Source organism: Peromyscus californicus, unplaced genomic scaffold (genome assembly GCF_007827085.1).
Source record: "Peromyscus californicus insignis strain IS unplaced genomic scaffold, ASM782708v3 Scaffold_8__1_contigs__length_139910024, whole genome shotgun sequence".
NCBI classification, from domain to species: domain Eukaryota; kingdom Metazoa; phylum Chordata; class Mammalia; order Rodentia; family Cricetidae; genus Peromyscus; species Peromyscus californicus.
The window spans coordinates 84,302,182-84,590,539 of record NW_026294606.1 but is presented as its reverse complement, the minus strand read 5'-3'; the positions used below and the strand labels follow the sequence as shown (position 1 = coordinate 84,590,539).

Genomic DNA, 288,358 nt, shown 5'->3' with positions numbered 1-288,358 from the left:
GTCTGGCTTCAGTGTGTCATCCAAACCCTCACAACACACACACACACACACACACACACACACACACACACACACACACACACACACCAGTTTGAAGTAAGACCCTTAGAGAGTCCGACTCACTCAGCCATGGTCATCTGAGGGACAGGACTACATGGCCGCTGTCTAACTCCGGGTTGTCATTGCTACAGTGTCCTGCTAGATGTGCCCTAAACCTAGCGTGTGGCCAAGGTCAGCTGGGTGAATAGTTTCCACTCCTGTAAAATCTCCTGCTTTGAAATATCTTATAACCACAAATAAATTAACTTCAATTAAGGTTAATGTTATGCCCCAAATTGGCTTCAAGGTTTTATCTGCGGTAAAGTTCCAAATTGTTAATTTCCTGTCATTTGGGTACAGCCCTGCCTTAACCCTGTGGTGTATTCTTGGAAAGTCTCCCCACCCCTACCACAGGGCATGAGACCTTCTTTTAAAATCCTAAAATTACCATGTAAAGACATTTAACTTTGTCCTTTTGCTCTTAGGAATGGGGGGGGGGGCTCTAAACCTCATGATTTCAAATAACTTTACAACTCAACAAAGTGAACTTCTGAGAAGCATCTAATTGGACATGCCCAGAATTCTCCATGGCAAAAATCATCTGAAATGGAGCCTTCATACTTTACAAGGAGCCAGGAAGCAGGAAAGCCACAGGGAGACAGCACTTGTGTCATGGAGATGTTCCCCCCTCAGGTGCATTGCTTGAGGTGTGTGGACTGCCACAGGCTTCCTTCAGTAGGGGAGGGAGCCTGAGAGTGAGCTGTGAGAGGGAGGCTTCATTAGAACTCAGGCTCACCACAGTCACATGGGCATGCTCAGGTGCTCAGAGGACCAAAAGAGCTTCGCCCTGTCAGTACCATGTGTACAATGTGGGCCTGTAGCTTTGCATGGCAATAAGAACACCCGAGACAATCACTTTTCAAAGAGAAGAGTCAGGGGCAGGGGGGGAATGGCTTTTGTTGTTTATTATTTTAAAGACAGCATCTCAGGTAGCCCAGGCTGGTCTTGAACTCACTATGGAGTTGAGGATGACTTTGAACTCCCGTTCCTTCTGCCTCCACCCCCTGAGAGCTGAGATCACGGGTGTGAGTCACTGCATCTAGCTGAGGAAAGGCTGTTTTGCTTCACAGTTCTAGAGGTTCTGACCCATGATCCGGAGGAGCATGGACCCCATGCTATGGACCTGAGGTGATAGAACAGGTCATGAAGGGAGAACATGGAAGGTGGTGTGTGTGTGTTTGGGTGGGGGTAACTTGCCTTGTTGGGATGGCAAATGAGAGAAAGAGAGAAAGGAGAGGGAAGGGTCAACTATCCTGGTGACATAACATCTGTCCTCCAGGCCCTATCTTTCAAAGATTCCTTTACCTCCCAGTAGCACCTGAGAACCAAACCTTTGACCCCCGAGGCATTGGAGAGATTTAGGATCCAAACTATAGTATCAGGGATGAGATCATTTAGCTGAACCCACTTTGGTTACTTGCCCAACCACACGGTCAGAGGGAATGGACATCATGAGGGGCCAAGTCTAGGCTAGTGATAGCTGTTTGAGATGGTGAGGACACTCACTTTGTTGCCGGTCACTGCTCAGGAGGTGGAAGATAGCCATTAAAAAGAAAAAGCATAGTAGAGTCATGTTATCTTTGACTGTCAACTTGACACAATCTAGAATTATCTGGGAAGAGAGTCTCAGTTGAGGAATTGCCTAGATCAGATTGGTCTGTGGACAAGGGGGGGTGGCGTTGTTTGGATTGTTAATTGGTATAGGAGGGTGAAGCCCACTCTGGGCAGCACCATTCCTTAGGTAGGTAGCTGTTTTTCCCAGCACTCACATGGAGGCTCACCACCTCCTTGGGCACCAAGTATAAATGTGGTGCACAGATATACGTACGGGTAAAACACTCACACACATAAAACGGTAAAAATAAATCTAAATAAATTGGGGGAAAAAGGAAAGCTAGCTGAGTATAAGGCAGCCTGTGAGCCAGCCAGAAAATAGCACCCACAGTGGTTTCTGCCTCATTCATTGGCCGTGAAGAGTGAATTCCTTGGTCAGAGGTAACGCAGTGTGTAACAGCCAGTAAGCCAGCATGCTTTCAAGTTCCTGCCTTGTCTTCCCTCAATAACGGACTGTGACCTAGAATACAGATAATCAACTTTTTCCCCCACCATTGATTTTAATCAGAGTATTTGTCACAGCAACAGAAATGAACCTAGAACAACCAGTGAGAAGGGACTCAACTCCTTCTATGTCTATGGGCAGAGAAGAGAACAGACTTCGTACACAGACCATGACTTTGACCTAATGGGTTGCCAGGCAGCAGGCAGTGCAAGTCGTAATTAGAGGCTTCACAGCAGTTTGACTAGGAAGAAGTTGCGGCAAAATGAAGTGATCTATTGCCTGGCCCGGGGAGGCATGCCAACCTTAAAAACAACGGTTGTATGGCATCTGTGCCCGACTCATGCTGTTAGTGTGGTGGAGCTCTGTCAACAGAACCGGCATCACGTTAAGTCAAGGCAATGGAGTGTCTCATGTTGACTCTTCTGGTATTCCATTAACAAATGTCTCATTTCGTCTCTGTTTTGTAACCATACCCCTTGTTTGATACTTTATGGATTTTACTAACGTGGTAAAACTACTTTAGGCGATACTAGTGTGACTCATCCTCTCTTGTGAGGGGCCACGCAGTTCGCTCTGAGGAACCGTGCTGACTTATCTTTCTTCCCTGGAGCTCCACACTAGAATTCTTCTGCTTGTTTCTCATGATACAGCTTTGAGTCCTTTGGACAGCAGTTCCTGGATAAGGAACGGTGTTCTTTAGCAGGTGTGTGTCTCCTGTCGGCCCCATTTGTTAAGAATCATGGACAGGGTGGTCACTTCAAGCCAGAGGATCTGCTGGACTCAAGAGGGCCAGGGTGGAGCTGTGGAGATGGCGCAGTTGGTAAAGTGCTTGCCTTACAAGCCTGGGGCCTGAGTTTGGTCCCTAGAACCTGCTTTATTTTCTAAGTGATTGCAACCTAGCACCAGGGAAGAGAGCTGGACACATCCCAGCCAGCCTAGCCTACTTGATGAGTTTCAAGGTTAAAATAAAATGATGGGAGGTACCTGAGGAATGACACCCAAACTTGTTGTATTACTGGCCTCAGTACACACACACACACACACACACACACACACACACACACACACACTTGACTATAAGAACACCCACATAAACATACACATGCACATACTCAAGAGGAACAAGTTGGATAAAAATAAAAATTCATGGATCTAGGGGTTGAAGAGATGGCTCAGTGGTTGAGAGCACCGGCTGCTGTTCCATAGGACCCAGACTCAACTCCCAGCACCCACATGGCAAGTCACAACCATCTGTAACTCTGGTCCTAGGGAATATGACATCCTCTCCTGCTCCATGGATATTGTACTTATGTGGTGCACATGGATACATGCAAGCAAAACACCCATACACGTATGATAAAATAAAATTTCAAGAGGTAACTGCTACTGATCCATTGAGTCTTAACAACATTCCATCCCGAAGAAAGGAGGGTCCATGAGGTCCCACCCTCCTCTGAGAAGCTATTGACAGTTAATGCATGCTGGGAAAGGGGAGGCATCTTCTTCATGTGTGCAGTCACTGATAAATTGCTCGCTCCAGTAAATGACCCCTCGCCCATCCTCATGCCGACAACTCCAACTAAACTCAGTGGGTCCCAAAAACAAAACAAAACAAAACCCAAAGACAGACGTGAAAATAGGAGAGGGACTTGTTGGGAAGAAGGAATTGAGGGTGGAGGTGGAGAGGAGGAGAGAGGGTGGTAGGAGGAGGTGAAAATGAACAAGATATGTCATACACTTGAATCATATTATCAAAGAAAAAAAAAAAAAAGAATGGCACCAGGACCCAAGTGTGATCTTCTGTGTTTGGTCTGGTTGCTAAAAGGCAAAGAGAAGTCCCCTCCCTAAGCCACTGGCTCTCCAGCTTAGTTACAGCTTCTCTGGGCACTTCATCTCCCTTTCATTTACATCTTCCCATGTTGACTGTAGTAGGCAGGAAGTGAGCCACCCAGATCCTCTGCCAAGGATGGACTGATACCCCCAGTGCCAGCCAACTTGCTTAGAAACTGCCTGCCACATCTCGGAGGCCACCTGGCCTGAGGTCCACAGCCCTCCTGGGGAACTGGCACCTGGTGATCATGGTGGCCAACTGGGAGACACTGATGGGCATGTCTCACTCTGGTGCTTCCCTCCAAGCTGATGAGTCCTGGGACTACGCTCTGCCTGCCGCTGCTCCCTCACAGGCAGGTGCTGGTCTCTAACCAGTAGATGGCCCCTCACCCCAGGTGGCATCTGCTCCTGGAGGGCTGACTTCAATGCTGGTCTGACCGCGAGACCCAATGTGTGTTCTAGCTGTCCATGCATGAGAATGCTCCTGACAGGCTGCACAGCCCCGCTGCTTCCCAGCATCCAGACTCTACTTGGCTGTCATTGCTGCCACACTCACCAGATGACTCCAAGCAGAACCCTCAGATACAGGCGAGCAAGAGACATTCTCAATTAATAACCTTTTGAGGGTTGCTTTCACCCTGAAAGTTTCTGAATCGCCTCACTCACTCACGGATCAGTGTGCTCACCTTAGTGCTGTGTAGCCATTTCCTGCCACGGGAAACATTTCATTAAGGCTCTAGAAGAAAGTAAATCAAGTCTCAGGGAGGTCCTGAAGCTTACAAGACTCACAAAGATCCCTCCTCATGACTCTATAAGCAGTAACAATTGCTGGGGAAGATGAGACTATTAGCTGAGCTGCCCAAAAGCTCCAGGGAGACAGCTGCCTGAGTTGTCACCCATGCTGGGTTGAGCTTTTCGGTGATGTAGCTGCCTCAAGTCACCATGTTTCTGTAAGTAACCCCAATAAACTCTCTGGTTTAGTAAGCTAGACTTGAGCGCAATCATTTTTTGGTCTATTGTGGGTGAATATGTGAATCAATTCATCAGAACCCTTTTGTGGATATTATTACTCTGGTTCTGTAGGTGAAGAAATGGAAGCATAAGAAGGAACCCCATTAGTGAGGTGGGGTACTGGATTTAGACTTGGGATTTGCAAGTGATGAGTGGTTCTCCAAGTTATTTAGAACTGTAATCCTAGGAAGGTCTTGTAACTACAGACCGCAGTCCCTATTTCTAGAGTTTCAGATGCAGAGCTAGGATTTGAACCTCTGTACCTCCAACAGCTTCCATCTGGTACTGATGTAGCTGTTCCAGGGACACCTCTTCATTGGCTACCACTGGAATACACCATCCAACTCCTAAGTAAAATTACAGCTGCCACCATGTGAGACACAGCACGTTTTCCCACACATAAAATCCTACGAGTTTTCAAACTTGGTCTTTAGGGAAACGACTCTCCAGGAGCTCTTGGCACAAATTGCTACCAAACGCTCACATCTCCTGCATAGCGCCTCTCCACTGCATCCAGGCATCCAAACATCTTGCTTCTGTGTCTGATGGTAGAGCTCAGCGTCACCTTCCTTGGATGTCAGTGGGAACTTGGAACTGATAGACAAGGGTTGGTGTGCTCGAGGAATGCACATTCACTAGCCACCCTTGGTGAAACTTAAAAAGAGAGTCACCGCAATGAGATGGCGCAGAGGCTAAAAGTACTAGCTACGCCAACCTGACCACCTAAGTTGGGTCCCTAGAAATCATGCTCAAGTCATCCTCTGACCTTCACAAATGTGCTAGAGAATGTATGCAACTGCACTCACACAATAATGGTAAAAATAAAAACTAACAAAAAAGCTGCCTGTAGTAAGTCAGCTAGAAAATGCTCCACACAGCTCCCCATAGCACTTAGAAGTTTTACTAACCAGATATAGTGACAGCACCCACGATTAAAACAGCAGTGAAGATGTCTGAAATCCCTTCCAATATTGAAAACCATAAAGGGATCTGTTGGAGATTTTTTAAGGGTGAATCTTCTATTGGCTCATTAATTCATCGTTAATATTTAGCTATTTAATATTTAACAGGACTATGGTTTGCACTGGCAGAAACACACATCATCCTAATTGCTATAACATTAATCACTGATGTTTTTACCATCCATACATTCCCAGGGAATTGAAGTCTTTCCCACCCTTTAGCAGTTGGTTTTCACATCATCTCTGTGAAGTAAGATGATCTAGTGAGTCATTGTGGCCAGGGTGGACCCTGGAACACAAGGACCCGAGGGTCAGCCCTACCCCAGGCAGAGCTTACACCCTGGGTCTCTTCTGAATTGTTCTACCAAACAACTTTCTGTCTCTCAGGGATTGTGTGTCCTAGGCTATTATGGCAAAATACTTACCTGTAATTTTACTTAACACAAAGGAAAAAACCTATAAGGAAGTTAAAAATTACTATCTGTTTTGGTTCTCTGAGGATTGCAGACAGGCTGTCTGCTGCTTGGACCTGGAGCCTTCAGCAGGGGAACTGGAATTTGTCTCTAAGGACTCTGGAATATGCAACACCTGGAAAATGCTATTCCAGTCTGTGAGTGGTGAGGGGACCATGTGCAATGTGGGACTGTAATATTATCGTTCATTTTCCTTAGTGTGCTGAGGCTCTGGACTGATGGGCAGACTCATACTTGGCTTCTTACCAGGACCACCCTCTGCTGTGTTTGTTACCTACTGGAGCACTTACAGAGCCAAGATGGCACCTGACCTCATGCCAGTTGGGAGGGGTCAAACTATATGGTTGCACTAACCTTGTTAATGCACGGGTTGCAAATCAGAAATGCAGTTCTGATCAATGGACCTCAAAAACAAATGGAGACCAAACAGGGAATCGAAAAAGGTTAATTTAATTCTGAAGTATGATGTTAGGTTTTTACGTGTTTACAACTACCAAATTCATGCAAATACATTCACATTACACATGTAAACTTTACCTTTTCAATATATTGAATATTCATGTAGTTGCTCAGAGTGCCAGCTTAAGTGGTTTCTGCAGTGACTGTCACTTAATATGAAAACCAGCTGAAGCCACTGTTTGGCTCAGTCTTCGGAGCAGTTCAGGGCGTGATGTCTGCAAGGTACCTAGGGATTGCAGAGAAGCAACAACTTGGGAGAGCCTAACCTCATGGCTTTGATCCAATTAAGCATCCAGTGTGGTGTTTACTAGAGATCATAGAGGCCAGGCAGAGAGCCCGAGTGTGGTGGCACAGAGCTGTCATCCCAGCATTGCGAGGCTGAGCTCGGAGGATGGTGGCTGTTGTATCTAGCCTGGAATATACAGTGAGTCTGTGTTTAAAAAAATCAAGCACCAGTGAAGTAAAGAAAAGGCCTAAAAATACAAAGGAAAAAGTTTCCACGTCATCTTAACTTATCTTGCTTCGAACAAACCTGAATTTCTGATGTGTGCACAATAAAGTTTAAGAAGTCAATCAGATAGTATCTGAAATAAAAAAAAAGCTGTGCAAAATCTAAATTGCAATTCAAATTTATAGTAAACATTTTCATAAGAACAAACACTCTATTGGGAAAAAGGCGTCTAAAAGTAGGTCATACAGCTTTCCCTAGGGAAAATTGGGAAATAAAAAAACAAAGCAAAAACATCTATGCCAAAATATCCATGAGCAATATGACTTCAAGGTGAGGATGGGAAGACCTACGATGGTGTGAGACAATAAAACACGTGAGCCTCATCTTACAGAAGAGATGTTTGTAAACCCTTACAAATGTTTTGGTTTTTGAGAGGAAGAAGGTTCATTCACAAACAGATCAAAATTAATTACTGGTTCTCTAAAAATATTTTTAGAGATTGCTAAAAAAAAAATAAGCTATGAATGTCTTTATAAGATACAGGAAAGAGAAGAGGCAGATGGAGGAGCATGGTGGGGGAGGGTGGCCCATCAGCCTGAGGAGCATGCTGGGGCCGGGGGACCCATCAGCCTGAGGAGCATGGTGGGGGAGGGTGATTTATCATCATGGAAGATCATGGTGAGTTGGGGGATCCATCAGCATGGAGGACCATGGTGACTTGTCAGCTTGGAGGAAGGAGCACGGCGGGGGGGAGGACAGTCATTATTTCCGTGTCTTATTTTGTGTGCACTGCCTTGTGTCTTCCTGTGAAGTCAGTCTTCTTGGTTCAGGGCCTTACGTCAATCCTATACACTAATTATCCTTTAAGTTCCAAATCCCATTCCATTAGACCTCCTTGCTTCAATGTATGGATTCTAAGGGGCAAAATTCAGCCCCCACTGCCAGTTCACCTCCACAGCAGTGGTAGCATTTCATACTCCCACCAGAATGTCAATGTCTCCACATCTTGTCAGTTGTTAGTGGTGTTTTGACAGTCACTATATAAGGGGTGGGAGACAAGACGTGATTATGGCCCTTGTGATGAGGCCTGGCAAATGTGGCTAGGGTTACCCTTGTGCATGTTGCATTTCTCTGTTGGTGGCTCTCAGTACCGTCCAAATGGGAGGTGGGAAACAAAAACCAGGACCTAGGATCCAGGAAGAGGGAAAACCTGAGTCAGAGACCAGAGCAGGCTGGTTTGCACTCTTATCAGTGAGTGCAACAGGGCGTCTGCTAAGAATCATAATTTAGAAGATGCAGAGCCTCCCAATGCCTGGGGTCATTTGCAGCCTCACCTCCCACTGTCTTACAGACACTAAGCACTTCAGAGCTGATCAGCTGGTATCTGATGGAAAAGAAATTCTGTAGAGAATCATGCTTGTGGAGAAACAGGCCCGAGGACAGGAATTTACTCCGGGGAGTTTACTTTAATCCTACTACCTGGGCCCTGGTGATGTAAAACTGAAGGTCATTGAACTCAGAGGGCTGCTCTGAAAAGGCCCATGCATTCTTGAAAGCACTGTGGGTTTCTATGAAACCCAGTTCTGCACAAAAATGTCTCAAACCAAAAGGCATTGCAGATTCCTTCTCAATGTTTTAAGTTTATAGCTTGGGATATTTTCTATACTACTGTGCTTTCCCCAGCAAGCCCCACAAAGGACTACATTCTTCCTTCATTAGTCCATTAAATGCAAATGAACATCCTGCAGAGAAACAATCAGTACGCTAGCTGCTGTAGATAGGAAAAACAAAAAAAACCAAAAAAAAAAACCAATCTGGGCATGGTAGAGTCTGTAGTTCCAGCACTCAGGAGTCTGAGGCAGGAGGATTGCTGTGAGTTTTTATGCTACTCAGCAAGACACTGTCTCAAGGTGCGTGTGTGTTGTGTGTGTGGGGGGGTGCTTAAGAGAGAGCTTAGTTGTTAAAAGTACTTGCCTTGCAAACATGGAGACCTGAGTTAAATTCCTAAAACCCATGTAAAAAATGCCAGGCATGATGACATGTGTTTGTCATCCCAGTGCTGGGGAGGCAGAGGCAGGGTGATCTCTGGAGGCTCAGCAGCCTGCCAGTCTAGACTAATTGGTGAGCTCCTGGCCAATGAGAGGGCCTGTCTCAAAGAAGGTGGCTAGTGCTCCTGAGGATGACACTGAGGTTGCCCTCTGTTCTCCACACGGGCTTGTTTGTGCACCTGTACACACATGCACATGCACTTAAGGAAGAAAGGGAGGGAGGGAGGGAGGAGAGGGGAGGAGGGGTGGGAGGAAGGGGAGAACGTCATACAGAGAACTAGTCATGCTAGTGAGAAAAAGGGACAGAAAAACCCTCTGCATGGCAGCTAGGCACAACCAGGAAAGAAAGGCCACTTTCAGGCAGAACTACCAGGAGAGACTTGAACAGATAGGAGCTGTGAGATCTGTGGAGCCGGGGAGGAGGGGGACGCTTGGTGGAGGGTCCTAAACCACCAGCATCAGTGCTGCAGGAATCAGGAAGGGAACAAGGACCAGTCAAGGGGAGCCACAGAGGCAGGGAGGCTGGCCAGGTCCCAGGTCCGCATCACTAAGGAGATTGTTTCATGCTCTTGTTATTTAAAATCATTGTGTACTTAGCATTTACTTTCTGCTGAGTGGAAAGCTTGGGACGACTGAGCCAAATTTCTTTTTGAAGTTCCAGCTGGATAAGTCTCAATACACACATGCAGACTTTTAAAGGAAAATAAACTTTTAAATGCAAATTGCAGCTATCAACCTAAAATAGTCGGTGGGAAGTTTGGGTAAATCAAAGGACTGCCTGTGCATCAGAGTGGAGCGTGGGAGAGGGGCTCCTGTTGCTATATTTACACAGAACCACCCCTCTTCCTCAAGTGGCTGGCACTGAGAAATGAGCAAGGCAAGAATTCCAGATATGCTTGGCCTTTCAGATCTATAAATAGCATGCCTGCTATTTATATGTGACCTACTTACAAACACCCTTTATGGAGTGGCTACCTGGGACAGTCAGCACAATCCATAGACCAGAACTTCACAGCTCCTGCAGGGAAAGGAAATTCCCTTATGCTGAGAGGACGGCTCAATGGGTAAAGCACTTGCTGCACGAACCTGGTGACCTCAGTTCAGATTCTCAGAGCACGCAAAGGTCAGACCCGGTAGCACAAGGTAATCTTTGCACACTCCTCCTGGGAGACAGGAGATGCTCTGGAAGCTTGAAGGCCAGCTAGCCTGGCACAAGAAGCTGTGAATATCTCATCTCAAAACAGAGTAGAAGGTGGGGGCTGGCATGCCAAGTTTTCCTCTGACTGGAAGAAGCAAGTCTTTACAGTCCACCTTCAGTACGGGGTGTACTTACAGCTAATCAAAGGGTCCCGGTGAGCAGGAGGCACCACGCCCCTCCCCACTCGCTGATTCCTGCTTGTCTCACAACACTTGAGAATTGTTGGCAAGTTTTGGACCATCTGCTATTTGACTGAGAAAAAGGGGTATTCTCAAGTCCCCAAATATTCATGAATAGGGCATTGGTCTTAAGATAGTCTGGAGTATGTGACACTACATATCATCAAGAGAAGAGCCTGCTACCCAACAGGATGGGCAATTTGGGAAGGGAGCTATGCTAGATTGTGGTTTTCTAAAGTACCAGCCTATGAGAATACAAGGGCAGGAATGTCTCCAAATTAGAGACTTTAGGGGCTGAGGAGATAGCTCAGCAGGTAAGAGCACTTGTTGCTCTTGCAGAGGTCCCAGGGTTCGATTCCTGAGGCTCACAGCCATCTGCAACTCCAGTTCAGGGGAGTCAGATGCCCTCTTCTGACATCTGTGGGCACCAGGCATACAGTTTATGCAGAGACATGCATGCAAGGAGAATACTCATACACAAAAACCAAATAAGTAAAAAAAAAAAAAAAAAAGTAAACTACTCTTTCATCAAATGAGCACCCAAGCCATCTTTGTCTTTTCTCTGTGCTGGTGGTGTCCCTTTCTCCTTTGCTTTCTCTAGTCTCTAACTTATTACCAAGTGAGGGTCTTTCATACACACACACACACACACACACACACACACACACACACACACACACGAAAAGAATAGAAAAAAATAAGCAGTTTTCCAGAGCAACAGACCGTTATAACCATCACAGGCCCTGGCAGGTTTTGACAGCGCTGGCCTCCAGTACGTGATGCTCAGTCATTCGTGGCAGAAATCCTGTGAAACACAAAATACTATTGTTTCATGCAAATAGTCAAGCACTCACACAAGTACAGAAAGCAACACCATGGGGACCAGCATAATGGTAAGCACAGAGAGACAGGTAGTGAGTATCTGTGATTCCCACTCTAAGTCGTGAGATGGAAAGTGGAGACAGAACCCCCTGGAAGCCTACAGGAGAGCTAGTCTGGAGTATGTGGCACTGTAGAATCAACAAGAGAAGACCCCACCTCAACAAGGTAGGAGACTCCCAAAAGTTGTTCTCTGACCTCCAGACACGTGCCATGAACAGATGTGTGTGCACACAGACACACAAGTCATCACCTTGCCCCCATAATAATAAAGAAAATTACACCAAGAACTTCCACATGCTTCTTCACGGATACAACAATGAAGACTGGCTAAGGATGTAACAGTGGGCAGAGCATTCCTAGCATACTATAGGCCCCGGTTCTATTCCCAACATCACCTGAAATGGGGTTGTGGAGGCACACAAACCCGTAATATAATCCTTACCACTCCAGAGGTAGAAGCTGGAAGATCAGGATTTGAAGCTCAGCCTCAGCCAGCTCAGAGCCTGCCTAGGCTGCCTAGACCCTGCCCTACAACAAAAGTTAGATCATTCCTCTTAAAATAAAAAAATTTAAAGGATATTATCACATTTGCATTCTTTCTGCCATTTTGTTTCCATCCTAAAGCATTGTGAAGCAAGTTCCAAGCAGAGTATGCTGGTGGTGCATGCTTGTATTCCCACTTGGGAAGTGGAGGCAGGAGGATGAGAATTCAAGGTCATCACTTGGGGCCGGCTTGGGCTTCAAGAGACCCTGTCTCAAGAAAAATTTCAGGCTGTCATTTTCTTCTATCTTCTTCCTCTTTTGTCTCTTATGTCTGAGAATGTCTTCTTGGATAAACTTCATGGCACTTACATACTTAGACTTAATAATTCTTTCATGTTGTCGTCATCTGATACTAGTTTCTTACCAAACTATCCCATTATAAACATCTTTTTGTTTAGACGGGCTGTTTAAGCAAAAGCACAAGGAAGATGGTAAGCTATACTTCACAGATGTGTCTCTTATTAACACCAAGCCTGGTGCATTATGCTGTGCCCCCGCCTTTTGCTATGCTCTTTGGAAAGGGGTCAAGCTAGGTATGGTGGCCGATGCCTGTGATCCTGGTACTGGAGGCTGAGATGGGTGGATCACGACTCAAACCTGGGTGGCAAAGGAGACCCTGCTGTCTCAAAGACAAGCAAACATCAGGCTGATTTTCTTATAGAATAAACCGTGCCCTGCATTTGCCTCGTTGCTTCCTCTGAGTGTTTTCTCATGGTTCCTTTGTGGCCCAAACCATGTTTTGGAATCAGATGCTGCTTTTTTTCTACATTTAGCTACCTTTCTAAAGATGGAAGAACCCTATTGCAGCTTGAGCACTTGCTGCCATGTAGACTTAAATATGCTCTTATCTGCTCCCGGTGGGGTACGTTAGTGTTCTCCCGAGTCGATCAGCAATTGATGGGGTTGTCAAGAGGACTAAGCAAAGAATCTGGTAAGCACCCGCATCTCCTGCCACAGTGCCTGTGGACACTGATGCTTCACAGCTTGATGGTCACCTGCTTCCTCCCTTTCCACTTCACCTTGAGAATGTAACTGAGGGAGCAATGACTGTATGATTGCATGGCTATCTTTCTACTCTATCTATGTGACAATGATACCATTCTGCTCCTTACAAACTTCTCTCATCAATGTGGTCACTGACAATGAACCAGTGACCTGAGGCTGGTAAGCACAGGGTGTAGCAGGCTTTTTCTTTTGGGCCACCAATCAGCTCCCAAATCATGACTTGGAGACTTATTACTTTTGAATGCTCATGACTTGGAGATTTATTGTTAGTTTTGAATGCTCAGCCTAGCTTAGGCTCATTTCTGTCTAGCTCTTTTAATTTAAATTAACCTGTTTCTCTTGATCTATCTTTTGCCTCGGGGCTTTTTACTTTCTTTCTCTTGATCTATCTGTTGCCTCGGGGCTTTTTACTTTCTTTCCATCTATATATCTTACTTTCACTGTTTTTTGTGTCTGATGGTTGGCAGCTGCCTGGCTTCTTGTCCTGGGCTTGTCCCTCTCTTTCTCTCTCGTTCTCTTCTCCTTCTTCTTTCTTCTCGATCTTTTCTCTCCTATTTATTGTCTCTGCCTGCCAACCCCACCTGTCCTTCTCCTGCCTAGCTATTAGCCATTCAGCTTTTTATTATACCAACCAGGTGCCTTAGGCAGGCAAGGTGAAACATCTCTACATAATTAAACACACATCCTTACATCATTAAACAAATGCAGCATAAACTAAAGTAACACATCTTTACACAGTCAAAGTAATATTCCACAGCATAAACAAATGTTACAGTCTTTACATAGTTAAAATAACATTCCACAGCACAAGGGCTGTCTGCCTCAGAATCACCCACAACATGAGTACAAAAAAAAAAATGTGTCTTTGTGGACTTTGTCTTTGATCAGGTCAACAGAAAGGGTGACTCAGAATCTGCATAATATGTGAGACACAGGTTGGGAGTCTATGAGACAGCCTGGAAGCTGTGGAGCTTGTGAACTCGGACTGAGCTGCAAAATCACCAAATAGGGTGCACTAACTTGGTGTGCAGCCTGTACACTGCAGGATTCCAATGGCCAACGCTACTTTCTCTAACCATCCCTCCCAGACATACATACCAATATCGTATGCCTTACTAGCTGAACCAGTAACTTCCTCCCCTCTGGTGGTGGTGGTCCTGGGGACGGCATTCAGGGCTTAGTGTCTGTGAAGCCAGCCCTCTACCACCAAGCTTCACCCCAGCCCAGACCCTGTAATTTCCAATGCCTTAAGATATTTCATGATGCCTTTCCCCCTGCTCCCTCGTCAGTCCCCTGTGTTATACAGTCATTTCTGCAGTTAGTGGGTTCCCATCGGTCTTGGTTTGGGTTTTTATTGCTGTGAAGAGACACCATGACCATGGCAACTCTTATAAAGAAAACATTTAAGGGGGACTTGCACACAGTTTCAGAGGTTCAGTCCATTAAGATCATGAAGGGAAGCATAGCAGTGTGCAGGCAGATGGGGTGCTGGAGCTGAGAGAGCTACTTCTTGTAGGCAACAGGAAGTCAACTGATAGTTACACTGAGGGAAGCTTGAGAAAAAGCCCTCAAAGCCCGCCCACACAGTGACACTTCCTCCAACAAGGCCACACCTCCTAATAGTGACACTCCTTTTGGGGGTCATTTTCTTTCAAACCACCACGCCATCCATAGAGCTTTCTGGGTAAACTAACACAGCAGACTCTTTCTGAAGACAAGCCAGGGTGGTCAGAAGTCAGGATGGGAGATGAGGACTTTGACCAGTGTTAGAGTGTGTTGTTCTGGATACATTCAGTCTTTCTACACCTGGGTGATGCAAGGTTGTCGTGGTGGAGGCTGAGGTCAAACCTCCTGAGAAGAAGGCGTAAGTCCAATGAGGGAAATGTGACCTGCTGGCGATCACTGTGTGATAGGACGAAGAAGAGACAAAGGAGACAGTGACAGAGAATACGGCTCTGCCTCTGACAGGTCAGAGCCTTCTTTGGGCGCGCAGCAACAGGCCAGCAGGCTCTGAGGCTTGGGATGGGCAGAATGGTCCATTTATTTCCAATATATGATCCCTAATGGCGTGGGATCTGCAGCGACAAAATATAAAATTTAAGAAATACCGTTTTGCCACACCTAATCTCTTGGCACCCCGCCAATTGCCCCCAACTAAAGCCCGAAGGCAAAGGAGCTCACACGGGAGCATCCCGGGGCAGGCAACCAAATCTCGCGAGAGAGCTTCAAAGCCGCGGTTGTCTAGGAGACTCTGGCTCTTGCTTCCGGCTGGCGGGGCGGGCTGGTGGCGTCGCCCAGGGCAACGGCGATGGCGCCCATGGCTGCCGGGCGGCTCTTCTCGCTGGAGCTGCTGGTGGACTGGGTGCGGCTGGAGGTCGGGCTGTCACCGTGCGCCGGGGGACCCGCTGTGGCGTTCCGCCTGCTGGACTTCCCGCCGCTGCTCGTCCTCCCGCCTGCCGCTTCTGGCCAGGAGCCCCAGAGCGGCACCATCGACTTCGGGCGCGGCAAGGCCTGCCTACTCCGCCTGCGCCCCGCCGCCCTGCGGCGCCCGCGCCTGCGCGCAGTACTGCTGCAGCTTCCCCAGGGCCCAGCGTCTGCACCGTGCCTGTTGGGGGCTTGCGACATCCTGCTGGTCGCCTCCCCCCAGGGCCGACGGGGTAAATTCACCCTGCGGGGCCCGGCGGCCGAGCGCGTCGGGGAATTGGCTGTCTTCTGCCGCCTAACCGACCTGGGACGCTTTCCCCCTGGGGCTCAGGAGCTGCAGGGCCCACTGAGCCCTGCTAGTATCACGGGTTCCGAGGCCCTGGAGGTGTGGGAGCCTCGTACCCAGGACGCTCCGAAGTCATGCACCAAAGAAGCCGCTGCCAGATGCCTTCAGTGTGCCTCCAATGTACGCTGCTTGGAGGCCTCAGAGCCACGCGCCAAGGAAACTAACAGCTGGTCTGCAGGGGATTCAGACCCCTCAGCTATCCAGAAGACCTGGGAAGAAGCAGTCTTACACAGTAAGGCCAGCTCTGGGGACATGGCTTCTGACCCTTGTTCACCTGCTCCCAGTGGGAGGTCTGTCAGCCCTCTCAGCCCGGGGGTCACGGAGCTGGACTTCGAATCCAACACCTTTTGCCCTCCTCCTCTGTATTACACTCACCTGGCCCAGGAAAAGACATCTTCTGCCAGGGTTGAAATCACTATTGAGCCTCAGAGAAATGGACCTGAGGAGCTGGATGGTATTTTTCCTGAAACCAAACGTGTAGGGCCTCCCATACATCCGGTGAAACATACAAGATCTGCAATGGAGGAGAGCCCTCCAGTGCTTCTAAATCCTCCACAGATGAAGGGTCCAGGCTCAGTTAATGAGGTTGCATGTCCCCCTCAGACTGAACAGAGTACAGCCAATGCAGTAAGACAGCTGCCGCTGCTGAATGCTTTGTTGATTGAACTGTCCTTGCTGTGCAACCAGCCCGTGGCAAGTCCCACTCAGGTTCACCCCCACTTGGCCTGGTTGTACGGAAGTGAACGTAAGGGGCCAGAACCTTCTGTCAAGTCCACAACTCGGTCAGAATCAAAGAGCACATCTCGGTCAGAATCAAAGAGCAACAAACTTTCTGTGCGAGAACACGAAAAGCTCGTGAGTCTTCAGTCCAAAAAGAACCCTAAAGGTAAACACTCAGAGAAGATCAGTGGTAGCCCTCCACCTAGGGTTACAAAGGGGAGGCTGCTTTACGGCTTAACAAATACACTAAGACTTCGTTTAAAGCAAACAAACCCCGACATGCTGGTTGTACATGAAAAGAGAGAACAGTATAGAAAATCGAAAATCAAAGCAGTGGAGCCCAAAGTCCGAGGCCCGACATGGAAAGGGAAAGTACCAAGCTTGGCAGCACAAAGCCAGATGCCACCACAGCCGCCCAAGGATAAGTCTTCAGACTCAAATGGGTCTTTTGCTGAGGGTAGTGATACTTCAAGGCAAATCAGTGCTTGTTTTGATGAGTTAAGTACAACTAAAAAAATGAATCGGAGCCATGCTATTAAAAAAGAAACAGTTGAGCAGGGTGAAAACAGAACCAGTGACACTTGGTTGGAGGCAGGTGTGTGTCCTGCAGATTCCATTATTTCAGAAAGATGTCCTCATTCAAATATTCTGGGAGGAACATCGAAAATGAAAGTCCAAAGCCCAGCACTTTCCCGACAGGATCCTACTGTTGACAAACCTGTTGATGAGGGGAAAGATGGTAGAAAAGTCACGGACATTGTGACTGCAGATACAAGTGCAAACAGACCACCTAGTACAAAGAGTTCCTGTGAGAGCATCTCGGAACTACAGTGCCAGGAGGAGTTGGCCAGCCCTTGCTATTCGGAAGACTTCTGCATGACTGAGGATGACAGCAGAAGTCTGCTGGCTCCTGACTCCAGCACAGGGGCAGAAAATGCCCAGCACGGTTCACAGACGAGCAAGGCAAGCGAGGCAAGGCTGTCCACAAGGAAAAACAGTAGTGAAGCGAGTCCTGTGCTCAGCCCTCCCTTCTCTGCTGGCTCACCAGTATGCTCACGTAAAAGATCTTATGTGTTGAAGACTGCCGATGGGAGTCTGGAGGAAGCCTCCAGTAGCTTCACCAGTGACTTTTCATCACAGTGGACAAGTGAAAAGGAAAACCGGGCAGAACCACTGAGTACAGGCAGATCAAAGGTCATGAGGACAGGTTGGGACAGCTCCACTAAACTTAAAGTAGGAGCTGGTCGCAAGTCCTCTGAGAAAAGCCAGTCACCAAGGACATCTCAAGTGAGTTCTTACGAGCCATCAAATTTGTCTGAGCTAGAACTCAAGGGCTTAGACAACAGTGTAGAAGCTGACTTCCAAGAAGAGGAAGATGACCTTGGTTCACTGAATATCTCCAAACAGTGCAGAGATATCTGCGAATTAGTAATAAACAAACTTCCAGGATATACCGTGTGAAAGTTGCTACTTTTGAAAGAGACGTAATAACCATACATAACCTTAGTACATAACTTATGTGGTAGTTCTTTTAGCCAGTGTACATAGTTTGTTGTTGATGTTTAGTGCCTTTTCCTTCAAGCTGATATACTCTGAAGTCACTGTTAAGCTTAGGAATGATTCTTTTGTAAGATGCTTAAGATTAAAAGTATGTCTGTATACTCTGCAAAAGTGTCTGTCTTGCAGTGTAGATTATTCTAAAGTTGGTGTTTCATGCACCATTGTAAAAAGAGCTTGTTAATGAGCTCAGCACCACTTCTCAATGGGAATAAATCTTGTAACAGATGGATGTGTTAAGAGTGTGAGATGCAGAAAGGGATTTATGATCTGCTGCTAAGAGCTTTTGGTTTACAGACTTTCATAACACTCTGTTCTTTTATTATTTAATCTCCCTTTTATATTACTCTATTAACACTTATTTGTGCTTATGTTCCTTAATAAGAAATCCTGTCTTGTTTTACACACCAATATTAACTTTTTTTTTTAAATGAAATTGCTGAATAAAGTCCTTGGCAGTTTAAATGCCTCCTGTAGGCTGTAGCACTAACACTGATAAGAAGCATGGAAACTCCCTAGTGGAGACATGTTTGGGTAATAGTTCACTTTCACTGAGCATAAACAGCCTTCAAGTGTACTCAAGCATTTAGAGAGAACAAAGAAAGGCTTCATCCCATATAGTTTCATGAATAGGAGTTTGATTTATGTTGTATTTTCAGATTGTTCAATGTTTATAATGTAGGAAAGCTGGTTTTCATATACCCTAGTCATCAGTTCTGTATAAAATCTTTTATCAATTTTAGACTTCATTATGTGTTCAAATATTTGTAGGCATTTTCTTATAGCTGTGATATATATATATATATATATATATTTATAGCTGTGATATATATATTTATAGCTGTGATATATATCTATATATCTATCTATCTATCTATCTATATATATATAAACTTTTAGACTTTTTAATGTAGCTAATAGTTTGGGACCCATGAGGCAAAGCCTTCATTTTCCTTTTATTACATAAATTAGTATAAACAATTACAAATCATGTGGGCATGTTCTGAGTGGTTATGATAGTAGGTAAGATCTATAACGGTGACGAGAAGAGGACGTTCTCTTTTGGGGATCATTGTGAGTAAATGAATAAAGATGGGAATGAGCTTAGCACTCCTGGGAGAGAATGTCATCTTGATGATAATATTATGTTCATGTTATAGTGGTATAAAGGAAATTTGTTCCACAAGGAAAGTTCCATATTGTAGAGAGACTCCAACTCCAAGTACATAGTCAAGTGATGGGAGATAGGGGCAGTCCAGCATTGGGTTATGAGTGAACACCAGTAAATAATCATGGCCTTTGAATATGTAAAATACTGGAAATAATTACTCAGAGTTACAGAAATTAAGTATGGAAATGGAAAAGGACTTTTATGGATACAGGCTGATTTTTTTCTTGTCTACAAATATAAAATGCATGTTGTATTTTGGATTTGTAAGACATAGCTTGGTACTCAAACATGAACTATGCAAATTGTTTAATGGCAGTCTTTCTCATGGAAGAGACAAAAATGTAAGTACTAGAAGAATCATCAAAGACAGTGTAGAGGTTTGAATGAGAAATATCTTCCATAAGTTGATGTATCTAAACACTTGGTCCTTGGTTTGTAGCATTGTTTGGGGAGGTTATGGAACCTTTTGGAGGTGGAGCCTTGCAGGAGGAAGTACATCATGGCATGGGGAGCTTTGAGGACTTATAGCTTTGTCCCACTTTTTGTTCTCTCTCTCTGTTTCCTGTGTGAGGATAAAAATGTGACCAACTAGCTTCCTACTCACACAGCTATGCTTTCCCTGCTTGCTTCCCTGCTTCCCCCACCTTTCAAACTCTATCTGTTGTTGGGGGTTTTTACTCTCTTGGGGGGCCTGCTGCCCAGCTCCCAAATAAATCACTTTTGGAGGTTTATTCTTAATTATAAATGTCCGGCCTTAGCTTGGCTTGTTTCTTGCCAGCTTTTCTTAAATTATCCCATCTACCTTTTTGCCTTTGGGCTTTTACCTTTCTCTATTTTTGTATACCATCCTTTCTTACTCCATTGCTGGTTGTGTAGCTGGGTGGCTGGCCCCTGAGTTCTCCTCCTTCTCTGACTACTTTTTTCTTTCTCTTCTCCCAGATTTCTCCTTCTGTTAATTCTCTCTCCCTGCCAGCTAGCCTATCCTTTCTTCTGCCTCACCATTGGCCATTCAGCTCTTTATTAGACCATCAGGTGTTTTAGACAGGCAAAGTAACACAGTTTTACAGAGTTAAACAAATGCAACATAAACAAAAGTAACACACGTTAAGACAATATTCTACAGTATATATCCCCTTAAGTTGTTTTGGTCATGATATTTTATCATACCAACAGAAAAATAACTAATATAGCATTCTCTAGAATCATATATTACTATTTAATCAGTATTTATTATTTGAGATTTAAATCCTCTGTAATGAGAATAGGTGAGGGAAATGACTTCTCAGTGTGAAAGGTGCAAGGGTATAAGAGTTGAAACCTAACCAAGTGGGGCAGGGCCAGACCAGCTTCCTTTGAGCTGCTCCAGGGAGACCTCTCTCTAAAATTGTGTGGCTCATGGAGTGATTCTCAGGGAGATGCTGTTACCATGTCTTTCAATCACCTCTTATAGTCTGTCTTCCAATTTGGGCTTGCGTTTTAATTCTTGAAGCTTTTGGCTTAGTTTTTAAATACTTTCATAGTTGGCATTACTTATGAAGCTTGATTTTATCTTACATGATTAAACTTACTGAAACATGAAATCCAGTTTTAGGGTCACAAATAAGGAGACCCTGTCATTTCACGGTAGAGCTGAGCTATTGCAGTTCAGCTTTTCAAATGCGCTGATAGAAACTACTGACAGAGGTGAATGTGGCGGGGTCTAAAGCACTACTGAGCATGGCACCCAGTGCCCTGGACATGCCAGGCAAGTGCTCTATCACTGAGCTGCACACTCAGCCCTTGGGACAAGGCTTGAGAAGCAAAGTGAGCCACAAAAATAGTGTTAGTCCTGGCTCTATTTGCAGCTTAGGAGGCAGCTGTCAGTATTAAGTCCTTTGAACTGTTCCTATAGACTTACTCACAGGGGTCTGAGCAGAGGCACACTGCATGTCTGCCCTAGTTCACATACCTATTGGTGATGACTTCAGCTAGAAAGAGCATCTGTCATGAACTTCTGCCATGCACTGTGCCTTCCTATTGAGAGCCACCCTTTCACAGCTTGGTTTGTGTTTTTTTTCATGTACAAGAGTGAATTGTTAGAGAATTAGACTTAGGAACTAGACTTGTTTGCAACAAACGTACAGGTCAAGACTAGAAATTTAAAATGACTTTTTAATTATCACGTTTTTATTGGCCAGGTGAAGAAATGTCATAACAAAGCAGCACAAACAAGATCAACAGTATTTAAATATGTTGAGTTAAACTGTCCTTGGTGCCAAAGAGCAGTCATTCGGGCCGTTTATGTTTTCATTTGCATTAAAGTACGCAGAGTTATGCAGAATGGCGTAACTATGAGCCAAGACTTGTGAGATGTTTCTCATTGTAACCCTAAACAGTTCAATGAGATGTTACTTGGTCAAGAACCAACATTCTCTCTGCCTGACTCTCTCCCTGCCTGTGCCAGGCACAAACACTTTGGGAGGCATGCCATTGGGCTGTAGTGCCAAGCCTGAAGTGGGAGACGTGTTTCCTTGTTCTTTAAAGAGTACTTATGTCTATCATAATACATAGCCATCATAGAAAAAACCCCAGAAAACTCGAGAAGAGTTTGCTTTCATTGTAGAGGAAAGGGTATAGGTCCTTCCTCAAATTCCACTGAACTAGCAGGAGAAGTATGAAATTAAGAAATAGCCGGGCAGTGGTGGCGCACGCCTTTAATCCCAGCACTCGGGAGGCAGAGCCAGGCGGATCTCTGTGAGTTCAAGGCCAGCCTGGGCTACCAAGTGAGTCCCAGGAAAGGCGCAAAGCTACACAGAGAAACCCTGTCTCGAAAAACAAAAAAAAAAAAAAAAAAAAAAAAAAAGAATTAACCCAGACAGACCCAGAAAACTAAGAAAAATACCAGGAGCTGGAGATGTAGCTGCTCAGTGGTAAAATGTCTGCCTAACATGTGCAGGGAGACCGGTGTGGTTCCGAGCACTGTAAAAAAATAGTAGGAATAAGGTCATGTTTGGGTCAGTGAGAAGTCTGGCTCAGTGGGTAAAGGTGCTTGCTGACAAACATGACTATCTGAGTTTGATCCCTGGGAACCACATGGTGGGAGGAGAGGATCCCCAAAAGTTGTTCTCTGACCTCAATACATAGGCCTTGGTGTAGCCATTCCTCCTCACACCCACCTTCACAAGCTCAATAAAGTTTTTAAAAAGGAAGATAACAGACGTAGAAAAGACCTCTAGAAGCCTCTAGAAGGTACAGAGCAGATAGGAGCAAGCTGTGTTGAGCAGGTTAGGAATCCACTTGATCTGACAAGGGTAACTCTGGGGAAGTAAGAAGCAGTAGAGGGACGTCAGGTCCCATCAACAGGGGTAGGGAGCGGGGCTGGGACATGGGACAGGTGGAGGCAGACAGATACCAAACACAGTACGACAGAAAAGCTGGGCCTGGGCAGTTGTTAACCTGCTAGAAAAGATGTGGGGACTTAAGGGGAGTCACTCCGTGTGCTCTAGACAATGAAGGGAATAGCAAAGGCGTGTCTGGGGTGATTGGGTAGCTTCCAGGCCTGGTGGCAAATCAAAGTGGCACAAGACTGGTCTTCGGGGATAGTGAATCCTGGTGCACAGCACGAGGAGGCTGGGCTCATCTAGTTTTGATAGGAGGTCCTTAGAGGGGAGCGGGCTTAGTTGCAGTCACCCAGCAGGAGGAAGCTGCAGTTGCTAGTTTTTGTACACACTGGGCAATCATTCGTAAATGCTTGGAAAACAGAGAGAGGCTTTGCCATCCCTCCAAGCCTCACCTGGAGGAATTTTGCCAGTTCCCATGGGTGTGAGGCATTGGTATCCTCGTCATGGCTGTGCCCATGTCAACAATACATGTTCATTCAGTTTCCTTGATGCTCACAGCTGAATGGAGGGTGCATAGTTGATCATATCGCTTGTAAGATTGGCTTCAGGATTGAGTGAATGACTGTACACAGCATGATTTTCCCCCCAATTTGAATAAAATGGCCACATTTAGTACAACTGGCAAATCTGGCATCTAAAACATATTCAGGGTGACTCATGGCAGCTCCTTGTTGAACTAGCATGATGTTCATGGAGCATTTCAGTTCCAAAGATGAGTTAATAAATAGCACAAACATTTATTAATCATCCATGTTTATTATTTTGCTTATGGTAGCGTCTAAGGGTTTTTGTTTTTAATTATATGTCTATGTGTGTACCTATGTGTGATTATGTGCACATGAGTACAGGTGCCTACAGAGACCAGAACAGGGCATAGTAACTCCTAGAGCTGGGGTTCCAGGCAGTTGGGAGCTGTCTGACATGGGGACTAGGAACAGAAGTTGGGTCCTCTGCAATAGGAGTAGTGTTCTTAACAACTGAGCCATCTCTCCAGGCCCAGGATTTTTTATTTTTTATTTTTTTAAAATGATGGCTCCCTGCCCTGGTGGCAGACTGTATTATAATGCTATAACTATAGTGTGTTGTATAGTCTTGGGGACATGAATAAATAACCACCAGATTGACTCATTTCACTCTGGGGGCACAAATACAATGATTGCCCTTCACTTTTCCATGCTCCAGGAATTTAGTCCTGTTAGGCAGAACCCCAGCACCAAAGTGAACTCCAAGATTCCAAAATAGCCCATAATCCTAGGATGCTTTCTTGGCCTTACACAAGTGATCTCTTCTGCCTACCGATGCCAGGTCGTGTCACCTGCCACCAGTTGCCTGGGTTGTCAACTTCTGTGACTTCTATAGCCATTGCTTGTGTTCTCTGTGTGTGTTGACACAATTGGGTAGAGACACTAAAGCAATGTCTGCTCGTATTTCACAATCCAGCTGTTCATACTTGGTCTGCTTTGCGGCTTAGCTGAGAGCTACTGGGTCATCTAGAGGTTTGGAAGGACATTGCAGAGGCACTCCAGGATAGCAGCTTCCTTGGTCTACCAAGGAATGAGCAGAGACCAACGCTTGTTTGGCTTGTCATCTTCAGGTCCCCCAGACATCACCTACTCTCTGAATTTACTCCAGGATGTTATGTAATCTGACTTTGCCAGAAGGACTTGCTTTCTGGGAGATTTCTGGCAGACAACTGTGCTGACATATGGCACCTCTTCTGAAGCACCAGACAATTGGGACACTTTGATCCCCCTGCTTCAAATAGTGTGGCCATAGACTTCCTTTAACACTACAGATCTCGAAGAAGAGCAGTCTACATGGAGAACACTCACACCTGGATTTAAGCTTCAGCATTCTCCTCCTAGGTAACTGCTTTCTTATGTGCATTTTAAGGAGTATAAAGGACTGATCCCAGAGCACAGACCATGAGCTCTGTGAGCCCATTCACTTGCCTTGATTATGTAATGTTTTAGATGTTCAGGAGAACACAAACTCCTACATGAACGTCGTCGCTGGGTTTGACCCAGTGTTGACCCTGTATGTCAGGGCTTGCATCTACCTTCCTTCCTCTCACAAAGCAGACACTGGAGAGTGCCCCTTGTTCCTTTTCCCTTCTTTTCAATGAGTAGCCATTACTCTGGGCTTGTGTCTCCTCTCCACCTCCATTAGACACATTTCTGGATTCCCTGACTACAAGCATTGCTTCTTGTCCCCCATGAACATGTGCATGACTTCTCTGGGGTCTCAAACAATAGGCATAATTAGAAATAACCTAGAATAACCGTTCCAGGCTATATAATCTTAAAATGTGCAATCTTCCACAGTGCCAGGGTGCACCACAGTGTGTGAGCTCCTGTTCCTTCACATCTCAGCCCAATGTTCTGCTGTTGTATTAACAACAGGAGGCCTCGGTGTTGTGTGGACTTTTCCTGGCAGATAAACAAATATCAGTTCATCCCAGATAAGGCAGCAGTGATGGACCAAAGAAACAATTCCCCACAAAGTTCAGCTTGGTGAACCAGTGAATTTAACTGGGGATACTCACAGGAGTGTAGGCAAGAGGTTCCTCAGGGGAGTGTGGGCAACTTAGCCATGACTACGCCATTGAAGAGAATAGCCTCCTCTATACTTCAGGAAGGCCTGGGCCTCAAAAGCCCCGCCTGTCTTCATTAGCCCAATCTCTAGTGGGTGTCCCAGCTGCTGAGAGTTCAGAGGGCAAAGACAGTGTCTTGCCTGAAGGATGCATCTCACACTTGGCAACTGGAAAGACAAATCTACTTCCCAGTCTTCACTTGTTTTTTCAGTCATCTAAGGCAGCATCAGTCTTCCAATATTTCGGTTCCAGGGACCCCTTGCTCACTTAGAAATTATCAAGGGCTTCCATGAGCTTTGGCTTGTGTGGGTTATGTTCATCAATAGTCACTCTATTAGAAATTGAAAGAGAAAATTTTAAATGTTTATGAATTCATTTAAAAGTAAAACTAGCCAACTTGTCTCATGTCAGTATGAATGGTATCTCAAAAATAGAAAATAATGGGCTTTCTAAAGTTAGAGAATGCTCGGCTTCATGCTTTCGTAACATCTTTAAGGCTAGACTCCAGGGAAGACAGATATTCCTATCCGGCTCTCACAAATGCCCCTGCATGTACTGCACTGTGATACTGCATGCCATGCAGCTTCTGGGAACCCCATGGCATGCAGAGAATGGGAAAGGCAGGCACCTGGGTGTTGTGAGAAAGGCTTTGACTCACCAACCCATCCCCTCCCTGCTCTTCCTCTTTCACATCATAGCCGTGAGCTATTCGGGGTCTACATTTACCAGCAAGCAAGTAAACACCCACTGTGGTCCTCTGACCCAGGGCAGCCTAACTCTGTCCACAGTGTCAGACAGTTACTGATTGACTGTGGGCATGACCCTAAGATTTCCCCATCTCAATGCCAATCCCAAGCCCTGGATGGCTTTCCTTGTGATTCTGAGCAGAGACTATAAGTCAGAGTTCCCATGACCTTTTTCTCCAGCTCCGATTTGCTTGAGCAGCACCTAAGTTCAGCCACATAATGGGACTACCCCATCCTGGGCTAGGCAGGGGCTGCCCACTCCCCAGTCACTTAAATATCATCTCTTTGAAGAGACCAAAGATTTTAGGGATTGTAGGGCAGGAAACTGGTCAAAGGCCAATTATTCATCTAATGATATCACAGCCCCTCCCTCCCTGGAAGATCTGGGGACGCCTAGGAATCCAGAGGTCACACCTTACAAGGGACTTCCCCAGACTCTTCCTCCTCCATGTGAATTCAGGGTAAAGCTGGGCTGTTAATATTTATATCACATGGCATTTGCAGGTTACTGTGCTAAGAACAGAGACATGTACTATGGCATTGAGTATCCATGTGCATGACACACCCTCCTGGAACTCTCAGTTCCTTTAAGCACATCTGGTCATGCTTTTGCATTTTCTGTTTGGGCCTCATGTCTTTTCTTTACATTACAATCAGGCAATTCATGATTTTCTTTCTTCTGCTTTTTTAAATTTTGTTTTTGTTTGTTTGTTTGTTTGTTTGAGACAAGGTCTCTTTATTATGTGGCCCTGGCTGTCCTGGAACTTACTATTAGACCAGGCTGGCCTCAAACTCACAGAAAGTCACCTGCTTCTGCCTCCCAAGTGCCTAGTGGTAATTCATGATTTTCACTGCTATGTTCTTCTCTTGATTTTACTTTTTTAAAAGATTTTTTTAGAGAAGTCATTAGTGTATGTGGGTATGTGTAAGTGAGTGAAGTTGCCTACAGGGCTCCTAATAGGACATCAGATTGATTGAAACTGGAGTTACAGGGAGCTGTGAGCCACCAATCATGGATACTAGGAACTGAATTCAGGTCCTCTGCAAGAGCCTTGCCCTAACCATTGAGCAATCTTTTCAGTCCTTTGTAGCTTGAGTTTTCCTGCCTGGCCCACAGTCAGGACAAATCTCTGTTACCCGCCAGTCCCACAGCCTCTCAGACCCGACCAAGTAAACACAGAGACTTATATTGGTTACAAACTGTATGGCCGTGGCAGGCTTCTTGCTAACTGTTCTTACAGCTTAAATTAATCCATTTCTATTAATCTATACCTTGCCACATGGCTCGTGGCTTACCGGCATCTTCACATGCTGTTTCTCATCATGGTGGCTGGCAGTGTCTCTCCGACTCAGCCTTCCACTTCCCAGCTTTATTCTCCTCCTTGTCCCGCCTATACTTCCTGCCTGGTCACGGGCCAATCAGTGATTTATTTACCAACCAATCAGAGCAACACATTTGCCATACAGAACATCCCACAGCGGTCCTTCATTGCTGTTCTGTTTGTTTGTTGGTTTTGGTTTTGGTTTTGGTTTTTTTCATCCCAACCAAAGTTTCCCCTCCCTCCTCCTCTTCCCTCTCCTCCCAGTTGCTCCAGCTTCCTCTTGACCTATCCACTCCTCCTCCTCCTCTGTTTATCTTCATGGATATCAGCCAGCCATGGTATATAAAGTTGCAGTGAGACTAGACACCTTCTCTTCTGTTAAAGCTGGCTGAGGCACCCAGTAGGAGGAAAGGGTCTCAGAAGCAGGCAAAGGAGTCAGAGACAGCCCCTGTTCCCACTGTTAGGAGTCCTACAAGAAGACCAAGTTACACAGCTGTGACATACACAAAGAGGGCCTAGGTCAGTCCTGTGCAGACTCCCTGGTTGGCGGTTCAGTCTCTGTGAGCCCAAGTTCTGTGGGGTTTCTTGTGGTGTCCTTGACCCCACTGGCTCCTACAAACCTTCCTGCCTCTCTTCCATAGAATTCCCCAAAACGCCGCCTAATGTTTGGCTAAGGGTCTCTGTATCTGTTTATTTGGTTCTATCCTAGGTATCTGGGGTATTCTGCCTCTGGGTCCTGGCCCTCAGAAGTGAGCTCCCTCTCGGGGTACGGGTCTCCAGCTGGGCCAGTCAGTAGCTGGTCACTCCTACAATTTCTGTGCCATCTTTGCCACAGAACATTTTGCAGACAAGAAGGACAATTGTCGGTCAAAGGGTTTGTGGCTGGGTTGGTGTCCAGGTTTTCCCACCGGAAGTCTTGCCTGCTTACAGGAGATGGCAGGTACTGGCTTTGTATTCCTTATTGCTAAGAGTTTTAGCCTCATTGCTGTTCTTAATAGACCTTTTAAATACATATTTTTAAATTCTTTTAATTGAAATATACTGGCTTTCTATACTGATTTCAATTCGAGTAAATTTTCCAGACACTTTCGTTCCCACGATCTGTTTGTAGGTTCTCTCCACTTTCCTTATGTAGGTAATCATGTCTTCTGAAGTCAATCTCAATCAATTATGAAACTCCGTGCCTCTTTTTATGTGGGGCAGTGGTCAGAAAGGGCACAGTGGATTGACCAGCATGTTTATTTGTCCAGTGATTCTCAGGAGCCAAACTACCAAGTACAGAGATCAGCACAGACAAAATGAGAGACAAAAATGAGGACTCAGGCGTGCGTCCTCTGACTAAGTAGTGTGAGCAACGCTGGAGGGCCAGTGAGATGGCTCCGTGGGTAAAGGGCCTGCCGCTAAGTTTGATGCTGAGGTCCCATATGGAAAGAGAGAATTCCCATAAATTATCCTCTGACCCCCACGTGTGCACCATAGTAGGTAGACACACATACATGTAAATGTAATACATTTTTAATGGGCCAGACATGGTGGGACACACGTTAGATCCCAGCACTCAGGAGGCAGAGATAGGTAGATCTCCAAGTAGATAGCCTTGTATATAGTAGATAACCAGGTAGCCTCGTCTACAAAGCAACTTCTAAGCCAACCACTAAGCTACATAGTGAAAAACTGTCTCAAAACAACAACAACAACAACCCCACAAAAATCCAAACCTGGAGCAAGCAGCATAGCCAACCACAGTGAAACACTGTAGTGTTGCACTTTTCTAGTGATAGGCAGGGTCAGTCTCTACTGTTCACAGGCCGGGAAGTGATAGGCAGGGTCAGTCTCTACTGTTCACATGCTGGGACTCTGCCCAGTTGATTACTGTGTCACTGGAGGTGCTTGATAGAGATAGACTTCCTAAGAAGGATGTTCCACAGAAGATCTAAATTGCTACTGAATTTTATGTCTTCATCATGAATGCACGCTGAGTTGATCAGGCTCCTTTCTGTGGGCCCTGACCTAGTTGTTTGCTCTCTCTTGAATCTGTTATAGGGTGACTGAAGTGGGAGACTTTTTGATGGTGACTGCCACCCGTGTCCCTGTCTTGACACTAACTCACTCTGTCACGCACAGGACCATGTTTCATTTGCTACCATTTTCTTTGTAATTGTCCTATGTTGTACCATCTTTAGGTTGTAGAACTTTCCCCTTGTTCCCCTCTTGTCCATGCGTGTGTGCATGCGTGTGTGTGTGTGTGTGTGTGTGTGTGTGTGTGTGTGTGTATGTGTGTGTGTGCATCTGTGTATGTGTGTGTGTGCGGTGTGTGTGTGCATCTGTGTATGTGTGTGTATGTGTGTGTGTGTGTGTGTATGTGCGCGTGCACATACAATGCATGTGCTACAGTGCATGCATAGAGGACAGAGAAAAACTTCAGGTGTGGTCGCTCACCTTGTTTGAGGTAGGGTCTCTTTTGTTTCAGGCTAGCTGGCCAGGGAGCACCCAGGAACTTTCCTGTCTCTCTCCTGTATCGCTGTAGGTGTGCTGGGATTACAGACAGGCTCTGTCCTGGCTTTTCTGGGTTCCGGGGATTCAAGCTCAGGTCCTACACTTGCATGGCAAACACTTTCCCTGATCCTCTCCATAGTCCCCCTCCCTGAGTCTGTTCTCTCTACAGTCCCCACACAGCTCCACCAAGGGCTGGGGCCTTTCCTGTGTGACTGTAATGCTTTTGTGAAAGAGTTCTTTGTTTTGAGTGTTTGCAGATCTCGTTTTAAGTGGATGGAGATGCTGAGTGGATCACTATTTCCTGACATTTTAAAGTTGAGAGCCTTTCGCTTTATAGTCTGTGTAGAATGCAGAAAGCTCGAAGCTTTGAAATAAAAATTTAAAAGCAAAAGAAGTCATTGAGGCTTGCGTTTTAGCCGCTCTACTCCAGGGGAAGATCCACCCCTGCGTCTGTCTTCCTCTGCTCCCCACCACCGAGACGTGTTCACTCACCCACTCACCTTCCCTCCTGCTCACTCTTCCTAACTGTCCTGACCTTGCACCCTGCTGGCTTCTCTCCCTCTCTGCACCCTCAGACCCTTCTTCCAGCCTCCTGTTTGTTTTCACTCTGCAGCTAAGCACTCCACTCCCAGCTCTCTCTCTTGCACTTGCACATGGGTCTAGACTGCCCAGCCACCTCAACCTCCTGACATGACAGCATAGAAACCAGTGACGACCTTCCCAAAAATCTTAGTCTATATTTCATCAGTGTCCCAAGATTAATGGATACAAAACATGATCCCCACTCCACCAAGCATCTCCTTGTCAGTTTTCTGCAGGGAACATTCTCCCTTTGTACCTTAATGTTCATTCTTCTCCTTGCTCCACCCCACTTTGTGCCTGGGTGTTTCCTTTGGTGCACACAATTGCACTCAATAAATGCTCACTTAAATGCATGAGTACTTAAATATTCATAGAAACAAATGGTGCTGCTTCCTTAAAAGGGTCACAGCAAACGGAAACCAAACTGAGGAAACAATTGTAGGATGTACACACACACACACACACACACACACACACACACACACACACACACACACACACATTCCTATTTCCCCCCTGCCCTTCCCCAAGGGAATGACCAGCATTTATGCTCCGGGTTTGCTGAGGATCCAGAAAACCATTTTGCTGCGGAGAAAAATTCAATTACACAATGGAGATTAAAGTTTCAGCGCTTGGGAATAATTACAAAGATGGTTTCCATTATGTATGTTCAAGAAGAAAAGGGAAGAGAAAAACAAAGACAGGCATGAAAACCCAACGGAAAAGCCTTTCAAATGCTAATCAAATTATTACCTTTATTTCCATCCCAGGAAAACTATTTCAAAACCTCAGATCCCGAGTCTAAGTCTGAAAGACTAGTAGAACTGAGTGATGTGGTTAAAACTCAAGAATTCTGGGGCTGTAGAGATGGCTCAGCAGTTAAGAGCACTAGCTGCTTTTGCAGAGAAGGGGAGTTTGATTCCCAGCACCCACTTGGGGTGCCTCACAGCCCCCCTCAACTCCAGGTCTGGGGAATCTGACCCCATTCTCTGACCTCCTTGGATACTTGGGCATGTACACACACACACACACACACACACACACACACACACACACACACACACACACACTATTTTTTTTAAAAAACTGCAAGAATTCCAAAAGTGTGGGTTAAGGAGAAACATGTAAAAAGATCTTGTCTTAGAACCCTTGTTGAAGGAAGGGAGAGTGTCTTGATAATTAAACACACCTTGATGTTTCCTCCCAGAGAGACACCTGTGATTGACAGGTAATGCGTGTTCTGAGTCTTGCAATCATTTTGTCTCTCTGTGGTTTCTCACTGCTCTGTGAGGAATGCCATGGCCAGGCCTGTCTTCTAACCCCTTTTTTATCATCTTTTCTGGTCTTCATTTTTTCATCATTTTATGTCTTCTGGAAGGTGAGCATCTTTGCAGCCTGTCACCTAGGATCTTTTCCTCAGATGAAATAGTTCCCCATGATTTCCCTCCAGGGAAGCCCCTCACCTTCTCCTTCTTGAGCATCGTGATTCTAAGAGTTTAATCTCTTCCCTAATTTAACAATAGTGTATTTCCTGGGAACAGTGATTAGATGGACATGTGATTCCCCTTCAGGAAGTATTTTAAGCTGTTCAGGGGAAGTCTCTCTCTGTCTCAGTGGGTTTAAGTGATGAAGGACATTGGACATCACCTCGGAAGCACTTGAAGGAGGGAGTTCCCTGGAGAGGGGGCCAACAGCGAGAGGGAAATGAGAAAATTAGGTCCTGAGTCTAAGGGCTGAGTTTAAGTTTGCATGTGAAAAATGTAGTTCTTGAGCTCATAAATTATGCAAGAAAACCTATGTTTTAGTTTCATTTTTATGTCTGTGATAAAATACCTCAACAAAAGCACCTTTAAGGGACAGAGGGTTTATTCAGCTTAGAATTCCAGGTTACATATAACCCATCACTGTGGGGAAGTCAAGGTAGGAACTTGAAGCAGCTGGTCACATCTCACCCATAGTCGAGAGCAACAAGAGAGTGAAGGCATGCATGCCTATCAGTGCTCAGGTCACTCTCTACACTCATACAATCCAGGATCTTCTGCTTAGGGAGTAGTGCTGCCTACTGTGGGCTGGATCTTCTGATATCAATTTACATGACCAAGGTAATAACCTACAGATGTGCCCACAGGCCAACCTGATGTAGATAATCCCTCACAGAGAACCTCTTCCCAGGTGATTTTAGATTGTGTTATGTCAACAATTAAAACTAGACAGCATGCAGTTTAATGGTGATGCATGCCTTTGATGGGACTACTCCAGAGGCAGAAGAAGGCAGATTTTTATGAATTTCAGGCCAATCTGCTCTACATAGAAAGTTCCAGGCCAGTCAGAGTTACATCGTCAACCCTTGTCTCACAAAACAACAACAAAACAAAACTAGTCATCACAACCCATTTTTTAAACAAAGTGCTGAGTGTGGGCTCCAGGGAGGTGGCTTCGTTGGTAAGGTGCCATCTGTCCAAGCCTGGAGACCTGAGTTTAATCCTCAGCACTAACTCATGGGAGAAGCTGGGCACTGGGATGGGCACCTGTGACCCCAGCGCTAGGGAGACAGAAATAGGAGGATCCCGAGGGCTTGTTGGCCAGTGAGTCTAGTCTTGTCAATGAACTCCAGGTTTAGGGAGAGACTCTGTCTCAAAAATAAGGTGGAGAGCAATAAAGGATGACACCCAATGTCCACCTCTGGCCCTTCCCACAGGCATTCACCCATAGGAAAGTAGAGAGAGAGAGAGAGAGAGAGAGAGAGAGAGAGAGAGAGAGAGAGAGAGAGAGAGAGAGATGACTCTTTTGGATTTGTAAGCCTGTCAGTTTCAACCAAAATAATTCATGAATGCAGTGGGCATTTGATTAATTCTTAATTTCCTCTTTTGCTTGGTGACCTCTCACAAAGATCTCGAAGGGTTCTCTTTATTCGACTGAATGGAGAAACCAGTCTTTGACATGATGAATGTGCTTTAATTCTGTCAGTCTATGTGAAAGACCGGAAGCATGTTTCCTATTTTCTTTTCCAGGCCGTTCCTGACGTGGGGAACATTTCCCTCTGATGTTGTGAGAATGAAGGGAGGAGTCCCCGGAGCTTGTGTAGACTTAAAGTCAGAATGCAGCTGTTTACTCAGAGAGAACTTTTGTCAACGCCATTTACAACCGAATGGGCCAGTTTAGTTTAGTAGTGTACTAGTAAAAGACTTTAAGACCCCCTTTTCGAACAGGGTAGGAGCTGGAGAGGTAGCCCAGAGGTTCAGAGCATGGACTGCTCTTGCAGAGCTCCTGGCTTAGTTCCCAGCACTCACAGTAAGAGGCTCACAACTGCCCATAACTCCAGTTTTGAGGGATCCAACACCCGCAGGCCTCTGTGGGCATTTGCACTCATCTGATACGTATAAACTCAGTGAGGTCCACGCGCGCAAATACATACATATATACATACATACATACTGTAAAAAAAAAAAAACAAAAAACAAAAAACGGGAACTTTTCAGAGTTTCACCTCAATGGTTCAGATACAGAAAGGGAACCAAGATGAGCCTATAATCCCATCCCCAAAGGCAGAACTGACATATGGAATACATGGTGGATGTGTACTGTCTGCAACATCTCTTCACAGAGAAACAACATGCTGTGTTTCCAATTTAATAAGAAGACAAAATATTAAAAAATTTCCATACAAATGTATAAATAACATGTTTTGCTTGACTGATGAGTGTTCTGTAGTATAGGCATACCTAAGTACATTTTTTTTTTTTTGAGACAGGATCTCACTATGTACCCTTAGTTGGCCTGGAACTCACTATGTAGTCCAAGCTAGCCTTGAACTCACAGATTTACCTGCCTCTGCCTCTCCAGTGCTGGGTTAAAGGTATATGTCGTGTCTGGCAGCTAAATAGACTTTTTGAACATCTATCACTTAAATAACATTAAAGTTGATTTTCTGTCAGTATTATAAGTGAAGTTAAAAAAACTCATCACATATTTGAATACTTTTTATGAATAAAATCCAAGGAGGTGCTGGGGAGATGACTCAGATGACTCCGGTGCTCGGGCTATGACACAGGATTTTATGAATAAAATCCCAGGTGGCTGCCACACAAGCATAGAGAGCTGAGTTCCAGTCACCAGCACACTTATAAAAAGCCAGACATAATGGTGTGAGCTTGTATCCTCAGTTCTGGGGAGTTAGAGACAGGAGGGCCCCTGGGCCTCACTAGCTAGCCGGCCTAGCTGAATTGGTGAGCTCCACGGTCATCGAGAGACCTTACAGGTGTGGGGGGGGGTGGGGAAGGTGGGGAGTTATACAGGAAGGAGACACCAGGCATGGACTTATCCTCCACACTCACATATGTACACACACACCTACATGTGGTAATATTTTATTTGTGCTCTAACAAATAAAGCTTGCCTGGGGATCAGAGGATAAAGCCTGCCACTATATTAAACATAGAGGTCAGGCACTAGTAGCACACGCCTTTAATCCTAGCATTCAGGAGGCAGAGATTCATCCAGATCTCTGTGAGTTCAAGGCCACACTGGGAACAGAGCCAGGCATGGTGGCACAGGCCTTCAATCCCAGTACTAGTTAACCATAGAGGTCTGGAGGTCTGTCCAGACAGACAGAAAGTGATAGAACTGGGAGGAAAGAGGAAAGTGATGTAGCTGGGCGGAGAGAGGAAGTGAGATGGCAGGGCACAGAAAGGTATATAAGGTGTGAGTACACAGGAAACAGCTCTCTTGGGCTGAGGATTTCCTAGCGGTAAGAACTTGTGGCTGGCTTGTCCTGTTCTTCTGATCTCTCAGCTTTCACCCCAATATCTGGCTCTGGGTTTTTTTTTTTTATTAATAAAACCTTATAAGATTCATATTATACCTACACATGCATGTGCTTACACAAAACACATATGTATATATACACAGACACACAAAGAATAAAGTCCAAGGAAGGCAACAACTGTCACACTACAACTTTTGAGATCCATCACTGGAGCTTGCCAAAATGGTCACAACATTTCAGCGTCCCATGGGATACAAGCCCTGAGGATGAATGGCCATGTTTGTTTTTTTTTTTTTTTTTTTTTTTTTTTTTGGTTTTTCGAGACAGGGTTTCTCTGTGTAGCTTTGCGCCTTTCCTGGAACTCACTTGGTAGTCCAGGCTGGCCTTGAACTCACCGAGATCTGCCTGGCTCTGCCTCCCGAGTGCTGGGATTAAAGGCATGCGCCACCACCGCCCGGCTCATGTTTGTTTTTATATACCTTCTTGGTGGGGAATGGTCCTACTGTGGTGTATGGTTTTCCATTTATTTGCTAACAAATCAGGTGGCACTTTTTCTTACAAGTGAACTATCATTTTTATTTATTTATTTATTTATTTATTTATTTATTTATTTATTTTGCTGTAAGAATCTGTCCTTAGTGGCAATCCTTGAACCCTGCTCAAGGTTCTAGACATCAGCAAGATGCCTCTGCCCTGCTGCCAAGGTCCCTGGAGGGGTCTACATCCAGGCTGAGTAGAGGCTAGGCACTCTTGATTCCAGGGCCAGCTGTAAGTCAGGAGAGGCCTGAACCCTGTCCCTATGAGCTCCAGCACTGGACAGAAGAGCCAAGCCAGTTCTGGTGTGGAGAGGTTGGTCCTGAGAAGGGACAGACTGTGCAAAACCTCTGGCTGTGTTGCATTCAACACAGTGGCTGCCTCTTGAGTAACTGCAATTGCAGCTCTGCAGTCGCTCAGTTTTGCTTGGGCAGTATCACAGCCACATACCACAGCCACTAAAGGAAACTTTATCTAAATCTCTATCCTTCTATAGAACTCAGAATTCAAAGGTTGAGGTGAAATCCTCCTGGCTCAGAGAGGTTGAATAGCAAATAGCTAAGCTTCTCTCCTTGCTTGCATTCCTGGAAAAAAAAAAATAAATAAAAAGAGCGTCCTTCTGCTCAGCCCTCACTCAAGTTCCTCCCTACCACTTCCTGTCAGCTAATTGCTGACTCAGCCTCCTGACTGCAGGTTAATTTTATTTAATTAAACAAATGTAAACACGTCTTTGTATCATCAACAAAAGCAGCAGAAACAAATGTAATACACCTTTACACAGCTAAAATAATATTCCACAACATCTGGCTATTAGTCTTGGGATTGGCTCAACTTCCCACCAGCCTCATTTTGTCAGAGCAAGTCCAGGGGCCAGTGACACTCCAGGGTGGAGAAGAGACTCCACGTCTGTGCACCAGTCCATCGACTCAGCCTGACAAGGAGTGCAGACCAGAAACCAGGACAGCCGCAGCCATTTCCAAATCACCCAACACACAACTTCCTTCAGACTGATGCATCCTAAGTCAATGGAAACGCTCTCGAAGCTTTTTGGAAATGAATCCATAGTTTATAGTTCGTTCTGGTTCACATAGAAGTGACTTTGGTGCAGGCACACAGATTCGAGTATTCTTAATGACATGACTCAACTGTGGCAGAGCACATGAGGTTTTGTGGTCACAGAACAAAGGAAAATTATCAGTCCAGGCATTTCTCAATGCCATCATTGGGGCAGGTAGGTGGCCCACCTCAAAGTAGAGATGCCTCTTCTTCTGTGGTTCTCACACGCTCTCCCTTCGCTATTCTTAGCTTTAGGATCAGTGGCAGTTAGAGGTCGGCTAAGCTCAGTGAGGCATTCTGAGAAGGCAGGTCAGATACAAAAGTCAAGGTAATTGGAAAGCCATTAAAGGGCTTAAGATGGCTCAAGCTAATTTTGTCTCTGGACACAGAAGAGCCAAACTTTCCACAGTCACACCATGTCGGTTGGTCAAGGTCAGCCAGTCTAACAGAGATGCAGTTTCTCCAGAGAACTTCAGTTCACAGTAGAGAAGGTGACTTCACTCCAAGCCACACATGTCCCTACTGTGGCCCCACAGTGCTGTCTGTGGACTCAGCCTTCGTGAAGCCCTCGGTGTTTGATCATCATGCCCTTTCTGCTGTTTCAGAAAGGATGTTGTTTTAGTAACATAAGCTCCCGGCCAGGACCAAATGAATGATCTGAACCACAGGGTCAGCCTGACCTTCTGTCTTGCTTAATAACTGAACATCTATTTCGAGAAACTAAATGCACGATGACCTTCCTCAAAGAGCTTTATCTGTATTGGGACCTAAAATACATATATTTTCTAAGAAGACAGTAAATTTCTCCAAATTCCCTCTTCTAAAAGCTTCCAGGGTTTTTTTTTTAAATAGTAAAAAATAATCTCCTGAGTTCCTGCTGCCCAACTCTCAGCACCTAATAATGCTCAAGAAATCTAACCCGTAATATGCTTCCACCTGAGAGTCCTGGGTGGAAGTCAAGGATATTTAATGTTTTAGTACAGCAGTGGTAGCAAAAGCCAGGTTGTTACTGTTTGGAAGCATGGCAGGGGTTGAATCTCTTGGTTTTAAGCTAATCTTAGGTTTTGATACTGAAGTTTAGAATTCTACCTCGCTCGATTGGTTTCCTGGGTATCAAGTATTGGCAACTACAACCTTGAGATCAATAAGGTAGGCTACAGAGACAGGATTTTTCTAGTTTATAAGTAAAAGCAAATTATTTTTAACCCAATAAAAAAGCAAACAAAAAATGAATTGAGTAAACAAATAAGAATGCACAGACAAATTCTTCAACAAAGCCAGAGCTAATATACCAATGTAGTTCAGTCTAAATTCTTGGAGGAAGGCAAGGGTAATGGATAAACCTTGCCTGGTTTTCCTTTTTCTAGGTCCTGCATTAATCTGTTTTGCTAAGCCCCTTTCTTTTTCTTTTTCTGTTTTTTGGTTTTTCGAGACAGGGTTTCTCTGTATAGTTTTGGTGCCTGTCCTGAATCTCACTCTGCAGACCAGCCTGGCCTCGAACTCACAGAGATCCACCTGGCTCTGCCTCTGCTGGAATTAAAGGCGTGCACCACCACCGCCCGGCGGGATCCACTTTCATGTGTACACACACATCCACACAACAACAACAGTAATGTAATTAATAATACATCTAGAGAATAAAAGTGAAATCCTCACTGTGCACCAAAGGCTTTGGAATGATGTGCAGCCACAACTGGACGGTATAGTGCCGTCTGATCACGTTGTTCCTGACTTAGGATTCCTTATGGTTCCGATATTGCACAGAGTTTCAGCCTGAGCATGCTCTGCTGCGTCTCAAGAGCACATCTATGGAGTCAAAGACAGAGGCACCCCCCTGGGAAAAGTCTGTGAAGATGACTAGCGAACAGAGCAAGATGCTCTGCATTTCAGGTGTAGTTCTATTTGAGTCTACATGCATCTGAGTGCCGTGCCATGGAAGCCAGAAGAGGGCGTTGGATCCCCCGGGGCTGGAGCTACACGCAGCTGTGAGCCATCCTAGGTGGATGCTGGTGGGAGAGCAGAAAGCACTCTGAATTTCGAGCCGTCTCTCTGGCCCCTACACCCCAGTTGTTGGTGCTTCTAAGTTTTTATGATTTGAACACTCATATCTTGCCAGGGCTGAGGATTATACAAAAGATTATACAATCTTTGTAGACAGTAGCTCAGAACCTATCTCTATAATACATATTTGCAATCCCTGTATGCTGTAGACTGTGGCAGGTAGCTCTATAGACTCTGATTCCAGCCTGAAATATATAGCAAAACCTTTTTTAAACATATAAGGAAAAAAAAAAAGGAGAAAGGAAGAAAGGAGGGAGGGATGGATAGAGAGATGGAAGGGAGGAAGGAGAGAGAACAGAGGGAAGGAAAGGGAGGAGGGAGAGAGTGAGGAAGGAAGGAAGGGAGGGAGGGAGGGAGGAAGGGAGGAGGGAGGGAGGGAGGGAGGGAGGGAGGGAGGAAGGGAGGGAGGGAGGGAGGGAGGGAGGGAGGGAGGGAGGGAGGAAGGAAGGAAGGAAGGAAGGAAGGAAGGAAGGAAGGAAGGAAGGAAATCTACCAGCAAACACCAACACCTCTATATACTTGTTGTCTGGGAACTCACAGTATCCATTTGACTTGTAATTATATATCGGGGCATATGTTTTGAGAAAATAAGCCAAAACCTGGAAAGAAGTGTGCAGATTTGATTCAGCATAGTAAAAGCTTCTATAATGGGAATCGTAGAAACAATGAAACTCTCCTCACTCTGGCCCCCTGCGTTGTAAGCCCGGCATGCGCTGCACCATGTGCTCACTCATAGTCAGCTTTCTCCTGGAAGTTAGGCACTCCAGAAGGTCAATTTTTACAGGCTGACTGGTGACGTGAAATTTGCCTCTTTGTCATTTGTGACTACTGAATGTCCTTCTTACAAGACAGACCAAGAAAATTTGAAGACAGAGAATTGAGATCCTTCCAAAGGAAGCTTGGAGTGATTGGAAGAGTCTGAGGCCTGCTAAGAATCATGGGACCCTGTAGATGTATCCAACCGTCTTATTAAATAAGAAACACAGAGCCGATTCAGAGAAGAAAGCCGAGAGGTCAGAGCTAAGAGCCTCACCCTTCCTGCTTCAGCAATCCTCTTCAGTCAAGAGAGCTCTCCGAAAGGGGGGCTACTTCCTGTGTGTATGTCTTTATATAGTCTAGTGGTTCTGCCTTCTCATTGGTTGTAAACCCAAACATGTGACTGCCTCGTCACTGCCTGTATGTACCGCCCTCCAGGTCCTTAAAGGCGTGCGCCACGCACTTGCTATGGCTCTAATAGCTCTGACCCCCAGGCAACTTTATTTATTAACATACAATTAAAATCACATTTCAGTACAAGTAAAATACCACCACAGGACCCCATTGCTGTTGGCTTGTTTATTTATGTGGTGTGTGTGTGTGTGTGTGTGTGTGTGTGTGTGTGTGTGTGTGTGTGTGTGACATCAAGAGCCACTCTCATGGGGTCCTTCCAGTTGCTCCACCAGTGGGGATGTCTGGTCTAAGTATGGAAAAATCTCACATTGTGTTTGAAAACCCCCCTTCAACTTCAAGAAAGTGAGTCAAGAGCTGTGCAGGGAACAGACACAGTGGAGAAAATGTCAAGGCATATACATAATACATACATCTCAAGTGCACACCACAGTGGACCTGGAACAGGCAACAGCTATCATCATTACCTAGAAATGAAAGAAGTCTTCAGAGGTCCATGCTTCTGTTAGAGAAGGTTCTCTGCACGGGTGTGTTTTGTGTACACACATTTCTGATTCAAATGGCAAGGTGGCTCAGTGGGTGGAGAGACCCAAGCCTGTTGTCCTGGGTTCAGTCCCTGGAACCCTGTGAAGACAGGAAGAAATAGAAAGAGAGAACTGACCTCACAAAGGTGTCCTGTGAACTCCACACGCAAGCTGTGGAACACACATTACACAAAATACTAATAAACAAAAAAATAATTTAAAGAAAGACTGGATATGAGACCTTCGGAGACCACTAGAGATTTCTATGTCCCGACCTGTGTCACTGTGTGGAAATGTCACTGTGAGATCCATTACTTTGTACAATTAGTACAACCAATTAGATAAAAAGGTCTTATGTACTAAGAGTAGCACACACTGGTATCAGTAAAATAGCACATCAGTGGGGACACTTCAAACAGCTACTGTAAAGATGTTCTTTTGAAAAGAAGCAATTACATTTCTTAAAATATAAAAAATCACTCTTTTTTCAAGGGCAGGCTGTTTGGTGTCTATAAAATGCAGTCAGGTATACAGGATGGCTGCTGCCTCCAATGGTCTTTCTCCCATGATGTTCTCTCTCCCATTTGCTTTCAGAAAAGACTTCCTTAGAACAACCATGGACCCTGACACCCCCATCCAGATACCCAGCTAAAAGCTTCTGCAGAGGCTGGCTGGCTCCAGGGCTCGAGCTGAACCCCCTAGAACACACAAAGCACTTCGCAGAGTCCAGGGCGCTGGCATAAGATCCTCCCACCTTCGCTGTCTTCCTGGGTTGAGCACCCTCCAGGCCTCCGCCCCTTCACATGTATATGTTTGCTCTTGCTAGGGACACTCTTTCTCCTCTTTCTGCCTGAAGCATTTGCACACATCCCATCCACACTCATTTCTGCCTGAGGCATTTGCACACATCCCGTCCACACCCATTTGCACACATCCCATCCACACACAGACTGCACATCACATCCTCAGATTTTTTGCAGGAATTGCATCCACACTGCCAACCTCAGGGCTGGTGTTTCCCATCACAGCCACAGACCCTTTCGGTCCTGTTGAGGTTTTGATACTAAGCCATAAAGGTCCGCTGATGGCACGAGCTCATTTTCCATCTGGCCAGGGCTAGCATGAATGGTCCAGCTCACTGTCCATCCTCATCTTTCCTGCCTGGGACCAGGTAGGAACTCAGGGAAGATGGTGAAAGAGGCCAGCAGAGAAGGCAGGTGACGGCATCCCAGAGAATACTTCCTGAGAATTCAGCTGCTTTGTCTATTTCTATTTCTGTTCCTCCTTATTCTTCTTTCCTCCCCTCTCTTCTTTCTCTTCCTTTATGGCACTGGAGATGGAACTCGGGGCCCCTGAATGCTAGGCACAGGCTCTGCTGCTGCATTATGCCCCCAGATCTTCTAAACTCCCAGTGTGACAAAGTCACAGGAAAATGAATGAAGACAGGTCACAAAGATCAGTTCGTTCCCCCTTTTCTCTTTTCTCTTTTTTAAGAGTCTCATTACATAGCTCTGGCTGGCCTGGAATTTATTATGTAAATCAAGCTTGGCTTGAATTTACCGTAATATTCTTGCCCCAGTCTCCAAAGTGCTGAAGTTACAGGCCAGAGCCACCATGATCAGCTCTTCCCCAGACTCTCCTAGCAAGAGAATGATGTCACCCTCCAGGCTGGACCACAGCTGCTCTGTCTGCATCATCTTGTTTTCAGTAATATGTGTTGAATGATAACTACTGCAATTCAGTAATGAACAAGATCATGAATGACTGAACAGTATTTTAAATACCCAATCTTAAGTGAGAAGTAAAAAAAAAAAAAAGATTCTGCCCGAATTTTAAGCGTTATTTATGATGGTGTCAGTGGTAAAACTGAGAGTATGGATTACAATTAAGAAAAGAAAATTGTTAGAGAGAGACAAAAAGTCTCTAGACAGTGAGACCCACCAGACTGTGAAATAGGCTTTCAACTGTGTGATGGAAACAGTCCCTGGGACACTCCTCGTATGGACAGTGGGTAAGAAAGGACTTTGCAAAGAGTTCTGCACTGGTGACTGGTGCCAAGGGGCAGGAGATGGGCTGGGGACCAGCTGTAGGCCAAGGAGGCTGTCCAGGAAGGAGGGTGACTGGGGGCCTGGGAATGGGAAAGGCAGAGGGGCAGCAAGGGAGCAAGCAGCTGGCGAAGCTGGGTTCACAGAATGGACTAGGAGGGGGAACGTTGTAGCCTGGCAGAAAGGATAGCATAGGTGGGACAAGGAGGGGGAGAATTCTGGGAGGTGGAAGGCTGAGGCAAGAAGACGCTGCCAGCCACCGCCATGAGGAGCGGGATATAAAGTACTGGTAAGCCACGAGCCTTGTGGCAAGGTATAGATTAATAGAAATGGGTTAATTTAAGATATAAGAACTAGATAGCAAGAAGCCTGAGCCATTAGGCCAAACAGTTTAAATAATATAAGCGTCTGTGTGTTTATTTGAGTCTGAGTGGCTGCCAGCCCAGGTGGGACTGGAGATAACTCCAGCTATACTCAGGTGTCTTACTCTATAGCTCTTCACCTTATCCTTTGAGACAGGGTCTCTCGCTGAACCTGGAGCCCACTGATTGGACCAGACAAGCTGGCTATTGAGCCCCAGGAATCACCCCATCTTCCCTCACTCCAGTCCTGGGGTTATAGGTACACAGGACCTCACCTGGCTTTTATGTGGGTGCTGGAGATCCACACTCAGGTCTTCATCCTCAAACATCAAGCACTCTATGGAGCCGTCTCCCGAGCACCTAAACATCCATCTTAAGCAGGATATGCTTTGAAAGTATTTCTTGTACCCTATTTCACTTTTTCAAATGCTGACTGAGATGTGCTAAACTGGTCACATGACCTGCTAATGCCAACGGGCCAAAACCTGCAGTGTGAAAGCATTGACACAGAGGCTGTAATCCGATTACTGCATAACCACAGGCAACTCAGTCAATAGGCAACACTCACTGTTCCTTAAAGCAGGGAATTCACGACCGTGGCCTGATCGCTCCGACCCTGGAGATGCAGTTTGGTCTGAGCTACCAAGGGAGAGGCAGACGCCTACATTTGCTGGTGCTAAATCTTAGGGTTGAACAACCAATCCCATCAGGCTTCTCCTCTTCCATTCCCCCCCCACCCTGCAACATGCAGTGTTCTTGTTTTCATAGTTCCTTCCGGTCCAAATCTCTCAGATAGAAGTATTTATCAGCTGCTCCAGCTTCTTACTCTTCCCACTGGCAGGCACAGAAAACCATTTCACTGTCTTTGAGTCCCAGCAGGCCATTAATCTGATTCTTTCTTCCCTTCTTAACAGGTTTAGGATGGACTCTGCCATTCCTTTCTTCTTCAAGGCATTGTCAAAAGGCCATCCTCCTCCTTCAGATGATGCTCAGGATGTCTGTAATATATCTTTTTTTCTTGTCCTTAGTGGACATGGCCAATACTCACAGGGATTCTTCATCTTCCCTGGTAGTTTACCACCTACATTCATGCCTCATTTGTCTGACGGCACCCTCTACCAGGGCCAGGAGCCTGGCTGGGAGTTGCCGGACCCTGGAACGTTCCTTTCCAATCCTGGCCTCCTCTTTGTGTTTATGAAACTTTTTGAAGTGGGTTTTAACTAGGGGATGCTTCAGGCATAGATACTTTCATAATCCATTGGGTTTTGTTTTATTTTACTTGTGTGTGCATGCATCTTTGTGTGCACATGCACAGGTGCACATATGTGTGTGTATGGGGGGGGCAGACGTCAACCTTGATATGCTTTAGTGTCATTCCTTAGATATCATGTCTTGCTTTTGGGGACAGAGTCTCTCACTGGACCCTAAGGCTTGCAGATAAGGGGAGGCTGAGGGCCAATGAGCCCCAGGATCCCCCATCTCTGCCTCTCCCCTGCTGGGATTCCAAGGGTATATCACTGTGCCTGGCTTTGTCTGTGGGTTTGGGGATCGAACTCAGGTCCTCACGTTTGTGCAGCAAGAACGTTACTGACCACACTGTCCCCCTAACCCTGGGTTTTTATTTTTTATAAGGCGAAATGAAATAATCTTTGTAAGCCTTGGGGTGCCAAGGTCTCGGTGGGAAGACAGTCATGCTTTGTAGAGATGCTGTATCCCAGGGGAAGGAGGCATGCTCAGAAGTATAAGAATCGGAGTATAGAGGGAACACACCAGGTTTTAGTCCCAGGCTGACATTTTCCTGCTTTGGGTTTTAGACACTCTGATCCTCAATTTCTCCACCAACAAAGTAAGTGGAGCACTGTTGACTTCAGTAGAGTAACAGTTACACCCTCAGCAGGTGACTGGGGATGCTGTTCCAAGAGGTACTGAAGAGGTAGCTGGGGTGGGGAGTCTAAAATGAGTGATTTGTATTCTAATCTCCTGGACTGTAGTAATAAATATGTATGTGTAAGGTAGCTCCTCTGTGCATCACCAAGATTCCCATGTGACCTGACAGACACCAGGATTTGAGAGACACTCACCTGCATCCTGTGGAGTCTACAGTGTAGCCGTTCAAGACATGTCATCTGAAAGCTTCGTCTATACCCAGAACAGTCCAACAGCAACTTTACATAAGTCAAAGGTAATTCGTTTTGACTTGACCTTGAGTTTCGACGGCCAGAGACCTGGAGAGGAGAAGAGTGCTGTCAAACGTTAGTCTCCTCTGTGTCCCCAGCAGCGCTCCACCATCCGGCCAGAGCCTTCAGCCCGAGGCTGTAATTCCAGAATGGCAATGCTCATCCTTTCTCTATCAGTAGAGAAGTGCACTCTAAAAACACGTGCTTTACACACTTATCAGTTAAAAGCTAAACATCCAAACTGACTTTTTAAAGGTGGACTTTTATTTTTCTTCATATTTTTAGCTTTAACTGCACTATATAGTGCATGCATAATAATTTTAGAATACAGCCTCTCCTTTCTGTTATTGAATCACCTTATGTTATTAAATCTTTGACACCAGAATCACTTTGTTTGTCTCCTCAGTTCCTTCATATCAGGCCCCCCTGGACGTCCCTTCTGTGGGTGTCCCCATAGAAGGACACCAAGGGGCTTACTGAGATGCAGAGGGACCATAGCTTCTAAGGCTGGAGAAGTCTAGAAGGACATATGTCCCTTACCTAATAACATGAAAGACTTAGATAATCCACCACAGGGTCCTGGCTTGTCTGATCTATAAGAGGGCTAAAACCACAGAAAAACCAACTTTCCGAAACACTGGAGAACTGAGGTGTCCCCCAGAAGTACTCCTGAGCCCAGCTTACCTGTGAGAGAGGAACCACAGCTGCCACAGAAGTGTCTAAAATTAGGTTTGTAATAGCCTTCTGAAGGCTGAATGTGAGAAGGCCGGACACCTGGGCACAGAGGCATTTGCATAATTCAAGCATAGCCTCATCTCTACAGACCTCCTGAGCACTCAGGAAAGAGCCAGGACTTGGTGGAGAACCAAGAACATCCCCTTGGATGGCAGATTCAGAGGAGGGGGCAGCCCCCACTGTGGGGAAGGAGTAAGTCTCTGGCTTAGATCTTTCTGCCCCATTTCTCCTATGGGCAGGAGCCATGGATGACTTAGGGGAGACTAGAGAGAAGACTCATCTCAGCTGGAGCAAGGAGAAAAGACAAGATCTACACTTATGAGGAAGGAGGATTCCATCACAGGCTCTTATCATTAGATACTCCTCTCATTGTGCCCAACCGTCACCAGATGTGCCCAAATCTGTGGGAGAGTGTGGCTGCCGCAGGGAGAGGCTCAGCATCATTTAAATCATCTGTTACTGTGGCCCAGTGACACGGGTTCTCAGATCCTCATAAGACTAAAGCCTCACTCAGACAGTCAAGCAAAGGTCAAGGGACATGTCACAGCAATCCACCACTGGGAAGGTGCATGACTACTGGGAAGGACAGAACACACAGGAAACTTTGGTGGGACCAGGAGTATGGGGGGAGGGGAAACCTGCGCAGCTCAGGACTGTCCTGATACATAACAGTGCTAGAATAGCATCTGCAGCACAGTAGCAGACACCAGGGCAATAGTCCCATGGCCAGCTCATCACCAACTAACATGTCCCACCTCTCCTTGTAAAGAGTTAGCATAAAAAGTCATGAGCTCGCCGGGTGGTGGTGGTGCACGCCTTTAATCCCAGCACTCGGGAGGCAGAGCCAGGCGGATCTCTGTGAGTTTGAGGCCAGCCTGGGCTACCAAGTGAGTTCCAGGAAAGGCGCAAAGCTACACAGAGAAACCCTGTCTCAAAAAAACCAAAAAAAAAAAAAAAAAAAAAAAGTCATGAGCTCAATTCCAGGCACAAATACTGCTTATTTTAACTTCTGGATGCAAATGATGTTTGGATTTCAAATAAGAGTTACAAAATACACACACATGCACACCACACACATACACATGCATGCATATACACATGCACACACTCATACAAATATAGACATACCACATAATACACCACACATGCATACATACCACACACACATACACACACACACACACACACACACACACACACACACACACACACAGGAAAACAACCTATTATCAAGAGACAAGTTAATCAATGCTGCATGGCAGAAATGAGTTATGAAAACTATCATACAGAATTAAATACCAAAAGTTAAGTGGTTCCAAACAAGGCTACGACATGTGTAAGGACCTGTGTAGTCCAACAGATCAATGGCAGTTGTAGAAGACACAGAATGAAAATTACAGAAGTAAATACAGTAACAGAGATGAAGAAGGTCTTCAATGGGCTCATCAATAAAATTGACCTACATAAAGAAATTATCTGATTACTTAAAAGTAGGCCAATAGAAACAATGCCACATAACAAACATAATTGCTCAAATAATAAAAATATCCAAGAGCTGTAGGGCAGTACTGAGCATCTTGAATCTCAGAGGGGAGAAGAGAAAAGATGTGCTTGAAGAGATAATGGCTGTTATTTTCTCAAATGAAATGAAAGATATAAAATACAAATCTTAAACCTTTACAGAAGGGCTGGAGAGATGGCTTATTCGAGAGAATTTGCTGCTCTTGCAGAGGACCAGAGTTCTGTATCCATCAGGTGCCTCACAACTCCCTATACCTGTAGCTTCAGGGAGTCCAGCGCCCTCTCTGGTTTCTGTGGGCAACTGCATGCATGTGCAAATAACCCATATATATATATATATATAAAATAAAATATTTAAAAGTGCACCCACAGAAAAAAGCAAGCACTATAAATAAAACTCCCAGAGAAGTACACACACACACACACACACACACACACACACAGACCTGGGTTGGTTATATTCAAATTACTGAAAATAAAATGTAAAGAAACGATTCTTGAAGGCAATCAAAGGAAAACGAGAACATATGACACACACAGAGGAAATACAGGCGTTCCAGTAAATGTCTTGTGGGAGATTTTGCACAACAGACGGCGGCCAAGTGGGGTTTTTAAAGATCTGAGAGGAAAACATGTCAATGTGGAAATATGTGCTGGTGAAAGTACAGAAGCAATCAAGATATTTTCAGGAAAAACACTGGAAAGAATTCATTAGCAGCACACCTGCTCTCTAAGAACTATGAGGAATATTTCATTAAGAGGAGAAAGAGAGAGCCAGGCGAGAACTGAGATCCACACAAAGGGATAGAGTGATGGCGTGATAGAAATGAAAATGTGAGGATCATCTGTCCCCGTGCAGAACTGTCCCAAAAGATAGCTGACTGCTTAAAGTAGAAATTGTGCTTGTGTGTGTGTGGCAGGCTGAGTGTGCACGTCTATGCAGGTCCCCGTGAAGACCACAAGGGGGAGCCAGGTCCCTGGTTGCTGGAGTTTCACCTAGTGGAGGTGCTGGGAACTGACCTCCAGTCCTCCATAAGAGCAACAAAAGCTCTTAACCCCTGAGCCCCGTCTCCAGTCACTGTGGTAAAGTATTCCAAGTTTGCAGACTATGTAGAGGAATATGCCCAGCAATTGCAAGAGTAAGAGGAGATGGAGTAAAAAGTCACACATTTGTGGTGTGGGGTTACAGTTTCTTAGTGACCACCGATGTTGGGCATCTTTTCATGTACTTGTCAATATCTTTAGAAAAATGCCCATTCAACCCTTTTGCTCATTCCCCACTGGGCTGATTATTCTTGATGTTGTTAAACTGGAAGATCCTTATCAAATGTCATTTGTAAATATTTCCTTTCCTCTCATGGCTGGCCATTTCATTCTCCCAGTGGCGTCCTTGATTTTGGTAAGTAATATTTATTCATTATTTATCTTTCAAATAATCTACATTTGATGTCTGTACTGGTTAGGTTTTGTCATCTTGACACAAACTAGAGTCATCTAGAAACAACCTCTGTTAGATTTGTCTGTAGGCAAGTCTGTGGGGACATCTTGATTGATGATTGATTGGTATGGGTGATGCCATCCCTAGGCAGGTGGTCCTGGGTCATATAAGAAAGGAAGCTGAGCAAGCCGTGAGGAACAAGCTAATACACAGCATTCTTCCATGGTTACTTCTTTAGTTCCTGCCTCTAGGTTCCTGCCCTGTTTGAGTTTTTTTCTCTGAATTCTCTCAATGATGGACTGTGATCAGGATGTGTAAGCCAAATAAAGTCTTTTATCCCCAAGTTGCTTTTGACCATTGCTTTATCACAGCAACAGAAAGTTAACGAACAACATCATATGCAGGAAAATATTACCCCACCCAATGACACAAAGATATATTTCTATGTGCATGTGTGTGTGTTTATGGGTTTATGTGCACCACATGTGTGCAGGTGCTTGTGGAAGCCAGAAGAAGATATTTGATTCCCTGAAACTAGAGTTACAGGAGTTCGTGAGCGATCAAATGTGAGTACTGGGGACCAAATCCAGGTCTTCTGCAAGAGTGATAAGTGTGCATAACTGCTGAGCCATGTCTCTTGCCCCAATACTAAGGTTTATTCTTCTGTGTTCTTCTCAATATCCTCTGGTTAGAGGTGAGTTACACAGATAACTTCTTGAGTGATTAGCATGCTGTCTTATGTGACACTTTCCTTGTGTGACACAGCACACAGACACAGATACAGACACACAGATACACAGACAGACAGACAGACACACACACACACACACACACACACACACACACCCCTACTTACCCCTGATAGGAATGGCAGATCAAGATAACTACTCTACCAAAGTCCGATTTGGTGAACGATTGAGCTCCTGGGGTTACATACAGGAAGAGTAAGGATGACTCAAAGGCAGTTGCATCACCAAAACCCCATTCCAACACAGATGGAGACTCATGAATCTGTCCCCCCAACACTCTGAGCCCTCTGCAAGGTATGTGGTCAGCTCGAGGGGTCCAAGATCTCCTTTCAGCAACTCAGCTGCTCAGATCCTCCTCCCCAGCAGCTGTTTACTGACTCCATAACCTGGGAACAGGCCCCAATAACTCGAAAGTTTCTGCTTTCCCAGAGCATGAGTTTCATGCACTTCCCCCTCCTTCCTGGAAGAAAGAGTTCAGTTTGGAGGAGATTTTGATACAATGCATGCCAATCTGCAGAAGTTGGCAGGTGTGACCCAAAGCAAAACCAGACAGTAAGATAAAGGGAGAGGTGCCAAGATTCCATGCTACTTTCAGTTCCCCATGGGCTCAACTGAGGGGCCAGTGCTTTTTAGCAGAGGCAGCTTCTAAATGCATATTTCAGTCTCAGAGTCTTAGCTGGGTGTTTGCATGCCTAGGACAACCTGTGCTCCAGGCATTTGTATGTCCCCAGATCTGGTTCACTTGTACTTCAGGACACACTCTTGTGTCTGTACTCAAAAATGACCTGAGTTTGTAGTTTTCTAGTGCTGACTTTGTTTTGTTATTGGGATACTGGGATGCTTCTGGCCTCCTGGGATGGCTTGGGAAGTCTTCCTTCAACATGTAAACTTTGCAAGTATTTGTGGAGGCTTTGCATTTCTTCTTTTTCTTTTCTTTTCTTTTTTTTTGTTTTGTTTTGTTTTGTTTTTTTGAGACAGGGTTTCTCTGTGTAGCTTTGGAGCCTTTCCTGGAACTCACTCTGTAGCCCAGGCTGGCCTTGAACTCACAGGGATCCACCTGCCTCTGTTTTCCGAGTGCTGAGATTAAAGGCATGCGCCACCATTGCCTGGCCGCATTTCTTCTTTTTCTAAACATTTGTTAGAGTTAATCAGGAGACAGTTGGAACTCGTCTTTCCTACATTTAAGAATAGTTTTGGTTTATAATTCTATAATGTTACTTGTTCCAGCTCTATTTAGACTTCAGATTCCTCCTCCTTCTGCTCCCCTTCACCTGTGGGTGTGATGGCTAATTCTAGTGTCAACATGACACACTTGGGAAGAGGCAACCTCAGTTGAGTAACTGCCACCATCAGACTGACCTGAGAGCATGGCCATGGTGGCATTTTCTTGATTGCTAATTAGTGTAGGAGAGCCCAGCCCACGGTGGACAGTACCACCTTTAGACAGATGGGCCTGGGCTATGTAAGGAAGGTCACAGAACCAGAGGTGTATTTACAGCTGTTGGTAAGATATTTAAATATGACTCTTGAGAAGCCTGTGTCCACATGTGGATGTGCACTATCCATCAACCCCTGTGCTTAAGTTGATGTTACAATGTCTTCTTGATAAACTCCATCTCTGCTTCCTATTGGCTCATCTTGAAATGCTCTTCTGCAGTGGAGTCTTGACTCCACCTGAGTAGAGGTCTCTGAGCAGAACTCCTTAGGCTGCTACAGCCAATAGCACGGAGCTGTCTCTCCTTCTTCCATGCCCACTGATGCTATGACACAAGCAAATCTTTGGAAATACTTTAAGTAGTCATGGAGAGTAAGAACGTTTGAAAACCTGCCCAATAACAAGAATTAAGGGGGAAATGGTATTCCCCCCCCCCAGAAGTCTAGAGTCAAAAGCAACAGTCTGAACAGTATTTGTTCAAGAGAAATGACTGACTCTAAAAACAGTGGGTGGGGGCTGGATAGATAACTCGAAGTTAAAAGCACTTATTGCTCTTGCAGAGGACCTAGGCTGGGTTCCCAGCACCACATAGTGATTCACAATTGTCTATACCTCCAGTTTCAGGGAATCCAGTGCCCTCTCTTGACTCCCTTGGTCATTAGGTACCCATGTGATGCACAAACGTACATGTAGACAAACACAAACACATAAAATAAAATTAAAAGTTAGTTTTGTAACGGTGTGTTTGTCCCTTTCTGAGAACCATCCCCACAGCTCTATGGAACACAACTCTGAAGCCAGCAGTGGTGGGCGGCGGTGGGCTCCATCCAGTCTGACTCTTGGTTTTATCGGTACTCAGAAAAAAAAATGCTAATGGAACAGTTTCTCTCTTCTGAACTTAGGAAGCTGCATGATTTTCCTGATTTGGAATGGGCATTTGTAACAGTGGGCCCTTTTTATTCCCAAACAGCTCAGTACTGATTTGGCTCACGTCAAGTGTAGAGTAAACAGCGGACTCACTCTGTCTCTGTGTAGTTGAATAGCTCCCTGATGCCTGCCCAGCGGCTCACACACCAACCAGGAGGGATGATTCCTGCAAACAAGAGTGGATTGTGCGCGGATTACACTCCAAGTTTTTGTCCCGAAGAACTGCCAATGGCCAACTCTACGTGGAAGTTTCCTTAGGCTCGGTGGTCAGGAAATGTGATTTCAAGAATTGTTGATTTTGTCTGTAATATCTGCTTCAATATTGATTTAGCTCACACTTTCCTAAATCTCTGAACTACACATTTACATCTATAATCAACTTAACAATGGGATTGAAACCTTTTAGAAGGTCAAAATACATGCTAAATAAAAGACCTAAACAACAATGAAGGAAAACTATTCCTTTCAAAATAGTTTACTGTGTGAGAACTCTTTGGCAACTGTGAAACTATTCACTCTCTTATTTATAAATATATGTTGAGTAGAGTCTGCTCTAGGTCTAACGCAAAATGCTGGAGCTATAATAATGATTAAGGTAAGCATGGCTGCCTTCCCTCTTTAGAAGAACTCAAAACCAAAAGGACAGAGAACTAGGTCGAAGAAGTGCCTCCCTCAACCTTTCTGGATAAGCAGATATACACAGCAAACTCTGAGGGCTTGCCTCTGGGAGAGCACAAAACTGAAAGAAATATAGCCAAGATGTAAAACCATGGAGAAAGGGTCATCATGGGCAGCAGACGAGAGCGCATGAGTCATCCCTAAGCAACAATCTCCCTGATTGTTCAATGGCACCTATGCTGCTCATATGGAAAAGCAAGCTAGAGATGGGCATACTCCAGAGCATGCAGAATTTACTATGCACATTCCTGAGCATGCTCAGTTTAAGGTCAAGTTCAAGAAGGAAAGATGGTGAAGTTCAAGCAGGAATGCTTCTGGGCATGTTTAGCACATGTATGGCAAAGACGGCCAACAGGAATACTGAGCATGTTCAGTGTGTGTCATAAACATGGCAGTTAGCAAGACTTACAGACACTTAGGGTGACATGCAAGTAAAGAGATGGGACATTTAAATTTTTTATGTATTATTTGTGTGTGTGTGTGTGTGTGTGTGTAGGTCAGAGGATAACTTGCAGAAGTGAGTCCCAGGGATTGATTTCAGTTCACTAGGCTTGCAGCAAGTACCTTTACCCGCTGAGCGGTATTGCCTGCCCTAGAGATGGAATAATTTTAGAGACTTCAGGATCCCCTGCCGTTTCTGGCCCTTAATAATAACACAGTCTTGTCTCAGAAAGCTGTGGACTTCTGCTAAAGTGAAAAAAAGCCCTGGGGAAGTCTTGAGTCATTTCTATATAGAAGTCAATGCGTTTATGCTAGAATTTTCTATTTTAAAAGTTAATTAAGTAAGTGTGTGTATGGGGGGTGTTATTATGGGTGTGTTCTGTGAAGGACAATATGGGGTGTCTTCTTCTGCTCTCCACCTTACTTTTTGAGGCAGGATCTTTCACTGAACATGGGGCTCACAGTTTTCTAGCCTGGCAGGCTAGAAAGTACCAAGGATCTGCCTGTCTGCCTCGTCAGTGCTGTGGTTACAGATGCACATGGTCCTGCCTGGCTTTTAGATGAGTCTGGGATCCACCCTCAGTTCCTCCTCACACTTGCACGACAAGCACTTTACCCACTGAACCCCCCCACCCCCCGCCCAGCTCCTATCCAAGCCTTTTCTGAGAATGATTTTGAATGGGAAAGAGAAAATTTGGGTGATTGAAGCAGCTGGGAGGCTGGGGCAGGGTTGAGAGTAACCTACCTCCCAGGGAGGAATGGGAAGGGATTCTGGCTGACAGGCAGGCTGTGTTGTTACTCAGCTCCTTTGGTGGATCCTCTGGAACATTGTATCTACAGCTAATGTCAGTAGAACCAGAGATGATCAAAGGCCATTGTCTGAATACTGGGGAGAGAAAGATACTCCGGGTAGCTGAAAGGGTGTGGAGAGTTCGTTCCTCTCTGTGTTCTGTGCCTCTGATGTGTTTCTGTCCTGCAAACCCATGCCCTCCCCTGCCTCAAGAGAGAGAATTCTCCACTCAGAGGATGCGGAGTTCTACAGATCCCTATGTGGACTCAAAACTAAAGAGAAGCACAGAAGGGTTTTTAGAGAGATCAAAGGAGCATTGAAACTTAGAGACAGAGCAGAGCCAGATGTGGCGGTGGGCATGGATTTGGTTAGCTCACTGTTCATAGGCACCTTGGTCAGTGTGGTTCTGGCAGTGTGGCCCCTTTTCTTAAACATCCACTTTGATGGTTCTGTACAAATAGTCCCACTCCCCTCAAAAACAGCTCAGATTTGAATCATTAATCATTCTTTCTATTTCGGTAGGACTGTTGGAATCATTGTTTTCAATTTTAACTGATTAGTTTTAATGACTGGTTTTACAGTCCTATTAGACAATAAGGTTTTTAATGTGAAAGAAATGTCTTCAACCGACCCAGCATTTAAACAGATAGCAATTGTGTGAAATCAAGTGCAATCGCATCCAACGTAAAATATGTGGACATAACAATTAGAGGCCATCTGTTAAGCTGGCATCTTGCTGTAAAGGAATGAAATTTCAATTAAGTTTTAATATGGGAAAGTGTAAGTGACAGACCCCATATGAAAGTCTACAGTCAGTGAACTGTGGAGTAGAGGGTGGGCTGTTACACGGTTAACGAGTTGGATAGAGTTCCCTGATGGCATGCTTTATAGATAACATGCCTGTCCTCCAGCACTTGGATACACATACTGTTTGTGAGGATGGAGGCTTTGATAGTGATGCCCATATGGAATGTAAATTGGAATGATTGTGTGGCACAGTCCAGAGTCATGTGGTTAATGTGTGATTTGCCACTTCAGCTGGAGACAGAATTAAATCATGCATGAGATAGAAGGATGGCTTGGACTTGCCTCAGGAGTGTGGAGACATGAGTTTGCATCCCCAGGACCCATGTAAAAAAAATTGAGTAAGACATTGCTTATCTGTAATCCGAGCAACGATAAGACGCAAGGTGGAGGGTGGCAGATCCCTGGAAGCTCATGGGCCAGCTAGTCTAGCCAACAGGGCCTAGCTCCAGGCCAATGAGAGATCTGGCCTCAAAGCAAACAAACAAAAAAGGTAGTATACACCTCTGACCTTTATGTGGGTTCTTGTGGATATGCAATGTGCAATGCAAGTGTGCGTGCAGTGCGCGCACGCGTGCGCGCACACACACACACACACACACACACACACACACACAGAGGGAGAGAGAGAGAGAGAGAGAGAGAGAGAGAGAGAGAGAGAGAGAGAGAGAGAGAGAGGAATGGCTTGGAAATAGAGAAATGGAAGTCATACTTGAGCATTCTCTAAGAGCTGTTTGACTGGCTGGAAGCTGCATAGCCTTGGCTCATGGACCAGTTCTCAATTCTGAGGACTAATGTCATGGCCCACTAGTGGTTCAGCTGTGGCTTAGAATGGACCCACCAGGAAGAGTGTCTAATGCCACAAAGTCCCAGGACAGGAGCCTGGACTACTAGTGGGAGAACATATGGGCTTACAGTTTCATCAGCAACTGTGTCATAACTGATTGGACAAGGCCCTTGTTTTCTGAATTGTCACTGTCGTAACTATTATTGCCAGGGCTAGTGGGAAAAAAGAGACGACACCCAATTTCTAACCCCTCAAGCAGTAATCTTGGGAGCTGTCAAAAGGAAGCTTGGTTCTCTTCCCCATAAAACAAGTTAAAAATAATCTAAAGCTGCTTCTCTTTCAAGTACTTATGAAAAAGAAAAGCCATGTAATTAAATAGAGGCCTCATACATCATAAAAGGCTCAGTCTGCAGCTGTGGACCTCAGGGAATTTTTCAAACTCTTCCAGGATTTTTGCTGAGTAATGTCTGTGTGGGCTAACAGCCAGAATTCAGCACTGGGCACAATTTGCCAGAGGCATCTGCAGCTGGGTGGGGTGTCCCGGTGGGGATTACCTTCCCAAAGGAAATTCTCCAACATGGTTTTAACGACTGGCCATGTCTTCCAGCTTTCAGTAAGGAGTGGTTCTTGTGTTTTTCTGTCCCTCCCTCCCTCCCTCCTTTCCGTCCTTTCTTCCTCTCTTTTTGCTTTCTTTCCTACCTCTTTTTCTTTTTGTTTTCCCTTCCCGTGTGTGTGTGTGTGTGTGTGTGTGTGTGTGTGTGTGTGTGTGTGTGTGTGTGTGCAGGCATACATGTATCCTGTATGTATTTGTGTGCATGAACACAGGTATACATGTGCATGTACATGTACATCTTTTCATCTTACTGATTGATGGAGACAGGATCTCTCACTGGACCTGGAGCTTGCTGATTAGACTAGACTGGGTGCCTAGCAAGACCCAGGGATCCTCCTGTCTCTGTGGCCCACTGCTAGGAGAGCAGGTGCCCACCATCCTGCCTGGCTTCCACACCGGTGCTGGGGATTGAACTCAGATCCTATTGCTTGCTGACAAGCACTTTACCGACCGAGTCCCATCTTCCCAGTCTCTTGTATTACCTTTAAAAAAGAATCAGTTGACCACAGGGAACCCCCCCCATACACACATACACCCCCAAAAAGGAGGTCTGCTGTGGGATGGTCTGTATGTTAAATTGCTCTGATTGGTCAATAAATAAAACACTGATTGACCAGTGGTCAGGCAGGAAGTATAGGCGGGACTAACAGAGAGGAGAATGGAGAGAACAGGAAGGCAGAGGGAGACACTGCCAGCCGTGCCATGACAAGCAGCATTTGAAGATGCCGGTAAGCCACGAGCCACGTGGCAAGGTATAGATTTATAGAAATGGATTAATTTAAGATATAAGAACAGTTAGCAAGAAGCCTGCCACGACCATACAGTTTGTAACCAATATAAGTCTCTGTGTTTACTTGGTTGGGTCTGAGCGGCTGTGGGACTGGCAGGTGACAGAGATTTGTCCTGACTGTGGGCCAGGCAGGAAAACTCTAGCTACAGAAGTCTCCCTTGGAGCTGGGCTAGAATACACTGTGTGGAGTCCCTCATGGTAAGAACAAGCCTAGAGCTAGGATGTACCAGAACACAGACACACGTCAGCACAGCAGATGACTTGTGACTTAATTTTTAATATCTTTTTTTTTTTTTAAATGGAGGAGTAACTTACAAACAGGGAAACACACAGTTCTTGAGCCTGCAGTTCCTTATTTTCTAACAGTTGATACACCATGAATTCCTACCCCTGTCAACACATGGAGAGTTCCCACCATACCAGGGTGATCTGTGTCCTCTTTCCCATCAGCCCATCTGTTGCCCCATCCTCCCAGGCAGCCACTGATCTGATTCATGCCTGCAGATCCATGCTGCTCTTTGCAGAGCGGTGTAAATGGAGCCTTTCACATGATGCCTTTGCTTTGGGCTCCTCGCATCCTGTGCAACAGCTCAGAGGTTCTTACATGTTGTGGGGAGTATGTTGGCTGTCACTCTTACTGCTCAGGAGTGCTACAGTTTGGACCCAGTTTTATTTATTGTGTCTCTCCAGTGACAGTGATAGAATTTAAAAGATGGCTCAGTCAATAGAGTCCGTGCCTTGCGAGCATGAGGACCCAGATCCTGGGCTTTCCTGCCCAGCTAGCTTAGCCTATTTGGTGAGCTCCAGGCTAGTGAGAGAACTTGTCTCAAAAAAACAAGCTGGAAATGTGAAACTGTGTAGGGAAGCTCAGACCCAAGGCAGCATGATGGCTAATCTTTGTCAGCTTGACCGGATCTGTAGTGATCTAAGAGGCTGAGGGCACGTTCTGGGTCTCTCTCTCTCTCTCTCTCTCTCTCTCTCTCTCTCTCTCTCTCTCTCTCTCTCTCTCTAATAAATTCATTTATTTATTTATTATTTATTTTACATCCCAGCTGAAGTTTCTCCTCCCTCCTCTTCTCCCGGTCCCTCCCCCCACCCCCTTTGTTTCCATCCCCCAATCCACTCCTCTTCTGTTTCTGTTTCAGAAAGGACAGATATTCCGTGAGTATCAACAAAACATGGCATATCAAGTTGTAGTAAGACTAAGCACCTCCCTATGCATTAAGGCTGGACAAGGCGACCCAGTATGAGGAGTAGGGTCCCAGAAGCTAAGAGTCAGAGGCAGCCCCTGTTCCCACTGGTAGGAGTCCCACAAGAGGCCCAAGCTACACAACTGTAACAGATTTGCAGAGTGCCTAGGTCAGTTTCTGGGTATTTCTATGAGAGTGTTTCAGAGGCTTAACTGAGGGGGAAAGAATCATCCCAAGGACTGCGACCTGGGATGGAAGAGAAGAGGAGAACAGACAGTGAGCTGAGCATCACTGCTGTCTTACTGAGATGTGAAAAGGTACTGAGTCTCAGGTGCGTGCTCCCACAGCCACGGAAGGAATGCACTGCTTCGAACCCCCAGCCGGAGCAAATCCTCCCTCCTTCAAGACACTTCTGCCAGGTTCACTTAGCACAGTCAGGAGAAAAGAACTGATACAATTCGTGTGGAGCCTATCAGTCCCTCTGGGGTCAAGGGCAAGTTCAGATGCTACTCACTGAGTTCTGCTTTCGCCGTGGTCTGACCCAGTTAAAGGCACCTGCAGAGCTTTTCCATTATGGCCTCTGGTGTGACGGAAAGGTGGTTGTCTCTTTAAAGCTTTGTCCTGACCAATATCATCACTCAGTGCTTATCTGATGTCAAAAGACACCAGAGATTAGATGTAGGAAAGACTGAGCCTGAGCAATGAGGTAAAACACAAGCCAGTTAGCTCACCGGAGAAGGCACAAAGCTCTGCCTGAAGATCTTGGGAGGGGCTTTGAAGCTGCAGAGGGCAGAACAGCTGGGTGGTTCCCACATGTTCAAATCCCAATTCCCAGGAGAGCAGGTTTGAGTCAGACTAGAGCCTCAAGTCTGGACTGGGGTGCGGTTCCGTTGCTAGAGTGCCTGCCTAGTATGCACAAAGCCCTGGGTTTGATCGGAGCACCATGTGAGCATGGGCATAGCAGTGCACTGTGTAATTCCAGCACTTGGGATATGGAGGCTAGAGGATCAGGAGTTCAAGGTCATCCTCAACTATACAGCAGTCTGGGTCATAAGAGCCTGCTGTAGAGCAAACTTTTGCTTATGCCTTCATCAACAGGGCCACGTTCGGGGAAGTGTTCCTTGAAGCAGAAGCAGAAGCCTGGCAAAGCAGCTTGCCTGGGGAAACCTGACAGGCATCCGGAAGACTGGGCTGGAGTGGTGGGGTGAGGGAGGCAGGCAGCTCTGCTTCAAGCATCAAGAGGGAGAGTCATGAGATGCAGGGATACAGCCTGAACACTTTTCCTTCCTTCTTTATTCTTGTTTAAGTCAAGGTAGGACTGTCATTTGTTTGTTTTTATACCTACTTTTAAAATGTATCTTTTGAGAATTTCGACACAAAACACAAAGAACACTTCTTTCATTCGGAAAGGCTGGGTCTCTGTGACAGGCTGGGCCTCCAGCAGCAAGCATGTATGTCAACACGGCCGTTTCTGGTCTGCAGCCGCATCCTATGGCTGCTGTACGGGCCATGCAGGAATCTTGGCTTTGCTGAATCTGTCTGACTAGAAAGGTTTTGCCGTGGCTGCTGCTGATTCTGTGTATCTCAGTGTGAATCCGTTTCCTGGAAACGCTGGAATCCCAGGGCCATCAGAAAATGGGAAGGGACTAAGGGCCGGGGTTCAGTTTTCCTGTTACAATCTCAAATTTTGCTAAAATGCCTCCTTCCCCCTCCCTTCCTTTTCCTTCTGTCCTTCCATCCCTCTCTACTGCTTCCTTTCCTTCCTTCCACCCTCCCTTCCCTCCTCCCCCTTCCTTTCCTCTCTCAGCTCCTCTCCTTCCATCCCTCCCTCCTCTCTATCCCTCCCCCTTCCTGTCTTCCATCCCTCCCTCCTCTCTATTCCCCCTTCTTGTCTTCCATCCCTCCCTCCTCTCTATCCCTCCCCCTCCTGTCTTCCATCCCTCCCTCCTCTCTATCCCTCCCTCTTCCTGTCTTCCATCCCTCCCTCCTCTCTATTCCCCCCTCCTGTCTTCCATCTCTCCCTCCTCTCTATCCCCCCTTCCTGTCTTCCATCCCTCCCTCCTCTCTATCCCCCCTTCCTATCTTCCATTCCTCCATCTCTTCACCCATCTTTCTTTCCATGTGCTCACCTTCCCCACCTCCCTCAGTTCCTCCCTCCCTCCCTTTTGCAAACAGCTCTGAGATGTTTGTGGTAAAGGGCAGCCCCCTGCAGTAGTCAAGTGCTCAGAAATCCTTGACCTCAGAGAAAGAAGGATGACTGGGCCCGTGGTTATGAGAAACAGAGGCCAAGGAGGAAGAAGAAAATCTCAAATCACAAAACAGTTCCCCTCTAGGAATTTTCTTTCAACCCATTTTGAAGGGAAATGTTTAAAAACCACACACACATACACACACACACACACACACACACACACACACACACACACACACACACACGAGAGTTGCTACCGTATTATTAAAGAATAATATAACACAATAGAGGGCTGTGAGTGGAGCTATGGAACCTTCATCTCAACACATAACTGGCTGTGGTTAGGAGCAAAATGACTGTAGAATTAATCATTTTAGCAGCGTACTGAATATGCAAGTTTAGTCTCAAATGCAGGGCACAGACATAGATTGTTTGGTTCATACAAAAAAATTGAACAATTGTACCTCAATTACAATAGGAATTACTGAACAATCCTAAAGGATTGTAATTTTCTAATTTTCTGCTTTTGTTCTGTTGGGAAAGATTTGAGGATGTTTGCCAATACTGCAGGAAATCATTCATGGCGGTGCTGGGGAAGGCGATTACAAGCTGTCTGAATACTGCAGCTGTAGTGAGTAGGGTCAACAGGCTTCCCAACACCTGGACTCAGCTGCACCTGCAGGTCCTCAGTCCTTAGGACTTAGCAAGGCTGGTTCCAAACTCCACCTCAGGCTCCATCTCGGTTGAGGGTGTTTGCAGCTCTTATTACCCAGAGACCACCATATGTCAATCAACTGGTTCTTAGGGGTGGGAAAGAAACCTGGGTATTTTCTCCAATCTATCCAGGCAATTCGGAAAGAGTCGGGGGCGGGGGCTGGAGCCATGACACAGCCATTAACAACACTCTGCTCTTGCAGAAGACCCAGGTTCCCAGCACCCATTTGGTGGCTCACAACTGTCTGTAACTCTAATTTCAGGAAATTGTCACCCTCTTTTGGCCTCCTTGAGCACTGCCCTCGTATGGTACACATTCCTACATGTGGGCAGAACACTTACACACATCAAATAAAAATAAATAAGTCTTTTTTTTTTAAAAAGGAGAGTTGAGAAACACTGTGCAGGGAGGTGGAGGGTAGCAATCGTGTCCTGTGGGATCATCCGTGACAAACATAACAAATGCTGCTAGGGAAAGGTCCAGAAAGGATGAGTGCCAGAAAGAAAGGCCCTCAGGCTGCAGACTGAGGTACAGAGCATCCCTTCAATGGGTCCAAATTGGGAAAGAGAGTAATGACTTCATGTTCCCAACACTGAGGCCCAGGATAGTTTAGAACACCTCAAGCCACAATGAGTGGTAGGTCATTAGAGATTCTGGGTCTTTTCAGTTCTGAGGAATTGCAGTCGTTCAATGATAGTATCATCTTCAAAGATCCATGTTTCTGCATAGAGGTGGCTACAGGCAGAGTCAGCCCTGCTCTTCTTGGAGGGGTATATTAGACGTTGAGGAGCCACCACACAGTAAGAAGCTTCACACAACAAATGTGATTGGCTGGCTTCCAAAGTAGATGCTAGACACACTGCAGTGTCTCTAAACACTCACCGAGAGAAGGCAAGGGAGCAAACTGCTGGAAGTTCTTCCATGATGGGTGAAGACGACTTCAGGATTCATATAGCACTTAAGTCTACCCATAATTCAGTTATTCTCTCTCTCTCTCTCTCTCTCTCTCTCTCTCTCTCTCTCTCTCTCTCTCCCTCTCCCTCTCCCTCTCCCTCTCCCTCTCCCTCTCCTTCCCTCCCTCCCTCTCTCTCTCATGCCTATTTGTAATAAATGTGGATGTAAGCATTACTATATGCATGTGAAGGCCAGCAATCAACCTTGGGTGTCATTCCTCAGGGACTGTCCACCTTGGATTTGGAGTCAGGTCCCTCATTGGCCCGGAACTTACCATATGGGTTAGGCTACCAGGCTAGCAAGTCCCAGAGACTCTCCTGGCTCTGCTTCAACAGTGCCTGGATTATAAGGAAGTGCCATCACACCTGAAATTTTCGTTAGATGGGTTCTGGGGATTGAACTCATGTTCTTGTGAGTTCACTGTCTTTGTTACTATTCTATTGCTGTAAAGAGACACCATGATCAAGGCAATGTTTAAAAGAAAGAATTTAGCTGGGGACTTGCTTATAGGTGAGTCCATGACCAACACAATGGGGAGCATGGCTGCAGGCAGGCATGGTGCTGGAGAAGTAGCTGGGAAAGAGTTTACATGTTAAGACAACAACCGTGAGGCAGAGAAAGCAAGAGCTAACTGGGAATGGCGTGGACTTTTGAAACCTCAAAGCCCACCCCCAGTGACACACCTCCTCTGACAAAGCCACACCTCTTAATCCTTCCTAAACAGTTGCAGACTGAGCATTCCAATATATGAGCCTATAAGGGCCACTCTCATTCAAACCATAAAATTTACAAACTGAGTTATCTCCCTAGCCCTCATATGACTTTATAACTGAGGTACCAAAAATGAAAGTTCTGGCAGCTCAGAAACCTCATCAGCTTAGTGTGTGCCCATTCTTGCATACACTGGTTTCATTGACTGCTACTGCTGGCCTGCAATCAGTTATTTACCTCATCACAAAAAGTGGACGTTTAACTACTCTGGTTTCTGAGGTCTACCTCTGAGGTTTGAGAAAGACTGAATCAAGCTGTCTTGTGTACCAACAAATGACACCCGGACCTCATGCACAGGCTTGCTCCATGTTGTCATGATATTTCACTTGCCTGTTCATCTTGTAAACAGCTGTTGCTAGTGCCAGCCATCTGGGTACCTTTGGAGGTTGTGGCTCCTGGAGTGCTACACAGTACTCCTAACCATTCTCCTTCAGGTTGTCACACTCTCAAGCACTCCCATGGTGCAGGGAGTGGTGGCACACACCTGTAATCCCAGCACTTAGGAGGTAAAGGCAGGAGGACTGAGGTCTTGAGACCAGCCTGGGCTGTGTAATGAGACCTTCTCTCAGCAACAATGACAACGTGTTATTGTTCTTGTTGCTGTGGCAAAATAACCAACCAAAGTGACTCCGGGGAGAAAGGGTGTACACAGTCCATTATGACAGGAAGCAGCTGGTCACACGGGATCCACAGTCAGGAAGCAGAGAGAGATGAATGCTGGTGCTCAGCTTTATTTCTCTTTTTTTTCTTTTTATTAAGTCCAGGACCCAGAACATAGGCTAGTACCACCACCTTCAGGTGTTTCTTCCAACTTCCATTAACCCAATCTAGAAACTCCCTTGCAGACATCCCCAAGGTTTCGTCCTAGGGTGATTCTAGCTACTGTCAAGATGACAACTAATATTAACCATTACAACGTGCTCACGCTAGAACATTGACATCCTATTCTTTCCTCCTAGGTATCCCTGAAAGAGCTACTGCTGCCCATGTGTATGTTCATGCTGTGCTGTGGCATGGGCCAGTACATGAGCGTGCGCGTGCACACACACACACACACACACACACACACACACACACACACACACACACTCCATCTATCACCATGTAAGTCCTTGCACTGCCTCTAGACCCTGTCAACAAGAAATTCACCACCAGAGGTGGCTCTTGCACCCCTGGAACTATGAGTTAACTAAGTCTCATTGCCTTTACAATTTATCTTGCCTCTAGTACTTCGTTGTAGTAACAAAGAACAGTCTATTGTCCTCAAGGCCCCCTCTTCCACCAGCTCTGCGGCAGGAAGTTGTGGTCTTACATCAGGCTAACCTGAGATGAGAAGCAGCCTGCTATGTTGGGGCAGATTAAAAGGCCTTTCACAATCCTCCCTCTTATTCAGAGTCACCGTGCAGATCTGATGGAGAGAAAGAGTGAACAAAGCAGAGACATCACATTGTCCTGGAGGGACAAATGTTGGCGCTTTTGTCGCGGAATATTACTTTAACTATATAAAGATTGGTTACATGTATTTACGTTGAGGAATATTACTTTAACTATGCAAAGGTGTGTTACATTTGTTTATGCTCCATTTGTTTAATTATGTAAAGATGTGTTACACTTGTTTCACCTTGCCTGCCTAAGGCACCTGATTGGTCTAATAAAAAGCTGAATGACCAGTAGCTAGGCAGGAGAGGGGTAGGCAGGGCTGGTGGGCAGAGAGAATAAACAGGAGGAGGAATCTAGGCTTGAGAAGAGGGAGAATGAGGGAGAAATAGAGGGAGATGCCTGGGGCCTGCCAGCCAGGCAGCCACCAGCCAGTCAGACACAGAGTAGGGCATACAGAATGAAAGGAAGGTAAAAAGCCCTGAGGCAAAGTGTAGATGAAGAGAAACAAGTTAATTTAAGTTGTAAGAGTTCATGGAACAACATAAGATAAGGCCAAGCATTCATAACTAATAATAAGCTTCCATGTCATGATTTGGAAGCTGGTTGGTGGCCAAAAGAAAGCCTGATACACACTTTATTTATTTATTTATTTATTTATTTATTTATTTATTTATTTATTTATTTATTTGTAGTGGTGTTTGTTTGTTCAGGGAAGAGTCTTATGGAGTCCAGGCTGCTCTTGAACCTGATATGTAGCCAAGGATGATCTTGAACTTCTGATCCTTCTTCTTCTATCTCCCTAATTGCTGGGGTTATATGCAGGCACCACCACGGAGATTTAACAATGCTCAGAATCGAACCCAGGGCTTCCAGTATGCTAGACAAGTACTTTACCAATTGAGCTACACCTTGTGATGGCTGTTCTTGGTTGTCAACTTGGCTATATCTGGAATGAACAATAATCCAGATATGGAGGGTACAGTTGTGATCAGTTCTTGAGGCAGGAAGACAACATGACTTTGATCCTGGTCTTGAGGTTGGATATCATATACCTTTAATCCAGACCTCAAGGCTAGAAGGCACACCTTTAGGCTAGGCCACACCTTCTGTCGGAAGCCTGTATAAGGACAATGGAAGAAGGAAGGGGGTTCTTGCCTGCTTGCCCTCACCTCTGTCAGTCCATCCATTCCTTCTTCAAGATCCCAGCACCCAGCTGAGACACCCAGCCTTGTGGAACTGAGCAGCTACTAGATTCTTAGACTTTCCTTATTCATATCTAGCCATTGTTGAGCTCAGCCTATAAGTCATTCCAATAAATTCATATATATGAATAAATTATATATATATATATATATATATATATATATACACATATATGAGAGAGAGAGAGATTTTGTAAGTTCTGTGACTCTAGAGAACCCTGACTAATACAGACTTTAGTACCAGAGTGGTTCTAGAGAAACCAAAGTATAAGGATGCATCTTTCAAGTATCTGGAATAGGCTTCTTAATTCATCAGCACCTTCAGCTACTGAAGCCTCTCCAGTCACACCCTCTCCTGGGGGCTCAGAAAGCACTGAAAGCCCATGATATAAACTATATTTAAAACTTAAAGAGATAAATGCCTTTGATTATCTTGATTCATCAATAGTGAGTGACAATTGATTTAGTGGCGTCGTATTTGAAACTTTTGAAAGTTTGGGGGAAAATGACGTTGCTGGTTGGTTGCTCTTGATCTCTCTGGATAAGTTGATAAAGGATAGGAATGAGCTCCCTGACAAAATTAACCAACTTCAGAATATGATGAAGGACAGCAATGAATTAGTGAGAAAGCTGGCCGGCTCCAGGTGCGAATAAACAGTCTTAAAGCTTTGTAATCCTAGACATGCACATCAAAGTCCACTGAAAATACCACACCTATCTAGGAACTATACACCTAGCGGACACCGGCTTGTATTTTTATTTATTTTTTAAGATTTGTCTTTAATCATGTATATGCATGTGTATGTGTCTATGTGTATGTTTGTACAGGTGAGTGTAGGTGCCTATGGAGGTCAGAAGAGGGTGTTGGATCCCCTAGAGGTAGAGTTACAGGTGGTTATGAACACCCAGTATGGGTGCTGGGAACCTGGATCCTCTGATAAGGTAACAAGTGCTTCTAACTGAGGAGCCATCTCTCCAGCCCCTCTATTTACATTTTTAATGAAATACACTTACTATTATAACGATTTAGATATAGTTACTGTATACATATATATATCACAGAACACTTAAACACTAAGACTCATTCCTCTATGGACTGTAATTATATGCAGATTTTACTTTCTCTTTTCTTTTTGGTAGTTTAAAACTTTTTAATCAAAGAATAGGCTTTACTTGGGGCAGGCAAGATGACTAAGTGGATTAAAGTACCTGCCTGCCATACAAGTGTAGAACTGGAGTTCCGATCCCAGCATTGCTGCAGGCTGCAGGAATATATCATAAGAACTCAGCTGGTTATGGCAAAGTCACTACCTGGAGGAATCAGGGAATTCCTCCAGAGGAAGCCAAATCCCAAGGAGTTTTTGGTGTTACTTGGCTTGTTGTATATCAGCTGTATTCTGTTATGAAAATCATGTGTGCCTTCATAGTTTTCCCAATTGACTTTTCCCTAAGAAGGGCTAACAGTGTGGACTGATCACTCTCTGGACATACACATTCCAGGTATTTGGAGAACAGACTCAGGAAAGGCTTCCTCTGGAATCAGATATCTCCCTTGGCCACTTTCAAGGACTAGCAGTAATAACAGTCCACAGGCAAGTCTCCTGATTTAAGGTAAATTCCACAAGGAGACACCACCTAGGTCAGGTGGACATTAAGTAATAGCTTTACACAATTCAGCTCGGACCATCCTTTCTTACAGCCTCCTTTCTTACTAACTTTATAGACTGCTAACTCCTTACCTAACCACTTCTAGGAATATTTAGATAATCTTCTGCGCTGACAACTATGCTCAGCCAGAACCCCAGTTCAAGCCTCCCTGTAATTATCATCATTGGCAGCATCCGGCCAGGTCCATCCCCAGATGGAGGAAAATACCTTATCAGATACCTCCGTACTTTCTAAGAACAGACTTAAGCATCCAGGCTACCCATTTGAGAAGGCCTGGCGGATGTGCCAATTAAGCTTTACTTCCTGCTTTCCCAAACCTTACCACTATTTCCAGATCTCCCTTTACCTATCACCAAAGGCATCTAGCTGTACACAGGTTGCCTAGCAACTGAGCACACTTTCCCCCACCCTGCAGAAAAACAGCAGATAGCTTGGACAGATAGGAGCCACAGGAAAAAAGAAGACAGTTTTATTTTCTCCCATTGACCTAACAACACATAGATTCTTAACATTTTCTACTAATAATGTTTAAGACTATAGTTGAGCACATAAGATTCCCTCTTCTTAGATATTACCCGAATTTAGCCTTTAGTTAATTCATTTCCCCATTGGTCACTTCCCTTTGGGGTTGCAAATGATAATAAACGGTTATTGCCTCCCTATGTGATTCTTATCACCCCTCCATTTGACCCTGGAAGCCTGGCTTTGCACTGCTAAGGGAATACTGCTTGTAAGTGTATATATACCAGGACTTCCAGGGCACATGGAGGTCGGAGAAGAGAAAAGAGAATGGAAGAACTAGATGGGTAAGAACTTGAGAGGAATGTACTGAGATGAGGAAGAACTAGATTGAAGGGCTAGAAGAGAGGACTAGAGGAATGAGATGGAAGATGAGGAAGAGCCAGATGGGGAAGAACAAGATGAGGAAGAGCCAGATGAGAGAGAAGGAGATGGGAGAGGAGCTGATAGGGGAAAGAACTAGATAGATGAGAACCTAGAAAGGACAGAACTAGATGAAGGAATTAAGATAGAACCTAGAGGGGACAGTAGATAAATATAGAGAGAAATCAGTCAAGAAAGGAGCTAGACATGAGAGCAGAATAGAAGCTGTGCAGAGAGAGAACTATCACAGAATAATAAAGTGAATGGACTAAGGAGTTTCGTGTACATAGATTCATTTCTTCTCATCAAAGATTAATTATCAGCTGGTTGTAGATTCTTCCCGGATCCTGGGAGGGGACTATCAAGGGGCTGGACCCCCATAGTCCCTGATACAGCATCCCTGTCAAGGTCAAGTAGGTTATCTGCCTGTAATCCTAATGATGGAAAGACAGAGATAGGGGTCCCTGAAACAAGATGGCTAGTTAGACATTAAGCTCTGGGCTTGTAAGAGACTCTGACTTAATATAGAATGGGGAGAGGAATCAAGGAAGACACTCGATGCTAACCTCCAGCCTCCACACGCATGAACACAGCTTCACCCCCACGCATGTGAATACATATATACATGGACACCACGCATTCACACACATTCACAAAAGAAGATTACTTGTACAACCATGAAAAAGCCTAAAGGAGCCTTTGTGTGAAATCCGTAGTGGTGCAAAGAATGGCTGGGTCGGTCTGCCTCCCCCAGACACACAGCACTGAGGTGTTGTGCACAACATCTCTGTTCCCCTGAAGAGGTCCAAGGCACACAGGATGAGGTGTACATTGGGGTTAGGTCGGCAGATGTCATCTTCTGCTCTGATTTCCTGAGGTCACAGTGGGGGGGGGGGCAGGAATGTAGTGTAAGAAACACCTTGGGTTAGCTCAGTGGTTAAAACACTTGCCTTGCGGTCACAGGAGCACACATAAGGCTGAGTTCTACTCTGTATTACAGGTGGCACCCCAGGCCATTTCTCTGCAAACTGCTGCAGCCCCCTCCCAGGTAGGGCAACCTGAGAGCACTTAAAGGAACGGGATATATGGGGATGCCTCCCGCATGCTCAGGAGACGCCAAGTGTATCCTTTGGTTTTTCCACCAGAATGAAGATCTGAAGGGGCAGCCATGCTCCAGGGTTGCAGGTGTGTGTACACTTCTCCCTGGAGAAAGTCATTGTAGTCAGAGCCCAAGGTGGTGTGAAGGTGACATCTTAGCTTGCTCAAGATTGCCTCAAAGACCTTGTCTGAAAGCCAGCAGGTGTCTACGGAGGACATAAAATGTTAAGACAGCAACATCACAATTTAGGGATAGGAAAGGGTAGAAAGTTTCAACTGTCATATGGCATATTCCCCATGGTGCAGATAGCAGCCTACAGGCTAAATGTGACCCCTAGATAGTATTTGGTTTCCTCCTATGAATATAGACTACAATGTGTGTGCATGTGCATGTTAGCATTCAATTATATGTTACACCTTAAAGCAGATTTCATAATTCCTAAATCCCAGCTTATCTCAAAGTCTCAGAAAACCTTCCTGCATCCAGCAAGGCAGGCACGAGCTATGAGCATCCTTCCCAATAGGCCTGGAGGTCTCCAGGGCTGTTAGCCCTCTTCCTTATCTTCTCCCCACACTGAGCCCAGTGTCCATCTGTCACTGCACATGCATGTGTGCCACACTGAAGATAAGGGACGAGACCCCTTGTAGAAGGAATGAGTTATCACACGTGTTTAACATGTAAACAGAGAACGAAGAAAGGAAGTTCTGCAAGGCGACCCTGGCAGCCCTTGGATGTACATTGCCCCTCCCCCAGCTTTCGCTAGCATTTGGGTTTGTGGTCCACGTTTTTAACCCACGTTGGGACATCTTGAAGACATAGCTTAGCAGACAAGTGAGCTGGTGATGCTGAGTCTGGGCTTTCCCAGAACAAAGGCTCTGGAAGGCAGGACCCAGAATCTTCTGGCAGAGCAAGTTTCTGGACTAGTAGGAAGGAAGCTCCTGGAATGGGAAAGGAGGCAGTCTTCTTGGTTTTCCCGGATCTGAGGGGCTTTGAGTGTTGTGGTTTCAAATGGTGCATTTGTGGCTGGCAGCTGGCTCAACGGGTGACAGCGCTTGCCGCCAAGCCTGCTGACAGGACTTCTGTCCCCAGAACCCACATGGTGGACGGAGAGAACCGACACCTGGAAGTTGTCCTCTGACCTCCACATATACACGCACATGCACACACATGCACACACTCACATACACCAACATGCACCAGCATGCATGCGTAGGCACCCACATAAATAAAATGTAAACAAAAATTAAATGATGTGTTTGGTTGTCGAGCTGACAAGGTGTGGACTTGGGATTGCCTAATTAAGAAACACTGAGGGTACTAATGGAGGCCCATTTTTGCATGTGTGATTGTTTCCAGGGACATTTAACTGAGGGGAGAAGACTGTCCTAAATGAGGGTGACACTGTTCCGTGAACTGGAGTCCTGGACTGTATGAAGAGAGGGATGGGGACGGTGGGCTGAGCACCAGCATGCATCCACCTCTCCTTGTTCCTGACTCAGATGTGATGTGAGCAGCTGGCTCTAGCTCCTCCTCCACCCCTTCCCCCCATGATGGACTGTATCCCCTCAAACAGTGAACTCAATAAACCCTGCCTTCTTTAAGCTGATTTTATTAACAACAATGAGGTAAGTAACTAACACACCCGAGGCCAGATTTTTAGTGCTAACCAGAAGTTCCTGGTCCCTTGGGTGGGTCAGTCACACTAGCAGGAGGCTCCACCCAGGTGGTAAAGGGGTCACCACCACAAGCCGCCTCTTCCCAGCTTGGCCTACATAGGCCTCAGGGGCTGTATCACCCGCTTCAGCCTAGGATGCCTAGGTTCTTGGCACTCACCCAGCACTGAGGATGTGTGTGTGTGAAGCAGCCTGCTACCATTTCTGAGTTCCTTGAACATACCTGGCCCTGGGCTTAGGCTTGGGGTTTCCTTGAGAATTCCTTCTCATAAATTGCTGATCAATTGCATTTTCTTCTCCTTGGTAACCTCACCCCAAACTCTCTGAGGCTGAGAAAGAAGGGCTGGAGGCCATGGGCCAGGCAGGTGCCTTGGGTTCCAGAAAGGTCCACTGAAATGAAGTTGCTTAGCCAAAAATGTGGCTGTTCACTTTACCAGTTACCACTTGACCATCACCCAAGGTTATACTGGAGAGGAAATTAGTAGTCGATCTTGCCAGAGGATGATTTGCCATACGGATGATTTCAGGGTCATGTCCTCTATGGGGGATGTAGGTCTCCTAGCCCCCTGCCCATCTCTGTCCTTCTCATCTGGACACAGCTCAGCCCTTACCCCGTGCTGATCTTTTCCCAGGAAAGGATCACTGACTGGTCCACCTCTGGTCACTGTCATGCATGAGTCCTTGGGGTTCCTACAGCCTGATGGTTGGGCGCCAGAGTACGTGATTCTAATCTTGCTGAACTGGGATTCCTGAGGGTCTGTCTGGGTTGAGCTAAGTGTGACTGTGACTTGTGTGGGGAAGATTTTCACAAAAACCAAAATGAACAGACAAAATTACAGGGATGCTTGGCTCAGAGACTGCACAGTCCGCTAAGACCGCACCCATATTCAGGGCTCTCAGGTAAGGTGTCACAATATAGACCAGACCCTGCCCACTCTCCTCATTGCGAAGTTTTCTCTCTTTCTCACCCAGCCCTGGCCTTCTGCACTAGCAGGGTTCTCCAGAGGGGCAGAATCAATATATAATATATATTAGGATACCTCCTGAGGAGCTGGGTAGTCAACAGTGTCTCTCTGCACGCTGGACAGAAAACTTGGAGATGCTTAGTCCATGAAGCTGGATGCGGCCCCAGTCTGGCGCTGAAGGCTTGGCCTATGCCCGGAAGACGTGGAAGAGGCTGGCGTTTGATGTCACTGAAGGATGGTGGCAGCAGCAGTCCTCGACACTAGTCCTACCAGAAGGAAAGGTGGGGAGGGCACTGCCTTTTCCTGGGACCCTACTGTATCTGGGCCACCCACTTTGAGGGCCGCCATTCCCTCTTGCCAGTCATCTCTGGAAAGCACCATCACAGAGGTGTGTCTCCCAGGAGGTTCCAAATCAAGCTGATGATGAAGATGAACCATTACAACTACCCTAGTGGTCCTTGAAAGTCACTGCTATAAACCACATAAAAAGATCTCATGGCAGCACTGTGTGCAACTGTCACTCCAAAGAGCCTCAGGGGACACAGTCTGTTTTGTCAGTGCTTGTTTAACGAATCAACAGATGAGGAGGGTTTCAGCCACAGGGGAGATGTCAATCCCCTTTCTCCAGGGGTTCTGATGGGGTCCAAGCAGGGCCTCTGTGTGCATGATCTGGTGGCTTTAAATGAATGGGCTCACAGACATGGGATAGCATGATGTCACAGCACTGTGGGTGACACTCTACGATCACATGCTATCAGTCTGTCCTTCCATCTTCCTCCAGCCCTGCTAGTCCCTCACAGTGGACTCTGGCTCCCCCTGCATCCTCCCCTGGCTACATCCTTGGCAACTGTATCTGACACTCACTGCTGAGGCTGATTTGCGGGTTGTCTCTGACAGATGCTTAGAGCCAGAAAATGGCAACTTCTGGAGAAGCTTCCTGCCCTTCTCCAACGTCCTACCTGCCTGTTCACCTCAGTTCCCACCCACCGTCTAAGGTAGACAAGTCTCCCACCAAAGGACTTTCAGCATCACATGACATTGCTTTATTCCCAAAGCAGAAAGGCCAACTGACCATCAACGGAACCTCCAAACTGTGAGCCAAAATAGTCCTTTCTTCTTCATTAAATTATCTCGGGTATTTTGTTGTAGCAACAGAAGCCTAACAAAGCTGGAATCTGTGGGTTCCTCATTTTCTTACTGCATTCTTTTGATTTTTTGAGCAAAGCATCTCAAAGGTAGGCCGTGTGTGTGTGTGTGTGTGTGTGTGTGTGTGTGTGTGTGTGTGTGCGTGTGCGTGTGTGTGTGTGTGTGTGTGTGTGTGTGTGTGTGTGTGTGTACCTGTCTAAATGTATATGTGTCTGTCCTTCTTATTTTATTATTTTATTTTGGTGTGTTGAGACAGAGTCTTCCTATTCAGCACAACCTGGACTAAAGCTCACTATGTAAGCCCAGGCTAGTCTCCAGCTTCTGGTCCTCTTGTATCCATCTCCTGAGTGCTGGGATTGCAGGAATATGCCACTACACTTGGGCTAATGTGTTTAATTCTTTATTTATAAACATTACCAAATTGTTGACCATTTTAAATTCTTATTGCTGTCAATGAGTAGATTATAGAGACCATAAGTAAAAACTTATGAAGAATCTCAATGGAGAAACTTCCCAGTTCTTCCCATGTCTCGTCCCATGGAGAAAGCAAATGGGTCTAATGGTCTTTCTCTTTTTTTGGGGGGTGGTTGTTGGTTTTTTTGAGACAAGGTTTCTCTGTGTAGCTTTAGTGCCTGTCCTGGATCTTACTCTGTAGACTAGGCTGGCCTCGAACTCACAGAGATCTGCCTGGCTCTGCCTCCCAAGTGCTGGGATTAAAGGCATGTGCCACCACCTCCTGGCTCTCTTCCTTGCTCAGTCCTAGAAGGTAAGGATGCAGGGCTATAAGTGACCCTCTCTCTCTCTTCTCATCATGTGTCCAGGGCATGTGGAAATCATGCCACAGTGCCACCTCCAGGTGAAGCAGATAGCTGCTAGCTGCTTCCCAGTGGACAGACCCTGGCAGAGATGCTCTGTGTTTAGTGAAGGGCTCAGCCACCTGTTTACATGCATTTAGAAATCCACATTATGGAAAAAAGAAACCAAAAGCACTGCAATTCAAAAACTCCATGAGGATGATTTGTGTGTGCTGCTATATAGGTTAATGAGATGCAACTTATATACATACTCAGAGTCTAGAGGGTAAGGGAGTTGGCAAGAAAAGCAGGGTGGTAGAAAGTGAAGTATCGCCTCTCCCCAGGGGGGACGGAGTCTTGTGATGCCTGGGAGCACTTCTGAGTCAGGGCACGGTTGGCCTCCTCATGTTTCCAGAGGAGGAATTCAGGAGAGCAGGAAACCTTGAGATTGAGAGTGACTCATGGGGTTGCAGCGTCAGCAAGTTACAGTACGGGATGCTGAGCTCCGTGCGGATTCCCACAGGAAATGAATACTTCATAAACAAACCATCAGTGATGGTTACTACCATCAACTTGACAGGCTCTACAATCACTCAGGAGACAAGCCTCTGTCAGGGCGTGGCTGTGCGGGAGTCTCTAGACCTACCCTGATTCTGGGGTCACCACCCCATGGATTGAGGTCCTGGACTCAAAACAAAGGAGAAAAGGAGCTGAACACCAGCATTCACCTCTCTGTGCTTCCTGACTGCAGATGCCACGTGACCAGTTGCCTCACACGCCTGCCGCCATAACTTTCCCCACTGTGATGGACTGTACCCTTGAGCTAGGAGCCAAAACAAACCTTTTCTTTCTTAAGTTGCGTCTTGTCAGATACTTTGTCGCAGCAACAAGGAAAGTAACTAATCCAGCACCCTTCCTCCACTGTAGCAAGCAGGTGAAGCAGACCGAGGCACTGGCTGGGCACCTCCAGCAGATGTTGGTTCCTTACTGTTAAACGCAGCCTGACTCATCCTGCTTCTCAGGAGAATCCCACTTCACTAACTTGTGTCCTACTCCTGGCGGGAGCCTCCTGGAGACCTGTCTGTGTCCAGCTGGCCCCAGGGCCATGATGACTTATGCAGAGGACCATGAGCAAATCCGATTGTTACTCACATCAGCAAGGAGACATGTGGCTTCAGCACATCGTTTGTCAGCACACAGAATCCTGAGTGTGGAGCAGACTGGAGCCAGGACCCCTCATGGCCTCATGTAGGTGCCAGATTGTGTGGGAATCATGGTCATTTCTGTTCTGGGACTGGCTCAGATGGGAGTCTGTAACCAAGTCTCACCAACAGAGGTGAAAGAAAGACCTCCATGGCTGCTGTCTCCCAAGAAAGAGTTTACAGGGGAAGGGATGGCTTTTACCCATCTGGATGCCTTGGCTGGAGTAGCAGCAGCCTCCTTCAGCTTGAGAGACATAGACAGGAGAGAGGGTAGACTTTCAATCTGCAGCTGAGTTTAGATATTAGGAAAAGTCTGTGGTGGATTTCTTTATCTTATCTGAAGAATTCTATCTTCCAAGAGGAGATGCTTTTCAGACACATTGTGCAGGCTTGCAGCTGGAGAAGGGAATGTTAGTAGAGATCAAACACCCATCAAAGGGAGCCCCACATACAGCTCACAAGGAGGCTGGACTTACATCGAATTCATTAGTTACAACGTGCAGCTTCCATAAAGGGAGTACAGTTCCAAGTGGTTAATAATGTCTAAATTCCTGGTGTTGGGGAGCAAGAGGGAAATCAGACCCAGGAGGGTGAGGGGACCCTTTTCCTTCTCATGCCTCCTTTATTCCCTAACCAACCAACCTGCCTTTCTACACTTAGGGACTCTGGGAACACAGATGTGTCAATCAAATCTTGTGGACACCTGATGCTTCCTAGCACCAGAGACAGTGGGACCCAGATAGTGCATGTTCCCACAGCTGGTGAAAGCCCAGCACTTCGGGGCTCCATGTGTGGATGACACAGCCACATCTGGTTGCAGGGATCCTCTGCCGGTGAGTTCCCAAGTTCACATCCAGCTGCTACTCATCAGCGCCTGGAGGCTAAGCACACCGCAGTCACTCTGTTACCGAGTTGTACCTGACGCCTTGTGCACCGTGGCAAAACCAACCTCACCAGGAATCGTGGCTGCCAGATGTCTGGTTCTGTGTGGCCATCAGGGGACTGGAATCCGCTTTAAGTGGAGGAAAGCCTCATCTTAATTTTGAGCAAACCTGGGTGGGAAAGACATGACCCAAGGAGGGCAGGGGGACGAAAAGCCCTTCTACGGGAAATTCAGAAACCAACTGGAGTCTTCTTTTTTTCCCTGGTGCTTTTGACCTTCCCTGCTTTGTTGCTTGGCCTAGGCTACTTAGGATGGCAATGAGGGGGCCAGTGAGGTAGACCCCCCTTCCCCTTGCTGCATCAGTCATGGTGACGGCCACTGCACAGTTCTCTTGTTAGCAAGTTAAATGACTTTGAATAATTCAAGAGTGCTTTCCAGCACCATTTATCATCTCCATGTTTTTTCTTTGTGGCACTGCTCAACAGTTACATATTTTATTTGCTTCAAGAGAACAAATTAGCTTGTGCTTTTTCCCTCAAGCCCCTTTTTGCTTTCTCTGTTACTCAAAGGAAGACCTTCTTAATGTCTCCACCTTCAGGTTTCGATGAGGAATTTGAGAATCTATAAGAATAGCCCCTTCAGGCTGGAGGAGATGGCTCAGTAGTTAGGAGCACTGGCTGCTCTTCTAGAGGTCCTGAGTTCAATTCTCAGCACCCACATGGTGACTCACAACCATCTATAATAGGATCTGATGCCCTCTTCTGGCATGCAGGTATACATGCAGAGCAATCATACATAAATTATAAATAAAATTTTTTAAAAAGAATAGCCCCTTCCAAAATTTTTATTTTTATTTTTATTTTATGCACATGAGAGTTTTGACTGCATATATGTATGCGCATAGTTTGCACGCCTGGTGCCCATGGAGACAAAAAGAGACCATCAGATCCACTGAAACTTGCATTAGAGACAGTCATGAACAGCCAGGTGGGTGCTGGGACTGGACCGTGGGTCCTCTGGAAGAGCAGCCAGTACTTTTAGTTGCAAAGCCCCGATAGCTGCTGTCAAACTGTGATTCTGAAACTGCATCAAGTTTGTTGAAGACAGCCAACAGTGGTATGGAGGTGCCAAACTTTCTTAGATTATTGTTTTTTAATTACTATTACATTTTGGGGTACCAAGGGTTGAACCCAGGGCCCTAAGGCAAGGGAGGCTGATATGTACTGGCAATTTTTCATCCTTAGAGATATTCTTAGGAGAGAATCCTCAGGTGCACAGGCTGGAGAAACCCTTGCAGAGGTAGGTGTGTGTGTGTGTGTGTGTGTGTGTGTATCTCTGTGTTCATATACATATTTACAGTATTTTTGGTTATACAAACACGTATGTGTACATGCATGTGGGCCCAAGATCAGTGTCCCTTGGGAACCCTTTCTCAGCCATCCCCTTCATTTTTTGAGAAAGTGTCTTTTCCTGGGACCTGGAGCTCCCTGGTTTGGAGAGACTGAGTGACCACAGAACCCCCAGAGATCATCATGTCTCTGTCACCCCAGTCCTGGGATTATAGACATGCACCATGATGCATGGCTTTCTTCTGTGGGTCTGGGGATCGAGCTCAGGTCCTTTACTGAAAACCATCTCCCCACCCCTTCCACTGAGCTTTGTTGCCCTCCACAAGCATGTTCCATGAGATTGGCAAAGGAGTGACCATCCCAGGGCCACACACAGTTACAGCAACCAAGGCCTAGGGCTGAAAGCTCTGACACTCCGCTCTGCTCCATGTGGAGAAGAGAAACTCCAGTGAGCAGCCATGTGGCCATTGTGACGGGGCTCTGCTAACCCACTGAGAGAGCCCAAGACAGAGGCCATCATTCAGGAAGCCAAAGGGAGCCAGGAAACTATTTGGCCCTGTGGGGGTGGGAGGGGCCTGAGAGGCAGGACATAGATACCTTTGTTCCACGCAGTTTCTGAGCCCTTATTTAATAACAGACAAAGAAAAAGTCCAGACCTGTAGCATCTTACAGAGTTCCTCCTTTATAGACACATCTGCATGCTCATGGTGGGGCCGGGATCATTAGCCAGTGTGCCTGTCACAAGGCTCCACGGCTTTGCTGCCACTCGAAGACCACTGTGATGTGGTTCCTGTTCAGTTCTCCTGTAAAGAGGCTTTTGCTCCAAATAAATAGGACTGCTTGACTTTGAACCGGGGTGCATTTGTTATGGGGCACACCAAAGCCTCAGGAAGCAGTCTGGGGGTTTCCTGAGGTCTCCAAAAGCCCCAGAAGTGCTGGGCCATGCAAGGGGGAAAGCATGCTCATTTCCACATTCACCAACGCTGGGCTGCATTGCAGGGCCACCCAGCAGGCTTATGGTAGCTGCTGTTCAAAAGGCCAGCCCCTACTTTTAAGTGAGGTAACCCCGAACACCTTGGGCAGGGCTCCTGGCTAGAGCCTGCAAGGCATCGAAAAAGCCAGACTATGTCCTCCCAGGTTGCCCCACTTGACAAGAACAAATGAATTCATTGTAAGACACAGCAATGGGGCTGGTGAAATGAATGGCTCATAGTGTGAACCCCCCCCCCCCACACACACTAAATGTAAATAAAAACCTTAAGAAATAGTCATGAAGAAGCCATGTGTGAATGCATGTGGAACCCAGAGGACAACCTCGGGTGTCACTTCTTAAGTGCGGGCCACCTTGTTTTTTAAGGCAGGTCTCTCCCTGTCCTGGAATTTGCTGACCAGGTCAGGCTGACTGTCCAGTGAGGCCCAGGAACTCCCTATCTCCACCTTCCCAGCACTGGGATTACAAGTGTACTCTGCCGAGCTTAGCTTTGACATGGGTTCTGTGGATCAGACTCAGGTCCTCACACTTCAAGGCCAGGACATTACTGTGGGAGCCGTCTTTTTGTAGCCCCAGGTTACTGTGATATGGTTTGTTTTGTGGTTGTTTTAGCACTGTGGATGGAACCCAGGGCCTTGTGCATACTAGGTAAGAGCTCTACCACTGAGTCACATCCCCAGTCGTAAAGAGCATCCTATGGGAGGAAAAAAAGAGGCTCTTGAGGGGGGGTAGAAAGTTCACGTGCTGGGCGGGGCCAACCTCGGAGGGGTGCATTGTTTTCCTTCCTCATTTCTGGTGGGTCTCAGGAGACTTTGCTCTCCCACTGGTCAGAAAGAGGGCTCAGGGAGAGAGGAAGGTGAGAAGAAGGGAAGGAGAGCAAGGGTCATTGTCAAACGAACTCCTGCTTAGTGTGGGGGACTCCCATTCCCCACGTGAGGTAAAGGAAGAAAGGGTCTGTCTTAGTTTGGGTTTCTATTGCTGTGAAGAGACACCATGACCACAGCAACTCAGGAAGAAAACATTTAATTGAGGATGGCTCCCTTACAGTTTCAGAGGTTCAGTCCATGATCATCACGAAAGGGAGCACGATGGCGTGCAGGCAGACATAGTGCTGGAGTAGCTGAGAGTCCTACATCTTACAGGCAACAGGAAGTCAATTGAAAGTCACACTGAGGGAAGCTTGAGCAAAAGTGACCTTAAAGCCCACCCCCGCAGCGACACACACTTCCTCCAACAAGGCCACACTTCCTAATAGTGCCACTCCCGTTGGGGGCCATTTTCTTTCAAACGACCACAGGTTCCCTGAGAAGTAAGGTCTCAGGAGAGCCCGAGTAAGCAGGAAGTGGTCAGCAGGGTGGACAGACAGGGGCTGCATGCAAGCCAACCATTGGCCCGCGCAAGCTGTTCAGTTACAGAGTTTTCATGCTGTTTTCCGAGGGTGGAGGGAAAGCCAAGGCCAGGGAGCTGCATCTCCAGGCTTTCTGTCCCTTAGAAGGGACAGGGAGGTGACAGGGACCCCCACTGACAGACAAGCTGAGCCCTGGTCACTTGACACTCCAGGGGCACTTGCCTCTTGCTCAGCAGTTTAAAGAGACGACTGTACCCTCAGGAATCCCGGTGCGACAAAGTACACCTTCACTTTAGAGGTGGGGAAATGTGAGCTGCGAGGAGGTACCCAGGCTTCCCAAGGACACACGGGAGCCAAGGGTAGAAGTTGAGCAATCAGCATAGTCTGTGACAAGAGAAGGGAAATGTGAGCAGGACACGGGGAGGGAGCAGAGCATCCAGACAGAACGGAACTAATGGGCAGTATAAATTCTTTAAGTGATTTCTTAAGCTTGAAATTTCATCAGGAATTTATCGTGCAAGTTGGGATGCTGAGGGTCAAGGCTGGGGGAGTGTTGCCCTGAGTACCCCCTACATTGTCTCTGATGACGGAGTCGTGTCGCTAAGCTTTGTGTCACAAAAACAGAAGCCCCTGAAAAACATAGAAATAGACAAAGAAGATTAGGAGACCAAGCCTTCAAGCCCCAGACAGGCAGACAGTGGCTTCTCTCCTCCCAGGAACTGTAACGAGGTCACATGACTCCCAGGAGCATGGTAGGCAGACAGTGTGGATCAGCATGTGTCACAGTGATGGAGTATCTCAGAGCTTTTCCTGGGGAGACCTAACATAAAATGTCAACTCACCTAGAAAGAGGAGATGCTGGTAGACTAAAGGGATTCCACCTAAACCTGGCTTGGTGATTCAAGGAGTTTATTGGGGTGACTCACAGACCACCACACCACTGAGAAGTCCCCTAGGTAATTGGCAGGCGGCCACACTGTCAAAGAGTCCCCGCATCCCTGGTCAGTTGTCTACCTCTTAGGTAATATCAGGTAGGGGCAGAATCTTGAGAAGATCTCATGAAGGCTCCCGAGCTCTTGCCCCACTGTGCTCCATCCCTCCAAGAGGAATGCTAATAGGCCCTGTCTGGAGATGCTCTGGTCTCCTGCACAGCTTCTCTGACTCAAGAGAGCCTCCCCTTACTCCCCCGCCATCCTTGCAGTCCTGTAGTCCTGACTTCCGGTGCTGTCTGAGAAACATGGAGGCAGGAAGGTCTTCTAAAAGCTCGGCTTCCCTGTCATCCAGCAGCACTGATGTCATTCCTCTCCAAATGTGGAACCAGCTGAGAGAAGAGCCCTAGAACTGCTGGACACCGGTAAAAGTGAGCACAGCACAGCGCCCCCCACAGCACAGGACGTGAAATGACATCTGAGAGACTGCTCCTGGGGTAAAGTGGAGGGCACCCGAGCAACGGAAGTCAAGGTTGTCCTCTGGCCTGCACATGCACATGTACACACACCTGCATACACATGCATTATACACACACACACACACACACACACACACACACACACACACACACACACGAGGTAGCTCTGTTTTGCTTGGTGGCTCCTAGAGCAGAGAGTGGAGAGTGCTTGTACCTTTAATGCTATTTTCCCAGCTTTTGAAGCTATTTTGCTCTATAATTTTGACTCATTAGTTTCCCACCGGTCAAGGTCATGTGCAGGTTACATATAACATAAGTCCTTTGTCTCTCTCTCTCCAGCCCATCCCTATGAACACTAAGCTCCCTACATGTCCACTTGCTCTGACCATGGAGCCAGCTTTCTCCTGCACCAGATTTAACGGGATGCATTTCATGGACACACTGACCGGAGGGATCATTCATGTGGTGGAGGTAGGAGTCACAGACTTCTCTGCAGCAGCCATAGCTATGAACATTTGCTGTCTTTTGAGGTCACGGGGGTGGCTCTAAGCTGGTCCTTCTCCCATTCAGCTAGTATATTAGCCACTTTTCTCACTGCAGTGACAAAAATACCCGACAAGTAGCAACTTCAGAGAGAAAATGTTTATTATGGCCTGTAGTTCAAGGTGACACCATCCATCGCGGCAGAGGACAGGGCAGCAGGCAGGGAGGGCGTGACAGCAGTAGCAGGAGCCAGGTGGCCACACTGCACCCACAACTAGGAAACAGAGAGGGAACAGGAAGTAGGGCCAGACTACAAAACCTCAAGGCCCGCCCCCACTAACTAACCTCTTCCGAGGTTCCACCTCCTAAAGATTCTAAAACCATCACTAAACAGCGCCACCAGTTGGGAGCCGAGTGTTCAAACTCGTACCACTGTGGGGGGATGTCTCACATCCCAATCACAACTTGTGCTGTGTAGTCTTAGGTCGGTGCATGTTTAATTTATAAAGATCTCTACAAGTTTCCAGTATGTCCTCTCTGCTTCAAGCCCCACATTGGCAAATTCATGCCAGGGCCAACATTTGTTCCCAATCTGACTGTGGATTTGAATCCAGAATATACAAAGAACTATTATAACTCAGCAACTGAAAACGATCAATAAAAGGGGGAGGAAATAATGAATAGATGTGTTCCAAAAGAAAAATATACAAATGGCTAATTAGCACATGGAAATGTTCAACCTCATTAGTCACCAGGAAATGTGCATTCCAAACACAATAAGATAATCACTTAACAGCTAACATTAAAAACAGAAAAACTACCCAACAATAGCAAGTATTAACGAGGACACAGAGGAACCGAAACTTTCAGCCTCTACCAGCTGAAGTGGAAACATTTGTAAACACAGTGGTTCTGAGTGTCTTAAAGAGTCATTGAACGGAGCAGACGTTCTGCAAGTATTTACCTAAGAGCAACGGAAATAATCATGAGTATGGAGACAGGGATACATGTTTAGGGTTCTCCCCCCACCTCCTCTTTGTCTCTCCTCTAAACTGAAAAAAAAATACCAGTGCCCATGAGTACAGAAGACAACTGTGGTGTACTTTATGCACAGAATAGAACATTACTGCTCAGCACCAAGAAGGGACAGGCTGGAATGAAGGAAAAGCCCTCGATGCAAACTCGGAGTTATGCATTTTGGAACCCTGTGCCATGTCAGCCTTGTACCTTCTTCTTGCTGCCTCTAGTTTGGTAGTTGGGTTTGTGTGGATCTCCTCTGAGGGTATAACTACACAGATGTTCACAAAAATCACTGCATGCTATTCCAGACCAGGTGAAGCCAGCCGACTTCAGTAGAAACTGGGTCAGGGATGGTTTGGTTGGAGGGTAGAAGGGATTCCGGAGAGGGAACAGGGAAGTTCCGGGGTGGAGTATCTGTCAGAATTGATTGAATGTAGTTGCCACTTACTTTAAAACTCGTGTATCTATAGGGCTGGGGAGACGGCTCAGTCTATAAAGTGCCTGCTGGGTGACCCTGAAGACCTGAGTTCTGTTCCCAGACCTCATGCCAGACATGGTACAATATACTAGCAATCCCAGCCAGGAAAGGTGGGACCCTGGGACTCCCTGACCAGACACCTTAGTATAACTGGCAACCTCCAGGCCATGGAGAATCTGTGTCTCAAGAGGAAGTGGATAGTTTCTGAGGATGATGTTCAGCTTTGTCCTGGGGCCTTCACAATCATGTACGCACACATAGATCATCTCACACACATGTGCACACACAGGCATACACACATCTAAACACACACACACACATTTTAAAAATTCAACACATACAGTTTTGTGGCTGTATGTATTGAATTAAGCGTGGAGCACAACCAAGGAGGGTCCTATTTTCCTCCAGTAGAACATAAGCGTCTGGTTCAAACTGGAAACTGTAATGAGCAACCGCGAGGTAGGTTTCACAGGAGTAACCTACCTATTTGTTTAAAAGTTCTCCCTAGCTCCCCGGCTGAGGGCACCCTGAAAGCAACTCTGAGAGCTTCAAAGGAAATGGATGTCAGGGAAGAGGGAGGACAGGGCTTCTCCTAAAGGAGATAAGAAGAGAGGCGGGTTGATTTTCTCCCCAACTTAAAACAGCCTCTTTGTTTGTATAATTAAACCTCTGCTAATTTGCAAGACCCAGCAGGCAGACAGAATGCTCGAATTCAAAGTCCACATTTCAGCAAAATACAGTTTAAACAAAGCAAGAGAAGCAGTAATTATAAATCGTTGTTAATTACAGTTGGAGGCCACGGGGAAGATTAGTAGTGTTCTATAAAGGACTCCCGGCCCCAAGTTCATGGGGACTTGAAAGTAACTGATAGCCCCGTAGATGAGCTGATAAACCTCTGTAGATGAGCAGACACTGTATTCCAGGGGCCTCTGGGACAACTCAAACTCTGTCACCAGGGGGACGAAGTCAGCCTTACAGTGTGGAAAGGGGACTCTAAATGTGTTTGTCTCGTTCCAGATGAGCTCTGGGATGGGGCGCAAATGCAGATCCCCAAACCCCCAGGTGCAGGTGTGGCTCTGAAATATGACCTGAGACAGAGTCACAGGCCAAAGCCATCCTGTATCCCTTCCCCAGCTCCAGATTTTAGTTTGTGTCTTGTTGGGTTTGGTTTGGTAGCTGTATTTTATACAGACACCTCCATCCCCCAGAGTAGAGCAGCTGCAATTCTAACCAGCCAGGCTGTGGTATCCCTTTGTTTCCTTATTAACTGGCTCTGGTCGGAGGAGTGCTGCTGGGCCCTTGGATACTATCCCAGGCACGTGGTGTCCCCTAGCCAGTCAGGCAGGAGGACATTAGCAGGCCAGGAGGTCCAGCCAGATGTAGCTGCCACGGTAAATACCATGGGGCTCTTGGCACCATGTCTCAGTATACTGTACTGCTGAACTGCAGACATGATGCTTTACACGTGAGGACCAAAGTGACTTTCTTTCGTTTGGGTGTGGACATGTGTGTTTGTGTGTGTGTGTGCACTTGGAGGCCAGAGGTCAACACCAGGTGACATTCACCTTTTGATGCAGAGACTCTTGCTTTTATTTGGAATGTATTTGTCTAGGCTAACAGGCCACTAAGCCCCAGGGATCTGCATGACTCCACCTCTCTCCCTGCTCTAGGACTGGTATGTACCAACACATTCAGCTTCTTCTTAAATTCTAGGGACCAAACTCAGGTCCTCTTGCTTGCAAGGCAAGTGTTTTGTGAACCGAGCCATCTTCCCAGCTCTGGGCTGGCTTCACGGACACAGGCTTGCTAAGTGGTGCTTTTTAATTTGGTGGTTGGACACAGAGGGTGTAGTCAGGTGACCTGAAGGCTGGAAGGGATAGAGCTGTTGCTACAGAACCACACTCCTGGATTCCCTGGGACCGTGTGGTCCTGTGATGTCAAAATCAAGGTGACTTCTGAGTCAGTGAGGACACATGACAATTGCAGCAAGGTGGAAGGGCAACTGGGAGAATCTAACCAACAGTACTGATAATGATGGCACGGGATTGCTATGGGGAAAGGGGCGGGCACTGAAGCCTCATTTGGACAAGCCAGGAGGGCTGTACCTGGGATGCTCACAGCCATGGATGAGGAGCTCAGACTGGTGGGCTGAAGGGAGCACCTCTCTCAGGTATGCCAGGTTGGGACGATGCCTGCCCTGTGCTAACAGTAATTCTCCTTGAATGTTGTCATGACTCAAGTCCTTCTCTTGCCTCAGCCTTAGCCTGGTCCCCAGCCGAGCTGCTAGAATGGAAATGAGTGGATGCTTTGTCGCTACAGGGAAGAGGAGGAGGAGTGGCGGGCCAAGGCTGTGCCACTGGAGATAGACTAAAGACTATACCCCAAGTGTTTCACAGGGCATACTTAGGCTAAAATCCTTCATTTATTTATCTTCATCTTTTTCAGCAACTCAAGCACATTGAGGCGCTGAGCTCCTGACCATCCTTACCCAGTTCCACATGGAGCATGTGGTACCCTCAGACCTCTTCCCTCTCCTCTGGCCTTTCAGGTCTCTGTGCTGGTGTATCTGGCTTCATTACAGCGTAGGAGGAGCAAGTAGCCTGGCTCCTCATCCCCGGCAGCACCATAACTGGGCAGCAGCGGTTTCTATCATGTTTGTAGTACTGCCACCAAGTACTTCTGGAGGCTCTGGTAGGAGAGCAGGTTCCACCCACATAGTTGATACCCACAGCTGTGGGCCTTCTGGTCAGGGGAGCCATCCCTGCTCCCTACCTTAAGTTCCAAAGTGAAGAAGCATTCCTAAGGGTGACAGTCCTACAGAGGGTCTGCATACGCAGGGGTGTTCATCACAGAGGGCCCTCCTCAGCCCCTGGGCATCACAGATACCTGAGCAGCCTTTCATTGGCTTCCCCAGCTCAGTGCTAAGAGCTCTTTTAAAGGGTGTGTGCGGCTGGGCCACACAGCTCTACATGGCCACTTTGAGGGGGATTGCTAAGCCAGGTTGTAGTGGACTCCAAGACAGCATAGCACATTCAATTCTAGAAAAGTACTCTCCTCGAATGTTGCAACGAAATCCAATCAAGTTATGTGTCCGAACAGGCCTGCCGTGGCACACGTTCAGGAGTGTCTCTATTCCTTGCTGTGCCTGAATCCCATAGCCTAGCATGTGTGGTGTGTGTCAGTGGGCTTGTATATTTTCAAAAACACTATTCGTAATTTGGAAAACACTAACTATAAGATTATAGTGCTGAAATTTAAATAACTTCCATTATCCCGTCACTGCCAACATTTCCGATTACCTCTTCCCAATTATTTTCACGCAGGTGTTTTTCATTTATTTTAATGCAATTATAATCTCATGGTATGTGAAATGTCCTGGGCTATTCCTTTAAGTATGTTTGTTTGTTTTCTTGTTGCAAATGGATTCAGTCATCCTGAGGCCTTTTAATTTCCTGTGCCCCAAGGCCAGGCTGACTGGATGAGTGAGATTCGGTAGCTCAACAATCACAAGGAACTTGGTTCCTCTGTCTCTGCTCTGGCCAGAATCCTGACATCTGGCACAGGAGGAGGTGAAGCCTGCCCCATATAAAGACTCAAGGTGGACAGTTTTCCAAACACAGGAAGGCTGAAGATGCTGGTTAGCTGAAATGGAAGTCCAATGTTAACGACACTATTTTACGGTGTTGTGAAAAGCTAAAGAATGCGTGCCAGAGTCGATGGCAGGACCCGGGAAGGGGAAGTGAGTGAAAGCTTTGTGCTCTATTAGGGAGAGGAAGAGGAGGCAAAGGAGGAGGGGAAGAAGGAGGGGGAGGAGGAGGAAGAGGAAGGTTCCACTGCAGGTAGACTAAACTCTGCACCTCTTGCTTTTCATACACCAAGGAGGGGCAATAGACACTAGCTGGCCCTGCCCAGGCCATGGGGTAGAGTCCCTTGGTGACTGCCAGTAACTCATAAGAAATACAGGGCACAGAGCAGCAAGCGATGCAGTGCAACCACCAGGAACCTAGAGGGTGACACACCACAGTGTCTTAGGGTTTCCATTGCTGTGAAGAGACACCATGGACACAGCGGCTCCTATGAAGGAAAACATTTAATTGGGGCTGGCTTACATTCAGAGGGTTAGTTCACTATCATCATAGCACGCAGGCAGCCATGGAATGGTAGCTGAGAGGTCTACACCTGGATCAGCAGGCAGCAGGAAGAGAGAGTGACACTGGGCCTGGCTTGGGCATTTAATCCTCAAAGCTCATCCCCAGTGACACACCTCCTCCAACAAGGCCACACCTCCTAATGCCACTCCCTAAGCATTCAAATATGAGCTTATTCAATATAATTAGGGGACATCCTTATTCAAACTACCACACCAGATTTCTCTTCTTTTTTGTTTCCCTTCCTTTCTTCCCTCCCCTTTCCTTCTGTCCTAGTTAGCTTTAATGGTTAACTTGTCACAGCCTAGAGTCACCTGAGAGGAAAACCTGGATCGAGGAATTTCAGAAATCAGTCTAGCCTGTGAGCGTGACTGTCGGAGATTGATTGTTAACCCAGTCCACGGTGGGCAGCACCATCCCTAGGCAGGTGATCCTGGGATGTATAAGGGAACTAGGTCAGCAGGAGCCTGCATGGCGGACACAGCAAGCAGTGTTCCTCCACGGTTCTTGCTGCACTTTCTTGATTACGAGTTCCCTGTCTGGAGGTAATACTGTATGGAATAGCAAGTTGGCCTGCCTTAGAGTTCCTGCCTTGAGTTTCTGCCCTTTATTTCCCTTAATGATGGACTGTGGTCTGGAATTATAAGCTGAAATAAACCCTTTATCAACCAAGTTGCTTTTGGTCAGGGTGTTTTGTCACAGCAACAGAAAGGAAATTAGAGCTTCCTTTCCTTTTCTTTCTCCCTCCTTCCCCCTCACCCCATCCCTCTTTCCTTCACCCACCCCCTTTTTGAGGAAGGGATCTTGCTACATTGACCAGGCTAGCCTCAAACTTGAGAGTTCTCTTGACTCTGACTCTTGAGGACCTGGGGTTACAGGTATGTAGCACAGCCTTCAGCTCCACTGATATTTCTAACAAGGAAACTTTGAAAGAAAAACAAAGGAGTTGAAGGCCTTTTACGTTACCACAGTACAGTAGGTGTTGGCCTCTGGGCAGCCCTTGCCTAGGATAGATCCAATCTCCCCATGTCCTCCATTAGTGCACGTTTCCTGATCCTCCGTTGCTCGTTCTTTGGCTAGTGGTCATCCCGCTAGGTACTCATTGTGTACAATATTCTTTTCTCTACATCATGAACTAGTTGTATCATGTTAAGGTGTGGCTTCTGAATGAGAAGGACCCTGTCATGGGCATCTTTTCCCACCCAGAGTATCAATTTGCACTAAACATGGCCAAGTAGAGGTGACTAAGCTACATTCACTGGGGACGGCTCTGTTCCATTTGAGATTCTTCCAAAAGATCTCCGCCACAAATGAGGAGGCTTGAGGCTGATGCTTTCCACTGAAAAGTGAGCCATCAAGTCTAGAAACGTATTTGAGTAGGCACTTCTTGACTCTTGACCCTGGGGTTTCAAGGCTAAGCCTGGTCCATCCCTCTCATGGGGCCTTCGTTCTGGCAGAGGAGATGGTCAGCAAACAAACTAAAATGTTAGATTATCCAATTGCAGCTATGTTGAGTGAAGTGAGCTAAGAGGTGGGGCGGGAGACAGTGAAGAAATGCTAGAAGATGATTTGAGATTGGGCCTTTGAACACAAAGAAAAGGCACTGTGGAGACCCAGGGACAGAGAAGGCTGTGGCCATGTGGACATGTTGAAACATTTCTGTCATTCCCATACCAAGCCAGATCAGGTGGAGGGCTGCTCACTGTCTTGCTGGGCTACAGAGCAGGGCAGTCCAGCGGCCATCTGCCCCCGGATCTGCAAATGAAGGCTTTGTGAGGCAGTGAGCGCCTAGCATGAGCCCCTTCTCTTCCAACAACTGTTTCCCCTGCTTCCCCCTCACCGTGGGGCCTCTTTAGGAAACAAAGTGAGGGGCTGGGAGGCAGGGGCTTACGAAGGGACAGGGTCCATCTACCCCTGCCTCTGAAATCGGATCTTTATCACACTGGGTGACAGAAATCAAGAGCCCAGAATCTGCAGTTTCATTGGTCCACAAGCCAAGACACAGAGCAGGCTCTCAAGTGTCCCAAGTGGGCTGGGGAGACGGCTCAGCTGGTGAGCTGCCTGCCTTGTAAACAGAAGAGCAGGAATTCAATCTCCAGAATGTCTCGAGAAAGGGGTGCAGTGGCATGACCTGTAATGCCAGTGCTGGGGAAGTGGGCACAGACAGATCCCTAGAGCTCACTGGCCAGGCAGCCTAGCCTACTTGGCAAATTCTAAGCTATGAGAGACTTTGTCTCAAATGTCAATATGCCTAGCACCTGAGAATAGCAGCTGAGGTTGGCCTCTGGCTTCCATGTACTTATCCACACTTACATACACACATAAACACACACACACACACACACACACACACACACACACACACACACACACACGAGTCCACCCTGTTCCACAAGGTCTCAGACAGACACAGCTTTAAAGGGACAGTGACATTGGACCCAGGGGAGGAATCACTGCATCCCGCCTCACTAGGAAGACAGAGGAAACAATGGAGGAAAATGAATGACTTCCGAAGGTCTCCTGTCACAGCCTGTCAGCAGACTTTGTAACACTTGGTGAGGCAGCTCCAACCTGACAGACAGGATAACCTCACCTGGGAGTGGCAGGGGGCCAGGAGACAGGCATCACCAGTGCTTCCCACGGGGACAAGCTTGGCTCCTCTTTCTTGTGCTATACCACGCAGATGATCCTGGGAACAACAGGGGCTGACCACATTAAACAGAGATGATTTCCATCATGGATGATTCAGGGGATTAGACAATGACCTTGAATAAACACTTACATGAAAAAAAAAAAAAAAGACCCTTCCTGCTGTCACAAGGAAGCCAGTGTGCCTGCCTCAGCTCCAACACAGCAGTAGCTGGGTCCCTTCGAGGACCCACAATCTCACACCCAGAGTGCCAGGGGGTGGTAGTGGTGGTGGACTCTCATGGTACACCTATGTGGCCACTTGGTTACTGCCTGACTAGGGTCAACCTGTCCACTAGGACCTGCAGGATAGCAAGAGCGATTCCAGAATGCTCTGGAGAAGAACAAAATGAAGCCAGCCGGAGAGTATGGGGTGATGTCTGTTCTCACAGCGGTGATGAGTTGCTGCTATCTTAGACCCCTCTTCCTACTGTAATATGATTCCTCCACGATGGAAAAGAAAGCCATAGGCCGTGTCTGTGGACCTCATGCACTCTTGCAGCTCTGTGATCATGTCGCTGATCTATTTTCAGGACCACATCAGTGAGCAGAAATACTGTGCAGAGGGTGAGGGACCGGTCCCCGATGCCTGGGTGGAGTCAGACTTGGTTCTCTTTCTGTCTGTGTGTCTGTCTATCTGTCTGCCTGTCTGTCTATCTATCTATCTATCTATCTATCTATCTATCTATCTATCTATCTATCTATCTATCTGTGCAATAATTATACACAGACACATACATATTACAGAGGGCCCCTGACTTAAGATGCTTCAAATTCCGATTTCCCACTTCATTGTGGTGTTGAAGCAATACTCAGTAGAAAGCAAACCTGCATGTTTTGCCTGGGACCTTGTCATAGGGTAGTAATCTGCGTCTGATACTCCACCAGCCATGAGTGACAGCTTCGTCAGCCTCACCCTCACAAGGGTGAACACTCCTCACTACAGCACATGGGGTTGCTAAGCCTCTGCAGTCTGTGACTTGTACACTGAATACATTTTCAACTGAGGGCAGTGTGGTGGGCGATCTTGACTGTCAACTTGATGAGAAATTGATATAGATGGTTTTGGGATGTTTTCATGAGAGGAGTCTGGATAGGTGTACCTGGGTGGGTGATGCAGCCCTGGGCAAGGCCTTCCCCTCTCTGTGCCGTGGTTTCTCTGTGTGTGGAGTAGTTTCTCTGAGTTGCTATCATTTGCAAAGCTCTTTGAACTGAGCCTCTCCACAGCTCTATGTGAATGCTAGTGATTAGGGCTGGTTAGATGTGTGAGAGGATTCAAAGGCCAGTGGCTGGAATATAATGCCAGCTCCCTCACCAGCAGAGTTTGTTCAATAAAGCAGGAGACCTGACCTGAAGAGGCAGCAAAGGAATTTCCCCACACAGCACAAATAAAGGCATTTTACTTTGAAATGGAAAAACACTGTAGCTCCTAGATATTTGTATTTTTCTTCAAAATTTGAACATTAGGTATAAAAGGCCGAGTGTGTGTGTGTGTGTGTGTGTGTGTGTGTGTGTGTGTGTGTGTTTTGTGTATTTTTCTCATAAGGCCAAATCTATTTCAGACATATGTCAGATCCTATCATAATATCTGGGGAAATGGAGGAGGAAGGAAGTAGAGAGAGGTGTGGAGGCAGAAAAGAGGAAAAGGCAGGGGGAGAGAAGGAGAGAAAAGGAAGGGAAAGAGGGAAGGGAGGAAAATGGGAAGGACAGGAGGAAGAGGAGGAAGAAAGGGGGAAAGGAAGTCAGGCAGGCAGAGGGATGGAAGGGGGAAGTGGGGGATGCAGGAGGGACATCTCAACCAGTCTCTGTGTATCAGCTGCCCACATGCATATCCACTCCCTGCAGGCACTCTGACTCCCATTCAGCAGGGGCAGGTTTAGGCCACAAGCATCACTATTTACAAACCACTGTGAGCCAAGGGGGTTGACTAGGAACCAGAACCAGACACACTGCCGTTCCTTACACAGGGAAGCCACACAAGCACGCTCTCCAGGCCTCCTGTCCCCTGCCACTTGTCCTTAGCAATTCTCTAGGAAAACCTCTGCTCACTTCCCACTTTCTGGGAGGGAGGCTGGAGGGAGTTCCCTTGGTTCCTGCTGGTTTGCTGGAGACAGAGGGACCAATAAGTCTTGAGCAAGAGGAGACAAGAAAACAAACTAGTTGTGTCTTCCAGACCCTGAGGGTTTCATCCACTGCTTCAGAGAACTGGACTGTGTGCTATCAGCAGGAGGGGGCTCAGGAGAGGCAGGAAGAAACAGCTGGAATCACCTCTCATTCAGGACTCCTCAGCCCAGGCTACTGTAACAAGGAGTCAGTTTCTTATCACAGCATGCAATGACAAATGTGCCTCCCCCACAATTCTGGAGGCAGGGAATCTAAGATCGGGGGCTCTAGTGTGGATCTTTTCTGTTCACATGGTGGGAACCTGGGCACTCTGGAACCTTTTTGTGTTAGGTGGGGAACCCATGAATGAATGGAGACAGGAAGTCAGCCTGCATCATGGGGTGGTATCCTAATGGACTTTAGAAACTCCCTGATTGTATTCATGAGGGCTCCACTCTTCCTAACTCATCACCTCCCTCCAGCTCGATCTCTTATGTATTATGTGTGGTGGAGGTATTATGTGTGGTGGAGTGTTCACACATCCTTTGGGGATGGGGCACATTCAAGCCACAGCATCCTAATTAGAGGGAATCACAAGGGCTGTGGGAAAGGCTCAGTTGTCTTTGCATGCACAAGGATCAGAGTTCAATCCACCAGCACTCACACTAAGAAGAGCGGATGCAGTGGTGTGAACTTGTAATCCCAACCCTGGGGAGGCAGATACAGGAAGGTCCCTGGAGTACTGGCCAGCCAGTCTAGTCTACGTGGCAAGCTCCAGGCCACTGAGAGACTGTCTCAAAAACAAGATAGATGGTTCCTGAGGAACATTAGAAGTTGTCCTGTGACTTCTGCACACAATTACAATATACTCTCTCTCAAACACACACATTCACACATGAAAAGAAGATAACCAAGTTTGGATTCAGCATGGTGCTCAATTGCTGTGACCCTTTTCTTTGATGCTAATTTACTAAATATAAAGTATTTAAACTATGTTGTTATTGGTGGAAACTGTATGAAGTGTTTGTTCAATGAGTTATCATATAGTGAACATACAATATAGCTGTCATCCATATATATGTATATATTTAATGGATAAAGAACCTCCATCTAGCTGGATTTGGTGGTGAATGTCTATAATCCCAACATTTAGGAAGCTGAGGCAGGAGAAGCTCAAGTTTGGGGCTAGCCTGGGCTACAGAAAGATCTTAAGAGAATGAGAATGAGAGGGAGAGCGCCCAAGAGCGAGCACATCTATGTAGAAATTTTCTTTGTTTCCTGAGATACTGGTTCTTTATATCTGATTCTATGTCTTTGAGCCACTGAACTCAAGCGAGAAAAGAAAACAACCAACTCCCACTGGGCCTTACAATTCTAGACTGCTTGTCAGTGATGGAAAGTGTTTGAGGATTCATATTTAAAATGAATATTTTGGATACAAGAGGCACTTAGGATTGTATATACATGTTTTCTTTCTGTGTTAGATTCTCCTGTGGGTTTACTTTGCTTACATCAGCTGTTCACCGACTCCAATCTGCATGCAGGTGCAAGACGCGGAAGGCGGGTTACCCAGTGGGATAATAAGTGATACACCATTATAGTAATACAGGATTATAAATGGTGCTTAGATGACCGTGGCAGGTGGAGCATGCCAACCTTCTTAGGTGATTTCTTTTTAAACAGCAGAAAACTGAGCTGTTAGATTGGCATAGTTGGCCTGGTGAAGGGAGTCCAAAAGATCGGTTTGTGTGTGTGTGTGTGTGTGTGTGTGTGTGTGTGTGTGTGTGTATGTGTGTGTGTGTGTTTTACACACACAAGCCAATTAAGGTGAGTATGCCTGGAAATTGCTTTCTTCACCAGGATGGAGCGTGACCGATCACAAGTTCACTGCACTCATGCTAGACTGAAAAGGTCTTACAGGGACCTGGCCCACGGCCACTGCCACTTCATTTGCTGGTGGGACTGAATCTCTGTGGCTAAGTGATGTGAGGATCCCTTACTTTCTTTTGAGGAGAGCCTGTAGGTGGCTGTGGGTTGGCAGACACAGGTGTGGTGGCATGAAGCAAGGAAGGTGGGCTTCCTGTGCATGGCTGGGGATAGGAAGTCTGCCTGCATCAGTGGGCAGCAACCTAGGTGAGCCTGAAACCTTCCTGCAAACGGGTTACTCAAGTCAAACAGTCTAGGGAGGCCATTGTTTGGGGCCAAGCTGCTTGGCTAGCCCCCAGCAGTCCAGACCAGTCCAGAATGGAGGCAGTCACTAATGCTAAGGGTGACCATCACACTGAGCTTTGAAACACTAGCTATTTTTCCCCAAAGCAGGGGAGTCTAGTCAGCTCAATCAACACACTGAGGAAGTCCTGTTTCAACCATGGACAGAGAACTCTGCAAAGAGAAGCCCCCTTTTGTTCTTGTTTCTGCCTTCTCGGTCTGTCAAGTCAGCTCAGTGGATACTCATTGTTTCCAGGTTGCAATAAAAAGCTAAGTCGGGCCTTTAAACTAGACTCCTGCTACCTTGTCTCAGATACTCATCTGAGGTGAAGGCCACGATAAAGCAAGTTAACTTTTCCCCAGTTGACTGCTCTACAGCAATGAGGACACTGTACAAGGAGTTCGAATTCCAGCAAGGTCCACTCCTTCAAGAAGGGTTTCTATGGCCCCTATTGTTACACAGGAGCTGACCTGGAGCCTGGAGTGAGGGTCTCAGGGACAGAACTCAAGGATACCTGAAGCAGCAATGGCAAGGTACCTGACGCTCCCACGCACGTACCCTTACAGACACACCACGTGAGTCTGTTACACAGAAGCACGGGGAACCCTAGGGACCTGTTTCCAGACCTTACAGCCAGCCACCACATTTAAGCACCTAGAGCAGGGAGGAATGCGCATGCGCTGTTAGGGGGAGGGGCGGGGCAAGTTGGAAGCGCATGCGCGGCTACGAGGCTGTACCTTTCCGGGACGGCAGGGGCGTGACCTTCACCGTCAGGGGCGGAGTCTGGCCGCCCAGTCTGACCCGGACTGTACTGCACCGCGACCCCCTAAGCACATGGCGCGGCACGTGTTCCTCACCGGGCCTCCAGGTGACCCAGGGCCTGCCAGACTTGGCGGGGAGGGCGCGCGGCCTGACCCTCTGTCCGGGTCTCCGTTTTTGGCTGCAGTTGCGGCTTGGCTTGGTGCATTGCAGCCCGGCGGGCGGGAAGGCCGGGAAGACGGCGGTGCGCCAGTCTCAGGTTCCCAACGACTGGCTGTCACCCTGGTCTTAAGCCGCGGAGGCCGAGGTGTACTTTGTAGGTTTCGGAGGCCTTTGAGCAGTCAGAGGCTTTGGAGAGGAGCAGAGGACGGTGGTAGGGGACGCGCCAGCCTTGCCCAGCACGCCCTGCGTTTGAAATCGGGATGCAGTTGGCTCCCCAGCATCGTGCTGTGGTGTTCGCCTGGAGCCATAGCCATATCTGTGTTCATCAGAGATTTAGTGAACACAGGACTCACATGCTCTCCCCCACCCTTCACCCCACCCCCCATCCCCCGCACGCGTCCTAGCATAGCCACGGTGTGCAGGGGTGTCCTGGATTTGCAAGCACCTCCACCCCACCCCCACCCCCCACCCCCCGAACTTGTCTCCCAAGTTGGTAGCGCTCCGCCCCTTGCGCTGCAGGCCCCACCCCTGTGGTCTCAGGAGCCCTCTTGCTTTAGGACACACTTTACTGTCTGATTGTTTCCTTACCATTAACTGTCCCAAAGGATCTGGCTTTCCAAGTCCCTATTCACACGTTCAGACCTCCAACAAGCTAACGAGACTTATAAAAGAAGTCACCTTATGTACCCTCTTCTGTCAGCACGTCTGTCTCTTAGCACCTTCCCAAATGCTGACTGGCATCTGTAAGCCATCCCAGAGGGAGCTCTGTGGTCACCAGAGCCCACTCAACCTAAGCCAACCTCGCATAGAGCTAAAGAAGCGCAAGGGGTCTGGCCCACGCTGCTGTTTGTAACATACAAGGTCCTGCGAAGTGATAGCCTCTGTCTTAAGAACTGTGGGGCTGCTGTGTGTTGTCTTTTTGAAAATAGGAATATACTAAGTTTAAAAGTTACATTTATCTATCTATCTGTCTATCTATCTATCTATCTATCTATCTATCTATCTATCTATCTATCTATTTATTTATTTAAGGGTATGTGCGGGTATAGAGGCCAAACGTCAGCTTTTGGGGGTTGGTTCTCTCCTTTCACCGTGTGGGTCTGAGGGATGGGACTCAGGTCGTCAGACCTGGTGGCAAATGCCTTTACCCATTGAGCTATCTTGCTGGTCCATAAATGTGCTTTTCCTCTCCTTATGCTAAAAATGCTGCCTGCTTAGCAGAAGAATAAAAATGAAGTGTTAAAGTGACAACCCAGGGAACTCATGCACCATGTAGAATTGAGAGTGGGACCTTTGTTCTGTATTGTTGTAGACCAGTGTTCTGTGGACACATACACAGTTTGCTTAAAACCCATAAGGATTATACTATGTGTTTCTTTTATTAATCAACCTTTTTATTTATTTATTTTTTTACTATGCATCATTTTTGTAAACTGCGATCCATTTTTCCATGTAAGTAAGCAGTATCCCTTTTAATGGCGGTGTAACATAATCCTGCACTGCTGTGTGCTGGATGCCACAGCTGGTATTCCCTCTCTGGTCAGCATTTAGGTGATTTTCAGGGTTTTATTGCTGTGGAGAAGCCCACAGTGAGCATCCAGTTTCACACATCCTTGTCTGGATCCCCAAGCAGCAGAGGCTGGGCTGGGTATAGAGAGGTGGCCCTTCAGGAAGGGGGGGGGGGGCTGGCTCACTTGGTCAGTCAGCATTAAGCAGATCCCCTTGATTTCCTCGGCCGCAGAGGTTAGAAGTGGATCTTGATCTGTTCCGTGGGGTTCTCTGCCTACCCTCAAGATCAGTGCTTGCCACCACCGTGTACTGCCCACACACAGGCCATTATTTTAGTGTGAGTGTGGAGGAGAGACGCATCAAATAAGGGTTAAGGATCAATTGTTTTCGGTACTTGTTAGCTACATTTTTTGTGACTGTGACCAAATACTGTGACCAAGGCAATGTATAGAAGAAAGGATTTATTTGAATATATGGGACCAGAGAGATTAAGAGTCTGTCATGGCAGGGAGGCATGGCCACAAGCAGCAGCATGGTGGTAAGAATAGGAAGCTGAGAGCTCATCCTTTTGGAAGTAGGTGAGGCTTTTTAGACTCAAAGCCGGCTCCTAGTAACATACTTCCTCCAACAAGGCCCTACATTCTAAACACCCAAAACAGCGACACCAAGTGGACACAAGTGTCAAGATGCCCAAGACAGTAGGGGACATTGCTTATTCAAACCACTATACTAGGGATTGAGTCTAGCGCTTCAAGAATACCGAGTGAGGGCTTACCACTGAGCGGCATAGCTCATGAATTGCCTTTTAAGGAATATTAGCCCTAAGGATAGCCACTGAAGTTGTACCGGTTGGGACCCTGTAGTGTAGTGGAAGTGCTCCGCTGTGGATCTGCTAGAACCTTCACTGTCTTGGCTTGCAAAGTGTGTTTCCACAGTGTGTGTTCCCCGGGCTCTTGCGTGTGGCACGAATGTGCTGGTAAACACCCTGGAGTTTCTTAGTGTGGTTGGCATCCAGACTGCAAGGGAAAAGGCCCCAGGGGTGGGGTGTAGATTGGAAGCACGTGGCCTCCGATTTGGGAGCATTTGGGGGTCAAGAGGAAGGACTGTTTAGAGCCCTGGAGCCCCTGATGCAGAGCTTGCTTGGGGCCCCCGGTGGAGGTGAGGTCCACGGAGGAAATCTAGGATTAGTCTGTGAAGCCTGGAAATGACCTCGTCTGAGCTGTTTGGAATTTAGAATATGTGTGTGAACCGAGTTACATTTACACTAGTAAGCATAGGTCTGCATCTCTTGAAGGCTGCACTTTTGATTCCCAGTGCCCAGGTCTGTCCAGGTCAGTCCCTAGGTGGTGTCAGTCATGTTTCATTGCTGTGACAGAGACTGTGACAAAGGCAACTTCAAGGAAGAAAGATGCTTTGGGGCTCATGGTTTTGGGGAACACAGTCCAATAAGACAGCCAAGGCCAGAGCAGCCGGAGCAGCTTGGTCCATGGCAGTGGCAGCTGGTGGGGCTGCTGTTTCTCATGGTGCCAGCCAGGAAACAGAGAGCCTGGGCTGGAAACCTGAGGCCTGTAACCCTCTGGCCCTCCATCATTGACCCACCTTTATCAGCCTGGCTTCCTGCCCTAAAGGCTTAACAACCTCCCCCCACATATCATCAGCCTGATTAGACACAGGGGCAGGTGGGGGAAAGCTTTAGATTTAAACGAGAACAAAGCATAAATCTAGGGCAGTGGTTCTCAACCTTCTGAATGCCGTGACCCTTTAATACCGGTCCTCATGTGGTGGTGATCCCCCAACCATAAAATTATTATCGTTGCTACCTCATAACTGTAATTTTGATACTGTTATGAATCGTGTTATAAATATCTGTGTTTTCTGATGGTCTTAGGTGACCCTTGTGAAAGAATCGTTCGACCCCCAAAGGGGTTGTAGCCCACAGGTTGAGAACCTCTGATCTAGGAGGCAAGGAACCTGGGTGGCAGATGCATCCTGGGATTGTGTTTGATATAAACTTTGTGCCGCTCTGTCACCACTGTGCTTGTCTCCACTGGGAATGAAAATTCCTCACACCTGGAGCAATCAGCACGGCAGTGCAATTAATAATAGTCATAAAACCCATTTGCAGCCTGCTCGGTTCCCAGCAATTGCTCTGATAGGCTGGGCAGGCTTGGTGAGCTAAAGCTTCCTGACCCATCTCCTTTCTTTGTCTTTTTCAGGGGTTGGCAAAACAACCTTGATCCAGAAAGCCAGCGAGGTCCTGCAGTCCTCCGGGGTGCCCGTAGATGGATTTTACACGCAAGAAGTCAGGCAGGGAGGGAGGAGGATCGGATTTGATGTTGTCACCCTGTCTGGCTCTCGGGGGCCTCTGTCCAGAGTTGGGTACTGGTGTTTTGTTTCTTTGTGGTTTTGTCTCTAGCCTGTGCTGTCCACATCTTGTGTGACTGTGCATGCATGTGGAGCATGTGTCCGTGCGGAGGCCGAAGGAGGCCATCTGGTGTCCTGCTCTGTCACTCTGCCTTAGTCCCTCTAGACAAAGTCTCTCACTGAACCAGGAGCTCGCATGAAGGCCAGCAAACCCCTGAAGTCTCCTGCCTCCCCTCTACAGTACTGGGCCTACAAGTACGCATGGCCATGTCCAGCTTTTTACATTAATGCTGAGGATTTGAACTCAGGTCCTCAGGGGTATGGAGCAAGTGTTCTTGCTCACTGAGGCATCCTACTGTCCTGGGAGCTTCTTTCTTACTGTGATTTCCCTACAGCCGACTCCCCTAAAAGCCGTCTGTGGGGCCCACTTATGTTGTTCTGCCCATCATTGGGCTGAGAGTCTCGCTGGACTTGGGGATAGCCAGGTGACCCTGCCTATCCTGGACTTCAGAAATTTCTCAGAGAAAGAAAATAGACCATCCTTGGAAAAATGAGGATAAAAAAAGTCCTGTTTGATTTAAAACTTCGGCCACAAATTGTACACATTTCTCATGTGATTCTTAGCTCTGTACCTAGTGCTGCTAATATGCACCTTATTATTCTTTGGAGGTACTTACAATTGCACCAGGGCTCTCCCAGATTAGTCTAGCCTCTTTCAGGAAGCTATCTCCCCAGCCCTCTGTTTAATTTTAATCTTAGTTTTGTTTTGATACAAGGTCTTGCTATATGGTCCTGGCTGGCCTGGAACTCACAGAGATCCACCTGCCTTTGCCTCCTAGTGCCGGGATTAGAGGTATGTGCCACCATGCCCAACACCCCCTATTTGCTTTTTATATTGAGAAAGTCTAAGTTGCCCAAACTGGCATTGAACTCAACTCTGGCTGAAGAAGTCCTTACACTTTCTGTCCTCCCGCCTCAGCCTCCTGATTAGTTGGGACAATGATAGGCCTGCACCATCATGCTCCGACTGAGACAGGCTCAGCCCTTGTGCTGTGGTTGTGGGCTCATTGGAGTTGCAGGGACTTCATTGGTACACTGCAAGACTGACTTGCAGAAGCAGTGCTGACATTCATCAAGGCCCTGGTTTCAGGAGAGATACCCTAGCGGGCCCACACTTGCACACTCCCACCTTTTGTATAGGTGATTGTTAAGGGTGTGTACAGAGAGCCAGTGATTCAGCCAATCAGCCCAACCCCAGAAATCAATGGGGAATCTGCATCAAACACTTTTTTTTTTTTTTTTAGGTCACAGCCTCCACCTGGAAAACCTGAGTGCCGAGTTGGGCAGTATGTGGTAGACCTGGCTTCTTTTGAGCAGTTGGCACTACCTGTCCTAAGAAATGTGAGTATGCATTTTCTGTTTCAAAAGCCCATTGGTCTCTGCATTGTGGGATTCGCTAGCCACTTGAATACAGTGGCTTTTTTTCCCTGTAATTAGGTTGTGTCTCAAAGTTTAAAAAGTCTTCCAGCTACTGAGCCTTGCTAAGGATAGGCACTTTACTTTGCTGTCACTCTGAGCAGTCACATGCCCAGAGAATGTGTAAAATATTTCATGTTAGGAAGGCATTAATGCAGATCTGTATTCCTGTGCTCCATGGTGCACAGAACTTGCTTGAGTGTGTGCTGAGGACCCTGTGGAAACTCTATACTGCTCTGTGTCTGCTCCATGGTGCACAGAGCTTGCCTGAGTGTGTGCTGAGGGCCCTGTGGATACTCTATACTGCTCTGTGTCTGCTCCATGGTGCACAGAGCTTGCTTGAGTGTGTGCTGAGGGTCCTGTGGATACTCTATACTGCTCTGTGGTGCACAGAGCTTAATGCCATGTGCTACGCACCACTTAGCTGAAGCCTGGAGCTGCTGAGGAATTGGTCAGCCTCCATCTTCAGAGGCCTGGGATCCTGAGGCCTGTGCTGATGTGGAGCTGCTGCTCCTAGGATCCCACTGAGGGCTTCTATGCCTCCTCTCTTCCTCCTTTCCTCAGTTCCTCTGGGAATGTACCCCCATTTCTGGGCTGGGCTGTGGAGGCTTCTCTGTTGCTAGCAGCTGGGAACAGGCAGAGAATGATGCATCTTCTTGCTTATTTCCCATGGGACCCATGCCTTCCTCTCATATTCAGACAGCAGTGGGAAGTGTCTGATGACATTCTGAGTGAAGAGTCTGGCTTTGGGCATTGGATCCATATAAAAAATTGATTTTTGCTCAGACAAGCAGAATCCTGGGAGGAGATGGAGTGCCCCATGCTTGGTGTCTGGCTTCAGACTTAGGGAAGGGCTCCTGTGTGCTCCTTGCTGACCAAGTCATCAATTTGCCTCTTGTTTTTTTTTTTTTTTTTTTTTTTTTTGGTTTTTCGAGACAGGGTTTCTCTGTGTAGCTTTGCGCCTTTCCTGGAACTCGCTTTGGAGACCAGGCTGGCCTCGAACTCACAGAGATCCGCCTGGCTCTGCCTCCCGAGTGCTGGGATTAAAGGCGTGCGCCACCACCGCCCGGCGCCTCTTGTTTTTAATGGAAAAAGAAAATAGAAACTGCTCATAGTTTTACAGTCACCCATGTGTCTGTAATAATTAGGACTGTAAACTGGACTTAAGTTGAGTAATTACTTTGGTCTGTGGCTGATGCCCCATGTGAGCTACATAGGCACTGGTTCATATCTCCCCACGAAGAGTCAGAGCACATCCTACCACCTCCAGCAGTGATGGCTTCCTGGAGAGGGGTCTGAAGGTGAAGGCTGGGTGAGGAGGGTTTGGGGTGCTGCCCCAGGCTTCTGGGGCCTTGAATGGGAAACAGTTCATCATGCTGCACATCTGCCAGCACCGAGCATGCTCATGCGCAGTAGAAATGTGCCTCTGGTCTGCATCTTGAGGGATGATGGACATACATACCTTTGGTAACTTACAGAGTGTTTTTAGAGTCTAACTTGTTGTTCAGCCCTCTTTCCAGGTTTTGTGTTTTGATGTAACTAGACCTTTCTTTGCTTCTTCTATTTGATGTGTCTGGGTGTTTTGCCTGCTTGTGTGTCTGTTTGCTGTGTGTGTGTGTGTGTGTAGTGTGTGTGTGTGTGTGTGTGTGTGTGGTGCAGTGTCCTCAGAGGCTGAGAGGATGTCTAGTCCTCTGCCACTGGAACTGTAGACAGTCCTGAGGCACCTTGTGGTGCTGGAGCCCCAGGTCCCCTGGAAGAGCAGCCAGTGCTCTCCACTGCTGAGCCCTCTCTCCAGCCCCACCAGATACTTCTTCAAGCAAATGGCCTTTTAATTTTTTGACTCTACTTTTCTGTTCTTCATATTGATTCTTTCTTTCTTTCTTTTTATTTTTTGACAGAAAAGCTCTAGCCTGATCACAAATTAATACAGCATTTTACCTATATGTTTATTCTTCTATGAGCTTGTTAAAATGTATTTTTAATCCATCTGGATTTGTTTTGAATATAGCATATAGTGACATTCTTAATTAGTTTCTTCAAGATACTTAGCCAGTTTACTAAAATCATTTGCTAAAAGCCCATGTCTAATTAGTTTATACTTTGTAAATTGTACTTTAAAGCATGTGTGTGATGATTTGGGATCATCTCTTCTCTTCCACTGACCTTTTTGATGCTTGCCTGAATACCACTCTAGTCCGGGTAACTAGTTAATTAATTATGTTATTTTAGAAAAAGATTTTCATTTTTTAAATTTGTGTGTGTGTGTGTGTGTGTGTGTGTGTGAGAGAGAGAGAGAGAGAGAGAGAGAGAGAGGAGAGAGAGGAGAGAGAGAGAGAGGAGAGAGAGAGAGGAGAGAGGAGAGGAGAGGAGAGAGAGAGAGAGAGAGAGAGAGAGAGGAGAGGAGAGAGAGAGAGAGAGAGAGAGAAAGAAAGAGAGAGATTGGAAGACTGTTTCTGGAGCTGGATGGTTGTGAGCTCCCTAAAGTGGGATCTAAACCTGGGTTCTCTTCATGAGCAGCAAGTGCTCTTACCCTTCAGCCGTCTCTCCAGCTCCCGCATTTTTGGTCTTTAAAAACGTCTCATCATTTGCGTTTGTTCCCTCCTCCACACAAAGCACTGACTGTATCCGCAGTTCACCCTTAGAGAAGTAGAAGCTATGGGCCAGGCGGGAGCCCATTGTAAACTCAGAACGCTCCATCCTGTTTCTCAGATGAGGAAACGGAGGCACTGAGTAGTCAGAGGAGCGCAGCTCATCAGTGGTGGAACTGAAACAAGCTGTACAATCAAGACCTGCTGTCCATTCAGAACCTCACACAACACAGTCAAAACTTCACCAGATTCACTGTATTTTCTGTCTCTTGCCTGGTGAGGTCCTTTGTAGGGGTCTTCTGATTTCTGGGACCACAGTGACTAGGGTTCTTCATGGTCTTCTAATAGTCAGGACTGACATGGTAGGGCTGGTCCTCTAATAGTCAGGACTGACATGGTAGGGCTGGTCCTCTAATAGTCAGGACTGACATGGTAGGGCTGGTCTTCTCTGTAATGATCCTTTTGACAGCTGTGATGCCAAGTGCGTCATAGAATGTCCTGCGTTCTGAAACTTAACATGTATTGGTTTTTAGTGTGTCTCTTACAAAGAGAAGATCAATGAAGCGCAGCAGGCACCTGCTTGCCACCGTGTCCAGACCAAGCCGTGTCTGTTCCCTCAGAGACCTTTGGAGGCAATGGAGGTGAAGTCAGCTCAGCCCCTGGGAGGTCGCTCAGCTCAGCCCCTGGAAAGTGACTCCCTGTTCTGATCCAACATAGACTTTGAAGTGTTTAGGATCTGCTTTGGATCCTGCTTCACATCTTCCAACTTCTACTCAGATAGGAGAAGACTTCTGTCAGGGGTTGGGGTGTGTGTGTGTATGTGTGTGTTTTGTGTTTAACATATGACCAGGAAGTGACACTTTGTGTTTCAAGCCACAGAGCTATGGAAGCTATGGAAGGATCCAGAACAGTCTGGCTCCAGTTGGATCCTTTCGTAGAGGTTGGTGAACTTCCCAACATTGTTGGTGAACATGGTGTTTGTTTCTTGCTTCCACATTTTAGCTCTCTACCTTATCACACCTGTGTCACAGGGTTGGCCATGGAAACAAATACCATCTGGTGTGACTACAGACACGTTTGAAAGTCTTTAAAAGGCTTCAGTGAAAACATTCCCGCAGGGACTCCTTAGGAAGAGGAACTAGAAGCTCCACCCCAGATTGGCTCCTCAGCACCCCCCCCCCCAGCCCCTTGCTGACGACATCCTCGTGGTGTCCTTGTGGCACTGCAGAGCAGGGAGGCACTCCCTGTGGCTGTGGCCTTCTTGTCTGACTTTCCCTCACAGTTCTACTTTCTCTAAACTTTGCTTCATCATCTGAGGATTAAAATAATCTCCTCGGAGGCCCCAGCCGTCAAGCAGATTTACCCATCAAGCCTTTCTCCACCACAGCTGCAGCGATTAGCACGAGTACCGTTACCGTGTGGTGAAGGGCTGAGCTCCCCAACGCCTTGATGGTTCTTGATGGTTCCCACAGATCTGATCTTCACTTTGTGTCCAGTCACCTTGTCAGTTAGAAAACAGGTCACCACCTCCTTCACTGTAGCAGGAAACCAATTATCTGCTCCCCAGGCCTCGAAGAGAAGGGTTGCCAGCCATCAAAGGTCTCAAACTTTTATCAGAAGTTGAAATATTGATTCCTTTTTTCCCCAGGCATGTGCAACTTTTTAGAGAACATTTGGCATTTGTGAGCGCTTGGCATGACAGGAATTAGAACCTGCTAGGTTCTGGTCACAGTTCTGTGTGTGCACGGAATAGCTCCCTCAGGCTGCTCAGGGCCTGTGCTGTGTGGGTTAGGCCTCCCTGATCAGCAAGCTGTGCACTTACACACTCCCTGCAGTGATGTGGCGATGGTGACATCTCCCACAGCCACAGTGGTTATTCCTTGTGACAATGTGAGCCATCTTTTACGTGTGGCCCTGGCCTCTGTGGCTCCCTGGGAACCACAGTGCCATCCTGCTTCCTAGATACAGCTCTGCCTCATGCCAGGGGAGTACAGATGCGTGGGAGGGGCTTCAGAGGCAAGTGAGTTTGACCTTGGCTCTTACTGTGCTGTCAGTAAAGGACATCTGTGCAGATGCTCACCTCTACTGTTATAACAGCTGGGGACAGAGCACAGCAAGTTCTGCTCAAGTCCCGGTGTTGCTTACTGAAGAGCTGAGGAGATGGAGAGAAGGTGTAGGCAACCATACTGGGAAGGGACCATCCATCACAGCTTGATCTTTTTATTGGGGAGCCGACGGGGTGGGGGGGGGGGGGGGCGCGGCAGTGTGGGGACATGAATCTGCCATAGAGTCCCACAGGCCCAATGTCCAGGCTGGTCCCAAGGGCCTGGATTATGAGTACATCCTTCTTCACCCTCTGGGCTGTCAGCTAGTATGAGCTGTCTTGGTCCTAGGACAGCTCTCCTATTCTGGAAGACACCTTGGGTACCACCCACTTCCTGTTTGGTCCTGTAATTACATGAGACCCCAGGACCACAAGGTAGGATACCTAGGCAGAGCCTCAGCACTTGCCTGCCTAAGCTCTGGGTGTTGGCTTGTATTGTGTATATTGAGCAGCTTATGAGTGAGAAGAGTCCAGCTGCAGCCTGGACACACCCCTCCCAGGTCAGCCCTGGCCTGGTGTAAGCAGCACAAGACTGGAGCTCTGCAGTTCCCAGGCCCGAGGCACTGGCTCCCTGGCTTCTGTTCCCATTGTCTGTGTGCTTCCTGTCCTAGCATGTGTGGCTCTTGGGGGACAGGTTGCGGTTCTGCTACCTCATGTCTGGTGCCACCCTATTCCTTCCTAGTGTCCAGAACCCGCTTGTTGTGGTAGATATGCGCAGAAGCCAGACTATGTGTGATGTGAAAATCAACTAACATGCCACCAGGAGGAATACTTGATAGGCAAACACTTCAGATAAGGGCAGGGGCCACTTTAATTACTTCACTTTTGGTTCAATATTTTGGTTACATAAAAATCTAGGCATAACTTTAATCCCAGCACTTGGGAGGCAAAGGCAGATAGATCTCTGTAAATTGGAGGCCAGTCCGGTCTATATAGTGAGTTCTAGGACAACTAACAAAAATGCTTCTTTGTATTCTTTTTTTTTTCAGACTTTCTTTTTATTGATTCTATGTGTCTTTCACATCATGTATCTCCATCCCATTCATCTCCCTGTCCCTTCATATCTGCCCTCTGCCCTTGCAACCTCCCTGCCAAAATAAAATAAAATTTAAGAGAAGAAAAAAAGAAAAATCTTGTCATGGAAGCTGTAGTGTGATGCAGTGTGTCACACGGTATATCCTTTTGTCCACATATCTTTACTTGCAGGGATTCATTGCAAAAAGTCACTGGTCTGGTTTGAGGCCTCTGGTTTGTGCTACACTATCGATGCTGGCCCTCCCTGGGACTCCTCTTGGATTCTTGGCTATTCTGTTGTTGCCAGTGTTGTGGAGATCCTGCAGCTTTGGGTCTACAGGACTTGCCCCTTCATGTGCTCCAGGAGATCATAGATGGGATAGATGTTGGGGTGAGCCAACTCAACCCTGATTCTAGGCCTGGGTAGTTGCAGCTCTTGCCTGTCTTCACCACCAGGGTGAGCTCTCCAGCATTGCCCCAGCTAGTTCACCCCTTGCAGTGATGACCAAGGGACGGGCTGGCTCTCCCCCACCTACACCAGCAGGGCCAGCTCCACTGTGTTGCCAGGCGAGGGACAACTCTCCTGTTCTTATGACCTCAGGGCCAGCTTTCTCAACTGCCACAGGGAGTGTGTGTGTGTGTGTGTGTCTGTGTCTGTGTGTCTGTGTGTTGCTCAGCCAGTGTGTGTGTGTGTCTGTGTCTGTGTCTGTGTGTTGCTCACCCAGTGTGTGTGTGTGTGTGTGTGTATGTATGTGCATTGCTCATCCAGTGTGTGTGTGTGTGTGTGTGTGTGTATGTACATTGCTCACCCAGTGTGTGTGTGTGTGTGTGTGTGTGTGTGTGTGTGTGTGTGTGTGTATGTCTGTCTGTCTCTCTCTCTTGCTTGCCTACACCACCATATGGCTGATGAGGGATGGAACTAGATCCGTCAAGCACACGTTCTCTGGCCGGTTCACCCGCACGCCTGTCAACAGGGTCAGTTCTGTGCTGCCCAGGTGAGGTGCAGGGCCTGCTTTCCTGAGTGCTGCAGCAGGTAAGGGAGAGGGTCAGCTCACTCCCCCCTCCCCCCTCCCCCACCCTGCTGCAGGTGTCGAGGGACAGGGCAAGGCTTCTTTGTATTCTTAAAAGTACTTAAGAAGATAGGAACAAAGGAACAAGAACAGCGTCACCCTCTTTTTGGACTGTGGAATGGCATTCTTTTGCCCTGAGTCTGTTTCATCCTTCTGGAAGGCAAAGTGGTGGAGTGTCACCAGAGTTGAGGGACTGATCACAGCTCCTGGGACCCCAGGCCGACTGTTTCTGGGACTCAGGCAGCATCTTTCCTCCTAGGAGCTTTTCCTCTTGTCGCTGAGAATTTATAATCCGCTAGAACACTGGCCAAAGCCAGGTGCAGGACAGTTGTGATGCACGAGTCAAGGGTATGTCGCACCTTCGGAAGTGACCCTGCACATGTCATCTTCTGGGGAGATGGGGGCCACCCAGATGCCAGGCACACAGTGACTGCCATGTGACCAAGAGGCACCCACAGCTCTGAGTTGCACAGGGAGGCCCTAGGAATGAGAGCAGCCTGATGCTGTCATCTTCAAACTCCACCTGGTGCTGTGGGCCATGACTTGGGAGCTCAAAATCTGGGTTAGGTCCACAGGGCGAGCCTCCATTGACTTCTGGGTTGTTTCCCTCTGGATTGGCTTGAATATATATGCGAAAACAGCAGTTGGAGGCATAATGATGTTTCTTTTTTAAGCTCTTCTGAATACCCTGTTGAGCTGTTTAGAGAAGCAAGCTGCATGTTGCCTCTTCTCAGTTCCCTGACCTCCAGCCCCTCTCTCTATGACATGTGAATCACTTCCATTTTTATTAAAACCTTATTTTTGCAATTCCCGCAGTCTGGGCAGAATGAGAGTGTTAAAGGTTCGGGGTTCACAGCGAACAACAAACACTGCACTTGCAGGTCCGAGCATCTCTTCACTTCTGGGGGAGTGTTTTGGAGAGCTGCAGGGGGACTGGTGTAGAGGCATGGGCTTTGCACCCACATGCGTGTACTTTCATGCAGGGCCATATGCGTTTACCACCCGCCACATGTATTTACTGTAGTCAGGTAAACACACACATTGTACACATGTTCTTTCCCAGTACCTCTCCTTGTCTGATTTGTTGACTTTCAAAGTTGATAATCAGTGTTCCAAACAATTCTGTTGGTCTCTTACATGTCAGCTTCTGGGAAGGTGTCTGTTTAATCCACCGTCTCTGGGGTGGCAGTGTGTGCTGGTCATGCCTTGGTAAGGGTTGGGTCAGTTGTGGTGGCGTGGTTCCAAAAAGAGAGACCTTCCTGTGTGATCAGCTCCTTTTAAAAGCCACAGACTGCTGATAGCCATCTTCTTTCTCCCAATTTGGCACTCAGTTTGGAAGAAAAAGCATAGATTAGGCAGCATGTGACCCCACAGCTGCTCTTCCTGCCTGCCAGGGGGGCAGTGCCAGCCAGCCGCAGCTTCCCCATCTCAACTCTGGAAGTTCCCAGGAAGTTCCACAGTGAAAGCAAAGCTGGGAACATGGGTGCTTCTGCCTTGGCAGGCATGAGAAATGAGGACAGGGATCCCCAGGTGGATTGTGGAGGCCCACAAAGGTTTCCTAGTGAGATCTGAGCTTGCTTTACCCCCCAGGGCTGCATTAGAGAATTGCTTGACTGTGTGTGGTTACTAGGTGATTGGAAAGGGTCTGCACTTGGCTATGCTAGAGGGAGGTCTTTTGCTCCCTTGTATTCCCTTGGTATTCCTATAACAGGCCCTTTAGCCAGGCAGTGGTGGCACACGCCTTTGATCCCAGCACTCGGGAGGCAGAGCCAGGTGGATCTCTGTGAGTTCAAGGCCAGCCTGGTCTACAGAGCGAGATCCAAGAAAGGCACAAAGCTACACAGAGAAACCCTGTCTCAAAAAAAACAAAACAAAAAAAACCAAACAAACAAACAAAAAGACCCTTTAGAGGATACCAGAGGGGTCAGTGGATAATGATCCAGGCTCTCCCGAGGCTATCCTGTGTTTCTATCTGTTTCTCTCCCCTTCATCTTTCTATCTAAATATTTCGACCTCCTCCCTTCTCAAGAACCCTGGGGAAAAAGTGGGAGTGGGCCTCCCACAGAGAAATGGGTAGGCGCCCCACAGTGGATGAAAGTCAAGTGTGTCAGAACACAAGCCAGGCCACTGTGCAGATACCTCAGGCTGATGTCGCTGGTGAAGGATAGGTGATCTGCCCTGTGGGCGTGCCAGTGGGTGGGAAGGAGAAAGGATGCATCCTCCTTCATGACTAGAAGACTGCGCTCCTGCCTCCCTCCTTCACAGCCTGGACCTGCTACATGAAGGGCTGTCCCAGCAGGTGCCAGTGCTGAGGCGCCACCCTCTACCCCCTAGTCAAGGCTGGCATCTTTCCTTACCTGTATCCCTCTTACTTAGCTCCCCTCAGCTAGAGAAAAGGCCTCTGGCTCTGCTGTCCTCCAGAGCTGCTTGGCAAAGGCTCACCTCCAAGCTCGCTCACGTGGGTGCTGTCTCTCCATCCTCTGTGGTAGTGGTACATGAAGCCTCAGTGGTGCCTCACCTCATACATTCATCAGTTGCCTCCCAACAGGGCACCACGTGCCCTCAGCAAGAGGGAGGCCAAGGCAGAGATGGCCACTTTTTGTTACCCAACCTAAGGAGGGCCTGGTGCCACTTCTGCTGCATCCTTAATGGCCACATGGCCAACCCTGGGGAAGTGTGGCTGGGGACTGTGGAAGGATGTGATCCCTGGAAGATGGCGAAAAGGCTGCATTTTCAGGGATGGAAGGGACCTGAATCCAAAGGGGATCTGAGATTCACTTTCTCTTTTTAAGAACATTCATTTTATTCTTTTGTTCATCCATTCATCTGTGTGTGTTTATGAGTTGTGTGCACACATGTGTAGGGACGCATGCTTCCATGTGAGCACTGGGAGGTGTAGGGACGCATGCTTCCGTGTGAGCACTGGGAGGTGTAGGGACGCATGCTTCCGTGTGAGCACTGGGAGGTGTAGGGACGCATGCTTCCGTGTGAGCACTGGGAGGTGTAGGGACGCATGCTTCCGTGTGAGCACTGGGAGGTGTAGGGACGCATGCTTCCGTGTGAGCACTGGGAGGTGTAGGGACGCATGCTTCCGTGTGAGCACTGGGAGGCTAGTCCTCCCCAGCTACTCCCCACCTTATCGCTTTTGCTGTTTGTTGGGCCTTTTGCACTTAGAGCTCATGTTTTTCTACTAGGATGGCAGCCAGCAACTTCCAGGGATCATCCTGTCTCTGTCCCCTGCGGAGGTGAGGCACAGGCATGCAGGGTCACACCCAGCTTGTTGCATGGGTGCAAGGAGTTGAACGTGGCTCCTAATGCTTGCTGGTAGCACTTTCTCCCCTGTCCCAATGCAGACACACACATTGTACTGGCTGGTTTTGTGTGTCAACTTGACTTAAACTAGAGCCATTAGAGAGGAAGGATCCTCAGTTGAGGAAAAGCCTCCACAAGACCCAGCTGTAAGGCATTTTCTCATTTAGTGATTAATGGGGCGGGGGGGGGGCGGGGGGGGGGGTCCAGCCCATTGTGGGTGGTGCCATCCTTGGGCTGGTGGTCCTGGGTTCTATATGAAGGTGGGCTGTATAAGCCTTGGAAAGCAAGCCAGTAAGCAGCTCCCTTCCATGGCTTCTGCATCAGCTCCTGCCTTCAGGTTCCTGCCTGGTTTGAGCTCCTGTCCTGATTTCCTTTAGTGATGAACAGCAATGCTGAAGTATAAGCCAAATAAACCCTTTCCTCCCCAACTGGCTTTCTGGTTATGGTGTTTTATCTCAGCAATAGAAAACCTAACACCACACACACACACACACACACACACACACACACACACACACATATTTTGGCATATGTTACATATACACATACATGCTTATATTACCTGCCAGTTCTTTGTATAAAAATACAGATGTGATTATATCCATTTATAAAATAATAGGATTGTACCAGAACAACAGCAGTTATCTCTGAAACAGCTTCCATTTTTGTCTTTATAGTTCTACTTAAATGATTTTTATTTGGCAATACAATTTCATGCATGTACAGAATGCATTTTGATCATTTTTGCCCTCTATTACCCTGTCTCCCTCCCTCCCATGCCCACCACATTCTTCTTATGAGGTTAGCCTTTGAGATAGCTCAATACTTGGTCATGTTAGTTGTCATTATTCTGACCACGTTCGCTTTGAACCAGACTCCTTTCCATCTCATTTCATGACTTTTTGTCAACTTTTAGACTGGATTGGAATACACAGGCACCTGCCTCTCACCTCCTTCCCATCAGAGTTAGGAGTACATCCCAGCATTGAAAAGAGGGGCTGTGTTAGTGAGCCCTCCTGCCCCCCAGCACGGCTGTCTGTTTCCCTCATACCCATGGCGCTCTCTTTCTTTCACTGTTCACAAACTTTATTTCCTGGGTGTGTAAAGTGGGAAGTCTGCTTACCACTGGTCCATTCTAGAAGAAAACACATTTTGAGAGAAACTTGGGCAGGGAGGTACAGTCACAGGGAGACTTTTATATGAGCCTTACAGACAGACCTGTGTCTCATGCATGTGGAGACAGTCCTCTGGTGCATAAGGCACAGCCCAGTTGCCTTGCCATGGACACCAGTGCATAGTTAGTCAGGGTGGGACCCCCTGGGTTTCGATCACAAGGCTTTGCTGTCTCAGTAATGGTGTCTTCTGTCCACAGGCAGGTCCCAGCGGCAGCCCCAGGCACCGTGTGTGCATCATTGATGAGATTGGGAAGATGGAGCTGTTTAGCCAGCCTTTCATTCAGGCAGTCCGCCAGACGCTGTCCACACCGGGCACTGTTGTCCTTGGCACCATCCCAGTCCCCAAAGGGAAGCCACTGGCCCTGGTGGAGGAGATCAGGAACAGGCGTGACGTGAAGGTGTTCAGTGTGAGTAAGCCAGCCCTTGGGGACCTCCTACCCTGGGGTCATACCCTAGCCCTTGCGGTCTTGCTCATCTACCTCTGCCAGCAGTGGAGTAGTCAGAGCAGGGTTTGAGGTGTTGGTTGGGAAGGTCTGTCCAGGGAAGAGCCGTGGAGACCAGAGCCATGCAGGTCATGTGCTCAGTGGCAGAGTTCCAGCCCCACCCCAGCTGAAAGATGTGTGCTTATGAGAAAATTAGTTACTCACGTCTGGGCCTTGACTTTGGAATTGTCTTAATAAAATAAAGTAAACCTGTGAAAAAAATGGGCAAAAGGTTTGAATAGCTATTTCTCCAAGGATCAGGAGGAAGCATGGAGAAGACGTGTACCCCACCAACCATGGTGACCATGATACCACACCCACTAGAAGGCCTTCCATCTAAAGTTAGAGGAGAGAGAGGGGAGGGCTGGGAGAAACCTCAGCTTCTCTACCTTGTCGGTGGGAAGGAACTGAGCTGTCCCTGGAAAACCACTCTGGTTTCTCCAGAAGTTGTGTGTTAGTCACTATACCAGCAAGTCCACTCCTAGGCATTCATACAGAAGACTTGAAGACACATGATACAAAGCTTGAATGAATGCCCACAGCAGCAGTATTCACAATACTTTACAGAATGAGAGGGGCCCAGATGTCCACCAGCAGCTAAATGGGAGTGTAACGTGTGCTCTAGCCATCTGGTGTGGTGTTAGTGGCACAAAGGATAAAGCACAGCCACATTCTGAAGCCTAGATGAAGGCTGTATTGTGCTGAGTGAAAGAAGCCAGTCACGGAAGGTCACGAGCTCTGTGATTCCATTTATAGACTGTCCAGAGGAGGCCAGGGCGTTGAGACAGGAAATAGAGTGGTGATTGCTGGTGATGGACAGGAAGGAAGGAGGTGGCTGTGAACGGGGGCCTTGTCTGTGATGAAATGTTCATCTCTAGCCCTTAGAGGGTGAACTTCCATGGCATTTACAGTGCATCTCAGCCAGGCAGTTCACACACGTACGCACACAGAGGTCAAAGCCATGGCAGCATCCTTTTCCTTTAAGACTCATGGATATACCCTGTAAATGGTGACGGCCAGTCCCCTCCCCACCTAGGCGTGGCCTTGCTGCATGATAGCACGGCAGAAGACCTCACATGCTGAGACATGGCAAGCATGCCTGCCCAGGTCTCCCTTCCTTTTACAAAGCTCCTAATGCTGGGGGGCGATGACTCTGGAGTTCGTGCCCAGCATGCACAGCGTCTTGTGTTCCATCCACAGCACCCTTATAAACAGGTGTTGTGGTACACGTGGCACATCTGTTGCAAAACAATATAAATAAAAAAGCCACCACTGCCATCCTATGGGCCCTGCCCTCAGGATGCCCTTTTAAAGCCCTTCTTCAAGTACCTTTAACTTATGGAATGGCAGGAGATTAGATTCTGATGCATGCACTTTGGGGATGTGATGAGACCTATAGTGGACAGAAACTCCTCCTCATATCCACGTGCTCACTGAAGTATCCAGGCACACCGCCTCCTGCTCTCTCTGATTCTTGACTCTGCACCTCTCTGAACACCATCCACTACCTGACTGGCTTCCGCCCAAGCTTTCTCCCCCTGGACTGCTGTCTGCAGCCCCACCCAGCCTGCACTGCCTTTTCAGGGATCTTCCCCACAGGACCTTTCACACTTCTTGGTCTTCTTTATGTCCCTTCCCATCATGGTCTGTGAGGTCGCAACCTTGGGGGTCTTGTCTGCAGCACACACCGGGTCAGGAGACCTGTGTGAGGCTCTGGGCTGCATCCCCTTGTCTTCTCTGGCTCCCCTTCAGCTCTCAGAGGAGCAGGAAGCTGAGGTCAGAGGCTCCTTGCAGCATTCAGATTCTCCAGGGTCATGGAAAGACCTGTAGATGTCACTGTCCTTGGGAGTAACCCGGAGTTGTGGGAAGCTGCCACAGTGTGCTGCTCTCTAGGGCTCAGGTCCAGCCCAAGCCCCCCCCCCCCCCCCCCCCCCCCCCCCCCCCCCCCCCGTCAGGCTGCAGCTGCTGAGTCCCATTCTGTCCCACCTCCATCCTGTGCCTCGGTCATGCATTCCACTTGGGACTTGGTGATCCCGAAGAGCTAGCTTCTGCCTCCACCCCTGCTCTCGAGGAAATGTTGGCTCGAAGGACTAGAGGGAAGTGCTCTCTAAGCTTGCTCTCTTGCCTCTTTCCACAGGTCACTAAGGAGAACAGAAATAGCCTCCTGCCGGATATTGTGACCTGTGTGCAGAGCAGCAGGACCTGAAGCAGCAAGCGACCGGGTCCAGCTCTGCCTGCTGGTTACTGCCTGCCCAGGTTTGCTACCTCCCTGTTGACGGGCCTTGTGTCCTCTGTCCAAGAGAACTGGGCAGCTGCTTTCCGTAAAATGTTGGTGAGAGCAGAGTAGCCCAGTGCCTGCTGGGCCGTGCACAGTGAACAGTGCACTGGGTCTTATGTATGCTCAAGGGTTCTGTCTATTTCCTTTTGCAGCTGTGCATGTGATTTGAGTAAATTCGAAGTGAATGTGTCAAGTATTAGTGGAATTTGCTCCCGTCAGGGTTTATGGATGTGTTCGGGGCTGGGAGAGGAGTTCACTTCTTCATTGACTTTACATGCTGTGGATAGTAAATACCTCTCCAGGTGCAGCTCCAGACTCCTGCAGCTGAAAACAGTAACAACAACTTGATTCTCTTCGTTATTTCCAAGGAAAAGCATATTAGTTCCGCTCTTCCTCTCTCGTTTATTCCTTTGTTTATTGCCTAATAAAACTGGAAATAAATCCGGTGGTTCAGACACAGGCGTCCTCGTGTGGGAGGGACGGTTTTCAGAATGCTGGTGTTAGCCGATGCTCCACAGGCCAGACGTGAGCAAACCCTCCTATGGTGCAGAGTCAGCTGGGCACAGTTTTCAGCCTCGGAGCCCAGGTGCCCTCCCAAGAAGGAAAGGGACGGGACAATCATCAGAAAAAGGCTTTGGAAGCTGATGTGAACTGCGGTCACCACTGGCTGCAGGCGCTCCTCTGTGAGGAGTGAGGGGACAGGCGGGGGCTCAGCCCACACTGGGCTCTAAGAAAAGAGAATCAACTATGGAAGCTGCTGGGTCCATAAAAGGCCAGAGGCTGACGGCACTGGAACTTTAGTCATTTAGACATTTTTTTAACAACAGCATTAATGACAACACACACTGATGTGAGTACCATGGGTCCCTTACTGGGACCATGGACATATATGGGCCTGTGTTAGTGGGGGTGCCTGTGAGCTGGGCACTAGGACCCAGTGGATAGTGCAGTAAGCACTCTACTCAAGAGCCTGTGGCTGGGGCAGGATCTCATGTTGATCTTCCATCCAGGGTAGTTTTCAAAACTTGGCCTGCTCTTTCAAAGCAGGTCCCGGAGGGACCACTGCAAGAATGCCTTCTAGATCAGGAACTGAGCCTTGGAAAGGCCTACCTGTCCAGTAGGAGAATTAGGTGCCTCCCTCCACCATCTATGCCCCATTAGGTTCTTCAAGGAGGCCAAGTATGGAGCTCATGGCCTTGGACAGGCTGGCTGTGATACCATAAATGGGTACCAGGGCAGATGGGACATAGCATAGGTTTGGGCCATAGCATCAGTGAACCTGGCCACCCAGGACCTGAATGTCCCCAGTCCAAAGCTGCTACACAGGCTGGCCTTGTCAGGGAGCCCTCCTCAGCCCTTTGAACCTAGATGAAGGAAGCAGGTAGGAGAAATGGTGGCAGTGGAGGCCATACAGTGTGCTCCTGCTGGGCCAAAGGGGACCTCCTGTTGGCATCTTACTTGGTCCCTCTGGTGGCATGCACCTGTAATCAAAGCACTTGGGAAGCAGATGTAGGAGGATAGTGAGTTCCAGGTCAACCTGGGCTACACAGGGAAGCATTGTCTCAAAAACAGTCTTAGAATACCACAGATACGGGAGATGGGAGACTCGGACCCAGTCTGAGTGGCGTCAGAGCATCTGCTTAGTAATGTGCTCCCTTGTGTGCCTTCATCCAGGCTCTGTCATCTTATGAATTGTGTGCCCTAGACCTCACCCTCACACTGATTTGTAATTAATTGTGCAAACTGACACGTCCTGTAGTGACTACAACTCTGGCAGCTGAGGGTCAGGGTCAGGGAGCAGGTACACAGATTTCAGATGCAAATCCTAGATCTCTAAGGAACGTTGATGCAGGGGCATTGGGGTCTCTAATGGAGCTGGATGTGGGTCCTGACTTGAGGAGTTCATGTTGAAAGGGCACATTGACGTGCGCATTGCTCACATGCATTCTAGCCAGAATAACATGGACGACAGGATGATGGAGAACCAGCTGGAGACAGACTGACGCTGCCCTTGCTGCCTCCCACTTAGCAGGTCATACCACCAGCCTCTTCACACCCAGTGGTCTGACAATCATTTCTTTCTTGTCTCTGAATGAAGGTAAGCTCACGTGTGGAGGCAACATGGCTTTTAAATAAATAATAGAGACCCTCCCAGGATCTCCTGGTGGATGGAGAGGCTTCCAGGAAAACTGCAAATTCATGGAAGGTTCTGGTAACAGTGAGGTGACCCTGTCCTCTTCCCATCAAGACTGGTGTTCATAGAGGAGGGGGTTGACCTGGATGTGCCACCTGTTCATGCTGTGACACGGCCTTGAGACAGAATGACACTGAGTGGGAAGTGGCTGTGTAAACAGACTGTGCCATACATTTCAGAGGCAGAGACCCCCACTGGAGCAGCCACTGCTTTTAGACAAGTGTGTGCCAGACGTGAACACTACCACATACGGCAGGATTTAGAGTTGGTGCCGAATTAGCCATGATATACACAAAGCCAAGTGCTGCAGTTGTTGCATTATCTTTAGAAGGGAAATGCTCTTGTATGTTATCAAATGCATTTAGACAGATGCCAGCAGAACATTTGAGCCACCCTGGCAGGAAGTGCCATGGAGGCCTGCCTCTTGTACCACCACCAGAATGAGGAAGGCTCTGGGTTGCAGGACTGCCTACTGGGAGGACCGGGGTAACATGTCATACATAAAAGCTTTATAATTAAAACCAAATATGTACAAATCCCTCCCCTCAGGGCTCAGTAAACCCTGCAGAAGAGGAAGCAGAAAGAGTGTAAGACCCAGAGGGGGTGGAGGACACCAAGAAAACAAGGCCCTCTAAATCAACGTGATCAAAACTCGTATGAACTCACAGATTGAAAAGCCGCATGCACAGGGACTGTCCGGGTCTGCACCTGTCCTCTACCTATATATTACGACTTCCAGTTTAGTGTTTTTATGGGACTCCTGAGTGTGTGAACGAGTGGGTCTCTGATTCTTGTGCCTTCTCTTGGGCTCTTTCCTTCTGTTTTGTATAATTTCGATGTGTTAGTTTTTGTTTTGTCTTATTTTATTTTATTATCCCTTAGAAACCTGTTTGTTTTCTAATGAGAGATAGAAAGGGAATGGATCTGGATGAGAGGGGAGGTAGAGAGAAACTTGGAGGAATAGAGGGAGGGGAAACCATAATCAAGATATGTAACTTAAAAAATTTATTTTCAATATAAAAAAAAAGACCAGAGATGTAACACAGTGGACAGAAGCTTACCTAGCATGTAGGAAGCCTTGGGCTCCATCCCCAGCACCACATAAACGAGGCGTGGTGGTGCACACCTGCAATCCCAGCAATCAGGAGGGGGAGGAGGCACAACCAGAAGTTAATGGTCATCCTTGGCTACCTAGCAAGTCTGAGGTCTGCCTGGGCTACATGAGACCCTCTCTCCCTGCCCCATCCAAATTACACAATAAACAAAAAGCTAGGGTCATGGTCTTAGTAGTATTGGACAGCTCCAAGGAGTCTTTCCTTGGTGGGGTTGATGTGCAAGTCCACTTCTCAGCTTGTTCACCGAGTGCCCGTGTTCCTCCATGGGCTGGAGGCTGTACAGGACACAGTCCATGGGCCTGTCTAGATGGTGGGCCTGGTGCTCACCTATTACGTTTGTTCTTTCCTTACCAGCTGGCACAGCCCCTTAGAGAGCTTCCCTTTTGTGGATGCCAAGTGGCAGCCAGTTATGCTCCCAGATGGTTGCTACTAGGCACATGTCTTTTCTCACTGACGTCAAGCAGGGGCTGCACCCCCACCTCAGAGCTAGCCACTTAGTCGTGAATGGTGGCAAGTGGCCCAAAGGAGTTTCAGGAGAGGCCAGCCAAGTTTGATTTAGTCAACCTGCGAACAGCACGTCACACCAGCTTCTCAGATCCACAGCTGCGTGGAACCCAGAAATATTGTTTCTAGGGATTCTAGAGAGATGCCCTGTCTCTGTTGACAGACCCCACCTACTGCTGTTAATTGCTAATTCTTTTTCATGTCTATGTATGTACTCATGCTTGCTGGTGTCAGCATGGGTGCTGACATGGCTCAGTGCGCATGTGGAGGTCAGAGCAGCCTCTGCTCTCAATCTGCACCCTGAGATGGTGCATTGTTTGGCCATTGCTAATTCTGCACAAATAGAAAGGAGATGCTGGAGAGAAGGCTCAGTAGAGTGCCTGCCTGGAAAGCATGAGATCTTGAGTTTGGTCTCAGCACCCACACAAGGAAAGGAACAGATGTGGTGGCACACACTTGTAATCCAGCACTGCAGAGGACACACTGGGGTGACTGGAGCTCACAGGCCACCTCGGCCTGACCTGCAAGCTCCAGGACAGCAAAAGGCTCTGCCTCAAAGACCAAGGTGGGAAGCCCCTGAGGGATGATGTGCACTTGTACACACACACACACACACACACACACACACACACACACACGGAGACCATTACCACCTCCTTTCCCAGTGGTGAGGGACTGCTGTATCCATCCTCTGCAGCTCCCATTTTCCAATCTTAGATGCTTTTGGAGACTTTGCCTAAGCCAAGCACATCTTTCTTTTTCCCACTGCCATTCCAGAAGGCTGTCAAAGTGAAGCAGATGAGTGGCGCCCTTGTCTTCCTAGCAGGAGGTTGTGCCTCTGCTCTGCCTTTAGGAGTATCTGAGATGGGATTTGCGTCCCTCCCACAAAGGTCTTTCTCAGAGTAAAGGAGACGTGTTTAGGAAGGATGGTACACAGACACAGCCATAACTGTAAACATTTTAATCCCTACAACAAAGGTGTGTGCAAATATGCTCAGATACAGTAGAGCTTGCTCAGCTTGGAAGACAGAGTATGCATTCCTGGGAAGCACGCAGGGGTCCTGGGTGGCCCAGGACTTGAGGGAGGAGCCTACCACCTCTAAACTCTCATCCTGGACCAATGCGCCATCAGGCTGTTGCTAGTGACTTGCACTTGCAGCTGTGCAAAGTAATAAAAGAATGAGGCTCTTTCTAGTTGGGCTTAACCTGAATGCCTGTGGCCTGATGGCCTCAGGAGCTGTGACTCAGTGCTCTCTCATGGTGACAATAATGTGTAAAATGCCAGTAATTTAGCATGCAGCTGTTCTAATGTTGCCAGGGCAGGAAGGAGCCAGTCACGGGCTCTACTCACTCTAATTGTTTTAAGATATAACATGGCTTTTGTGAGACGTGTCCAACTCTTGTGCAGTGCTTGAGGGAGGAGGTGCAATGTCATCTCCTGACCCCCACTATGTGAGAGTTTTCAAGAACCTGAGATAAAGTTAGTGTTTTCTAGAATAGCTCTCCTTTCCCCCCAGGAAGAACCATGTCGTTCTGGAGCAGGGAGAGAGTCCCCAGACATGTGTCCCACTATTGCTCATCGGAGGCACTCTGCTGGGAAGCTGTGTCATCCAGGCCCATGTCCTCCTGGCTCGCTCTCCGGCACAGCACCCCCAGGTTCTCTGCCACAGCCTCTGCCAGTCGGCGATCTTGAAGCCCTTGCTCTGGGGTATCAGTGGGCTCACATGGCTCAGAGAAGTGCTTCAAAAAGGAGAGAAGCAGAGACAGTTCAGCCTATGCTCACTGCCTGAGTGGCCCGAGTCACCTCACCCATCACCCCGATATCATAGGAACTGAGGCTGGGGTGGCTGCCTGCCTTGAAGGTGGGCTCTTAAACTGGACAGGACTGATGGGCAGCCTCTGAGATTAAGATGTGCCACCAAGCTGCATGTCTACATGACCTCTGAATGGGGGACTTTGCTCAGGAGAGCTGGGCATGCCCCAAATCCAAAGGGAGCCCAAGGGAGCGGCCCCATGTTTTCCTGCCTGCCACCCTGCAAGCTCTGGTTGACCCTCTCCACCCACCCAGCCCTGGTACTGATGCTGCCCCTGCAGGTTTAACCCAGCAGTTACACAAGAGCCTTTGGATTCTGGATGCTCGGAGCCCTAAAGACCTATCATCCTTGCTAGAGACAGAAAAGGAAAATTTGCCAGAACCCTCAAAGTACTCCTGTAGAGTAAGTTTTAGACAGATGGGAAGAGAAAAGAAGGACAGTTTGTGTCCTTTCATTGAAGGAGAAAACAAAAAGAGATTAAATGGTGGTTTTGCTCCTGGAGTCGCCAGTATTCTTTCTTTGGCCGGGAAACATGAATCTGCCCGAGCCTTACCTTAACTCATTTTTTTTTCTTTCCTAACACAGGACATAAGAGAATTCCTGAGTTCTGTCAGTCTCTTTCTTTCTCATGTATGAATCCCAGCTAGTCATCTAATGTCAGCAGCATGAATTCTGAGCCAGTAGCATCTGATTTGATAGACTCTCTTAAAACTCTGTTTCTGGGATGGAACCACTTGGAAGTGGTTGGTCATCTTGAAAACTGGGAGCCCACAACAATTAACTCCAGTGTCTACCCTTGCCCTTTCTTCTCCCTCAGGCCTGAGTGGCACAATTGGGAAGGAAGGAATCCTGCCTCCGTAGACTGAGTGAAGGGAGGCTCCTCCCATTTCTGGGCTTCTGGCTTACGGAAATAATTACATTGGGGTACCCTACTAACACCCGTGGGGCTTGTGACCCAAAGGCTGGGGAATGCTCTTTTGTTTGCTGTAGAGCAACCTACCCTGGAAGAAGGCAAAAGTATTTGACAGGTGGGTGGGAGCCCCAGGCCCTCTGATGCCCTTCTGCCCATCCTGGAGCAGTCCTTACCCGAGTAGCATGGCCAGCGGCCCTAGCAGAAGGGCCCATCACAATGTTGACACTGCTGGATGACTGGGTGTCGCTGGTGTTGCCCCCCTCTGCAGCGGAGAGTCCAGATATGACAAGTGCACTGGAGAAGCTCCTCTTGCCAAAGAGGAAGCTGAGAGTGGAGCTGGTTGAAGAGCCCAGGCTAGACCGAATGAGTGCCTCGGCCCGTTCTCGGACACTCAGATGGCCTGTGGTGGTGACGGGAGGTGGCTGGGAGTGCAGGGATGCAGCCGAGGTGTGCAAGGAGAGCCGGCTCCCTGAGGGTCTCTGGGCTAGCTCGTGCACAGAGGTGGATGTCTGAAGGAAGGCTTGGTGGCTCTCTAGGATGGGACCCGAGGAGCTCAGAGTAGGTGGCCTCTGGCTTATTGCTGAGTGTGCCTGGACGGACTGGCTTCTGCCTTTCCTTCTGCCTGTAAGAGAGCAGAGCACCTGGTTGAGCCCTGGAAGAAGTACTTTATGAATATGGGGATAAGGTTAGCCCTTTTCCATTTATGATCCATCAATGAGGGCAACACCCTCTTGAACCAGTCCCTCCTAAGAGCCTTCTCTTGGGATGGTGGGCTTACCTCCTATGTGCCACTTTCCATGACTGAGCTCACCTCCCATAAGTGAACTCACGTACCATGACTGTCCCACCTTAGCTTTGCATTAAGGGACACAGCTTCAAGACATGAACTTTCTGAAAACATTTCCGATACAAATCATCAGAATGCTTTTATATGTGTAATTTAATTTCAGGAGACCACAGAAGCAATGTAGGTATATCACCAGACATTATTCCATCATTTAAAATGTATTGTTTATTGTGTTCAATGAAATCTTTTTTGTGTGTATATGTGTGTGTGCGTGCGTGTGTGTGTGTGTGTGTGTGTGTGTGTGTGTGTGTGTACTTGAGTGCAGCGCCCTTGGAGACCGGAAGTATTAGATTGCTGAAGTTATAGGCGGTTGTAAGCTGCCTGATGTGGGAATGAAACTCTGGTCCTCTGTAAAAGCAGTAAGTGCTCTTAAGCACCAAGCCATCTGTCTTAGGGTTTTTATTACTGTGAAGACAACATGACCACAGCAGCTCTTATAAAAGGAAAACATTTAATGGGGGGTGGCTTACAGTTTCAGAAGTTTAGTCCATTATCTTCATGGCATGACATGGTGGTGTGCAGCAGACATGGTGATGGAGATCTGAGAGTTCTACACCTTGACCCACAGGCAACAGGAAGCGAACTGAGTCTACACTGAGCGTAACTTGAGCATAGGAGACCTCAAAGCCCACCCCCATAGTGACACACTTCCTCCAACAAGGCCATACCTACTCTAACAAAGCCATACCTCCCAACAGTGCCACTCCCTATGAGCTTATAGGGCCCAATTACGTTTAAACTACCACATCATCTCTTCAGACTCCAATGAGATATTTTTAATGTTGTATTTGGCTGTTGTCTTTAGCTTTCCAGGAAAATAATACCAAACCAAGAGAGTGGAATTTATGTTGGGGTTCAATAATACAACAATACAGTGAGGGTAACATCTCACAGCAACTAAATAGAAGAGTCTAAAGATGCCTAACATTGAAATGACAGATGTGGAAGGGGCTGCAAATACTGATTTGATCACCTCCCAATGTTGGCACCCATCAGAGCTTCAGTCTGTGCCTCATACATGTGGGCCTATTAAGAAATAAAAAAATTTTAGATCTTAAAAACAGAGCACTAATGCCACAGGTGGCCAGGTACACCAATATCTGTGTTGTGGGTGGGTATCTGCTCTGCCTGTGCCCAAGATAGCTAAGTCTACCCCCTGGAAGAGGGTAGGAGCTGACCAAACAACCTAGGTCTCCCATTGATATCACTTTGGACACAGTGATGGTGGTGTACTCATTTCCAAAGGGTATTCACTGGTGACCTGCATGGGTTTCCTCTACCTATAGGTAGTGAAAATGGGGAGACTCAGCTTGAGGCTCTGCATGGGGTACCCAGAACTGGTGCTGGCCTCTCTGGTCTGAGTGGCGTGAAGCCTCTCTGTCTTGGGCACAGGGGAATGGCTTTAGACCTGAAGGTCCCTGTTGAGAAGGCAGTCAAATATAAGGGGGGCGGGGGGAGACTCCAAGAAATCAACATTATGAACAAGGGTAGTGCCTTGCTTAGCTAGAATCTGGAAAGGCCAAACTTCTGTGATTTCTAAAGCTGATCTCTGTCAAAACCTTCCAAAGCCATCTGCCCACAAATCAATGTTCTCCACCTGCACTAGGCAGGGCCTTCTGCCCATCCCAAGGACAAAGGGAGAGATGGCCACAGTATCAAAAGAAAGCTAGCTATACGTAGTCCACGCAAGACAAGGAACTGTCCCAGTTCTGAAGCTTCAGCTATTGTGTGTGTGTGTGTGTGTGTGTGTGTGTGTGTGTGTGTGTGTGTGTGCGCGTGCACACACACATGCAAATGTGTTCACATCTGTGTGACTCTGTGTGTGGAGGCCAGAGGCTGATGTTAGATGTCATCCTCTATCACTCTCTAATCTGTGTGTTTTGAACATGGTCTCTCACTGAACCTGGAGCTGTAAATTAAGCAGTGAGCCCCAGGCATCTTTTTCTCTGCCCCACTCACAATGCTGGGATGATGGGCTGACATTGCTCCCAGATTTTACATGGGTGCTGAGGATCTGAACTCAGGTCTCCAGATTTATGCAGCAAGCCTTGTACAGACTGAGCCATCACCTCAGTTACACCTCAGATATTCTTTCAGGTTTTTTTGTTGCTCTTTTTTTTTTTCAATTTTAATTTTACAAATTAAACAGCACCAAGAAAGCTGTGTTACAATCATCTGTGCTGCTCAGACTCATTATTTTACAATTAACTTATTTTTCCAATAACCGTGTTATCAAATCATGAGCATTTCTAGGGAAAACCTCCAGACCTGAGTGGAAACATAATGTAAATTATGTTCCTTGGTTCATTATTTTTTCTTTGTCTTTGATCATTAGCTGGAAGGGTGTGATGAGAGCCCTTAGAAGCAACCCTTCTCTCTGGTGTGTGATTCAGTCTAGTGGCGGGTTTCTATCTACTTGTGGTAAGAACTAGGTCACCAGGCTCGCTGCTAGGCCGATTCTGCTTGGCTGTGACATTTACTGTTGAGTACGAAGAGACGACAACTATGGGTTGTCGGGCACTTTGTGAGGCTGGCACATGGCCCTCCTGGCAGTGGGTATGAGTGTGAAACACCCAGCAAGCCAGCAGTGGCCGCCCAGTGTGGTGGCCTGGCCTGGGTGGCCGCTTATTAGGGTTCTGGCCAGACACCAGTCCTCTGGGATTCTGGCAAAGGATCAGAACTGGAATGGATGATGAGAAACCAAGGCAAGGAGCAAAGACAGGGTGGGGCAGTGGTGGGGGTGAGCCCAGTGGTCCATGAGAGGTGAGCCCTGTCCGTCGGAGGGGTACAAGGTCCTGTTAGTATTGCACACTCACTACTGCTGAGTGACTCCTACCTTGCCCTTCCCAAAGGTAGGTCCCCCACCCTTGAGTGGCCTCATGCCTAGCTATCACATGACAACTGACCCTTGTGTTTTGAATGAGAACTGCCTCCTCCAGGCTCACGTGTGGCATCTGGTTGGTGGTGCTCTTTGAGGAGACTGTGAAACCTTTGGGTGGTGGCACCTCCCTGGAAGAAGTGTGGTGTTTATAGCCCACCCATGCTTCCCTCTGAGCACAGTCTGCTACTGTGATGACCAAATGCAGAATCCCATCTACAGACTGAGCTTGCGTCAACCACCATGGATTCCCCACCATAATAGACTCCATATACCCTGAGTTAGCCACCCAGGCTGCTCTGTGAAGATTATGAACTTGTGACCTGTAGGGTGACAGAAAGCCAAAGAGAACCATAGCCAGCATAGCCTCTTCTTTCTTTGAGTTGGGGAGGGGCGTGTCTCTTCTCTTCCTTTCTTCTCGCAGTCTACTGGGCATGGGCTCAGGCACTGCTTGGGTATCTTGCTCAACTGCAGTGCCTACTTCCCTTGGCACATCATTTTGTCAGGAGAGGGAGGGGTCTTGGCTGTCTACCACGTTCCTGTCCCCATTCCTGCCCACAGTGGGAAGGGGCTGCCTCAGGAGGAAAAAAGTGTCAGTTCTACCCACCAAAAGGAAGTGGGCCTCTTGCCAGCCAGGGGGCAAGGCAAGGCTGTGGCTGGTGGGGATGTAGCCAGAGGTACAGATGGAATGCTGGGAATGTATAGGTGTCCAAGTGTCCTGGGGTTCAACGCTGTCAGGGCTAGGACAGGATAGCAGCCGAAGGAAGGCCACAGTGGTTAGGATCGGAGGTTCAGGGCTATCTTTCCTCATCTGAATCCCAGGTTGGCTGCTCACTAACTGGGTACCTTGACTTGCCTTTCTGTGCCCCTGTGTCTCCATCGGGGAAGGGAAGACAGGGCACCCCTAAGAGCCTAAACCATGGAGGTGTAGAAGAACCTGTATAAGTACAGCCCTCACGTGGTGTCCAAAGAACAGCCCTGTGCACACAGCCTCTGCAGCAAGGTGCGGTGGTCACATGGGATGCAGAATGAATGAGGAGAGCACTACAAGCTAGGTCAGGGCTGGGAGACCCTCACCCAGGACTGATTAGGTTCAAGGGCTGGGGGCCCAGGCTCTGGGGTATTTTGCCAGCATGCCTTGTTCACTTAGAAGTTCAGACCCAGGCTGGACTTTATAGGAGAGTTTTAAGAAGCAATAATGAAAAATCAAGGCCTGGTTTAGCTTTTTAAATATCTTGTACCAACATGAGCCCTCAGCATCCTGCACCTCCCCCCTGTGGATCTGGTGGTAGTGGCAGGGACCCCAACGCCATGGCCTGGGTCTTGAACAAAGCATGACATCTGGATTCTCTGGCCTCACCAGCTAAGGTTACTGCTCTGCTCCGAAAAGGCAGAAGGCATTCACCAAGAAGGGACCTGTCAGGGCCTCTGACACACTCTGACCCTCTCTAGCCTTGCTCTGGCCAGATATGTCAGCAGCAAGGACAGGAAAGTGCAGGTGTTCACATGCTTCCCCATCTGGAAGATCACCTGTGTGTCCCTGGAACGTTTATCCCATCATATCAGAGGCTATGGCAGCAATGAGACCATAGGTCTCAGGTGCTGTGCTGGGCTCAGGGAGACAGCAGCTGGTAGGAGGGAGGGGCTGTGTTCCCTTCCAAGCAGCTGACTTGCATTTCCCCTCTCTACCCAGTGCCTGCTCACCTGCCTATCTTCCTGTTGTCTACTGTCTATCTCCTCTCTCTATAGTCCCCATCTCTCACCTTTCCTCATCTGTCTGTTATGTACCTGTTATCTGTCTATCTGTCTATCTATCTATCTATCTATCTATCTATCTATCTATCTATCTATCTGTCTATCTATGTATTACCACATCTATCTACCTACTGTCTATCATCTACCTATTATCTATGATATCCATATATCTATGATCTTTCAATCATCTATCATCTATTATCTATCAATCATTTATCTGTTTATTGGTTCAGGCACAACCCCACCCCCAGCCAACCAGTCACATTTATATAATCTTACATTTTGTCCCCCCATCCATGCCTTGCTCTGGATACTCTCAGGAGGTAGGCACTGCCCTCCTGGCCCCTCCGGTGCCGAGCTACAGGTGAAGCATGCACAGGGGTGCTTATTACATGCTTTTAGAAGTTGAAGAAAGAGAAGCTGAGGGCCAAGGCCGGAAGCACTGACAGGCTGCCCAGGGCAGAGCCATGGAGCATCAGGAACCAGGCTAGAGCCTCTGTCTCTCCAGGCTGTGTCCTCTGTGAGCCCCTGGCCCCTCCTTTCTCAGCCAGCATTAGAGTCATGTCTATCTGGTAGAGTGTATTCCATGGCTGTGAGACATAGGGTTTTAAGCTTTAGACTCAGCTCATCCCTTCCTCTGCCCACTCTGCTTGTATCCTTCTATCCCCATTCTTTCTGCCTTGGAATGCTGGTGGTCACAGAGCATGGGAGAGAAGCAGAGGACTGGCCACAGACAGAGAAGGACACCACGTAGGTCTATGCCTGCAACATGACATACCCGGGATGCATATGGTGGAACAGCACTGAGAAGGACAGAGGGAATGGAGTGTCTGATGGTCGGGGAGGCAAATGGTGCCCAAGGTAATGGACATATGGATGGATAAATGCCCAAAGCTGGACCCAGCCAGCCAGCGGGCATCACAAGCAGATCTCTTCCACTAACCCTAAGTTCCTTGATTGCAGCAAAGAGGCCCTGGAGATTAGAAAATACATTCCATGATGTTGCACCTGCGGCCCTGGGCACTCACCTGCCCGATGACCCCCTCCACGGGGTGAGGCCCATTGCTGGGTGCCTCCTTTCCTGGGCTGTTCTGTGCTGCTGTCCCGGCTCTCTCCATTAGGGGCATTACTGTCACCTGCTGATGGCACTGCTCCGCCATCTACGTCTTCGATGTTGCCACCAGTCCTCTGGCCCACACTGCAGTCCTTTCTCATCCTGTGGGAGGGTGGGAGCTTTAGGGTCTCACGGACACATCTCTCACATGCCATATGGTGACATCAGTTGAGGACAGTGATCTCATAAGATTGTGTCACCAGGTGATGTGTAGCTGGCTTGCTTGGTGCAGCTCTGGTGTTCTTATCCATGCATTCTGCAGGCTGGATTCCCATTGTGCCACCTAACTTACACTGCTGATCCCCAACCCTAGCAATGAGCGAACTGGGTGGAGGGGCACTCTCCTCAGTGGGCAGCGCCCCTGGAGTACAAGTGAGAAAGGGGCTCAGTGTTGAGTAAACAAGGCATGGCGGAATGAAGAAGCACCCATCTGAACTCTCCATGAGAACCCACCAGGAATGCGAAGCTTAGGATGCCCCCGGCAACCAGAGGCTCATTACTGCGAGAGGAAGAAGATGGCACTGAGTGACAGGCCAGAAGCTTCACTGGTTCTCTCCAGCAGCCAAATAGTTAAAACCCCCAGGAGAGCTGGGGAGATGGCTCAGTCTGTCAAGCGAGCAGTGCCAGCCTGAGGCCCTGAGTACAGCCTGCGGATCCCCTGTGAAAACATTGGGTATGGTGGTGTGCACTTGTAATCTCAGTGCTGGGGAGGTGGAGACTGGCAGATCCCTGGAGCTCACTGACCGGCCAGGCTAGCCTCATTGGTGGGTTCGGGGCCAGTGAGAGACCTTGTCTTAAAAAATGAATGCTGGCAAGATGGGAAAGGGACTACACAAAGTTGGCCTCTCAGTTCCACATGTGTGGGTATGTCTCAACACACTTCACACACACACACACATACACACACACACACATACACACACACACACACACACACACACACACACGGTGAATGATGCCTGAAGAATGATACCCAAGGTTGCTCTTTGGCTTTCATACTTACCTGCACACGGGCACACGGACACACACACACACACACACACACACACACACACACACACACACACTGGCACACACATGAACATATACCCAAACAAAATAAATTTTAAAAAGTACCCACTATCTCTCAGACCAGTTAGAGGGCAGACACAACCTGGGCCCGAGAGTGGGGAAAGTGACTCTGTGTATATGACATTCCCCAATGATTCACTCTGAGACCACTTGTTAGTCACATGACCTGCTGAAGGTCAGTTGGGTCAATTGGGTAAAGCAGGTTGACTAATGTAAGACAACCGTAATCATCATCATCATCATGCTGCCCAGAGCTCCAGAGAGCTCAGCTCCATACACTCCTCCCTGGTGCCCAGGCAGAAGCCTCTGGGAAGTCCTACCTTAGCCACCTGGTCTGGAACCATGTCCTCATGCGGTTCAGTGTGACAGGCCCACCCCAGACACTCTGCAGCTGCTTGTGGGTGCCCAGGTAGGATGTGGTCAGTGGGGAGACATACATGGGGTATCCCAGTGGCTGGTCGCAGGAGGAGTTGATGAGATTGCGTAGGACCTGCTTGTTGTTCTGGATGCTTCCACGCTCTGGGTTGCGGTTGCGCAGGAAGATGAGTTCCTGCTGCTGCCCTGCCCAGAGTCCCCGCACGCACTCCTTATTCACCTGTAAGCAGGGGTGGGGATGGGAGAAGCATAGGGACCCTGGCTGTCAGTCTGGGTGTAGCCTATGGAGAGTGGGTATGGTTCTGGGACAGGGAGTCTGGGGATGTAACAACTCCATCTAAGGCCCTTGTCTCAGTCCTGAAAATGATGTCATACTCACAGGGGAGGGGGCGGGGGGGGGAGGAACTTAGGGAAAATAAAAGGAAGTAAGATTTTCTCTTAGCCCTGTGCAAAGGTGGGTCATGGGGAAGAGGGCTCTTCCACTCAGGAGCAGGCAATCAGAGAAAAGTCTGCAACTTTGAAGTAGGCATGTCCAACTTGCAGCCCATGGGCCACAGGTCCTAAATCATCAATTACTTAAAACATTAAGATACTTAAAACAAAAGAAAACCCTCTTGTGAATTTGGTGGAGCCTTCCCACACACTGGTTCTCCAAGGAGGGAGATGACTCCACACGTGGACCGTGGCTTTCAGGCTGCATCTCTGGCCGGCCTCTGACGCCTGGCTAGCACTCCTCTGACTTAGGGACCAGCTGTGCCGACTGCCTTCTCTTTCTTCCTGTTCCCCAGTTGGAGACCAAGGCATGTGGCCTACCTTGATGACCTTGAAGCTCAGGAAACCCCTGTGGAGCATGATGACCTTGTACTCATCAGCACCCTCGTCCACCACGTGCCTCAGGGTCAACAGCTCCTCCTTGTTGGACAGCACCGCGCCCCTCCAGGCTGGGTCTCCCTCATGGCAGATCACGACCTTCTTCTCAAAGGACTGGATGGCCTCATAGAGAACTGCTGGGTCTTCATACTCATCAGGGCAGGTGAACTGGTCCTGGTGGGGAGAGCCCAGGTGGGCTCAGTGAGGCCAGAGCTGCTGGTCTGGGCAAGGGCAGAGGGGGACTTGCAGTGGCCTCTAGGGCCACATGCTCTCCTTGTTTTCCTCCCCCAGCCCCTACCCCGTCACTGAATCCTAAGCTGGACACAGAGGACAGCTCAACTCATTGTCCCTAACCAGATAGAGCGTGCCTAGGAAAGGGCTGCATTTCTCAGACCTCTGTGACATTTAAGTCAACCCCCCTCTTCCTAGTGAACCTCCTCTTTTATGCTCCTGGGAGAAGAAGGCCATTAGCCAATAGCAAGTTTATTCAGACCATCCCAAAGTATTGAATAATTTCTGAGGCTCTCCAGAAAAGAGGTACCAGAGAGAGGGTTTCTCAGTGTAATAGTTCTGGCTGTTCTAGAACTTGCTTTGTAGGCCAGGCTGGCCTCGAACTCACAGAGATCTGCCTGATTCTTCCTCCCCAGTACTGGGATTAAAGGCATGTGCCCCCACTGCCCAGCTCAGAGACTAAATTTTTATTAATTCACTTTTTGTAGTTTTTTTTTTTTTTCTTGAGACAAGGTCCCATTCTGTAGCTGAAGTTGACCTAGACTCATTCACCATTTTCATTACTATTTGAGCATGTAATGTACATCAGAAAGAGATGAAGACCGTGTTATCGACTTTATCCTTCTGTGTGTGCAGTGTGTGTATGACTGCATATGTAGAGACCAGAGGACAGCCTTGGGTGTCCTCCTTGGTGGCTATCCACGTTGTTCTTTTGAGATAGGGTCTTTCACTGATCCTAGTGGTCACCAGATTGGCTAGGCTTGGCTGGCTGGTGACCCCCAAGAGCCTCTTGTCTTCTCTCCCCAGCCCTGGGATCGCAAGCAAACTAACACGCCCAGATTTTCGATCTGGGGTCTGCGGTTCAAACTCATACCCTCATCTTGCACAGCAAGCACATTATTGACAGAGGCCTCGCCCCAGCTCTCATTATTCACCTTTTCCTCGCTGGAACCCAATACTGGACACAAACAACTTAAAGGGGGGGGTTCTCTATTTCAGCCATGGTGAAGAGGATTTACGCCATACTCCTTGGCTGAGCTGACTCTAAGCCAGTGAGGAGGCAGACCATGGAGTGGGGCTCCTCGGGAGGAGGGTGGAGAAGATGGCTGCTCACTGTCCAGTGGGCAGGAAGTAGTTGTAAGGGGGCAGACTCTTTTTCTCCCCCACAATTTCAGATGAATCCTTCTTTCGGAAGTGGCTTTCTACCTGGTGCAGTTTCAGGGACATCCGGATGGCTGGGACAACAACTTTGTGCAGCAGGTCCATGTCAGCAAATACCCACTCATCTCGAGCTGTGACCCGGAAGTCACCTTTGAAGAGGGCATGCAGCCCGTACAGAAATGAATCCAGGCTGCAAAACACAGTCGCATCACTGTGGGATCACTCTGCGCAGTGCTTATGATCGCTTCATTCCCCGCCAGCATCTGCATCTCCTGCTTTAAAAATGATCTTCCTGGGGCTAGGAAGATAGCTCATTTGGTACACACGTGCATGAGGGCCCGAGTTCCCAGTACCCCCGTAAAAAAGTCATGTGTGGTGGTGTGTGCTGGTTATCCCAGTGCTGAGGAGGCAGAGGTAGGATTGGTCCCTGGTTCTCACAGGCCACCCAGTGTAGCTTAACCAGTAAACTCCAGACCAATGAAAGATGCTGTCTCAAGTAAGATGGATGGTATCTGAGTTACAAGACATGTATGACCACTTGCACATGTACACACACAAACACACTCATTATCTTCCTGTATTTTAGACTGACCCAGCATGGAAAGGAAGATGACTCTGCACTTTTCCCAGAACCCCCTGTGCCCAGCCCCACAGCTAGGTGTGAAGTATGCTGGTGCCTTGGTGTACGGTCATCTCCATTCATCATAGGAACCACTAACACGATCTCTGAATGTGAAACTGAGATCCAGCTTGGAACAGGCCAAACACATACACCAGAAAGCAAGGGCAGCAGGCTCTCCCTCCCCAGCCACCCTGGCTCTGCCACACATACCCTCCCCACACCAGGGTCTTATTCCTCCTCTTGAGATTTCAGGGCTGTGTTAACCACAGTAGAAATTGAATTCTGCCATGATGTATAGAGAGGAAAAAAATAACCAAATGTCACCCAAGCATGGATTCTTAGATTATCAGAGCATAACTGTTCCCTCTGCCACCCTTTCTTCATGACTAGGGAAGAAGCAGGGTGACGAAGGTCAATGTCAGTGGCTAATGGCTCTGCCAGGGTTGTTCAGGTTTTCACAGTGTCTTAGTCAGGGTTTCTATTGCTGTGAAGAGACACCATGACCACAGCAACTCTTGCAAAGGAAAATATTTAATTGGGGCTGGTTTACAACTTCAGGGATTTAGTCTGTCATCATCATGGCGGGACATGGCAGCGTGTAGGCAGATATGGTGCTGTAGAAGGAGCAAGCAACAGGAAGTGATCTGTCTCACTGGGCGTGGCTTGAGCATATATGAGCCCTCAAAGCCCACCTCCACAGAGACACACTTCCTCCAACAAGACCACACCCTACTCCAACAAGGCCACACCTCCTAAGAGTGCCACTCCCTTTGGGGGCCATTTTTTTTTTTCAAAGCACTATGCATGTCCAGGTTTTCCTGCTTCGTTTCACTTCCCTGTCTTTCTCATCTGTCATTAAGTGCCACCTGAGTGAAGAACAGGGTGTCACACAAGGGAAGTTGCTTAGGGCCTGGGACCTTTTCTGAGTGAACATGGTGAGTGGGCTCAGGAAAAAAATGTATACTGTATTCTGGGGATCGGAAGGAAGGATGGTTCTCCTCTCCTCCATTCTTATTTCTATACGGCGCCCTCTCATAGCTACTTCCAATGCTCCTGAGATGCAGGGGTGAGGCAAACATGGTAGCCAGCACCCTGGACAAAACTGGCCTGGGACGAGGTGCAGGACATGCATGGGAAAAGATTTTCAAAGATTTAATGAGAAGAGCTCTAACTCAACACAGTGCATGGGACCTGTGCATCAGAGAAGCATGCCCACCACTTACTGTTGCAGCACCCTGCTATGGCACATACCTCTGTTGATTTCTACCCAGAACTCCCGTGAGGAAGACTCAGAGGCTTTGTACTAGAACAGCCTGTGGGAAACAGGAGCCTCCGGGGCCTCCTCAGATGGGGCTGCTGGTGTGGCCTGGAGGAACCTAGAACCTTCTGGAAAGAGATTGAGGAAATAACCTTTCCCAAAAGGCTGTTTGCTCACAGAGCAAAAGCTCCCAAGGGACTGAGAACCTCAGCCAGCTCCTGGGAGGCAAAGAGGCCGTTGGAGCAGAGTAGAACTGCAGGAAGGCTGGACCCATGAGCAGAGGCTTCCTTACATGAGCGATGCCTGCCATCTGCTCTCCAGGGAAATATCTAAGGATGCTCCCGGTGTCGGAAAGGCACTAACCGTAGAAATGGAAATGAGGTGCTAAGTCATGGTGGGGTGAGTGCAGGGAGGTATGGGGACACCACACTGCACACTCAGTGTAAGAGGAAAAACTCCCTTTAGACGTGGGAACAAGACTTGAGGATTCACCCAGATCCCCCAGGCAATACCCACAGATACAAGAGCCTCAGCCTGCTGCTTGCTCAGCCTCAGGCCATTGCTTCCTCCAGAGCCTTACTAAGGTGCCCAGGCCCCCATCTGAGGCATCAACAGTCTATACTTCAGCTGTTGATTTTCTTTTCAGAGAAAATGATACATGGCAGCGCTTACAGGTGCTTTATTAAAGTGACTCTCCACGTGAGCCAGAGCCCAGGTGAGAATCCCTCCAGCCTGCAGAATCACCCCTTGACCTCACACATGGAAGAGTTCTAATGGGAGGTGTTTCATAACTAGCCTTTCCCCGGGGAGGGAATAAAGAGGAAGAAGATATCCAGCAAGCAGCCTGGAGTAAAGCAGGGCAGGGGGTGGGGTGGGGCAAGGAGAGTGGAAGCCTCCAGAATGCCTGCTGTGCCTTTGGATTTGGAGCTTCACTGCCCTTTGTCCTCTTAAGCCTCAATTGAGAAGCCAGTGTGATCACAGCAGTTAGGATCCCTGAGCGGAGAGGCAGAGATAGGTGGATCCCTGGGGCTCCCTGGGCAGTCAGCCAGCCTGGCCCACAGGGAGAGAGAGGCCCAAGCCACAGAAAGTAGTTGTTTCTAAAACAAAGGTGGATGGTGCCTGAAGAGTGACAGCCGAAATTGTTCCCTGGCTTCCACACACGTGTACACTTAACAGGCACATGCACACACACACACACACACACACACACACACACACACACACACGCACTGACTAGACTGAGAAGTGACAGGCTCCCACTCAGCTGGATCTGGGCTGCCACTGCTGTGGCACACAGCACAATCAAAGTTGTCTGTCTCAGAGGCTAAGCCCCATCTGAAGCCCACCAAGGAGGTAGGCAAGCCAGGCTATCTCACCATGGTGCCAGGATGCCGGGGGCAGCAGCAGAGAGAGATTAGCTGTGTCCAGGCAGGGACAGCAGGAAAGACACATCTGGCTCTGACCCCACCCCTTCCTGTCACCAGCTCCTTTTCCTGTCTGACCAGCTCTACCATGCCCTTCACATCATGATGAATTTGAAACCATGAGCCCAAACAATCCATTCCTTCTTTGACCTTGCTCCCACAGGCGTTCTGATCACAGTGATGAAGAGCAAAAACTCACACAATCCCTGACCAACCTGGCTTGGCTGTCACCTGTGATGGCTCTCAGTCACCGGGATTGGGCCCACAGGGGACATCTGTTCATGTCTGGGGACAATTTTGATGTCACAACTGATACAGGGACACTGGGTAGAGTCTGGGGTGCAAAATCAACTCAGAAGAGCCACCCAAGGAACTGCTAGAGCTCCAATGTTGAAAACCCCCAGATGCATTGGGAAAAGAGACCAGCACCGGAGTGGGGGTCATCTAGTACCAGGCAAGAGATCACTGCCTTGGGTTTGTATTGTTGACTTTGGGGAAACAACTTTACCACAGGAATCGTTTCTGCAGGACTCTTCAGGGTATGCCCCGCACAGACTGACTTGTTCTGTATTCCAAACACGCTGCCACCCTCCACACTGCTACACCCGGGCTTTGCAAGAGCAGTGTAGCTAGTGAGGGGCACCCAAGAGGTGATGCACCACTGCATCAGCCTGGGGATACAGGTGCTCAAGATGTCAGCCTCTGCCACCAAACTCGGGTTGGACAAGAGACCTGCCATAGGATCCTAGCCAGTTCTCTTCCTGTGTCCCTTACTCTCCTCTGGGACATCCACAGACAAGGCATTGGCTTTTCTGTCACAGTTACTTTTGTGGCACACCAGTTCCCTAAACACCAAGGGCCAGATGACCAGTGCCACCCCACAGGCATTTTAATCACAGTGACAAAACAAGACAACCCAAACCAACCAACCAAAGAAACAAACCCCCTAACACAGTTCCTGAGCAGCCCGACTCTGTTCTCATCTGTGGCTTTCCACGTGGCTCTCAACTATTGCCATCAGGGATGTGTTGGAGCCCATTGGGTTCTAAAATCCAAATATTCCCATGGGGAAGCCTGGCTTATTCCTAGGAGGTACAGAACACTCAGAATGCCCTGTTGTTCCTCCAGGGTAGGTGCCTCCCTGGGAGGGAAGAGATGTGATCCAGAAACTCTACTCTCCACATCCCTCTGTCTCTGCCTCCCAGCTCTGGGATCTCAGGTATGCATGATACCGGACCCAGGTTTTGAAGTGGGTAAGGGGATCTGAACTCAGGTCCCCATGCTTGAACAGCAAGCACTTTACACCAAACCATCTCCCCACACCTTATTTTTCATTGTGAGTTAGAGAGCTACGGACAGGTTGTGCACAGTTCCCAGTGAATGCCTGTGTCAGCATTCATGTTGTGCTATGGGCCCAGTGGCTGAAGTTGAGAGATGCAGGTGTGTCCTAGCAACCTGGGCACAGAGGGTGTGTGCTGGTAGCCATGGCATGGGAAAGGATCCACGTGGGCAGGAGAAGGCATGGTGCTGCTCCAAACGGCATGACATTCCTGAGCTCAGACTGTACTTGAGCCACCACACAGTTAAAGCCCAGGCAGCCTCTGTCACCACAGTCTGGCACAGGACATGGCGACACAGAAGCTAAGCAGGTGGGAGGAAGTGGTAGACACAGGACGAGCTGAGTAGCTCTGGGGCTCTTTCCTTTTCTCTTTCCTTCCTCCTTATTTCCTTCCAGTGCTGGGAATAGAACCTAGGTTCCCATACATGCTAGGCAAGTACTTGACCATGAGCTCTACCTGCAGTTACATTTCCCCCCTGCCTTTTAAACTCAAATGTTCCCTCGTGTACCAAGATTCTGATTTCAGCTGATGTCAGGAGCTCGCATCCCCCCTCCCTACCTCCCCCGCCCCCCCCCCCCCCCGTCAGTTTCTCTAGTGCTGAGTACCAAAGATGAAACCACATGATAGCCACTGATGTCCACTGACTGAGGGGTTGGATGTCACTAGTTAGAGCATCTTAGCTGGAAAAGAGGGGATGTGACAGACCCTGCTCAGGGGACAGAGGGCGAAAGGGGCCCAGGGAAAAGTGATGGAGATGAACCTTTCCCAAATATCAACTTTGCTAGGCACCTGGAAAACCTCCACAAAGAGGCTTGCAACCATTTTAGTTGAAGACAGGGTCTCATGTATCTCAGGCTGGCTTGAACTCACTATATAGCTGAGGATGACCTTGAACTTCTGACCCTCTGCCTCTACCTCTAGAGTGCAGAAATTACAGGTGTATGTCACCATGCATGCCTTATACAGTACTGGCTGTTGAGCCCAGGGCTTCAGGAACACTAGGTAAGCCTTGTACCTATATTCTTAGCCCAACCCGCACAACCTGAAAGGTCTGAGATCTGGGACCTCTGGGTTCCAACTGCCCATATTAATATTTCCAAATGCAACAGTCTCAAGTTTACAATGACAAGAAACATTTTGCAGACCCAACCTGATTCCCGAGGAAAGATGCATCTGAAAGGCTTTCCAGCAGGCCAGTTTTGAAGTAAAGAAAATGACTGACAGGATCTATCAAACACAAACCCCAGGCACATGCACAAGGCTAAAACACCCCAGCTGTCTCCTAGGTACCTCATGGCCATATTGTGTGCTGCTGTTCCCAGAGCTCGCCTTCCCAGAATGCACAGGGCAAAGGAAAGTGTCACCAGAGGCGAGTCTTCATCACTGTCCACAGGTTCCAGGGCCTTGGAGAGCTGGAAGAACAAGGATGTGAACCCAGCTGTCACCCAGGCTTTCACAAGTGCGGCTGAAGCAGGCTTGTCGGGGGCGGGGGGACACTGTAGCCAACCAGGCACCTCTGAAGTGACCCCAGAGAGAGGAGTCTTTTGCTGCCCATGGCCGTCTCTCTTACGGTTGGACATGGAAAGATACGCATGGGAAAAGCACAGTGTTACTTACTTTTCTAAATGCTGTCATGATATTTCTGACAGGAGGCAATTTGAGGAAGAAGGGTGTTATTCTGGCCCACAGAAGAGGCACAGTCCATCATGGTGGGGGAGGCATGGCCGCAAGAGGGAGAGGTGACTGATCATGTGTGCAGTCAGGAAGCAGAACATGAACAGGATGATGTAGGGCTGGGCCTATATTTGAATGCTTAGTCACCAGAGAGTGGCAATATTTGAGAAAGATTAGGAGGGATGGCCTTGTTGGAGGAAGTGTGTGGTGATATATTGTGCATCCCAATAAAGCTTGCCTGGGGATCAGAGGACAAAGTCGACCACTATATTAAACATAGAGGTCAGGCAATGGTAGCACACGCCTTTCATCCTAGCATTCGGGAGGCAGAGATCCAAAGGGATCTCTGTGAGTTCAAGGCCACACTGGGAACAGAGCCAGGTGTGGTGGCACATGCCTTCAATCCCAGCACTAGGAAGGAAGGAAGATGGCAGGGCACAGAAAGGTATACAAGGCGTGAGGAAACAGGAAGTCTCCTCTTGAGAATGAGAATTTTCCTAGAGGTAAGAACTTGTGGCTGGCTTGTTCTGCTTCTCTGAACTTTCAGCTTTCACCCCAATATTTGGCTCTGGGTTTTTTATTAATAAGAAAATTCGTGTTACAGAAGTGTGTCACTGGGGGTGACTTTGAGGTTTTAAAAGCCCAAGCCAGGCCCAGTTTCTCTCTCTTTCTGCCTGTGGATCAGCATGTAGAATTCTCAGCTGTCTCTCTAGCACCATGTCTGCCTGTATACCACCATGCTCTCCACTATGATGATAATGGACTGACCCTCTGAAGCTGTAAGCCAGCCCCCATTTAGATGCTTTCTTTTGTAAGGGTTGTTTTGGTCATGGTGTCTCTTCACAGAAATAGAACACTGACTAAGACAGCCTGCCTCCAGTGATCTGCTCAGTCTAATGAGGCTCTGTTTTTTAAAGATTCTACAACCTTCCCAAGTAGCACTACCACTGAAGGACCAAATGTTCAAACATACGAACCTATAGGGGAAACATCCACATTCAAACCACAACGGGTACTTCCCAAGTAGAACTACCATTGAAGGACCAAATGTTCAAACATACGAACCTATAGGGGAAACATCCACATTCAAACCACAACGGGTACTTCCCAAGAGCAAGGCAGCAAAGGTTAGGTTTGATGAGCAAGTCCCTGGGATGAGTTCTTATGACAGATTTAGGTCACTAACACAGTCAGACCACGCCCTCTCAAGAATGCCCACCATTACTGGCTCCTACCATAGAGGAAGACCTGCCAAAAGCCAGATCAAGTAAAGCTTTTCTCTTCTCCCCCAGATAAGGGCCCTTTCAACAGACTGTGAATGCAAAACCAATGACTAACAGTTACATAAAGTCAAACTCGGGCCTGATGGTACAGGTCTAGCCAGCCCAGCTACCCTGGAGGCTGAGGCAGGAAGACTGTCAGCTCATGGTCTGCTTGAACTACAGAATGTATTGGAGGCCATCCTCAGCAACTTAGCAAGGCCCTATCTCAAAATACAAAGTAGAAAACAGGATGAGGCAGGCATATAGGTCAATCAATGGTAGATCATCTGACTAGTTCAATGCCTAGTACCACGAGGAGAAAAAAAATATGTACATTTATATATATATACACACATATCTAATACATGGTATATATACTATATATATAATGTATACCATATATTATATATAGATTATACATACACACACACATATATATATATATATATATATATATATATATATATATATATATCATCTGTTTACTATAACATGGGATAAAGGAGACACATCAGGAGTTCCTTTTTCTTTTCAGCCCATATCCCTAGGCTGTGACTGGCTTCCTGACCCTGAGAAGTTAGTGTCATGGTTTGGTATCTTTTTTATGTACTCTGTCAGCTGCTAGCATTGTTGCTCTCAATCTCCTTCCTACACCAGCATTCACGGACTCAGCGTTCAGCACACGGAGTGGATGGACATCCAGTCCCCGGTTCACTCTGTCTCTTCTGTCAGAGTGGATGGACATCCAGTTCCCGGTTCACTCCATCTCCTTTGTCTGTGAGCAGCCATTACTCTGGGCTTCATCTCCAGGAGACAAGCCTTCGGGTGTACACTCAGCACATGAGCACTGCCCTGGAGAATGATAGTTATAGACGCATCTGGACCATCTGATCGCTGAGCAGATGGCGTGTCCATGAGTCAATGTGCTCAGTAAATCTTCCTGACACCAGCAAAGAAATATGTCAGGGGGCAATCTCAAAAAAAAAAAGACGTCTATTTTGAGACAATGACTTGCTATGTGGCCCAGGCTTGTCTGAAACTCATTATATAGCCTAGAATGACCTTAAACTAAAAGATCTTCTGCCTCAGCCTCTCCACTACTAAGATTATAGACATGAGCCACCATGTCTATTCAAAATACAATTCAGTCATTGGAGTGCTTGCTTCTCAGGCATTGAGACCTGAGTTCAGATCCCAAGACTTCCTGGAAAAACTTTGGGGCACGCTTCTGTAATCCCAGGTCTGGGAAAGTAGAGACGAGGATTTGCTGGCTAGTCAGTCTGTACAAACTAGTGAGCTCCAGGTTCAGAGAAACCCTGTCTCAGGAGGAAGGTGGAGAGTGGTTGAGAAAGACACCTGACACTGACCTTTGACCTCCATATGTGTGTGCACACTCACAGGCACCAAATCAAATAAAATTATTATAAAAATTTTATAATTTTGTTTTGCTGGTGGTGCTGGATATCAAATCCAGGGTCTTGTCTTGTACAGGCAAATCCTCTGTCACTGAGCCCTCCAAACACAAATTTATTCAATTTAATTAATTTATTAGTGTGTGTGTGTGTGTGTGTGTGTGTGTGTGTGTGTGTGTGTGTGTGTGTGTATGCGTACCCATAGGCACTCTCCACATGATTCTCTTGAGATGGGGTGGCTCACTGGTTTGGTGCTGGGCTGGTGGTCAATAAGTTCCCAGCAATCCTCCTGTCTCAGCACCACCTCACTAGCACTAGGATTACTGCCATGAGTCACCCCTCAACACACACACACACACACACACACACACACACACACACACACACACACACACAATGCAATTTCAAACAAGGAAGTTTCCAGTATTTTGATGCTGCTCTAGAGACTTAAATATACTGACCCTGAACATTGTTCAAAACTCTGTCATTGGAGACAAAACATATTGTCTCCCAATTATGTACTAAGCATTTATTCAGAAATGAAATTTTTCTCACCTCTATTTTCTATTATCTACCTTGGAGTGCAGTAAGAGGAAGGAGGTTAAGGAGCCTCGCTTTCTAGCCTTGTACTCAGTGGCTCAGCCCAGGTCCTCTCCTACCTCCTGTCTCTTCCCTGCGCAGAACTGAATCCACTCCAGGAACACAGTGCAGTAACTCGCCCGTGTGATCCCCTGGAGACATGGGACGTAATCGTCGTCGATGTTGATGTTAAACATCGCAAGGTCACGCTCGATGTGATGCCACTTGGCGAAGGGCTGGAGGGACTTCAGCAGGGGTTCGTTCTTGACCCAGGAGAGGAGTTTGGGGGAAGTAACCATGTAGTATATTATACTCTGCAGAAAGCAAGCAAGACTATGAGATTTCATAGCCAGAAGACTTTATTTATTTGTTTTATTTATTAGGTCTCAGTAAGAAGGGACTGGAAAGATGGCTCAGAGGCTAAGAGGAGACATCTTTGTCTCCATCAAAGACAGCTTTGGCTGGTAGGGGTCTGAGGCCTCTGACGGGGACCTTTTGACTCTCAGCACAGTATAGAGGGCATGAGGTTCTTTTGCTCGTAGATAATCACTAGGGAAACCAGGAATGTTAAACATGCAGGGTTGTCTCTTCAAAAGAAGAGATATATAACCAATCTGCCCAGCCGGCTGGGAATGGATGCAGCTATAGCCTGGTGACTTCTGTGTTATCTGTGGGGTCAAGGCATACCTGAGTCCTCCAGACTCTTATGTTTATCTCAGACTCTTCCTTCATAGACCCTTATCTTGAGCATTGTTTCTCAGTCAATAGAACCATCTTTATGGAAGAGGTCATACATACTTTGAAAAGAGTTTCAGTATAATCATGTAGTAAGCTATGTTGTACACATAGGACTGAGTTAATTATCATCAGAAAATTTTTTTCCAAAGTTGTGCTGTGTTTAAATATGCCTAAAATAAATTGCCTGGGGTCAGACAGAAGTTTGAACTAACACTGACTACTGAGTTGTGTTGAACCAGACTTCCTTCTTACCGCACGTGGATTGACACTCCTGGCCCTGGTGGCTGCAGAGACCTCCCCCCGCAGGACAGCATTAAATTGTGGAGCCCTCAGCAGGCTTGTCCCCAGGCATAGCCTCCCCCAGCACAGGGTCCATCACGGGATTTCCTCTGCCCTCTTCTGTCCTTCTGGTCCCTGCTTCTTAGAGCACAACTCAGCCCACCTGGACCAGAACCACATTTTTCTCCACAGGGCGTGCAAGCTGCACGTTTCTTTTCTTGTCTTCTTCCTTTCCTCTTCTCTTTCCCCTTTTCTCCCTTTCCCTTCTCTTTCCCCATCCCTTTCTCTCACCCTCCATTCTCTCCTTTTTTGATTTAAAAAGAAAACATCATTGTCCTTCCTAATCTTTGGATTGAATGTTTGATACATGGTCTTTTGTCCTTCCTAATCTTTGGATTGAATGTTTGATACAGGTCTTTTGTAGCAAGGTCTGGAATTCTCTATGTAGCCAAGGATGACCTTGAACTTCTGATTCTCCTTCCTCTACCTCCTGAGTGCTGGGATTCCAGATGTACATCACAACACAGGGTTTGGTGTAGTACTGGGGATTGAACCCAGGGCTTTGTGCATGCTAGGCAAGCACTCTACCAGCTGAGCTACAGCTCCAGTCCACAATCCTGGTTCTAAGCTGGCCCATTTGCGCAGCAGCTAACGACACACTGTGTCACTCCAGTATGGGGCCTGCCAATGCACCCTGAATATTTAAATTGGCCATCATAGCAAGCACCCCCTGCTGTGGTGGAAATGGACAGACAGCCAAGGTTGCAGCCAGCCTTCTGAGTCCAGGCTTGGGCTAACACAGAGCCCTGCTGTGTTTTTCAAGAAAGTAGAGGTCCCCAAGTCTGGCTGCATTTCTCACTGGGAAGCTGGGGGAAAAAAACCTCAGGCATGCCACTTGGTGTAGAGCTTTTCAGGAGCCCTGCCTCTCACCCCCACTCCCCCGTCCCTAGGCTTCGCCCGTAGTATCGGGAAGCACATCACACCTTGACGTAGTAGCGGACAAGCACCCTGCGGAGGTCAAACACCTGCAGCATGGTGGCTGCATTGTTGTCGATGATGCGATAGCCCTCCAGGATGTACTGCGTGCGTGTGATCTCCCAGGTGAGCCAGCGCAGGTGGAAGGCGGCATTGCAGGACAGTAGGTGTGGCAGGTGGCCAGGTTTGCAGCAGCAGCAGCCTCTGTCATCCTCGTCACCTTCCATGATGGCCTCCACCTCCCTCTGCTGGCAGTAGGTTCCTGGTCAAGGACACAAGAGGCATTAGACCCTGCAGAGGTCAGAAGAGGGCATCAGGTGATCAGGAACTGGAGTTACAGAGAGCTGTGAACTGTCATTCGTGTTGAGAGTCAAACCCAGGTCCTCTGGAAGAGCGGCCGGTGCTCTTAGCCACAGAGCCATCTTTGTAGCCCCATGAGGTATCTCTTGAAGGTGCTAGAATATGCTGGAATCTAGTGTGTGTTCTTAGTTTTAAAGCAGGCCTACCAAACAACCATGATTTTCATAACCATTAACTCTTTGGGTGTGTGCCTATGTGCAAGGTGTGTATGTGTGTGTGTGTGCGTGTATGTGCGTGTACGTGCATGCATGTGCATGTGTATGTGTGTGGGGGGGTAGGAAGGGAGGTAGGTAGATATGTAGGCAAGAGTTCATTCCTCAGGAGCCCTCTACCTTGGTTTTTTGAGACAGGGTCTCTCTGTGGACTGGAGTTCACCAAGTGCACTAGGCCAGCTCTGGCTCTCCAGAACTGGAGTTGCAAGTGTGTGCCACTGCACTGGGCTTGTTATCAGTTCACAATCATTCCTACTTCCTCTATTCTCTGTGTTTTTATTTGAGGAGAACCATGCTTTCATAGTGGCCACAGACTTGGTGATGAAGACTCGTAGAATTACCCGTCTTTGGTGAGACAACCTGATAAAGATTCCTGCCCTGGAGCACCTTCCAGGACAAATAACAAAGTGCAGACCAGAAGAGGGGAAGGAAGCTTTCAATACGACGTAGTAAGAATAATGTGAACCCTGGAACAAGGCAGGCCAACTGGATCAAGAACAAAGAATACTGAGGTAGGAATGAAAACTGCATTCTGCCCAGGTCAATCTGAGCCTCGTATATGAGAACTGCGCCCATCTTCCCAGCCAACACAGGAAGAAGAAATCCATAGCCTCCATTTCTGTGGACTTTAACTCTGCCCTTATTTAAAGGCTGTGCTATGTGGCCTCGAACTCAGGATGAGTGTGAGAGAGGAGAGAGATGACTGCACCCATCACAGTGGGCTAACCTGGAGCTTTTTCTTGCTTTGGGCCAGAGAGGATCAATCCACTAACTGCAGTTCCTGCCTTTGGCTTTCCCTTTGAAAGGCCGCCAGGAGCGGAGCCGCGGGCAGCGCAGGCCGGGCCGCATCTCGGTCCCCGCGCCAGCCGCCCGCGCCCGCCATGCGCGCCCCGCAGCGGCCCGCACGCCCGGGCCCCGCGTCGTAGCGCGGCGGGCGGAGACCGCAGGCTCCCAGCCCGGGCCCGCCGTGTCCTCGAGCCCGATTGGCGCCGCTGCCCGGCGCCAGCGCCTGGTGCCGCCGCCGGCGAGGGTGGCGCGGGCCGCGACCCGGGCGCCCGGGGCCCTGCGGGATGGAGCAGGCCGAGAGCCGGGGACCCTCCGGGCGGTGCAAACTGGGGCCCGGGTGCCCCCGGGGTGGCGCAGCTTGGGGACTCGGGGACCCTGTGGGGGTGGCGCGGCCTGAGGACTGGGGAGCCCTGCAGGGAGGTGCAGGCCGGGACCCCGGGACTCTTCTGGGGTGGTGCTGAGGGGCCCCAGCATGCTTGCTTGGCCTGACGCCATTTTGAGCAGGGCCTGAGGAGTACGGGGAGGGTTCAGTTGGAGGACATGGGCGCAGGAACGAGCGGGGTGTCTGCGGTCGGCCACCTGGCCCCAGAACAGGGAACTAAAGGTCAGAAAAACAACTTGTACCCTGGATAAGAGCCAAGTCAGCAGGCGTGTCGAGCTCGGGGAAAAACCACGAGCTGTCCTGAGTTTGAACCTGGCCTCATACGAATCGTCCAATCAGAACCCTGTAAACTATACTTCCTGCTTCTGTACCCGCCCTTCCGCTGCCCAACCCTATAAAAACCCTCCACTCCAGCCCGTCGGCGCGCCAGTCTCTTCAGCCTCTGGAGGGACTGTGTCGCCCCGGGTACCCGTGTTCCGGAATAAAGCCTCTTGCTGTTTGCATCTGACTTGTGGTCTCGGTGTGATCTCTGGGCGAGGGTCTCTCCAGAGGGAAGACTCCAGACGGGGGTCTTTCACCTTTAGCTCAGAGGCTGTTGTAAGGCCTCTGCTGTGGGTTCATCTTAACCTTGTGATACAATCCCAGGCTGCACCTCTGGTTTCCCTCTGGTTTACATCATTTGTGTGTGGAGGTTTTAGAATCCAGACAGCATTGAAACAAAGGACAACTTCAACCCAAACCCCACACAAAGGGTCACTAGTGAAATGACACTGAACTAAATGATCCTCTTGTGCCTTCTAAACCCTTTCTTCATTAAAAAAGTAATGAGGGCCTGGGGATGCGGCTCAGTAGGCAGAGGCTCGCCTAGCATGCACAAGGTCCTGGGGTTCACCCTAGTACTGCAGAACGTAAAACCAGGAGTGTTGGGACAAGCTTATTATCCAGCACTTGGGAGGTGAAGGCAGGAGCACCAAGAGTTCAAGGCCTTCCTTAGCTGCATAGTGAATGTGAAGCCGGCCTGGGCTGCATCAGACCCCGCTTCTCAAATATCCAACATAATATCAACAAGTAGATGATAAGACATGGGCTAGACTTGATTTGAATGGGGTTATAAAGAATAGTAATTATACCTGATAAAATCTAAGAGGTTATAAAGAATATAAATTATACTTGATAAAATCTAGAGAGCTTCTTGGGGCCAATGAGATGGCTCCGTGGGTAGAGGGTTTTGCTATTAATCCTAACGACCTTTGATCCTAGGACCTACATGGCTGTGCTCTGTGATCTTGGTGGTGGCCCCAGCCTCTGGAGAGACCTCTGATCTCTCCCAGCATAGCTAAAGCTGGGGCCCCTGCTGGCCCACTGCCCCCCACCCCCAGGCTCCATGTTGCTTCCCTGAGCAGTTTCTCCTGTACTTCCTGATGCCTCTCCTCAGCGACAGTACACCAGCTCTCTTTAGCAATGATCTTGAGAATGTAGGTGAACTTCAGCCCAGGGTGCGGGAGGAGGAGAAGAAAGTACAAAAGCATGTGAAGTATGTTAGAGTGATGTATAACTTGTATGTTAGAGTGATGTATATAGATTGTATGTTAGAGTGATGTATAACTTGTTTGCTTTCTGAGCACAACAGAAAGCTTTTTTTTTCTCTAATAACAACATTTTATTCAATGGAGTCCATAGGAATATGCTTTGCATTTAAATACGGCCCTAAGAACAAGCTTCTCCATGTGCTGTGCTAAATGAACTAGACTTTAAACATGGTGTGATGCCTTTAATTGAACAGCCATGTTTTTTGACTTTGTTTCTGGACAACATCCATGTATGTGGCACTTATCAACTTAGGAAGGTGAGGTTCGGGTGTCTCGTGAGATGCACACGCCAACCTGGTTATGCAGATGAAAGAGGTGGAGCCCCCTTTCTGTAACATACCCTGTGGTTCCCCAAAGCCACATGTTCTTCAGAACAGAAGGGTCTGGTCTCTTAGAATTTAAAACTAGTGTCTTAAGTGTTAAATACCCACCACTGAAAAGCAAGCTTCCCAAGAGCTGGGGGAGGTGGCTCATTGGGAACTGTAGGATCACTGGGGATCTGAGTCCAGACCCCCAGCACCCACATAAAAGGCAAGATGTTGAGATGTGGGGCTCAAGCCTGTAATCCCAATGTTTGGATGCAGGGACAGGGCAATCCCTGGAGCTTGCTGGACGGCAAGACTAGCCAAGTCGCTGGGCTCCTGGTTCAGTGACAGACTTTGTCTCAACAACAGTAAAAATAATAAGGTGGCAAGCCACTGAAGAAAGCACTCGACATCAACCTCTGGCCTCCACAAGCAAAGTTACACACAAATGTCATACACACAAATGCACACACATCCACACACACACATACATTTAAGAAGTGGAATTAATCAAAGCTTCCAGGCACATCAGGCAGCGTAGTGCGTGATGAATGCTGAAATGTGTAATTCTGTAATCAACGCTGGGAATAAGACCTCCCGAATTCTGCTCCATTTACAGGCTGGAGCAGCAGCACAACCAACTGGACTTGGAGGAGGCGGGGGGGTCTTCCTAGTTCACGGGTCATTCAGAACCGCCTCCTTCTCGCACAGCCTTCCTGAGGGCAGGATGCTAAGGTGGCAGGGATTCTGCTGGTGCCCATGGGACACACCCTGCCCTCCTAGACCTGCCATATACACCAACATGCCTTAGGCCCCTCCAGTGAGAAATGAAGGGAACTATGGGTGCTAGCATTCGTGGGGGACAGCATTCTACATTATGGATGAAGTTTGGAACCCAGGGAGTCAACAGACTATTCAAGCTATGTGGTCACAAAACCTAAAGGCGTGACGAAGAGTTGACGGTTGCCAAGAGGAAGAAAATTGCAGTTTCAAGATTAGTGGGAGAGCTGCATGTGGATCCGCCAGTTGAGATAAAGCTTTGGGTTGGGTTTGCTTTGGATTACATTAGGCTACACGGATGTTTTCATACGTCCTCATGGGCCAGTGGTTATGGGGTCAGCCAAACTGTGAGAAGGCTGATAACATCTCCTACAGACAGGAGCATGTAAATCTTGTTTTTGATATTCCCCAGCTCCAATGGGAGTGGTGGCTTCCCCCTATGTAACAGCCTCTGCATTCAGTGTCCCTTCTGCGACATCCATCAAGATGCTGACCAATGGCCTGCAGGGTGGGGCCCCATGAAAGTGTGAAGGAATTCTGAGAAAATGAGATTTAAGAATTTAACATCAAATAGACTTAAAATGTTGAGACATTCCTTATTTCAGCCATTCCTTATTTAACCTGACTCCCTCTTCCTCTTCCTCCCTCCTTCCCTTCCTCCTCCTCTCCTCTCTCCACTCCTTTCCCTCCTCCCCTCCCTCCTCCTTCTCTCTACTCTCATCCCTTCTCCCCCTCCTCCCCTCCCTCCTCCTTCTCCCCTCTCTCCACTTCCCTCTTTCTTCCTCCCTTCCTCCTCCTTCTAATCTATGTCCTCTCTTTTATTCTCTCTCCCTCCCTCCTTCTTTCCTTCTTCTCTTCCCCTTCCTCCTTCCCTTCCTGCTTCCCTCTCTCCCCTCCTCCTCTCCCCTCCTCCCTCTCCCCTCTCTCTTCTTCCCTTCTATTTCCTTCCCTCCATTCCTCGCTTCCTTCCTTCTTCTCTCCTTCCCTCTTCCCCTCATATTCATAGTAACACCCCTAGATGTGGTTTACCAAACTTGCTTCCCTCTAAAGAGCAGCCGAGAGTGTCCCAGGCTCCAGCGGCCACTTTGTCTCCTCCAGTATTTCAACTCCCCAGTTCATCGCCCCCTTTCTGGGCGCACAGCGCTGTGATGCTGTCCCTGGGCTCCTCCTGCCTCCTATTTCCTCATGGTTTGCCTTTCTCTTTCTTAGCCTGCCCAAGCACTGTAATCTTGTCACACCTTTGCACGTACACATATCTGGAGCTTCCTGTTCTTGGATTCCTCTGTGACTCTCCCTTGGTTAGACCCAATCCTTCCCTGTTCACACTCACAGAGCCAGTATGGCTTAGGGAAACCCACACCACAGTCTCAACCTGTCTGTTCGAAAGTGTCACCGCTAGCCTAGGCGAGGTTTCATGCATTACAAATCCTTACTCGATTCCCCGCTCAGCTCATTCATCTGGTGTCAAGTCCTATGATAGGGGTGGGTAGTGCCACCTTACACCAACAGTGACAGGACAGTGTCCACCTTACACAACAGTGACAGGACAGTGTCCACCTTACACAACAGTGACAGGACAGTGCACACCTTACATCAACAGTGACAGGACAGTGTCCACCTGACACAACAGTGACAGGACAGTGCACACCTTACACCAACAGTGACAGGACAGTGTCCACCTCACACAACAGTGACAGGACAGTGTCCACCTCACACAACAGTGACAGGACAGTGACCACCTTACACCAACAGTGACAGGACAGTGACCACCTTACACCAACAGTGACAGGACAGTGACCACCTTACACCAACAGTGACAGGACAGTGTCCACCTGACACCAACAGTGACAGGACAGTGTCCACCTGACACCAACAGTGACAGGACAGTGTCTACCTTACACCAACAGTGACAGGACAGTGTCCACCTTACACCAACAGTGACAGGACAGTGTCCACCTTACACAACAGTGACAGGACAGTGCACACCTTACATCAACAGTGACAGGACAGTGTCCACCTTACACCAACAGTGACAGGACAGTGTCCACCTGACACAACAGTGACAGGACAGTGACCACCTTACACCAACAGTGACAGGACAGTGTCCACCTGACACCAACAGTGACAGGACAGTGTCCACCTCACACAACAGTGACAGGACAGTGCATACCTTACACAACAGTGACAGGATAGTGCACACCTTACACCAACAGTGACAGGACAGTGTCCACCTGACACCAACAGTGACAGGACAGTGCACACCTTACACCAACAGTGACAGGACAGTGTCCACCTCACACAACAGTGACAGCACAGCGCACACCTTACACAACAGTGACAGGACAGTGTCCACCTTACACCAACAGTGACAGGACAGTGTCCACCTTACACCAACAGTGACAGGACAGTGCACACCTTACATCAACAGTGACAGGACAGTGTCCACCTGACACAACAGTGACAGGACAGTGCACACCTTACACCAACAGTGACAGGACAGTGTCCACCTCACACAACAGTGACAGGACAGTGTCCACCTCACACCACAGTGACAGGATGGTGCACACCTTACACCAACAGTGACAGGACAGTGACCACCTTACACAACAGTGACAGGACAGTGACCACCTTACACCACAGTGACAGGACAGTGACCACCTTACACCAACAGTGACAGGACAGTGACCACCTTACGCCAACAGTGACAGGACAGTGACCACCTTACACCAACAGTGACAGGACAGTGTCCACCTGACACCAACAGTGACAGGACAGTGTCCACCTGACACCAACAGTGACAGGACAGTGTCTACCTTACACCAACAGTGACAGGACAGTGTCCACCTTACACCAACAGTGACAGGACAGTGTCCACCTTACACAACAGTGACAGGACAGTGCACACCTTACATCAACAGTGACAGGACAGTGTCCACCTTACACCAACAGTGACAGGACAGTGTCCACCTGACACAACAGTGACAGGACAGTGACCACCTTACACCAACAGTGACAGGACAGTGTCCACCTTACACAACAGTGACAGGACAGTGCACACCTTACACCAACAGTGACAGGACAGTGTCCACCTGACACCAACAGTGACAGGACAGTGCACACCTTACACCAACAGTGACAGGACAGTGTCCACCTCACACAACAGTGACAGGACAGTGCATACCTTACACAACAGTGACAGGATAGTGCACACCTTACACCAACAGTGACAGGACAGTGTCCACCTGACACCAACAGTGACAGGACAGTGCACACCTTACACCAACAGTGACAGGACAGTGTCCACCTCACACAACAGTGACAGCACAGTGCACACCTTACACAACAGTGACAGGACAGTGTCCACCTTACACCAACAGTGACAGGACAGTGTCCACCTTACACCAACAGTGACAGGACAGTGTCCACCTTACACCAACAGTGACAGGACAGTGTCCACCTCACACAACAGTGACAGCACAGTGCACACCTTACACCAACAGTGACAGGACAGTGTCCACCTTACACCAACAGTGACAGGACAGTGTCCACCTTACACCAACAGTGACAGGACAGTGTCCACCTCACACAACAGTGACAGGACAGTGTCCACCTCACACAACAGTGACAGGACAGTGTCCACCTCACACAACAGTGACAGCACAGTGCACACCTTACACCAACAGTGACAGGACAGTGTCCACCTCACACAACAGTGACAGGACAGTGTCCACCTCACACAACAGTGACAGCACAGTGCACACCTTACACAACAGTGACAGGACAGTGTCCACCTTACACCAACAGTGACAGGACAGTGTCCACCTTACACAACAGTGACAGGACAGTGCACACCTTACACCAACAGTGACAGGACAGTGTCCACCTCACACCAACAGTGACAGGACATTGCACACCTTACACCAACAGTGACAGGACAGTGTCTACCTTACACAACAGTGACAGGACAGTGCACACCTTACACCACAGTGACAGGATGGTGCACACCTTACACCAACAGTGACAGGACAGTGCACACCTTACACCACAGTGACAGAACAGTGCACACCTTACACCAACAGTGACAGGACAGTGCACACCTTACACAACAGTGACAGGACAGTGTCCACCTTACACAACAGTGACAGGACAGTGCACACCTTACACCAACAGTGACAGGCACCACAGGGCTGTGATGGCGGCTCTCTGCCCCCTGAGTCCAGCTGTGGCTCTGAGTCCTGGGTCAGCCATGCAGCCCCTGCTCCCCATTGGGGATTATGTCAAATGTAACAGAGGAGACTCTGCCTCCCTCCCTGGTCCGCCATCTGGTGACCACCATTGTGTCTCTAAGTCAGAGCTGCAGAGGCACTCAAAGTCACACCGAGGCTCTGGGGCAGAACCTGAGGGTCTGTAGAGCCAAGTCCCTCGGGATGTCCACTGAAGACCCCATGTGAAAGCAGTTGGTTTTCCCAGTTAGGAGGGTGGTGTGGAGCTCTCAGATTGTGTGAGAGACATCGCTGAGTGCCTGTGAACCGAGTAAACACTGTGGCACAGATTCAAGCACGTACCCACAGGCAGTGTCCAGTGGAGAGCCGCATGCTTGCCCAGGTGCACCCAGATCTAGCTGTAAACTCAGGCCCTTCTTCATCCCCCTTGGTTTCCTTTTGCCATTACTTATGTGGGTGGTGGGGGGATGATGCTTCTCCTGAGGGTAGCTGTCACCTTCAAGGTACTCTCTCCTGAGCCCCAAGTTCACAGGCGTCTTATAAAGCACCAAATCCAATGCCTTGGCTCTTTACTCCTACCGCTTACCTCCAGACTGCATCTATTGGATCTTCAGCCCCTACCCATCCCCTTCAGGCAGTATCTAGTCAATAGATTTTGGTGCCCGTTGGCACACGCTTTTTCTATTGCCCTGACTTGGACTGTCGGCTGATATTAATCTGTCAACCCTTGAATAATTACCTTAAAGGACCCTGGAGAGGTGGGTGCCTTTGCTGAGAGATGCACAGTGACTTCACATGCATGCATATCCTCTTCTCACAGAAATGGCTAAGCCACCTGCCTAGGTCACCTGACTAACCAAAGAACCACAGATGGATGGGAAACTCCAACGAGAGCTCTGCTTGCTTTCCAGGTAACCATGTTACTTCTGTAGGGGCCATAAAACAGAAGGAGATGCCTGTTCTGTGCCCAAACCTGGCCTACAACCACCCTCCCTGCATTTTTCCACTTGCTGCCAAGCTCCACACTGACACTCGGGGTGGCCTTGAAAGCGGTGTATAAAGACGCGTTGGCTGGGACACCCGGTGATGTTAAGTGGAGTTGCTCTGCGTCCTGCTACCTCTACATCTGCAAAGTAAATTCACATTGTGTCCCGGACTCGGCACTCAGCTGTATTGTTAGAGCAGCTGGCCTTTCTTCAACTGATATCCCCACCATTTAAGTCTCAGTGACCACCTCTCACTGCGAGAAATGAAAAGCCAGATGCCCTTTGACCCAGAGTGTATGTGTGTGACCTTGACTTTGGTGATCTGGTCTACCTGACTGAAACTCTGACCAAGCTGACAGCACAGAGAGGCAGGTGATGGGGTGCATGGAGGAGAGGGGTGCTAGAAGCTATTTATCCACTCTCTAGGGACAGCAGTGTCCCGTGTTCAAGCTTGGGGATCAGTGATGTGGGGGCAGCCCTGGGTCCATTGTTGAGATGAAGCTCAACCACCATGTGAGTTTCAGATTTGTGTGTGTGTGTGTGTGTGTGTGTGTGTGTGTGTGTGTGTGTGTGCCATGTGTATGCAAGTGCTCAAAGAAGGCAAAAAGGGGCATCAGACCCCCTGGAGTTGGTGCTGAGAACTAAAATCTAGTTTTGGGGAAGAGTACCAATGCTCTTCATGACTGAGCCATCTCTCCAGCCCCTGTTGGGTGATTTCAGATTTGAACTTGCCCAGGGCACAGGCCTCCCATGCTGCTCAGAAAGTCTTCATCCCTGGATGTATTTTCCATAAACCCTTCTTCTCTTATGCTAAAATGAGCTGATGTCTGTGGCTTGAGGCCAAGCTCTCCTATGAACTTGGTACCTCTCTTTCAGAGGGCTGGGGCCGGGGGTGGGGCAGAGGACTCTTCCCTGTGACCTCAGGTTGCTGGCTTTCCTCTGGGGTAAATTTCTTTCTTTCTAAGAAGCATAGCCCAGTGGTGGAGCATGGCCTGGCATGCATGTAGTTCTGAGTTCAATCCCCAGCATGAGAGAGGGAGGGAAGGAGGAAGGGAGAGAAGGGAGAGAGAAAGAGGGAGAGAGGGAGAGTGAGAGCAAGCTGTGGATGTGCAAACAGTTCCATTCCCTCTACTGGTTTCCTCAGCACATTTCCAGAGAGAGACAGAAACTGTCTGTCTGTGCTTTGACTGCCCCAGGCAGTGCCAAAGTAAATTAAATCTGACCAAAATAAAACCCGCTCTTTTGGAAAACGGGGAATTCAGAAGAAAAGGAGAACAAAGAAGAAGAAATCCAGAACACCCCCAAGAAGAAAGCCGGCCCTCCATGGGAATATTGTACTAGATGCTCCAATGAGGAACACACCCAACAACAGTCCTTTGGGGGCAACTTAGTTCTTCCTCAGAACGTGAATTTTGTCAAGGTGCAGGGCTCTTAAAAGTCTCCATGTTTAAACTATGATCAAACTAGGTCAGAGAAAATGTACTGTAGGAGAAGGTGTGGGATGCAGGCAAATTAGCTGCCATTTTTCCCCTCAAGACATCGCTTCCACGCTGATTTTACAATCAGGTGACATGCCCATTGTGGCTGACTGGAAGAAGACAAAGCCATAAGCCATAACCGATGGCCCCTCCCAGAAGCCTGTTTACATAGCCCCAACCTTGTTCAGGCGGGGAACCCCCTTCTATATTTTACCCTGTGAGGATTCAGGAATCCAGTATGTTATGATAATGTTGGCTCCCAGGAAACCATGCCTCTCTGTCATCCTAACACAGGACAAGGAGACATGGTTATTTTTTCTACACCTGACTTTGAGCTACCACTGGAATTGACTCTATATTAATTACTTTTCTCACTGCTGTGGTAAAAGAACTTGGCTAAAGCAACTTAAGAAAGGAGGCGTTTACACTGGCGCTTCAGGGTTTACAGGGATACAGTCCACTAGGGTGACGAAAACACGTCAGCAGGAATGGCTCTTGACCATAGTGGTGAGAGTGCTCCCTCCGGGTGGACCAGAGAGCAGAGGAGAGATCAGGAGGCGCCACTGTTTCCCCAGCTGACTGGGTGTACTTGTGTCAGAATGCCTACTCAAAAGTAGAGGTAGCCTTAATCCCCATGCAGCAGAACAGTCCCCAAGTCCTTCTTTGTTCATAGTGGCTTCTTTTCTAAAAGTTTGCCTATTCATATTTCTTTATGTGTATGTGTGTGAATATGCACATGAGAGTTCAGATGCCCACAGAAGCCAAGTTGCATCAGAACCCATGGAACTGGAGTCAGGTGGTTGTGAGCCTCCCAATCAGGATGCTGGGATTCAAGCTCAGGTCTCTGCAAAAGTAGTACATGCCCTTAGTGACGGAGCCATCTCCCTACCCCTGATGGTGGCTTGTAAGCAATGCTCTGCCTGGTCCTCAACCTAACACACTGAGTTCCAGCAACGCTGCAAACCGAGAGACCCCTACCTCGGAACTCTAGTCCTCGGAGTTGAAAAGTCACAAGACCGTTTCCAATTTCGATCAGGTGGACGAAGGCATTGAGGTCATCTGAAGCCAAAATGAAGCAGTCACCAGAGCTGTAGTTACCCCAACGGCCAAGCACCAGGTCTCCGCAGAGCGACTCCTGCAGGGTCCGTGTCAGGTGCTCATAGAAGATGGAGTTGAGGTTGTTGTCGTCACTCCCTGAAGGCAGGCAGAAATGGGACTGGTGAGTGTCTTACCCAGAAGCAATGTGCTGTCTTGTGCTCAGATCCTGAAACAGGGAGCTGCCCTTTGGTAAGGCTGGAGTCTTCATGGACACACAAAAGCACCTGTTTCCCACCTGTCTTGGTGGATTATCCTGAGACCACCTGTCTTCCCTCTAGACCCTGAGGTGGGCTTCATACAGATACATCACCGTCTAAATGCAAATTACTTAACAATCCTGTGTTACGCTCAACACTCTGACCTTGGCGGCTGGTGGTGCCTATTGTGCAAGGATGAGAACCTGAGTTTGTTTTCTAGGACACACGTTTTAAAAAAAGACAACCATAGTAACAAGCACCTGTAATCCCAACACCAGGGAAGCAGAGAGACGTGATCCCTGGAGCTCTCTGGCCAGACACCCTAGTCCGTTGAGCTAGAGTCCAGGCCAGTGAAAGACCCTGACCCAAAATACAAGGTAGATGGCTCCTGAGGCATGACACTCAAGGTTGACTTCTTGCCTCCATGTACACATGACACATGTACATGCGCACACACATACACGTGAGTGCACACGGGTGTGTGCACACACACACATGCACACACACACACACACACACACACACACACACACACACACACACACACTTTTAAGCTCTAGGTCTGTATCTTACTTCTCTACTTAGCATCTCCTGTCTCAAATGAACGGCTTCCTGCATACAGAAGGACTTTGGGGCTGTCTCAGTGTGCACAATCATGAGTAAAACCACTACAAAAGCAAACCAACTTCTCATTGTTCTCAGGAAACATCATTCCCATGGTGGCTGTCTATTTTGTGTCCCCCAGCAGGGACTAAGAGTGTTGGTTCCACACCCTGACCAAGGCTTGATTCTGTCAGGGGCTGCCCAGTGATTAAGATTTGACACTCAGTTGGATGGATGGTGAGAACCTGGGAAAAGGAAGGATGTTGGAAGGTATCATGGATTATTGGGGTCCAGCCCCTAGGGTCCAGCCCCAGGGTCCGGGAAGAATCTACAACCAACTGATAATTAATCTTTGATGAGAAGAAATTAATCTATGTACACGAAACTCCTTAGTCCATATACTTTATTATTCTGTGTCAGTTACAAGCTTATATTCTGCTCTCATAGTTAGCTCATTTCTAGCCTGATTTCTTTCTACACTTGTCTGAGGTCCCCTCTAGGTTTTATCTTAATTCCCTCATCTAGTTCTGCCCCTTGTAGGTTCTCATCTATCTTGTTCCTTCCCATATCATCTCCTTTCCCATCTCCTTCTCTCTCCTCATCTCGTTCTTCCTCAACTTGTTCTTCCCCATCTGGCTCTTCCTCATCTTCCATCTCGTTCCTCTAGTCCTCTCTTCTAGCCCTTCAATCTAGTTCTTCCCCATCTCAGTTTGTTCCTCTCAAGTTCTTACCCATCTAGTTCTTTCATTTTCTTTTCTCTTTTCCATCTCCCCGTGCCCTGGAAGTCCTGGTATATAAAGCCAGGCTTCCAGGGTCAAATGGAGGGGTGATAAGAATCATATTGAGAGGCAATAAACCATTAATTATCATTTCCAACCCCAAAGAGAAGTGACCAATGGGGAAATGAATTAACTAAAGGCTAAATTCAGGTAATATCTAAGAAGAGGGATCTTATGTGCTCAACTATTAGTAGTGATTAGTAGAAAATGTTAAGAATCTATGTGTTGCTAGGTCAATGGGAGAAAATAAAACTGTCTTCTTTTTTCCTGTGGCTCCTATCTGTCCAAGCTATCTGCTGTTTTTCTGCAGGGTGGGGGGAAGTGTGCTCAGTTGCTAGGCAACCTGTGTACAGTTAGATGCCTTTGGTGATAGTTAAAGGGAGATCTGGAAATAGAGGTAAGGTTTGGGAAAGCAGGAAGTAAAGCTTAATTGGCACATCCGCCAGGCCTTCTCAAACAGGTAGCCTGGATGGTTAAGTCTATTCTTAGAGAATACAGAGGTATCTCTGATAAGGTACTTTCCTCCATCTGGGGATGGACCTGGCCGGATGCTGCCAATGATGATAATTACAGGGAGGCTTGAACTGGGGTTCTGCTGAGCATAGCTGTCAGCACAGAAGGTTATCTAAATATTCCTAGAAGCGGTTAGATAAGGAGTTAGCGGTCTATAAAGTTAGTAAGAAAGGAGGCTGTAAGAAAGGAGGGTCCGAGCTGAATTGTGTAAAGCTATTACTTAACCTCCACCTGACATAGGTGGTGTCTCCTTGTGGAATTAACCTTAAATCAGGAGACTTGCCTGTGAACTGTTATTACTGCTAGTCCTTGAAAGTGGCCAAGGGAGATATCTGATTCCAGAGAAAGCCTTTCCTGAGGCTGTTCTCCAAATATCTGGAATGTGTATGTCCAGAGAGTGATCAGTCCACACTGCAAGCCCTTCTCAGGGAAAAGTCAATTGGGAAAACTATGAAGGCACACATGATTTTCATAACAGAAGACAGCTGATATATAACAAGCCAAGTAACACCAAAAACTCCTTGGGATTTGGCTTCCTCTGGAGGAATTCCCTGATTCCTCCAGGTAGTGACTTTGCCATAACCAGCTGAGTTCTTATGATATATTTCTGCGGCCTGCAGCAGGAAGGAGCTTGAACCAGGATGTCCCACTTCCCAGTGGGAGGCCAGGGCTGTATGTGGAGGCCTGTGGTACATTTCTGTGTCCTCCTTGCCCAGCTCTGATGGCAGCTCTCCCTCTCTGGAGCATCTCAAGATGAGGGCTACGAGCTTTTCAAGAGAAGACTAGACAAGCTGGGAAATTATTCTGGTATATGCTTTGGTAGATCAAAAAAGGACTGGGAAGGCCAAAGAGATACTTCAGGACCTTGATTTCGGGAGCAGGAAACCTCTGCAAAGCCAGGCAGACATAGAGTCTCCCTGGAGGAAAGACCTGGAAGTGAAATCCAAGGCTCCTTGTGTATTGTCTACCAGAGAGGAGACAGTTCTGTGAGGTCAGAGGTAAAGACTGCAGTCTGACCTGAGTGCCTCCACTCTGCACCCATGGGACCCAGAGTGTGAGGCTGGCCTCAGCCTGGGGACACCCCAGGATGCTTATAGGGGGAAGAGGACCAGGCTGTTGCTAAGAGACCCATGGGAACAACTATCAGATACCGAGTACCTGACAGGGCTCTGGAGCTGGTTGGAAGCTAAAATGGTAAGCTGAGACATTGGTAAGCTGCTATGATTGTCAGAGGAAACTGCTGATAAGGTGTCAGCACACGCTCTTCCATGTTCGAGCCTGCTGGCCTGCTCTTACATTCACAGTCTATGATGAATCAGCAGGCATCCGGGACATTAACTAAAGATTACCTTCAGTTCCCTGCACTTTTAAAGAAGAGGCCTGAAGGAGAGAATTAGCCCTTTCTTACTGTGTGCACTGTTCTACACTTTAATACAATAACTAAAAGTAGAAATTTGGCTCAGAACATCTAAGTGCACACTGACCACACATCTGCATAATTAGGGAAAATGAGACGTTTATGGTGGAGACTGCCCATGTGCCTAATGTAATGACCCTGCTATGTCACCGAGTCCCACAGCTGCATGCCGAGACAATCCCATCTCCCCTCCTTTCCTATACACTGACGTAAAGTTCCACAAATAAGAAGCCTGGCTCTCCAAGTGCTTCCACACTTTCAACTCTGGTTTTATGCTAATTGTGTTTATGCAGTCCCAGTATAGATGGTCCTAATAAAGATGGCTTCATCTGAGGATGCTTGACTTTACAGCAATGGGAAAGCAGGATGCATTTGGCAGCTGCTTTCCGGATTTTGTGTCTGATCTTTTCGGGGGGCTGGTGTCTTGCAGTCTGATGTTGGGTGATACTGGGTGGTTGGTGGCCGATTGCAGCTTCAGATGGGCTCTGTCATTACAGATCCCAGGAGGGAGCAAGTGATATTCTGGGGTGGATTATAGTACAAAACAGGGGTGGGAAGTGGATTAGAGGCACTGCATGCATTTTCAAGTTACATGGAGGTGTCAGAGCGTCGCCATAGATAACCAGCATGGACACAGGACACTATTCTCCCTAGAGACAAGAAGAGTGAGGCCTAAACAAGTGTCCACCTAAACTAAAATTACACTTTAAATTGACATTCTGAGAAGAGGAAGAAAGAGACACAGGGTTAAAAATGAGATCAACTATAGAAGGGAAAAGCTGAAGGATGTCCCAGCAGGTGACTCCACAGCTTGATGCTGACCAAAGTTTCTGATGAGCTCTGGACGCGCAGTCCTACAATGGTTCATTAATATAAAGACCAACACAGGGCCATGGTTTTTAACAGATGGAACCCCACTATGTCACCTGGGCTGGTCTGGGGTTTCTGGTCCTCCTGCACCTGTTTCCTGAATGCAGAGGTTACAGGCATGTGCCACCATTCCCAGCTCAAAGGATGTTTTCCTAAGGGACCAGTCCTAAGGTTTAGAGTCTGCTTGATGTCTACCATAAGCAAACAATTTAAAATGTCTTCACGGGGTGACTGTGTCCAGTCACTAACCAATTCCAAATAATGAAAGGCTATTTCCAAAGCAAACCAATGGGGGACTGATGGGCCTACTTGCTCAGTTACGCCCTGTAGTCAGTGTGTTTACCAAGCCATGCCTTGACCCTGCCATGAGCACACAGAATGTACTGAATGCCTTCCTTTGGCAAAGAAACACAGGGTTTAAGGAGGCCAGGAAAAGAAAGCACTTACCTGGGTCCCTTTCCATTTGCACAGCCAATCTTGTGTTGGAATTATCCACACGCCTTGTACTAGAAGGGGCCACAGAAAAGTAAATGGTCATGGTTAGATCACTGCCCATTAGGGAGCTGGTGTACAGAACAAGTGTGAGACGCGGCATGCAGGATGCTTACAGGGGAGAAGGAACACACCAACTGGCCAACCCTGCAGAGAGAGGGGAGTCAGTCACATCCACACGTTCACACTGCGAAGGGGAGAGAAAGGTTGTTCTTTGCCTTGGGGAGAACGTGCTTGTCTCTTATGCCATTTTGAACATTTTGAGCATACACTTAGAGCAAGTATTTGGACTTCCAGAGAAATGCTGTTCCCTTTCAGAATTAAAAAAAAAAATATTATCCTCAGTCTCTCTCTCTCTCTCTCTCTCTCTCTCTCTCTCTCTCTCTCTCTCTCTCTCTCTCTCTCTGTGTGTGTGTGTGTGTGTGTGGACACGTTCATGCCATGGAATTCATGTGGAGGTCAGAAGACAGGATAACTTGCAGGAGTTAGTGTCTCCTTCCACAGTGTGTGTAATGGGGATCAAACTCAGGTCATCAGACTTGGCAGCAGACGCCCACTAAGAATCCCACCAGCCCATTTCAGTGTTCACACCAAGTGTCTTCCAACTGGTTCTAGAAAATGGCTGTGGGTAGTCACCGTCTCCTCCACAAGCTTCTACAAGTTAGGGGCATGCTTACAGGCTTTTCTTTGGTTGAGCCGTGAGAACAACTCTTACAAACTTAGGAAAGGGCAGATTTTCTGCAGCCCCGGCAGCAAGGGGTCACCAGAACAGGGTCCACTCTGATGGTGCCTCTTGGTTCAGGGCTCTTAAAAGGCATTGGTGGTGGCCAGCCTTATTTCTGAGAGTCGACAGTGGAGAAAGGAGTCAGTCTGGGCTTCACTCTGTGACCAATCAACAAATCTCTCCAAGTAATTTCTGCATAGAGCAGTGGTTCTCAACCTCCCTAATGCTGCGACCCTTTAATACAGTTCCTCATGCTGTGGTGACCCCCAACCATAAAATTATTTTCAGTGCCACTTCATAACTGCAATTCTGCTATTGTTATGAATCATAATACAAATATCTGATATGCAGGATATCTGATATGCAACCCCCAAAGGAGTCACGACCCACAGATTGAGAACCACAGGCACAGATGCGCAATCTATCAGCATCTCTGAGACAATACCTGTCCTTCAGGCCACAGGCCTCAAGACCCCTGAATGTCAGAGTGGGCTCTGCTTGGAGAGCCTGCGTCTGATCAGTCATCTTTGCATTTCAGACACAGAGTACCAGGCTCATCAGCCTTTAATGGTAGCGGTTGTCAGCAAGATGAAACTGATGATGCTTGTCTGTGATAAACGTGGCTATTTCACATTGTTAGGTCCACTCCACCAACCATTAAGAAAGGCTTTTTGTCAAGACAGCATGAACACAAGGTTTATACACAGAGTCCCGCCGACACTTCTGGAGGATTTCTTACTATTACACCTCCCAGGAAGAGAAGCAGCTGTGCAGCTGTGTGTGTGTGTCTGTGTGTGTGTGTGTGTGTGTGTGTGTGTGTGTGTGTGTGTGTGTATGTTTGTGTGTGTATGCATGTATGTGTGTGTGTGTGTGTGTGTGTGTGTGTGTGTGTGTGTGTCTGCAGGTGCAGGAGATAATCTAGGTTGTTGGTCCTCAGATGCCTCTCTCCTTTTGTTGAGCCAGGGTCTCTCATTGGCCTGCAACTTCACCACACCAGCCAGGCTACCTGGCCCATTAGCTTTCAAGGGTCTGCCTGACCCTACTTCCCATCCTTGCTGTTGGGATCCCAGGCTCACATTGCTGGTATTTTTTTATGTGTTCTGGAGACCGGAACTCAGATCCTAATGCCTTCAGGGCGAGTGCTTTACTGGCGGAGCCATCTTCCAAGCCTGTCCAGCTGCCCCTGATGCTTCACACTGGACTTCAATTTAAACAGTCATTGACATGCTCACTATGATTTAACCAACAATGAGCCTTTGTCAGGAATGTCAAGGAAAGTCATTGGAACGCAGACCTCCCAGCTGAACCTGCCTGCCGGGGATTGGAACTGATAACAAGAGTACCAGGATGGGATCATATTTTGAATCAATGAAATGGCTTGTCTTCAGGGAAAAAAAAAATCAAAAACGTCATTTGCTTCTTTGTGTGCCTCGGACGTTTGCCAACCTTCTGGGTTGGGTCCGGTGTGAACTTGGTGAAGATTCCGGATGGACTGCAGAGAAGGGCTCTTTGGATGCAACTCAAAAGGCCCTGAATCCCTGCACACTGCACCATCCTGCTTCAGTCTCCCTCCCAGACAGCCTCACAGCATCTCTCAAAACAGCAGAGCCCAGCGCAACAGAAAACCAAGCAAACAACACAACCCTTCGTAATGAAGGCTGAAATCCCATGTCTGCATACTCAGTCCCTAAACGGAATTTTAATTTCACCTTAAGACCTCGGACAAATGGAATTTCCAGCTGCAGAAGAAACAATTTTTAAAGTGGGACTGAGCCAAAAGAAAGTCAATTATCCAACTCCTTAGGGAATTGAGACACTTTCTAAAGCTCTGTCCATGGCAGTTGCTATCTTTCCAAAAGGTGACAGCCTCTTTGGAACGCAGAAAGCTCACTAAGTCCTCATGAGCAGTAGCTCAGCCAGGCCACCTGGTACCCCCCGGCCTGGGCCACTCTCCATTTCTCAGGAGGCAAGCTTCCAGTGCTCTGGGCAACCTGAGCTCTCCTCCAGTGAGGTCCGCCTGGAAACTTGGTGCTCACAGCTCAAAGGTGCTAATTATTTCTGTAATTGGATTTCTGCCTTAACTGTCCCATCGCACAACATCCGATCTGTTTCTTCCATCTCACCCGTCCCCATCTCTGGGATGCAGGCAAGTCAGTTGGGTATTCCCCCGTGGGCGAGAGTTTTCCAAAACTTGCCCTACAAAGTCCCTGTGTCCTGTGAACAATGCCAGCCTGGAGGTCTAGGTAAGGGCTTTAGCAGGCCCCGAAGAGGTCTCTCCAGAGAAGCTGACCTGCTTCAAGGTTCTCTGCATGGCTTCCTCCCGACAGTCCTGTCCCACCTTAATATACATCCAAAGCCAATTACCTGCTCTGTCACCTGGGTTCAAATGTGCAACTTAAGTACTTTTTCACTCATTTTCTTTGCTGTCACTAATTCATAGTCCCTTTGCCAGCACACACTGACTGCTCATGGGAGACACTTCCCCATACGTTAAGCTGCCAATGCTCCTGACTAGAGTAAGACAGCCGGCATTTCTTCCCATGATTAGGAATGGATGGATCTTCTAGCCCTGGCAGGACAACAGTGTTGCTGATCTCGAAATCCACCTTTGGATTTCAATTATTCTATCATTTTTCTGTTCCACTTCACTTATCTCCAGGGTATTTTTTTTTTTAAAAAAAACTTCCTTCTGCAAGCTTGCTTTGGAATTTTTGTTTACTAAACTTTTACGGGGTACAGAAAAGAGAGTCACCTCATCTGTCTTATCCCTAGTTTTTTGTTGTATGAAAGAGCAAATAAGGACATCAGAGAACCTCTGGAATGAAATCTAAGGAGATGCACGCATGTCACTACGGTCTTAAAGAAGCAAGCTGAGCACTTACGCCAGCGTGGGACAGGCCAGTTTGCCCTGGGGATGTGAGCTGTGCTGGTAGAGAAGAGGCAGGGATGTCCCTGCACAGGTGGATCTGGGAAAGGGTTTTTTTCTCCACTTTTATTGGTATTTAATTTTCAATAAGATTTCAGCGATCTTAAAATATTCCATAAGCCCATATATACACAGAGGACAAATAGTTGTGATATATAATAACTATCTAAAAAAAAAACCAAGCAATATTCCACAACTCAGTTGCACAGAAAAAGATCTAGATTGTTTCTTTTTTTTTAAGTTTTGACAATATTAGAAGGAAATTTGCCTCAAATTTGATGTTTCTTTTTTTTTCCAAGGCAGGGTTTCTCTGTGTAACAGCCTTGGTTGTCCTGTCCTAGAACTCGCTTTATAGACCAGGATGGCCTCAAACTCACAGAGATCCACCTGCCTCTGCCTCTTGAGTGCTGGATTAAAGGTGTGCACCACCACCGCCAGCCAAGTTGGATGTTTCAGATACTAAAACAGGCTGTGTTGACTCTCAGCTCCAGGGTCAGAGGGCAACACACAGCTGGCACACCCCTTCTTCCCAGCTGTGGTGCATCTCCCCCCATGCTCTTGGCTTGCCCCCCTCCAGTGGCTCCTGGACCAGGATGGGGGTGGGGCAGGGCTGGGGAGCAGTTCTTGAAGACTGCAACATGGAAGCCTGTCTTACAGCATAAGAACCGCTCCTCAAAGGAGGTTTCCTGACATTCTAAAGTTTTCTACCCAAATAATTTCACTTAATTTTTTAATTACATTTATTCAGTTAGTTTGTGTGTCCGCTCCCAGGAGTCAGCTCTCTCAGTCCTCCATGTGGGTCCTGGGGATCACACTCAGGTCATCAGATCTGGTAGCAAGCATCTTTACCCACCGAGATATCTCCCTATGTCCCTAGGCCCCAGAAGAATTATCCTTAAAATCTGCAAAGAACTTCCTTTCCCCCAAACCTCAGAGTATACATAGTTTTCTCACAGAGACCTCCCTGGCTGCGGCAAAATGTGCTCCGATGATACAAAAATCTGAAATAGCACAGGCTGCAGCACTCAGCACTCAAAGGGATGTGCTCCACCCAGCATCTTTGTGCCCTTGGACAATATCCCCCCAACTCTCACGTTTGTGATGATCGTTACTGTCCATCTTTCACTTAAAAACCGTGAAGGGAGGCTGGAGGGATGGCTCAGAAGTTAAGAGCATACACTGACTGCTCTTGCAGAAGTCCCAGGTTCGATTCCCGGCACCCATGTCAGGTGGTTCACAGTTGCCTGTAATTCCACATTCTAGGGGGATCCCAGGCCTTCTGGCCTCAGCAGGCGCCTGCACTCACATGCATATACCCACACATAGATACACGCACACAGACACTCAGTTCAAAATATATGAACTGAATCATCAAAAGTCGTGAAGGAGGCTCTGTGAGCTTCATCGAGATCACAGAGAAGGCCCTGGCAGTAAGCCACTTTTATTATCAGGGCCTCCGAGGAGGGAGATGTTGACAGAATGTTTCCAAAGTGACAAGACAAAAAAACCACAAACAAACAAAAACCAAGTGTTTTCTTATACCCACATGATAACTAAGTAGACCCCTGGATACCAAGGACAGACAGCATCCCGTGGCATGAGCTAAAATACAAAGCCTCAAGCCCAAGTCACCCCAGCGCCCCACTTGTCCTTTCCACAGCCCGCTCTGTTTCTGCAGAAAGAATGACGGTGTCCTACAGTGTGGCCTTTAGTGTCACCTGAGTCTTGGCCCCTCTCTCTCCCCTGGTGGGGGGGGGGGCACTCTGGTTAGCATTGCTAAGAGTTCCAGGCCTTGGGGAGTCCTTATTGACTAGGTACTCGGGACATGTCCCATAAGCCTCTTGTCCTGTGTATATTTAAGTCATACAACAAGAGGTAAGTGTAGCTTTAAAAGCTGTGTAGCTCAGGGCTGGGGCTGAGCTCAGCTGGTAAAGGGCTCACCTTGAAAACACAAGGGCCTGAGTTCATTCCCCAGAATCTACATTTCAAAAGGCCAGGCCTGGTGATGCCTGCTTGTAATCCAGACAGACAGAGACAAGGGCAGCTCCAGGGTTTGCTGGCCAGCCAGGCTAGTCCTGTTTGGTGAGTTCCAGGCCAATGAGAACCCTGTTGCAAAAACCAAGATGGCTGTCTTCTGGAGAACAAATCCTGAGGTTGTCCTTGGACCTCTACATACATGTACATACCCACACACATGTAATTTCTCTCTCTCTCTTCTCTCTCTCTCTCTCTCTCTCTCTCTCTCTCTCTCTCTCTCTCCTCTCCCCCTCCCCCTCTCCCTCTCTTTCCCTCTCCTGCCTGTTTTATCCCCCTGCCTTTCTTTGCATGACATCAACCAGCCTCCTCTCCAAGGCTGCAGCACTAGAAAAGCTGTGTCCTCCACTCTGCCTGCTTGCCATGCCTCAGAACAGAGCTCCCCTGCAGCTGCCCCAGCCTTGAGCCTCTTTCAGCCATCCATCGCCTTGAGTCCCTCCTGAGGCCCAGTAACCTGGTGCCCTTGAAGAGTCAGCAGCTCCAGACAGCTGGAGAGCAGGTAGGCACATTTGGCTCTGTGCACAGCCCCACGCATGGCCTGCTTCATGACTCTGCACTTTTTCAAGCACTTTTGCCACTCAGCAAGATCAAACTGGACTCCAAGAAAACCACACACCTTAGTATGAAGGCTGGTCAGCCCCAAGAAGCCACAGGAGAAACCCAACGCACTGTCTCTCCTCAAAGACTGCTTTCTTCTGAAATGTATCTACACAATTGCTCATTGTCAAGGCTCTAGTGTCAATCCTGGCCCCTGAGGGCTGTGTGAGAGCTTGCTCATGGGCCACACAATGGCAGGGATAGGCCACGCTCATCATCACTTTGCTCAATCAGACACAGACCTGGGATTCCAGGCAAAAAGAATCCAGGGCCTGGAAAGAGACGAACAAACACCAGACCAGAGAAACAATTTCCCTCAATTCTAGTTTAGGTCAAACTGGAATTATTTACAAGATCATGAGTGCGGGATTATAGGGGCGTGGGTGACTCAAAAGCAGCTGCCATCACCACCCCAATATGAGTAATGACCCATGAAAGCTGCATCCCTGGATCCAATGTGCAGGCAGCTCCACCGAAGAGTCTCCTCTCCTCAGCAATTATTCCTTATAGCACCTTGGCAGAGGCCTCGTGAGTCTTGTGTGTTTTGTGACTGTTCAGACACCTGAGGCTGTGGTGGGCATTTCATTTCAGCTGGTTCTAGTCTTGTGGTAGCAGAGGGCTGCCGCCAGCATTGGTTTGCACCCCATTCAGTCAAATCAGCGGGAGAGGGAGGTTCCCATGTGCTAGTTACCCGACCAAAGCAACTTCCGGAAGGAGGGTCTTATTTCAACTCGCAGTTTGAGGGTGTGGTCCATCATGGTGGGGAAGGCATGGCGGCAGGAGCGTGAGGCCGCTGGTCACACTGCATCCCAGTGAGGAAGCAGAGAGAGATGGATGCTGGTGCTCAGCACATTTCCACTTTATATTCAGTCCAAGACTCCAGCTCATCAGATGACACTGCCCATGCTTAGAGTGGATCTTCCCACTGCTACTAACCCACTCTAGAAGCTCCGTCACAGACACACCCAGAGGTGTATTTCCATGGTGATTCTAAATGTCATCAAGTTGACCATGAAGTGTAACCATCACACCCCCTTCCATCAAGGACCCTGTATCCCACAGTTCTGATGTACCCTCCGACTGGGACCTCTGGACTCCAGATCTCACATCCTTCTTCACACTGTACTGGCCCTGCTGTCCATTCTCACCACCTGCCTCTTACCTGGCTGTGGCCTGATGCCAACTTAGCAGTGTGACCAAAACATGCACCCACTCTGTCACATGTCATGACATTAAGCTGAGGTTTGTTGATTTTCAAGTTCCCTTTGACCCTCACTCCATGTTAACACATCTGTTCAGGCTTGGTCCAGTCTTGCCTGGTGTCTGTTAGTCTCGCCTTATGCTCCTGTGGAAGCTCAGCCATATTGGTCTTTAAATAGTCTCTGCTGCCAGGCAGCCCTTGCATCCTGTCTCAACCAGTTCACACTGCTGTCACGAAGCCCCCTTGACTCAACTGCTCACAAAGACCAGGAACTTACTGTTCATGGCACTAGAGTCTGCAGGTCTGAGGCCAAGGTACCAGTGTGAACAGGTTCTGGTAGAGGCCTCTTCTGGACCACAGATGGCCAAGTTCCTACTGTGTCCTCACACTGTAGAAAGGGACCCAGAGAGCTCTCCTGTCTCTTTAAAGAAGACACAAATCTATTCACAAGGGTTTACCTAATGACCTACCAAAGGTCCTGCCTCCTCCTGCCATAGTGTGAAGTGAGAGGGCAGGATTTGAACAAATGGATGTTGAGGATGGAGACACAAACTGAAACCCTCAAAGCAGTGTGTATGGATTTTCGTATTACTCAAGCCCCATAAATCCACACATTCCACAGAACTCTGGGTACCTTCCCAGGAGGCTGAAGGAGCTTTGCATCCCTTCCCCATTCACAGATATGTGTAGTTATTTGGCACTCTGGAGCAGGAAGGAATGGGTAGGAATAGGAATCTCCTCCAATCACCCATTTAAGGAAAACTACATCAGGATTTCTTCGCGTGATCCCTTTTCAAAACCCTCAGACAGTCATTCAGGGTTTCTGAGGGTCTTCAGGACCACATCCCTGCTTGTGTTCCTCTCTTCTTGTAAGTGGAGCTGCTGAGAACCTAGGTAGGGGACACAAGGAAGATTTGGACATTCCTTTCCGGAACGGGGACAAATGAAGTTGCAAGCTGATGACCCATTGGGACCTTGCCTTGTGGTCTCTCACTGTGCTTTCCAGTAAGCTGAAGACAGGCTCTATGTTTTCATTCCTGCTATTGCAGGAATCACAGGTTTGACAGCTCAGCATAGGTACTATCAGGATGATCTGGGGCAAGTCACCCAGCACCAGCCTATCTGAGGATCTCAAGAAGCTCAGAGCCAACTTCTGCCCGGAGCTCTCCTGCTGCTGTAGGGGTCTGCACGATGGCTTCAGATTCCCCTGAAGTGAGGCGATTCGACAGGGTAGGCTCATGGCCTCTCCTTCCAGATATGCCTCCTGTGACCAAGGCTGCCTGGGATGAATACTTTAACTGGAAACTGCTGGGTGATGAGTGTGTGCATGTGCAAACGTGTGTGTGTGTGTGTGTGTGTGTGTGTGTATGTGTGTGTATGTATGTGTGTGGTGTGCTCACATGCTCTCTGGGTTTTAAGTGCATGTGTAGATTCTATGTGTGTGTGTGTTTCTGTGTGTTCTCTCTGTATGTGTATGCATGTATGTATATGTTCTCTCTGTGTGCTCTGTGTGACTGTGTGTTCTCTCTGTATGCATGTGTTTATGTGTGTGCTCAGAGTATGTGTATATTCTATATGTGTGTGTCCTCTGAGTCTATACTATATTTGTGTGTGCATGGTTCATATATATGTGGTTGTGGTTGTATGTTCTAGGTATATTCTGTGTGTGTGTGTGTGTGTGTGTGTGTGTGTGTGTGTGTGTGTGTGAGAGAGAGAGAGAGAGAGAGAGAGAGAGAGAGAGAGAGAGAGAGAGAGAGAGAGAGAGAGAGAGAGAAGGGTGAGAGGCTTTGGAATATAACAGCAAGTGTTCAAGGACCAGAAGAAGGACAGATTTGGGCAAATATTCTTGCCTGCTCACTTGTTCTAGAACCTCATGGAAGCCATGTATTTTGCCAGGGTCTTCTTGATCTACTCTATGGGATGAGGAAAACAGGACTGCCCAGAGTGGCTGCCAAGGCTGAAATGACTCCCTTAGACATGACAAGTGGATCAGTAAACACGAAAGCTGAGGACTTCAGTCACTCCCTCTGCTGCCATTCTGGTCCCACTTCCCCTGTACCTGTTGTTACCAGTGATGGATCTGGGGCTGGCTCACCCAAGTCCAGCAAAGCTGTCACAGCAATGGGACACCTCAACACACAGCTTCATGACTTGCGCCTCAGCAATAATGACAACCAAGGAGGAAAAGTGTCATTATTTGTCCAAGAACCTTGTGAACAGATTCACTGAAATTACAGAGTAATGGGACTGTAGGCTGGAGCGAGTAAGTCCCTCCCTGAATCCCCTTAAAGGGACATAAATGAACAAACGTACTACCATTCCCAAAACTGCCTGCTTTGTACTTCAGAAAAGAATCAAGGCTTGGTGGCCTGCACCTGCAATTCTAATCCTTGGGGAGCCTGGGGCAGGAGGATCATGTTAGAACCCAGGGTGGGCCAAGACACTATCTCAAAAATGAACAGAGAAGAAAGGAAGGAAGGAAGGAAGCAAGGAAGGAAGGAAGGAAGGAAGGAAGGAAGGAAGGAAGGAAGGAAGGCAGGCAAGGCTAAGTTTTCCTCAGCTCCACCTGAACCTAAACTTCTGGGAAGTGTGTGCTCAGTCTGGTAAGCACCTTTCATCTCAGCCCTGAGTGGGAGTGGGACCCCTCTGCAGAGCGGCCATACTAGCCGGCCTGAGGGTCACCCTAGCTTGGATTCACATGGTGCTTAATGTGTGCTGAGAGGCTAACTTGTTTCCTCCTTGCGTGAGTCGATGAGATAGGTCTCAATGTCACCTGCATCTTACAGACAGGGAGAAGAGGCCTGAGGCTGCCAACGTGGAAGCAAGCCTGTGCTTTGATCTGCACACCCCACTGCCTGCACCAGGACACATGCTTACGCTCCAATAAATTGCTTCACAGCGGAAACTGAAAGCCGTGGTCTCCTACCTCCAGGCCAGCCTCTGAGCCACAAAAGGCACAAGACTAAGTACCAAAGTTCTGCTGAGTGTAAGCCCAGCACAGAGGAGCAAGGCCTCTGTCCAGGGAAGGTGACTTGGCTCACGGCTCTCCTCTCCCGACAGACCTCGACCCTCCTGGACAATTTACTAAGAGGTCTTTGAAATCCCACAGCAGGGACTAGGGATGTAGGCAGTCAATAGAGTATTTTCCTAGTGTGCATGAGGTCCTGGCTCTGATCTTACACACTACTTAAAGAGGGTGCGTGCCTGTAATCACAGCAGCAGCAGGGCAGAGAGAGATTGGGATAATCAGAAGTTCAAGGCCATCCTTAGCTACATAAGGATTTTGAGACCAGTCCAGGAACACATTAGACCCAGTCTCAAAAAAAAAAGACTCTCAGTAAGCCATTGTGCCTGTATCGATTTTGCCATTATAATGAAGAGTGATAGAGTGGACTCAGTGTGTTCTGGGCTCTGGGTTCCATTACCATTACCAGAAAATAACAACAACAAAATACTCTATTCTACTAATACTTCCTGGGGAAATTGGTGGCTGGTCCAAATAGTCAAGGAAAAAGTGAATAAATGTGTTCTACAGATTCAGTGATGCACGCATCTACACAGAGCTGTGGTGAGTGGATTTGGTATATGCATCATGTAGCTGAGTTTCCAATGTTCACAGGAGGATCATGACAAAGAAATCCCAGCACATCAAAGAACATGGGCCATGACTTGCCCATCACATCCCTTAGGTTAACAGCTAAGAATTGGCTACTTAATTCTTTCCCTTCATAGCTGGAGAACCCTAATTCATTCTGTAATTCACCCTGCACCAGCAGCAGGTGACTGATCCATACTGCACCAATAGCAGATCGCTGATTCACACTGCACCAGCAGATCCCTGATTCACACTGCACCAGCAGATCCCTGATTCACACTGCACCAGCAGTAGATCACTGATTCACCACACTAGCAGCAAATCATAAATTCATACTGTGAACTGGGGGATCATGGGAGCCTGGATCAGCCCCATTGTCCAGTGGATATGAACAATCCAAAACATCCCAGAGGGGCAGGGAGTAGGTGCTGGGACACATGGAATATAGCAACTTAGCAGGGATGTTAGGTTCTTACTTATAGCTTCTCTCCCAGAACTTCACTGGTCTGACATAGGAGGTGATGAATATGACGCTCCCAAGGAAAGGGCTCAGGGGCGTAGAGAAGATCGAGGTGGCGAAAGTCTGGAAGAAAAGCATGGCGGAGTCTGGAAGAATGGGGTTAAGGCAGAATACATGCTGTCATCACCAGAGTTTTAAACACCCTTTCCATGGGTCATGGTCTCACACATCTGTAATCTTGGCACTAGGCAGGTAGAACAGAAGTTAAAGGTCATCCCCAGCGACAGCAAGAATTCAAGGCCAACCCGGGCTACAAGGAAACTATCAATAAAGACTCCAACACTGACCTCTAGCTTCCACGTGTATGTGCAGACACACACACACACACACACACACACACACACACACACACACACACACACACACCCAAATAAGAAGCGGAGAACTCTAGAGGAGGAGTGGTGTAGGGCAGAGGAAGGGACGGAATGAAGAGACTCTCTATGGGACAATGAATGACGTTTTCAGCTGAACTGTGACTAGTAGCACCAATACAGACCCTGGAGTGGTTGCTAGAGCAGTGGTCAGTCAAAGCCTTCTTCAGTTCCTTCCAACAGAAAGTCTACAAGGCAGATGACCAGCGGTTAGAAGTACTGTTAAAAGGAAATCCTCGGCCGGGCGGTGGTGGCGCACGCCTTTAATCCCAGCACTTGGGAGGCAGAGCCAGGCGGATCTCTGTGAGTTCGAGGCCAGCCTGGGCTACCAAGTGAGTCCCAGGAAAGGCGCAAAGCTGCACAGAGAAACCCTGTCTCGAAAAACCAAAAAAAAAAAAAAAAAAAAAAAAAAGGAAATCCTCAACACCAGTGATTTCGTAAATGCTTTACGAAAATCATTAGAAGCTTAAAGGGCTGTGGCAAGGGGAAGTTGCCTTCCCACAATGCACATTTAGTGGCGATAATGTAGGGAGGTCTGTCTAATTATGGGGAGACGATAGCTGGGCACGGTGTCTACACATGTTGAAAGGGTGTGCTTTTCTCCCCAGAGGCTGGAAGCTCAGAAGCCCGTGAGGTGGCAAGGGAGAAAACATGCTAGAACCGGAGAAAGCAATTTATCCACCAGTGCCCTGCTGGCTGGAATGCTAATTCAATTCCAAAATAGAGTAAATGAGTCTGTTCTCAATGTGGGTGATGAGATCATTAGCGTTTGGCAATTAGCAGGGATCCAGGCTGAGACTTAGGGCCTGACACCTTTTTCTGGACCATTATGTATACCCAGCTTCTCCATCCTTCATCTCATGTGGACATTGGATGTTAAGAGTCCTGACCTTCATTGCTGAGTAAGGATCAAGAAGTCTGCAGACAAGAAGCTTTAGAGGCAGTGGCCAGCACAGGGGCAGTTGGAAGGCCTTGTCTCAGCAGAAGGGACTAAGTGATGTCATTAAAGGACCAGTTTCAGGGAAGAGATGGATGGAATATTCTAAAACCGGTTGTCAAATATCCTATACAATATGCATCTTGAGTGTCTCCACTTCATGTGTGCTTGCTGTGTGTGTGTGTGTGTGTGTGTGTGTGTGTGTGTGTGTGTGTGTGTACTTGGGTGCATATTCATGTGAAGACCAGAGCTCAATCTTGAGTGTCTTTCCTCAGACGCTGCCACTTTGTTTTTGGAGACAGGGTCTCCCATTGACCTGGAGCTCATGGAGTAGGCTGCTAGGTCGACTGACCAATGAGTTCCAGGAATCTGCCTGCCTCTGCCTCTCCATCACCGAGATTACAAGTGTCCATCAACACATCCAGCCTTTGTTTACGTGAGTTCTAGGAGCCCTAATATCTCTGTGTCTCAAGAGAAGGCGTCCACAAATGGAAGCACCATTTTAAGCCATGCCTCATGCTGGCTTGTTTGATTCTCTGGCAGTTGACTGAGGAGTTGACAAAGGTTCTGGTGTGAACCCAACAGACAGACAGGCAAGCCAGGGAGCCATGAGGAATGACTTGGGTCCATGCTTACCTATTAAGCACAGATACTGACGGGAAGTTCCACCAGTCAGGAAATGCTGGGGGTCTAGCTTCCCACTTTAAACTGTCACCATGGTTCCTCACCTATGCATTTGTAGGTCATTGATAATTTTCACTGAAGAAATATGCTTGAAATTCCAGATGAGAAATCTTAGATATACATCAGAAATAAGAGGTCACCTCAGTCTTTCACCCTACCTTTGTTTCAAGGGCTCTGTTTAGGAAAGCAAAATGGCTAGCAGTTGAAGGGCGGCACAAACATTTTTCATCCTCTTAGCTTATTCTGCCAAATAACCTTGAAATGATTTAGAAATATCAACATAGGTCTAAGAACAGGAATATACCCTGCTATGCGAAAGTAATCATCAGTCTCATTCACCCAGCTATGAACCCTGCAAGCTACAATAATAATCTTTCCGCAGGATATGCTCATTGTTACAATAGCGGCCCAAGTATTAGGGGGTTACCCAACAACTTTTAAAAACTGGATTTCAAAATTTACTCCATGGGATTGAATTCACATCTCATACTATTAATGAGGCCACGGACATGCGACTAAACAGACCATAGGTCCTACGGGAATACCTACTACTATTATTCTGCTAAATAAACACAGTGATATGAGTACTCCTAGTGATATATTGCTATACCTATAGATCAGTACACACTCAAACCCAATCAGAGAAGCTTCTTCTTGCAGTAGATGGTAATTAACATGCAGACATACAACTGGTCAATGTGCAGAAAGAGAGTTTGGAGTGTACAGCCCTGAGTGGGATGTCTTTACTACACTCTCCTCTCAAGACTGGGGGGTCTATGTAGAAGAAGGGGCAGAAGGATTGTAATAGCCAGAGGTGGTAGATGATTTAAAAAATGTTTTAATGGATTTTTAAAACTTTAAAAATCTAGAATACGTGACTGCTTAGTGATTATCATAAGTAGGTTTCTGTCCTGATCACCAGGTTGCGTAAGAAATTTCCTGTGAGGAATTCCAATTAGCCTTGTGAAATTTTCATGGGAACCAAGCTCTCAGCCTCATTCACAGCAGCAAATAGCACCCAGAGTGCATTGCCAGAGTTTAGTCTGTGCTGCCATTACCAGAGGACACCAACAGAGCCATGGTTTCTGTGTCCATCTGTACTGGTTGGTTTTACCTCTCAACTTGACACTACCTAGCAACACCTGGGAAGACAGTCTTATGGAGGAATTGTTCAGATCAGGGACTGTCTTGATTGTGCATTGAGGTGGGAAGACCCGCCTCCAATATGGGTGACACCATTTCCTGGGCTGGACTGTGTGAAGAAAGCTGAGCATATGAGAATAAGCAGGCAAGGATGCATTCCTTTCTCACTGCTCTTAGCTGTAGGTGTGATGGATTAACTGCTTGAGTTTCTGCCTTGACTTACCCTCAGTGACAATTCCACTGTAGCTGGAATGTAAGCCAAATCAACCTTTCCCTCCCTAAGTTGCTTTTGGTCAGAGTGTTTGCCATGGCAACAGAAACAAAACTAGAACACTGTCTCAGGACCCACCCCCGAATCTGACCTTGAAGTTGTGAGCCCAGGAATCTATCTCTTTATCTTACAGGTTCCTCCTGGGGTTCTGACGGCAGTGAGTCTGAGCCTCATGATCAGAAACATGGGTATAGAAAGTCTAAAATCAGTGGCCCGGGAAACCTTGAGGGACGGATTTTTAGGCTGACATCAAGAAACACTGTATTGATCTCTCTTCAAGTGTATTTGGTGTATTCTTTGTTGGTTTGGTTGTAGTTTTGATACAGAGTCTGGCTATGTAGCCTGACTGACCTAGACATTTGTAGATCTGACCTACATAATGTGTAAGCAATCCTCCTGCCTCTTCCTCCTGAATGCTAGGATTACTGGTGTGTGTCACCATGAATGGCTTTCTTTAAACAACTTCTCTATGTCTCTCTAAAGTTGGGCATAAAACTTAGTTATCTGTGTCAATGTGATCATTAGAAATGGCATCTCCAACATGCTTTGAACTGAATTAAAACAATTTAAAGCTAATCATCATTATGGAAACACATTAAAAATGTACAGAAACCCGGTCTGCCTAGCAACCATGATTAATTTTTTAGTCTCCAAAAGTATTTAGGGGTAATTCTACTTGTATCTAATTCTAGATTTCTTAATATTGATAAGGTAGATACAATAACTATATCACAATATAATAAATAAAATACTGAATTCATTTAACTCTATCTGCAACATTTAAGGGTAAATAGATATGTACAAGTTTGCATAAGTCAACCCAATTGTTTAATCAGTTATTTTCATTTAAAAGGCAAACTCTCTCCCTGCCTACCTGGATTTGGGAAATGGGTGGCTCAGAAAAGAGTAAAAGTTGGGTCAACAAAATGGCTTGGTGGGTAGAGATACTTGTCCCCAAGCAGGATGATCTGAGCTCTGTTCCGGGAACCCACATGTCGGAAGGGGAGAGTCAATGCCTACAAATTTTTCTCTGATTTTCACACTTGCACTATGGTACATGCCTCCCACTAAATAAATAAGATGTAAAAAAAAAAAAAAAAAAAAAAAAAAGCACGAATAACCACTGAGCATGCATCAAGGAGCGGGTAGAGTCCAGAATGACACAATGCCTTTTAAGGTTAAGTGGCTTGCAGGGGACCCAGAGTGCCTCTCCTACACCCATTAAAATGTAATCGGACAGATTTTACAATGCTGTTACTGCCAGGTCAGTGGAAAGCTCGTGCCTGTAAAATGCAAACCTCCGCTTGGCAGGTGCGGGCAAGCAGAAAGGATACGAGGGATGGCGAAGAGCTGGGCAAACACGTGAAAGGAAGAACCCCAGGCCATCTGCCAAGGGGCCACGTAGGCCAGGACAAACTGCAGTTTGTGAAGCAGGTCCCCAAGCTGAAAGCAAAGAGAGAAAGGTTAGAGAAGACAGGGCCGGCCCTGGTCACCACATCAACGTCGTTTAAAGGACACTGGTTTGGGGTTAGAGGCCCCGAGATCACTGCTTGCTTCCACTTCACAGCGTCGTCTGTCCAGCAGGCAATGTGAAATGGTGTTTGATGTGGGTGCTTCACAGAGGCCACAAGTCAACCAGAGAGGCTTGTCCAGTTCATCTAAGCGGATCCACACACTGGCTCAGTGTCTGCCCTTCTTAGAGTGATAATCACAGCTCGGTCTGCTGTCCTTCACAGGGGACCTTTTCAGCAGGAGATTTATGCAAAACCCAGTGTCCTTGATGCTTCTCAGGTTTGGGTGTGTATGTGTGTGCTCTGTGTGTGTGTGCACGTGCACATGCGTGCACGCAGGTGCATGTGTGTACATGCATGGGAAGAACAGAGTTCAAACTCTTGTGCCTTTCCTCTGGCACAGTCTACTTTATTTATTTATTTACTTATACATGTATATGTATGTGGTATGTGTGTTTGTGTGTGTGTGTGTGTGTGTGTCTACCTGAAGGTGTTATTCCTCTATCTGTCTGTCTCTGTATCTATGTATCTATCATCTATCTGTCTGTCTATCTATCTATCTATCTATCTATCTATCTATCTATCTATCTATCTATCAATCTATATGTGGTGGTGTGCATGTGTGTCCAAGTGGGTATGCAAGTGGGGTTCAGGTGAGATTCAAAATCCGGACCTCATGCCTGGGCGCCAAATGCGTTATTCTTTGAGCCAGCTTGATTCTGGGGACAAGGTGTCTCACTGACTTGGACTCTGCCAATTCAACTGAATCCTCTCAGAATCCTCCCATCTCTGTCTCCCCAGCATTGGGATTACAGACATGCACAGCCACAGTCAGCTTTGGGTGTGGGTTCTGTGCATCAAACGGAGGCTGTCACCCTTGGGTGAGAAGCAGCACTTTATCAGCTGAGCCGTCTCCCCAGCTTGCCACTCAGATTTTTGTGTCCTCATTTCATCTATGAGGCTGCTTGTGCTTGGAGAAAATAGTCCACCTATTGAACCCTAAGTTAGAAAGTATTTTAGAATGCTGAAGCTGGGCAGCAGCCACAGCCAGCACATGGAACACCCAATAGCCAAGGGGACATCGTTCCTGCAGGCCCTCTCAGTGCAAGGTCCCATCTTTTTATTATTACTATTATTTTACAGTATTCTAAATTGCTTTCATGTGTATATGCGTGTGTACGCATGATGTACGGAGGGGGCATGCACGCCATGCTGTGTATGTGGAGGTCACAGAGGAGCTTTGTGGAGTCTCTTCTCTCCTTTGCTTTTACATGGGTTCCAGAGTATGAACTTGGGGTCATCGGGCCCATACAGCAATCAGCTCTACCCACTGAGCCACCTCACCAGCCCAGTATCCCATCTCTTAGATTCACAGGAAGCCCAGGCTCCCTGCCCTCCATTGTCCCAGACACTGTGCATCAGAGACAAGACACAGAACATTCCAACCCCCATCTCCACCCCTCGGCTGCCTTCTGGGAATAGAGGACCCCCTTTTAAGCTGGGATTTCCTTTCCCCCCTACCATTAACCTAGCCAGACAGGTTCAGGTTCCCTCCATCAGACAGACCACCCCTGGACTACAAACCCACCTGCCACCCCACTCTTGATAACCCTTGGTGTAACTATTAAGAATTCATCCTGTGGCTCATGTCGATGTGAAAACTGCAGACATGACCAGGATTTGCTTAAGTGATACATATCCCTTCCCCCCAAAGGCCTGGCTGATGAAAAATTCCTCTGTTCTATGTTCCCAGGGTGGCTGTGTCCTGGGGGGCTCTTCAGACACCTTCCCATGAAGCTAGTAAGTAGGTCAGGCCCAGCCACGCAGTCAGACAGACTGCCCTAGGGAGGGCGTATCTGCAGGCACAAAGCTCTTGCAGGCCCAACGCAGCGGCGTTGTGATTAAATGAATCTATTACAATTATTTTTTGCTTGGCACAGCAGTTTGTATTTACGCAGCAGTAAGACCAGTAATCAGCCGCCGAAGGATTTCAAACCCAGCATTTTCTTGCTCTAATTGCACCCGGGTCCCAGATATCTTCATTCTTCCTTACATCTCCCCATGTCTCCTTCCCCTCATGAATATCGTGAAGGGTGTGGTGCCAGATGCTGAACAGGAGACTTGGGGGTAACCTCGGCTGCTTTCTGTCTCTAGAGAAGCTGGGGTACCTGGCCGTCAGCTCGTTCCAGTTTTTCCACATCCTTTTCATGGATCCCCAAGAAAGATACTGTGTATGCAGGACTTAGTGTCTGGACCGTGTGGGTTTAAGACTATAGGCTGGAATGTTCTACACAAGTATTTCAAATTCCTGTGACCTCGAATGAGAATGGACAGGGGCATGTGGGTCGTGGGAGAAACAGAGGCAGCTTATTAAGAAAAAGGACAGAAGTACAGCAGGCACCTGAGCTAGCGGACTAGGGCCTTCTGGGTAATCTGTAAGGTGTGAACTGTTCTCCACATGCTCTGTTCCATGTTGGCCTTGTGGGGAGGGGTTTCCAGTCTGGTTTATTTTATATGTTGTGGGGTGTGTGTGTGTGTGTGTGTGTGTGTGTGTGTGTGTGTGTGTGTGTGTGTGTGTGTGAGAGAGAGAGAGAGAGAGAGAGAGAGAGAGAGAGAGAGAGAGAGAGAGAATGTGGAGGTCAGAAGACAATTTTGAGCATCATTTCTCAGGTACTGTGTACTGTTTTGTTTCTCCATTTGTTTTGAGACAGGGCCTCTTACTGGCCTGACTCTCATCATGTAAGCTATGCTGCCTGGCCATCGAGCCCAGAGATGCCTCAGTCTCCCCCACTCTGGGATCACAAGCATGCACATCACGCCTAGCTCTTCTATGTTGTTCTGGGGACCCAGCTCAGAACCTAATGCTTGGACAGCAAACACTTTAGCCATAGAACCATCTCCTGCCCCAGGAGTGACTCCAACTCTGATCCTACCCTTCTACACCTATAAAACAGGGTCTCGGTGTCTACTTGAAACAACAGGCCCTGTCTCCCCAAATTATCCACATGGCTCCCCCACTGGCCACTGTCAGGTGTGCACAGGCCACCAGTAGTTTATGTCCTCTTTTGTCCCTTTCCTGTCCTCCTCCACCCTCTGATACCCTGGTTCACGCCCCTGTCATGAACCACATAGCTTACCTCCAAAAAGAGACACCAAAATATGCCTGTAAGCCCAGAATTCCAGAGGATGAGGTTCAAGGACAGTCTGAGCTACATAAGAGGTCAAAACACCACACACACACACACACACACACACACACACACACACACACACACACACACACACATGCACGCATAGGCACACACACACACACACACATGCACGCACGCACAGGCACACACACACACACACACACACACACACATACATGCACGCACAGGCACACACACACACACGCACACATGCACGCACGCACACACACACAGAGGCACACACACCCACCACCACCACCACCGCTGCCACACATACACAAACATGTGACTCCTGTCAAGCTACACCTGTTTCCCAACCTTCGGCCAACACACAAATTGAGTCCTAACTCTGTAGCACTCCTGCTCAGGCCTCAGAGTCCGGCTCATAATGCCTCTTCTGTTTTTACTTCTAGATGCTTAGAACACATCCCTGCTCAGGTCTTTGCCCCTCCCAGCCACCATGAAGCCCTCTGCACATGCCCCAACCTCTGTTTCTGCACCTTTCAAAGCTTCTGTGGACTTCACATGCCTGACATCCTTCCTCCCCCTTAAAGCTCCAAGGGAGCACCTCAACGTCCCACTCATGAAGGCTAGCTGGGCACCACTTCCATGTGCTTTCTGGAAGCTTCAGTGCAATGACCTCCTTACCCACAAGCCTCCTGTCCTAGACTTACCTGGCGTCACCACAAAATGCAGGCTTAGCTGGGTAGCCTGCACTTGAACCTCGTTCTCTCATATGCAGTTGGATGACCATAAGATCATCCGGCTCGCTTTATTCTCGTGCCTCAGTTTCCCCACCTATAAACCGAGGGGCACATACCAGCAAAGCCGTGAAGATGAGTCAAGTGTTGAGGGTGGTGCCTGGCTCATGCATAGTCCTGGGGCTATGCTATCAATCACACTGTTGGCAATTGATGACCCAGGACAGTGCTTGGCAATCAGCAATTTCACTGATTTTTGTGGGTGGTGATATGTGCACATGTGTGGAGGCCAGAGGCCAATGTCACATGTCGCCTTCAGATGCTCGATATCTCACTAACTGAGCTAGGGTCTCTCATTGAACCTGGCGCTTGCTGACTTGGTTAGGCTGTCTGGTGAGTGAGTCTTAGGACCCTCTTCTCATCCTCTGCCCAGAGCTGCATGCCATCATACGTGGGCTTTTATCGGTTCTGGGGCTCTGAACTCAGATTCCCATGCTTGTGTAGCAAGTACTTTACCAGTTGAGCCATCTTCCCAGCCCAATAGCTGCTTTTAGAACAAAGTTTTTTGAATGAATTATTTTGTGACAGCCCAAACTCTTACAAAAAGGTAGTTTATCTTAAATATAAGAGTATCCACCCATCCACATGAAGTACAAGGAAATGCCATTTAGAGACTGCCACAGAGACCTTGAACATGAACTATGGTCCTCCATAACAAGGCTACACATTGTTGCTTGGTAGCAATTATTCAAACAGTATCACCCATGTTGAGCTAATGTTGAGCAGAATTTCATGTTCAATGTGTTATGGGATGGCAGGGTTTTCTCAGGTCATGCAACCACATCCCTTTGCAAAAGTTATTCAAGACAAAATGGTTGTGATGGACATCCCAGGGCCAATGGGATGGTGTGCAAGGACCTTTGACATCTGTGGTCTGCTTACAATCAAATATTCCTAGCCACCAAAGGTCCTCCACACAAAACTTACTGTGTCCCCAAATTGAGATGGGGCAGACGGCTCCCAGAGAATTGAGGGAGTTTTCTTGGGCCTCCAAGGATGACCTTAAGCTTTTCAGCATCCTGCCTCTATCTCCTGAGTGCTAGGATTGCAGCCTTGTGCTGCCAGGCTTGATTTAAGCAATGCTGGGATCAAACACATGCTAGGCAAGCATGCTACTGCCTGAGCTACATTCTCCATCCTGTATCACATGAGATGTGTGTGTGTGTGTGTGTGTGTGTGTGTGTGTGTGTGTGTGTGTGTGTACAAGCATACATGTGTGTTGTCAAAGGCCAGAAACGAAAGTTAGGAGTCTTTCCTCAATTGCTCCCACCATTATATTTTGAAGCAGGGTCTCTCACCAAGCCAAGAACTCACCAGTTCAGCTAGGCTGGCCAATGAGCTTCATCTGTCTCTGCTTTCCCATTGCTAGGATTATATGAGATGCGAGCACATCCAGATATTTATATGGGTTCTGGGGATCCAGACTCATGTCCTCATGCTTGTATGGCAGTCACCTTATCATCTGAGCCATCTTTCTGGCCCTTATATGAGTTCATAAAAGTCGGTCTAATGGGTGGAGAGAGCTGAAATGGCAGAGGAAAGGAGGCCATGAGGAAGACATGACTGACTTCCAAAGGAAGTAGTCCTGCCAGCACTTCTCCTAGTCTACTGCCCCCCAAATCCACAAACCCACAAGATTAGGGTGCCATCACTGTGGGCTGTCCCACTCACCAGGCAGGGTGGGGCTGAAGCAACCCCATCCTGGGGACCCTGGCCTTGAACTCATTATTTCATGTTTTCACCAGCTCTGACAGACTGAGAAGACCAGGAAATAGCCTCTAGAAGCACAGGGTTACAAGGAGAGAGAGAATAACATGCTGACAGGACCTGGATCCTCCGTGGCCATCTGTTCCATTCCATGGCTTCCTGTTGACTGAGCTCAATGGTGTCTCTAGCCACATCTCTATTTCCTTCATCCCCATAAAGTCTGAAGGATTAGGGTCAACTCACTTATTATAATCATGTGTTCCTACATCATGGTTTGAATGTGGCGTGTCTCCTACAGACTCCTGTGTTTGGACCCCAGCTGGGGGTACTGCTATGGAGTTTATGGAACTTTGCAGACTTGTGGTTTAGCTGGCAGAGGTGGGCTGCTGTGTGTGTGTGTGGGGGTGGCCTTTGAAGCTTATTATCTACTTTCAGCTCCAGTTTTAGCTCTCTGCTTCTTGTCTGCCATCATGTGAAGAAGCAGTAGCCACAGGCTCCCACTGCCGCAAACAGGCCTTCCCCATCACAGAGGACTGAAGTCTCCTGAAACTTTGGGCCAAAACAAACCTTTTCTTGGCGCGGTTTCTACCAGACGCTTTGACACAGAGGTGAGAAAGGAAATTAATTGCCCCATGTATATGTGCAACCCCATCCAGCATCTCTTTCCCATCTCCCAGCCATTCTGTGAAGGGCTTCCAGGCTGACAACAGCTTAGAAGGCTGAAGACAGAGCTTAGGACCTTAGGGACACCTGCAGTGATCAGATGGAGAGGTGTGTCATGAGCTGACTGAACAATAAGATCTCACACCACACAATGAGTGACTCATGGAAGCAGTGCTGTTGGCAAAGCCAGCATTGGAAGTTTCTCGAAAGCCTCAAGGGCATACATGAAGAGGAGGCTTTCTTTCCTCGTTTTGCAAAAGAATCATTAGAGAAATGAGCATGAGAGACCCCCACTTGGACCTGCAGGAGAAACCTTTCTTGGAAGACATGGCTTCACATCATCAGGATGCTGCCTGTCTCTTTAAAGGATGCTTGGGGATAGATAGAACCTTGCTCTTCACTGCAGCAGCTCTCTGGTACTGCTCTCTGCAGACAAGGACTAAGCTTGGGGAGGAGCAGGATGGGCCAGGACTCAGTCTCATCCCTCACAGAATGTCTGTTTCTCTGCCTATTGTCTCTTGTCTCTGTTCTCTCTCTCTCTCTCTCTCTCTCTCTCTCTCTCTCTCTCTCTCTCTCTCTCTCTCTCTGTCATCTCATCTCAGCCATCATCCCAACCGAAAAGCTGATTATTCAAATGACAGTCCTTAAATGCTCCTTCAATTAGAGAAAACAGCAAAGTTCCTACTCTGGTTCCTTCTGAAATCATTGGTATTTTAATCAATAGTTGAAAAGGATCCAAAGAGGGTGGCTCAGGTGGTAGAGTGGTTGTTGGGCATTCGTGAAGCTCTGGGTTCCGGCCCCAACACTATACAGAATGGATGTGGTGGTGCACACCTACAACACCAGCATTCAAGTGAAGGATACAGGAAGATCATAAGCACCAGGTTGTGCTGGTTAGTTTTTGTCAATTTGACACAAGCCCACACACATCTGGGAAAGGGGTGTATCACTTAAAGAATTGTCTATCAGATTGGCCTGTGGGCATGTCTATAGGGAGTTTTCTTGATTAATGGCTGATATAGAAGGGTCCAGCCCACTGTGAGCAGCGCCATCCCTCAGCAGGGAGACCTAGACTGGAGCAAGTCAGCAGGCAGCATTCCTCTGTGGTTTCTGCTTCAGTTCCTGCCTTTGGCTTTCTTTGATGATAGACTGTAAGAGGTAAGATTAAATAAACCCATTCTCCCCAGGTTGCTTTGGGTCACTGTTTTATCACAGCAATAGAGAAACTGGAATAGAAATTAGTATCGGGAGTGGGGTTTTGCTGTGATGGACCTCATCATTGGCTTTTGTGTCTTGGACTATTATATAGGAGGAAGGTGGATGATTTGGAGCTTTGGTCTGGACAGACATTGAATGCTCAGAGCTTAATGACTTGTTGTGGGAACTTGAAAGATAATTCTGAGAGAAATGTAGTTAATGGAGACTGGGCTTGTGAAGTGTCAGAGGGAAACTGAGAGTCTCTCCACAACCCTGTCAGAGCCATTAATATGATATTGTGAATGAAAATCTGTGGTTTCTGGTTATCTGGGGCTGAAGAATCAACTGTGGTTAACAAGAGACCAGCACCAATGAAGTGAAACCTTTGCTTTATTGGTACAATTAATGCTGGTCAGCTGGGTCTGAAGAATCAGTTGTGGTTAGTAAGAGACTAGTTATTATTGAGGTAAAATCTGAAAAGAATTTGCTTAGAGTCAGCATACAGAAGCTGTGGTCTAGTAAGGGCCAGGAATGAATCTCAAGCTGGAAGCTGAACTTGGAAATATGTAAGAGTCATCTCCCATTTGGTATTGGTTTTGAAGACATAAGGGAGTTATGAAGAGCAGCTAAGTCTTGGCACTATGAGAGGCCATTAGTGAAGGTGTAGCCTCAGTTACAGAAGAGACTCTAGAATTAAAAGGTTCGTGGAGAGAAGCTAAGTCTTGGAACCCCTCCCCAAAGGAGGAGGGTCACTAGATCCTCCCTTGAGGTTATGCTACCACTTCTTCCTGTCTCAGCTGCATGTGGACTTGGCAAGTGTTGGTATACATAGGAGAAGATTCAGTGGGAGCTGTGGACTCTGCAGGGCTATAGCTGTCTGTGAGTTAGAAGTACTGTATGTGGGGTTTTCAAGTGGTGTAACTGCCTGTGTGTCTCCCATGCTCCCGTAAATAAGTCCAATAAGCTCTTTGGCTCATCAAGCTGGCCTTCGATGGGATCCTGTCTTTGGGCTGTCTGTACCTTCTGTTCTTTCTGGTGAGAAGGCATTTCTCTAAGCCTCCCCAAGAAAAGTTTGGTAACATTAAAAATGAAGAAAACAAGCAAGGAACTTGCCTTGGTGAACACAATGGATACCATGAAGAAATCCAGGAGGAAACTCTCAGAAATGTCTTTGTAGTCAAAGTGGAAAAAGATGACTGTGAAACCCAAGTTAGCAAACTGGTGAACTGGGTTACAGAATGACGTCCTCAGTAGCTTCATGCCTGCAGTGATCATCAGAAAAATGTCCCAGCTGCAGGGAAAAAAGAGGATGGGTCAATGACACCATGCAATGTGTTATACAATCTCGTGCAGGCTCATAAGGCCAGTGTGGAGTTCCTGCACTGTCCACATTTGCAGACAGTGAACAGGACTTCAGAAAACAGGGGTAACCATCTCAATTCTTAGGGGGAAAGCTTAAATGAAGACTTGGTCTGAACTGACTCCGTGGCACATGTTTCTTGCCACTGAAAGACATTTTCTGTCCGTCCTGGTTAGTCTTAACTGTCAACCTGACACAGCCTGGAGTCATCTGAGAAGAGAATGTGAAGCGTGGTTCAGCTTGGCCTGTGGGCATGTCTGTAGGGGATTGTCTTCATTGTTAATTGATGTAGGAGGCCAACCTCACCACAGGCAGCACTAGGCAGGGGGCCCCTGGCTGGAGAAATAAGCTAGTTAAGCATGAGCCTGGGAGAGAGCCTGCAAGCAGCACTCCTCCAATGGTTTCTGCTTCAAGCTCTGTCAGGATACAGTTCAAGAATGGAGTTGTACAACGGGAATTCTGAGTGCCTGTGAGAAAACTCCAAGAAAACAAGACAAGAGTCTGTGACCTCAGTTTCTTCAAAAGTATGGAATTGTTCTTAGAATGTGTTTTCATGCTTCTCCCACGTAGAGCAGATAAGAATGCATTTACCTCAGCTGTTGTTATTCATGTGACTCTATGAAAAAATATGTTTTTGCCATGTTTGGCTTGTCCTCATGATTGTACACTTCACTCAGATGACTCTTCTCAACCTTCAGAGTATAAGTTGTCTGATGCTCTGAATAAAGTCGGCTATTGCATGAGACTTTAGTCTGCCTTATTTTTAGGCCACCAACTAGAGCGGTAAACAAAACTCCTGTTTCAGTGCCTGCCCAGACTTCCCTCAGTGATAGACCTGGAAGTGTAAGCCCATAAGTCTTCTCCTCCTCTGGGCTGCTTTTGGTCAGAGTGTTTTATCACAGTAACAGAAAGGACAGTAGGGCACTGTCCATCAAAAACTGTGGTCATGAGTCCTTGTTCTCAGCAGTCGCAGAGTGCCTTCAGGGTTGATCTGAGGTCATGGATGCCATGCGAGAGCATGCCACGGAAAACTTGTAGACAGTTAGAAAGCAGTGCGCTGTCCCAGCTAGGGTCTGCTCCAAGTGTGCCTTGTCAAGACAAGGGTAAAACTGAAACAATGGTATGGCAAGAGTCAACATTATGCTCCAGACACAGAGGGAAATGCAGAATTTTGATAAAGCTATTTTCACTTCTACAGCTTCCCTCCAGTGTCTCTCATGTGCGTTACTCTAGTGACCACAGGCTTTCTGGTCTCCTTTAAAAGTTAATTTCCTCTGTCACGGCATCAGCGGAGCAGCTGATCAAGGCAGATCCACTGGAAACCTTCCCTTCTAGGATATTGCTTTTCTGCACCTCCTCCCACCATAACAATGTATTCGGCCAGTGCCTCTCACCTTCTGTCAGAATGACAGATCTGCAAATTACCAAGTGGATTTCCATTTGTAAATTCAGTATTAATTTTTGTCTATGAAACTAATGATTTAATCTTACATGGCTCGTGCTTTGCAAGAACACAGACACCTTGATGAGGCACCGCTTGATAAATGCAGGAAGTGGTGACAGGGTCTCTGTCCCCCTCCCCAAAGCATGATATTTGCTAAACGAAAATGATATGAAGCAATTTGCGAAGCTTGAGGCACAGCGGTGAAGACTCCGGGCTTTCCGATTCATGCTGAGCATCTGTCACCTGAGGAGCGCCCTCATCAACTGCTCTTCTGCAGGGAGATGTTCAGACCCCCTCCCCAACCCCCCCCCCCCCCGATGTTTACTCTTGGCACCACTGTGGGCGGATCAAACTTCGTTTGTGTCCCTGTCAGAGCATGGTAACTGTCTGCTCTACATGGATTTGAGTACAAAACTGCCCTGGTTCCTTTCATGAGGCCAGTATACAGGGCGTGGGACATTGGCTTCTGTAGTTTCTCTAGAGAAAACCCACTTGGTCCTGAAAATGTAATCCCAATTAGTATGAGAATAAACTATCATCCACTTACTGGGTGCCAAGTCTCCTGTAGTTGCTTATGGAGAAGGCATCAAGAGTGAGAGCGTTCAGGACGATGGCCGGGTACAAGAGATACTTTTCGAAACACTGAAGCCATACATAGAGCCTCTCGAACCACATTAAATGAGCAACATCTGAAAGAAATGCAAAATCCACTCTGAGACTCTTCTCACGGGCAAACAGCAAGGGCTGCCCCCTTTCAGCAGGGCTGTGGTGGGCTCCCGGGACCAGGCAAGGTGTGCCAGGTCTCCTTAGGGGCTGAGGCTCTCAGCTCCGATTCTGCCCAGCCCACAGGTGATAACACACAGGTCAGCATCCGTGTTTTCAAGACAGTTGACGTCTTTGGAAATGATTTATGGACAATGAAACGCAGTCCTAGGTCATCAGGTCACCACCCTCCCTTTCTTTTTGTTCTCACGGTATTTTACTTCCTCGGTCCCTAAATCCTTTCTCCCTACAGTTGATTCTCTTCAAGTAAGACTTATAAATGCCAAACCTCTCTTTATGTTTTGAATCAGATAAGGACGATGATCTTTATCTGGGGGAAGGTAAAGAATAACAGAGAAAAGCAAAAGATATGCCAGACCCCACTAAAACATGGAAAAGTCAGAGAGAATCAAGTTCAGAAAGGATGGTGGACACAGAGGTAGGAACGTCCCCTCCCCTCCCTTCCTCTCCCCTCCCTCCCACTCCCTTCCTTCCCCTCTCCTCCCCTCTCCTCTCCTCCCTTCCATTTCCTTTCCTCTCCTTCACTGGTTTCATCTCTTGAAAGATCAGTTGCTTAGGTTTCTTTTCTGCACAAAATTAATTTTTTTTTCCTCTGATTTCTCCATTTACAAGAAATCAACAGTGTCAGATTGAGGCCATCACATCAAAAGCAATTCATTCAGCCTGTTTCAGAAAATATGTTAGAGTTCTACCAACATTTGTCATCAATTCAGAGAAACATGACAACCTTAAAAGTAAAGGGACAGACATCCAAGCCATGTCACCCACAGTGCGTCAGCGGAAAGGGTGGGTGACAAGGCTGGGGAGAGCCAGGAACCATCTGGCCGGGGGAGGGGTGTGCGTGGCAGATTTTCAAAAGCTTGTCATATTTGCTTTTAGAAAATGTTATTTTTCAGTGTGTGGCAACAAGAGTGATTTGACAAGAGTGATTCGAGATAGGGAGCAGAGAAAGGGGGGGGGGGGGGAATCTTCCCGACGTGGTGACAGGGCCTCACTGCAGAACGTGATAAGAAAGGCAGGATGTTCACGGGCTTCAGTTACTCACCCGAGAAACAGAAAGCAGCCAGTTTCAATGAAAACATAACGAGCAGTTGGCTCCCGAACTCACCTCCTGTGATTTACCAAAAATGTCAGAGTGGAATGACTCGTTCAGTGAGCCAGCAAGCATCGGAGCTATGTGTGAGCATGCCTGTCAGTGTGTGCTTGTCTGTGTCTCTATGTGCATGTCTGTGTGTTTATCTGTTTGTGTTTGTGCCTATCTGTGTATGCGTGTGTCTCTGTTTGTATGTGTTTGTTGTGTCTGAGTGTGTCTACGTGTCTGCTTATGTGGCTGTGTTTCTGTGTTGCCCGTGAGTCTACGCATGTGTCTGTGGGTAAGTGTGAGACCACAGACCCACTGCCATTCTGAGCCACGTGTTTGTGGTATCAGAGCTTCAGGAGACATTAGTGCTTACTATGGTTTGGATGTAAAATGTCCCCATAGGCTCACGTATTTGTACACTTGGTCCCTAGCTGATGGTGACATTCTGGGAGGCTGTGGAACCTTTTGAGTGTGGTAGCTAAGGAGAAGCCACCACTGCCCTGAAGGTAATGCCCACTCCAGGTTGGCCAGAGTTCTTTTCTATGTTTTGAGCTGCAGTGATATCATTCATGACCCTGATGCCGGCTCCTGCACCCACAGAGCATCCAAGTTGCTCCAGCCCCCCGCCCCATTCTCCCCACCACAGTGGATTACAATCCTCTGAACCCATGAACTCAAGTGAATTGCCCCTTAACAACAACAAAAAAATTGGTTTTGCTAGGCATCTGGTCACAGAGAGGAGAAAAGCAGCTACCAAGAGGCCTTCCTATTGCCTGACTCTGCAAGAGGGGGCCTTTATGAAGCACATACCCCAAAAGGACAGGCCATACAGTCAAGGACGTGGATGGCTGGTGCCTGGATCCTCAAGACACGCCAACCCTGTCACCAGGGCAGAAGCTGCACAGTGACAGTGTGAGGGAGCTCTGTCTCACTTATGTAGGAACAAAATTAACCTGAGAACCAAATCCAAACTCATTCACCCTGTGGTCTCAAGTTTCCAGAAAAAGAGGTGCGCCCTGTTAAACATCCCATATTATCTGACTGAATGACTGATGGTTTAAAATTCTTGGGATTGTGGAGAGCCAGAATGCCACATGTCCAGAGCCGAACTGTCTTGGGTTGTCTTTAGCCATTTGTTGCCAATCTCTGGTTTGACCCTATATCCTTATGACCATCAGGTAAAATCCCTTTTCATGACTCAGTGGGAAAAGCACATGATGTGCAAGTGTGAAAGCTGAAGTTTGGATCTGTGAACCAGCGTTAGAAGCCAGCCAGGCGAGGCAGCTAGCCACAGGAGGTAGAGACAGGATCCCCAGGGCAAGCCAACTAGCTAGTCTAATTGCTCAGTAAGCCTTGGGTTTAACTGAGACCCTGCCTCAATAATGAGATGGAAAATCATCAAGAAAGACACCTGGTGCCAACTTCGGGCCTCCGCATGCATCAATATCCACGAGTGCTCACACCCGTGACCATCCAGGCACCTACACACATGGCACACACACAGAAGGAGCGTACAAATGGCACCTTACGTTCACCAACCCAAAGCTCGAGAACATCAACAGGCAGCAGCTGAGACCTATGGCTGAGATTGTTCACCTCACTATGACCTGATACCTGATGTTTCCGTCAATATAGTTTAAAGGGCCTCGATTTACAACTTTTTTTGCTTTTACTGTAAAATCTTCATGAAAATGTTACCACATTCAAATATGGAATTTGGGGTAACCTAAGTCTGTGTTCTTGGACCATGGTCATTCATATTTGACTCCAGAGTAAGATCTCTTCTCTCTTTGAGGTGAGAGTTGGTGGGTTGTTTTTTTTTTTTCTTACTCTTTAGCTCCTGCTGGCCTAAAACTCACTAGGCAGATTAGGCTGACCTTGAACTCACAGAGATCAGTTTGCCTCAGCTTCCTGAGTGCTGAGATGAAAGGTCTGAGCCACCAAGTTTCAGGGACAACTGAGTTTATGAACCTTAGGCATACACACAAACACACAGAACGGGGCGGGGGGGAGAAGGAAAGAAGGAGGGGGAGAGAGAGAGGACGGAGGAAGCGGGGTTGTGGGGGGAGGACTGAGGGAGCCAGTGACTGAGACAGAGTGAGAATCCAGGCTGAACTATACAATTCAGCTCTCTCTGACACTAGAGTGCTACAAGGGACGTGAACTTGACAGTGGGTGACATGGGATGCCTGCCACTGAAAGGTTCTGAATCTCTCAATGAGGAAGCCCAGAGGAGAGGGTACAGGAGCATCCATGTTGCACACACCAGCAGGAGCAGGCTGGATGGTAAGAGGAAAACATTTCAACACTATGGAACAGCTGAGTGAAAGTGGATCCAAGACCCCCCAGCCCCCAAGTTGTGAGGTCAGGGTCTGTTTACTCAGCTACTGATGGAAAATTAATTTCATTTTAATTCTTGCCTGTTTCAGAATCCTCCAATCTCAGTAATGTATTCTAATGAGATGCTCCGAGCTCTGGGCCGATGGATCTCACAGTGAATGTTTGCAGTTGGGGGCAGAAACGGGCACATGGGATGGTGACCGATAATACAGAAGGATGCTTAGACAAAAGCCCAGGCCCAGAATTCTGAAATTTTGACTTAATCCTTTTTTGTGAGGCAACCAGGGAAAGCTAATAAAAAGCAAACCTTGCGATTGCAATAACATGATGAACGTGTGTCTTCAGTCCCCAAATTGTCTCTGTAGTCCTACACCGTACAGTTAAAAAGAAAAGCTGTGTGATCATATTTTATAACTGCCTCTCCGGAACGTCCTCAATATGCAAAGAGACCATAAAAACACATTACCGGAGAATTGCTCTTTCTCTTTCCCTTGGAATATGAGGCCCCCGAGCACAAAATGCAAAATAATGATGCCATTTACAAGTTTATAGACGGCTCGCTGCAGTTCATGGCTTTAAATTTTCTTAAAGGGTTTGCAGGTTGTGTTTTATTTAGGTGCTTATGGAACTATGATGGTCTTAGCAATAATTAAAAATTAATCAGGAATCCTCAGGATGCTCTCAAGCTTTAGGAAACCAATCTATTCAGATCAGAATCAGGACAGAAGCTGAAAGGATTGTGGCTTTCAGCTTGGGGCACTGAGGGGGTCACTTCTGAGGAATCTATCACAGAGAAACCCTACTGAGTGGCATGAACATAGTTGGAGAATTGGCACCCCTGGCATGGACAATCTGTTACCTACAGGTATTGAGCCTGCCTGGGGCCCTTGACTCTGCTTGAGATAATCTCAAAGTTCAAGACCTTTCTTTTCTCCATAACCTCATTCTAGTGCAGGGCTTCTGGCATCTCAACCCATGCCTGGAGGACTCTTCCTCTGCTCTGAGTTCTGCCTGACTTTCTCTTCAGGCCTGTTTAATGTTTCTTCCCAGTGGTCCCTTCCCTTCCCCTCAAATCTGAAGAGGACTCCTGCTCCTTTCTTGATTGAGGACAGCCATAACTGTATCCCATGGTATTTCTGTGTTCTTCTGTGATGGTTACCCAGAGATAGAGAGGACATATAACTGTTCACTGACTGGCTAAGGATGTGACTAAAGAGGTAACCTGATAGATCAAAGCCAGTGGGGTGTGTGTGGGGGGGGGTTCCCTTGAGTGGGACCCCCTGCCCGGTGGGGTCAGGATGGAATCCCGGCCGAAGCACCCTACTTCCTCAGCTGGTTTGACTCTTGCCCCGGCACTCCGCCCTGTCCTTGGCACATGCTGGGCACTTTATATTTTTGACTGAGCTGATAAATACAGTCAAGTTTCACACCACGGCAACCTTTCAAACAAGCACCAGGCAGGAAGAGCAATAGGAGGGAATGAAAGGTTCAAGTTCACTGTTTTCAAAAAAGATGTATGATTTTTAAATATGTGTGTGGATATGTGTGTGTATGAGTGCAGGTACACTCAGAGGCCAGAAAAGGGTGTCAGATCCCTGGAGCTGGAGTTATAAGCAGTTGTGAGTCAATTGACCCAGGTGGTAGCAGTATGCACTCTTAACTATTGATCCGTCTCTCCAGCCCTAGGATCACAGCTTTTGAGGAATGAAAAATATCCATTATTTCTTTGGTGGCACCTCCTTTTAGGGTCATGCTTAGAAAATTCTTTGCTTCTCTCCTTCAACCAATAAAATATAGCTCATCGGTACCATTTTGTGGGGACATTGTGCTGTCTGGTTTTTATGTCTAGACACAAGATAGAGACCCTCAATTGAGAAAATGCCTCCATAAGATCTGGCTGTAAGCAGACCTGTAGGGCAGTTTCTCAATTAGTGATTGATGGGGGAGGACCCAGCCTATTATGTACGGGTAGTGCCACTCCTGGGCTGGTGGTCCTGCTGCAATAAGAAAGCAGAATGAACAAGCCATGTGGAGCAAGCCAGTAAGCAGCACTCCTCCATGGTCCCTGCATCAGCCCCTGCCTCCAGGCCCCTGCCTCCAGGCTCCTGCCCTGAGTACCTTTGATAATGAACTGTGACATGCAAATACAAGCAAAATGTACCGTTTCCTCCCCAAACGGCTTTCGCTTATGGCGTCTCATCGCAGCAACAGAAACCCCAAGACAGCGTCTATTTTTTTCTTTTTCCTTTCATCCTCTGTTCCTGCCTCCCTTCCCTCTTTCCCTCTCTCCCCCTTCCTCTGTCCCTCTCCTCTTTCCTCCCTTTCTTCCTTCATTTTGACAGCACTTTAAATCTTTTGACAGCACTGGAATTCACTTGATACAAAGCTGTCCTTTAAAAGTTTCTGTCCACACCCTAGTGGTAACAAAATTTATGTCCTTATTTGCATTTGAGATGTCCCTCACAAGTTCATGTTTGGATGCTTGGTCCCCACCTGGTGGCCCTGGGTGAGGACAGTTTGGAGTCTTTAGGAGGTGGGGCCTTGCCGGAAGAAATGGATCACTAGGAGCCCAGGAGTGGGCCTTTGAGGGTGTTGTCTGACCCCGGGTTCCAGCTTTGCTGTCTTTGTCCAGGTCACCCATGACATGAACAGGCCCCACTCTATGCTCCTGCCATGAACTGAGCTGCTCTGATACATCGTCCCTGCCTTGGGGGACTGGAACCCCTGGAACCATGAGCCCCCTAAAACCTTTCCTCCCTAGGTTGAGTTTCTCCAGGCCTTCTCTCGTTAGAGTGGAGATAACTGGATCCTACACCTTTCATGCCCACTCAGTGACAACTACTTACCGCTGTCACCTCGGCCACTCAGCTCTTGTGGCGCCTGACACAGGGAGATCAGTGTTCCAGCCAAGACAAGAGGCCAGTCAGACCAGGGGAGTGAAATACCTCTTTCATGAGATGATAGATAAGCAAATTAGATATGCCAAGGCACAGAACCAGTACGGCAGCTTTGTTTGGAAGAATTATGGTCATTCCACAGGCTGTGCAAAGAGGAGGAAGCGATTTTGCTTGGAAGGAGGAATCAGAGATGGGAGGGGCCAAGCTGACGGGCAGCTGCCGCTCTTCATCACAGCTTCTTCTATTTGGTTTCCAACACTCCCAGGCGCTCTGACATAAGTGAAAGACACATGAGAGAAGGCAGCTTCTCTCTGAGCTACGTCTGTCACATGCAGAAGCCTGGGGGTCTGCAGCAGAGACCGGCTTCGCTACAGCGCAAGGTAGACCTACCTCATTGCAGACTACAAATCTGGGGCGTGTTACTGCATCATTAATAGTACATTTTTAAAATTTGATATTTAAATGAGATCCTCAATTGGTGTGTTGTATAATTTACATAATCCTTATTCATTTATTCTAATGCATCCAAAAGTTAGAGTGTAAACATTCCACAACCAGCATGCTCCCCCCGTGGGTCCTTTCATCTACCCTCCACTTCCAGAGGTTTCCCTGCACACACCAGTCCACGGGGACCTTCCCTCCCTTCTGTGAATTTACAAAGCAATAGGCAGTGTATCTGTTCACTCAACCAACATTTACTGAATAGCACCCACGTACCAGATTCAACATGCAGTTACTTAATCCCATGCATTTTCTAGTTTATCTGAATTTATTAATCTAGTTTATCTAATAGTCATCATCAACATGACAGGACCTAGAATCGCCTGGGACACAAGCCTCCGGGCACAGCCATGAGGGATTATCCAAAGTCAGTTAACGGAGGTGAGAAAACCTACTTTAATTATGGATAACACCATTCCATGATCTGGGGCCTGGGGAGGAATAAAGAGGAGAGGAGAGCGAGCTGAGCCCAGCATTCGCCTCTCTCTGCTTCCTGACTGTGGATGCTGTGTGAACGCCGCCTCAAGCCCACACCTTCCCTGTTAGGTGAACCGCTCCTTCAAACTGTGAACCCAAACCAACACTTCCTTCTGTACCCTTCATTGGTGTTTTCGTGGCAGCAGCAAGAAGGAAAACAGCCAACCCACTGACAAGTGTCATTGTTGCGTCTGTCTATTGTCACCTGACGCCCTGAGAAGAGGGAAACTCAACCGAGGCATGGTCTCCAGCAGATTGGCCCATGGGGGCCTTTTCTTGACTGATGATCCATGTGGGAAGGCAGCCCGTGGTGGGCTGTGTCATCCCTAGGCAGGTGGTCCTGGGTGTTACAAGAAAGCAGGCTGAGCAAGCCGGTGAGCGGCTCTCCTCCATGGGTTCTGCTTCAGCTCCTGCCCTGACTTCCCAAGATGATGGAGCGGGACCGGAGAGTCATGAGATCAAATAAACCCTTTCCTTCCCAAGATGCTTTTGGTCCTGGTGTTTATCACAGCCACAGAAAGCAAACCAGGACTATTCTCTACAAGCCATCCCATCTATGAAATGGACCATTAGAAAGGAACCGCTCCTGTCTTCCCACTTTGCATCTTTGTCCAATGGCGATGATTTGCATTCGAGGAGCACGTGAGATTGCTGACCCTTTGGCCAGGCTCTGCTTTGGGGAGGAGCCATGGGAACTGGAGCCTGAGTTCCATCCTTCATTGTCCACTGAAGCTACAGGTTTTGGACACATTACTTCACTCACTACCCACAATTCTCCTCTCGTATGGCTCACAATCTTGGCAGCTTCCGGTCCCCGCCCAGAGCCATCCCCTGCCACAGGCTGTCTCTGCTGGACAGTGCCACCAGCACTCACTGCCCCCTCATTCCTTCTTCTCATTACTTTTTCATTTTTTCTCTTGGCACCTTAGACCACTGAAGCTGTTAAATCTAGAACCTTCCTCGAGTCCTTCGATGCCTTCACTCACCTGGTGTCTGAAAGGCACAATTGAATACTTGGTAACCAAGAGGTCACAGTAGCCTGAGTGACTGTGCAGACCGGGCAGTGCTAGGCAATTTCAATGGCTTAAAATTGACTGGGAATTCATTTTAAATGTCTGAAAACAGGAACAAGTCAGTCTCTCTTCCATCTGTTCATGCACGGAGCGAGAAATTGCAGAGCAAAAGGGAACTCACCAAGAAATATCAAGAATTCCTATCTAGACAAAAAAATACATTTTTAAAATTTATTTTTATTTAGAGGCAAGGATCTTGTTGCCCAGGCTATCCTCAAACTTACTATATAGCCGAGGATGGCCTTGAATTTCTGATCCTTCTACATCTACCTTCAAATGGTGGGATTTCAGGCATGTGCCGCCACACCCAATTTATTTGGTGCTAGAGATTAAACCTAGACTTTCTTGCATGCTTGGCAAGGATTCCACCAAGTAAGCCACACCCGCAGCTTCCAGAAGAAATGTTATTTCTTATCTGAAGCTCTGAAGCTGCTGCTTACATCAAGCTGTTTCTCTCATGGGAACTGCTAGGTCAACCCATGTAGACACACCTGCTGTCTACACACAGCTAGTTCATGGAAACTCAGTAATCCAGAGCCTGATAGTTCATGGTTGAGTATGAGGTGATGCTCTCATTAGTGGCCAGTCAATTAAACCAAAATTATAACCTTCAAGCATGAACAACGGAAGCTAATTTTCCTATGAAATCAGTAAGCAGTGACTATTTTAACAGAATATGCACCTTATTTGACAGACTTCCTTTTTTATTCCACCTGACCAGCCTGGTTTGGGCAACACCTCGATTCTGAAGCACTGACCTTCTCTTTTATTATTATGGGCAAACACGCAGTGAACCCTGCGTCCTTTGAAGCATGCGGCACTGTGGCGTTGAGCACACTCATGGAGCTATGCACACGGGCCACGAGAAGGGTGTCCACCACATCATTGTCCCTCGCAAGACGGGGATACTGACCTCTGGCTTCCCGTTGCTGGCACTCCTTGCTCTTGAGCACAGGGTGTGAAACCCACATCCAGGGGTGGTGCTTTCGGAGCTGAGGGAGCAGATGGTGGGTGATGAGCCCCACCGTGCCTGCCAGGGCAAAGAGCACGATGCTGAGAAAAGGCTGCAAAGGAGGAAGAGATCAGGGTCAATGGAAACTCCTTCCTTTCCCTGCTGCTTTTTGTTTGTTTGGTTGTTTTTTTTGTATGTGTGTGCATGTTATGTGCATGCAAGTGTACATATACATGTATGAATGAGGAGGTCAGAGGCTAATCTTGGATGTCATTCACCAGGTGCCATTCATCCTGTTTTGTGAGACAGTCTCTCACTGGCCTAGAATTCACTACGCAGTCTAGCTGGCCAACAAGGCATGCCAGGCAAGCACTCTACGGACTGAGCCGTGTCCCCAGCCCTCTTCCCCTCTCCTGGGAATATCTATGTGCTGAGAGCTGCTAAGAACATGGTGAGGAAGTGACCCCTGGAAAAGGATGGGAGAATTCTGCCCCCTGGAAGGCATCCCCCGATGTCTTTATGGAAGAGCTAGAGAACACAGATGATAGAATGCCCTGGGAAGACGTGACTGTGCGTGCCCCACATTTGTGAAGAGGCAGCAGCGTTCTATAAGAACTGTGAGGTAGGGTCCCATGTGGCCCTTTTTTGTGCTTGTTCTCAGTAAAAATGTCCAAATGGTCCTGTCACTGTGACTTCCATCTCATCCCAGACACAGCAACTTTTTCTCTCTACTGACGGAGGTCTGGTGTCTGTTCCCAGCCCATCACACTAACAACTGTCCTTGAGTACAAGCTGCTCCATCACTCTTAGGGTCAAAATACCTCCCCCAGGGTGACACAAGGCGGGGGGTGGCCCAACTTTCCTCTTGGACATAGTTCTCAGTGTGCATGATCCTTAACTCCTCTGCCCCTCTGCCCTCATTCCATAGACCTCCACCAAGAGACCAGGAAGGGAGGACAGAGCCTTGGGGACACCTACCCGTAAGGACAGGAAGACAGTGCTGGCGCTGACTGCAAAGGAGAGGACAGCAGCTGCTGAGCAGACGACAAGATCTGATCGCAGGACATCCTTCTGGAAAGAGAAGGTTGGCAGGGAGGTCAGCTCTGTCTGGCTTCCTCAGCAGTCCTCACCAGGTGAGTCAGGGGCAGGACACCAACACTCCACATGCTGCTCTTCCATATGTCAGACCCATCCCCCAGAAGCATCGTTCACTAGCTTGCTCACCGGCTTCCACTGTGGACATCTCAGGAAGAGTGAGGCATGTGTGGTGCTACTGGATTAGCATACATGCACTACCGTGAGAAGAACACAGGTGTCTACACATAAGAAGCCTAAGGTCCCTTTCCACAAACTCAGACGGGACACACAGAGTCCCCACAGACCTCCCTCAAAGAGCCTCACAAAGCAGGGCTGATGCTAACAGTCTCTATGAGGTCCCGGGTGGCCTTGGGTGTCAACACATCTACAGCCTGGGGACACCACACAGAAGCCTTGCACATATTTCTTATACGTTGGACCACACTAATTGTACATTTTCATTCAACCATCAGATCTATAAACAAACAAAAGACCACCACATTTCCACCTACTTAAATACACACATCGCATGGGACTGCAGGTGAGCGTCACCCGACCTGACTCTCTTTTCTTGATTTTTAAATTTCAAACTTATGTAGTTTCTTCCCTACCACACCCCTAGTTCAATGTCCGTGTTAACACGTAGAGCTGGAGCCCTGACACTGACCATGCGTAGTGGGTGAGACCATCCATGCGGAGTGGTTACATCAACGGGATGGTGCAGGAAGACCACAACCCCTACACCATTGCATGCCATGTACCTAATTCACCTGTTCTGAACTTCCTTCTTGTAAGTCAAAAAGTACTAAGCACAGGAGGAATCAAAGTGATAGTGCACGGCTCTAGTTTCCATCTGTTGCAGTGACCAAAAGCAAAAGCAGCCCGGGCCAGGGGGATTTGCCCTTACACAATTTATCATTGAAGGAAGTCAAGGAGGAACAGCAGCAGGAACAGGAAGCAAAAACCACGGAGGAACATTGCTTGCTGGCTCACTTACAAGCTTCTGCTTAACCAGCTTTCCTCTACAGCCTAGCCCGCCTGCCTAGGGAATGTTGCTGCGCACAGTGGACTAAGCCCTCCTATGTCAATTAACCATCAAGACAATCCCCAAAGACAGCCCCACAAGCCAATGTGATCTCAGCAATTCCTCCGTCTACACTCCCTTCTCAGGTAACCAGGGCTATGTCAAGTTGACTATTAAAACTAATTAGGACAAACAATGATTTGAGATTTGATTTCTTTTAGCTTTATCTCCATCAAGGGAAATCTGATGTTGAAGCCTAAGAAAGTCTGTCTAGGGCCTGTTGCCATTCCTCACACTTGTGAGATACCAGCCCTCCCCAGAGGGCAAGTCTGCCATGCAGAGCATTTTCTGGCTGTAAAGATGGTTGACTTTTTTCTGTTTTTCTTTGGCATGAGTTTGTCATTCAAAATTACTAAATATTTGCCCATTGGGAAGACAAATGTTTTACCAAGTAATCTGATTTAAAATTGTGTCATATTTAATTGACCAGTTTTCCTGTTTGAAGGGTAAACAGTGGGCCATCAGTACCACGGTGGGCAGGTAAGTTTGCATTGTCCTTCTCTTAGGGGAAGGGCAAACATGAGCACAAGTTGTTTTCATTCTTTTCCCAAGTTGGACGGCATGTTAGAGCAATACTGTAATTAATTAATTGAGACAGGCTCTCCTATTCCAGGCTGGATTTGAACTTGCTCTATAGCTGAGGATGACCTTGAACTTGTCTCTACCCTTCACATTCTGTGATTACAGTCATGCACCACCATACCTGGTTTACCTAGTGCCAGGGAATGAACCCAGAACTTTGTGTGTGCTAGGCAAGCACGCTCCCACTGTGCCTCAGGCCAGCTGGCACTATGGTTCTTGTCAGATGGGAATGTCCCTTCTGGGAAACACAAATCATTTTACAGCCTTTCTCTACTTACAAACTTCTCTCTCCACCCATTTCCTTTTCTTACTCTAAGTTTGACACAGCATTGTTGAGGTATAATTTATGTATTCAAAATGTAAAGCCTGATGATATTTTAAGGTTATTCATTTTTATTCTGTGGATATGAGTGTTTTGCTTGCATGTATGCATACCTGGTGCCTGTGGAGGCCAGGAGACAACATTGGATCCCCTGGGACTGGAGTTATGGACAGTTGTGATCTGCCATTAGGGTACTGGGAATTGAACCTGGATCCTCTTTTAGAGCAATGAGTACTCTTAATCACTAAGGCATCGCTCCAGTCCCAGCATGATGAGTTTTGACACATACCTACCTCCAAAAGACCATCACCATTGATTGTTTAATTTAATGACTAAAATGTAGATTAACATATTGACTGACTCTGGGGGTTCCTTTCTGGCATTTGCCCACTCTGTCCCTCTCTTCACACTCTCTTTGTAGGATTACTGATCGGTTCCATGTTTACAGTCTGATCTCATTTTCATAATGTTATATAAATGGAATCACATAATGGGTGCTTTTATTTTTTTGATCTGGCTTCTTTTGTTCTGTCTTAGTCACTGTTCTGTTGCTGTGAGGAGACACTGTGACCAAGGCAACTCTTATAAAGGGAGCATTTCATTGGGGGCTGTCTTACAGTTTTAAAGGGCTAGTCCATGATCATCATGCCAGGAAGCAGACAGGCATGGTGCAGGAGCAGTTGCTGAGGGATTTGCATCCTTATCCACAGGCAGCAGGCAGAAAGAGGCATGAGCTTTTGAAACCACAAAGCCTACCCCAAGGGACACACATACTTCAGCAATGTCCCACCTCCTAATCCTTTTCAAATGGTCCATCAACTGGGGATTTAGCATGCAAATATATAAGCCTGTGGGGGTCATTTTTATTAAACCACCACATATAGTATAATTATTCTGATGTTTGTCCCCGGTTATTGTCTATTAGGCTCATTCCTCTTTGTTGCTGAGAAGCATTCTTTTGCAGGATATACCACAGTGTGTTATTCACATGTGGATAGGCCTTTGAGCGTGTTCCCAGTTTTGACTGTTTTAAATAAAACTGCTGTGGATATTCATGATACACCTCTAGGAATGTGCATTCTTTTTTTTCTTGTCTAAACATCTGGGGGTAAACAGCTGGCTTATATGGAACACTGGGGCTTAACTTTGTTGTGGTGGTTGTTTTTCAGGATAGGGTTTTTCTGTGTAGTTTTGGTGCCTGTCCTAGATCTCGCTCTGTAGGCCAGGCTGGCCTTGAACTCACAGAGATCCGCCTGGCTCTGCCTCCCAAGTGCTGGGATTAAAGGCGTGCACCACCACAGGCCCAGCTGGGACTTAACTTTTAAAGAAAAATTCTAAACTGTTTTCTAAAATAATTATAAGCCTTCTGCATTCTGGGTATGTGTCCTGGAAGTTCCATAGCTTCCCAAGGACATATTAATTTTGACTACGGGATTGGCTGTGCAGTCTAGGGCGTCTTCATTGCAAGTAATTGCCCGCCCCCCATTCTGGGTCACATTTTCTTTATGCCCCTCCTTTATAACTTAAAACAATAATAAAAAGGCATAATCTGATAATTTATGAGGCAGTAATGGATTCAATTTTTTGTTTTGTTTGAAACTGTTCCTTCCTAGGCAGCTGACATCATGAAGGCAGGGAGGAGAGAATGTCAGAGCGGGGGTCTCCAGGCCCTCAGGTCCCATTCTCCCACCTCTGGGTTTGGAATTCAGTGGGTTTGACTTTGATGTATGGTGTGACACAGGAGTCTGATTTTATTTTGTCATTTGTAAATGCTCACGTTTTAAGATTTTTTTTTTAATTTTTAATTTCTGTGTATCTTTGTGAGTGTGCCACTTATGTGCAGTCTCCCACAGAGGCCAGAAGAGGCTGTAGGGTCCTCTGGAGCTGAAGTTACATGCAGTTGTGAATACTGGGAAAACCAAGCTTGTCTCCCTTAGAAGAACATGTCTCCTCCGCCAAGGGTCACTGCTAACTAAGCTCATAAGGTGAGGGCTTTTTTTTTTTTTTTTTTTTTTGGTTTGTTGAGACAGGGTTTCTCTGTGCAGTTTTGGTGCCTGTCCTGGATCTCACTCTGTAGACCAGGCTGGCCTCGAACTCAGAGATCCTCCTGGCTCCGCCTCCCGAGTGCTGGGATTAAAGGCGTGCGCCACCACCGCCCAGCTAAGTGAGGGCTTTTCCTACAGCCCATGTGTTTGAAATGGTTTTGCAGATCCATGAAGATGAGGATCTCTCTTGCAGCTAAAGTCAACAAGGAAGTGGATAGGTGTTCCTGCCTTTTCTGGACAGTGAGGACAATTAAACTGATCTCTTATACTTGATTCTCACCCTAACTGTGTAGACCTCAGTGTCCCCTGATGGTAGGTGGCCTTTCACTGGACACCTTACCATGCAGCTCCAGAACTGATTTCGGTCCACTGTGTGAGAGCTGAAAATCAAGGGTCAAATTCTCCCTGATGCCCTTGAACAAAGAGCGCCCTGTCCTGCTTACTTTAATTCCCTACTTGTCCAAATTCACCTTTATTCTTCTCTCAGGCTTCTTGTTTGTTTGTTTTTGTTTTTTCTTAATAAGAATGGGGACGTATTTGATTCAGATTGTTTCACTTTAATCAGCAAGTTTGATGATTTATCTGCCTCAGTGCCAGGTGGGCAGGACCCCGTTTGATTTCCTCTCTGCCCCCTCTCCCTCCTGTCTTCCTAAAACTATAATCCCTTTGTGACACACCCTGGTGTCTATTGAAGGATTAGCAGGTAAAAATCCTTCTTTCTCCCACTGCTGAATGCCACACGTCGGATAATCGATTCTCGGTTGTGACACTGAATTTTCACACAATGTAGTCTCATGACTGACGGGCCCGCTTTCTGCCTTCCTCAGATGTGCTAATCCCACTCTGATCTTGGAAGGGTCTCTCCCTCTCTCTTTTTTCCTCGTGATTCAGCCTTTTTATAGACTCTTAAATCTCAAAGCCCTAAATTCCCCTTTCTCATCCATCTCTTTCAAGTCTTTCTTCCACGATGAGCTGCTATTTTTTTTTTTTTCTAAATAAACCTTGCAATCATTGGCCAGTGCGGTGAATTTGATTCCATTGGGAATGTTTTGAACTGGATTAAGCACAAAAAAATATTTTAAAAGGCTTTGCAGTTGATAAACCTCAGTCTTCCACTCCAAGTTGGGGGCGGTCTAGCTATGACTGTAGTGGGAGCTTCATCTCCATTTGAACAGGCTGCCCCACATCCTTTCTGTGTCGCATCTTGGTGCGGTCAGCCCCATTACCACATCGTGGGCTCCGCACCACTGTGAGCTTGGGTGAGCCCTGGTTTTGCTCTTGAAGGTTATTTGGGGCTTGTTGACGTGCTCTTGCTGTCCACATTTTCTTTCCTGTGCTGGCATCTGTGGGTCCTTCTAGCAATCATACTTGACTTTAATAAGGTTTTCTGTACGTGCTCTTTATAAAAGGCCCCTTAGCTACATTTTTCACCATTTCAAGCGTTAAACCAGGATATCCAGGGGTGATAATTTCCCCCATTTTAATGGTAAATTCATGTATGTTTAACCAAGAGATACATTTGTTCTTGGTGTATTAAGCATTTAAAATTTCTTATTGGCTGTGGCCTGTAGGAGCGGGGGGGGATGTGCGTGTGTGTGTGTGTGTGTGTGTGTGTGTGTGTGTGTAAAAGCTAGACATCAACCTCAGGTGTTATTCTTCATCAGCCATCCATCCTGTTTTTGACACAGAGTCACTCACTGGTCTGGAGTTTGCCAAGTGAGTTACACTGGCTGTCTAGCAAGCTCCAGGGACCGGCCTGTCTCCATCTCCCCAGTGTGTGCATGGGGTGGGGGTTGTTTACAAATGCACAGCATCACCCAGCTTCTATATGTGGGTTCTGGGGATCAAACTCAGGTTCTTATGCTTTTACCTCCCCAGCTGAGCTACCTCCCCAGCCCTACTGTGGCATTTCTGGTAGGACCCCAGGCTTCTTTCCTGAAGAGCAGTGTAAGAAGCTATCCTAACACTGTACAGCCTAAAGATCTAGACAGAGAGGGAACCAGAAAAACCTAGACCCTATAATGAATGGTTTACAAGAAGTTGCCTGAATTTTATACACAATAATAAGAGGTTTTTTAAAAATGTATTCATATTGGTTCATATTAATTGAATATAATGAAAATATCAATTCTAAACTTGACTAGGAGTTTTGAGAATGATGAACACAGGAGGAGGTGGGGCAAAACCCAGAAAGGCTATGTGCACAAGGCACATGGAAAAAGAATGTCGCAAACCATGAGGAAAAAGTTCAAAGCTTCATTACGCATTGAGTAAATTTTGGGGGTGACTCTGTGTGCATGATCCATCCCATCTTGCTCCTGCAGAAACTCACAAGCACACAGGCATCTCCTTTCTCCATCAGTGTTTCTCCATGTGCAGTCTTTGAAAACCTGGACAGAATAACCTGGTAGTTATTCTGGCCAAATGAGTCAAAACAGGGAGTGAGGGGGCTGTGTAAATGCCACTATCTAATGAAGTTCCTCGGAGCTTCTCCCACAAACCAAAGTTAGAAGGAGAGAGGTATACAGACCGAGGGGAAAGGGGAGCAGAGACCTGGAGAAACCCAATCAGGCAGGATTTTTAACTTGCAGCAAAGGTTAGATAACCAGCCTGGGAAAATGGATGTGATAACCCCCTGAAAATATTATGATTAGACAGGGATTCCTCAGAAAGACGAGCACAAACATCTTATTACATCACTAACACATCACAGTTTCCAGTGGACAAAGCTTATACAAGAACATGAAACTGGGGGCCAGTGGGAGAGCCCAGAGGGTGCAGGTGTCCTCCAGGCTAACACGATGATGGGAGTTCAAGTCTAGAATCCATACAAAGGTGGAACCATAGAACCAACTCCAAAAGCTCGTTCTCTGACCTCCACAGGCACATGTGGCACATGCACCCTTTCTCTCATCCCAATAATAAATGTATAAATGATTTTCTTAAAAGGCCATGAAAAGCAAAGAAAGCGACAAGTAACTTGTCACATCTAACTGCACTGATGACATGCTATCAGCGTCCATTGGGCAAATTTATCATCATATTACTCTGTGATTCCTAGCTTGCTTGTACTGTAATAAACGAGATAATAGAGACACATCACCCTTAGTCATAACATTAAGGAAGACTTCAGGAACATAGACTTTCTTAGATATCTATGAGGGGTAGGGGATAAGTCCTGTCCCAAGACCCCTGGTCCAACATTCACAGGAAGGCTCTATGTGTTGCTCGAAATGCCGGTGTCTTCCTTCATGTTTAGCGCTTAGCTCCACACTCCAGCAGCGTCTCCTCTGTTATTAAATACCTCACACTGATATGTCCTTGGATGCTGTCCTGCTTTGCCCTTTGTCACTGTGACAAAACACTCTGACCAGAGACACCTGGGGCAGGGCTGTTTACCTGGCTTACACTTCAGGTCACTGTCCATCACCGAGGGAAGTCAAGGCAGGAACTCAAATCAAAGCAGAAGCCATTGAGGAACACGGCATGCTGGCTCATGTGGAGAGTGGAGGAAGCTCTGAGTGACCATGTCAATGGCCATGTCACGGGCCAGTTGACCCATGACAAATTATAAAAGACTTCCTGGGAAGTCTTGATTATCAGTGTTTTTGAATGACTGATCCGTGTGTACAAATGCCAGCAACCGTGGCTTCCTTCATCCTGAAGTTTACAGGCTGAGACTTCTCATCTACAGAGACCTCCTACCGGAGACTAACTCGCCCCTCCCCTGTGATAAACACACTGAGGTTCCAGGTTGCTGTGCTCCCACCTGATTCCAGGTTCCCTGCCTGTGTGTCCGTGTGTCCTTCCTTCATCCCCTCACTGTCGCTACTGACGGAACCAGAGATGAGCTGCCATGCCGAGGTCTTACCACCGAATCCTTCATCCTCTGAGGGAGAGGGTCTGTGGCCGACTCTTCCAGGTTCTGATGCAAACATGTAGGAAGCAATCTGCACTGAATGAAGGACCTAAGAGTGGAAAGACACAAAGGGTTTTGTTTTTTAAAGTATGTGTCTCAGGCCCACAAGGGGAAAAACCAAATTCATTACAAAATCACAGTAGAAAGGAGACACTCAGGAGATCCTGAGGATGTTTTCATTTCAAATTCATTTATTATTATGATGATGATGATGATGATGTGTGCATGGTGGTGGGCACATGCGTGAGGGTCAGAGGACACCTCTGTGGAATCAGTTCTCTCCTACCATTTTGTGGGCTCTGGGAATCAAAGGCAGGCTGCCCAATCCCATTTCCCAGCTGAACCATCTCCCTGACCCATGTTTCAATTTTTAAATTTCACCCTGACAAAAGTGGCCAGGCATTTTAAGGGTATCAGTACTCTAACCACCAGCATCTAGGGATCTCCTGTTTCCTCTAACCCACTGGGCTGCATCCTCACCTGTAGTACCAGCAGAAGGCAACCATCCAGGCACATAGCTGACATGAAATATCATGCAAACCATGTTTAACTTTCCCACATCTCCCCATTTTTCTGTGCCTTTTAACCTAATGCACCTAACAGCCTAAGACTTCAGTATCTCTGACTCCCAAGTGAGTTATCTTAAGTCAAAAGGTTATGTAAGTTTGGTCAAATTATAGGACATGCTATTATCAATGTCCGATACACACTGTGACATTGTTCAGAGGATTTCCAGTCCCCAGAAACAGATCTATACTTCAAGTGACCAGAGATTACGATAGACATCATTTAAGGCCTTGACAGAAACCTCATTTTAAAGTTCAAAGATGCTGGTTGTACAAGAAGAAACAAAATAAACCATAAGCATCCTTTCAAGGATGTGGGTCTGCTCTCCACAGGGGACCTCCAAGTGGAGGCTCTGTGACTATAGCTTTTCCTGTGGCACTCCCAAACAAGTCCACCCCGCTACCTGTGAGCCTCCCTGCAAATGCACAGTTCAAAGGCAGAGGCTGGCTGGCAGTTTGTCCGTGAGTTTCGATCATTTCAGGTCAACCCTGCATTTCTCTGCCCCAATCCAGTGCACAACCAGCTTGCTTAAGCAAGCATCAAAGAGCAGAGGGCACCAAATGGCCATCTCCACTTTGGTGAGCCACCAGGGCTTTGGGAAGTACACCCACAGCCTGGGAAAGAGGGAATCATGGGAAGTGGGGAGGTGGTGTAGTCAGTAAAGTGCTTGTCACATCTGAGTTCAATCTTCAGAACTCATGTAAAAATTCTGAGGGGGTTTATACATTTATAGTTCCAGTGCCGGGGAGGAAGAGACAGGTGGATCTCTGGGGCTTGCTGGCCAGCCTAGCCTAATGGGCAAGCTCCAGGCCTGTGAGAGACTCTTCAAAAGAAAATGGTGAACCACACCAGAGGGATGGCACCTGAGGTGGATCTCTGACTTCTATATTCACATACATGTGGACATACATTTACACACGCACACACACACACACACACACACACACACACACACACACACACACACACAGAGGGAACACAGGACAGTGACTCACAGGAGCACTGATGGATCACTGCTCTGCCGACTCAGATGGTAAGACAGCGCAACCAGCAGGCCGCAGAAAGCTGAGAACAGTGCCGGGATGTGCTGTGTGCTCCACGGTTCCTGCAGAAAGACGGCAGACTGCTTGAGAACTGGGGTGACTGGCCTCCGTCCCCCAGAGTGAGTGACCCACTGGGCTTTGTCCGGCATCGGGTACTGAACGCGTGGTGTGTGCTGTGCTGCTGCCTGTGTGAGCAGGGGTGTGGGGCCGGGGCATTCCAGCAGCTACAGTGCCAACAGCCGCTGCAGGATGATGTCCTCCAAGCAAAACTGTCACCGCCACCTTTTTTGTTGGGTTGGTTTTGGCTTCGGAGACAGGGTCTCACGAAGCCCAGGGTGGCCTCAAACTCGCTGTGCTGCTGAACGTACAGTCCTCCTACCTTAACTTTCTGAGGGCTGACATTGCAGGCATGCACCACCACACTTGGTATTGGGAAGTGATGAGGTTGGAAGCTGGGGCCTTACACACACTAGGCAAACACTCCACCAGCTGAGCTACATTCCCCAGAGCCTCTGACATCTTAGTCAGAGCAATTAGGACTACCTGCAAGAATTCAAGACACCCCCCCCCAACAAGGGAGAACCCTCTAGACTTCCCTTATAGGAGAGAGTGAGGAGCATCATTGGACCCTCACCTAAGATTCAGCCACACGTTCCTACACCATCCTCCAGGCTATATGGAAGGAATGCTCGAGAATATAGAACACGGAAGGATGACTGAAGCAGTTATGGAGAAAACATCACCCATGCCAGGGTGGGGATTTTCTGTGATGTGGTTGTTCGGGGGTCTTTCGTGCTCCTGTAAGTAATCCCTCTCCCAGATCTTGTAGGTAACCCAAATGAAGTCTTTGGTTCATCAAACTAGACTTGGGCAGACTTACTTCTTGTTGTTAGTGCCCTATCTGTAGAGAATAGACATTTGTCCGTATCTCCTCAGGACAAGTTAATGCTGCACTAGGCAACAGGGATTTCTTTAGCCTCATTGTAATCCTACAGCGTTGGCTCCTCATGTGCCCTGTTTATACCATGTTTCTCGATTTCACCAAGAAGCCATGTCTGACCATGATCTCAGATGCTGTGTAGCTCAGAAGAGCCCATCATTAAGTGATGTGTGGCCAAATATCCACATCTATGGCTACTTGAGTAACACTTGCTCTACCCCTGGCCAGGTTCATCAAAAGGATATCTATCCTCTATCTCACCCCAGCTATTCTCACTACCTTGTTCAAGGCCCTTTCTTGAAAATCATTTAATAAGGCCAGGTGGTAGTGGTGCACACCTTTAATCCCAGCATTCAGGAGGCAGAGACAGGCAGATCTCTGAGTTCAAGGCTAGCCTAGTCTACAGAGTGAGTTCCAGGACAGCCAGAGCTACACAGAGAAATCCTGTCTTGAAAATAAAAGAAAAACAAAAGAAAGAAAAGAATTTAGTAAGCATGAACAGAACCAATGCAGTGACTCTGAGCAACGGACCTGCCCCCCCCCTCCCCCCCTCCCCACCTTACGATTCAGACCTGAGAGTGGCAGGGGAGTGGGGGTTAGTTAGTTGCTGGTTAGTTTCGACTGTCAACTTGACAGAACCTAGAATTACCTGAGAAGAGAGTCTTACTAATGAATTATCTAGATCAGACTGACCTGTGGGTCTGTCTGTATGGAATCGTCTTGATTGTTAATTGGTGTAGGAAGACCTACCCCACCTTGGGCAGCACCATCCCCTAGGCTGGAGGTCCTGGCCTGTATAAGAGCAAAGAAAGCTAGCTGAGCAGTAACAACCAAGCAAAGATGGGCACGCTTATTCTCTCTGCTCTTGACTAGGGCTGTGACACTCTAAGTTCCTGCCTTGATCTCCCCACAAGAATGGACTGTAACCTGACTTGTCAGCCAAATGAGCCCTTTATTCCCTAAGCTGCTTTTGGTCAGTGTATTTTATCACAGCAACAGAAATGACACTAAGACAGATGGTCTGATCTATGTATACACAAGAACAGAGAGGGCTGGCCTTCAGTGGTGCAGACAATGTTTGGAAGCCTAGACTGTGACTTGAACTGAAAAAACAAAAAGCAAAACAAAACAAAAATCCTACTGTGCTGATGACTCCCCATAAGTGAGAAAGCCTGGGTGAACTTGTCCAAGAAGACTCACCTGTGGGTTTGTTAGAATCCTATTGAAGAACTGTGTGTAAAATATTAGTCAACTGCTTATACAAAACACACAGCCACACAGCAGACGCCGGCTGTTCCTGGCTGCTTCCTAACTATAGGGAGGGATGAAGGAATGTGCTAAAAACACACTCTTGAAAAGTCAGGCTGGGCAGTGGGCATTATATCAGGCTTCTCTTGGAACAAGAAATCAGAAGGAAGAATTATGGTGTGTGCAAATGTCTTGTTCCTCCACTCTACAGTGCATAACAAACAGGAAAAGGGGCAGGAACTCCATTAGATGTGACCCTGCTGGGAAGGGGATGCTATTTGCCCAAGCATCACTGTCTACACCAGGAGGCTGACAGGTGATTCTCTTGGGTCATTGTCACCTGTGGCACCTGCACCCTTAGTAAGACTTTCCTTGATGCAGAGACAACAGCTTCCAGGGTGATGACAAGACAGAATGAATGGCAGGTGGCTACCGGGGTGGAACGTAGGAGGAACATTTCCTTCAAGTACATAAGAGCAAAGTAATCCTTGATATGATCCCACTGTTTTACTCCTGTGCATATAGCCAAGGAAACTCCACACCCTCCCATAGAGATATCTGCACCCCATGTTTATGGCTGCTTTGATTACTAGCTACAGCAAGGAATTGGAGCCAATCTAGTTATCTATCAACAGATGAATAGACAAGACAATTTAGAAAAAATATATAGATCAGCTCTAAGGTGAATGTTTGCAAAGTGATCCAGAATGGTGTAGTGCTTCCGAGCCAAAAGGTGAGGTGGGCAAGGTGAGGCCCAAGCTCTGAAGCGAGGAAAGGAGGAGGACAGGGGGATTGGGAAGTAGAAGACGATCCGATGAAATGTAGGCAGATGAGATATCCTTTATCCACCCAAGGCAAGGCCACCACCCAGACTGCAGGGAGGCAGGCACAGGGTGTACAGACAAGCACACACAGGCAGGCTGGGGAAGACACTCACCTCTGACCTTATATTTACATAGGATTACACAAATGTGGCATTTTGTCAGAAATGGTTATCTATTGGATTATGTCACGTTTTGCCCTAAGAGCCCAGATAGTCAGTGCCAGCCGGCTTTAGCTGACTCATACTGGGTATCTATTATCAGCGCCACGTTGTCTTTAATCAGCTCTTCAGGCAGCATCTAGGCATCCTCACTCCAGGTGTGGGCTTGCACATCTTAAAGCCTAGTCTCAGATGTCACTGAATTCCTCCCTAGGAAAAGCCCTGCTTCCCAGTTCCTACAGATGGTGAAAGGTAGACTGCAGGTTTTAAGGGGCTCGCTTCTGGAGGACTCTTCCCTCCACACGTATGTAACGTGGTGTGTGATTTCAATGGTGGTAGATGTGTGTGCAGGCGCAAGCATTGACGCATGTGCACATGTTCACACATACACACTCACACACATATACACCAATTTCTCAAGAAAGCAGGGAAAGGAAGGCTGCTTGGCCACCAATGTGAATTGCTCCTTCATGTGCAGAGAGCCAATATTCCCCAGATCTATTAAGGAAGGAGCATTCGAGAGTTGTAAGGGGTCTCCTAGCTGAGCTGGTCTTAGCCCCCCCCCCCCCCCCCCCGCCCTGCCCCCAGCCACAGAGCATCGAGGAAGCCAGAGGTTCCAAGAGGCTGCATGTGTCATTTCAGAGATGTGATTTTCAAAAAGACTGAAGGAAAGCAGGTGAAGATGTTTAACTGTTCTTTGGAGACAAGGGAATATTGACATTTTCAGAAAAAGAACTCAAGGGGCCTGAGAAGGGTTTTGAAGCTGACCATCCTGGTGCTCTGTGCAAGGTATTTGCCAGTGAACTCAGAAGCCACAATGCCCTGCTCCTACAAAGAGAAACAGAGGCAGTGGGTGGGGGTAGGGGGGAGCTTTGCTGACATTTCCAGGAGGTGGGGGAGCTGCTAAAATAAACTTTTATATTTGAAACACCTGTATTTTAGTCTTGAATTTATTTATACAAGCCAGGGTAGCCCTGGCTTACACTAAAATCCTAGCTCACAGAAGGCTGAGGCAGGAGCATTGCCATGAATTTGGGGATAGCCTAAGCTACATATAGTATGAGACCTTGTCTTTAAAAAATATTTTTACATTTATTGTACTCATAGCCACATATATACACAGTCACACAAATCCATGCAGATTTCAAAGGGAGATCAGGTTTTATTTTACTCTTTAAAAGATCTGTTGGTGTGTGTGTGTGTGTGTGTGTGTGTGTGTGTGTGTGTGTGTGTGTGTGTGTGTGTATGTGTGTGTGTGTGTGTCCAGTGGCTGCCAAGGCCAGAAGAGGACATTGGATCCTGGAGAGAGAGAGTTATATGTGGTTGGGAGTCACCCTTCATGGGTGCTGGAAACCGAACCGGGTCCTCTGGAGGAGCAGCAAGTGTTCTCAACGGCTGAGCCTTCTCTCCATCCCAAGAGCTTGGGCTTTAAACCATCTATCACTCAAGGATAATGAAGCATCCGCCACAGGATTGTTTGCTTCAAAACGAACGCCCGTAATTGCCTTGCGATGTGTCTCATGGGCCCCTAAATTGGAGAGGCTATGGATTGATGAGAGCTGGTTTCATAAAGCTCCCCCAGGTTTTGAAATATTTTTATGAGGCAGGAATAAAACCGTCTAATAGCCTGACAGTCCTGCGGTGCGGTTCACGTGTGCTGCGGGGGGAAGGCTTAGACGAGAGCGTTCAGAGCATTGCAGCTTGCACAAAAGCACTCTGAAGAGGGCTGGTTCCAGCACTGTCTCCCGGAGAAACTCGAGGCAGCTCTTCAGATGGGATTTATGGGCAGGCTGGCTTAGAGCCTGCGAATGAACAGAATACAAACTGGTCCAAGTCTTACCACTGAGCTCCTCAGATCACATTTCAATGTGCTCTGTTTGAAGAAGTAAGTTTCTCATAGCCCATCAAACTGGTGTTTCTGAGATCCACACACTTGGATTCTTACATAAGTCCTTTTCTGACTTTTTTTTCTTCCCCCTAAAGCTTATCTAAAGAGAAGGCCCTGAAGTAGGACTCCAGAGAGATAGTTTGGGTCCTAGGTTTCACCAAGTCCTTGAAATGTGTGCAGGGCACACTCTAGGCCAGTGGTTCTTAACCTATGGACAGCAACCTCTTGGGGTCAAACAACCCTTTCTCAGGGGTTACCTAAGACTATCAGAAAACACAGATATTTACATTACAATTTATAACAGTAGCAAAATTAGTTATGAAGTAGCAACGAAGCGATCTTACGGTTGGGGTCACACAACGTGAGAAACTGTGTTAAAGTGTCACAGCCTTCGGAAGGCTGAGACCGCTGCTCTAGGCTATGAGCTCCTTTTGCTTCCCAGGCAGCTCCTGATTCCTGGTGGACCTCTGACACCCGGAAGGGCTGCCAGTGCCTAACACTGTGTTCAAGTCACATCAGACATGCAGGATTTGCCCAGTAAACAATCTAATGAGCGTGCTAACAAATGTGGCAATCCATCCGTCCATCACTGAACATGAAGAGGAGATGCTTATTTCACTGTGGGTTTCATTTTGGTGGAAAATACCCTATGTTTATAAGTCAAAATGATATTTCACTTTTAGGGGTAACTGCTTAAGAAAATTGAGGTGGTTAGATAGTAAGATGGGATGACGTGCTCCAAGTATTCAACCCTACCTAGATGGATAAATACATCGGTGCATGTACACACACACACACACACACACACCCACTCACAGGAACTCACACTTGTACTTCTTGGAAAACTAGCATTTTTTCCTCCAATCTTCTGTTACCAATAAATTTTCCATCCAAGACTTTATATAGCACCTTCTATGTGACACTCACTTCAGCAGGAAAACAGACTCTAAAATAGAGCCCGAAATAAATACGGGCAGGCGAGAAGGCTCAACCCCAACCCCTAAAGGTGCTTACTGTGCAAGTGTGGTGGCCACGTTTCACTCCTGGAACCCACAGTTCGGAAAGTTGCCCTCTAACCTTCCAGTGTGTCTGCACATGTGTGTCCACACACATTATGCATATATGCACAGTAATAAACAACAAGAACAAACAATAAATAATATTAAATAAATTTCAGTGTGTGACCTCTGGGTGCTCAGAATCCAACTGGGACCCACGAAGAGTGCCCACAGCCAACCAGCAGCATCACCTCGGTGCCTAGCAGCCGCTTGGCTTTAGAATGTGCTGCCCCTGCCCCTCTCAGGACGCTGGAAGGCAGAGGCCACCCACTCACTCTGTCCTGGTGGCTGTGAGTCTGCATGGCTTATAGTATTGGTTATGCACAGGGACACCAGCCTGAGGTGAACACTAACAAGTCAATACCATCCCCCAGACTCTGCAGGAATGGCTTTGAGGCCACCCTCAGGTGCTGGCCACATGGTTCTCTCCTGAGCCATTGAGAAGGCCACTGGATTCCTCAAGACCACACACCCAGGCCTCCATTGTGTTCCTTCCCTCTTTGGACCCTCACACCCTCTTTTAAAAGCTTCCTCTGATGAGGCCAGAGCCACCCAGGACAAACTCCCTTTCAAAGTATGTGCTAATTTCTACTTACAGCTACAAAATCTCCATTCGCTGCCCACATTTCCTACACTCCGGGGGAGGAAGCTGTTCAGATCCTATAGGCCAGGCAGCTTTGAAATGTCACTGACCACTCTGTCTAACTGGAACCCTTCAGCTATTCTTCCCATTTTTTTTCCATTCAAACTCAGAGTAACCAACCTGTCTGGAAGGTATGAATATATTATATTCCCCTCTTTGCCTATCAGGCTATGAGAAGGATGGACTACATGAAATTAGAATTTCTCCAAGGATCTCCTGCTGGGAGGAGGAGGCCTGATGCTCAGAGGAAAAGCTTACCTCCTGGAAAAACTTATTTAGAACTTCTCAGATAGCCTTAGCAGAGAGATTTGGAGCTGAGACGATGGTGGGCAGGACCATGCCCTGGCTGGATTGCTCAGTTACGCATAACTCATGTTAGGACACGCCCAAAGATGGACTTGAAGATCACTGGATCTCTTTGTCCCTCTTCTGAATGTGCCCACATTAAATCAATCTCCTTTTTCTGCTTTCAATATTAATTTGGCTCTTTTAATTGGCTTGTTGAGGACTAGCAGCTGGTCCTGGCTTGTTAGGGCACAGGATATGTGCCCCCTAAGTCCAGTAGCACCAACATCCTCATGAGGTGGGTTTCATTAATTCATTGTAAGAGGGAGAAAAAAACCCTGTGAATTATGTATGAACCCCTGGGCAACTCACCACAGTACCCTGGACTTCAAGTTCAAGTTCACTTTTGGAATGCAGAAATGCTAGACTCATCCTTGCCTATTAGGGGATGTAATAAAAGGCAATGAGCAAACACTAGGGGAATGCTTCTGCAAACTGAAGTTCCATAGATGGGTTGGTGTCTTATCGGACTGTGAATTGTCCTGATGAGCAAAACTATTTACACTTCACAGGGGCAGGAAGGACAGCTGAAGTCAGCAGAGACCTTGGAATCTCTGGTCTGCTCTGTGATGCTGAAGGCCTTACTTAAGGGTTGCATGGGGGAATAGGTAAGGTACACGCCAGTGACCCCCACTCCTCCAAAAAAAAACCCCCATATTCTCAAACTGTGGGGTTTGTTATAGATCTATAATTAGACTTTAAATCCTGAGTGCAGGGAAATGCTGAGGTGCAAGCTGCGATCCTTGAATGCTGAGGAGGATTGGGGGGGGGGGCTCCTACAATGGGGTGGGGGGGGGAAACACACACATGACCCTCCTGCAAGCCATTGTTAGTGACGCTTGGGGAGCATTAAATTGTAGCAATGCGCTTCAGCTTCTGAATCCCCTCACCAGCGATCAAGTGGAATTTCTTTGTAACAGACAATAAAAAATAGCAATCTGGGTTTACCTAGACAAACAGAGATCCCGGCTAATTAACTGCCAAGCCATTTCTCCAGGGAGCAGATACTCGAGTGGCTTCCGTGTGTCACTGTCAAACACGTAAGTCTGAGGGGGTCTGCTTTGTGTGATCTGCAACTATCTCAGATAAGCCAAAGAGAATACGAGATTAAAAGAAGAATCATATTTTCTTCCCCTAATTAATATTCCAGAGGGCAAAATTAACTCACGGTCCCGCCCCACCCCCCACTTCTACCAAGTGGTAATGAGGCCTGAGAGGAAGCCGGGGAAACTCAGGGGACACCCAGAGAAAGGCGCCCCCCACCCTAGGATCTGCTCTATGTTTCTTGCTGGCTCTGAGTCCAAAAGCTTCAACACTACTGATACAATTGAAATTGTCTAGGGACAACGCTCTTTTTCCACAAGACATCTAAAACAAGGACGGTCACGTGAGCCAAGTTGACTCAGGTCCAGGATGTTCAAGACCCTGACTTCTGCCTCATCAGCTCTCCTCTCTCATCTTTAAACTCAAATAAGGTTTTTCATAACCCACCTTAAAATTTCATTCACAAAAGGAACTTCTTTAAGAGAAATAAAGAAACCAGCTCACACATTAAAAGACAAATTGGAATTTCACTTCCTTTGTAAACTGTGCTTACTCTTTGTATCTGGTTATAAATTACGTCCTCTGAGCGAGGGAACTTCCCAAGACTCCAATCACGTTACAGCCTTGGCTGAGGCACTTGGGGGGTGCCTCTCCCTTAAGAAGCCCACAGTTATGCCTTAGGAGTACACTGCAGTTTTCCTATGCAATTTTCTTTTTAAATGTTCCCCTATGTATACTGCTTCATCTTGCCGCTTAATAAACCAAATAACTTTGCATCACTCTGACGTACCCTAAAATTCTTTTCTGTGCTATTGTCGAGGACCAGGCTTTACCTGAGTGGAGGTCCCTAAGACAGGGATTTTCCAGGTTCCTTGCAGCTGTGCTTGGCCACATCTCCCAGCTACCAGGGGCAACAACAACAATAAATCAAGGCAATAAACACATGCTAAGACTTAGCTAGAGAGAGACATGTCCCTGGCCTGGCGGCTGACATGCAGCCATTGTTCATGAGGACCTATTCATCCATCACACTTGTCTTAGGGTTTCTATTGCTGCGATGAAACACCATGAGCAAAAAACAAGATGGGGAGGAAAGGGTTTATTCAGTGTACACTTCCACATCACTGTCCATCACTGAAGGAGTCAGGGCAGAAACTCAAGAAGGGCATGACCTGGAGCTGATGCAGAGGTCATGGAGGGGTGCTGCTTACTGGCTTTCTATATGGCTTGCTCAGCCTGCTTTCCTATAGAACCCAGGACTATCAGCCCAGGGATTGCACCATCCACAATGGGCTGGGCCCTCTCCCATCAATCACAAATGAAGAAAATGCCTTACAGCCTGATCTTATGGAGGCTTTTTTTTCAACTGAAGTTCCCTCCTTCCAGATAACTCTAATTTGTGTGTCAAGCTGACAGAAGATTAGCCAGCACAAGACTGAAGAAGATGTAGAAAACACAATATCCATGTTAGAAACAGAGTAAGCAGAATGGTGTAGAGAAAGCACCAGAGGAAAACCGTACAACCCCAGCTCTGGCTTGGGCAGTGTGACGGCTGTTCTTGCTGGTCAACTTGACTACATATGGAGTTAACTAAAATCCAAGTAGCTGGGTAAACCTGTGAGGGATTCTTTTCTTAATTAAATCATTTGAAGTGGGAAGACCCACCTCTGATCTGGACCACACCTTCTGCTGGCAGCCTATGTAAGGACATGGACGAAGGAAGCTCGCCCTCTGCCTGCTTCCTCTCACTCACACTAGCAAGTCCTTTCCTTCACTGCATTAGAGCCTCCTTCTTTAGAATTCCCGAGCATACTGAAGAGGCTGAGACATCAGCCTCATGGAACAAAAATCTACTGGATTCTTGGACCTTCCATTGGTAGATAGCCATTGTTGGACTAGCTGGACTATAGTCTGTAAGTCATTCTAATAAATGTCCTTTATATATATGAATATATATAAATGAATATATATATATATATATATATATATGAGTGTGTGTGTGTGTGTGTGTGTGTGAGAGAGAGAGAGAGAGAGAGAGAGAGAGAGAGAGAGAGAGAGAGAGAGAGAGATTCATTCTATCAGCCGGCTCCTCTAGAGAACCTGACTAATACCATCAGTGTTTAATGGAAGATGGGGTGCATTTTCCCTCCCTCCCCAGGACCCCCAGGTGAGTTCACTAACCACATTCAGTCAATTCACAGCATTTAATAGGTGTCACATCTTAAATCAGAGAGTCAACGCGGGACCATTTGAAAAGTCAGCACTCACAGATGAGAAGAGAGAAATGCAAATTGCTTTATGTTTTTTTTTGTTTTGTTTTGTTTTTTAACCAAAAGATGTTTAAAATGGCAACTAGAGCCATTAATGCTCTGTTACTGTTTGTCACTTGTTCCATACTAAGCAAGAGAAGCCAATACCCTCCTCAGGAGAAAGAGACCTCCCTGAGTACCTCCTCATCAGAAGCCTGCCTCAACACTCTGGAACCCTCAGAGCTGGAAAGCGTTGGGTCCCGACCCTGAGAAGGCAGTGACCTTGTAGAAGGGGTCCCAACAAGGTCCCCAGCTCCTGTTTCTGCTTCTGCAGGCAATGACGCACGGCTGTTTCTCCTTCACCTATTTCTTCCCACTCCCAAACGAGCCAATTTTTCTGGTTTGACTTTCTTCCATGTTGGATGTTACTTGCGGACTTCCCCTCACTGAAGAAGGATCTAGACTACTTCCTACACATGCCCATTCTTCCACTAGAGATACAGGATTACTCGGGGCCTTGTAGATACACAGTCTGGATCCACAGCCCTGCGGTGTGTACATGCACAATGGGGCCATGTGTGTGCAACAGTTACACGTCTGACGGAACGTCCTGGGCTTCCGACGTCTGCACTTATCTGGTTTCCTCACCATCCTTCCTTCCCTAGACCTGCCCCGGGCTTTGCTCTTCTTGCTCTGGGGAACGCTGAAGTCCATCTATGCTCTAGATTCTGCACTGGTGTGGCTGTGCCCTCCCACCCCATTCCCTGGTCCACACAGCTTCACACAGGTGTACCCCCACCATATTTGGGGTGCTACCTCAGACAAAAGCAAAACGAACACATGGGTTACAATGACTCCCATGGCCAGCAGAAGTCCTTCTGGTGTTCCTGACCATAGAAGGGACATTGTAGGGGACTAGGCAGGTGAGGGTTACATCCTAGGATAAGCCAGGCACTGTGACGACCTATCTCCAAAGTCAGCCAGGCCCCCTGAAAAAAGATCTGATGACCTGGTCACCACTGTGGTGTGTCTGCATACTTACCTTCACGGCGCTGAAGCAGAAGGCATGGAGCAGGGCTGCTACCAAGACACTCCGGCCCACACTATACACAGCTGATGTGATTCCAGAAACAGCTGGAATACAAATGCCATCACAACTTACTAGAGGAGCCCTTTTCGAAATCAGTAGAGGGGTAAGGAAGGAAAGGGGCTGTTGCTCTCAGCATAAGTTCCCTGGCCACAGGATTCATCCAAAGACACAGGTCACTTAGGGTGGGGAAGATTGTGACCATGGAACTGACTATCCGTGGAATAATAACACTAAGGGTCAGCCCTGTATGCCACTCCCTGAGGACACTAGGGTCATGTGTCTTTTGGGGGAAAGATTTTTAAAGGCTCATAGGTATTCTCACAACACACATCCACAACACTCCGCACACAAGTGCATGCTGACCTATTCCCACAATGATACATGTGCATGCTTACACACATACACATGCACACACACACACACACACACACACACACACACACACACACACACACACACACTTCTTCTAAAGAACAGTTTGAAGAGCCCCCTTCACTCACTCCAAATCAAGGGAAACCCTTCCCTTCCATGTACTTTTGTTCGGGAGGCCACTTCTGATTCTATGGGGCCCAGGAAATCCAAACTACAGCAGGTTTGCAGCTCAAGACAAAGCAAACCTCCCAGTTAGGCCCCCATCCTCTGTCCCTGGGACTCCCCCAGACCTTGTCCAAACTGAAAACCCTTCCCAGGAAGAGCAGGGGCAAGGACTTACCAGAACCTCCAAAGAGCAGCATATCGACTTGTTCCAGAAGGTACGTGCAGAAGGTGTTGATCTGTGGGAAGAGCCCGAGGAGGGAGATCGCAGGGAAGCAGCACAGAAATACTGGAAATGGACAGACAAAGGCAGCCGTGAGCATGGGGCAGGGTAACCATGGCCACAGTGTGGCTGCAATGTGGCTGCTTTTTCCCTTTTCAGATTCTTTATCCCACCCAGGGAAACTGAGGCAACAAGGACTCCTCTCACCCAGGCCACTAGAGGAGGAGAAAAAGGAAATAGCAAGTGCATTATCCAGGGCTGGTCTGCGACCAGCTTGGGACCTAAGGGAGAGCTCAGGGTGGAGGAGGGAGGAAGGTGCTTGCCTGCAGCTCAGAACAGAATCAGACCTGGGGAGGTGAGGAGGGGGGTTAGAGGACAGGGAAAATTCCAGAAAGATGTGCAAAAGGAGACAACAGTGTAAGGTGAAGTTTTCAGAGGGGGAAAAAAAAAGCCATACTTGTGTTAATGATCCACAAGACCCAGAACTCCTGACTAGGGCTTTCTGGAGACATGGGATGTTATAGTGCCAGGGCCACACCACCCTGGCCTATTTTTAGTCCCCTCACCAAGAATGATTCATTGCCCATTCAACATCGTTTCATCGAATAAAACCTTTAAAATGTGTTCTTAGCAGACCTCTAAGCTTCCACCAAACTCAAATGAAAGCCATTCAGGTAACATCTGAGGCCTGTAACAGTTTGTCCCTCTCGCCTGCAACTTGTCTGTCTGGAGGCCTCACCAACTTATATATACACACACATACATACATACATATACATATATATTTAAAGGCAAGTGACTACCAAGGACGCTGATTCTTGCTCCAACTTTTATTCAGGAAGGAACAACAAACAACTGTTGTTGCAAAACACAGATCTCTTCAAAAGAAATGAGCCAGATATGAGCGACGATGGTCGGGAACACAGATGTAGGTTGATCCAGAGGTTTTGTTGTGGAAACAGTTACATGAGATTTGATCAGTTACAGAACAAAGGTCCATTGGCTGACCACATTGTGGGTATGTGTATGTATGTTTGCAGTGGGCAGGGGAAGTGCTTGTGTATGTAGAGTGTATGTGTGTGCATGTGGAGCCCAGTGGTTGACCCCAGGTATCATCCCTCAGGAGCCATCTTGCCTTGTTTGTTCCCACAAGGTCTCTCATTAACCTAGGACTAACCTAGTTGCTGAGGCTCAAGCCAGCTCTTGTCCCTGGAGTCTCACTCTGCAGGCTTCACCACAGCTGTGCCCTGCCTCTCGTGACATGGGAGGCTGAGAGCTGTGGCCTTCCCATCCACAGGGTAATCGCAAAGCCAGTCTCGCACATAGGCTCTTGCTGAGGTTACCCAGACAGGCAGTAATAGAAATGCCATCCCCAAGGTCAGCAGCCTCCCTAAGCCCAGGAAATGAGTACCCACTGTAGAGGCCGGTCACCTGCAAATGCAAGCAAAGGAGGTTCTCGCCCAGGAGGGAAAACAGAGTGATCCACTGAATACACACAGCTCAGCACACGTGAAAGAACTAACTCACAGAAGAAGGTTATCCCTGACAGGGCTTGGAGGTGCAGGCTATAATCCCAGCTATTCAGCAAGCCGAGGACTGTAAGTCCCAAGGCAGTTTGGAATATGGAGTGAATTTGAGGCCAGCCTACGGAAGTTAATGAGAGCCTATCTCAAAGTAAAAAGTTAACAGAGGGCTGGGGATTTTGGTTAGTTGTGGAGCACTTGACTGGATATTTGAGGCCCTGAGGTTCAATCCTCAGCACCACAAACTCTATCTATCTATCTATCTATCTATCTATCTATCTATCTATCTATCATCATCATCATCTATCATCTATCTATTCATTCATCTGTCATCTATCTTTCATCTGTCTATCCATTATCTGCCATCTATCTAGCTATTATCTATCTATTTATCTATATCTATCTATCTATCTATCATCTATCAATTTATCTATCTATATCATCTATCTCCATCATCATCAATCCATCCATCTATCATCTATCTATCCATCTATCTATCCATCCATCCATCCATCCATCCATCCATCCATCCATCATCCATTACCCTGCTGCTTCTTTCTCCACCTCAGGCTCTCCTCACATCATTCACCACCTGTCCGTCTCTCCTTGCCTTTGAGCTGTTTCTCCTTCACACCCCCAATGACGAACAGCATCACAACCTTTCCCATGGCTTTGACCCTACCACTGGGTGGACAAGTGACCCCTCTTCCCCAGGGAGGCAGCCTAGGCTGGGCTCTCTTTGAGCAGCAGATCTGATCTCCTGAAGCTGTCCTTTCCTCCTCTCTCCATCCAAGGATGAGAATGCCAAGCAGAGCCTGAACGTGTAGTGTGCGGCAGACCTCGCCCCAAGAGGAAGCCCCGTGGGACCGTTCCCCGTGCTCTGGCTGCAGCCCAGGGAGGGCCAGCTCCGTGTGGCTCTGCTGGAGGTGTCAGTGGTGTCATTTAGCTCTTGCTTCTCTTGTCCTTCTACTGTGAGTCCCTCACTCTGGGTGTGTGTGTGTGTGTGTGTGTGTGTGTGTGTGTGTGTGTGTGTGTGCATGAGTCCCCTCCAAAAGATGCTGAAGTCCTAAACTTGGCTCTTGTCCTTGTGTCTTAGATGCAGGTGATGAAGTCAAGACCCTTGTGGGTCCCTTGTGGCCCTAAACCAATGTGAAGGGTCTCCTTCAAGAGGGCAGTTGGGCTGGGGATGTGGCTCTTGCCTAGCATGCATAGAGCTTGAGAGGGTCAAGCCCTTGTACCTCATAAAATCAAGCATGGTGGTACGTGCTTATAATCTCAGCACTCAGAAGGCTGAGACAAGATCATGGTCATAAGATCATGGCCACAAGTTAAAGGCCAGCCTGGCTTACCTAGTGAGATTCCCTGTCTCAAAACAAACAAACAGAACACAGTAAAGGGAGAGAGGAACGGCAAGGGGGATTGATAAAATTTTAAAAACCACAGTAAGGGCTGGTGAGATGGTTCAGTGAGGAAAAGCCCCTGTTGCATAAAACTGATGACCCGAGTTTGACCCCTAGAACCCACAGTAGGAGAAAACCAACTCCCCAAAGTGGTTCTCTGAGTTCCACACATGTGCTGTGCTGTGGCATGGGCCAACACACACACACACACACACACCCCACACTCGAGCATATACACAACACACACAAATACACATACATGAACACCACATACATACCACACACATCACACATACACACTCATAACACACACAAACACACACACACACACACACACACACACACACACACACACACACACACACGAACATTTAAAAAAATCAAACAATAACAACGAAAAGGCAATGTTTGGGCCAGAGACAGACAGGCAAAGGGAGAGATGCTGTGCTGTCCCAGAGGGAGACACCCAGCTGGCCTCTTGCTTGGGACTCCAGCTCCCAGACTACAAAGCCATGGGCTGCTTGTTTTCCTTTCCACCCGGGTTCTGACGGGATGTCACCTCAGCCCAGGAAGGTTTCTGACAGGAAACTAGCCCTGGAAACCAGTGCACACCTCTTCTCTCCTGCTAATCCCACAGTCCTGGCTTTCTCCTTCTCTCCTGATCCCTGGATATGACGGTGGCAGCAGCTACATCACTAAGTCTCCTGGTGAAGAGGCTGCACGGAGCACGGTGACCTTGAGTTGCCCTTGTCTTCTGCTACACAGTCAGAAACCCTCTCAGCATGCCCCTCCTCTGCTTTGTTCTGACGCATTTTTTTTTCTGTTGTTTTATGCTCTGTGCAAATCGGTGTGTTTAACCCCCTCCCTCCTTACCCGGGGATTGCTACTCTCCTAGTTTTCCTTTTATCTGAGCCACAGATACCATCTCGTCAGCTCGCTCCGTTATTTATCACCGTTTTTACCTGTCACTGTTGAGGAGCAGACAATACGTATTAGGAAGTTTTAAGGAGAGAAATGTATTTCAGGAGGGAGGTAGGAAAGCCATAGCCCCTGTCTCCCCCACACCCTGGAGGAAAGAGAGGCAGCTAATGTCCAGCGGCCTATTTGGAGGCACGGGTCACTGCCCAACAAATACCCCAGGCTTCAACCAAGCATAGCCCTCTTCCCTCCTGGGCCCTAATAAAGTCTCTGGTTCTCCTGCCATGGAAAGCAGGGTACACCAGGAACTCAGGGTGCTGGCTTTCTCGGAGTAGCCAAGTAAAGAAATATAAGAAGGGAGGGTGAGCAGGAGCCAGACATGAAAAGCAATTTGTAAGTGAATGTGTCAGGCTTCGCCTCTCTTAAGTCTCTCTTCCTTCCCTGCCCCTCCCTTCTTCTTCCCTGCCCCCTCCTTCCCCTCCTCCCTCTCTTCCCCTTCTCCTCCTTCTCCTCCCTCTCTCCTTTTGTTTTTTTTTTTTGTTTGGAGGGGTGCTGTTTCTATTTTTGTTGTCTTTTAAAGCTAGGATCCCCTGTAACTCAGACTGGCCTCCAACGTGCTGGTTAGCCAACGGCAACTGTCCCAAGCGTTGGGACCACAGGTCTGTCCCCTCACAACCAGCATCCTCAAGTCTCATTCTACACTTATCTGTAAAATATTCTTCCTCAGGAAGCCAGCTCTGGGGGTCAAGGGAGCTGCCTGTGATTTATGAGTGGGAGGCACTCCAAAATCTCATTTGCTCATTAACTTCTGGAGTGCTTCGTGACTACCTCTGTACTCCTTAGTTACTCCACTCCGCCAAGGCTTATCTGGTGCCTGTGACTTCCAGGCACTGAGCGGTGCACGGGAGTTCAGCCGTGAGAGGCCAAGCGGGCTCTCCGCTCCATCCGCACTGACAAGACAGGCTGGCCAGGGGGACATGAATCAGATGTGACACGTGGAGGCAGATTACTATCACATGGGTCGGGTGTTGTGAAGTAAGGCTGGCCAGAGGATGGAATATGAAACTCAGGGAAGTGAGGACTCTAGCCGCGGCAGAACACCTCAGAGCCTAGAAAGAGAAGAGCAGGAGCCAAGCTGATGGGAGCTCCGGGCAGGCAGCACATCCGTGTCCCTGTAAGAGATGGAATGAAAACTGCTGGTCCACACTGGTGATCTGGGGGGAAAGGTAGCCCAGAGGCACACAAGGGGAATGTGGAGGTGCGGCAAGGGAGAGGCAGCATTTGGACACAGACATCTTCTCACATCCTTCTACATTCTCTGCTTCTGATACCCAGCGAACTCTTTGTGGGACCTTGAGCTACAGGGCTCCAACACTGCTACTTGAAAAAGAAAATCGACTAACCTATTGAATTAAATTAAAATCCTAAGGAGTATTCTAACCTGTGTTCATGTGTCCGGTCCTGACAAGACATCTCTATCAAACTCCAGCTTCCCCACTATGGCTGGCAGGACCTCGGGAGGGCATGGTATGCTGAGGAGAAAAGGCCTGACGCCTTTTATGTGGCGTGTGAGGGACTTCAAACAATGGTAGAGAGAGCCACATCAGCGGGGGGTGGGGCACTTGCTCTCACAAGGCACTGACCCATCTAATCCTTTTATTCTTCCAGGATTCTGTTTCCTACTTGAACCTGAAGGTGTCCTGAAACACGTTCTCCAGACCTTTTCCTTGAGGCTGCTTGGTTCTTCCATGGATGTAATAGGAAGTGAAATTCTGGGTTTGTATACAAGGTGAGCTTTCAGGAGGAAGTGTATGCATGTGTGCATATGCTGTGTACATGTATATATATGTGAGTGTGTGTGTGTGTGTGTGTGTGTGTGTGTGTGTGTGTGTGTGTGTGTGGTGTGAGTGTGTGTTATGTTTGCTTGTGTGGGGGTTTGTATGTGAGTGTGTGTGCGGTATGTCTGCATATACATGTCCGTGTATGTATGTATGTGTGCATATCTGTGTGTCTATGTACATGTGTGACTATGTGTGTATGTGTGGCGTGCATCTGTGTATGTAAAGTCCGCTACAGATTCAGCAGGAAAAGAAAAGGGAAGGGACCAGTGAGGAAGGAGGTCTGAGAGCTACATCCCTACCCAGGTTTTCAAATACACAAGACACAGAAAAAGTTCCTCACACATCTGGGCACCTACCCCAGGACCACTGCAGAGATTCAGGGACCTGTCAGGGAGGCCAGGAAAGGGCGACACTGACTTGAGACTAGGAAGGCTCATCAAGAAATGAACATCTTGATGGCAATTTGAGTCTCAGGCACTGACTTGGCCACTGTCTTTACAAGTTTGGGTGGCCTCAGTCTTCACACGTTCAAAGGTGTGTAACTCCTCAATGCCATCACAGAAATCTTCAGAGCATGTTCCAGAGTCTTTGAGCTATAAATCAGCACTGCAGAGACTTTTTGCAAAATGATAACACAAAGTCAATGTTGATGTGGGGCCTTTTTCTATGTTCACACATTAATTCACTCAAAACGACATGAGTTGTAAAGTGGGTCACTTTTTTATGCTCCCCCCACCCCGTGTCATCCCCCAAATCCCTATTCCCCTTTCAGCAGAATGTTGCTCACTTAGTAAGGTGTGATGGTTGATGGCGTCAACTTGATAGATCTGGAATCACCTGGGAGATTATTTAGCCTCTAATCTTGTCTGACAGATTATGCTGATTAGGTTAACTGAGGTGGGAAGACCCATTCTAAAGGCGGGAGGGTCCATTCCATGGGGTGGGGTCCTGGATTGTACAAAATGAGGACAGAGACCTGGTCACTAGCATTCATTGCTCTTTACTTCCTGACTGTGGCTGTGATGTGTCCAGGTGCTTCATGCCTGTCAGGGATGGTGCCTGTGACTGCTCACCAGGATGCTTTGGATGGGAGTCAAAAGAAATCCTTTCTCCCTTAAGTTGATTTTGTCAGGGTATTTTATCATAACAATGACAACAATGAGAGAGAGAGAGAGAGAGAGAGAGAGAGAGAGAGAGAGAGAGAGAGAGAGACTGCAGAGGGCTGGGACCCATGCATCTAGCAGGCTGCTTCTAGTGTTGAAGACCTCACCTATTCAATGAGCAGGCGGCTCACCTGAGTGGAGCACTGAAGACAGGTGCTGCTTGGATTTTAAGCCAAGCCAAGCATGGCAGCACAAGCTAGAGTGACCAGAGCCGAGACTGGTGCCCATTCATGCATGACCATAGTACCTGGGCTATGTGGAGAGAGGCCTGAAGCCCAATGGCCAGCTCACCTCAGCAGGCATCACTGCCAGCATGCTTCAGATGTCACAGGGGTGCAACTTCTTGGTCATAGATATCAAAGTCCTTTCAAAGAATCCCATTGTTAAGAGCTAGGGAGACGTGCTTGCCTTGTGAGAGTGAGGATGTGAATTCAATACCCAGAACCATATAAAAAGTGAGACATGGTGACAGGTGGTTGAAATGCCAGGGCCGGGGAGGTGGAGACAGCCCCAGTTTACTTATTCTAAACTACTGAGAGACTCTGACTCAAAAAAACCAAGGTGGTTAGTGCCTAAAGAATGACAGCTGAGTAGTCCAGGTTACCTCCCCCCAACCATTGTTATCTTGGGCTCACAGTCTTCTATAAACATAACCAAGAGGAAAATACCTAGCTCTTCACAGCAGTAATCAAGTGTGCAGGATTTTTCCCTTAGGGGTGCAAAAGATAAAGGGGAGACATACCTTCCCTTCCCAAGACTCTTCCCCATAACCCCCAAACTCACTCACCTATTAAATGGTCCCTGACTGATTGCAGGGTCTCTGGTGAGAAGAGCTTCAGGCCATATACAAGATAGCTGGGCGGGGGCCTGGCCTTGGCCCCTGCATCAAGAAGCAAAATGAGGCCACACAGCATACAGAAATAGATTGGTCTGCTGTAGGCTATGATTTGGTTGTGTCCCTAGAAAACAAATACAATTTCCAGGTTGTACCTTTTATTTTGACTCATTGAAAAGAGTCACACAGTCAGGAACTTAACACCACATGATACAACTGATACTACCCCAACACCCATTCCCAACACAACACTTATCCCCACCCAACATCCATCCCTACCCCAACACCTCTCCCTACCCTAATACCCATCCTACCCCAATACTCATCCCAACCCCAACACCCATCTCTACCCCAACACCCATCCCTATCCCAACACCCACCCCTACCTCAACACCCATTCCTACCCCTAACACCCATCCCCACCCTGCTGTAATTTACAAGCTCAAAATACCAGGAAGAGAAAAGGGAAGACCAATAGACAGATGCAGAAACAATGCTTGATGTTTATTTTGCCAAACCAGAATGAGAATATCAAAGAGAATGTTGCTGTTTAACTCCAATAAGATTTACCTCTAAGCACCAACCCCAGAGAAACCCATCTAACCCAAGACTCTCCTTGGGGGCAGACTTCCATTCTCCTTGCTCCTTTCAGGTGCAAGACGCTTTGAGACCTTTGTTAGTTATGCACATCTAACTTGGGTTCCCTATCAACAAGAAAGAGTGTTGTGTGGGGGGCTTTAATTCTCTCATGACAGGAAGCAGGCCATGGAGGAGAAAGCTGTGATGGCCAGACGAGCAGGTGTGTGTCTCAACATGGCAGAACAGGTGATTTCTTTGACTTAAAAAAAACAAACTTGCTATTTTGACTAATTATTGATGGCACTTTTCATCCAAGGGGAACCAAAGCCTTTGCAGGCCTCATCTTAGTCCTCAAAGTATTGTTAAAAGGGGTAGTAACACCTTTATTCTTTCCAAATGGCTGTGAGAAGTTAAGGGGAAAGGTGGCGAAATGGCACTGTGGGTAAAAGTGCTTCTGTACGAGTCTGGTGCGCAGGGTTCCATCCCAGACACTCACATAAAGGACAGGAGAGAACCAACGCCACAAAGTTGTCCTCTGACCTCCACACGTGTGCTGTGGTGTGACCTCACGCACACACCACAGACACACGCACACACACATTATGCATACACGCTCAATAATAATAAAACTTTAAAATATTTTTAAATCAGGAATGGGGTATTGTGCCACAGGCGTTCCGGGGCAAAGCCCAGCAGAACTCCCACATCTCTGAAAGAGATGCACAATTCATAAGATTTGAGAAGCCCGCAGTGAAGCAGGTGGAGAGTGAGCTTTGCAATTCATGAACCGCCCTGTGAGCAGCAAGCAGAGGGAGATCGGCCTGGTCTCAGACTGGTGTTTTTAGTCACTGCCTCAAATGTGCTATATTTAGAAAGGCATTTCAAATTGGCACAGCTTCCCAAATAGACACAGTCCTATTCTGAGACCATCTTTCAACAGGACAATACCAGCGTCTGTCACAGAGACTGGCTGCCTTTGGTCCTGTGGCCGAGCTCAGTCTTTTTAAAAAAAAAAAAAAAAAAAAAAAATTGTTGCACTGGTAGGGAATTTTCTTCAGAATCCAAGTAGGTCATGGATTAATAAATACAAGAGAACACTTTCTTTGCATTAAAAAATAATAAGACCAAAGCCAGAATGAAATCTAAACGCCCTGACTAAGTAAACGGCAAAATAAATTAGCTGGTATAAATAGCTGTGTGGTGCATTAAAACACACACACGGGAGACATTTCCCCAAACTGACATGGTTTAAGAAACATAGTTAAGCAGCTGTCATTTGTTTTGGTTCTTCCTCTTATCAAAAGGTTAATGGGCTGGAAGGATGGCTCAGCCAGAAAAATGCTTGCCTTGCAAGCATGAGGACCTCAGTTCAAGCCCCAGAACCCAAAGTTGCAGCATACCTACAATCCTAATGCCAAGAAGGTGAAGACAGGCAGGCCCCTGGGGCTTGCTGGCTAGCTTGGCAAGCTCCAGGTCAGTGACAAACTACTTCAAGACACACATTTGTGCATTAAAATACATTATCTAGAAATAGGCCATCTCAGCCTGGAACAATATGAAACACAATCAGGCATCTTTCAGGAGCTTTACCGGAAGTGTGACCATGACCTCCATGCTGCTAATTTACAAAACCAAACACAAAGCCCCTGCCAAGGGCTTGCCTTTGCTACTGTGATCATGTATCCTGTGTTTGGGGTTCCAGAGCTATCCTTAGCACGTTGCTTATACCCAGCACACAAGACACTCTATCTGAGTCCCCAGAATGCTCACTAATGAATTTCCATGTTCCCACATATCTGAGTGCACATCTGTGTCAGCCATCAAAACCCCCAAGGATTGATTTTCAAAAGTTGTCAGTAGAAAAATTTCACCCACTCCACCAGGTGAAATCTAATCATGGTCTCTTAAAAATTCATTCAGTGCCCCCAGTCCAGTCTGTTTATAACTTAATTTCCTCAGTGGGTTAAATGACTGGAGGCATCCTTGAGGCTGCTGTCTGAATGCTGACCTTGTGTGCATGTGGGTTTCCCATCAGTCCCACCCACCATCAACAATGCAGCAGACTGTTCACAGAGCAGTTTGGAAGGTCCAGAGAAATGAGAATCCTGTGTGGAAGCTTGCCACCAGGGGCTAAGTGACCAGAAAACTGCTCACTTTTTACATGTAAGGTAGTTCATGAATTGCAAAGCAGACCCCTCTCCTAATTCACTTTTGTTGGTTTTTTTGGACCTGATGAATTGCATGTTGATTAACAAGATGTGAATTCTTGCCTGGCTCTCTTTCTGGAAAATTGCATTTTGTGAGAAAATGCCTTAGCCTCTTCCTCGTCTTCTTTATCAGAGTTTCTAGAGACAAGCTCAAACCAGGGCTGATCTCTGTAAGCAAATTGATGACTGCAGTGAGCATGGGAAGATGTCTGGCTGTAGTTCATTGTGACAGTAAGAAAAACTACTGCTCCCTGTCTCCCTGTGACATGTCTTCTCTCTGTGACGCGCCTGCTTGGAGCCTGGGATGGTAGCTTGGTCTATTCTCATAAGACTCAGACAGTATGACTCCAGCTCAGCACAATTTTTTTTTTTTTTTTTTTTTTCTTTTTTTTTTTTTTTTGGTTTTTCGAGACAGGGTTTCTCTGTGTAGCTTTGCGCCTTTCCTGGAACTCACTTGGTAGTCCAGGCTGGCCTCGAACTCACAGAGATCCGCCTGGCTCTGCCTCCCGAGTGCTGGGATTAAAGGCGTGCGCCACCACCGCCCGGCTCAGCACAATTTTATTTATCTGAAATGTGAGGTTTGCCTGTTGCCCTTCCCTCCTCGTGGTCTTGGCATGTTTTGTATCACATCCTAAAGTTCATGCAGGGAAGGAATTGTATATGTGTAAGTATGCTTGCATGCACATGTATGTGTGTGTACAAGTTTGTATGGGTGTATACACATGTGTAGAAGCCAAACATTGTGTATTTGCCTCAATCACATCTCCACCTTATTTTAGCTGATAAAGGGCCTCATTGAGCCTGGAGTTCTTTGGTTGTCCATACTGACGGGCCAGTCAGCAGCAATGATCCTTCTGTTTCTGCACCCACAGTACTTAAATTACAGATTTGTGTGGCGCTGCTGGCTTTTACTTAGGTTCTGGGGATCAAACTCTAATCCTCATGGTTGTATGGCAGTCACTTGGCTGACTGAGCTGTCTCCTCAGCTTCAAGGTAAGGAATGTTTGATGCCATGTAACACCACCAGCAAACCAGCAGCAGTGGGGGAAAGGTACAGGGAGGGAGCTGGTGATGAGGTGCCTGGGATGAGCTGTAGAGATCCTGCAGAGCCGCACACCTGCCCCAGGTTTCTGGGGGCAATCCCAACATCACATCTTAATACCCTAATTATGCTGCTGCTAGAGATCCTGATGCTGAGACTCTCAGATAAAAGATGTAACATACGCAAACCAATTTCAGGGAACAGAGGAATTTAACAGGACAGCATCTGCTACCACAACGACCACCAATCTGAAGCCTTTCTTAATTATGATGAGATAGCACAGATTAAAAATCAGTCTTAAAACCTGGATATGAATTTTTAAAATGGGCAGTGCTGGGAGGATATTTTCCCCTCATTGGATAGATTTTTCAGAGCCGTGTGTGTGTGTGTGTGTGTGTGTGTGTGTGTGTGTGTGAGAGAGAGAGAGAGAGAGAGAGAGAGAGAGCGCACGCGAGCGTGCTAAGAGTTTGCTATGACAGGCGGGAAGGATTCACAGAGCACAAGAGGGTAAAAAGCACATGGCCATGGCCGGCACCTGGAGTGGAACCTGACCCGTAGCACCCACAGCCACTGGGGCACCATGGCCAGAAGCTATATGTAACTAGGAACTTGTAGCACAAATCTTAAAAGTTCTTATTAATAAAAACAAACCCAGTGCCAGTTATTGGGGTGAATGCTGGAAGATCAGAGAAGCAGAACAAGCCACAGCCACCTCGCCAAGCCAATTCCTCAGCTGATCCTGTTTCCTCAGACTGGAAGCCTCTGAGTCCTCATCCAAATGGATCTCAGCTGAACTGCTGCTCAAAGCCTAAAAGCTTAACCAGGCTCTAGTTCCTGGTCCTCACGCCTTAAAATACCTTTCTGCTTCCTGCCATCACTTCCTGGGATTAAAGGCATGTGTCACCATGTCTGGCTGTTTCCAGTGTGGCTTTGAACTCACAGAGATCCAGATGGATCTCTGCCTCCAGAAGGCTAGGATTAAAGGTGTGAGTGCCACCATTTTCTGGCCTCTATGTCTGTCTAGTGGCTGTTCTGTTCTCTGACCCCAGATAAATTTATTAGGGTGCATAATATATTGGGGAGCACAATAGCACCACAGGAGCTGGAAGACCCTTGGCCACCAGCGGGTTGGTTTGGGTGAGCCCAGATTTTCTCCCACAAATCAGACTCCAGGCTATTGAGATAAAGGGTAAAGGGTGCCTGAACCAGAGGAATAAAAGGAGACTGGCTTCATACACAGAGTTTCCATGTGGGGCCATGAAAATGAAAACCTCAGTGGGAAATGAACTCACACCTATTAGAGTGACATTTATCACCAAAGTGAAAGGTAAGTTCTGGTGAGGACATGGAGAAAGGAGACCCCTTGTGGTGTACTATGGATGGTACTGCCATTAAGGAAGGTTCTCAAAAAAGTAGGAACCTTGGATGAAAGTGCCTGACTTTCAAGTGGAGGAACTGAGTTGGAATCACCAGAACCCAGATAAAAGATGAATACATAGCAGGAGTGTTTGTAAGCCAAGAGTTCTTGTAGGGAGATGAACAGCATACAGAAGAGCCTCAGTCAGCTACCCTGGCATTTCAGCAGTGGAAGCACTACAGAGATCCCACCTCAAACAAAGCAGAAGGCAAGGGCCAGCACCTAGATTGTCCTCTGACCTCTACATACATGATATGTACCTGCACAAGTACATGTGTGTACTTGGCCATGCACATGTGTATGCACACACGCACACACATGCACATGCACGCGCACACGCACACGCACACACGGGGAGGGGAGCTGGAAAGATGGTTCAGCAGTTAAGAGCTCTTGCTGCTCTTCCAGAGGACCTGAATTCATTTTCTAGCATCCACATCAGGCTGCTCAACTACTTGAAACTCCAGCTCTAGAGGATTTGGCGCCCTCTTCTGGCCTCTGTAGGCATGTGTACACATGCCATATACACTCACATAGATATACACATACATATAAATAAGTATTTTTTAAAATACAAGCTGGGTGGTGGTGGTGCACACCTTGAATCCCAGCACTCAGAGGGCAGAGGCAGGTGGATCTGTGAGTTTGAAGCCAGACTGGTCTACAGAGTGAGATCAAGGACAGCCAGGGCTACACAGAGAAACCCTGTCTCAAAAACAAAACAAAACAAAACAAAAAACAAACAAAACCAAAACCAAAAAACACAAACAAAAAAGAAAACAACAACAACAACAACAAAAACCAAACAAAACTACTATAGGACCCACCAATCCCACTTCTGGATCCAAAGGACAGGAAAACAGTATGTGAAAGACGCCTGTGTGTCTGTGTTCATTAAGGCATTACTTGCAGTGGCCAAAATACATATGGCACTGGGGTGGATTGAATAGGGTAAGGTATTGGGTACTTGGCCCTCAGCTGGTGGCACTATTTTGGGAAGTTATGGAACCTTTAAGAGGTGGAGCCTTACTGAAGGAAGTATGTCACTGAGGGTAGGCTTTGAGGGTTTACAGCCTTGCCCCACTTCCTGTGTGCTGAAGAAATGTGATCAGCTAGCTTCCTGCTCCTGCCGCTGTGCTGTGCCTCCCTCACCATAATGGACTCTCTCCCTCTGGAACCACAAGCCAACAGAAACTCTTCCTTCCTTAAATTGCTTTTGGTCACAGCAACAAACGCAGACTTCCACCTAAGTATTTGTTCATACGCAAATGGTTTTCAATACCGTGGTGTGTGTATACATGCACACAGGAAATACTATTCAGCCTTGCGAAACATGGCAATCCTGTCATATGTAAACATGAATGATCTTGGAGAACACTGTGTGAAGAGAAATATGCCAGGCATAGAAAGAGGAATATGCATGACCTCACGTGGTATGGAATATAACAAAGTCTGACTCACAGTCAAAATGAGCAAAGTGGTGGGTGCTAGGGGACAGGAAGTGGGTAGGGAGTACTGGTAGCAGGGAGCAGAGCCAAGCACATGGGACCAGTGAGCTTTGTAGATCTGTTACATAGTACAGTGATGGTGGCGATCGTCAACAATGACATACAATGTTCTTGAAAATGGCTGAGAGCACACTGTAAATATTCTCATCAGAAAAGTATGTGATATGATAGACAAATTAACTTGACTTAATCATTCCACCATGTATACATGACCAAATTATCACTTACCCCCCCCCCCAAATATATGTGGGAGTATTTTTAAACACACACAGTTTATGATTACATACTAAGAACACTTGAGGAGGAATTGCTAGGTGCTAGCCAGTGTTTGAAGCACTTTACATGCACTATTCACTCAATCCCCACTGACATTAACCAGCTTTATTTGCACATAAAGAAACTGAGGCATATAGAGGATTGCTATCATGCTCAGCATCAGATAGTCAGGTGAGTAAGAGGCAAACAAAGGCAGGCAGGCAGATGGCAGAGTCTGTGGACCACCCAATCAAGCTGTGTCTTTTCTCCTAAGAGCCCAGGGAACAAAAGTGACCTGTCACCCAGGGTCCACCCTATGCCTGAGCCTCCCCCCTCCACCAATGCCAACGCACCATGCGCTTAGATTCAGCCAGAGCTTTGTGCCATGCACTTGGGTATCCATCCACTGCTTCTAGTCTTGTATTCAAGATACAGACACAGATGCACATTTGACCCTTTGAACAGACGTTGGCGTTGCCTTGTTTTCAATGCAAGCAGATGAGACAAGCTGCTGGCCTGCACTTACGTGTATTGGTGAAGCAGGGTCAGGCTGGACGCTCTAAAACACAAACCAGAGGGCCTGGGTCACCTTGTGATTGCAAGGCTATGCTAGTGACAGCACACACACACACAACACACACACACACACACACACACACACACACACACACACACACACACATACCCATCCCAGCTACCCACCCCCACACACAAAGGATGGGTTCTTGCCTTGAGCAGGGAGTACTGGCAGCTGGCCATGACCAGGCAGAAGAGCAGGACCCACAAGTCTCTACAGAAGCCACGATTCAGTGTCAGAAAGCCCAGGAGGGAAACCAGAACGCTGAGCAGAATGGCTACCACATTCTCCTTCACATCTTCAGTTCTGTGCAAAACACACAAACAAGCATGGAGTGAGACCCGCACCCATGCCATTATTAAAGCAAACTTTCCTACATTCATCTACAGACTGACGGTGAGCTCAGAGGGGCTCTGTGGTGCCAGCCCCTGCATCGATTTATTCTTGTGCTGTTGAAACCAAGTCCTTATTTTGACCCTGGGTGTCTGTTCTTGGAATAAATGGAACAGGATCCCACTGACTTCCTTGGCCACTGCACTGGGCTTCCTAGGAGGAGGAGGCCCGTGATTTCAACCAGAGCCTGGAACGTTTCAGAACTTCACAGGCTCCTCTCAGTGAGGATTTGGGAAGATCTCATTGACACCGGGATAACTGTTTCCAGATGGATCTTCTCTGGAGTCAAAGTTTACTGCTCAGTTCTAGGGGCAGGAAGTTTCAGAGGGAGATGTGACCCCTCCAGACAGTCCAGGGAGCCTCTCTGGGTGATTTTGTTTGTGGAGTCCTCCATGTGAGATAGAAGATGCAGTGGAGCCCTCAGCCAGGTGGTGGTGGGGGGGGTGAGGAGGAATAGGGATTGTGGATTAGTGGGTCATTCATGAGAATTTTGAGTACGTTTTGTAACTGAGCAACATTTACTCATATACAATGTTTTCACCCACTAAACAGTGATCCTTCTAGTCAGGGATAGTTGGTTATCTTGTCTCTCGAGACAGTCATGAACCTTTTATTTTATTTTAAAGATTTATTTTTAATGATGTGTACACAGTGTATCTATGTATGAGTATGAGCACAAGTGTGTGCAGGTGCCTTTGGAGGACAGAGGAGGATGTCATATTCGAACCCAGGTCCCCATGCTTTTTCCACTGAATATCTCCCTAGCCCTGTAAACTTCTGACACTAGTGGTGTCCCTCCATGTCTGGTTCCTCTGCCTTGGGACCCACTGTACTCCTTCTGAGTTTGCTGTTGTCCCCAGTAGAACACAAGCCCTGTGGAGGCAGACATCGTGGCTGTGGCATTCACTAACACCTCAGTGCACAGCACAAGCCTGGCATGGGGCAGGTACCCAGCAAACGATGGACGGATGGACGCATGAGATGCTGGAATAAGGCAGAGATGGGCAGCTTCTTAGTTTAGATGCTGACCTGATACACAGGACAGATGCAGATAAAGCTTGGGTGTTTTCCAAAAGGGTAAGGGTGGGATAGGAGACAAGAGTCAGGAGTATGGACACAGTTGGCAATATCTGGGAAGGATGGACGGAGGACCAAAGGCAAAGGGGAGGCTGCAATTGCGGACGCCAGGAAGCTGCCATTTGGAGATAAAGGAAGTGAGAACGGGGTTCAACAGCACCGAGTGAGGGCTTAGAGGTGCACAGCATGGCTACCTCGGTCCCAGCACCGCACAAGCTCATCTCATCTACTTCCTGTACAGCCTGGCAGTTCATCTACCACACATTCTTTCTCAGCTTTACACTCTGGTAGTTCAAGTTCGCCCATCCATGTGAGGTTTAAAGACTCCTCCCACTAATTATCAGGGGGGATTTATTGATGCCTTTTGAAATAAAATCTCAGCTGTATGATAAATAAAAATGTGGGGAGGGTGCATGATGGGTCAGCCAGGGAAGCACTTGTTATCAGTTCAATCCCTGGGACCCACAGGGTGCAAAGAGAGAAATGACTCCCGCGGTTGTCCTCTGACCTCCATGTGTCACTGTGAACGACAGGCATGGGTATGTGCGACACATGCACACACACACACACACACACACACACACACACACACACACACACACACACACACCTATAAAGAGATTTGCTTTTCATGTAAAGGGTTAACACAACCTATTCCTTTTTACAGAAAAACAAAGTAGTATTTTTTTTTAAAGTCTCATCTAGCAGAATACATTATCTTGGATTACTAGTCACATATTCGACATTCAGCTCATACACATGCCCTAGGGTAACACGGTATTGTTAGCAAAGTGATTACAACGCTGTTCCCTGACTTGTGGGTCCTGAAATTTACTGCTGTAATTTTGCAAGACTATCGTTTTTCCGCATGTGATCCCACCATTTAAGATATGACTGTACCATTACTGTAACAAGTAGTCACTGGGGGACAGACGGCAGCTAGAAGCCCTGCCACTGCCCCAGAGGCTGGCATTGAGCTCTGAGCAGATCCTGCTGTGTGAGCATTAGCGATCATACCATCAATTTTTAAATCAATCCCCAGCAGAGCCACAGCCTCTGAAAACCCTAATATTGTCCCCTGCATCCTGACAGGGGAGCCCACAAACTAGACGTTTCCACTCTTCGTCCGTCTTCATCACCATTGCAAACTGGAACCTGCCTGCCTTGCCTACCCAGGCTCCATCTCCAGCCACAAAGTGTTTTATTCTAGGGAGCAATAGTAAGAGGGGCAAAAAGGAGGGAACAGCCCAAATGAGAGAGCAGCTTCAAGTTAGCCTATAGCAGAGGGGAGAGAGAAGCCGGAATCGAAGCTGTGCAGGGGACAGGTTAGCATCACCCCACTTTACCTCCCCTCCCTCCATCCCAGGGCCACGGTGGGTCAGGCAAGGCAGGCCTCCCGCTGCTGAAGCTGAAAACACTCCTACCAGAATAGGGCAGGGCATGAGCAGACCAAAGCAAACCTTCCGCCAAGCAAACCTGCAATCTAGTCCAAGCTCTTCAATCGTCGCTTCCCATGGCAACTGGGCAATTCGATGTCTAAGTCACGGGGGTTCACAGGAAAGTGGGGTGTGGGCTGGAAATAACCCAGGGAACCTTAGCAAGCAGGATTTTATATTTTAGGAGCATTCGAGTTCGCTCACTGGCGTCCTCCCTTGTCTTCTGGCCACATCCACACGTGCTTGACAGCTTACCGATCCAGCAGCGCCAACAAGGTGAGTCGATCATACCAGACTTTAATCCACTTCCCGGGGAAAATGATGAACTTGTAGAACTGCTCTCGGTTAAACTTTCCCTGTGCTGAAGAACGTGATGAATCTTCTAGATCCTGGCTCACATGCTTTACACATCAGAAACAGAACAGAGATCAAAGGCAGAAAAGTGTGTTACTGTAATGTGTCCTTATCACAAAAACATCCCGTAGTTTAAAAACACAAGGGCGGTGGCGGGGGTGGGGGGCGGGGGGTGGTGGTGGGGAGGTGGGCTGGCAAGGTGGCTCAGCGGTTAAAGGCACTGTCTGTTCTTTCACTGACAAGTCTGCCCTAAGAACAGAATGAGCAGGGGCAGTAGCTCAGCCAGGAAGCTGCTCATTACAGAAGCATAAAGACCTAAGTTTGCTCCAGAGCATATGTAAAAAGCCAATCATGACAGTGTGTGTCTAGAACCCCAGCACAGGGAGGTGCAGATGGATGGCTGAGGCTTACTGATCGGCCAGTTTAGATTACTTGGTGAGTGCCAGGCCACAGAGAGACCCTGTCTCCAAAAACAAAGTAGAGAATGACTGACAACTGAGGTTGACGTCTGGCCTCTGCACACATGAGCATGTACATGCACAAACACTTGTGTGCATGATGCATTTGTGTGTGTGTGTATGTGAGTGAGTGTATATGTGTGCACAGGCATACACACGTATGCTAGCTCTTCACTGGTACATCTAGAGAAGACTTAAAGATGAAGCAGGAAGTGGAGGAGTGACCTCATGAAGAACTGGAGTTTGGAACAGGAAACCAAGCAGAAGGTAGGGCGTCCACCAGCAGCCATCCCTGCAGTCTGGGACCCCAGCATTCAGATGACCAAATAGTGACCTCGTGAAGAACTGGAGTTTGGAATAGGAAACCAGGCAGAAGGTAGGGTGTCCACCAGCAGCCATCCCTATAGTCTGGGACCCCAGCATTCAGATGAACTACATCTACTTTGGGGTCAGCTCCCCACCCAGGGGGCTGCACGGAAAAGTGCCTGCTTCCAGCTAGGTATGGGGTGATGGGGCCCTACAGCTCTCCTGAGGCTTCAAGACCACTGGGCACCCTCCTCCTACCCCTGCAGGTTTGTAGTCCTTATTCACACTATGTGGATGCTCCAAATCCCTCAGAGAATTTTCCTTAAAGCATCTCTTCGCACCTAGCAGAAACAAAAGTACACTTTAATCTGGAAGAGCGAAGCTTTGATGTGTGTCTCAAAGAATCACACAGATCAAAATCCAAGGCAGGAGTGACACATAAACAAACAAAAAAAAAAACCCATGTCAGCCTTTGCTAGAGCCCACAGGCTGACAGACCACACACACACCCTAGGTGAGTTTGGGAATTGCAATCATCCACTTCAAGGATGGTTGCTGATGTCTGAGAACTTAGTATGTGTTCAGAGTGGCCCAGACGTTCCTTCACAGACCCCTGCAGAGCCTTGGGTGATAGCAGGCTCTGCCTTCTCTGCAGCACCGACACGGACTTGTTAACTCAGCTTAAGGACCAGGAAGTCATCCTGAACATGAAGTACTGATGCACACATACGGCACGGGAAAGGGAAGCCAGCCTGTCCCAAGGACAATCAATACCCGGGAGCTGATGGGCAGGGGATACAGTGGGGCTGAGACTCAGAGAGCACCATGTGTCCTGGGTATGCGTCTTAGAGTTTCTATTGATGGGATGAAACACCATGACCAACAAAGCAAGTTGGGGAGGAAAGGGTTTATTCTGCTTACACTTCCGTATTGCTGTTCCTCATCGAAGGGAGTCAGGACAAGAACTCACACAAGGCAGGAACCTGGAGGCAAGAGCTGTTGCAGAGGCTATGGAGGGGTGCTGCTTATTGGCTTGCTCCCCATGACTTGCTCAGCCTGCTTTCTTATAGAACCCAAGACCACGAGGCCAGGATGACCCCACCCACAATGGGCTGGGCCCTCCCCTATCAATCACTAATTAAGAAAATGCCCTACAGGCTTGCCCACAGCTCAGTCTTATGGAGGCATTTTCTCAGTTCAGCTTCCCTCCCCTCAGATGATTCTGGCTTGTGTCAGGTTGACATAAAACAAACCAGCACAGCTCTGTCTCCAGACAAGGTACCATCTTGAAAACCACCTGGTGCTACATCAGCAGGAACTTGTACCAATGGGCATGGCCTTGACTTTGTAGCAAACCTTACACCAAGGCTCTTAGCCTCGATGTCCACTGACACAACATGGGCAAGAAATACACGCAGCAGCCAGTCAGCTTGCTGTTCTGGTGATGTGGGGTCCAGGGGTGGTGCATGTATGGGCCAAGGCCGGCAGGAACTAAAAGTCCCCAAAGGAAACAGACTGAGCTTGGGGCTCCACACATGTGTAGCCAAATGTAGAGCAGGAGGGTAGTGGGGATAAAAAGAGGGGTACAGTCTTGTTTCCAGTCCTGGCTAAGAAAAGCAGGCATGCTGTTAGCGCTGCAAGTCCTGGCTGCTGCAGGAAGTGTGCCCGAGGCTGCCTCCCCTGCAGGTCTCACGCAGCCTCTCATTGTGTCCTTCCCTAGACCAGTCTCCCATCCCCACCCCATTCCGTCCTGGGACTGCAGCATCTGTCTCCAGAACACCTGATCCCACTGCAGTGGCAATCTCAGCCAGACACAGATGACCTGGCTGGTAGGTTAGGAAACATCTCAGAAGTGGGGCAGAGTTTTCACCAGCACACCTGTGGCTCCTAGAACCATCGAAGGCATCCGGCCTCCAGTAAGTATTTTGTTGGGTCACAAGCAAGAAATCATCTCAGTTTTTATTTTGTAAACAAAACCTCATTTAACTTCTAGTCAATTTAAATTAAGTCAATTTATAGAACTTAAGAACTTTTAGCAGGGTGGTTGTGGCACACACCTTTAATCCCAGAACTTGGGAGGCAGAGGCAGGTGAATCTCTATGAGTTTGAGGTCAGCCTGGTCTAAAGAGTGAGTTCTAGGATAGCCAGGGCTACAAAGAGAAACCCTGTCTTCAAACCCAAAAATCAAAAACCAAAAACCAAACCAACTCCCGCAAAAAAACAAAATAGAACTTTTAAAAATTACTTTTTTTCCCAGTATGATCCTTTTACAAATGTACATATCCAGGATACATATCCAGCAGGGGCAGATATTTATTCCCCCACCTCTGTGTGTACAGAATAAAACCACAAACTGCAAGCATTTTATATTTAACTTAAAACTGAGAAAAGACTGTGGTAGTTTGAATAAAAATGGCCCCCATAGGCCCATAAGGAGAGGCAAATTAGGAGGTGTGGCCTTGTTGGAGTGGGCATGGCCTCGCTGGAGGAAGTGTGTCACTGGAGGGGGAGGGAGGCTTTGAGGTTTCAGAAGCTCAAGCCAGGCCCAATGTCTGCAGATCCAAATGTAGAACTCACAGCTCCTTCTCCAGCACCATATCTGCCTGTGTGCTGCCATGTTTCTAGCTGTGATGATAATGGACTGAACTTGTGAAACTGTAAGCCAGCCCCAGTTAAATGTTTTCCTTTATAAGAGTTGCCATGGTCATGGTGTCTCTTCACAGCAATAGAAACCCTAACTGAGACAGACAGAAACTCTTCCATGGATGTGGTTGAGTAATAATAAAACTATGGTAAGTTACTATTTTATGTGATTTTTATACTCACAGTTTTTGTTTTTAAATTATATTTATGTGTATGTTCATCACAGTATGTCTGTGCAGAGGTCAGAGGACAACTTGTGAGAATTGGTTCTCTCCTTCCACAATCTGGGTCCTGGGAATTGAACTCAGGTCCTCAGACTTTGCTGTGTGAGCCTTTACCAGCTAAGCCATCTTGCAAGGCCCACTTACAGAGCTTCAAGAGTGAAACAAAGGGCATGATAGCTGTATCCTATCAGTCTTTGCAATCTCTGTTCCAGGTTGAGTTGAGCCAGCCCCACCCAGAGCCAGGCAGGAGCTGCACCCACAGCCACCATACTGAATTTATTTATTCTTATTGCATGTGTATGGGTGTTTTGCCTGCATGTATATCTGTGCACCGTGTGTATGCCCGGTGTCTGTGGAACTGGAGGTAGGCAGTTGTGAACTACCATATGGGTACTGGGAATCAAATCCAGGTCATCTGTAAGAGTAGCTCCTAACCACTGAGTCATCTTTCCATCCGTATTAAATTTTTAAGTTAGCATACAAGGTATTGAGTGTCCTTCCGGCACATCCAACAACGTGTTCTTTAGTGAATCTCCTCTCTCCTCATCTCCTCCTCCCTCCCCTACTCTTTTCCTCTTTGGGTCCCATCGGTCCTTTTGCTGACCCCCAGTCCTTCCTTTTCACCTATTTGCCTCTTCTCATGGTATCCTTCAGTTTCATGACTTACACTAACCCCCACACATCTAAATATTAAACACTGGAATTTACATATGAGAGAAAATGTGGTGTTCATTTTTCTGAATCTAGGTTATTTCACTCAATAATGTCTAGAACCATCCATTTTCTTGAAGTTTACATTTTTCTTTATAGATAAATAAAACCCTGTTGTGTATATGTACCACGTTTTTATTGTCTGTTGATGGACACCTCAGCCTGTTCTGTTTCCTGGCTGTTGCATAGAGCAGTGATGAACAAGGATGAGGAAGTCTCTCTGTGGTGGGATATGGAGTCCTTTGGGTACATATCCAAAATGGACATAGATGCTCTTTTAAAATGATTTTTATTTTATGTGTGTGTGTGTGTGTGTGTGTGTGTGTGTGTGTGTGTGTGTGTGGCGAGGGGAGGGCTGGGGGGCGGGTATGTGCACATAAGTTGCAGGTGTCAGTGGGGGACAGAGGTAGGCATCAAATGCCTTGGAGCTGGGGTTGTACGAGGTTGTAAGCCACCTGACATGGATGCTGGGAACCAAATATGGGACCTATGCAAGAGCAGTGTTGTGGACTATTCCTTTACACTGTGTGAAGATGCTTCATAATTAATAATAAGTCTCTGTTTTGGGGGCTGCTAGTCCAAAAAAGCCTGCTACAGAGCAGTATGTGTTCTTAACTGCTGAGACATCTTTCTAGGCCCTACTTTTAATTTTTAAAGAAACTCCCACAATGAGTTCCATGTGAATACACCAGTTTGGACTCCCACCGGTAGTGAAGCCTTGTCAAGTTTCTTGATGACAGCCGTTCTGACCGGGGTGAGGTGGTATCTCTGAGTAGGTTTAATTTGCACTTTCCTGAGGACTAGGGATGTTGAACACTTGTTAAAATACTTATTGGTTATTTGTGCTTCTTCTTTTGAGAACTGTCTGTCCTTTCCATTAGCCATTCAGGGGTACACATGTCAGCACACAGTATTATAAGACTTCTTTGAGAAATTTTTGCAGAGCCATCTTTGAACCAAATATAAAACCGTATTAATTTTGCAAAGGCAAGGCACTTTAGGAGGAATAGAAACTTTGACAGAGGAAGGCAAACATGGAGGCTGAGAAACTTCCCATGAACTTGAACTTACCCCATCTGTAATCCTCTCTGCTCAGGCTGAGCCAGAGAAAGCCCACCCTTCTTGGACGTCAACCCCAAGAATTCCTTTCCCTAAGAAGCCGGCCCTGTCCCCCTATCCCTAAGGCTCAGGCTGCAGTTGCAGCTCATAGGCAGGCATGCACCCATGTCCAGCCTTCCCGGATGCTGTTGTCTGAGAATCCTTGCTCCAGCTCCCTCAAGTCTCATTAAAACTTGCCTGGATGACTAAATGAACATCAATGAATTTCTGAGTAAAACAATAAAAGGCTTCATGTTTTACGCCCTTGATATCACCTAAATGAACAACAACAAAACCCTCTTCCAAATCAAATATTTAAGAATCTTTGCATCCTTAGTCAATAAATACAAGGTTATCATAATTTAAAAAAAAAAAGCAGATATTTTTAAAGCCAGGTGGGGTAAGGCAAAAGAGACAATTACACTCTTGAGGGGTTCCTGCATCCAAACAACCGAAGATCAATATGGCAATATGAATGGGTTTCTACGGGAAAGTGATTGAGACAGCAGAATGCAGTAATGTTTGCAGAGGGTTATCTGCCATCTGCACGGTCCTTGCTTTTCTTTCCATCAGTCAGACAGCCCTGTAGTGATGCTTGATGGGAAAGTCAGGGTGAGGTCTGACTCATCGGTGGAAGACAGACCTTAAGATCTGCTGCTGGGGCTGGGGAGGTGACTTGGTCAGTGAACTGTTCATCACACAAGCTAGGTCCTTGAGTTTGACTCCCAGAGCCCATGTGAAAACACCAGGAATGAGTGGTACACATTTATAATCCTGGCACTGGGGAGGCAGAGATGGGTGGGTCCCTGGGGCTTGCTGGCCAGCCAGCCTAGATTACTTGGAGTGTTCTAGGCTAATGAGAGACCTCGTCTCAGGAGAGGTAGATGGTGTTCCTGAGGATGACTCCAAGTTTGATACCTGAGACTGTCCTCCAAATTCCAAACACACATGCTCATATGTGAACCTGCATCCACACATACACCCCCCACATGACTACATATGTGTGCATGCATGTCACACACACACACACACACACACACACACACACACACACACACACACACTTTATTAAAAAGACCCAAGGCTTCTACAGCAGCCACTAACAGCAACACTGGCACACACATACCCGTGGGGTTTCCGACTGCGTCCTTCGAGCCACCATGAGTAACAGCTGCTGCTGAAGAGCACTGACTGCAGGGTCCCCTGAGGATGGATCTGGACTTCCTGAAGTGGTGGTACTGGAGGAGCTGAGAAGGATCTCTCTGAGAATGGGGAGAAACAATCCTTCGGTGACCATCTTGCATTAGGATACATTTATTTATTACATAGAAACCCAGGAGGTTGGAGACGTCCAGTGTAAGAAGGGACTGTCTGGGTCCTGATTCTTATGTTCTCTATAAAGAGCTAAAAATTCTGTGTGTGAGGCTAACTGTAGGCACACAGCCTCCAGCCCTAGGCTTGGACACAGCTGCTGTGTGTGAGTGGATACTTGGTGCTCAGAGGCAAAATCTCCGATGTTCTGTACATTTATGGGACAGAGGTGACCCTGACAGGTAGATTTTGGAATTCCCAGACACCAGCTGGGAAGATGAAGAACCTCTGTGGATGGTTACATTAATTGTGAACATGTCAGGGTTTAGACTCACCTAAGAGACACACCTCTGGGCATGTCTCTGAAGGATTTTCTAGATTGGGTTAGCTGAGGTGGGAAGACCCACCCTGAGTATGTGTGTGATGCCTTAACATCTTGAACTGAATAAAAAAAGAAGTTAAAATGAACACCAGCTTTCACCTTTCTCTGCTTCCTGACTGTGAATGTCATGTGACTCCTGCAGCCACGCCCTCCTGACCCTCAAACGGAGGCAAGGTAAACCCTTCTTTCCTTGAGTTGCTATTGCAGCACGTTTGATCACAGTAATGGAACAGGGCACTATGACATTATGCTGGCTCTCCAACCCCAGCGCTCTGCTGCTCCCAAGACACCCCAAAGCAAAAAAGCCCATTTACACAAAAGAAGATCTTTTGTAGTAGCTGGAAGGTCCTTGGAAAAGCAGCTTTTGTTAAATGGTTTTAAGTCTCTATCTGAATATGTTTCGGTATCTTAAATCATATGTGAGTCGCTGAGACTTAATTCAGCTCTTGAATAATCACAGTCCTGGCTCTCTTAACTCTTAAATTCATTTTTATTTATGTGTAATATGTATGTACCTGCACCACATGTGTGCAGTGTCCACTGAGGCCAGAGAGGATGCCAGATCTCCTGGAGCTGTAGGCAGTGTGGACTGCCTGATGTGGGTGCTGGGAACAGTGCTGAGATCCTTAGCAAGAGCAGCAAGTAGTCTCAACAGCTGAGCCATCTCTTCAGACCAAAGCCCTTGTTCCAGCTCAGAGAGCAGAAACTAAGACATACTCCACAGGGCTTCCCAGAAAGGTGCCTACGTTTTAGGAGACAATATTGGTCTGCTTACCCCATGGTTGTTTCTAAGGGAACTCCTACTAATGTGGCCCCATTTTATCCAAATGGCTGAGATTGTATGCTACCAGAGGGGTGCAGTGTGTCAGTGATACAAGACTCTGTCCTTCCCTGGCCCTGGTGATAAAACTGGTCTCATCATCCATTCATCTAGCTAGTACTTGGCTTGGGATTGGGGACATAACACAGTTCTAAGGAGTCACCGAGGGAGAGGGAAGTGTATGGACATGTGTATGCTCTCACACTTGTTTATGTATGTGTGCATTCATGTGGAAGCAGAGGTCAGCCTTGGGTGCTATTGCTCAGGTGACATCCACCTTAATTATTTTATTAGTGGAGGAATTGCACATTTGCCTTGTACATTTTTGAGAGTTCCAGGGAGTGAACTCAGACTATCAGTTGCATGACAAGCACCTTAAGCCATCTTGCTGGTTCCCTTTCCATCTTATTTTTTGAGACAAGGCCCCTTACTTTTGACCTGAAACTTGTCAATCCATCCAGGCTAGCTGGGCAGCAAGCCCCGTGGTCTACCTGTCTCCACTTCCCCAGCACTGTCACCATGTGCTGGAGGTCATGGGACTACACAGCAGGTGACAACTAGTATTCAACAAGTTGACCCACCAGACGAATCACTCTCTGATGGGGAGTCCTACTTGGCAAAGACCGTGGGGTCACTGACTGTAAATGACTGGTTGTTTCTTTCTGTAATTTTTCTCATGTGCCACTACATTTTCTTCCCTAAAAACAGCTATGGGTGTTTTCCCACTGCTTGTGTGTTTATCTCATGTAGATATTCCACCTATTGGGCACACTTATAGCTGTGGATGGTCAGGAAGATGATTTCTGCTTAAGCTGTATAATTCTGATGAAGAGAAATAATATTAGGATATTTTTAATACTCAGACTAACATAGGAAAATAACTGAATTCTTAGCTACAAAGAAAGCTTTTTATACATTTAGTCAAGACCTCAGAGCAAATCCAAAATAGACTAGTTGCCCCTGGAGACAAAGTGTACAAGGGCAAGTTCCCAGGTGTCTGTTTGTTGAACCAAAGCCTGGCAGATAACATTAAAGATGCAACTCCCTGCAACAATTGACTTTCTGCACATACTCCTAACTTCAAGATTCAGCCAACTATTTATTGTTTAAGTCCCGAATTTCAATGTCACTCTCTGTCTGGGAACCCGAACCACTTAGAGCTACACACCTGTTTGTTCACCATGCCCGGTCATCATGACCTCCCTACCCCGAGAGAAACCGTGTGATTCCTTATGTGTATCAGGATGGCTCTGTCTCTTATTGTTTACTCAAGAAATGCTTTGTGACCCTGAAAATGTAACTATTTGTCCAGAGTTTTTGCTGTGGAGACAGAGATGTGTATGTAGAGCAGAAATGTGTGTGTAGAGGAGAGTGAATGAGACAGTGAGTGAGACAGTGAGTGGGTTAAGAGTGAGTGAATGATGTAGTAGTGTGTGAAGGAATGTAGCAGAGTAGAGAGAAGTGTGTACAGAAAGAGAGGTGTGTGTAGAGAGAAATGTGGAGCTATGCGAAAAAGAGATGTAAACTGTGTGTAGAGATGTGTGGCTGTGCAGGAGAAGGTACGTAGCTGTTGAAGAGAGATGTATGGATAGAAGAGAGAGCTATGTAGATGAGATGTATAGCTATGTAGAAGAGGTGTGTAGAAAATGTAGCTGTATGGAGAATGTAACTGTGTGGAGACAGAGAGATTTTCAGAAAGAGGATTTTCAAGATGAAGTAAAAGAGAAAGTTACCATCAGAGAGTGCGTGTTTCCTCATTTACCCCTCAGATAGAGTAGTCTAGCCCTTGCCATATTTGTGGATTTTTTTGGGGGGGGGCATACCCTGGAGGCGGTCTTAGAGCAGGCTCTCCACAAAGGCTGCCGGTAACCATGCCCAGCTTTTCTACATGAATTTTGGGGGTGGGGGATGGGGATTCAGACTGCATGGTTAGCACTTTATGGGCAAGCCACCTCCCCAGATAAAATGTCTTACTTTCCAAGATAACGTGTTTCCTCCTATTTAATCCATTTTGAATTGAGTCTTCAGTAGCCTGCAGCCCAAACTGTGCTAATTGAGGGATGCAGGTGTGTCAGTGATGTGACGTGACCTCTAACCTCTACTATTCTCCATACTCCATGATCTTTCTCTCCTTATGTCCTGACTTCTGTGTTCACAAACACACTCACTTGTTTATACACACAGACAGACACAGACACACATACACACACACATATCCACATGAATCCTCTATACTTGTATGATGAAATTCGTGATTGCTAGGATAAGTCAACGAAGCCTTCCTCACTAAGAATCATGTCAAGTGCACACCAGGTAAGTCAACATCACAGAACCCAAAACTCTAAACGCCAGTGTATTATGGTCTGGAAACAAAACTCTAGTCATCAGTAAGAGCAGTATGTGCTCTAAACAGCTGATCCATCTGTTAACAGTCTAGATACAAAATGGGCTCTCGAAGACTCCTGTGCTTGAACCCTCGGTCTCCGGCAGGTGGCGCTGTTTTAGGGGGTTGTGAAACCTTTGGGAGGTGCGGCCTTGCTGGAGGAGGTGGGTCACTGAGGGTGGCATGTGAAGGTCATAGCCCAGCCCTGCTTTCAGTCTGTTTCCTGACCCACAGGAGTATGAGGACCACTTCTGCACTGTCCTCCCAAGCACGATGGACAGTTTCACCTGACTCCATGAGCTGGAGTTGATCCTTCCTCTGTCAGCTTGTCACAGCAATGTGACCAGCTCACTAACACACTGTCCCTACATTACTTGGAGTGACTACTCCCCAACGCTCGCTTTCCTTCTTGCTGGTCAGCTCATCACACCCGCCTCGAATGGGCTGATCCATTAGCTTGATCAAGACAGCTTTTCAGCAGGACCTTGCGGGTTCGAGTGCACACCACTGAGTGACACAGTCTGGAACTCTAGAGTGAGAGAAAATAGAAATGGGAGGTCCTTGATAGGATGTGGTGTATGAGATGCACTGGAGCCAAGAAACTAGATGACATTGCAGGGGAGGGAGGTCATGCTGACCCGGGAGCAGGAGATGGGAGAGCCGCACTCCTGTGTGGGGAGCTGGAGACATATGGACCCTCTCCTGCTGGATACTTCATGATGTATCAGATCAGCTCTGCTAGAGGCGTGCCTGCCAACGCTTCCTGCCAAGAAGCAGAACTCTAAGGAGGGGCCACCAAAATAATATGTCATAACACTGGGTTGGGACTGGGGCTCAGTTAGAGCACTTGCCTGGCATGCACAAAGCCCTGGGTTCAGTTCTCATCGTCGCACAAACAGACTGGGGTGGCACACCCTGTAATCCCAGCACTATGAAAGTGGCCTCTGTAGGTTCAGAAGTTCCAGGTCATCCTGGACTACATAGTGAGTTCAAGGCTGGCCTGGGATACATGAGACCCTGTCTCCAAAATAAATATTGGCCAGAGAGGTGACTCACTGAGTAAAGATGCTTGTTTTGATCCCCAGGCCCTTTCTGGTAGAAGGAGAAAAACCTCCCCAATTGTCCTCTGACCTCTGAACACTCCCCCAAAATAAATCAATCAAAATGTCCTTTAAGATTAACATAAATAAGTAGCTTTTGTGGGTAGATAATGTAAATATCTTATTTTATAAGGTTTTATTTGTTCATTTTTTTAGTTTATTGACACAGGGTCTCACTGTATCCCTGTCTGGCCTGGAACTCACTATGTAGATCAGACTGGCCTCAAACTCTCAGAGATTCCCCGGCCTCCGCCTCCTGAGTATTGGGATTAAAGTTGTGTGCCACGGCTCCTGGCCCTGGTTTTTTCTTCAACACCTTTGGGTGAGTTCTAGAATGAACAGAGGTGGGTCTGAACCACGGCTGTGCTGTCCACTACCTGGACTTGGAGCACACTGTTTTCCCACCGTGGGTCTACACCTGTCAGAGAGGTGTTTCCCTCTTGGAGAGTGTGAGAACTAGACTAGACGAGACAGAGTGTCCTGATGAAGCCTCTAGTCAGGCACTTGGTGAGAGGTTCTGGTCTCTGTGGTCTCCTATTGATAGGGAACTTGACAGGCAGCAAGGTGGCTGCCAGCCTTTCCACAGATAACACCTTGGCTCCAGTAGTGGTGGGGAAGAGGGTCAAACCTGCACTCATCGTATCTAACACAGACTCAAACAGTAGGTCAGCTTCCCTCTCAAGGAACCTCTTTCGCTAGCTTTGGCTGGGTCCTTATCACAAGCATACACTGTCACCTGCGCTGGCTCTTATGCAGCCCGGAGGGACGTCTGTGATTAGCAAAGCCATACCTCAAATGGAGCTGCTCTGCTGGAGCCTATTCTCTACCCTCACCCCACCCCCTACCCCCACTCCGAGCTGCGGCAGCTGTAGCATTACAGGATCATGAGACCAATGCTCTCTACTGTGCTAATGAACAGTATATTTCAGGACTGTTCATTAGGGGATGTTAAGAGACATTCCCACTTCCTGAAGCATCAGAGGGTGGAGAGAGCCACACTGTGGAATGACTATCTCAATGACACCACCAGGTCTCCTTCAGCCTGAGGCTGGGTTGGTCTCTGGTCAACTAGTTCCATTCAAGGTGGAAGCAGAGGAGAGAGAGAGCTCAGAGAAGCATCAGGGAGGGAGGTTGGTGGTGGTGGTGGGTGGGGCATGGCAAGAAGAGCCAGCCCTGGAAGGAAGTCAAGAAGATGAGGGCTAAGCTGGGCCCCAGTGGCTCCAACATGGAATTCCAGCACTTGGGTGACTGAGGCAGGGGGATAGCTGGGAGTCTGAGGCAGTCTCAGTTACACAGTGAGACCCTGTTTCAAACAAACAAGCAAAATCAACTGCAACTAGACTCTGTGCTGGGCTGGCTGGGACAGGGTTGGGTCTGGGGTGAAGAGTAGTTGGTGCTGGGTTTTAGATTCCCTGAAGTCCGCTAGCCCTAGCTCCCCCTACCTAATGGAAGCTTCGAAAGGTCACAAAACAATCCAAGGGTGATGTTGCTACTTCCCAGTGACAGAGAAAACATCACCGGAAATTCTTCATCCTCGCCCAGCTTTTAAAACAACAGTTTGTTGTCCCCTGGAGAACGCACCTCTTCTGCCTGCCTTTCCCAGGACTGCAGGCCCTTTGTGGGACGGACTGACGGCAGGACCTAAGAGGGATGCCTTAGAAAAGAAGTTAGTGTATCACATGATCACTAGCTGTGAAGGGCACTAAGGGACAGCAGATGGGGGTAGGGTGTTTCTAACAGGGAGCTGACTTTAAGGCGGGGATCAACTCTCCTTTCCTAAGACCATACAAATGAGGGGAAGTCTCAGACAGGCAGCAGAGGGAAAGCAAGTGGATGGAGTGCGCCCCCGTGTGGCAGCTGCGGCTATGTGCAGGCAGAAGGCCACAGCTTCCAGCTTGGATTTCAGTTCCTGGGACTCTGGGCCTGAAGAGAAACACTGACTGCCTCAACCCTGTGTCTGAGTGCCCAGGATGGGGACCACTGCGCGGGGAACGGAGATCACCGAAGACTGAGAAATCAGCGGGGCTGGGGAAGAAACCGAGGAAGGCCCACTGCAGGCCCTTCACCTGGGCCTCCACGTCATCAAAGGCAGCAAGAATGTTCAAGTCTTTCACTCTGGCACGGCAGCAAACGCACATCTCTCATTCAAATGAACAGTGACAGGGCTCCGTGGCCGAGGTTAAATATCCCTCACCAGAGCTGAAATGTGCTGTGCAGAGTGCAGTTGATCGGGTTTACTGAGGAGCCCCCACACCTCACCGTCCTGAGCACCTCACAGCCTCACCTCAGCGCCCCTCGCTCCTGCTCTCAAAAACTCAAGGTCTCCACGTCTTCGGAAAGAAACAAAACTCAATGGATTCTTTCTGGCAGTCCTCTGCCCGCTTCCCTTCCCAGGTGCACCCTTTAAACACCATGGCTGTCGCCTGAGGAGACGGCGATAAAGCATTTGCCACCCAGGCGTGAGGACCGAGTTTGAGCCCCAGAACTGACACAAAAAGTCGGGTGTGCTGTTGCCTTCTTGTAACCTCAGTACTGGGGAGGCAGAGGAAGGTGGGTCCTTGGTGTGCACTGGCCAGCAATCCCAGCCTCCATGGTGAGGCCCAGGTCCCAGGGAGAGGCCCTGTCTCAAAAAAGGAAATCCAAAGTGGACAACCACTGAGAGATGGACTGAGAGCTGCGCTAACATCCAGGTTGGGTCTTTCGAAGGAAAGACGATCCTTGGGAAATGTGTAGACAAAAAAATTAGAAATCTTCGCTGAACAAAGGATAAAAGTTCTTATTGTGGGCTTGGTGGTGCCTGACTGTCAGCCCAGCACCTGGAGACAGAGGCAGGAGGACCCAAAGTTCAAGACCAGCCTGGGCTGCATCTCAAACACCAAACAAGGGCTGGAGAGACAGCTCCGTCACTGGAGTGTGTGCCTTGCAAGTGTAAGGACCTGAGTTTGACCCCCAGAACCTACACAGCAAAGCATGGCAATGTGTGTTTGTAATCCCCGCACTGAGGAGGCAGAGACGATTCCTGGGGCTCACCGGCCAGCCAGCCCAGCCTGCATGGGGAGCTCTGGGCCAATGAGAGACTCTGCCTCAAATGATATCTGAAGTTCTCTTCTGTCCTAGACATACACACACACACACACACACACACACACACACACACACACACACACACACACGGAACCGGCAGCAGCAGGGGGAGGGAGGCTTTAGTTACAAAGCCTGGAAAGGAATAGTCAAAGTCCAATGTGCGGTGAACCATTTCAACTCTGAACATTCGCTAACTTTCCAGGCAACTTCTTCCATTTCCTGGGCTAATGACCTACTTCCAGATCAGTTTTCAGGCAGATCAGCTCACTTTGGGCTCTGAACTAGCAAATCAGTCCTGTGTTCTGGTCAGTTAAACATGAAAGGGATTTGTTGTCAGGCAGTATTTCCCAGCAGCCCCTGGAAATGCTGCAGTTCGGGTTTCTGGGGGAGAGCAGGGAGCAATCAGATAACCTTCCATAAGGCACCTGCTTGATGAACAGTTAATGTGTGACTCAAGGTGCTCTGTGAGACTCCGGCAGTCGGGGGGAAGTGTGCTGTTTCTCACAGTGTTTTCAGGGGGGCCAGGAAGGGAAATAAACTTCCTCTCTCAGCTTCCTCCAGGAATCCCTAAAGAGAGGGAAGTTACATGGCTCACAAGTCCCCATTCAGAGCCGAGCATCTGGGACGTAAAACTGTCACGTGACAACCAGGCCTCACAATGGCTAAGAGAGTCGCCTTCCTGCCGGTAATGGGATCCAGCAGTTTAACAATTTAGTTGGAGGTGCTCCCAGCCACTGAGGTCACCTTAGAGGGGAAGAGCTGGTTTTCCAGTACCTTCTATGGAGAACAGCTTATGGAGCCCTCCCCAGGCTCCCTTCCAATCTGAACGTCAACATTTGTATTTGCTATGGTTGGAGGACCCAGAACTTAAGGACTTTAAGCCCTAGAAACAGAATACTAAGTACACACCCTGAAGCTGCCCCAGATGCCAAGGCGTTGGACCACAGGCTTCTGGGGAAACACTGTGTCCTTAGCTGCCCACTTCACAAACAGGTAAAGTGGCCCCTGCTGAGAACGGGCTTCCTCCTGGCAGATGCCAGGGGTTGGCTGCTGTGAAAAGTTAACCCTGAACTTTGTCCTCCTTTTCTACCCAGAAGCGGAAGACACATGTGACAATGCTGAGTGCCCTCCACACAGGCTCTGTCTTGAATGATGTGTGTGTGTGTGTGTGTGTGTGTGTGTGTGTGTGTGTGTGTGCGCGCGCGCGCGCGCGCACGTGTGCCCGTGTGCCCTGTGGTGGGTGTCAGAGGTCAACTGCTGGTGTCCTCTCTCAGATGCCACCCACCTTGCTTTGAGAGAAGGTATTCTCATTGACCCAGGATCTGCTGACTAAGGTGGGCTGGCTGGCCAGTGGGCTTTGGGGATCCATCTGTTTCTACCACCCAGTGCTTAGATTACAAGTACGCTACATGACACCTGGCTTTTTAATGTGGATTCCAGGTCCCTATGCCTGTGCGGCAAGTGTTTTACCAACTGAGTTAGCTCCCCAGGCCAACTTTAATTTTTAAAGCAAGCCAGTGAATTAATTCATTGTTTCTCTCAACTTACAGGTCAAAAAAGTTGACAAGGAAAGGCAATATGGCTCAGTGGGTAAAGGGCTTGCCACTAAGCCTGATGACCTGAGTTTGCTCCCCAGGACCCATATGGTGGAAAGAGAGAAGCTACCCTTTGACCTCCACATATGTGCAGTGTGGCACACACACATCTAAAAATAAATAAGTAAAAATGTAATGCAAATATTTTAAACTTAATGAGTAAGAAATTATACCACATGAAACAGAAAATAAACACAGGTGTTGAGACTCGAACCCACGTCAGTCTGATGTAAGACTTGTGCTTATGTCCAGAGCAGCTAGAGATGCTGCAGGTCTGGGTCAGCTCTACCTCCACTTTCAGCTTTCTTGCTGATAGAGAACTGCTTCCCTCAGAGAACGCGGAGCTGGAAGCTCGGCTCTGATGTCCACAGAGAAGGTGCTGAGAGAGTCAGGCTAGAGGTTTCTGTTTGCTCTATTTTCTCATGACCAAAAGGAAGTCCTGTTAATTCTGTATTCACATGTGTTGATAACTCTCTCAGGACTATGAGCTACCACGCTGCTTCACAAAGACTCAGGGCATGCGGGGACACAATGTAAGACCCCTGTGTCTTCCTGGTGGCAAAGCCACCAGCAGCTGTCATTGCTCTGGCTGGGTCAGAGGTCATTCCTCACCTTCAGTGTTAGAAACAATGATTAGGGGATGCCGCCCTTCCCCCATGTGCTCGCATACATACGTGGGCTCGCATACGTGAGGGGCTGATATGTGGCTCAGCAGCAGGGCACGTGCCTAAGATACACTAATGAAGGGTTGGCTGTGACTCAGGGCAAGGGTGCTTGCTATAACCCTCTAGTGAGGGGCTGGAAGCATAGCTCAGTGGTAGAGTGCTGCCTGGAATCTACTGTGAGGGGATGGGGATGTTGCTTAGTGATAGAACACCTGCCTAGAATCTACCCGTGAGGGACTGGGAATGGGGTTCATCTGTCGTGTACTGGCCTAGCATGCAGGAGGTCCTGAGATTCAACTCCCAAAGTACATATACATAAAAGAACTCTAGCTGGGAAAGGCAGTGATGAGATAATGAAAGAAAACAAGAATGGGGTGATCACTAAAGAGAAATTAGAGAGAGAAAGAGGGTGGGTGCCACTCACTGAGGTGGTGTGGAAACCCCAAGGCCTTCTCACCCACATGTGCACCCTTTATGGCTTTGTTTTTAAATTTTGCTTTTATTTATGTATATGTGTGTGCAACTACTTGTTTGTATGTGTGCCATGTGTATACAGGCACCCACAGAGACCAGAAGAGAGGGGTGGATGCAGAGACCCACAGAGGCTTCCTAGTGAGAACTTACTCAGGGTCCGAGAATCTGGGCTTGCTTTACCCAGCAGGGCTGCATAAGGGGATGATTTGACCACGGGCATAGTTACCAGGTGTTTGGAAGGGTCTACACTTGGCTGTGTGATGTGCTTTGGTTTAGCAAGGGGGAGGTCTTTTGCCCTGCTCCTTGGCATTGTTATAAAAAGCCCTTTGGAAGAGGCCATTGGGTTTTGATCCAGGTCCCCCCAAAGCTATCCTGTGTTTCTCTCTTTCTCCTCTTCTCTATCTTTCTATCTAAAAGTTTCTTATCCCTCTCTCCTCCTCATAGGAACCCTTTAAAAGATGTGAGCTGGCTTCCCACAGGTGGATCCCCTGCAGCTGAAGTTACAGATGTTTGTGAGCCACCCGCTCTGGCTATTGAGAAGAGAACTCATGTCTTCTGCAAGGGCAGCAAGTGTTCCTAACTGGCGAGCCATCTCTCTGGTCCCTTAGTTTTTCAAGGCTCAGGATATGTGACTACAATGTATGTTATACCGGTAAATTGTCACATGCTGTTTGAGCTCACTGAGGAGCTGGCTCTGAAAACACAATTGCCCACCCCAGCCTCAAAGTTTGTCTCCAAGTGTCTTTTGTCTGGAGAGAGCTGCTCCCCCAGCTCTGTGACAGGAAAGAGGAGATCAGCAAAACAGCCCAGAGTGAAAACACAGTGCCCTTGAGAACAGCCAGAGGTGAGCCGCTGTAGCAGAGGTAACTCTCTAACATCGATCCACTGCTTGCTGTTTCTTACTTTGGCTTCCTGTATACTTAGTAAAGTCAATTATGGGGTTTGAACAATGGCTCAGAAGTTAAGGGCACTGACTGCTCTTCCGGAAGACTGGGTCTCAATTCCCAGCACCCACATGGTGGCTCCCAACCCTCTGTAACTCCAGTTCTGGGAGATCTGGCTCCCACTTTTGGTCTTCAAGGGCATTACACACACACACACACACACACACACACACACACACACACACACACACACCACACGCAGGCATGCACTCACTCACCCACACACGCAGGCAGGCAAAACATCTATACAGGCAAAAAGAATTAAAAAAAAAAAACAATAAAAATAAACATGCTCATTCAAAACTGAAAATACAGCTCTCATAGATCATTCTCTTGATTTAGAACACTAGCATTACTGGTAAATTCAGGTCAGTACTTACCTGGGAAGGAAGTAGTGTCTATTTTTTCAGAGGAAACAAAAATCCAACAAAAGCAAAGCTCCTGCCTTTACTGTGGGATGAAACAGGAGGCTTCTGTTTGCTCTGAATTTAGCATAAGAGCATGTCAACCTGCCTCTGGGGAGAAGATGTGACAGTTCCCTGTGTTTTCCTGCACTCAAAGACATCACCTGAGAAAGCTGCTATGCTAAATGATGAAATTCCCTAACTGCAATCCTGGCATGTGCTAACACTAGAGCCGAGTGAAGGAGGACGCACGCCTTTCCTTTCAAGTGTCTGTTGGTCGGGGATTCTGCTTGTGTCTGGCTGGGGAAGCCAGCTTTGATTGGTGCACACACTGGTACCCGAGACTGGAGGAGGCTGCAGGGCAGGGAGGTGGTGAGATGCAGGCCCTGCCCCTGCCAGACTGACTGAGTTCAAGTAGAACACATCAGAGCAGAACAGGAAGGATGGGGTGGCAGGGAGGGGTGACCTCCAGGCACTGACATCGGGCACTGGGTGACAGGTAGAGAAGGGTGACAGGGAGGGGTGACCTCCAAACACTGACATCGGGCACTGGGTGGCAGGAAGGGGTGACCTCCAGACACTGACATCGGGCACTGGCATTTTTGATCAGGTGAGAATTGATGATGGGGTCATAGCATCAGTGAGAGAACACTCCAGAGGCTAGTGCATGACGACAGGAAAATTATGTCCTTTGTTTTAGGTTCCCTGAAGATTGCCATCACATCCCTGAAAAAACTCAGGACTCAGGAAACACGAGGCCTCCGGAGTTAGATTCTGTTTGTTTTGTTTGAGACCAGGTCTCATGTAGCCCAGGCTGGCCTTGACATTGCTCTGCAGCTGAAGATGACCTTGAATATTGGATCTTCTTGCTCCCACCACCTCCCAAAAGCCAGGATTACAGTTCCCTGCCACCATGCTTTGTTTATGTGGTGCGGGAGTTGGAATGGAGGGCTTCAACTTGGTCCTACCAACGGAGTCACAACCCCAGGTTCTCAAAACACCACTATACTCTCCATGCGGGAAGCCCACAACATGCCGATTATACCCTAATAGTCTGTAGTTCTTCAAACACACATGCAGTTCTAACATACTGCACGTAACGGATTTACCTCCGTATTTACAGCAAGCAACTGAGACCCACCCATTCCGATTGCCATAAAGACTCTCTAAGCCCGGGAAACCTCAGACCTGCTCCACAGCTGGTGAGCTGAACAGCTGGCTCTGTGCACAGAGCGCTGTGCAAGCTGCTTCAGTACGAAGGGAACTCACACTTCGAGGAACTAGGAGCTGTTCAACATGTTTTCAACAAAACGGAGAAGACACTTAGGGCCTCTCCCTGCAGAGTGGCCTGTGAACTGGAAGCATCCACACTTCCAGGGTGCCCTTGGGCAAATGTTGCACTACCCTCTAGAGAGCTGAGCTCTCCAGCTGCCGGGCTCAGGTTTCTTCACACAGGTCCCCTCCCTGTCTCCACCCACATGTCCTGTTCACCTTCCACCAGGGCCAAGGCCCCAAAAATGGTTCTACTGAGTTTTCTAGCATGTCACACAAAACTCTGCCTTAACCTCTGCAGAGGAGCCTGTGGACCCCAGTACTGCCCAGGCTCCCAGACCTGGGGGCAGAGCCCACTCACCTGGCGCGTGAGACACAGTCAGGGTTCGAGGACCGATGCTGGGAGGAGCCTTCTTTCTGATTTCCAGACTTCAAATAACACGACCTGATTTCCCCTGCAAAATTGTGAGATTTGAGCAGAAGAGTACCCTCCCATGGTCCACGATGTGTAAGCTCACTCCCACCGTCTTCAAGGTGAAGGCAGCCCCGTCAGACTGTCTGTGGAGTGACTGGCTCTGTTTCATTCTGTTTCACGTTTGAAGCAGAAGTTTACGTAGCAAAGGAAACCACTGAGAAAAGTGTTCTGCGCGTCTACCTGGTGCAACTGTAGGTACTCACTACATCCCTGTCTTTGATCTGCCTATCAGATCAAATTGTTCTGTTAGTCAATTAACTTTTGTTTCCTTCTTTTCTTTGGCTTTTTTCTTTCCGTTTCTTTTTCTCTCCCTGTGGTTCCCGGCTGGCCTCCAACAATCAATCTTCCTGCCTCGGCCTTAAGCTGGGATGACAGGCATGGGCTGCTATACCTAGTATTCTTTCTCAGGTAGCCCAGGCTGGCCTTGAACTCACTGTGTAGCCACGACACCCCTGAACTCCTGACCCTCCTGCTCGAGTGCTGGGATTATAGGCGTGGTTGAGTGGTGCTGGGGATCTACCCCAGGACTCATCATACCCCACAGGCAGATATGTCCCCAGCCCTTTACTTCACATGTTTTTCTATGTTCCACTCACATAGCAGGAGGATTGGAGGAGGGCTGGAGCAGGTGGTTTCTGTGTGCATGCACATGGGTATTGCGTATAAGAGACTCATTAGGCCTGTAGCTTAGATGGAGGCTGCAGAGTCCAGGCTGCCTCAGGGAAGGTGAATGAGCGTGGCTGCTGACTTCGTGTCAGGCTGGTCAAGAGGGGAAGAAAGGGTGGCATCCATTTGTAGAGTTCAGTTAGTTCGGCTGGAGGGTCCTGGGCATTGAGGTGTGAAGATCAGCTCCTGCCCTGATGTAATCTCCTAGTCCTAAGGAGCACCTTCCTCTGGGGCCTTAGGAAATGCAGTTAATTCCCTGTTGGAGACACCTGCCAAGTGGCCTTCAGCTCCAAAGTGCCAACAGCCAAGGCCTGGCCGCACTTTCTGGAGGCTTAGATAAAAGTATGCATGTGCGTGTGTGTGTGTGTGTGCGCGCGTGCGTGCGTGCGTGTGTGTGTGTGTGTGTGTGTGTGTGTGTGTGTATGTGTGTGTGTAACAGTGACACAAGACATTGAGTCAGATAAGACCACAGAAGTCAGCATCCTGAGTACTCCGTAACTAGCAATGGACTGGAGTCATGCGGACAAACAGCTCATGCTTTGTCACAGGCAGGCCCTAGCCTCCTTCTCACTTCCAGTGTGTGTATGTTTGTGCTTATGCTGGAGTGAGTGTATAGAGACCAAGAAACCTGAGAGGGGCCAGGAGAAGGAGAAAAGAGGGCTGTGGAAGGAGGGAGAGGAACTGGAACACGTGATTTCAGTGTGGAAGGTGACTATGTGGATGGAGGGGTCCACGCCAGGATGGGGGCTGGGAGATGAGGGAGAGCCAGCCAGGACTAAACCAGTGTGGAAACCCCATTAGGAAACCTGCTACTTTGTACACTGATTAAAAAATAACTTAAAAAATGTTAAAAAGGATGTTAGCCAAGACCCAGCCCAGAACAACCAGAGCCCACATCTCTTGTCTTTGGGACTCGGACCCAACCATTTGGTGGGTGATCCCTCATGTAAGTACTTTAAATCATTTTTATATGAAGGCATTAGGAAAAGCTATGAGGATGTTTAACAAACACCTAATAAGTATGCACCGGGAACTGGGCATGCGCCCTGGTGAAGTCTCTCTCCACATGGGAAAGAGAAATGTCATTAGCAGATTATCATAAGACAAGAAATAACTGCTGTAATAATGTAGATGAAAGTAAAGGATTGGGTGTTTAGAGAGCCCAGGGATGTGGCTTCCTGGGTAGAGTGCTTGCCTGGCATGCACAGAGCCCTGGTTTCTATCCCCAGGACCACATACACCAAGCATGCTCAAATACCCCTGTCATCCCAGCACTCAGGAGGTAAGGGTTGGAGTGTCACAAGTTCAAGGTCAGTCTGAGCTACATAGTTAGTTGGAAGTTGGCCCAAGCTAAATAAAATCTTGTGTCAGAAAAATAAATGAAAAAATAAAAAGTTTTAAAAGAGCAAAAATCAGGTGCACCCGGTTAACGCTAAGGTTTGCCTAGAATTTTCTCCTTGGAAATAAGACAAAAGGGTAAGTAGCATACCACGGGTGTAATAAGCCAAGGCAGAAAGGAGAGAGCTCCTTCAATAGTACTAAAGGCAACCCCAGGACGGTCTGACTGTTTTAATATCTATCACTTAGACTAGGGACCACGCAGAGCTCCCAGGAAAGCCGTGGCTGTCCCCCTTTCTGCTCTCTAGGAGTTCTTTAAGACTCACCATGCTCGTCGATGAAAACGTGCATAGCATCCAGGGAAATTTCCTCCTGTACAGACGTTTCCGGCCCACTGATGACCTGCAGCACTGAGCTGTCTTGTTGGGAAGTCACTCTGTAGATGATCTGTCTTTGCCGACTGCCCTGGAAACTTAACACATAGAAAAGCTTCAAGGATGCTGTGCTGGCTAGTTTTATGTCAACTTGACACAAGCGAGAGTCATCAGAGCAAGGATCCTCAATAGAGAAAATGCCTCCATAAGATCGGGCTATCAGCAAACCTGTTGGGAATTTTCTTAATTTGTAATGGATGGGGGAGAACCCAGCCCGTTGTGGGTGGTGCCACCCCTGTGCCGGCGGTCCTGGGTTCTATAGAAGCAGGCTGGGCAAGCCAAGTGGAGCAAGCCCTTAAGCATCACTCCTCCATGGTCTCTACATCAGCTCCTGCCTCCAGGTTCCTGCCCTGTCTGAGTTTCTGCCCTCACTGCTTTCGATGGTGAACTGTTCTATGGAACTGGGAGTGAAATAAACCCTCTCCTCCCCAAGTGGCTTTTGGTCATGGTGTTTTATACAATAGTATAAAATTATGCAATAGTAACCCTAACTAAGACAGATGGTGAGGGGCTGGGGAGATGACTCAATGGTAAACTGCTCACCATGCAAGTGTGAGAACCTGAGTTCAGACCTGTAGGACTCATGTGAACAAAAGCCAAGCATTGAGGCATGCTCCAATAATCCCTGGGCTAGGGAGGAGACAAGAGGATTCCCCAGGCTCCCTGGGCAGCCAATGTAGCTGAACAGGTAGATTCTAGGTTCAGTGAGAGATAGAGAACTACTGAGATGTTCAACATCTGGCCTACACACACACACACACACACACACACACACACACACACACACACACACACACACATACACACACACACACACAGGAATTCTTCTTTACCCTCCCCAAAGCATTACAAGGAGCACCTGGTGGGACAGGCCACCTCACACTCCACACAGGGCTAAGTGACCAAATCCTCCTTACAGTGCTGTGGTCTTGGCAGGCTGTGTGGACACTGGGCTGGCGACTGCATGGTCTTGGCTCGGCAAATCTGGTTTTCCCGGCTTCGGATCATGTTCACTGGGTTTTTCACTCTCCACAGCTTCTTCCTTGGTCCCTGGGGAGGCACGATCTGAAAGACACAGCTTTCCATGTTAACAAGAAACAGGAAAACCATCTCAGTGTTTGGGGAAATGAACTATCAGCCCTGAAATATGAAAAGAATGAAGACAATCATACCAGCACTTAGGAGACTGAGGCAGGAGAATAGCTGTGAGTTCCACCCTATCCTGGGCTACAGCGTGAGATCTGGCCTCAAAACCAAGCAAACAACAAAACTCCAAACAATCTGGGTGTGGTCATATACATCTATAATCCTAGCACTCAGGAAGCTATCCTGGTCTACATAGTGAGAAAAGAGGGAGGGGAGGGAGAGAGGAAGGGAGGAAAGACAGGTTTCTAGATAGATGTTCCTTTTACTAAGTATGAAAGTCTATAAATATACTTGAAACAGACACATCTATAAGTTTGAGACAAGTTGTTCAGGCATCTACAGTCACCATCCACTCTGCCAAGGGATTCAGAGACTCAGTGGCATCCACTACCCTGTTGGATCCCCATACACATACATGAAAGGGTCTGAACACACAAATGCTCAGCCTCAGATTTAAAGAGAAGACTTCAGTAGACTATCTGTTTTTGGTCCCACTGACCATTTGAAAATCTCACCATCTTTCTAGTCACTCATTCTCTACAGGTCAATCTAGCCAAAGGCAGAATGGCCCCTTGGGAAGGCAGCCATCTGTTGATTGCTACCAACTTGGAACTACTGGCTTAGGGCTGCAGGAGAAGGCACAGCAGGACCCCCACTCACCCTTTGCTGGGACTACCTGAAAATGGAAAGCTGTTCAGAAGTCAGCAGGGACAGATGGGAGGTGAGGAACTGTTTAAAATGTTCTCTAGAGAGTGGTCTAGACTAAGGATCTTTGCTTATGCCACTATGAGAAGTGAAGGATGCATCTGGCTTGTGTGTGGACACAGGGCTCAAAAGTGTCACTATCTTCTTTGTAAACTGTCAACTCTGAAGGGTCTCAGCCTGGACCTGAAAAGGGGGACAAAAGGTCTGAACCTACAGCCCTTTCAAGACTCGCTGTTGAGGGACAAGGAAGATGATTCACAGATCAGGTGCTTGCTATACCAGCATGAGGACCTCAGACTGGCCCTGGAACCCATCAAACAAGCCAGGCACGGTGGCACACATCTGTAACATCAGTGCTGGGAGGTGGAGACAGGCAAGTCCCTGACGATTGCTGGCCTAGCTGAACCTGTGAGCTCCAGGTTCAATAAGTGATCCTGTCTCAAAAAACAAGGTGGAATGCAATAGAGGACACCTGACATCTACCCCTCACCTCCACATGCACACACACACACACACACACACACACACACACACACACACACGCGCACACAGAAAAGACATGTCACTGGACTGAAACTACAGTGATGTATCCGAGGATGCCAACCACATGATCAGTCCCTCCTTGGACTTCTTCCCAGCCACTGGAGGAGATTGCTGACTTCTGAGTGGGTGCCGACACTAAGCATTCCCAGCACATCAGTGGTAAGTGTCTCGGGCACACAAAAAAGTTTGGATTTCATTTGACAGTCTGTCAGGCAGGCGGTACTCACAGCTGTCAAGAAAAGCATGACCCCAGAACAAATAACCATGCCAGGCCCCATTTCAAAAGAGGGACATGCAAGGAAGCTCCCTGCACCACACTGCCAGGTACATCTGCTCATCTCCAGCATCTTAGGTCCTCTCTCTTGATATGGACATTCTTCAGATCAGCATATGGGCCACCTCTCCAGGCCCCCTTAATCCAGATGTTCGCTCCTACACCAGAGCTCGCTGGAGTTTTCATTTTCCTAGACATGAGACATTTTTCAAAAAATGAACCAGTACTAAAGATACCCTGTCTTAGTTAGGGTTTCTATTGCTGTGAAGAGACACCATGACCACAGTAACTTTTATAAAGGAAAACATTTAACTGGGGCTGGCTTACAGTGCAGAGGTTTAGTCCATCTATTGTCATGGTGGGAAGCATGGAGGCATGCAGGCAGACATGGTGCTGGAGAAGTAGCTGAGAGTTCTATATCCAGACAAGCAGGCAGCAGGAAGAGAGAGTGACATTGGGCCTGGCTTGAGCTTCTGAACCTTCAAAACCCACCTCTAGTGACACACTTCCTCCAACAAGGCCACACCTCCTAATGGTACCACTCCCTATGAGCCTATGGGGGCCATTTTTCATTCAAACCACCACATACCCCCTTTTAACTATCATATTTACTTTGAAGATTAATGTTCTCAAATGCCACTAGATAATCTTCCAAGTCACCCTAAAATAGTTACATCTGTAGATACAGTGTGGCATGTTAACAAGAGCCTTGCAAACTTAAAGTGTTTCACTTCCCATGGAAACACTTTCTCTAGGGGGGACGCTCCCAACTGGAGGACACTTACAAGCTTCACAAAACTCCTCCTAAGATTACAAGCGAAATTAGGGGGTGGGGGACATTTTCCAGTTGGCAGTCTCCTGGAGGAGACTCTGACTTGTCGCGCAGCCTGCAAGTTGTTCAAGAAACCCAGAAACAAAGCTTTAGTGAGGGCTTGTGGTGATGCAGCTGCCTTTGAATCTCTCATGCTTCTGTAAGCAACACCAATAAACTCACTGGGTCACTAAGCTCGGCTGGGGTGAGAGGTTCCTTGGGTCTGTCCTTGATGTCCTGTCTGGAGTACTGGTTTATGTCTCCCTGAGGAAAATCACACACCTGTGTTGTAGATAATTCTTCCATAGATAAAATCTTTATGTATGTAGCACATTTAGAATACGGTTTTGGAGAAATTTCTAGAAGTTAAGAGACTACGCAAAACAAAATACACAGAGATCTCTAATCAGTAGCTGAAGCAGCCAGCAACCCACACATTACCTTTAGCCCCAGCCCAGGACCAGGGCTATCATGGGAGAATCAAGCCTGGTAGAAGTCAGGCCACCACTAGCAAGCTGTCCAGGAAGCCATCCATGCTCTGTGACATTTAGTTCCACATGGGCAGGACCTCTCAGTAACAGAGCTTCCCCCATCTGTCCCTGTTTTCATTATTTCTAAGCAAATAAAGCTGAATTCTCAGCCCTAATCAACTGCACAAGACAATCCGTGTCTGGTTTCTCCAGTCAACAGCTTCCACCTGGGGCTACAATACCCCCCCCCCTCAATCTTCACCAAGGAGCTGTGTACAACCCTCCTGGCTTTAAGTTGCTGCCCAAACCAGCTGATCTCCTTGCTCTAGGGAAACCTTTGCTTGTTCTGAGCTGATGGCTATGGGTATCTTTATTTACACACACACACACACACACACACACACACACACACACCAAAAATGAAACCAAACAAACTTTATGTTGTTGTTAGTTGTTGCTTTAGTTTGGGTTTTTAGACAAGGTCTCACTGCAGACCTTAATCCTCCTGCCCTAACCTTCACAAAGCCAGGATGATGGGCATGCACCCATCTCTAAAACTTTGAGTGGTGCATGATTTTCCACAGCCTTGAGTTGAGGATGATGTGAGGGCTGAGGACCATTTGCTGCCCTTCCTTACATAGCTCAGCAGATGGAGAGCATCCTAAGGAGAACTAGAAGCTCCACCCCCGCTCCAATGAGAGCCAAGGTCAAGCTGCATCCTCCTGTCAATCAGAACTATGACGAGAAGAGATACCGCAGACCTCCAATGTCACCTCACACAGTCATCTTGCCATATAGGCACATTCTAGAACTGGACAGTCAGATTACAGTAATCAGTTATTCTTCAGAGATAGAATCGCACACAGCCACGGCAAAACTCAAGAGGTCTGAGCACCACAGAGGCCTCTCTGGTACCAACAGCCTGCAGGCACATGACTTGTTTGGCCCTTCTCTTCTTTTCTGAATGAGAAACACAGTCTAGTCCCACTCTTGAGGCAGAAAGACAGAGGAATCACAGGGACACAGGAAACAAAGGCAGCCTGGAGTCTGGCTGAAGCCCCGCTCCATCTGACAGGATGCCAGCATGGTCAACAGTTGCTGTCAAAGTTGCTGACAGACGATATTCCTTCTCTATGGAGATATTTTGAATAAGAATGTTAAAATAGCAAGGACTCCTTGCTTAAGGTCTATATATGGCCTTAACCCCTCTCCAGATGTGACCCTGGGTTTTCTGGGACTCTCACAAACAAGAGTTTAAACTTTTGTTTACAGTGAAGACACCTGTCATAGTTTGCTTCTCTGTTGATGCCATAGAACACTCTGACCAAAAAGCAACTTGGGGAGGAAGGGGTTAATTTTAGCGTACAGGGTACAGCCCGTCATTGAGGGAAGCCAAGGCAGGGACCACACTGCTTCCTGGTGTGCTTTCCCTGTCAGGCTGAGCCACCTTTCTTACACACCCCAGACTACCTGCCTAGGGACAGCACACCCACAGAGGGCTGAGCCTTCCTCCATCAATTAGCGGTCAAGTGAAGGCCCCGCAGACATGTCCACAGGCCAATCCAATGGAAGCCGTTCTCCAAATGAGGCTCTCTCTTCCCAGGTGTGTCAAGTTGACACGGTTAGTCATCACAGATCTTACCTTCTCCTGTGACCCACGGTTTACCTTATCAGTTGCAGTTCCATGTAGTAAACACTGGGGACCAGGACCACCTTAGCATCCTATTTACATTCCTCAGCAACCTCTTGTGATGTGACCCCAGAAGTCACCAAAACCACCATATACAACTACTGTAGACACTTGAGTGTGACTCGCTTGAAAAGCCCACTCTCTCTGGCGTATACTTGTCTTTTACTAAATGCCTCTCTATTAACCACCACATTTGTATTTATTTTAAACTTTTTCCCTTAACAAATTCCAACTCTGCCACATGTTGGCTCACCCTGAAATTCCTTTCTATGGTGCAGTCAAGAGTCACAACTTCACCTAAGTAATGGTCTCTGTAGGTGACAGCATGGAGCTGAGTCTCTGGCCCATGCCCTTTGGCCACTGCCACTTCCTGCTTTGGGACCATCCCAATCTCAACCGCCAAGCCTGGTCCTCTCACAGAACATCCATGCTGTGGTTTGAATGTGAAATGCCCTTTGCAAGCACATGTGTTTAAACATCTGGTCCAGTTAGTGGTACTGTTAAGGAAGTGTGGTTTGAATGAGAATGTTCCCCATTGGGCTCATATATTTGAATACTTGGTCCCCAGTTAGTGGAACTGTTTGGGAAGTATTGGAAGGTGTGGCTTTGTAGGAGGAGGGGTGTCACTTGGACTTTGAGGTTTCAAAAGCCCACATCATTCTCATTCTCTCTCTCTCTCTCTCTCTCTCTCTCTCTCTCTCTCTCTCTCTCTCTCTTTCTCTCTCTGACTCATGCTTGTAGATGAAAATGTGAGATCTCAGCTACTGCTCCAGTGCCATGCCTGCTTGCATGCTACCAAGCTCCCCACCATGATGGTCATAGAGTCATCCCTCTGAAATTGTAAGCCCCCAGTAATTCTTTCCTCTATAAGTTGCCTTGGTCATGGCTTCTCTTCATGGCAATAGGAAAAAGTAACTAAGACAGGAAGGAACCATTGGGAGATGGGGTGTCACTAGAGGAAATGAGTGACTGGCGGAGGACCTTGAGGATTTACAGCTAGGCCCCACTTCCTGTTTGCTCTCTGCTCCTGTCCCCCTCCCCAAATGCCCCAGCTGCACACTCCTGCCATCCCCTCTATGGTCAACTACACTCCACCATACTGAGCCCACATAAACTCTTCCTTCCTTAAGTTGATTATCGTTTGTCTGTTATTTGGTCACAGCAATGAGAAATAAGTAATCCAGCCTGCTGGGGGTCCACCTCCTTGCAGCCTAGCTGTAGTTCTATGAGGCTTAGTTTTAAATGTCAACCTGCTACAGCCTAGAATCACCCAGGAAGAGAGGCATAATGAGGGATTGGTTGTATCCAGTTGACTTGCCACACATCTTTTGGGGACTGTCTTGATTGCTTTAAGTGGCAGGAAGACCCTCTCAGAATATGTCTGGTACCATTTCAGGGTCTGTGCCTTCAAACCGTAAAAATAAAGAAATCTAGGAGCCAAGCATGTAGGCAAATAAGGATGAGTTTATTTTCTCTCTGCTCTTGGCCGTGGATGTGACATGTCCCTGCCTTGACTTCCCCACGGTGATGGACTGTAACCTGGAACTGTATGTAAGTCAAATAAAGCCTGTCTCCCATAAGTTGCTCTTGGCCAGGGTCTTTTATCACAGCAACAGAAAGCAGGGAAATTTGCATTGTGATACTGCCCTGACTGAACTCAGCTGGTGAGGAGTTTAAGAAGTATAGACTCTGAAGTAGGCAAAGCAAATAAGCCTTCCAAGTGGCCTGAGGGGACACAGAAACAGACACACGTAATCCCAGCACTGGAAAAGGAAGAGGCAGGAGGATCAGGTATCTAAGGTATTTTCAGCTACATAGTGAGTTTGAGGCCAGCCTGGGCTACATGAGACCCTGTCTCAAAAAGACTGCAAAGGGGTGAGGATGCAGATGTAGCTCAGTTAGGGGAGTACTTGTGCAGCATGCACACCGCTCTGGGTTTGACCTCAGTGTTGCATAAACTGTGTGTGGCATTGCACACTTGAAATCCCAGAACTTGGGAGGTAAAGGAGGTGGAGTCTTAAATTCACAGGTCATCCTTCCTGACACTGAGTTCTAGCTAACTCAGGCTATGTGTGAACAGTGAGCTGGTTCACTGGGTAAAGGCACTGCCATCAAGTCTGAGGACATGAGTTCGATCCCCGGGACTCACACGGTAGAAGGCAAGAACTCAAAGGTGTTCTCTGACCTCCACACAAATCTGTGACATGCATCACCCCCCCCACAACAAATAAATAAATAAAATGTAAAGAACTCTTATCTCAAAGATATCTTTAGCTTTGATTCATGTGCTGTCTGTTGGTTTCAAATTTAACTGAATTGGAGGAAGTTGCTCAGAGCTGCCAATACGGAACTGTCCTGAGAGCAGAGAATGGCCAGCAGCTAAGCAAACACTGCCCCGAGTGTCACGGTCAGCAGCCTTGTGCACCCACTCGGCATAGACATATACAGAGTGGCGCCAACACCACAGCATCATGGGACTTTAAAGCTAAACAACACAGTAACTCTGGTCTAGTGACATCATTTTGATCAAAGGGGAAACCATTTCCCTTGCAAACAAACCCCTCTGGGAAATATAGTTTGATGGTGATGAGGAGGGGCCCTGGAGCAGGCTGCCACCCATCAGTCTCAGATTGGCACCTCTTGTACTGATCAGGTAACTCGGGAAAAGTAATGACAGTCTTTGAGCTTCACCTTTAAAGGAGGAATAACCATTGTATCCAAAACACCATGTTGTGTGGAGAATAAGCTGTAAGATTAATCCACACTCAAATTCTGGACACTTTAGAGAGGTCCTGGTACCGATAACCGACGACAGTGTTGGCAGAAGAAGAGTGAGTGAGGACCCTCCCAGGTAAGGCAGGATGTAGCCATTCTAGCTAACGTAAATGAAGGACTCAAGTGGAAACAAAGGGCTCAAGATCGTGCTTGGCATGAATGAAGAACTACAGAAGGGTTTGTTATGATGCGTGCAACTTGGAAGTACTGGGAGTTTCCACATTCTGAAACATAATTTTGTAGGAAAAGTAAGGACATGTGTGCACACACACCTGTGTATGTGCAGGTGCACACAGAGCCAGAGGTAAATATAAGGTGTCTTCTTGGATTGTTCTTACCTTTGTTTTTGAGACAGTCTAGAGCTTGCTAGTTCGGCTAGACTGGTTGACCAAGGATTCTCCTACCTCTATCTCCGCAACGCTGGGATTACAGATACTCACTGCCATGTCTGGGTTTCCTTTCTCCATGGGTTCCAGGGGATCAAACTCAGGTCCTCATGCTCACATGCAAACATTTTACCAACTCAGTCATCCCCAGTACCCAGCGTAGGGTCCTCAACAGAAATGTGCTTTGTGCTGAACTTTCCCAGAAGGCATGTCACCCATACTGGAAGAGACATCTTTTTTCCAGTTGTTGAAACTATAGGAAACAATTGCTTGTTCCCTGGAAACAAACATCCTTGGCTCCTAGAGAATCTGGAAACTCCTCGTAAAGCCTTAAGTTTCCTGTGCAGTAAGTGGATGCGGGTAGGGCCTCCCCACCTTCAAAACCAGAATCTGGGAATTCTCCAAGATCCAGAACTTTCTGAGCAGCAACATGGCATTGCAAGAGGAAACTTATACCTGAGCTCAAGTGACAAGGCACAATTAGAATCCAGGAGCATACAACCATCCATGGCTGTGCATGGGGTACAGCCAGAACATAAATGAGTGTGAACATACACTTGAGTCTCATAGGTCTTACCTGAAAAATACCTCATGTGGATAGTCGAATATCCTAAAACCTGAAAACACCCCAAATCTGCAACGTATCAATTCCCAAGCATTTTGGATGAGGGATGCTCATCACAGCTCAGGATCAGCACCTGGAGTAAGTATGGGTAGCAGAAACAAGCCACATGGTTGGGGAGACGGCTTAATCATAAACACTTGCCTCACAAGCATGAGGAGCTGAGTTCAGATTTCCAGAACCTACAAAAAAAAAAAAAGCTGAGTGCCGTGGCAAGTCCCTATAATGCCAACGCTGCAAGATGGGAGATGGAGATAGACAGATCCCTGGAAGCTCAGAGGCCAGCTAGCCTGGCCTATGCAGTGAGGACCAGAACAATGAGAGACTCTGTCTGAAATAAAAGATGGAAGGCATCTGAGGGTTGTCCTCTGACCTCTGTATATGTGCTGTGCACACTTGCACCGACAATTGCATCCACACACATGAATGCGCACACACACACACACACACACACACACACACACACACACACACACACCAAACAATAAAGCATCCCCTGAGAGCTGATGCCCCAGATTGGATAACACAGGCAAAGGACAGACTGACATCCCTGCTGTGATGTCATCAGGGAGAAGTGGGTGGAGTCTCACCTTCAGGACCCTGATTTGCTCCTTTCGACTCTGCTGCTGAGTCGGGGGCCACCGCTTTGGATGTATTGATGGATTCCAATAGGGAGAAAAACTCTAGGAAGTTGGACTCGTTTGGAATCTGTCCTTCCTTAGCTTCCAGGTCTGATTTAGACGTTGGGATGGGTTTCTCATTGTCGCTGGCCACCTCCTTGGTACTCCGGCTCAAGAACACATCAGTCCCGCTGTCCACACTGAGCACACGGGCATGCCTTTTCTCATGGCTGCTCTTACACGAGGCTGGGTCAAGGTTAGCCTGGCCCTCCCTGCTCCCCTCAGACTCAGAGTCCACCCTGGGTGTGAGTGGTGCGGGTGTGGGGCCTGGTTCCCAGGTACACCTTGGGATGAGACTGCCATCCTTGGTGCTACGCTCCCCGTCCCCAGATCCACAGCCAGGACAATGATCAGATGACATCATCTCCACTCTCTCTTGGGTCCTTTCTCCTCCATTTCTTTCAGGACAAGAGATGCCTCTTCCTCCTCCATCCTCAGTTAGCTCAAGGGTAATCAGAGGAATTCTGACCTGCTCAGGGTCTGCAGGACCAGCCATTCCTGGGCCAGAAGGCTCTGCATCGGGCCTGACACTGGTTCCGTCAGAGCTGGTTACCCTCAGGTGCAGGGAACTCTCCAGGTCACTCATGGAGTTTGGGGTGCTGCTCATGGTGATAACTATCTTAATGGGCTCGTGCAGACTCAGCGGTTCCCCAGGCTGAGAGTTATCAATGAGGGTCACTGCAACCTCGCCGTCAGAGTCAACCACTTCCTGGTTCAAGGGCAGTTCCACCTGACCGGACGTCCGGGTCAGCTCCTCTTCTTCCGTGGGTTTGGCCAGGACTGTGTTGCACTGGCAGCAGCTGCTGCTCAGGCTGTTCTGAGGCGACCTGCTCTGTGACTGTGTCCTGGTGGGGCCCTGGGGACCATTGGTGGACTGTGGAATCAGAGCGGAGTGCTCACTGCCCCACGGCTGGAAGGAGATGTCAGTTTCCAGTAAGTCATACTGGGACAACGACAGGTGTGGCAACTTCTTCAAGGCTCCCGTGTTCACCAGGCCACTCTCAGACCTGTGGCGGGCTGGGCGCCGGCCGGTGCCCCCTGGCTCTTTCCCTTTTCTTCCTGTGAGGATCTCTGGGGTTACTGGCTTTACTGGGCCTGCTGGTTTGGGAGTGGGTTCGGGTGTACGGCCCTGAGAAGCAGGTAGGCTATCCGACTTGATGCCCGGTGAGGTAGATGACACCACTGCCTCGGGTTGATCCTCTGACAGGACAACGCCTGGAAAGAATGACAGGGGTGACATGGGACTCATCTGCAATGATGTTTAACGCCTGGGAGTGAGACATTAAAACCCAAACCAGCAGCAAACACTCGTGTGTGTGTGTGTGTGTGTGTGTGTGTGTGTGTATGAGGGTGTGCACATGTGCCTGTATGTGGAGGCCCAAGGTCATCTTTAGCTGCATTCTTTCAGATAGCATTCACCTTGTTCTTTGAGTCGGGTCTCTCATTGGTCTGAAATTTACCCACAGGGCTAGGCTGGCTGGCCAGTGAGACTCAGGGATTCCCTTGTCTCTGTCTCTTAAGTGCTGGGACTGCAAGTATGTACCACCACACTCAACTTTTTTATGTGGGTTCTAGAGATCTGACTTAGATCCTTATGCTTACAAGGATCCAAGCCATCCTAGCCCTGGGAGCTTGTTTTATAAGAGTGCCCTTTCTACCTTGGCTCCTAAGAGGTCTGCACTATAATAGTGACTCACATTTTTTTTTTTTCTGTGCTGGGGCCTCAAGAGGGAGAGCAGTGTGGTCTAAATCACACACTCAGGCCTTGTGGTTGGAAAGGGCTTGACTCTGCACCCCTTCACCTTCCAATCTTGAGCAAGTTACATGATCCCTCTAGACCAGTGGTTCTTAACCTTCCTAATGCTGTGACCCTTTAATACAGTTAGTTACTCATGTTATGGTGACCCCTACCATAAACTTATTTCCTTACTTCTTCATAACTGTCATTTTTCTACTGTTATGAATCATAATGTAAATATCGGATATGCAGGATATCTGATGTGTGACCGCTGTGGGGATCAAGACCCACAGGCTGAGAAACACTGTAAAACCAAGGAAAATAGCAGTGGTCCAGTAAATAGGTCAGACAAGCTCATTCTCTGCTCTGTGGGGATCACTGCGTGCACCGTATAACACTCAGATGTGTGTGTGTGTGTGTGTGTGTGTGTGTGTACACGAAGGTGTATCATCCTGGCCTCCACCTGCTCCATGTCAGCAGCACTCTGTCCTCATTGTAACCATCAAGCCTTCAGCATGGTCACATGTCCCATGGGAGCAGGCCCCTCCAAGAAAGACTCACAGTTCTGACCCTTAACACCTTCACCTCAGAGCTGGAGAGGCAGCTCACAGTCAAGAATGCTCAAAGCTCTTATAGAGGAGCCCAGTATGGTTCCCAGCACCCACATCAGGCAGCTCACAACTTCCTGGAACCCCCGCTCAAGGGGGTTCGGCACCCTCTTCTGGCCTCTATGGACACCAGCACTCATTTGTGCTGGCTTATGTGTACACACAGAAATACACACATATACGCCTGATTAAAAAGAATTCTTTAAAAAAAATTATTTCCCTGAGGATGTAGCGGTGATTAAATATCAAACAGTGACAATACTCTACCTTTGAGGTCTTCTACTGTCTCCTGTGCTGGCAACTCCTGCAGAAACAGAAAATAAACATCACTATAGGAGTCAGCCCACTGCACATTCCCCACATTCCACACAGCTGGCCATCACCTTTCTCCATCGGGCAGCCACTCAGTCTGTCTAACAAAAGGGACACATAGGGACACCTCAGCATTTGTGCTTCTCAAGTGTTTATAATCTGGGCAAAAAAGGTGGATTCTAAAACATGTCTAAGTGCAGACATCCTCCCAAGAGGACTGTGACAGAAAGGGGGAGGATGCTAATTAAGAAATGAAAGCCAGAAGGAGTAAGGCGTAGTGACCACGGATGGAGAGCCGGAAAGCTACCCTACAGGAACAGTGATGTGCTGGTATTCCAAGATGCAAGATTTAGTAAAGCAGTGAGGAGGAGATGGCGTTTGTTACAAGTGGGAAGTGCTAACAATCTGATGGCCCCATGACTGACTGCAGAAGACAAAGGAAGGAAGAGTTTTGCACCATAGTTCTCAAACAGAAAAGACAGCCGGAGAGGCTGCTGGTTTTCTGGGGACACACAGTAGGCGAAGTCTGGTAGTCCCAAGCGCACCCGTGGGCCATCTCCACAGCCGAAGGCATGAGAAGCCCAAGAAAGCAGTGACCACATAGGGCCACCGCAGCCTCCCCCACTGGATGCTCCACGCTGGGGAGTGAACACCAGAGCAACAGGAAGCGGTCACCAACCAGTGGCGAGGAATGCTGGGAGTGGACGCTCTGCCCTCGGGAGCTGCAGCGGAGGGGTGGTGTGGGCAGGCTCCCTCGAGGCTCTTCCTTCTTGGCGCTGTGAATCTGCCTGTTATGGCTGACCCAGGGTGAGAAAGAGCAGGTGTTACCAGAGAGCCAGGCTCTTCCATGTGCCTCCCAAACTGTTCCCCACGGGTCCCTTTTTTTATACACAAGTCCTATTTTTCATAGCACATAAACTTTTCCCTGAAATTAGAAGAATTGTTCTCTCTTCCCCTCCATTCCCCCCGCCCCCACTGTGTGTGTGTGTGTGTGTGTGTGTGTGTGTGTGTGTGTACATGTGTACCTATGGAAGCCAGAGAGAGCTTAACCACAGGTATAGCTCAGCTACCATCTACCTTGTTTGTTAAAACAATGTCTCTCATTGGTCTGGAACTTGCTGATTTGGCTAGGCCAGTGGCCAGCACACTGTAGGGGTCTGTCTGCCTCCAGCATCCCCATAATGGGATTAGAAGCCTACATCACCATGCCTGGCTTTTAATAGGAATTTTGGGGATCAAGCCCAGGTCCTCATGTACCCTCCCCAGCCTGGGAGACACCTTGAAAATCAAACTATAAAAAAATGACACAAGCATGGTGTCCTTAAGTTTCCTTCAAACATTGATCTCAGAACCTCACTCTGTGCGATGTGTGATCTTTTATCAATGCACACTACTCTTTAAGATTCTTTGGTATACTCTATAAATGTAAATAACAAGACAAAATACTTAAGTAGAATACTTTGCATTGTTAAGCCTAGGCCAAATGAATTTTAGATCATAGTGTAAAGCTATGTTGGTGGCCAGATAAGACATCCAGATTGTAAAAATTAATTTTATTAAGTTTAGCTTTAAATATAAGCAAAGTACACAGACCCATGTCTGCCTGGAATGTTTACCCTCATAAGTAACTCATAAGTAGAGGGCAGCTTGCTTTTATTTATTTATTTATTTATTTATTTATTTATTTATTTATTTATTTATTTAATTTGAGCCCAAATTTCATGCAGCCCAGGTTGGCCTGGAACTCACTATGCCCCCGTAGATGATGTTGAACTCCCAAATGTCCTGCCTCCACTTTCTGAGTGCACACATCATTATACAAGGTTTCTGTGGTGCTGAGAACTGACCCCAGGCTGTTGTGCATGCTAGGCAGGTGCTCTATAGACTTAGACACAGCCCCACCCCACACAGTGGTTTCATTTGGTTTCATTTTCATCAAAACCAAATCCTTCCCCTTGGGAGCAGGTGCTCTTCCGGACAAGGTTACCGTGGGTTTTTGTGGCTGGCCGTGTGCTGGCTGCTGGCCTCTCCCTCTGGCCTTCGCTTGTTTTTCTTTCCAGGGGATCGGGGCTGGATCACTTCTCCCTTGTCGAACATGAGGTGCAGGCGGTAGCTGATGAGCTTGATGATCGCAAAGAAGATGGTCACAGAGCCGCAGTAGAACAGCGCGGTGAGGACATTTGGAGGGAAAGCCTGCAGAGAGAAGAGGGAAAAGACATTGGTGTCTCTAGGCTTCTACCTTGTTTTCAACCTCAGCGCACAGCCAACTCTTCACTAAGCATAAGTCGGGCAAGATTTCAAGTGCTTGGGGCTTTTTCTGGTTAGAGTCTCCAAGGAAAAAGAGTTATATTATCTGTTTACCTTTGGGTTTTTTGCTTTGGCTTTCCAGGTTCTGATCAGTGACTTTGATGGCCAATGCTTCAACTGAGCTCTTTGATTTTTATATATGTATGTTTTTTCACTGAAATTTGGATTACTAAATATGTTACTATAAGCAGCAGGATTCAACTCTTACATAATATCTGCACCAGTCCACACATCACTGTGCTGTTATTATGCGAATTAAAATAGGACTGGAAACACAGAGCAGTGGTAGAGCACCTGCCGAGCACATGTGGGACCCGAAGCTCAGTTCCCGGCACTTAGAGAGAAACAAAACAAAACAAAACAAACTATTGAGGCTGGGGAGATGACTCAGCCAGTAAAATGCTTGCCGCGCAAACACGAGGACGTAAGTTCAATCCCCAGACCCCACACGAAAAAGCCAGGCGTAGTGGTGTGCCCTAACCCCTGTGCTAAGAAGGCAGAGACAGGAGGATTCTGGGTATCCAGCAAGCACTAGGATGCTAGCATCTCTAAGTTCCACTGCCATTCTCCATGCCAAAACTCACCTGCATCCTTCAAACTACACCTGCATTTACTACTACTTATCAATTAATCTCCAAACCATAGATGCTATTTACAGCTCAGGCAACAATTTCAGATACAGTTTTCAAATGCAACAAGGAACCATAGAGCAAATGTTTTGCTTGGCTGGTGGGGTGAGTCAGTGTGTCTATACCTAAGAAGAAAATTGTGGAACGAGTCAGGCAACTGGCTGCATTAGTGACTTTTCTCTTCTCACTGCTGTGACAGTGCCTGGCAAGAAGCACCTTCAGGGAGGGGGTTCATTTTGGCTCACACTTTAAAGCATCAGTTCTCAACCTGTGGGTCACAACCCCTTTGGGGGTCAAATGACCCTTGACAGTTATTGCCTAAGACTATCTGCATATCATATATTCATTATGATTCATAACAGTAACAAAATTACAGTTAAGAAATGGCAACAAAAATAATTTTATGGTTGGGGTTCACCACAACATGAGGAACTGTATTAAGGGGTTGCAGCATTAGGAAGGTTGAGAGCCACAGCTTTAAAGGGATACAGCCCAGGCTGGAGGGGGAAGCATGGCAGCAGGCAGCTCCCACACCAGCAGACATATGCTGGTGGGACTCCAAACCTCTTCAAATCTTGATGAAACAGGAAGTGGAGAGTGGACAGGAAGTGGGACTGGGCTATATAACGTCAAGGCCTACCCTCAGAGAACCACTTCCTCCGGTGAGGCTTCATCTCCCAAAGGCTCCAGAACCTTTCCAAACAGTGTTCCAACCAGCCTGTGGTGACATTTCACGTGCAAACCACAGCAAACTTTTTCTAGTGAAAGGTCTTTTCAAGGATTCCTCAGGGATATTTCCTCTGGTCAGACATTTTTCTTCTTTCCTGGTTATTAAGTACTGAGGTATAGTCTTTATTTTAGAAACACATTAACGAGACAAAAAAAATGCAATGGAGTATGTTTCAGCTTTCTTCTATTTTTCTTCCCCTCCCTCATTTTTATATGCATGTATGGTGTGTGTGTGTGTGTGTGTGACTGTATGCATGCTTGGCATGCATGTTGGCATGTGTGTGGAAACTTGTGAACATGGGTGAATGTGCAGGTGGAGACCTGAGGCTGAGATTGGGAATCATCCCCCAGCGTTCCTCTACCGTATTCACTGAGGCAGGGTCTCTCCATCAATCCCAGAGCTCCCAGACATGGCTAGTCTCACTTAACCAGCTTGCTCTGGGGATTCCACCTCTGCTTTCTGAGGCTGGAATTCCAAGTGGGCTGCCACACCTACCCGACGTTCCATGTGGGCTCTGAGGATCCAAACTCTGGTCCTCCCATTGTTCATCGGGTAACTTAACAGCAGAGCCATCTCCCTGCCTTTTCTTTTGAGATGGTAAAGATTTGGGAGGAAAACGAACACAGACACATCGCGCAAGATAAATCTTTACGTCAGAGAATAGAAGGACCAGAAGATTCTTAATAGCCTTCAAAGACCAAAAAGCCTATATTTCTTTTCTATATTTAAGACAAATCAATAGCCATAAATATAATAAGGCCATTGTTGTTTGATCTAATGGTCTATAATTTGTTTTTTCATGGAGAGGGTGGGGAGAAACTGGAGGTGAATATAATGCTGGGTGGTGGAAGTAGAAGGCGAGAGAAGGAGGAGAGCTGGGACTGAAGAAAAGGATTGTGAAGAGCTGAGATGAGAAACTTCCTGAAGGGCTGAGCATCTCAGACCCCATAGGCCTGAGGACTTCAACGCTAGCTGCTGGCCAAGAGCAGAGTCCAAGAGCCAGAGCACTCACCCCTGTATTAGCTGAGCACCCCAGTACTGGAGGTGCATTCAGGAGCTGCTATACTAGCAGGCGCCACCTGCTCCTGCTCGCTGCTTCGAGAAGCTGAAGATGACCTGAGCTGTTGGGATGCTGGGATGGAGGTGCTTAAAGCCCAGAACAAGTGCATGTTCGCTAAAGCCTAGAGTAACAGGCTTCTGATGTAGGGTGTGGACTGAGAGCTCTGGGACCTCCAGCCCCGCCCTTGGGGACCCAGGATTCCCAGTGACCAAATTGTATCTCCTTGCATACAGAGTCCCTCTCCAGGTACAGTAGAAGAGTCTTGGGCAGATAACTGGTTACAACTGAACATCAAAAGGAATGCTGATGGAATGGAAGAAGGTGCCAGGCACCTAGACAGGAGGGCCCAAGTTTAACCCCTAGTGCCCACGGAAAAAGCCTGTGTGGCAGTCTATGCTTGCAATCCCAGATCTGGAGAGTGGAGACGGAAGGATTCCCGGAACTCACTAGCCAGCCAGCCTGGTTGAACTGGGGAACTCCAGGTTCAGAGAGAGACCTTGTCTCAGGAACTAAGGAGAGGAGCAATTGAAGAAGACACCCCATGGCAAAAGCTGGCCTCTACACAGCCATGGGTCACATGCACATAATCACACAGACACAGACACACAGAATGCTTCTATGAAGTCAACGGTAACAGAATACAGCTCTAGGGAGCAAAGGTCAGAGAACATTCTCTTCAGCAGAACAAAGCCAGCTGAGAAAGGTTGGAAGAAGTACAGAGGTGCAAAGCCAGCATTTTGTAAGTACCATTGTGAGAAGTATTTTAAGCCAGATCACGACAGCCACTGGATTTAAAACTGATGGCAAATGAGATCTGTAGAGTTTTCAATTCACCGACTGCGAAAAGCAGAAAGGAAATACATACTTCACAGTGCAGAAACCTAGTTGACTCCATGCCGACCCATGACCACAGTCAACAGCAGCATCGATGGGAGTGGAGGTGGGAGAATCTGTCATGTCCCCCAACATGCTGCACAAGGACACAACCTGTTTTAGTGTCACCTTCCCAAAACTCCCAGTCACACACATAACCCCCAGAAAACAGAGAAATACAAATTAAGAAACATTCTACAAAAACAACTTTAAATAATACAAAAAAGCAATAGGAGTTGAGGACCCTCTAGAGTAAAGGTTAACCAAGGACCTAGAAACTGTTCAAGATCCTTGATGGAATCTTAGATCCAGAAAAAGCAAGGCACCCTACTGCTGTGGGATGGTCTGTATGTCAAATGTGTTGCTGATTGGTCAATGAATAAATCACTGATTGGCAGTGGCCAGGCAGGAAGTATAGGCGGGACTAACAGAGAGGAGAATTGAGAGAACAGGAAGCTGGGTGAGAGAGACACTGCCAGCCGCCATCAGGACAAGGAAGATGTAAAGTACTGGTAAGCCACAAGCCACGTGGCAAGGTACAGATTAATAGAAATGGATTAATTTAAGCTGTAAGAACAGTTAGCAAGAAGCCTGCCACGGCCATACAGTTTGTAACCAATATAAGTGTCTGTGTTTACTTGGTCGGGTCTGAGAGGCTGTGGGACTGGCGGGTGACAGAGATTTGTCCTGACTGTGGGCCAGGCAGGAAAATTCTAGCTACACCCTACTACACAGGACGTGATGGGGGGAATCTGTACAGAAGGCACACATTAGAAAATAGCATTATTTCAGTCATTATCTCACGTGAGGATGGTGTGGGTGATTGTCTTCCTCTATGATACACAGTGCTGTTCCTATGCCGGCAGTGTCTTGTGGTTCATCACTTATTTTGAAATAGTATAGTATGTTTTTTTTAAAAAAATGTATAAACACACAAAGTGACAGTGAATCTCGATCATCAACATCCCGGGATCTAGAGTCAAGCCTCTGGGCGTATCAGTAAGGGGCTTTCTAGACTGGGTTGGTTGAGTTTGGAGAACTCACCATGAATGTGCATGGTGCCACCCTATGGGTTGGGGTCCCACACTGAATAAAAAGGAAGTGAGCAGAGCACCAGCTTTCATCTGTCTCTCTTCCTGACTCAGGACATAATGTGACTAGCTGGCTCACCCTCCTGCCACCAAGCCTTTCCTGTCAGGATGAATGCACCCTTGAGCTGTGTGCCTAAGTGAACTGCCCTTCTTTAAGCTGCTTATGTTAGGCACATTGCCACAGCAACAAGGATGGTGGTCACTACACATGGTGAAATGTAAAACGCTAAGAGTCGGTTATCCAGTGATGATGGAGGAACACCCTTTGTACGAGTCTTGCAACTTTTCTGAAGGTTAGGCTTTTTTTTTCCAGACTAACAACCAGAAGCCAGGGATGCTGGTACACACACATCTGTCCTCTCAGTACTCAGGAGGTGGAAACAGGAGGTTCAGAAGAAGCTCAAGGCCAGCCTGGGCTACAAGAGACTCTGTCTTAAAATGCAAAAGCAAAACCAGTAGCAGCAACAACAAAAACCCTTGGGGTTAGAAACTAACTCATATCTTACCTCAAGCTTATATTTTTGAATATTTTTTTCTGTACCGAGAGTTGGACTCAAACTCCTGGTGGCTAATAAGTTCTATAAGGTCTAGCCCAGCCAACATCTCCCAACATGTCCCATCAGCCTCCCTGTCACATGATAATCCTACCTCTTTACTTCCAGCAGTGGACAGACACCTGACCTACTCACTGTGGGGTCCTTCCCTGCGCTGGGAGGCCCCCCTGATCTCATGGCTCATCTGTATCCTCTGCTTTGAGATTACATCCAAAAGACCGGCGTCCAGAAACATCTTGCCACCACCACTCTCTGGAAGGGCCTCCATCACTCTCTGGGAGGGACTCCATCACTCTCTGGAAGGGCCTCCATCACTCTCTGGGAGGGCCTCCATCACTCTCTGGGAGGACCTCCACCACTCTCTGGAAGGGCCTCCACCACTCTCTGGGAGGACCTCCACCACTCTCTGGGAGGGCCTCCACCACTCTCTGGAAGGGACTCCACCTTAAAAACCTAAGGTCTAGGTAGCTCCAACAGCAGTCTAATAAGCTGATAAGTCCAGACTGATGCAGACTGACTTCATATGTACTGTCTCATTGAACTCCACTGCCCCTACACACTGGTTCTAGTGGCCCATAAGAGAGCTCAGTGGATAAAGGCACCTGCCACCAAGCCTGATGACCTCATTTTGATCCACAGAGCCCACATAGCGGAACCCCTGTAAATTGTCCTCTGACCTCTCTACATGCCTGCAAGTACACACACACACTCCACACATACCACAACCCCCTATACACACACACACACACACACACACACACACTCCACACATACCACAACCCCCTATACACACACACACACACACACACACACACACACTCCACACATACCACAACCCCCTATACACACACACACACACACACACACACACACACTCCACACACACACTCCACACATACCACAACCCCCTATACACACACACACACACACACACTCCACACATACCACAACCCCCCTACACACACACACACACACACACACTCCACACATACCACAACCCCCCTACACACACACACACACACTCCACACATACCACAACCCCCTATACACACACACACACACACACACACGCACACACACACACTCCACACATACCACAACCCCCCTATACACACACACACACACACACACACACACACACACACACACACTCCACACATACCACAACCCCCCTATACACACACACACACACACACACACACACACACACACACACTCCACACATACCACAACCCCCCTATACACACACACACACACACACACACACACACACACACACACTCCACACATACCACAACCCCCTATACACACACACACACACACACACACACACACACTCCACACACACACTCCACACATACCACAACCCCCTATACACACACACACACACACACACACACACACTCCACACACACACTCCACACATACCACAACCCCCCTATACACATACACACACATACACACCATAAACACACCTCAACACCATACATAGACACACACATCACACACACACACATCACACACACTCCACACATACCACAACCCCCTATACACACACACACACACACACACTCCACACATACCACAACCCCCTATACACACACACACACACACACACTCCACACATACCACAACCCCCTATACACACACACACACACACACACTCCACACATACCACAACCCCCCTACACACACACACACACACGCACACACACATACTCCACACATACCACAACCCCCTATACACACACACACACACACACGCACACACACACACACACTCCACACATACCACAACCCCCTATACACACACACACACACACACACACACACACACACACACACTCCACACATACCACAACCCCCCTATACACATACACACACACACACACCATAAACACACCTCAACACCATACATAGACACACACATCACACACACACACACACACATCTCACATAGATACCACACGCACACATATCACACACAGCACACCACACACACATCTCTCACACAAACACACCACCACACACACATCACATACACACACATATACCACACATACACATCACACACAGCACACCATACACATATCATACACACAGCACACCACACACACACACACACACACACACACACACACACACACATAAACAAAATGCAAAGATAAAGCCCTGGTTGTATTCTTTCTCTTGTACTGTAGCCTAGAAAATGAAAAGCGAGAGTAGATTAACTTCTTTCAAGGTTCCAGAACTGGGAAAAGCTGGAACCAGAAGTCACCTGAGGCAGCCTGCCTTCAGAACCACAGCTCTGGACAAACTGCCAGAAAAAGAACCGGAGCCTGGGCATGCCAAGCCACAGGCATCTCCAATGTCAGACTCTGGACCTGTCAGCCATGCTAACTCATTGAAGACTTTGTGGGGGAGAACACGGTCACATGCTGTTTTAGGGGTAAAGACCTTCACAGACACCCCAGAATTGACTCCTAGCTGAGGTTTAACGCAGGCAGCTTTTTAAGGAAGGTTCGTCATGGCTTCAGCTACCTATGTGTTTAACTGACCTATGAAGGTCATCTATGTGATCTCTCAGCAAGCATTCTCTAGCACCCTATTGGGGTCCATCCCAGAAGAAGAGATGCCACACTGCTCTGGAATACAGTACATGACATTATTTATCCACTCCTGGGTTTTTTTTTGTCAGACTTCTATACACCACAGTGTAGAAATTGCAAAGCGATTGATGGTAGAATCTGCCTTCCTAAAGCAAAACAGGAAGAGAGGAGAGGAAAGGAAAAACAAAAAACAAAAAACAAAAAACAACCCAAACAACCGAAATCAGGTCGCCTGGGAGAACTCAGATTGCCTTTTCATTGTGACTGTGCGCGATGTGTTATAGCAGATATCATCCCGAGTCATGAGGCCTAGGGTTGGGTACCCACAAGCCAGTCTCAACAACTCCCACCAGCAGGACCTGACTCATCCAGGCAGACCGCATCAATTCTTAATGAGCCCACAGTCCCCAAAGTCCTAGCTTCTCACTTCTATCCTGTGACTCCCTGGTGTCCTGCAGGACGGCTGCCCCAAATCCCCCACATTCTTTGGTCCCTACTTCTCAAAAGTCGCTGCCCCCTTTCCATCCCAGGTCTCCTCTGTGTCTCTCCATCCCCTTCCTTCTCTTTCTCCTTCATAACCTCTCTCCCTCCTCTCTTTTGTTCTCTCTACCTCATTCCTCTCCTTCCTTCTCTCCCCTCTCCTCCTCTTTTCCTCTTGTTAATTTCCTTTCCTCCTTTTCTTCCTCCTCTCGATTCCCTTCCAGTTTCTTCTTCTCCTTCCCCCCCAACCCCTGCCCCCATCCATTCCTAAGCTGGGGACTCACCAGGTGCAGGGCCAGTGGCAGCAACAGCAGGAACAGCCACAGGTAGAGGTGACAGCTGTTGGTGAATTTGCTATGCTCGGGGTCGTGGTACCAGCCGCCTGTGAGCGCGGCCCACACGCCCTGCCTGAGCAGCTGCAACACCTGGGACGCCATGCCAGGGATCGTGCGTGCCCTGGGGCTCAGCACCCTGGGACTCAGTACGGTGATGTGTACCGGTGTGCTCCGGTGGAGCCCCCGCCCCCGGCGCCGCCGCCGCCCAACCCGCGGCAGACGCTGGACAGCGCGGACTGGTACAGCGCGGTGCTGGAGCCGGCCGGGGTTGCCGGGCAGGTGCGCGCCATGTCCAAGGGAAGGAGGATTTTCCCATCATGCTTCGCGATGGCTGCTCAAGGATGCTCCCGCGGCTCCGCCCTATGCCCACCCCAGAAGGAGATCAGTCCCTCCCTCTCCCTTCATGATAGCCGGGGCTCCACCAGCCTTTCTCTCTGAGTCTCCCAGGAGTGAGTTTGCGAGGTGTGCGAACCAAGAATGTTCCCGTGTGAGAACCACAGACAGGAAACTCCTTGGCTTTTGATTATGTTTTGCCACTTGCACCAAAAGGTTTGTCTAACCTCAAATCCCAGGCTTGCAGCACCCAAAGCAATTTCCTCTGAGCTCCACCTGAGGGCCTTTGGCCCCTGTGACCTTGGCGGGCCACAGACCAGAGCCTCTGAAGTTTTATGCTTGACCTGATCTGCTCTCACTGACTTCCACTCTGAGTTTTTCTCCTCCACTCCCAGTTACCCAACTGGGCACACAGAAACGACAACCGTCTTTCTGAAACAATCTTTGGAGCTTCACTTAGTCACTGGTGTTTTTATTTTACGTTGTTTTATTTCATTTGTGAGGCAGGGAGGGTCTCACTCTGTAGGCTGGTTTGGCTTGGAAGGGATTATGTGGCTCAAGCTGGCCTGAAAATTCATGGCAATCCTCCAGAATATTGAGATTACAGGCGTGAGCAACTGCATCTCGTTCTCTGTCTTTTTATATGTTTCCTGAACATCATCCGGGATAGCAATCTACCATTTCAACTAGGAGGAAAAGACCAGGGGAAAAGAAGAAGCAGGGGAGAGGGGAGGAGAGGGAAGAAAAGGAGAAAAGCAGATTTTTATGTGTGGCGCTAGGTGGCGCTAGATCGCCGCTAGACTAGAGTAAAGCCCCTTCTTGGAAGTGCCAAACAGGCGAAGATTAACAAACGGAACAGACTCGATATAGCAGAAAGCTTGTCCGCAAAACGACGGCTCCAATTTTCACTTAAATTTGTTCACTTCTCACATAGGTCAGTGTATATCATGTGTGTCTTGTAGCGACATTATTGCTTATTTTAGGTCTTGTATTTTCTTTCTTAATTTTCTATACAGTGAGGATCCCTGAAGCTCAGGAGAGAAATGATGGAAGGAAGATTCTGAGTTTCAATTGAATAAGTTTTAAAGAAATAAGAAAAGGACTTTAAATATTAAAATAATGTGCCGTGATCTCCAACCCAAAATGAGATAAAACAAACAAACAAACAAAAATTAGCTTTAAAATCAATCCTAGGACATTAAGGTCTGCAGCTACAGGGTAAATAGCTGATGGATTCATTGTCCCCCAAAGACAAGGAGAATACAGCCAAAGCCGCTAAAACCAGCTGTTCCAGACTCCTGAAATGCAATAAAGCCACAGACCAAGTGGAAAATCATCTATTTAAAAAAAATATTTGATCGAAGCAACACAAGATTCTCTGTTTCGTGTTCACAGGAGCTGCCTTCTCCATCCCAGGGCCAGTGTCGTGAGTTATGGGGTGATGGGGAGGACCACTGGCGACAACTTGAATGCGCACAGAGACTCACACGGCTCTGTAAGGGAAGCTGCAGGTAGGCGAACGCAAACTAGGCACAAGCATAGTGTGCACGCTGCTCCCTTCGTCCCGACAGCTGCTTAAAAGGACAACTGCACAGTGTAAAAGCCCTAGAACTGTGGCCGGCACCATGGCTCAGAGGCTCAAAGCACTTCCTGCTTCTGCGGAGCACCAGAGTTTGTGGGTTCTGCTCCAGGGGATCCAACACCCTCTTCTGGCCTGCAAGGGCACTGGGCATGGACACATAAGTGCAGCCAGGCCCCCTGTACACACACAATAAAAATAAATAAGGCTTTAAAAAATGTTGTCATCTCCAGTTACTAGGCACTTAACAGTCACTGAATCTGTGCTCTATGAAAAGAAATGGCATGTGTGTGTGTGTGTGTGTGTGTGTGTGTGTGTGTGTGTCTGTGTGTGTGTGTGTGTGTCTGTGTCTGTGTGTCTGTGTGGAGAGAGAGAGAGAGAGAGAGAGAGAGAGAGAGAGAGAGAGAGAGAAATACCAGACCCTTGAATGGTCTCAGAGTACATAAGCTGACTCCATAGCCTGAGTACCCCCTCCCACATAGGAAACGACTACAGTATAAACGAGCTCATGTCTATTGTCTTGGGTCACCAAAGTGTGTGGGATCCCTTGGTAATGACAGCTTAGCCCTGTTTGGTGAGTCCATGAAGCAATCAGAATCAAGCAGACTTTGAAATCAAGAAGTAAGAAAAGGCATCAAGCCTAAGGAAAGCAGCTGGGAGGTTCCGGTGAGTGGAAATTCACACACCAGAGAGGAGGAAACCCTTCAGAAATAAAAACTAAACACACAGGCTAATGTGTGCCCTAGAGGTGTTGGGGCCATCAAATACGTCAATCACTAGCTAACCTCAGCAGAGACAGGTTAAGCCATGAATACACTGGCATGGAGGTGGGGAAAACAAACAGTTTACATAGAAAGAAGACAAAAGAAAAATAAATAGAAAAAAGATTACAAATACGTAATTAAATGCAAGGGTAATGTTATTCTTCAGAAGTATCTTGAAGACACATTAGCTGAAAATGCTAAAGGAGACGTGTGGGATTGGAGAGACGGCCCGGCAGTGGAGAGCACTTTCTTTTCTTTCAGAGGACCTGAGTTCAGTTTCCAGTACCCACATGGTGGCCCACAACAATCTGCAGCTCCAACTTCAGGGCATCTGACGCCCTCTTCTGGCCTCTGAGGGCACTGCGCACACATGCGCATGCACACACATGCATAAAAAATAAATATTTTTAGAAGGAAAATGCTAGAGTATTCTATATGTATTTTTAAAAGTATATGCCAGGTATGGTGGTACATGTTTAGCTACAGCAGCCAAAAAGCAGAGTCAGGTGGATGGCTATGAATTCAAGACTAGCCTGGTCTACATTGTGAGCTCCAGAACAGTCAGAACTACATAGACAGAGAGACCCTGTTTCAAAAATAATGTGTGTATGTATGTATGTATGAATGTATGTATGTATATGTATGCATATATGCAAAGTATTCTATAAATGATATATATTTGTACAAATGTGTCTCTCATGTATAGTTATATCTGTTCTTGGAGAGATAAAATTAAACTCTGAAGCAAGATAACAGATGGCCAGGAAATGGAGGGAATGTGGGGGAGAGAATCAACTTTTGTGTGGATAGCCTCTTAAAAACAGGCTTTTTTTTTCATACTTAAAATATGTATTAAAATGAAATAGTATTTACACTTAGATTTCCTTTGAGGTAGATTTTAAACACACCTTTTAATTCTAAATTAAAAGATGAAGAAAGGTGATTATGAGAATAATAAACAAATAGGAGTAAACCAATTTCTTCAGAGACCAACTTGGAATCCACCCCAGTGTGAAAGCAGACTTCCAGTACCCAAGTTAAAATTTAGGAGAATTTATATGCTGGATAAATGGGAGCTGGACTCAAACTTCACTGTTAAAAGACACCAACATGTGCTAATATTCAATGTATTTAATTTTAAATCTTGGGTAGCAAGGCTGCAAGTTTTGAAAGACAGTTTTACTGTTTTTATAAATAAAACCATTTGTTCAAAAAATAGTTGACAGGTAAGAAAATACCCCTGCAAGCAACACTAATTGAAACTGTTCGCTCACTTTGCTTTCTAGGAGGAAACACAAAGATTGAGAGGATGTCAAACAGCCATTGATGAAGTGACCAAGCAAATAAGCACATATATGTAAAATATCAGTTTATTTTTATTTCATGTATTCCTGTGTTTGCCTACGTGTATGCATGTATGTAAGTGCACCATTTGCATGCAGGAGCCCGTGGAGGTTGGAGGAGGCATCGGATGC

General features: G+C 47.6%; 3 protein-coding genes across 4 annotated transcripts; 2 read left to right on the top strand and 1 right to left on the bottom strand.

Moving 5' to 3' along the window:
• The first annotated feature begins 14,765 nt into the window (after nt 1-14,765).
• Map10 (microtubule associated protein 10) lies at nt 14,766-18,348 on the top strand. The gene has a single exon (XM_052727506.1). The coding sequence runs from the start codon at nt 15,508-15,510 to the stop codon at nt 18,148-18,150; it is 2,643 nt and encodes an 880-aa protein (XP_052583466.1). The 5' UTR covers nt 14,766-15,507; the 3' UTR covers nt 18,151-18,348.
• Nucleotides 18,349-94,585: 76,237 nt separating this feature from the next.
• Nucleotides 94,586-114,623, top strand: Ntpcr (nucleoside-triphosphatase, cancer-related). 2 transcript variants are annotated; one of them, XM_052728901.1, is made up of 5 exons: nt 94,586-94,743; nt 98,522-98,612; nt 99,974-100,070; nt 111,606-111,815; nt 114,028-114,623. In XM_052728901.1, the coding sequence occupies exons 1-5, from the start codon at nt 94,710-94,712 to the stop codon at nt 114,094-114,096; spliced, it is 501 nt and encodes a 166-aa protein (XP_052584861.1). In that variant the 5' UTR covers nt 94,586-94,709; the 3' UTR covers nt 114,097-114,623. The 2 variants fall into 2 exon arrangements, with proteins under 2 accessions (XP_052584861.1, XP_052584860.1); XM_052728900.1 differs by having other exon boundaries at nt 94,589-94,743; nt 98,522-98,684.
• Nucleotides 114,624-118,927: 4,304 nt separating this feature from the next.
• Pcnx2 (pecanex 2) lies at nt 118,928-284,489 on the bottom strand. The gene is made up of 34 exons (XM_052728899.1): nt 284,157-284,489; nt 275,527-275,732; nt 274,219-274,336; nt 273,495-273,531; nt 270,792-272,096; nt 261,697-261,844; nt 260,672-260,817; nt 258,228-258,321; nt 244,559-244,694; nt 237,894-238,039; nt 234,885-235,038; nt 234,682-234,714; nt 227,100-227,271; nt 219,423-219,533; nt 218,663-218,754; nt 207,176-207,285; nt 205,566-205,662; nt 197,563-197,655; nt 196,546-196,696; nt 187,028-187,169; nt 184,790-184,967; nt 175,981-176,089; nt 171,197-171,326; nt 159,599-159,657; nt 154,653-154,868; nt 142,582-142,835; nt 140,662-140,895; nt 136,945-137,066; nt 131,056-131,200; nt 129,562-129,792; nt 128,694-128,968; nt 127,217-127,404; nt 120,882-121,330; nt 118,928-119,721 (listed from the first exon to the last, which is right to left on the bottom strand). Exons 1-34 carry the CDS (start codon nt 284,307-284,309, stop codon nt 119,551-119,553), a joined length of 6,405 nt encoding a protein of 2,134 aa, XP_052584859.1. The 5' UTR covers nt 284,310-284,489; the 3' UTR covers nt 118,928-119,550.
• Nucleotides 284,490-288,358: the final 3,869 nt, after the last annotated feature.

Bases quoted from the DNA above. Each gene is read 5' to 3' on its own strand.
- Ntpcr (XM_052728900.1), top strand. From the start codon at position 94,710: ATGGCGCGGCACGTGTTCCTCACCGGGCCTCCAG. The intron at 98,685-99,973 runs GTACTGGTGTTT...TTTTTTTTTTAG, and splicing joins GGGCCTCTGTCCAGAGTTGG to GTCACAGCCTCCACCTGGAA. The intron at 100,071-111,605 runs GTGAGTATGCAT...TTCTGTCCACAG, and splicing joins CACTACCTGTCCTAAGAAAT to GCAGGTCCCAGCGGCAGCCC.
- Map10 (XM_052727506.1), top strand. From the start codon at position 15,508: ATGGCGCCCATGGCTGCCGGGCGGCTCTTCTCGCTGGAGCTGCTGGTG.
- Pcnx2 (XM_052728899.1), bottom strand. From the start codon at position 284,309: ATGGCGTCCCAGGTGTTGCAGCTGCTCAGGCAGGGCGTGTGGGCCGCG. The intron at 238,040-244,558 runs GTATGTGTGTGC...TGATGTGTAAAG, and splicing joins CGCAGTCGGAAACCCCACGG to CATGTGAGCCAGGATCTAGA. The intron at 119,722-120,881 runs GTAAGGACTGCT...TCCTTTTTGAAG, and splicing joins CCGCTGGCCATGCTACTCGG to CACTTCTCTGAGCCATGTGA.